General features: G+C 43.5%; 1 protein-coding gene across 1 annotated transcript; it reads right to left on the bottom strand.

Annotated features, from left to right (window-relative positions):
• Positions 1-41,221: 41,221 nt before the first annotated feature.
• On the bottom strand, positions 41,222-200,134 carry LOC134934585 (chloride anion exchanger-like). The gene is made up of 22 exons (XM_063929991.1): positions 200,065-200,134; positions 188,242-188,458; positions 149,047-149,186; positions 140,365-140,475; positions 137,815-137,987; positions 137,560-137,724; positions 128,531-128,683; positions 123,651-123,733; positions 109,878-110,025; positions 109,015-109,128; positions 107,896-107,973; positions 63,372-63,467; positions 62,378-62,484; positions 61,594-61,663; positions 61,417-61,509; positions 61,228-61,323; positions 56,425-56,661; positions 54,558-54,612; positions 54,130-54,275; positions 44,278-44,343; positions 41,737-41,929; positions 41,222-41,664 (listed from the first exon to the last, which is right to left on the bottom strand). The coding sequence occupies exons 1-22, from the start codon at positions 200,132-200,134 to the stop codon at positions 41,222-41,224; spliced, it is 3,054 nt and encodes a 1,017-aa protein (XP_063786061.1).
• Between the last annotated feature and the right edge of the window lie 88,224 nt (positions 200,135-288,358).

A 288,358-nucleotide genomic window follows, 5' to 3' on the forward strand; every position in this document is an offset into this window, starting at 1 on the left:
GTAAGGACTTTCCATCTAGAAGATTGTAAGAACTATCTCACACTACCAGTGCCCTGTGGCTCCTGCCATCCTGTAGTACCCAGGAACTGTATTTATTCTTTGCTGACTTTTACGTTTTCTTTTACTGCTGCTGTGTTGCGGAGTTGTCATAATAAACATCATTGACTTTTATCCAAGTTGTCGTGGTCACGCCTTCGGGCAGTTATTATTCATGTTACTTACATGTCCAGGGGTCTGATACAACCTCCCAGGTTCCGGTACATCTCAGCCCCTACAACTGAGGCTGCCTCCCGTCAGCTCAGGCCCTCAGTTGTGACAAACTGTTAATAATAATTTCCCTCAAACTATTTCTATTTTTTATTACCACTATGATTGTTTCTTTATAAGCAGTGGTGGATCCTACCCTGCTTGGTGTAGGGGGCTTCCAATATTGACGTCTGACAGTTCGGTATACTGACTGTCCTGGCACATGCCAGGTCCATTGCGCATGCAAAATGGATCTAGCAGGTTCCAGGATCAGAGCATGCTTCTAGGGACTACATTGACTGCAGCATAGCAGGGATGTGGCTTTCCACTGGAAGCTCTCTCTTCTAGTAGCACATTCCCATGGGACTGCCTGTCCTGGGTGTGGGTGTGTGATACACCATCTCAGATGTCGGGATGCATGAGGTCACATGATCGACACCGGCATCTCAACAATGAAAATGCAGACAGGGCAGAGCATAATTATTTTACCCCACCCCTGTCTAGTGCTTAACCCTCGCGGCCCTAATCCTAACAGTCACCCCAATACTTACCTTAGGGATAATAACTGCATCCCTTGGGTGTAATTAGCATTTAGTACATCACATAGGAAGTCACTGCCAGTGCACAGACTTCGACTGGCTCACTGGGGGTGGCAAATATCACTAGGTACTAGGTAAAATCTGCCACTGTCTACAAGTAATATTTCTGGTTCAAATCTGATTCTCAAGTGTATTAGAAAAAAAAAATATTGTTTATTATATGTTGATTTTTTTAATGTTTATATACTCACTTGTAAATCACAATACAATGTGATGGTATTCATCTTTATTATCTTAGAATGAACTATAGTGGTGATTGTAATTCTCCGCTACATCATTTATGAATCCTGCACTCATTAAAACTTTTGCTTATGCACTGTGAAGTTGTTTAGCAGGCAACTAAAGAGTCTACACTAATTAATATTGAACTAAAAGGCGAAACACCGTTATTCAGTCTATTTCAGACTGATAGGACACACACAACTCAGTGTTATAGGTCTCTTTAAGGGTAATTCTCACATGCAATGTAATGTTGCCTATCATCGGTTGCTGCTAACAGATTTGTAATCCTATGACTCTGTGGCTCCATCGTTGCAGTGAAAGCTCTGTGTCCCGACTTGGGGAGTATGTTCTTCAGAGTTCCACAATATCCAGCCTTGCTAGGATTGATCATAATTGCAGCCAAAGTCTTTCCCCATCTATCGCATTAGGTACACATTACACATACACTGACATGTACAGCTTGGACCAAACTGTAAAATCACTAAAAATTGTCAGCGCTGTATCAGTCTCCTGTACCTGGTTGATTCCATACCCGGGCAATCTTAAGAACTGCAATATCTTGAAAACAATCAAGCAATGTAGTACGGTTCGCTACCTGCACTACTTGTCAATCACCAATTGTTTGCCACAGGTCTATGTGACTATTTATGCCATTTTAGTATTGTGAAGTTGTGCAAATTTACTATGGGATTAACTATTGTTCTTGACATTGTGTTTAATAATCTCTGAGAGTCATCAGATTCATGCTGCCAGCCAGACCCTTATGCCCTTTGGGCTCTACGTTGCAGATTTCTTTATTTTTTTATATTTTGTGTATTTTATATCATGATTATCCAACCCATGGCAATATGTAATATGGTAGATATTTTATTTGGCTTATAAAATATATTTCTAAAGCCACATTTGTGACTACATCATTGTAGTATCAGTGACGTACTCTTACACTTTTGTACCGTATGGAAAACAGTAGACTCCCCTACACATCTGCACTGACACTGTGATACTCAGATCCTAAAGGTATTTCTTCATTTTGCAAATGCAATGCAAAAAGATATATTGCCAACAGCAGATAAATGCTTAGTGCAGGTACATACAAAAAAAACTAGCATAATGTAACTTTTAGCAAATCATCTCTCCTATATCCATTTGGGTCCTTCACGATAGTAATCCCTTGTATAACCATTAAGGTCTGAGCAGTCAACCTTTCTCAGAATATATTATTTACATTGACAAAACGTCTGGAGGCAATGGATGTGCCAGTTGTCATAGCAGTACAGATAAATCAATCTATAACCACTGCCTGCATCCTGCTGATCACAAGCAGCAGTTATAAATGTTTCTGGAGGTCTGGGCAGCCCTTGCTGCTTGCTGGCAGCTACCTGGTACATGAAAGTTTTTTTTTCTTTATTGCTTGACAGTGGTTACGCCACATTACTGACAGAGGAGCCACAGCTTGAAGATGAGCATCTGCCCAGTAGATACCGTAGAATGTAAGTGTCTGTGGGCTGCAGTTGGAGGGCTGTGGTGGATGGAACTGGAGAGACAGAAAAGTGCTGACTGGAGCTGTAGAGATGCTTGGGGGGCTGGATAGACAGAACAAGGCTGGTTGGATGACATAACGAGGCTGGAGAGACAGAATGGGGCAGGCTAGAGACACATATGGAGGTTGGGGAGACAGAAGGGGATGGCTGGAGAGACACGGGGGGAGGGTAAACAGAAGGGAGCCGGTTTGAGAATCACTGGTGGGCTGAAGAGACAGGCTGTGGAGAAAGAAGGAGGCTGGAGAGACAGAGGGAGGCTGGAGAGACAGAAGGAGGTTGGCTGGAGAGACAAAAGGAGGCTGGAAAGACAGAAAGGATCTAGCTGGTGAGACTGAAGGGGGCTGACTGAAGTTGGAGAGACAATGGGGGACATGAGAGGTAGAAGGAAGGGGGCTAGCTGGAGAAACACTGGAGGTCTGGAAATACAGAATGGTGTTGGCTGGAGCTGGAGAGACACTGGAGGGCTGGAGAGACAGAAGGGTGCTGGGTGCAGCTGGAGAGACACTGGTGGTCTGGAGTGACAGATGCGGGCTGACTGGAGCTGGGGAGAAACTGGGCAGCTGTGCAGACAGAAAGGGATGGCTGCAGAGACACTGGGAGGGTGGGTAGAGACAGAAGGGGGAAGGTTGGAGAAACACTGGTGAGCTGGAGAGACAGAAGGGAGAAGGCTGTGGAGAAAGAAGGAGGCTGGCTGGATAGACAGAAGGAGGCTGAAGAGACAGAAAGAGTTGGCTGGAGAGACACAGTGGGGCTGGAAAAACAGAATGGGGCAGGCTGGAGAGACAAAAGGAGGCTGGAAAGATAGAAAGGGGCTAGCTGGAGAGACAGAAGGGAGCTGGCTGGAGGGGAAAGACAATAGGGGACATGAATGGCAGAAGGAATGGAGCTAGCTGGAGCTGGAGAGACTTTGTGGGGCTGGGGAGACAGAATGGGTCTGGCTGCAGCTGGAGAGACACTGGGGGTATGGAGAGACAGCATGGGGCTGGCTGGAGAGAAATTGGGCAGCTGTAGAGACAGAAGGCTGCTGTCTGGAGAGACAGTAGGGGCTGGATAGAAATACACTGGGGGGACGGGACGGCTGGAGAGACACATTGAGAAGCTGCAGAGACAAAAGTAGGCTGATGAGAACCCGCGGAAAAGTGGCAGGAAATGATATCCAACTACTACGTAATAGAGGACCTGTCCAACCCCTCCACAGCGATGGAGACATCTGAAGCTGCTTTTCCCCCTCCAGCTCTGAATACACCAATCACTGCCTCACAGCAGAGTCTCACAAATGCAGAATCACACTCACAGCAGGATCTCGCACATGCAGTCACACTCACAGCAGGATCACACACATGCAGTCACATTCACAGCAGGATCACACACATGCAGTCACATTCACAGCAGGATCTCACACATGCAGTCACACTCACAGCAGGATCTCACACATGCAGTCACATTCACAGCAGGATCTCACACATGCAGTCACACTCACAGCAGGATCACACACATGCAGTCACATTCACAGCAGGATCTCACATATGCAGTCACACTCACAATGTGATCTCACACATGCAGTCACACTCACAGCAGGATCTCACATATGCAGTCACACTCACAATGTGATCTCACACATGCAGTCACACTTACAACAGGATCTCACACATGCAGTCACACTCACAGCAGGATCTCACACATGCAGTCACACTCACAGCAGGATCTCACACATGCAGTCACACTCAGCAGGATCTCACACATGCAGTCACACTCACAGCAGGATCTCACATATGCAGTCACACTCACCGCAATATCTCACACATGCAGTCACACTCACAGCAGGATCTCACACATGCAGTCACACTCACAGCAGGATCTCACACATGCAGTCACACTCACAGCAGGATCTCACACATGCAGTCACACTCACAGCAGGATCTCACACATGCAGTCACACTCACAGCAGGATCTCACACATGCAGTCACACTCACAGCAGGATCTCACATATGCAGTCACACTCACAGCACTCACAGCAGGATCACACACATGCAGTCACACTCACAGCAGGATCATACACATACAGTCACACTCACAGCAGGATCACACACATGCAGTCACACTCACAGCAGGATCACACACATGCAGTCACACTCACAGCAGGATCTCACACATGCAGTCACACTCACAGCAGGATCTCACATATGCAGTCACACTCACAGCAGGATCACACACATGCAGTCACACTCCATAGTGATTGGGGCACACAATATAATTTTCCATCTCTCACGGGGCATGAAAGAGTCAGAGGTCTGGGCTGTACCCTGTGTAGCACAATACCCTGCTCAGATCTTCTGCTTGCATGGCAGCCTCTGCCTCAGCTTAGCAGCTACTACGGTATTAATAGACAAAAGGAGCTACTGGTAAAAAGATTTATGTCTATGGGAGTATTTGTTTCCCCTGTCCCTCTCTGGCTCCGCCACTGCCCTTTCTGCATTTGCATTAAGGGGCCGATTCAGACTTGATCGCTGCTGTGCGTGTTTCGCACAGTTGGCAATCAGGTCTGAACTGCGTATGCATATGCACCGCAATGCGCAGGCGCAATGGTCTGCAGCAAAGGGGATCTCCGGTCAGCGACAGGATGGTATGAAAAATCCCATTGCACCGGCGAACGCAAGGAGATTGACAGGAAGAGGCCGTTTGTGGGTGGCGACTGACCATTTTTGAGGAGTGTCTGGAAAAACGCAGGAGGGACCAGGTGTTTGGAGGGAGGATTCCTGACGTCAGCTCCGGCCCGATCATCGCAGCGGCTGAGTAAGTCCTGGGCTGTGCAGAGACTGCACAAACTTCTGTTTGTGCAGCTCTCCTGCACATGCGATCGCACACCTGCACAGCAAATTTCCCCTCCCCCTGTAGGCAGCGACTACCTGATCGCTGGGATGCAAAAAACGCACCCTAGCGATCAGGTCTGAATTACCCCCTAAGTCTATTATCTAATTAGAACTTATATGCAATGCAACACCTTTTATGATGTATTATATTTAAATTGAGAGTGTGGATTTTTTTTTATTTTTTTTTATTAAGGCATACAAAATTATAATACACATATGACATTATATGTAACAGTAAATATAAATTTAAGATAACAGATTTTACACACAAAAAACAGACATATTAGCTAGAGATGAGCGCCTGAAATTTTTCGGGTTTTGTGTTTTGGTTTTGGGTTCGGTTCCGCGGCCGTGTTTTGGGTTCGAACGCGTTTTGGCAAAACCTCACCGAATTTTTTTTGTCGGATTCGGGTGTGTTTTGGATTCGGGTGTTTTTTTCAAAAAACCCTAAAAAACAGCTTAAATCATAGAATTTGGGGGTCATTTTGATCCCAAAGTATTATTAACCTCAAAAACCATAATTTCCACTCATTTTCAGTCTATTCTGAATACCTCACACCTCACAATATTATTTTTAGTCCTAAAATTTGCACCGAGGTCGCTGTGTGAGTAAGATAAGCGACCCTAGTGGCCGACACAATCACCGGGCCCATCTAGGAGTGGCACTGCAGTGTCACGCAGGATGTCCCTTCCAAAAAACCCTCCCCAAACAGCACATGACGCAAAGAAAAAAAGAGGCGCAATGAGGTAGCTGTGTGAGTAAGATTAGCGACCCTAGTGGCCGACACAAACACCGGGCCCATCTAGGAGTGGCACTGCAGTGTCACGCAGGATGGCCCTTCCAAAAAACCCTCCCCAAACAGCACATGACGCAAAGAAAAAAAGAGGCGCAATGAGGTAGCTGTGTGAGTAAGATTAGCGACCCTAGTGGCTGACACAAACACCGGGCCCATCTAGGAGTGGCACTGCAGTGTCACGCAGGATGTCCCTTCCAAAAAACCCTCCCCAAACAGCACATGACGCAAAGAAAAAAAGAGGCGCAATGAGGTAGCTGACTGTGTGAGTAAGATTAGCGACCCTAGTGGCCGACACAAACACCGGGCCCATTTAGGAGTGGCACTGCAGTGTCACGCAGGATGTCCCTTCCAAAAAACCCTCCCCAATCAGCACATGATGCAAAGAAAAAGAAAAGAAAAAAGAGGTGCAAGATGGAATTGTCCTTGGGCCCTCCCACCCACCCTTATGTTGTATAAACAAAACAGGACATGCACACTTTAACCAACCCATCATTTCAGTGACAGGGTCTGCCACACGACTGTGACTGATATGACGGGTTGGTTTGGACCCCCCCAAAAAAGAAGCAATTAATCTCTCCTTGCACAAACTGGCTCTACAGAGGCAAGATGTCCACCTCATCATCACCCTCCGATATATCACCGTGTACATCCCCCTCCTCACAGATTATCAATTCGTCCCCACTGGAATCCACCATCTCAGCTCCCTGTGTACTTTGTGGAGGCAATTGCTGCTGGTCAATGTCTCCGCGGAGGAATTGATTATAATTCATTTTAATGAACATCATCTTCTCCACATTTTCTGGATGTAACCTCGTACGCCGATTGCTGACAAGGTGAGCGGCGGCACTAAACACTCTTTCGGAGTACACACTTGTGGGAGGGCAACTTAGGTAGAATAAAGCCAGTTTGTGCAAGGGCCTCCAAATTGCCTCTTTTTCCTGCCAGTATAAGTACGGACTGTGTGACGTGCCTACTTGGATGCGGTCACTCATATAATCCTCCACCATTCTATCAATGTTGAGAGAATCATATGCAGTGACAGTAGACGACATGTCCGTAATCGTTGTCAGGTCCTTCAGTCCGGACCAGATGTCAGCATCAGCAGTCGCTCCAGACTGCCCTGCATCACCGCCAGCGGGTGGTCTCGGAATTCTGAGCCTTTTCCTCGCACTTCCAGTTGCGGGAGAATGTGAAGGAGGAGATGTTGACAGGTCGCGTTCCGCTTGACTTGACAATTTTGTCACCAGCAGGTCTTTCAACCCCAGCAGACTTGTGTCTGCCGGAAAGAGAGATCCAAGGTAGGCTTTAAATCTAGGATCGAGCACGGTGGCCAAAATGTAGTGCTCTGATTTCAACAGATTGACCACCCGTGAATCCTTGTTAAGCGAATTAAGGGCTCCATCCACAAGTCCCACATGCCTAGCGGAATCGCTCCGTGTTAGCTCCTCCTTCAATGTCTCCAGCTTCTTCTGCAAAAGCCTGATGAGGGGAATGACCTGACTCAGGCTGGCAGTGTCTGAACTGACTTCACGTGTGGCAAGTTCAAAGGGCATCAGAACCTTGCACAACGTTGAAATCATTCTCCACTGCGCTTGAGACAGGTGCATTCCACCTACTATATCGTGCTCAATTGTATAGGCTTGAATGGCCTTTTGCTGCTCCTCCAACCTCTGAAGCATATAGAGGGTTGAATTCCACCTCGTTACCACTTCTTGCTTCAGATGATGGCAGGGCAGGTTCAGTAGTTTTTGGTGGTGCTCCAGTCTTCTGTACGTGGTGCCTGTACGCCGAAAGTGTCCCGCAATTCTTCTGGCCACCAACAGCATCTCTTGCACGCCCCTGTCATTTTTTAAAAAATTCTGCACCACCAAATTCAAGGTATGTGCAAAACATGGGACGTGCTGGAATTTGCCCATATTTAATGCACACACAATATTGCTGGCGTTGTCCGATGCCACAAATCCACAGGAGAGTCCAATTGGGGTAAGCCATTCCGCGATGATCTTCCTCAGTTGCCGTAAGAGGTTTTCAGCTGTGTGCGTATTCTGGAAAGCGGTGATACAAAGCGTAGCCTGCCTAGGAAAGAGTTGGCGTTTGCGAGATGCTGCTACTGGTGCCGCCGCTGCTGTTCTTGCGGCGGGAGTCCATACATCTACCCAGTGGGCTGTCACAGTCATATAGTCCTGACCCTGCCCTGCTCCACTTGTCCACATGTCCGTGGTTAAGTGGACATTGGGTACAACTGCATTTTTTAGGACACTGGTGAGTCTTTTTCTGACGTCCGTGTACATTCTCGGTATCGCCTGCCTAGAGAAGTGGAACCTAGATGGTATTTGGTAACGGGGGCACACTGCCTCAATAAATTGTCTAGTTCCCTGTGAACTAACGGCGGATACCGGACGCACGTCTAACACCAACATAGTTGTCAAGGCCTCAGTTATCCGCTTTGCAGCAGGATGACTGCTGTGATATTTCATCTTCCTCGCAAAGGACTGTTGGACAGTCAATTGCTTACTGGAAGTAGTACAAGTGGGCTTACGACTTCCCCTCTGGGATGACCATCGACTCCCAGCAGCAACAACAGCAGCGCCAGCAGCAGTAGGCGTTACACGCAAGGATGCATCGGAGGAATCCCAGGCAGGAGAGGACTCGTCAGAATTGCCAGTGACATGGCCTGCAGGACTATTGGCATTCCTGGGGAAGGAGGAAATTGACACTGAGGGAGTTGGTGGGGTGGTTTGCGTGAGCTTGGTTACAAGAGGAAGGGATTTACTGGTCAGTGGACTGCTTCCGCTGTCGCCCAAAGTTTTTGAACTTGTCACTGACTTATTATGAATGCGCTGCAGGTGACGTATAAGGGAGGATGTTCCGAGGTGGTTAACGTCCTTACCCCTACTTATTACAGCTTGACAAAGGCAACACACGGCTTGACACCTGTTGTCCGCTTTTCTGTTGAAATACCTCCACACTGAAGAGCTGATTTTTTTGGTATTTTCACCAGGCATGTCAACGGCCATATTCCTCCCACGGACAACAGGTGTCTCCCCGGGTGCCTGACTTAAACAAACCACCTCACCATCAGAATCCTCCTGGTCAATTTCCTCCCCAGCGCCAGCAACACCCATATCCTCCTCATCCTGGTGTACTTCAACATCTTCATCTTCAATCTGACTATCAGGAACTGGACTGCGAGTGCTCCTTCCAGCACTTGCAGGGGGCGTGCAAATGGTGGAAGGCGCATGCTCTTCACGTCCAGTGTTGGGAAGGTCAGGCATCGCAACCGACACAATTGGACTCTCCTTGTGGATTTGGGATTTCGAAGAACGCACAGTTCTTTGCGGTGCTTTTGCCAGCTTGAGTCTTTTCAGTTTTCTAGCGAGAGGCTGAGTGCTTCCATCCTCATGTGAAGCTGAACCACTAGCCATGAACATAGGCCAGGGCCTCAGCCGTTCCTTGCCACTCCGTGTGGTAAATGGCATATTGGCAAGTTTACGCTTCTCCTCCGACAATTTTATTTTAGGTTTTGGAGTCCTTTTTTTACTGATATTTGGTGTTTTGGATTTGACATGCTCTGTACTATGACATTGGGCATCGGCCTTGGCAGACGACGTTGCTGGCATTTCATCGTCTCGGCCATGACTAGTGGCAGCAGCTTCAGCACGAGGTGGAAGTGGATCTTGATCTTTCCCTAATTTTGGAACCTCAACATTTTTGTTCTCCATATTTTAATAGGCACACCTAAAAGGCACCTCAGGTAAACAATGGAGATGGATACTAGTATACAATTATGGACTGCCTGCCGAGTGCAGACACAGAGGTAGCCACAGCCGTGAACTACCGTACTGTACTGTGTCTGCTGCTAATATAGACTGGTTGATAAAGAGATGTCTATGTAACTATGTATGTATAAAGAAGAAAGAAAAAAAAACCACGGTTAGGTGGTATACAATTATGGACGGACTGCCTGCCGAGTGCAGACACAGAGGTAGCCACAGCCGTGAACTACCGTACTGTACTGTGTCTGCTGCTAATAATATAGACTGGTTGATAAAGAGATGTCGTAGTAGTATGTATGTATAAAGAAGAAAGAAAAAAAAACCACGGTTAGGTGGTATACAATTATGGACGGACTGCCTGCCGAGTGCAGACACAGAGGTAGCCACAGCCGTGAACTACCGTACTGTACTGTGTCTGCTGCTAATATAGACTGGTTGATAAAGAGATGTCTATGTAACTATGTATGTATAAAGAAGAAAGAAAAAAAAACCACGGTTAGGTGGTATACAATTATGGACGGACTGCCTGCCGAGTGCAGACACAGAGGTAGCCACAGCCGTGAACTACCGTACTGTACTGTGTCTGCTGCTAATATAGACTGGTTGATAAAGAGATGTCTATGTAACTATGTATGTATAAAGAAGAAAGAAAAAAAAACCACGGTTAGGTGGTATACAATTATGGACGGACTGCCTGCCGAGTGCAGACACAGAGGTAGCCACAGCCGTGAACTACCGTACTGTACTGTGTCTGCTGCTAATATAGACTGGTTGATAAAGAGATGTCGTAGTAGTATGTATGTATAAAGAAGAAAGAAAAAAAAACCACGGTTAGGTGGTATACAATTATGGACGGACTGCCTGCCGAGTGCAGACACAGAGGTAGCCACAGCCGTGAACTACCGTACTGTACTGTGTCTGCTGCTAATATAGACTGGTTGATAAAGAGATGTCTATGTAACTATGTATGTATAAAGAAGAAAGAAAAAAAAACCACGGTTAGGTGGTATACAATTATGGACGGACTGCCTGCCGAGTGCAGACACAGAGGTAGCCACAGCCGTGAACTACCGTACTGTACTGTGTCTGCTGCTAATATAGACTGGTTGATAAAGAGATGTCGTAGTAGTATGTATGTATAAAGAAGAAAAAAAACCACGGTTAGGTGGTATACAATTATGGACGGACTGCCTGCCGAGTGCAGACACAGAGGTAGCCACAGCCGTGAACTACCGTACTGTGTCTGCTGCGACTGGATGATAAATGATATAAAAAATATATATATATCACTACTGCAGCCGGACAGGTATATATTATATATTATATAATGACGGACCTGCTGGACACTGTCTGTCAGCAGAATGAGTTTTATTTTTATAGAATAAAAAAAACAACAACACACAAGTGAAGTCACACGACGAGTGTTTAACTTTTTCAGGCAATCACAATATAAGTATACTACTAACTATACTGGTGGTCAGTGTGGTCAGGTCACTGGTCAGTCACACTGGCAGTGGCACTCCTGCAGCAAAAGTGTGCACTGTTTAATTTTAATATAATATTATGTACTCCTGGCTCCTGCTATAACCTATAACTGGCACTGCAGTGCTCCCCAGTCTCCCCCACAATTATAAGCTGTGTGAGCTGAGCAGTCAGACAGATATATAATATATATAGATGATGCAGCACACTGGGCTGAGCCTGAGCAGTGCACACAGATATGGTATGTGACTGAGTCACTGTGTGTATCGCTTTTTTCAGGCAGAGAACGGATATATTAAATAAACTGCACTGTCTGGTGGTCACTCACTATATAATATTATGTACTCCTGGCTCCTGCTATAACCTATAACTGGCACTGCAGTGCTCCCCAGTCTCCCCCACAATTATAAGCTGTGTGAGCTGAGCAGTCAGACAGATATATAATATATATAGATGATGCAGCACACTGGGCTGAGCCTGAGCAGTGCACACAGATATGGTATGTGACTGAGTCACTGTGTGTATCGCTTTTTTCAGGCAGAGAACGGATATATTAAATAAACTGCACTGTCTGGTGGTCACTCACTAGTAAACTCTCTGCACTCTCTACACTTCTACAGTACTCCTCCTAGTCCTAAGCTCCAGTAAATCTCTCTCTTTTATAATCTAAATGGAGAGGACGCCAGCCACGTCCTCTCCCTATCAATCTCAATGCACGTGTGAAAATGGCGGCGACGCGCGGCTCCTTATATAGAATCCGAGTCTCGCGATAGAATCCGAGCCTCGCGAGAATCCGACAGCGTCATGATGACGTTCGGGCGCGCTCGGGTTAACCGAGCAAGGCGGGAAGATCCGAGTCGCTCGGACCCGTGAAAAAAAACATGAAGTTCGGGCGGGTTCGGATTCAGAGAAACCGAACCCGCTCATCTCTAATATTAGCACAGTTCTCTGCACGGTAGTCACCAAAACCTTGAATGAATAAGTGCTTTATCAGTCATGCAACAAACAAGCTTATAGAGAAGAAGAGAAGCCAATGTAACAGCAATTGTTGCCTAAAAGCTAGTAGGTGCAAACTTAGCAATAACATTACATGATGTTAACAATATTAATAACATAACATAACAATAACATGACAAGTAACAGCTATATTTCATCATCCAAGCATGGAGAGAGAGGGGGAAATGTCAGTGATCCATACACGGCAATACTGTACCCTGTGTGACGTGTGATGCAAATGAAGGAATGACAGATTGTAGTACAGAACCCCAAGAGACTGTCTAAAGACAAATGAAGAATTTAAAATGAAAAGGTAATGATGGCTGGTCAGCCAAACGTTTTTTATTGTACATTGTTTTTAGCCAGTCCATGGTGAACAAAATGAGTGGTCTAGCAGCTGCCATGTCCAGTTTTGGGCAGCTACTATATCATCCATCCATTATTGCAGGATAGCTTTACAATCCCATCACTGGCAAGATAGGCGATAGCATGTTTCTAGTCTAGGGATGCTGGGTTGGTCTGTAAGGAAGATAACGTTTGCTCATTGGGGGTCATTCCGACCTGATCGCACGCTGCAGTTGTTCGCAGCGCAGCGATCGGGTTGGAACTGCTCATGCGATTGCCTCTGCCTGATTGACAGGTAGAGGTGTTCGCTGGGGGGGAGGGGGCAGCACAGCGGCATTTAGCTGCCGTTTTCGGGACGCGGTCCGGCCAACGCAGGCATGGCCGGACTGTGCGCGGTGAGGGGGGGGGGGGGCGGGCCGCAGCGGCTGTGTGACATTACACGCAGCCGCTGCGACCCGGGGCAGCGACGAGTATCTCCCGGCCAGCTGCAGGAGCTGCGCTGGCCGGGAGTTACTCTTCAAGGACAAAAGCATCGCTGCTGTGCGATGCTTTTGTATTTGTGCGGGGGGAGCCGGACTGACATGCGGGGTGGACTAGCCCTGTGCTGGGCATCCCCCCGCATGTCTGGGAAGATGATCGTAGCTGTGCTAAATTTAGCATAGCTATGATCAACTCAGAATGACCCCCATTGTAGGGTGTTGGTGACAGTGATGCTCAAAATGTTGGTGCTGAATTGCACTACCTATTCCCAAAAGATTTAGATATGTTGGCAACTCCAAAAATATTGAAAGAGGCTTGCGTTGGCCTCAGCCCATTATTTGCATTTATTATATAAGGCACAGCTACTTGTGTATTTTCTCCTTGGAGAAACATCTGCCTGAACTGTTATTTTGTAGGACATGTCTTGGTTGCTAATGGCAGTCATCAATTGTTTAGCATTACTTGATGTGTATGTAAAATGGACATAGTGGTTAGAGACAGGAGTGTGTTAGCCACTTCTGGATCCCAATGATCTCAGGTACAGTAGAAATCCTCCTGTACCATGGAGTCTAAAGGATTAGTAAAGTCTTTTTGGTCTAATGGAACACCATAAACGATGTGTTGCCTGGCTAAATGTAAGTCTATGTTGGGAAAGTAAGCTATATTTGTGTATAACCTCTGTGTAGATGCAGATACTGGCCTTGGCACCACCACTATTTGAGAAAGCTGCCCCCTCCCCACCCCTAAACAGCACAGGTTGTGGCTTAGGGGGCAATGTGTGCAATGATGCAGGACCCGTTCTGCACTTGTACCGTCCCTCTGCCATTAAAGTTGTATGCAAACCATTGAGTTTACGTACAACTCTGAATCAGGCCCACAGTGCTATTTGTTCAAGCAAATTTAAGTCAAGCTATCATAATAAACAAGGAAATAAAATATAATACATTATTACGTATTGGCTTACAAATAGTTCATTTTTTGTCCTAGTTAATAAAATATAACTGATCTGGAAACGTTCTTTCAAAAAAATACAAAAATAATCTTTTATACAGTATGTACCCTAAAACATCATTAAAATACTCTTATGTACTCTTATGTAAATTGCAGTAAAGAAAACAAATACATTTCCATTAGACTTACTGTAGATCAACCCTCTCCCAACATCCCACCAGTAGACCAGATTTTGTGGCTTTCCCTAAATGTGAAAATGTTGGATATTTACAAATCCAGTCAATCACATTTTTTGTGTGCAAATTCTTGTCAGTTGTCAAAAGACTGCACGCTGGGGGGTTGGGGGGGGGGGGGGGTTGGGTGGGGGGGGGGGGGGGGTTGATTTGGGTTTTTGAAACCCTCTTTCCAAAACTGATTTGTTCCTTCCATTTAAAGCAAAGATTGAGAAACTGTTAAATAAATTAAATATTACTTCAGTAGTTTTAGTGGCATACAAACTTTTTAAAATCGACTTTTTATTTGTGACAATAGTTTAGTTTGTTTTTTTGTTATCAGAGTCAGCATTATGACCTCATACTGAATGGCTACTCTGTCCTATCCTCCCCCCCTCCCCCCACCACCACCCCCTTCCTCAACCATGCAATCCCCCCAACAAGCTTAAAAGACTTATTGGTGGCTCTTGCCAATGTGCAGATAACTAACACCATACCCTCCAACTCAGGGCCGGTTCTAGCCCTTGTGGCACCCTGGGCGAAAATAGGGGCATGGCTTCATAAAGGGGCGTGGTCAGTTATGCCCCCTGTAGAGTTGTGCCCCGTTTGTGCCCCCAGTGGTATTTCCCCCAGTACAGTTGTGCCCCGTTTATGCCCCCAGTGGTATTGCTCCCAGTGGTATTGCCCCCAGTACAGTTGTGCCCCCGTTTGTGCCCCCTAGTTGCGCCGCTTACATCACCATCCCCGCACCTGATTCCCGACTGCACCTGCCAGCTGCCCTCTGTCTCCGTCTCCGGCCGCCGCCGCCACCGCTCCTCTGATCTATGGGAGAGACGTCATGACGTCTCTCCCATAGCACCACATAGACACTAGAGGTCAGTCATGACCCCTAGTGTCTATGTGCCGTTCCACAATGCCGTGTGGTACACAATGACGTCAGAGCACACCGCACAGCAGTGACAGCCAGCACCGGGGGGCCCCACCAGTAGCGGATCTTCTCACGGCGGCGGTGCCCTCCGGATGGCCGCGGTGCCCTCCGGAAGGCGGCGCCCCGGGCAAAATTCCCATGTGCCCATAGCAAGATCCGCTACTGCTCCAACTGTACCATTTTAGCCGGTACAGTACCATTTTTTTAATGTCTGTACTGGCTAAAATGGGGTGTACCAATTGTACCGGTTTTTGGAGTGTCCAGGTATGTATCGCAGTGCTGCGGGAACATGGACTCCTGCAGCGCTGCTCAGTGTCAGGCGGCTCTTTCCACCCTTCCCAGGCAGCACCAGCAGCACCCAGCCCCCAAGAATAGCCACCAGTCCCATAGACGAGTCACTGCTGACATGTCTCAAGCCCCCTTACCCACGGCCTCGTCCCCTTTACCCATGACCCCGCCCCCTTTACCCATGGCCATGCCCCATGTACCAATGTTTTACATCTAAATGTTGGAAGGTATGTAACACTCTTTCACATACTGTAATTGGCCCTAGATATTGGTCTGCTTGCTTATTAGACTTGGCACAAGTTCTATCTGTGTATCTGTGTTTGTTAGATTTGGCACCAGTTCACCATAATAGACTTTTATATATTTTCATATTGTATTTGGTGGCAAATATTTTTATGCTCATTATATCTAGCACCAGGTATGACTAGCATTTTTATATGAATGCAAATATAGCTTAATTTTGCATATTTGGATGCAGATATGTCTCAACTTTATGTTTTAGGCATTAGGCATCAAGAGTTGCTTACAAAATTGTAGTAATATACTGGATACAGGTATGTTTTAACTTTGTGTACTTGGCACCAGATACATAGTAGCTCAGCTCAAAAGTGTAGCAATAGCCTACAGCAGGCCTGGCCAACCTGTGGCTCTCCAGCTGTTGTAAAACTACAAGTCCCATCATGCTTTGCTACAGTTTTGCTATTAGGGAAGGCTAAAACTGTGGCAGGGCATGCTGGGATGTGTAGTTTCACAACATCTGGAGAGCCACAGGTTGGCCAGGCCTGGCCTACAGCCTATTCTACTGCTATGGGTGCAAGGGCACTAGCTGCTCTGCAAAATGCTTTCTGGTCGGGCTAATAACACATAAGCATGCTTTGTGATGCATCTATCAGCATAAATTAGGGAGCTCAATACTTCTGCAGTGCATTTTCCAGGTTGTGACACTTACAATAATGCTGTCAGTGAGGGCTGTAACACACTGGCCGGTTTCTCCCGGATGGCAAATAGCCGGACAAACTTTGTCCGGCTTTTTGCCATCGGGGAGAAACCGGCAGAGTCACACAGGACGGCTTTGAGCCGTGTGTGATGCTGTGCGCATGCGCAGCATTAGACGGTTTGAGAAAAAACCGTTGTGTGTGAAAGCTCCCCTTCACACACACGGTTTACTGGCTGCAAAGACGGCCCGGCGCCGGCCCGGCAGCCGGACCTTCCAGTGGATAGTTCCGGCTGCAACCCGGTAGCCGGGCCGGGGCCGTACAGTGTGAAAGGACCTGTAGCCTCACACTGTTCATTACAATGCCGGCACTGGAAAAAGCCTTCCGGCTTTTTCCCGGCCGGCAAATGCCGGCTCGTGTGTTTTAGCCCTAAGGGCCTACTCACTGGTATTTGTGTCTGCAGGCAGCAGGGGGTTGAGCCAGAGGCCTGAAAGTTGATGAAGTGATACAGTTCACTGGTATATCTGCAAAGATTGGATGAGGTGAGGTCAGTGACTAATGAGGCACTGCCAGGGTCGGGCTGGTCCACAGGGGTACAGGGGAAACTGCCCAGTAGGCCCCACTGCCTGAGGGCCCACCCTCTCCCCTAGTGATCAGATTTTAGACTGTGCACTTGAATTATACATTATACATAAATTACATTATACTGCACATGACTATGGTGTATTCACTACAGTGTATTGCGGTTATTAATCTGCTACATAATCATACATGCACTAGCAGTATTTACTATTTCCATACCCCCCAACTGTACCTCTTTAATAGGTACAGTACCTTTTTTTTATGGTCTGTACCGATTTTTGGCTCTCCAAACTTCCATTGAAAGTATAGGAAAAGGAGGCGCCCCCTTTTCTAATTTGTACCGATCTTTATGTGTCAAATGTTGGAGGGTATGTATTTCTGCAGCAGGGTACACTGGGATTCCACAGGGAATACATGGGGGGTGTAGAGTTGGATCTTGATACGAGGCACCAACAGGCTAAATCTTTGACTGTTCCCAGGATGCATTGCACCACCTCCTCTATAACCCTGCCTCCAGGCACTGGAGCTCAGTTTGTAAATTGGTGCCTGCAGAGCAGGTCACTAACAGGTAGGGCTGCTAGGCAGCCCTGAAAAGAGCTTTTTAAGAAGACTTCAAGGGCCGCAGCACTATTTATGTCAGTCTGACATTCTGTGCTGCTGCTCCATCACCTCCCCAGCAGCACTGCATGCTCCCGCGGTCGGGTTCCCGGGAACTTGCAGCTGAGTCGCATCGGTCATCAGGCACACCACCACTGACGCTCTCCAGGATTGCGTGGCTGCACAACAGGGAGGAGGTAAGAGGGTCCCCCAGGTGGGACCCGCCGGTTAATCGCGGTGTGGTTGCGGTCCCTGGAGACGGATCACGCCGCTGGCGTGGACACTGTACTGCACAGGGACCCCACTATATCCACCAGGGCAAGGGAGCACAGGCTGGATTTACTAAAATCCGTTTTATATAGGCTCCACAGTGGTACGTACCTGGTGGTGAGGACCAGCATAGGGGATAAGGCGCTGACCTGTAGCCCCTCCCCCAGCTCCGGCGCCATCTACTGCTGGTGTTCCCGCGCTGGAGCTGCATTTCACTCTCCCTCACTCCCTGACAGAGATTTTGGCGCCATCCTCACTACTAGCTGGGCTGGTCTGCGGGACTGCAGGGCTATGTCTCCCCTGTAAAGCCGCATGTCTCATCAGCGCTGTGTATTTACAGGCACTTAAGTATTCTACATGTCATTTTAATTTTAGACAGTGTTAGTTAAGAACAAGTGTGCTCCTATCTGAATATTTAGTACAAGTATTCTGTGATATACATCCAGTATCTACTGTGCATTGTTATATCTATATTCATACATATTTATATGTAGCTTTACTAGTCCAGTGCAGTTTTACTGTTTATCTGTAATAACTTCCGCATTTGCACCTGTGACTGTGTGTGCCTATAGCTGTTGTGTGGATTTCATTCCCCTGCATCACACATATTGCTATCACTATATTCTGTACCCTGAGGGGCTAGGTGCGTCAGGGTCCCATATATATATATATATATATATGAAAAAAGAAAATAATTGCGCAATACTTCAATTGGTTCAATGCTTTTAAGATTGTCCAGTATTATCTGATCCTGCTCCTTTTTATCTTCCGCTGCTTCCTCCAGAAGAAAGCCGTACCAAGGTTTATTGGAAATACATGTAAAAACAAATGAGGAGCGCAGATGTCAATTAAAATTGTGAGCATTTAATTTGAAAGAAGTATACATATACATACATCTCAAAAAGAGATCAGCAGCGTGATGTCATCTCACACACGGCGCCTCCGGATAGCACCAGGTGGAACAGCCGCCGGTCACAGCTCATCAAAAGACGTTCTCTTCCGAGACCTTACAGGATCAGGAGCGATGTGATTACACCTAGTGTCCAATTACCACGCCAACGCGTTTCGTCACGAGGACTTCGTCAGGGGGTGTGGCTACCCAAAGTCGGACCTCACTTTTTATACTCGTCATAATCATTTGCATATTAAATTGTCCACTTCTATATTCTTCATCAATTTTGATCCAACACATATGCCATAACATTAGTGTAATTAACTATATGATCCTTCAAATAAAAAACATATATATATCTACAAACAACCTATAACATCTATAAAACTTTATTTATCTAATCGGGCTGTGGCCATATCATTAACCGGCTGTGCTCATTCAGCTAATTAAGTCTCTATGCCGAAGGTTAGACACAGCTAGTTCTATTCGAAAAGGATTTTTTACTTATATCAATTTAGACACAGCTGATTTCTGACAAATGGCCATTTCCCTTAACAAGAAGCAACATTTAAAAACAATGTTAAAACATACACATCACAACACTTATACTTAATATATACGACATCATTAAGAAGAAGAAAGGAACTCATAGAATTCATCAAATCTGCATTTTAGAGAAAGGAAATAGGCAGTAAAACATACAGTTCTTACACATATGTATAAAATACGCCCAGAGTATATCATATATAATTCTATATATACACAACATACTTAAACTCATACGATTTCATACTTCACTTATAAAAATTTATATACTAGAGATATATTAAAAAACTCCTATATCATCTAATACAGAATTCATTTTAAAATGCATTTAATCCCCCAGCCAAAAAACAGTACGCTCCTTATGTGAGACACAGGGTCACACAAACCACTACTGCGTGTCACGAAGCGTCCAGTCTGGCCGGAGTTAATGTAAGAAAGGTACAATATCATAGGTCTCATTGAGTCCCGCTGGACTTAATGTTTTTAGCATGTGTATCCAATAGGTCTCCCTTTTACTTAATTTCTTTAAAATGTCTCCCCCCCTTAGATCTGGGGTGACATGTTCAATTATTTTACAACTAAATTTATTCAAAGACCCACCATTACACATCAGAAAGTGTCCAGGAACAGAATGATTAGACAGTTTATTAGTGATGCTTCTAGTGTGTTCAAGCACCCTTATCTTGAACTGTCTTTTTGTTTTCCCCACATAGCGAGCTCCACACTGACATTCTAAAAGGTATATCACATGTGTTGTTTGACAATTGTTAAACCCCTTTATGTTCCAATAGTGTGTTTTGTCGGCATTCCAGATTTTCTTTTTATCTTTATTTATGAATTGGCAGACCTTACAATGATTACATGGATAACATCCATGTACATCTTTTAGCCATTGGTTCTCCTTAATTGTCGGTAAATTACTGGGTGCCAATGCTGTTTTCAAAGTTCTTGCTCTTTTGAAAACTATTTGGGTTTTTTTAGGGAGTATACCCTTTAGTATTGGGTCTAGCTCTAAAACATCCCAATGTTTATTCAAAATATTTTTTATCTCTCTGTTTTTCACATTGAAACCTGTCACAAATGGTGTAAAAGTCATACCAGGTTTTTTCTTTTCTCTATATACCAAAAGATCATCCCTTACTAATGTGTCAGCTCTCTTTTTACAGTTATCAATTAATTTTAGAGGGTACTCTTTCTCAACAAATCGTTTCTTATATAATTCTGTTTGCTTTTCATACATTTCCATATTCGAGCAATTTCTTCGTACACGTAAAATCTGGGAATAAGGGATACACATCAGAAAGTGTCTAGGAACAGAATGATTAGACAATTTATTAGTGATGCTTCTAGTGTGTTCAAGCACCCTTATCTTGAACTGTCTTTTTGTTTTCCCCACATAGTGAGATCCACACTGACATTCTAAAAGGTATATCACATGTGTTGTTTGACAATTGTTAAACCCCTTTATGTTCCAATAGTGTGTTTTGTCGGCATTCCAGATTTTCTTTTTATCTTTATTTATGAATTGGCAGACCTTACAATGATTACATGGATAACATCCATGTACATCTTTTAGCCATTGGTTCTCCTTAATTGTCGGTAAATTACTGGGTGCCAATGCTGTTTTCAAAGTTCTTGCTCTTTTGAAATATATGTTTTTTATTTGAAGGATCATATAGTTAATTACACTAATGTTATGGCATATGTGTTGGATCAAAATTGATGAAGAATATAGAAGTGGACAATTTAATATGCAAATGATTATGACGAGTATAAAAAGTGAGGTCCGACTTTGGGTAGCCACACCCCCTGACGAAGTCCTCGTGACGAAACGCGTTGGCGTGGTAATTGGACACTAGGTGTAATCACATCGCTCCTGATCCTGTAAGGTCTCGGAAGAGAACGTCTTTTGATGAGCTGTGACCGGCGGCTGTTCCACCTGGTGCTATCCGGAGGCGCCGTGTGTGAGATGACATCACGCTGCTGATCTCTTTTTGAGATGTATGTATATGTATACTTCTTTCAAATTAAATGCTCACAATTTTAATTGACATCTGCGCTCCTCATTTGTTTTTACATATATATATATATATATATATATATATATACAGTATAGTGCTACACAGAATATATACGATTTGGTATTTTATACTGTGTGGTTCAGTCACCTCATACTGCTTAAACCCTCTGTTTGTGTCCTGTATTTAATGTCAAATAACACAGGGGGTTCTTTGCAAGTATTAAGTTCGTCTGGCAATATTGTACTGTTACACTCTAAGGCTACATTCCTTATAATGTCTGCCACACAGGGCGGAAAATCCGCGGACACTTCTGCATCTTGTAGTTCTGGCACCACAGATTTACCTGAAGGGGAAGTTTTAGCTGCTGATTCAGGCGCTGGGTGCCATACACCTCCCAGTCAACCTGCAGCACCTGTGGCCAATCAGGACCTACCTTGGGCAGCGTTCAAGTATGCTGAATACACTTGTGACATGTCTTACACCCCCTGTGGGACCTCCTGTGCCATTACAATCTTTGATTAGACAAAAGTCTACCCCGCGCCCTTCTGGTGCCAAGGGGTCATCTAAGTAAGCCACTTCTTTCTCACAATCCACTAATATTTTGGATAATTCTTCCGATGAGGATGGGGAATATACTGATCCGTCAGACACTGATACAGTTGCTTCTGATGAGAATCTACAACCCAGGTTGATGTTCCTGACCTAGTGGAGCCTATTAAGCTAATTCTCCATATAGATGATGACATTGCGCCTACTACTGCATCTAAGAAACCTGATAAGTTCAAACGTCAGAAAGTTGCAAAAGTAGTCTTATCACATTCTGACCATTTAATTGACATACATCAGGAATCCTGGTTGTCTCCAGGAAAGAAATTTTCCCTGTCTAAAAAGATGTTAGCTCGTTATCCTATCCCTGCGGAGTTGAGTAACAAGTTGGAAACTCCACCGCCAGTGGACTATCATGTCACCCGTCTTGTGGTGTTATCTACTCTGCCTGTCACCACTGTCACCTCACTGAAGGAACTGACAGATAAGCGTGTGGAGGGATGCCTGAAGTCTATTTACTCTTTTACTGGTGCAGTACATAGACCCACTATGACAGCCTCCTGGGCTGCGAAAGAAATTGAAGCATGGGTTCAGGCAATTGAGAATGAGCTGCGTCAGGATTTTTCTGACACTGCCGGACAATATCTGTCTTATATTACCACAGCCTCCCACTATATTCAGGAGGCAGCCTCTGATGCAGGTGTAATGGGGCCAAGGTGTCTACTACGTCTATCTTAGCTCGCCAAATTCTGTGGTTGAGGTCCTTGAAGGTAGACCTGGACTCCAAAAAGACCTTTGGGGTGCTCCCTTATAAGGGAGATATCCTATTTGGGGAGGATCTGAACAAGATTGTCACTGACTTGGCGACTGCCAAGACTGCATTTCTCCCAAGTACTATTTCTTCTGCTCCGAAGGCTAAGATTACCACTTTTCATTCCTTTCGATCTTCAGGGAAAGCAAAAATTCAAGTGTATCCGAGACAGGCTCGTGCTTCCAAAACCACTAAGCCCAACGCTAAACAATACTGGGCCGCCCGTCAGCCTGCTTCCAAACAAGACAAGCCTGCTGCATGGCAGGGCGGGCCTCCCTCTAGGGGACCCCAGGATGGGAGGCCGACTTCTGCAGTTCGCCCAGGCCTGGTTAAAGACCACTTCAGATGCCTGGGTGCAGGAAGTTGTCTCTCATGGGTACGCAATCTCTTTTAAGAGATGTCCCCCTCGCCAGTTGTGCACAACGGTTATCCCTGCGGATCCGTTAAAAGCGCAAGCTCTACACTTGGTTGTACAATCCCTCCTTGACACAGGAGTGGTAGTGCCGGTACCTCTGTCTCAGAGAGGCAAGGGATACTATTCGACCCTGTTTCTAGTTCCAAAGTCAAATGGGTCCTTCTGGCCTATACTCAACTTCAAATCATTGAACAAATTTGTGAGAATATCCAAATTCCGTATGGAAACTCTGCGCTCTATTGTGCTGGCCATGGAACCCGAAGACTATATGGTATCCCTGGACATACAGTATGCTTACCTGCACATACCTATGGCCATGTCGCATCAGCAATATCTGCGGTTTGCTATTGGCAACCTACATTATCAATTCCAGTCCCTGCCTTTTGGATTGGCAACGGCCCCTCGGATCTTCACCAAGGTCATGGCCGTCAGGGAATCAGGCTCCTGGCGTATCTGGACGGCTTGCTGATCCTGGCGAACTCCCAAGAGATTCTCCTCAGTCATCTGGAACTGACGGTCCAATTCCTACAAGGCCACGGGTGGCTCATCAACTAGAAAAAGTCCTCGCTGGTCCCTGTTCGGAGCATGGTGCACCTGGGGGCACTACTGGACACACACAGCCAACGATAGTTTTTGTCTCCAGAGAAAGTCCTGAAAATTCAGGACAGGATCAGATATTTATTCTATCGCCCAAGAGTGTCGGTACACTCGGCGGTGTGAGTGCTAGGCCTCCTGGTGTCAGCTTTCGACATGGTAGAGTACGCTCTATTTCATTCCCGCTCTCTGTAGAGGTTAATCCTTTCCAAGTGGACCGGCCTGCCTTGTCGGATCAGGTCTCAAATGATCTCCTTTACTCCGGAGGTTTGTCTGTCACTGAGCTGGTTGCTATAGGACCAACAGTTGAGCAGGGGTCGTCCCTTCTGGATCTCCAACTGGGTCCTCCTGACAACGGATGCCAGTCTGCGGGGTTGGGGCGCGGTGTTGGAGCAACACTCTCTCCAGGGTCAGTGGAACAGGGAGGAATCTCTCATCCCGATAAACATTTTGGAATTGAGGGCAGTGTTCAATGCATTGACACTGGCCCTGCCTCTAGTACAGAACAGGCCTGTTCAAGTACAATCAGACAATGCCACCACAGTGGCATATATAAATCATCAAGGCGCACTCGAAGCCACATGGCAATGCTGGAAGTATCAAAAATCCTCTGTTGGGCGGAACGCCATCTGCCAGCAATATTGGCAGTGTTCATTCCCGGAGTCCTCAACTGGGAAGCGGATTTCCTCAGTCGTCAGGACGTACACGCCGGAGAGTGGAGTCTTCATGCGGAAGTCTTTCAACTCCTAGTGGACAAGTGGGGCCTACCAGATGTAGACCTGATGGCGTCTCAACACAATCACAAGGTTCTGGTCTTTGGATCAAGGACATGGTATCCTCAAGCAGCGTTCGTGGACGCACTGGCAATTCCATGGAACTTTCGGCTGCCATACGTGTTCCCTCCAGTGTCACTCCTGCCCAGGGTACTACGAAAGTTCAAGCAAGAAAGAGGAAATACTACTTCTAGTCGCTCCAGCGTGGCCCAGGCGGCATTGATTCTCAACCTGCATGGTCTATCGATAGATCGTCCTCTTCTACTTCCTCAACGCCCAGACCTCCTCATTCAGGGCCCTTGTGTCTATCCGGACCTGGCCAGACTGACTTTGACGGCGTGGCTCTTGAAGCTTCACTCCTGAGGGCCAAGGGATTCTCTGGGGCAGTTATTCAAACTATGTTGAAGGCCCGCAAAACGGCTTCTGCACGGATTTATTACATGGTCTGGAACTCTTACTTCACATGGTGTGCTGCTAAGAATTTTGATGCCTATTCGTTCAGAACTTCTAGGCTTTTGGCTTTTCTGCAACAAAGCCTAGATTTAGGCTTTCGTCTGGCCTCCCTCAAGGTTCATATATCTGCCTTGTCGGTGTGGTTTCAGAGTTAAATTGCGTCTATGCCTGACGTTCATACTTTCACTCAGGGTGTTTTACGGATTCAGCCTCCCTATGTCCCTCCTGTGGCTCCATGGGATCTGTTATCCTAAATGCCCTACAAGAGTCTCCACTTGAACCTCTTGAGTCTGTGGATCTTAAATGTCTTACACTTAAGGTCGTGCTGCTAGGAGGGTGACGGACTTAGGCGCTTTGTTCTGTCATCCACCCTTTCTGATTTTTCACTGTGACCGGGCAGTTCTTAGAACTCGCCCTGGTTATCTACCTAAGGTGGTATCACCTTTCCATCTTAACCAAGAGATTGTGGTTCCGGCCTTTATCTCTTTTGGTTTGTCCTCCAAAGAGCGGTCTTTGGATGTGGTACGGGCTCTCTGTATTTATGTAGAGAGGACTGCCACGCTCAGGAGGTCAGATACCCTTTTTGTACTGTTTGGTTTTCACAAACATGGCTGGCCTGCGAATAAGTAAACCTTGGCCAGATGGATTAGAATGGTGATTGCACAAGCCTATACACAGGCTGGTCTTCCAGCTCCTGCTGCTATTAAAGCCCATTCTACTCGGTCTGTTTGACCTTCTTGGGCGGCCCACCGAGGCACGTCCTCTGAACAATTGTGCAAGGCGGCTACGTGGTCCTCAGTGAACACGTTCATCAGGTTCTATGCCTTTGATACTTCTGCCTCCCAGGATGCTCCCTTTGGACGCCGGGTTCTTGTGCCCACTACAGTGCACCCCCTCCTATGAGGAACTGCTTTAGGACATCCCCGATGTATTCCTTGTGGAATCCCAGTGTACCCCGCTGCAGAAAAGGAGATTTGTGGTAGACTTACCATGGTTAAATCTCTTTCTGCGAGGTACACTGGATTCCACAGGGCGCCCACCCTGACGCGCTTAGCTTCTTTGGGTTTGTATGGCATTAACCGCTAGTTCCTTTTCCTGTCATGAGAATGTTGTTCTATGTGACTAACATCTAGCATCTCTTTTACCTGCTACTGCATTGGACTGGTTAACGAAACTGAGCTCCAGTGCCTGGAGGCGGGGTTATAGAGGAGGTGATGTAATGCATCCTGGGAACAGTCAAAGCTTTAGCCTGTTGGTGCCTCGGATCAAGATCCAACTCTACACCCCCGATGTATTCCCTGTGGAATCCAGTGTACCTCGCAGAAAGATTATTTATTTATAAAGGGGCCCAAATCATACAATCTCTAATTGTCAGGCAAGCATCTGTAGTGGATGGCCGCACCCCAAAGCATGGGCCCCTATCACTACATTCCCTCGGTGGGCCTTTCATGCCCCAGTCTGATACTGAGCACTGGCTAGTATCAGAGCCAGATTTACACACACATGTATGATTTGGTGATGAGTTTTGACTATAAAAATTATTAAAATAATGCAAAGTTTATAGAATAATACAAAGATGATATTTATAAGTTATAAATATCTTCTTTATATTATTGTAATCATTTTTAGAGTCAAAACTCTGGAGTGTACTGGAGTATAACAGGTGAGCCTCTGCTTCTCCTGCCTACCCTGCTCGCATGTCACTGGTGGCATGTTGTGCAAACTGCAAGGGGTAACCTCTGCAGTGAATAGTGGTTTGTTGTATAGCAGATAGGAAGGGTTGGGTATGATTTGCCAGCGTTCGGGATGCCGGCGATCAAAATACCGACCGTGGCATCCTGATGTTTAGAATCCTAACAGGGGAAGGTAAGTATACTTACCCCCCTGGCCCCCTAACCCTCCCTGTCTGTAGCTTAAACCTACCCCTCACAAACATCCTAACTCTATCCCTCCCAAGTGGTGCCTAAACCTAACCCCCTGTTCCCAACAGCCTTAACCTAAACTTCCCCCCCGGAGTGCAGCCTAACCCTCTGCCTGCAGCCTAAACTTAACCCACCCGCACAAATTACCTCTCAGGCATGGTGGTGGCTGGTTGTTTGGGTTCCCGGCTGTCAGGATTCCGGCGCCAGGCTGGAGACCCTATTCGGGATGCTGGTGTCAGCATTCCAAATAGTGTCAGGATTCTAGCATCGACATTCTGACAGACGGGATCCCGCCCATCGGGATCCTGACCGAATCTCAACAGGAACACCACTTGTGCAATATTATTAAAAAGACTGGTTCTGCGAATGTTCAAGCAACTTCAGTGATTTTGAATATATATATATATATATATATATATCTGCTACTGTTTACACTGTATGTGATTGGCCCGCCTGCCAGGGCTTGCTATGTACAAGCACTGCCATCTCCATCCACTGCTATTGTACACTGTATTTAGTACTATCATTTTTATCAGTGGAGTATTTGCCACCCAGCGGTTAAGCTGTGTAATGCATGGCATGAATCCTCTTGCATCTTAGCATACCAGTATGCAGCAGTTCCATGCCGCGACTAGGACACCTGAACGCTGCCCAGAGTAAGAACGTACGGGGAAACATCTGTAAATTATGAATGTATAGATTGTCATTATTAGTAATGAGAAGAGCGTTTCCCTCTATGACTATCCCAGTTTTGAAAAAACTTAATTATGAGGAAAATGACTGGAGTAAGTATAAAGCAGACAGGAACATGACCACTTGGCTGCCATGCTATAGTATTTGTGTCTGATGGCTGAGACTGAGCAGCACTGTTTGCCCATTACCAGGACTATCAGGTTATAATAATTGTATTGTAATTTTGCTAAAAGAAGTCTAGATGACCAATAAATACATACTTCAATCCTATCAAATAGCATAACAAAGATCTGTTTTTGTATTTTAAAGTGCAATGAATACAGGAGATAAAAATATATACAACATTCTAAAATGTAAAGTCACAGTAATGTTTGTGGGACATAGTTTCACATGATAGTCATCTGATCTCAAGAATACAGTATGGACGTGAGTCCTCATGTATTAGAATTTTGTTTCAGAGGGCACCTAAAAAAAAAAAAAGAAATATCATTCAGAAATGAATATGTACAATCAACAATAAAATACTACCACGGTCACTTCAATACTGAAACACCTGTTAGTAATGCCAATGGAGTTTCAGCTTAATTAGATGCTATATGAGTGTACAGTATGCTGGGTGAAAACAGCAATTGCATCTTACAATGTTATACATCATAGAAAGGACTAGTTCTTTACAAATGTTTTGAATCAGTTCCTTAGAATTGCAATAAAGGACACATGGGGGGTAATTTCAAGTTGATCGCAGCAGGAAATCTTTTAGCAGTTGGGCAAAACCATGTGCACTGCAGGGGGGGCAGATATAACATGTGCTGAGAGAGTTAGATTTGGGTGGGGTATTTTGTTTCTGTGCAGGGTAAATACTGGCTGCTTTATTTTTACACTGCAATTTAGATTGCAGATTGAACTCACCACACCCAAATCTATCTCTCTCTGCACATGTTATATCTGCCTCCCCTGCAGTGCACATGGTTTTGCCCAACTGCTAAAAAATTTCCTGCTGCGATCAACTTGGAATTACCCCCATGGTTTATACACCTCCTACTGATTTAGACCTGGCATGGTGATGAAATGCAGTCTTAAGATAATTAACTCTCATAGGGGGTCATTCCGAGTTGTTCGCTCGTTATTTTTTTCTCGCAACGGAGCGATTAGTCGCTAATGCGCATGCGCAATGTCCGCAGTACGACTGCGCCAAGTAAATTTGCTATGCAGTTAGGTTTTTTACTCACGGCATTACAAGGTTTTTTCTTCGTTCTGGTGATCGTAATGTGATTGACAGGAAGTTGGTGTTTCTGGGCGGAAACTGGCCGTTTTATGGGTGTGTGTGAAAAAACGCTACCGTTTCTGGGAAAAACGCGGGAGTGGCTGGAGAAACGGGGGAGTGTCTGGTCGAACGCTGGGTGTGTTTGTGACGTCAAACTAGGAACGACAAGCACTGAACTGATCGCACTGGCAGAGTAAGTCTTGAGCTACTCAGAAACTGCACAGAGAAGTCTTTTCGCAATATTGCGAATCTTTCGTTCGCAATTTTGATAAGCTAAGATTCACTCCCAGTAGGCGGCGGCTTAGCGTGTGCAAAGCTGCTAAAAGCAGCTTGCGAGCGAACAACTCGGAATGACCCCCATGGTCCCAAATCAGCCAGTCCAACTTTTTTTTTTTATATAACTTTTTGTTAGACAGCCGTTCAGATAACAGTGGTAATGACAGAAAATACACATGTAAAAACACGCATAAAAGACATATGTTCAAAGTCACAATATAATAACAGAAAAAATAAGATTTTAAACCTACCGGTAAATCTTTTTCTCTTAGTCCGTAGAGGATGCTGGGGACTCCGTAAGGATCATGGGGTATAGACGGGCTCCGCAGGAGACAAGACGGGCTCCGCAGGAGACATGGGCACCTAAAAGAACTTTTAGTATGGGTGTGCACTGGCTCCTCCCTCTATGCCCCTCCTACAGACCTCAGTTAGAGAACTGTGCCCAGAGGAGATGGACAACACGAGGAAAGAATTTTGTTAATCTAAGGGCAAGATTCATACCAGCCCACACCAATCATACCATATAACCTGGAATACACATAACCAGGCAGTTACCAGTATGAACAAACAACAGCATCGGTCCAAGACCGATTCTAACTGTAACATAACCCTTATGTAAGCAATAACTATATACAAGTCTTGCAGATTTTCCGCACTGGGACGGGCGCCCAGCATCCTCTACGGACTAGGAGAAAAAGATTTACCGGTAGGTTTAAAATCTTATTTTCTCTTACGTCCTAGAGGATGCTGGGGACTCCGCAAGGACCATGGTGTTTATACCAAAGCTCCCAATCGGGCGGGAGAGTGCAGATGACTCTGCAGCACCGACTGAGCAAATGCTAGGTCCTCATCAGCCAGGGTATCAAACTTGTAGAATTTAGCAAAAGTGTTTGAACCCGACCAAGTCGCCGCTCGGCAAAGCTGTAATGCCGAGAAGCCCCGGGCAGCCGCCCAAGAAGAGCCCACCTTCCTAGTGGAATGGGCCTTTTCTGAATGCGGTAACGGCAATCCAGCCGTAACATAAGCCTGCTGAATCGTGTTACAGATCCAGCGAGCAATAGTCTGCTTCGAAGCAGGCACGCCAATCTTGTTGGCAGCATACAGGACAAACAATGCTTCTGTTTTCCTAATTCTAGCCGTCCTGGCTACATAAATCTTTAAGGCCCTGACTACATCCAAGGACAGGGAGTCCTCCAAGTCACTCGTAGCCACAGGCACCACTATAGGTTGGTTCATATGAAATGAAGACACCACCCTAGGTAAAAATTGAGGCCGAGTCCTCAATTCCGCTCTATCCACATGAAAAATCAAGTAGGGGCTCTTGTGAGACAAGGCCGCCAATTCTGACACACGCCTCACAGATGCCAAGGCTAATAACATGACCACCTTCCAGGTGAGAAATTTCAACTCAACCGTTTTAAGGGGTTCAAACCAGTGTGATTTAAGGAACTGCAACACCACGTTCAGGTCCCATGGTGCCACTGCAGGCACAAAAGGAGGCTGGATGTGCAGCACTCCCTTTACAAAAGTCTGGACTTCTGGAAGAGAAGCCAATTCCTTCTGAAAGAATATCGGCAGGGCCGAAATCTGTACTTTAACAGAGCCTAACTTTAGGCCCATATCCACTCCTGTCTGTAGGAAGTGGAGAAAACGACCCAGACGGAAATCTTCCGTAGGAGCATTCTTGGTTTCACACCAAGAGACATATTTCCGCCAGATACGGTGATAATGTTTTGCCGTCACTTCCTTCCTAGCCTTTATTAGAGTAGGTATGACCTCCTACGGAATACCCTTCTCAGCTAGGATCCGGCGTTCAACCGCCATGCCGTCAAACGTAACCACGGTAAGTCTTGGAACATGCAGGGCCCCTGCTGTAACAGGTCCTCCCTTAGAGGAAGAGGCCAAGGATCTTCTGTGAGCATCTCCTGAAGATCTGAGTACCAGGCCCTTCGAGGCCAATCTGGAACAATGAGTATTGTCTGTACTCTTTTTCGTCTTATGATCCTCAACACTTTTGTGATGAGAGGAAGAGGAGGAAACACATAGACCGACTGGAATACCCATGGCGTTACCTGAGCGTCTACTGCTATTGCCCGAGGGTCCCGGGACCTGACACAATACCTCCGAAGCTTCTTGTTGAGGCGTGACGCCATCATGTCTATTTGAGGAACTCCCCAAAGACCCGTTATCTCTGCAAAGACTACTTGATGAAATCCCCACTCTCCTGGATGGAGATCGTGTCTGCTGAAGAAGTCTGCTTCCCAGTTGTCCACTCCCGGAATGAAGACAGCTGACAGAGCGCTTACGTGATTTTCCGCCCAGCGAAGAATCCTGGTGGCCTCCGCCATTGCGACTCTGCTTCTTGTCCCGCCTTGGCGGTTCTCATGAGCCACTGCTGTGACATTGTCTGATTGAATCAGAACCGGTAGGTTGCGAAGAAGACTCTCCACTTGTCGAAAGCAGTTGTATATGGCCCTTAATTCCAACACGTTGATGTGTAGACAGGACTCCTGGTCTGACCACAGTCCTTGAAAATTTCTTCCTTGGGTGACTGCTCCCCATCCTCGGAGGCTCGAACCTGCGACCCTCTAGAAGGTGAGCACTTTGTAGCCACCATAGAAGAGACACCCTGGCCCTGGGGGACAGTGTTATTTTTTTATGTAATTGTAGATGGGACCCGGACCATTTGTCCAGAAGATCCCATTGAAACGTCCTCGCATGGAACCTGCCGAAGGGAATGGCCTCGTAAGCTGCAACCATTTTCCCCAGAACTCGAGTGCATTGATGAACTGACACTCTTTTTGGCTTTAGCAGGTCTCGGACCATGTTCTGGAGGTCCTGGACTTTTTCCAACGGGAGGAAAACTTTCTTTTGTTCCGTGTCCAGTATCATGCCTAGGAACGCTAGTCGAGTTGTTGGAACCAACTGTGACTTTGGCAGATTGAGAATCCACCCATGTTGCTGAAGCACTCTCTGAGAGAGTGACACGTTCTCCAGTAATTGCTCTCTTGATCTCGCTTTTATCAGGAGATCGTCCAAGTATGGGATAATTATGACTCCTTGCTTGCGCAGGATCACCATCATTTCCGCCATTATCTTTGTGAAAATCCTTGGGGCCGTGGAAAGCCCAAACGGCAACGTCTGAAACTGATAATGACAATCCTGTACCGCGAATCTCAGGTACTCCTGATGAGAGGGATATATGGGGACATGAAGGTAAGCATCCTTTATGTCCAGTGACACCATAAAATCCCCCCCTTCCAGGGAGGCTATCACCGCTCGGAGCGATTCCATCTTGAATTTGAATCTTTTCAGGTACAGGTTTAGGGATTTTAGATTTAAAATAGGTCTGACCGAACCATCCGGCTTCGGGACCACAAATAGGGTTGAATAATACCCTTTTCCCTGTTGGCTCAGGGGAACCCTGATAATCACTCGCTGTTGACACAGCGTTTGAATTGCAGCTAGCACTACTTCCCGCTCTGGGGTAGAAGCTGGTAAGGCCGACTCGAAAAATCGGCGTGGGGGCACCTCTTCGAATTCCAGCTTGTAGCCCTGGGAGACTATTTCTATCACCCAAGGGTCCACGTCTGACTGAACCCAGACTTGGCTGAATAGTCGAAGGCGTGTCCCCACCTGTGCGGACTCCCGCAGGGGAGCCCCAGCGTCATGCGGTAGACTTAGCGGAAGCCGGGGAGGACTTCTGCTCTTGGGAACTAGCCGCAGCAGGTGTCCTCTTGCCTCTACCCTTACCTCTGGCGGGGAAAGAGGAGCCCCGACCTCTACTGGATCTATGCGACCGAAAGGACTGCATCTGATATTGCGGAGGTTTCTTTTGCTGTTGGGGAACAAAAGTTAAAAAGGTAGACTTACCCGCGGTAGCTGGGGAAACCAGGTCCGCGAGGCCGTCCCCAAACAATACATCACCTTTGTAAGGTAAAACCTCCATATGCCTTTTTGAGTCTGCATCCCCCGTCCATTGGCGGATCCATAAAGCTGTTCTTGCCGAAATAGCCATAGCATTGGCTCTTGAACCCAGTAATCCAATGTCTCTTTGAGCGTCCCTCATATATAAGACTGCGTCCTTAATATGAGCTAATGTTAACAAAATGGTATCCCTATCTAGGGTATCAAGGTCAGCTGACAGGGTATCTGTCCAAGCTGCTACTGCACTACATACCCATGCCGACGCAATTGCCGGTCTAAGCAAAGTACCAGTATGTGTGTAAATAGACTTTAATGTAGTCTCTTGCCTGCGGTCCGCAGGGTCCTTGAGGGCCGCTGTGTCAGGGGACGGTAGCGCCACCTTCTTGGAAAGGCGTGTTAAGGCTTTGTCCACTGTGGGAGAGGATTCCCAACGTACCCTGTCCAGTGTAGGGAAAGGGTACGCCATAAGAATCCTTTTGGGAATCTGCAGTTTCTTATCTGGAGTTTCCCATGCTTTGTCACATAACTCATTAATTTCATGGGAAGGAGGAAAGTTTATAACCTGCTTCTTTCCCTTAAACATGTGTATCCTTGTGTTGGGCACCGAGGGCTCATCAGTGATATGTAAAACATCTTTTATTGCAATAATCATGCACTGAATACTTTTTGACACCCTGGGGTGCAATCTTGCTTCATCATAGTCGACACTGGAATCAGAGTCCGTGTCGGTATCTCTGTCCCCTATTTGTGAGAATGGACGTTTCTGAGACCCCGATGGGTCCTGTGAGTCGGCACAATCCGTAGATTGACCACCTGCCGACACCCTGGACTCTGCTTTGTCCAGCCTCTTATGTAGTGAAGCTACACTAGCATTTAACATATGCCACATATCCATCCAATCCTGAGTCAGCACCGCCGACTGGGACCCACCACTCATCTGTTCCACCTCCTCTTTGGATAAGCCTTCCGTTTCAGACATGCCTACACACACGTACCGACACCCCACACACACAGGGATATAGCTATGAGGGGACAATTCCCTAAAGCAGGCCCTTTGGAGAGACAGAGAGAGAGTATGCCAGCACACACCAGCGCCAAACTGACCCAGGAAAACACCCAGACAGCGCTTTTATATCATATATATATACTGATTTTCCCCACTCACTGCGCCAATTATGTGCCCCCCTCTCTTTGTTTCCAGCCCTCTGATGTTCAGCAGGGGAGAGTCCGGGGAGCCAGCGTTCTCTGCAGCCTCTGTGGAGAAAATGGCGCTGGTTAATGCCAAGGGATCAAGCTCCGCCCCCTCGCGCGGCGGGCCTCGGTCCCGCTCGTATATTTGAAAAAATGGCGGGGGATCTTTAGTTTACTGCCTCCGCAGCCTAACTACTTAATTTTATGCCCAAACGAGGATTATTGCTGCCCAGGGCGGCCCCCCTGCGCCCTGCACACATCAGTGCCCTGTATGTGTGTAAAGTGTGGGAGCAATGGCGCGCAGCTTACTGCTGCGCGCTTACCTCAGGAAGATCTGAAGTCTTCTGCCGCCTGACGTCTTCTTTCTTCTTTACTCACCCGGCTTCTTTTTTCCGGCATCCGTGAGGAGGATGGCGGCGCGGCTACGGGACGAACCCCAGGGTGAGACCTGTGTTCCGATTCCCTCTGGAACTAATGATGTCCAGTAGCCTAAGAAGCAGAGCCCTTAAACTCTTAAGAATTGGGTCTGCTTTTCTCCCCTCAGTTACCAGCAGAGCTCCCTGAAAATAAAAAACCTAACAAAGTTCTTTTACAGAAAACTCAGGAGAGCTCCCTGTAATGCACCCTATCTCCTCTGGGCACAAGATCTAACTGAGGTCTGGAGGAGGGGCATAGAGGGAGGAGCCAGTGCACACCCATACTAAAAGTTCTTTTAGGTGCCCATGTCTCCTGCGGAGCCCGTCTTGTCTCCTGCGGAGCCCGTCTATACCCCATGGTCCTTACGGAGTCCCCAGCATCCTCTAGGACGTAAGAGAAACAATAGTGGCTGTACATTTGTTCTTTTTTATGAAAGAAAGAAATTCAAGCACAATTGAAAAATAAAAGAACAGAGCACTCTGAGGCGTTGAAACACCCCATCTAGCATAAGTAAATAAACACAAAGTGCATATCAATCGTTACAATAAATGAGAATATAACAATAATTAAACCTTAAGAGGAGAGCAAATACAATAAGAAGGAGAAAGAAAAAGGAAGGAAGAAGAAAAAGGAAAGAGAAAAATGAGAAAGAGAAGAAGAATAAGGACAAGAAATAATGTCAAGAGAAGAAGGGTCAAGCATCCATACCAAAATAGATAAAGTACAAAGTAGAAGCCTGGAGAAGTCATAAAATTCCAAGTGTAGGGGAGGGTCATAGCCCATACATGAAGGAATTTTGTATCATGCATATATCACCAAGAGGGGGACCTCAGATAATAACACCGGTAATACGGTTAATCATGTACCATGGAGTATCCCGGAAAACCATATACGATTTTGAGTGTCCAAAGGCAGGCTATCTATATAAACACCCCATTTTTATGGAAAAGTTCCACTCCTTTGTCAATCTGGAAAGTGGCTATACGCCTCTCACAAAAAAGAACTTCTGAGAGAGCCGATCCCTACTCTCCGACTGTCAGGGCTGTTTTAAAAATCCAATGCCTTAATATTACCTGTTTCGTTACCGTACACATAACTGTCAATAAAGGAACTACAGGAGAAAGATCAATCTGCAACACCCAAGACGAGAATTCTGCAAGTAGAAGAAGGCCTGCCTGCCTAGGAAGTTTAACCCCGAGAGAATGGTGCAAAAATCCAAAGGATTTTATACAAAAATTTTAATATTTTCCCACAGAACCAAAAGTTATGAGCAAGGGAAGCTCCACTAGCTCCATACTTAGGGCAAATGCCTAGTTCCTCAGGATGAAAATGCCTCCTTTGTGAGGGTGAAACAAACATTCTATTTATAACCCGCAGATGTATTTCCTGCAATTTAGCAGATTTCAAAACTTTCAAGACCGACTCAGTATTTGCAGAGATCTCCTTCATCGAGGGTGCACCTGACATTTCCTCTTTCCAGGTTAAAGAAAGAGAAAACCAAGAGGGGGTGGTCACCTCCATGAGGTCATTGTAGAGATAACGAATCTTGAATGGGTTACATTTACAAAATGTAAGGGTATCACGAACTGTAGGTTTGTTCAATGATCTACCTAGTGGGTCTGTGAGGGACCGGATGTAATGACGTATCTGGAGATACATAAAAAAGTGAGAGCGAGGCAATGAAAATCTATCTTGTAGTTGTGTAAAAGAGATCCTCTGTCTACCAGGGTCAAAGACATCTTTGATAGCAGTAACTCCCCAGCATTTCCATGTGTAAAAGTGTCTATTATCCAATGACAGGGGAAAATTAGGATTGCCCCATATAGGTAAATGTGGGGATTCAAAAGGGTTACTACCAAACATTTTATGAATAGAGGTCCAAGCTTTATAGGTATGCCAAAATAAAACATTACTCTTTATGTCATGTGGTGTCGCTGGTGAATGTGGGAAGAACAAGGCTTCTTCCAGCTCCAAATTTGTAAATAATCCCAATTGGAGAAGCCAATCTGAAGCAAATTTAAAAAGCGCCGACCTGGCGAACAGCAGCACGCTGTGCATACTCAGACCACCGAAAAGTTTATTGACGTATATTCGGGCTCTAGGCATATGAGGCTTATCGCTTTTCCAAATAAATCTCGAAAATAGTTGTGAGCAGAGAAGAGAATCATTTCTAGTAACTGAGATAGGGAGCATTTGAAGCAAATAGGCCAGTTTGAGAAAAATAATGGCTTTTATCACTGCGACCCTACCCATTAATGAATGTTTAGGATCCTTCCAATTTTCTAAACGTGTTTTAATTTTTTGAATAAGCGGGGTATAATTAATCGAATACAGCTGATGAAGTTGCGATAGAACATAGATTCCTAAATATTTCATTTTGGTAGGGGTTAAGGTAAATTGAGAAGAGAAATCAGCATAAAGAGGATCAGTAAAATTAGTGGGAGGGAGTAGTTCAGATTTATGAACATTTATTCGATAGCCAGAAAGGTCCTAAAGCAATGTATAATGTCAAAAATAGCCGCAACTGAAGTACGAGGGTTGGATACAAATAAAATCATATCATCTGCAAATAATCCAATCTTAACCTCCCTCTCTCCCACCGATATCCCAGAAAAACCTGATTGCTGTCTCAGGGCAATGGCCAGAGGTTCTAACACAGTTGCGAAAAGTAATTGAGATAATGGTCAGCCCTGCCTAGTTCCTCTATGGATTGCTAGGTGTTGAGAGAGAAATCTATTCGTGAAAATTTGGGTAGAAGAATTGTGGTATATGATACGTATAATGTTCACAAACTGTTCGGGGGAATCCAAATCTACAGAGCGTCTCAAACAGGTGATCCCAGATCACTAGATCAAAGGCTTTTTCTGCATCATGCGATAACAATAGTGTGGGATCACCCGCCTCAGTGCCCTCCGAGGACTGGAGAACCATCAAAACTTTACGGATAATAGTCACTGATTGTCTGCCCCAGACAATATAGATTTCAATCTGTCAGCCAGCAACTTGGTGAACAGTTTGTAATCCACGTTGAGTAAGGAAATAGGTCTGTACGAGGAAGGCTGAAGAGGATCTTTACTTGGCTTGGGTAAGACATGAATCAAAGCTGAATTGAAATGATGTGGAATAGCATGGGTCGAAATAATAGAATTATAGAAGGCAGTCAGGGAATCAGCTATTTTAGGGGAAAGTAGTTTAAAGAATTCACCTGACAGACCATCTGGGCCTGGCGATTTTACAGTTTTGAGGGCCTTAATAGCTTCTAGAATTTTAGTAACTGTAAAAGGTGCAGTAAGGGAGTCCGATTGATCAGAGGATATTTGTGGCAGCTGAACGTTTCTCCCAAAAAGAGCATTTGTTGTCAGGATCAATGTCACCTTGACAGATGACAAGTACAGATCTTGTCATCTGTGAGTATAGATCTAGAAAGAATGAAAAATGTCAGCTACCACTTACCCCTCAAACTGTATATTCGCATCGGAGTCCCTTAAAGGCGATATATGATAGGGACCTCCCTCAGATTTAAGAAGATTAGAGAGCAAATGGCTAGGTTTGTTCCCATACTCGAAAAATTTATATTTGCCCGCAGTGAGAAACCTATTATCCTTCTGTGTGAGAGTGTGATCAAAATGTTGTTTAGCTTCCCTATATTTCTGTTGATTGTCTAAAGTGAGGCCTTGAAAGATTGGAAGGAAGTGGTGAGCGTAGATTGTGCTTCCCTATAAGCAACATCCTGATCCCTTTTATACTTTGTCGTACTGTGTCACTGACCTAGGTTGGGGATGTTGTGAACTCGGGGGTTCTCCCGATGGTAGGGGAGAGGAACCACAGTTGGGTCGGAACAGGGATGGCTTGATATAGGTCTTCCTCATACAGGACTCTGACAGTAAAGCTTGGTGAAAATATTAAAGAACTTTATTGCAGGAAGGGAGCAACACAATGTCACATAGCAGAGAAGGAACATATGGAGGGAATGTCCAGGCCTATAGGAGAACTTGTGAGCAATGTTAAAGATACTGATGATTTGAAGAACTGGTGAACGGTGGTTAAAGACTCTGATGATTTGAAACACTTGTGAGCGATGGTTGCTGATGATTTGTATGACTTGAGAACGGTGACTAAAGATACTGATGATTTATAGAACTTGTGAGCGGTGGTTAAAGACACTGATGATTTGTATGACTTGAGAGCGGTGATTAAAGACACTGTAGAACTTTGAGAATGGTGGTTAAAGACACTGATGATTTGTTATGACTTGTGAGCGATGATTAAAGACACTGTAGAACTTGGGAGCGGTGGTTAAAGACACTGATGACTTGTAGAATTTGTGAACGGTGTTTAAAGACACAGATGACTTGTAGAACTTGAGAGCGGTGTTTAAAGACACAGATGACTTGTAGAACTTGAGAGCCGTGTTTAAAGACACAGATGACTTGCAGAACTTGAGAGCGGTGTTTAAAGACACAGACGACTTGTAGAACTTGAGAGCGGTGTTTAAAGACACTGAAGACTTGTAGAACTTGAGAGCGGTGTTTAAAGACACTGAAGACTTGTAGAACTTGAGAGCGGCGTTTAGCCCGCAGACCACGCTGACTCCAAGAAGCACTGGTGACTGGATTGCAGAGGAACACACCAGCCGCTGTATATGCTGGAACTGTGCAGCAACTGGCACCTGGAAGCGCCGGAGACACTGGGGTACGACTGCAGAGAGACTCGCCGGGAACAAGATCACTGGCATCCACTTCATGGGAAAAGACGATAGTCAGGCGCCGAGGCGCTGCCCGGCGTCTGCCTTTGAATCTCCCGCCTCCGCTGGATTGGCGGAACAGTCTGATGACGTCACCTGCTCCCCGCCCACGTGATGCCGGGTGTCATGGCGGCGCCCCTGCCCCGGGGAACCGCCGGGAGGGCTCCGGAGCCCGTGGACCATCGTAGGCGGAGGCCGCAACACAGACCAGCAGGCACGCAGGGGTAAGCGCGGTGAACGCCGCCTATGGCGTGTGACATACTGTATATGTTATTATATAACCCTGCCGGACTGCTTTGGCAGTCTGCCAGAACAAGGCAGGATCCGACACATGTTCAGCAGTAGGAGTCCCAGGATGCCATCAGCATAGATTGGAAGCTTTGAGAAGCAGCCAGCTTAGTGGGAAATCTCCAATGGGAACTAGTTCCCAGAGTAAATTTACCTTGTAATAGAATAGAAATAGGAGCATGATGCAAAATGCTGACGGGATCAATATTTGCTTCAATGACCCTGCGGGATAAATCGGTGGACACAAAAAATAGTCAATATGCGAGAAGGAATTATAAATTGTTGAGTAACAAGTATATACCAACTCAACGGGATTACGTATTCGGCATATGTCAACCAGGCCCAATTGTTCAGATACATAATCCAAATTAACCTTGGGGAGTTGGGCCCTCTGAAAAGAGGTGCCCTTTTTATCTAAAACCAGTGAGGAGACTAGGTTCATATCCCCACCTAAAATAAGGGAGGTATGCGAGTAAGGCCATAAAAGATTCGTTATCTCCAGATAAAATGTTTTATCATAAACAGCAGGGGTGTAAACATTGCATAAAGTAAACCTGGAACCCTCTAAGGTATTATCCAATATAATGTATCTGCCTAAGGCGTCAATAACCTGATGATGGATGTCAAATTTAATACCATTACAGATAAGTATAGCAAAACACCCCTCGCTTTTGAGGTATAAGAGGAGGAAGCAAGGACTTCATGTCTAAGCATACCAAGTTTAGCATGTTCAGCAGGCGTCAAATGGGTCTCTTGCAGTAGCGTAACATCTGCCTTCATTTTATTTAGATAGGTAAGAATGCGTCTTCGCTTGATAGGGGAGTTAATACCCCTAACATTCCAAGAGTACAAATTAAGACGGGACATTTATCCAATCTATAAAAGAAATTGCGAAAAACAGCAATGAACCTACAAATGATAGAGCCATCCATCATCAGGGCACCACAGACAAGATATCTCAGCAACACTTGAAAAACAATAAATGAGCAAGTAAATGTGGAAGGACCCATACGATACAGCAACCCATACAACAAAGACATTGTAGAGGAAAAGAGGAGAAAAAGAGAAAACAACAAGAACAAAATATGAATTTTTTTTTATCAACACACAGTAACATAAGCTACTAACATCTAGCAGCTGTGATGTATAAAAAACAGTAAACAGGCAACCGAATCAGCAAACCTAGAAAGGAATAACTATGTCCCTGAGAGGTGGGGAGTAATCTCCAATCAATAACCTCACTACAGAGAAATTATAAGCATCTCAATCCACTGGGAGGGATAAACAATCATAAGAAAGAGTAAGGAAACCGAAACCATATGACCTGAGTTCAATCATTATGATCCATAGAGACTGAAGCAGAAACCGACCTCGATGATTCCGTAGTTTCGGACACAAAGTCTTTAGCAGAGTCCACTGATGTGAAATCCTTTGGACCTTGTGGAGTGAAGATGCACAGCCGCACAGGATAAAGAAGAGAAAATCTAGTGCCATTCTTCACTAGTTGGGAACAAATTGACGACATTTCCCTTCTGGCCCTTGAAACCTCTGCAGAATAATCCAGAAATAGGAACAGTCTTTGGCCATCCCAGTGAAGAGGTCCCGTATTCCTGGCGGCAGCCCAAATCAGTTCCTTATGTTGAAAGTTCAAGCATTTAAAGATAACTGGATGGGGCCCGGATTGGTTGGAATCGCGTGGTGGGCCCAACCTGTGAGCTCTCTCGATTTCAAGAGAAGATAATTCTTTCAGGATTCCCAATAAATCTGTAAAATCTTAAAGAAGGAATTTAAGGAGATCAGGACCTTATAACGACTCCTTAAGGCCCACTGTAATCAGAATATTACGCTTCAATCTCTTTTCAAGATCGTCAATCTTTAACATATGTTGGCGAGAAGAAGAAAGAGAGGCGACCTGTTCTTTAAGATCTTCAATTTCCTTGAAATTCACTCCAATCCTATTTTCAGTCACAGATATCCAGCGTGACATGGATCCAAGTTCCGATTTCAGGTCAGACACATCTGACATAAATTTGTCTACCTGAGATTGTAGAAGATGCTCCACCTTTCTTTAATTGCTTTCGCTATTTCCGCATAGGAAGGGGGAGTGGGAGGTGCTTTCGGAGGCATGACAACTTGGAGATCTGCTGCTGTATCCAAGCAATCTGAAGCAGGCAACGACAACACGGATTTGGGGCACGGCTCTCCTCGTTTATTTCCACTCTTACAGCACTGAGGTTTCAGTGCAGATTAGTTTAAGAATTTGTCCATAATATTATTTACATGTATAGGAGACCATGACGGAGGTAACGGTATGCCATTAGTAGTGGATGCAAGAGAAATGTAACATCACAGCTGCGGATGATCAAAATCTACATTACAGAATTATGGAGGATTAACAGGCAGATTGAAGAGCAAATTGTAATACACCCGAATGACTGTGTATTTCAACTGTGTGTATCTGTGGGGGACTGGACATGCAAATGAGAGAGCGTCACAAACAATAGTAATGTTGGAGTTCCTTGAAGGTCCCGGTGATCTGATCAGCAACATCACCACGGAGACACTATGGCATATAGAGGATTGAAAGTGACCAAAAGCAGCATACAGTCCATCACACATATATGGGGGTGGGGGGGGGGTAGAGGAGATGGAATTCACTTTGTGGTGATGGACTGGAGTGGGATTTGTAGTAAAAAGGAGTATAGGGAGAGCAGCATTCCAAGTAATGGAGTGTAGGTAGAGATGCCTACATTCAACAATTGTTCAGGAGTGCCTTTATATAGCAATAGATATGCAATATCAATCAAGTGGAGGACACTAATAAAGGAGTGGGTAGGAAAGAGGAGATTCCCAGGAGGACTGCCAGCCAAGTGGGAAGGAAAATGGGTGTTCACAATATGGAAGTCCACAGATTACACACTGAGTCACTGCAGGTCACTCTGTGGCATCCCCAGAGCTCACATATAGAGGGACATGTGCTGGGAGATACAGTGAGGGCAGAGAAGGGCCAGACGCCCACTGACCTTGTAAAATCATCTATGACACCAGCCACACGTCAGACAAGCAGCCGCAGGCAGAGCTCTGGAAGTGCGGCGCTGCGTTCTTTCCCGGACTCTCCCACCGGGTCCCTGCTGCTTGTCAACTGATCACCGCTAGTCTTGGGGGAAAGATATGTGAAGCCCCAGGCGGGCGGAGTGAATGCCACAGGTCCCGCTGAGCAACATCGAGATTCGCGGTAAGCGGAGCTCCTGGGTGGGCAGGCAGGGAAAATCGAGACTGCGGCTGTAGGTCCTGGTGCATGCCGCAACCTGCGGAGGCCAGATTTACAGCCCCCTGGCTCCACAACCTCATACCAGGGTACCCAGGCACACAGAGAGGCAAAGGGGTATATTCAATTGAAGTTGAAAGCTGGCGTCTGTCGAAAAGACGTCAGTTTTCGACTTTTTAAGGTCAAATCATGATTCGACCTATTCAATCAAACTCCAAATTTTCGACAAGTTGAGGGATCCGACTTGTCGAAAAGCATGTGGATCGGCGGAATAGCTGCCGATCCACGTGCTTGTGTCAAAAACAGGGTCAACACCGACAGGTTTTGGCCCCTTTTTTGACCATCTCACTTCGATTTTAAAAAAAGTCGAAGTGAGATGGGGAGAGCCGAGCAGGGACAGGCAGAGCCGAGTGGGGACGGGCAGAGCCGAGCGGGGACGGGCAGAGCCGAGCGTGGACGGGCAGAGCCGAGCGTGGACTGGCAGATCCGAGCGTGGTGGACGGGCAGAGCCGAGAGTCGAAGCGGGGACCGGGGGAGCAGCGCTGGAGGATGTCATAGCCACCGCTCACAGCTGCTTCCACCCGGCTCTAGCAAGCAAGGCCTCGCTTGCAAGGAGCCGGGTGGACGCTGCCGTGAGCGGCGGCTGTGATGCAGGGACAGAGAGGAGGGACCAGAGAGGCAGAGAGACTGGGGGGGGGAGACGGGGGAAAGCCGCGGGCAGACGGGGGAGAGCAGCGCTACAGCAGCGCTGCATATAGCGCTGCTCTCCCCCTCCCCCCACATCTCAATTCGACTATTTTATTTTAAAGAATAAAATGAAATGTTGACTGATTATTCTATTGAGGGAGATCCCCATTGATAACGCTCAGCGTCTTTTTGAAGATTTAAAATGACCAAGACCTATGAGTGCCACGCATTTCCTGTAGCCTGCATTATTCTTCTATTGATGGCCCTGGGCATATCTGCATGAAAGCCATTTCTATATGTGTGTGTATGTATATTAAATCTGTGTTTCTAGATATTTATTTATTTATTATTAACAGTTTCTTATATAGCACAGCAAATTCCGTTGCAAATTTCGTAGATATTTATTTTATATACTCATATAATTTACTTACTACATGATCATTGATGTAAATGGTTCCATTTGTCATTCCATGTAAAGACAAACCACTTCCTGCATCCTGTGAAAATCACAAAAACACATTCACAATAGATTATATAAAATAAAATATTATTTACTGTACTATTGCAATTTTTTTTTAGAAAAAGATTAATAATCATGTTGATTGTATGAATTGCTTTGTTTCTCAGTCCTCTGAATAATTTTGATCTGTATGAGAGCTTTGTAACTGGTAACTTTAGAAAACATTTGTCACACAAGTAGAGCACTCTGTAAATCGCAGTGGGGACAGTGCCAACTGCAGACTATAAAGTACAGAGGGGCAGATGTATTAACCTGGAGAAGGCATAAGGAAGTGATAAACCAGTGATATGTTCAAGGTGATATAGGCACCAGCCAATCAGCTCCAATATGTAAATTAACAGTTAGGATCTGATTGGCTGGTGCCTTTATCACCTTGCACATATCACTGGTTTATCACTTCCTTATGCCTTTTCCAGGTTAATACATCTGCCCCAGAGTTTTTTAAATTAGTTAATAATGTATCCAATTATTCTAAATATATGTGAGTGAAGGGGACATGGGGCCTTATTCAGTATGGATCACATCAGCGATGCAATCACATACTGACGACTTATGAGTGTGCACACACAGTGCCTTATCTGCACGTGGCCGAGCCCAACAATGCATTTGCATCGCATTGGTATGGACGACTCTGTCCGATAGACAGGCAGAAGCGTTCGAGGGGGGGGGGGGGGGGCATTGTAGGGCCGAAGCGCCAAAAACGGGCAGATAAGGCACTGTGTGTGCACACTCATAAGTCGTCAGTATGTGATTGCATCGCTGATGTGATCCATACTGAATAAGGCCCCATGTCCCCTTCACTCACATATATTTAGAATAATTGGATACATTATTAACTAATTTAAAAAACTCTGGGGCAGATGTATTAACCTGGAAAAGGCATAAGGAAGTGATAAACCAGTGATATGTTCAAGGTGATATAGGCACCAGCCAATCAGCTCCTATATGTAAATTAACAGTTAGGATCTGATCTGATTATTCAGTATGGATCACATCAGCGATGCAATCACATACTGACGACTTATGAGTGTGCACACACAGTGCCTTATCTGCACGTGGCCGAGCCCAACAATGCATTTGCATCGCATTGGTATGAACGACTCTGTCTGATAGACAGGCAGAGGCGTTCGAGGGGGGGGCATTGTAGGGCCGAAGCGCCAAAAACGGGTGTAGATCTGGGCCATTTTTGCTGGCTGCTATTAGCATGCTAGGCGGCCTGCCCTGTGCTGGGTGGCCCCCAGCGTGCCATCGCAAGCAGTTGCAGTTTTGCTAATTAAGCAAAACTGAAGCTGAATGAGGGCCATAGTTCATATATTATACAGAGCTGCAGTTCTCTGTTAATGCGATAGGTTAGAAGAGAATGTACAGACTAATTGAAGCAGTCAGCAAAGTGGCAGCAATGCAAATAACCATACACTACAACAGTGTCATGCAGAAGAACATAGCTGAATGAACAGCAGATTGAACCTTATAGTGGATGGGCTAGAGCAGCAGAATTTGGCAGGTTCCTCTCCATTTGGTTAAGATCATGAATCTGAGGCTACATTGGGCACAAGCTCAAGAAAACTGGAGAGTTGAAAACTGATTAAATGTTGGCTGGAGTAACAAATCTCAATTTCTGCTGTAAAACGCAGATGGTAGGGTCAGAATGTGTCATAAACAACTTGAAGCTATGGATCTAATTTGCCTTATGTCTGCAGCTCAGGCTGGTGGTGTAATAGTGAGGGGAATATTTCTCTAACGTCCTAGTGGATGCTGGGGACTCCGTAAGGACCATGGGGATAGACGGGCTCCGCAGGAGACATGGGCACTTTAAGAAAGAATTTAGGTTCTGGTGTGTACTGGCTCCTCCCTCTATGCCCCTCCTCCAGTTTGATACTGTGCCCAGACGAGCTGGGTACTTTTCAGTGAGCTCTCCTGAGTTTGCTGAGAGAAAGTATTTTGTTAGGTTTTTTATTTTCAGGGAGCTCTGCTGGCAACAGACTCCCTGCATCGTGGGACTGAGGGGAGAGAAATAGCCCTACTCTCTGAAGCTAGGTCCTGCTTCTTAGGCTACTGGACACCATTAGCTCCAGAGGGATCGGTACGCAAGATCTCATCCTCGCCGTCCGGCCCGGAGCCGCGCCGCCGTCCCCCTCGCAGAGCCGGAAGACAGAAGCCGGGTGAGTATGAGAAGCAAAGAAGACTTCACAGGCGGCAGAAGACTCCGTGTTCTTCACTGAGGTAACGCACAGCACTGCAGCTGTGCGCCATTGCTCCACACACCTACACATACTCCGGTCACTGTAAGGGTGCAGGGCGCGTGGGGGGGGGGGGGGTGGCTGGGCAGCATTTGGGACCACTTTTGGCAAAGTTAAGCATATATATAGCTGGGCACTGTATATATGTATGAGCCCCCGCCAAAAAATTGCATATTTAAGCGGGACAGAAGCCCGCCGCCGAGGGGGCGGGGCTTCTTCCTCAGCACTCACCAGCGCCATTTTTTCTCCACAGCTCCGCTGAGAGGAAGCTCCCCAGGCTCTCCCCTGCAGATACACGGTAGAAGAGAGTAAAAAGAGAGGGGGGGGGGCACATAATTAGGCGCAAAAAAGCAATATAAACAGCAGCTACTGGGTTAACATTAAGCTACTGGGTTACTCCTGGGTTTATAGCGCTGGGGTGTGTGCTGGCATACTCTCTCTCTGTCTCTCCAAAGGGCCTTGTGGGGGAACTGTCGTCAGAGAGGGTATTCCCTGTGTGTGTGGTGTGTCGGTACACTTGTGTCGACATATCTGATGAGATAGGCTATGTGGAAGCAGAGCAGGAGCAAATGAATGTGGTGTCTCCGCCGACGGCGCCGACACCTGATTTGATGGATATGTGGAAGGTTTTAAATGATAATGTTAATTTCTTGCATAAAAAGTTAGAAAAAGCTGAAGCCTCGGGACAGTCAGGGTCCCAACCCGTGCCTGATCCTATGTCGCTGAGGCCGTCAGGGTCTCAGAAGCGCCCACTATCACAAACTGTTGACACAGATACCGACATGGATTCTGACTCCAGTGTCGATTACGATGATGCAAAGTTACAGCCAAAATTGGCTAAATCCATCCGTTATATGATTATAGCAATTAAGGATGTGTTGCACATCACAGAGGAAACCCCAGTCCCTGACAAGAGGGTGCATATGTATGGGGAAAAGAAGCCGGAGGTAACCTTTCCCCCCTCACACGAGCTAAATGAGTTATGTGAAAAGGCTTGGGAATCTCCAGATAAAAAACTGCAGATTTCCAAAAGGATTCTTATGGCGTATCCTTTCCCGCCAACGGACAGGTTACACTGGGAATCCTCCCCTAGGGTGGACAAAGCTTTAACACGCTTATCCAAGAAGGTAGCCCTGCCGTCACAGGATACGGCTACCCTCAAAGATGCTGCGGATCGCAAACAGGAGGTTACCCTGAAGTCCATTTATACACATTCAGGTACCTTACTAAGGCCGGCAATCGCGTCGGCCTGGGTGTGTAGTGCTGTAGCAGCATGGACGGATACCTTATCTGAGGAAATTGATACCTTAGACAAGGATACTGTATTGTTGACCCTGGGGCATATTAAAGACGCTGTCCTATATATGAGAAATGCTCAAAGAGACATTAGTCTACATGGTTCTAGAATAAATGCTATGTCGATTTCTGCCAGAAGGGTCCTGTGGACTCGGCAATGGACAGGTGATGCCGACTCAAAAAGGCATATGGAGGTTTTACCTTACAAGGGTGGGGAATTGTTTGGGGAGGGTCTCTCGGACCTGGTCTCCACAGCTACAGCTGGAAAGTCAAATTTTTTGCCTTTTATTCCCTCACAGCCTAAGAGAGCACCGTATTATCAAATGCAGTCCTTTCGATCACAAAGAAACAAGAAAGTCCGAGGTGCGTCCTTTCTTGCCAGAGGCAGGGGCAGAGGTAAGAAGCTGCACAACACAGCTAGTTCCCAGGAACAGAAGTCCTCCCCGGCCTCTACAAAATCCACCGCACAGGCGGAGCTAGGCCCGGTGGGGGCACGTCTTCGGAATTTCAGCCACAAGTGGGTTCACTCCCAGGTGGATCCCTGGGCGATAGAAATTGTGTCTCAGGGATACAAGCTGGAATTCGAAGAGATGCCCCCTCACCGATACCTCAAATCGGCCCTACCTGCTTCCCCCCACGAGAGGGAAATAGTGTTAACTGCAATTCACAAATTGTATCTTCAACAGGTGGTGGTCAAGGTTCCCCTCCTTCAACAGGGAAGGGGTTATTATTCGACCATGTTTGTAGTCTCGAAACCGGACGGTTCGGTCAGACCCATATTGAATTTAAAATCCGTGAACATATACCTGAAAAGGTTCAAGTTCAAGATGGAATAGCTGAGAGCGGTCATCGCAAGCCTGGAAGGGGGGGATTTTATGGTGTCTCTGGACATAAAGGATGCATACCTTCATGTCCCCATTTATCCACCTCATCAGGCGTACCTCAGATTTGTGGTACAGGATTGTCATTACCAATTTCCGACGTTGCCGTTTGGTCTCTCCACGGCACCGAGAATATTTACCATGGTAATGGCGGAAATGATGGTACTCCTGCGGAAGCAAGGGGTCACCATTATCCCGTACTTGGACGATCTCATAAAAGCGAGATCAAGAGAGCAGTTGCTGAACAGCGTTGCACTTTCTCTGGAAGTGTTACGGCAACACGGCTGGATTCTGAATATTCCAAAGACGCAGTTGGTTCCTACGACTCGTCTGCCTTTCCTGGGCATGATTCTAGACACAGACCAGAAAAGGGTTTATCTCCCGATAGAGAAAGCTCAGGAACTCATGACACTGGTCAGGAACCTATTAAAACCAAAACAGGTGTCAGTACATCACTGCACTCAAGTCCTGGGAAAGATGGTGACATCATACGAGGCCATTCCCTTCGGCAGGTTCCATGCGAGGACCTTTCAATGGGACTTACTGGATAAGTGGTCCGGATCACATCTTCAGATTCATCAGTTAATCACTCTATCCCCCAGGGCCAGGGTGTCACTCCTGTGGTGGCTGCAGAGCGCTCACCTTCTCGAGGGCCGCAGATTCGGCATTCAGGACTGGGTCCTGGTGACCACGGACGCAAGCCTCCGAGGTTGGGGAGCAGTCACACAGGGAAGAAATTTCCAAGGTCTGTGGTCAAGTCAAAGGACTTGCCTTCACATCAACATCCTGGAACTAAGGGCCATATACAACTTCGCGACCAACCGGTTCTGATTCAGTCAGACAACATCACCGCAGTGGCTCATGTAAACCGACAAGGCGGCACAAGGAGAAGGGTGGCGATGGCGGAAACCACCAGAATTCTTCGCTGGGCGGAGAATCACGTAAGCGCACTGTCAGCAGTGTTCATCCCGGGAGTGGACAACTGGGAAGCAGACTTTCTCAGCAGACACGACCTCCACCCGGGAGAGTGGGGACTTCATCAGGAAGTCTTCGCACAGATTACAAGTCGGTGGGAACTGCCACAGGTGGACATGATGGCATCCCGCCTCAACAAAAAGCTACGGGGTATTGCGCCAGGTCAAGAGACCCTCAGGCGATAGCTGTGGATGCCCTGGGCACACCGTGGGTGTTCCAGTCGGTCTATGTATTTCCTCCTCTTCCTCTCATACTCAAGGTGCTGAGGATAATAAGAAAGAGGAGTGAGAACAATCCTCATTGTTCCAGATTGGCCACGAAGGACTTGGTATCCAGATCTGCAAGAAATGCTCACAGAGGACCCGTGGCCTCTTCCTGTACGACAGGACTTGTTGCAACAGGGGCCCTGTCTGTTCCAAGACTTACCGCGGCTGCGTTTGACGGCATGGCGGTTGAACGCCGGATCCTAGCAGAGAAAGGCATTCCGGATGAGGTCATTCCTACGCTGATAAAGGCTAGGAAGGACGTGACAGCTCAACATTATCACCGTATATGGCGAAAATATGTTGCTTGGTGTGAGGCCAGGAATGCTCCTACGGAGGAATTCCAGCTGGGCCGTTTCCTTCACTTCCTACAGTCCGGTGAATTTGGGCCTAAAATTGGGTTCCATTAAGGTCCAGATTTCGGCCCTATCCATTTTCTTTCAAAAGGAGTTGTCTTCTCTGCCTGAAGTTCAGACGTTTGTAAAGGAAGTGCTGCATATTCAGCCTCCTTTTGTGCCTCCAGTGGCACCTTGGGATATTAACGTGGTGGTAAGTTTCCTGAAATCCCACTGGTTTGAACCACTTAAAACGGTGGAGTTGAAATATCTCATGTGGAAGGTGGTCATGCTATTATCCTTGGCTTTGGCTAGGCGTGTGTCAGAGTTGGCGGCTTTGTCACATAAAAGCCCCTATCTGGTTTTCCATGTGGATAGAGCAGAATTGCGGACCCGTCTACAATTTCTGCCGAAAGTGGTTTCATCTTTTCATACAAACCAACCTATTGTGGTGCCTGTGGCTACTACTGACTTGGAGGATTCCGAGTTGCTGGATGTGGTCAGGGCTTTGAAGGTTTATGTAGCCAGAACGGCTAGGGTCAGGAAAACAGAGTCGTTGTTTATCCTGTATGCATCCAACAAGCTTGGTGCTCCTGCTTCAAAGCAAACTATTGCTCGCTGGATCTGTAACACGATTCAGCAGGCTCATTCTGCGGCTGGATTGCCGCTGCCAAAATCAGTTAAGGCCCATTCCACTAGGAAGGTGGGCTCTTTTTGGGCGGCTGCCCGAGGGGTCTCGGCATTACAACTTTGCCGAGCGGCTACTTGATCAGGTTCAAACACTTTTGCAAAATTCTACAAGTTTGATACCCTGGCTGAGGAGGACCTCTTGTTTGCTCAATCGGTGCTGCAGAGTCATCCGCACTCTCCCGCCCGTTTGGGAGCTTTGGTATAATCCCCATGGTCCTTACGGAGTCCCCAGCATCCACTAGGACGTTAGAGAAAATAAGATTTTACTTCCCGGAAATCTATTTCTCGTAGTCCGTAGTGGATGCTGGGCGCCTGTCCCAAGTGCGGACTTCTTCTGCAATGCTTGTATATAGTTATTGCTTCAATAAGGGTTATGTTATGGTTGCATCAGGGTTTGACCTGATGCTCTATCATTTGTCATGCTGTTAGCTGGTTGTTTTCACATGTTATACGGTGTGATTGGTGTGGCTGGTATGAATCTTGCCCTGGATTACCAAACTCCTTTCCTTGTACTGTCAGCTCTTCTGGGCACAGTGTCTCTAACTGAGGTCTGGAGGAGGGGCATAGAGGGAGGAGCCAGTGCACACCAGAACCTAAATTCTTTCTTAAAGTGCCCATGTCTCCTGCGGAGCCCGTCTATCCCCATGGTCCTTACGGAGTCCCCAGCATCCACTACGGACTACGAGAAATAGATTTACCGGTAAGTAAAATCTTATTTTTTCTGTTTTTTAGCACAAATTAAGCCTGTTATGGCATACCTCACAACTTTTTAGCAGAGGAAAGAGGGACCCTTGGTGCGGCACAGCCGCGCCCCGCCAGGAAAGGGGGCCGGGCCTCTGAAAAGGGTGTGTGGCTTCGGGGGAGTGCCGCGGTCGCGAGCCACTCCCCCGGTTTTTTGTCACTGAGGGGGCATGCCCAGCACACTGTGAGCTGCTGGCATGCCCTCTCTCCTTCTGTCTGCACTGAATAGACGCTGTGCACATGCGCAGAGCATCTATTCACCGCTGCTCTGCTAAGCAGGGCAGCAAGTGACAGAGCCTCCCAACTGCCCCCCCCCCCCCCCCCACCGCGGGACACTGCGGCCCGCGGGTGGGACAGCGGGACAGTCCCCAAAAAATGGGACTGTCCCGCGAAAATCGGGACAGTTGGGAGGTATGTTATGGTTCTATTTACTAAGCATAGGAGAGCAATAAAGTGTAGAGAAACAAAGGGCCTAATTCAGATCTGATAGCAGCAGCAAACTTGTTAGCTAATGGGCAAAACCACGTGCACTGCAGGTGGGGCAGATGTAACATGTGCAGAGAAAGTTAGATTTGTGTGGGTTATATTGTTTCTGTGCAGGGTAAATACTGGCTGCTTTATTTTTACAGTGCAATTTAGATTTCTGTTTGAACACACCCCACTCAAATCTAACTCTCTCTGCACATGTTATATCTGCCCCACTGCAGTGCACATGGGCCCTCATTCCGAGTTGTTCGCTCTGTAATAATCTTCGCATCGCAGCGATTTTCCGCTTAATGCGCATGCGCAATGTCCGCACTGCGACTGCGCCAAGTAAATTTGCTATGCACTTAGTAATTTTACTCACGGCTTTTTCATCGGTCTGGCGATCGTAATGTGATTGACAGGAAAAGGGTGTTACTGGGCGGAAACTGGCCGTTTTATGGGCGTGTGGGAAAAAACGCTACCGTTTCCGGAAAAAACGCAGGAGTGGCCGGAGAAACGGAGGAGTGTCTGGGCGAACGCTGGGAGTGTTTGTGACGTCAAACCAGGAACGACAAGCACTGAACTGATCGCAGATGCCGAGTAAGTCTGAAGCTACTCAGAAACTGCTTCGAGGTGTGTAATCGCAATATTGCGAATACTTCGTTCGCAATTTTAAGATGCTAAGATTCACTCCCAGTAGGCGGCGGCTTAGCGTGAGCAACTCTGCTAAAATCGCCTTGCGAGCGAACAACTCGGAATGACCTCCATGGTTTTGCCCAACTGCTAACAAATTTGCTGCTGCGATCAGGTCTGAATTAAGTCCAAAGTACCAACTAACCAGCTCCTAGGTGTCATTTTTCAAACACAGCCTGTAACATAGCAGTTAGGCCCTGATTGGCTAGTACTTTATCTCTCTCCAGTTATCTTATTCCAATTAGTAAATAGACCTCAATACCAACCGAAAATGGTTTAAATGTCACAGCCCATCTGAGTATTGTTGCCGAGTATGTGCTTTGCTTTATGGTTACAGTGGCCCTCATTCCGAGTTGTTCGCTCGGAGATTTTCATCGCATCGCAGTGAGAATTCTCTTAGTGCGCATGCGCAATGTTCGCACTGCGACTGCGCCAAGTAACTTTACTATGAAGAAAGTAAGTTTACTCACGTCTTTTTCATCGCTCCGACGTTCGCATTGTGATTGACAGGAAATGGGTGTTACTGGGCGGATGCACGGCGTTTTAGGGGCGTGTGGCTGGAAACGCTACCGTTTCCGGAGAAAACGCAGGAGTGGCCGGGGAAACGGTGGGTGTGCCTGGGCGAACGCTGGGTGTGTTTATGACGTCAGCCAGGACCGAAAAGCACTGAACTGATCGCACAGGCAGAGTAAGTCTGAAGCTACTCAAAAACTGCTAACTCGTTTGTAATCGCAATATTGCGCATACATCGGTCGCACATTTAAGAAGCTAAGATTCACTCCCAGTAGGCGGCGGCTTAGCGTGTGTAACTCTGCTACATTCGCCTTGCGAGCGATCAACTCGGAATGAGGGCCAGTGTTCCTATCTGCTAATGGCTGCTTCCAGCAGGATAACTCATCATGTCAAAGACCACATGTCATCTCAAGCAGGTTCCATGAACGTGACAGTAAGTTCAGTGTAAGTTCACAGTCACCAGACATACATCCAATAGTGTACTTTAGGGATATCATGGTAATATAGATTCATGAATGTGCAGCTGATAAATCTGCAGCGACTGTGTGATACTAAGGAACATTCCAGCACCTTGTTGACCCATGCCATATAATGCTACTATCTTGTACTACAAATGCGTATCTAACAACGTGGCCACTCAGTATATAAGTCATACCAACGGGATTAGTTACCTTTTCAGAGTCAGACTTAAATGCATATTCCAAGCCTTTTTTTTCAAGGACATGCAAAACTGCATCATGGACAGTAAGAAAAAATATTGACGTTTTTATATCTTTGTCAAAAAATTCACTTCTCTTCAACTTGTCCAGGACAGAACCTGATGAGTGAAAATAAAGAATACACTATGTAAAAGGTTTGGTTAACAGACGGGACCATCTTTCTACCACCGATCTGATTTGACCACACCCACATATTGATAGCCCACCACCTGTTTTATTGTGTGAAATCAAAACTCTCATTAAAAAACATGGGACAGATGAGGATTTGCTCTAATAGTCCTGTAAACAAACAAATACATTCACTAATGATGTTATTTCCAAATTTGAACAAATTGAAATGAATTTACTTTAAAATCAGTTGTGTTTAGGAAACTGCTTACAGTCAGCACCAGCAATGTACGTATCAACTTCAACCTTGTAAAATTCCTTTAGAATCTGTATAAAAAATAAAGACTGTTTAAAGTTTTGGATGTGTACTGTATTGTACAGTTAGTTATTAAATTCACAGAAAAATTATGATAAGGATATTACAACCACAAATTCAACAAGTCTTTGTGACTTTTTTTTTATGCTTCTGTATGCTAAAGAAACAGGAAACCAAGTGAATTATATGTATCATTTGTTGTGTTGTGTGATGTATAGGAGTAAAAATAGGTTCCGGTATGAATGGTCGACCATGTTATGGTCGACAGTCATTAGGTCGACCACTATTGGTCGACATGGACACATGGTCGACACATGAAAATGGTCGACACATGAAAGGTCGACACATGAAAAGGTCGACATGAGTTTTTTTTAACTTTTTTTGGTGTCGTTTTTTGCGTAAAGTGACTGGGAACCCCAATTAGTGCACCGCATCCCCTCGCATGGTGCCTTCGCTCCGCTACCGCTTCGCTCGGCACACTTTACCGTTCCAATCGTAGTCCATGTGGATCGTAAAGTATGGAAAAGTTCCCCAAAAGAAAAAAAAGTTAAAAAAACTCATGTCGACATTTTCATATGTCGACCTTTCATGCGTCGACCATTTTCATGTGTCGACCATGTGTCCATGTCGACCATGTCAATGTCGACCAATAGTGGTCGACCTAATGACTGTCGACCATAACATGGTCGACCATGTGAACGGATACCGTAAAAAGAGTGGCTGTCTGGAACCTACCATTCTACAGGTACTGTAACCTAATCACAAGGGCCACCATGTGAAAGATTATATAGTGTAGGCAGAGTCATCACAATGGGGGGAGCAAGCCGTACCTGGGTGTCACCCTTCCAGGAGGTAACACCACAATGCCGGCTCCTCCTCCTCCACAGTGACTAGTAGCCTGGTGCTGCACAGTGACAATCTCGTGCAGCACCTAGCTCCTGTCACTGAGGAGGAGCCGGCAATGTAGGCAGCACAGCATCTCCAGGAATGCTGGTTATGCCCCAGAATGATGCAATGGGAGCCTCCTGTGAGGCCATGCCCCTCCCAAGTGAGACCACACCCCTTCCCAGAGAGGCCACAACCCCTCCCTATGAGGCCATGCCTTGGCTTGAAGCAAATGTTTGCTCCCCTATGAGGCCATGTTCCCATTTTTATTTTTATTTTTTGGGGGGGGGGGCGGCGACGACACATTTACTCTACTGGGTGTCACCGACCCTGATGCCGCCTCTCAGGTGTAGGTGAGGACTGTCCCATAGGTTGGTAGCAGGAAAAGTAGGTCTAACATTGAATAGACAGTGCTGGGCTAACCTTTTTTTCTGTGTCTTCTTGTGCCTTAATGCAATGTGACAAATTGTGCCAGTGTAATGCAACCACTGAACTTGCTACAAATGTTTATTCTAGAGAGAAAATTGAGTGAATACAAAGGAGTCATCAATCAATCAATATCTATCTACATATGAATTTGTGCCTTCTATGCATCTTGCTATAAACTTACTATTACATAATGTATGTTTCAATGTCAGTCTCACAGGCAACTATTGGATAAATAAAATGTAGACATATCAACTGAAAACACAGTTGTAACTAATAGTGTTTGAGTCATATCCTCAATCACATATTATTGACCACGTATCTGTATAATTCAGTGTGTTTACTTCTGGGTGAAGAACTTGATAGTTTGTTCTCTGTTAGTCCCTATATGTATTTCCTTGTGCAGCTTTGACCCCAAGCTCATGTGACTTCTTCCTCTGAACCTTTGATTTGTCTAATTGCCCATTACTGTTCTACTACAATGCCTCAGTGTTAAGAGGTGAAGTACTTACTGCTTTCAAAGCCTTCATTCCAGACATATCAATAAATGACACTGCTCCAAAATCCAGAATCAAGCTGTGAAGATCAATTTTGGGAACCTGGATGTTATTTGGAAGATCTTCATTCCAGTCCACAACAATTGGCAGATCATCAGTGTTTGGTCGCTGGTCTAACTCTTCTAATCTGTTATTGCTCAGTTCTTCATCATCAGACACTTCATAATCAAATGAAGTCGATACTAAACCTTTCTTAAGAATGAATTTTAAAATTAGTGCTTGGAAACTTTCACAAATCAAACAACTAAAAAACCATTAGTTTAGGCAGGATGGGTAGATAAATCTGTATGAAATGGATTTGTCTCTGGAAATCTGGATATAATATTATATCATTTATATTGAAGTGGTCCATTAGTATAGTCCTCTCTAAAATCCCACTGGTCCTAGTTAACACTTATCAAAATAGGTGTGTTGCACTAGCAAGTAACAAATGAACTATCGATACAGGGTAATATTGTTCAGGTTTTTGATACCAGCGCCCAACCCTATTCTCGGTGTTGGATGTGAGAAACAAGTGTCTATATGTTCTGTAAATACTATTATATTTACAGTCACAATGCTCAGTATAACAGACAGTACAATATTGCATATATATTAGTCCACACGTAATTTGAGTGATCACACAGTATTATCTCTGTTCATAGCAGTAGCATGCATGCAGTGTGAACAAACCGATGTGTAGAGAAATTAATGCAAACTTGATGTTGTATGATGAATACAGTAACGAACAGTCTTGAGAACAAAGAATGTCTCTATTCCAGATATATTGAGGCAGTCTTTTCCTAAAGGGACTTCCATGTCCCCCAGTATAAGTCCGAGCAACTGTGCCCAGAAGCAGTTCTCTCTCAATGAATGGTTTCTGATGGGGGTCGTGTCCTGGGAGGCCCTAGTGGTGGCACTTGCTGGGGGGCAGCAAAGCAGACTGAGGCCAGGTTATTCTTTTTTTGGTAATTCTGACTTATTTTTTTATTATGATAATGAAGGGGGTGGGGCAATAGGCAGCAAATTGTGGTTCTTGAGATGGTAGTGGGGTGAGGTTAGGACTGCTTTGGTGGTCCGGAGGCATGCGGACTGGCCACGAAATGAACGGGGCAGTGAAGTGATGGGCGGGGGGAGGGGCACCCAGTAATGTGCCTAGCGGTGGTCTGACCCCTAAATCCGCCCATGATTAACTGCTAATAATTGTGTTTTAATTGGTCAAATTCCAGTATAATATTAATCAGAATCAGAATTGACTTTATTGACCAAGTATACAAAGCTATACAAGTAATTAATTTCCGATAATTCACATATCCTAAAAAGAAACAGATAAGAAAGCACAGAAGAAAACATAAAACACACATTCACGTTAACAGAATAAAATCAATTAACACCAATTAAAACATCCTACCTATTAAAAACCTACAAATACAATATAATTCCACATACCCTCCCTGCCATCCTGACCACCTGCTTTCACACTATTATTGACGTCCAAAGAACAGACTGAATTTTTGCTGAATAAAACAGAACCACCAAACCCTGCGGTAAATTAAACTTCCTGAGTTGCCATAGAAAGAACATCCTCTGCTGCGCATCCCCCCCCCCCCCCCCGCTAAAGCATCATTATTAACCACCCACTTCAAATCCTGCGAGGTTGTAGAGCCCAAGAATTTAAAGGACTCCACTACAGATACTACTCTATCTGTTATTGTGAGGGGTGACACCGCAAAAGGTTGCCTCTGAAAATCCACAATCATCTCAACCATCTTAACCAAAGTTAATGTCAAACTATTTGACCTCCACCACAGTACCAATCACTTGACCTCTTTTCTATAAGCGGACTACTCACCATCCTTAATAAGGCCAATGTCCCTTGTATCGTACGCAAATTTCAGTAGATTTACAGATGGACCACCTGAGGTGCAGTCATTTGTATATAAGGAAAAGAGCAAAAGGAGAGAACACAACCTTGTGGTGCCCCATGTGCTAATTGTACATACATTAAATGAGTACTTCCATAGCCTCACATACTGTTCTCTATCTACCCAAAATGTAATAGCCAGGAATATGTAGCTACTGGGAACTATCTCACATTCACAAACAACCACTAAACAAGACAAAAGATGAATGTGCTAAATGGTGCACAAATTAACCCAAATAATCTACTTGTTCATTAATTAGCACTTGTGACCTCTTATCTTTAATTCCCAACCTTTATTATCATTTCTTAAAAAGGTATGAGCACACCATTAATAGGGAAAAGAAAATCATTTTTATAGCAGATATGTGAGGATAAGTGTAGTATATTAAAAGGAACCTCTTGCTAGCACTAGATACCTGAATTAATCACCTATATTGGAGTGTGTGTAATTGCAGTTTTAGTTTCTGGATTTATTAGCAGGATGTTATTATGTATGGCCACTGTGACTCGCTGCATAGCAACCTGGATGCCGCTGTGTGTCTTTCCTGTCCATTTTCTGTCTGTCTCCTAGCATCTATAATGCTGGTTGCTACGAGCAGCAGCACACCTGTTTGGAATGCCTTGTTACCTGACTACAGCCTGATTACTCCGGTGCTTGTTTTCCCCCCCTTTTATTAGGGATACTGGTTAGTTTCACCTTGCCGATGATATTCGCTAGTTCCTGCACCAAGTGAGCTCGCCACTTGCTCACTGTACCCTGTACAGTTCCCAGTCTGTCTGTTCCTGACACCTGGTGCACTAGATTTGTGTACTGGCATTACTGTATCCTGCCAGTCCTGCATGCATGCCCTGTTGGATTCTGCCCTTTACCTGCTATCCTGTGTTCATTTCTGCTCCATGTCATTGTCTCACCATTACCATTCAGTTACTCTTTATGTCTGGTGTTGATCCAAGTCCAGGCTCCTGCCAAATATCTGTGATTATATCCTGCCACCTCTGGTTCTGATTACATCCACTCTACCGGTGCCTGTCATTGCAAGTCTGCAGCAAACTACAGTATTTCCAGAACATCTGAACCAGTATTCTAATCACAGTTTAGCCACAGAGTTTGCATCCTGTCTGTTATTGCAGACTTCGGCCTAATCACACAATTCATTCATCTAATCTCTGTGCAGCTAGGTTCCTGATGTCAGCACTCTGCTTTCAATCACACAATTCATTCATCTAATCTCTGTGCAGCTAGGTTCCTGATGTCAGCACTCTGCTTTCAATCACAGTACACACCCAGCACCTGTTTGTTTCCCAGCAGTTTACCATCGCTTGGCTGTGTTTATCTGCAACAAACACTTCAATCATCATTGTTCTGCAACCAGAAAATATCCAGCTCTGTACTCTTCAGTCACCATATCTTGTTAAGCCTGTCTGCAGTTACCATTCCTTTATCCAGTCTGCCTGCAATTAACTCTTGCCTTGCTAGCTGCTAGACTCCAGTTTTTTTTACCTTGTGGTCTCCAGCCTATTATGTGAGGCCCTACTGCTGGAGGTTTAAGTCCAGGTGGTATCTCAAGTACTGGTGAGCGCATACAGTTCTAAGGGAACAGGAGCAGCTGTTATTAGCAGAAGGCACCAGCTCTAGGGGTCTCACACACATAGAGCTGGAGTTCTCTAACATGTGTGAGGATTATTGTTGTATCTGTAGTAAACTTGGTTTAATTCCCTTTTATATAAATTGCAGAGGTTAAAGGGAAAAAATGTCTATTCTGTCTTCTAACTCATTTACAAAGATACACTGACAATGTAACAGTTATTCCCTTCAATGTTGCCTTAATTGATCACAAGCGTGACATATTTTAGTACTGTAATGCGGATTCTAAGTTATGAATAAAGGGCCTAATTCAGACCTGATCACTAGTGCGCATTTTTTGCATCCCTGTGATCAGGTAGTCGCTGCCTACGGGGGGAGGGGGAAATCACTGTGCAGGGGTGTGATCGCATGTGCAGGAGAGCTGCACAAACAGAAGTTTGTGCAGTCTCTGAACAGCCCAGGACTTACTCTTCCAGTGCAATGATCGGGGCTGCAGCTGATGTCAGAAACACTCCCTCCACATGCCTGGCCCCTGCTGCGTTTTTCTGGACACTCCTCTAAAACAGTTGGTTGCCACCCACAAATGACCTCTTCCTGCCAGTCACCTTGCGATCGCCCATGCGATCGCTTTTCTCACACCATCCCATCGCTGTCCGGTGCTCCCTGATGCTATGACCTGTCGCGCCTGCGCATTGGAGTGCATACGCATGCACAGTTCAGACCTGATCGCCCACTGTGCGAAAACGCACAGCAGCGATCAGGTCTGAATTGGCCCCAAAGTAAGAAAGAGCAAGTAACTGCACCTGGGTAAAACCATGCTGCACCACAGGTGGTACAGATTTAAAATATGCAGATTTAGATTTGGGTGGGGTGTGTCCAAACCAAAATCTAAATTACAGTACACTTTTCTTTTTTTCATATAGCTATTTAAAAACTATTTTGCTCATCCCCATTCCTGGTATATGCTTACACTTTTTTTTAAAGAAACATTAATAAATATTATGTATTGAATATAAGAGGTGACAAGTGCTAATGAAATCAGAATTTAAAAGGGGCAGACTAAATTGGCCAAGTGGTTCTTACCTGCTGTCAAATTCCATGTATCTATGAACAGGTAAGGTATCTGGGTTCATTTGGGTGCATTTATCTTTATTGTTTAGTAGTTGTTAATAGTGATTTATGTGCAAGCAACATGATCTTGGTGCAGTATGTTACTATTTTAACTTGAATTTTATAAACTAGAATATTGATTTGAATTCATTATATTTACCGGTGTCATATGTAATGCTCCCTTTTTTGCTAATTTGGTAATCTTTTGTAGAGCCTTATTGCGTTTACGAAGGAGCCACAATGGATTAAAGCCAACCTGAAATAACAAAATAGTAAAAAATGTCATCAATATATCGCTTTCAGAAAATAGGAAATAAAATTAAACAAAGGAACAAAACAATTAACTTACTGAAGTTAAAAGTTTTTCTTTGAAGGCATCAATGTTAGCAAAAATGATAGGAGCTGGACATCTGAATATTTTAATGCCATCTGGCTCATAAATCTGTGGACAAAGAAGGAAACTGTTAAAAACATACTATACTATTTAATTATTAGGTCAATTTGATGCTGTTATAGATATACTTACATCACTATAGTCTTTTCTGTTTTTATAGATGTCTGTTCTTCCAATATTAGCAAGCATTGCATACTTTGGGCTGTAGGGTACAATCAGGGAAGCATCATCAGTAATGTTTATGTTAGATCATAAATATGACTGCTGATGTGCTGGAGCAGTGCCAGTACTGTACCTCAGCAACTCTGACAAGATATGAAAAAACGGTAGTTTTCAAAATATATTGTAATACAAATATCACACACAGATGGATAAGGCTGTGGTAGAGATGGCTGAAATTGCTGTTAACTTTTTTTGCAAATAAATCTGCTTCTGCATCTGCATAATTTAAAATCCACGATAGAACTGGAATGGCAGCTCTCAATTTTATTATACTATGTGGTATGACTTGGGTAGGACTAGGACCACTTAAGGCAAAAAAACAAACTAACATGTCTTCCAGTGTAATATGAAAATTTCAGAATGAGGGGCAATGGAACAGTTTAGACAACTGTTCTGCTCTCCAGCTATTGGCATAACTGGATAGGTACATTTATTCAGTCTAGCTCAGCACAAAAATGCAAAGATTTAGATCATTTCTAATTGTTAACTACAGTTAACTGAGTAAACAAGAAAATAACTTATTAACATTTATTTCTCATGGTATTGATTGAGATTTTTGATTAGGTTTTCAATGAGAGTGCTTGTTTCTAAATATAGAGATAGACTAAAGAAACTAAAAGGGACTAACATGAGTAATGGGAATAATATAATAAAATGTTGGTATACTGGTTTAAAGATCCATTACATAACTTACAATTGAATACGGAATATGACTGTTAGTAGCTCAATTCCAACACCCACTGCCAGCCCAAGATCCAAGCCAAGAATCACTGAACCCAAAAATGTTACAACCCATACAACCTGTGAAGGAAACAAAATACATTTTTCGTGTGATATTGTCTTTTTTTGTCATGAAGAAAATGATACAGTACACTTTAAAATAGTGCTAAGCAGAATGGTATTAACTGTTTCAACTGTTACAAAACAGAGACAAACTGGAAAAAGCGAAAAGTATGACAAACTGAAAACTATGCGCAAAAAGTCATATCTCTCAGTTTATAGCAACTGCAGGTGGAATAGTGCAGGAGAAGCTAGGACACATCTTCTGAAGGCCTCCTCTCCGTCTAGAGCTTCATCAAAGTAGAAGATACAGTAGCTACTGTATACAGTCAGCTGAGCTAGTTCTGGTGCTAGTGAATGTTTTGTAATGCATTTTTTTCTATTTGAAATACTAGGAAATTTTTGTTACATTGGACTTCATCCCTGCCTTGACCTAAACTTCACATAAAAAAAATAAATCCACGTAAAAATATATTTCTTATAGAATCAGAAACAAACAGAAGGATTGTCAAAATGAAAAGTCGTATTATTCTTCACAATGCCTCTATAGCTAGGCAATTAATAGGAAAAAACATTGTTTATGGTACTCTAATTAATAGAGATGGACAGAATTGCAAGTATTGCTGTATATTTTGCTGTACGTGATCATGGGCAGAACCAAATCTGCTGTCAAAATATTACAAGGACATGTACAGTAGCATGCATGTAACAAAAACAAATTTTGTTTATAGTACTCATTAAAACAGTTTAAATAAATCTTATTTCTTTAAATAAAGTGAACATTTATCTGAAAACTGAAAACATGATTTCTATCAAAGGAATATATAATTGATGAAAGTTTATTTTGTAACATTAATAATATACTTAGGCATTTGTGTGAAAAGTTTTTAGGACAAGCCCATACTTACTAAATCATATCTATCCCTTCTGAACAAAAGAGGAAGTTCATTGAATTTCATTAACATTCTTTTCAAATTTATGATGATAATGGATGCTAGGACAGCCTGTAAAAAAAGGAGAATAAGAAGATAAAAAAGAACATTGCTAGATTCCCTCATAAACCACTTTTAAATATATATATATATATATATATATATATATATATATATATATATAGCAAAAAACAGCTGCGGCACTCGGGGACTTGATGCAAAATTCAGTGTATTAGAAACAACACTGAATTTTGCATCAAGTCCCCGAGTGCCGCAGCTGTTTTTTGCTTTATACATACCTTGTATTTGCTGGAGGCACCGGAGCATCGGAGCTATTATTGGGAGGAGTGCCGGTCCGCCCCGCGGTTGTGTATATATATATATATATATATACATTGTTGGGAGGGAGGCAGCACTCTGGAGACTAAATAGGCATATCTCACAAACAACAGTGTTTATTCTGTCAACGTTTCGGGGCTCAAGCCCCTTCCTCAGGTCCTGAGTAAGGGGCTGGAGCCCCAAAACATTGACACAGTAAACACTGTTGTTTGGTGAGATATGCCTATTCACAGTCTCCAGAGTGCCGCCTCCCTCCAAACAATGTATATTTAGGGGTACAATCCCCTTAAGGAGGGCACCGTAGCACAGCACGACCTACTGTATATAGGTAATTGGAGTGCCGGGGCATACGTGTTTGCTATATATATATATATATATATATATATATACTACTCCCCTGAAGACGGCGGTAGCTGAAACGGCTGTTGGGAGATCCGGCTGGGTTGGATGTACATCCCCAGTATGACTAAGGACATGTGAGAAATGAATTATTGATGGAATCATGTTTCCAAGCTGCTGATTTTGCACTAAAAGTTTGTCATGTTGCTTGAAATGGCATAAAAACGTTTGAATATATAAGGAGTGATGATTTCTTCTGCAACATAGCCCCAGCTGGAGCCTCATGGTGTGGTTGCACCTATATATATATATATATATATATATATAGACTGATATATAAGAAGGAAAGACAACTCCTTTTTATGGGGCACTCATATTAGTAATCTAAAACGTAACTTTTATTGAAATTGGACTCACATTAACATACAACATAAAACATTTATTCCATAAGGATATTTTGTGGTATAACTGGCTGAGCCTCTAAGCTTATCTCCGTATGTCGTATTTCTTATTATATAAGTATAACCATCCCCAGTTGATAATATAATACTCCTTTAGTATGACTATAAACTACAAAAACAAAAATCACAAAACACAACCAACACCACAGTACACCTTTTTAGAGTACACACTGTGGCCGAGGTTTTAAGGTCAATTGGTAGTGTATGTCCAATATATAATTGAACTTAAGTAGAAATTTAATACAAAAAACATACATTTGGGAGAGGGAAAGTAGGAGAGAGAAAAAAAGATTTAGAAGGAAGATGGGGAGGAATAGGTGACTAGATGCCTGGTTTCTGCTTTTGGAGATCTGCTTGAAAAGCATCGAATCTCCAATGAGAGAACCAACTGGAGCATATGCACCACTCCCAAGACCTGTATCTGCTGTTAACTTTATCTGCCCAATCTAGGGCAAAGTTAATGAGAGTGCAGGAGAGAGGTCCCTAGCCAGTATTTGATACCTGTAATGCTGACTATTTATAAGCCCTTCATTAGTTTCAAATACAACGTTTACTTGAAGTATCAATTTGTTGTGTACATTCACAATAAATTGTGTGGCATTTATGAAAAAACACTCAGAAGAAAAAGAAGCAAAATTGCTTTAATGCCTAAATATAACATAACTGTCGAATGCAATAATTTCTATGAAATATAGCTTTCATATGCAGTAACAACCAGGATGTCTACTGTCCCCAATCTTGTCTATAGACATCGAATTGAGGATGAGAGAGTCCTTTTAGGTGTTTTTGCAATATGAAAATAGTGTGCTTCTGCTGTCGTTATCTCAATAAATGAGTTAAACCGATGAGAGAGCACCGAAATAATAAGAAGATAAAAAGAGAAGAAAATTTGTTTTGAATGATACAAATAATAAAAATCTATTCTTATGAGTGTATTCACTGCAAATCCCGATATATATCGATTAACCCAATATCTGTTTCACCTTCCCATATAATTTTCATTTCAAAATAATTGAATAGAGGGTAAATATTCCCAATAGGATGTGGGTTAATCAATTAGAAACACAATTTATGTGATATATTCAGTACAAGCATAGTGATAATATCAAAGGTACGTCCAATATAAACGGATTTGCATTATATTTGCACTTAATAACAAAATTGCATCATGTTTGCAAAAACGGCATCATGTATATGGATGTCACCCAAACAGCACATATACAATAGGAGATTATAACCACCTTATTTGTCTAATTAATTCACATTATGCAGTTGGGAAATAAAATACCTAGATTAATGTGCCAATTCTTGCTGGTAGATATTTAATTAAAGTAAACAATGTTACTTATCTGCTGTCTATTCTTATCAATCTTTCCCTGCTGCTGATAGTGTGTGGCTCATCATAAATCACATATCACAAAGTCCGTGTTGCCAAGCAGTATAGGGGACTGTTGTTAGTAGCGTGCAGCCCACCTTTAATTAGATAAGTTTTAAACGGGTAACAGTATAAAACAAATGCTGTCCCGATGTGCGGTTCACTGCAGCTTGTAACAACAAATATGCAGCTCACCTCAAAATATCTTAGACAGAAGACGTCTTAGTCGGGTGATAGTGCATATAAACACTGATCCCGGCGCACGGCTCACCGCAACTAGTATTGGCATATATACGGCTCACCTCAGAGTACCAAGTCCCAGTCAGATGTTTTACCGTCTGGGACCGCTGCGGGGGGCGTGCGGCTCATCGCTATTGCCGGGTCAGTGTAAAGAGACAGCAGAGGCAGTTGGGTGACATCCACGTGCGCCGCTAAACCGACGTGCACGTTTCACCTGGGCGGCTTCGTCAGGGGTAGTGAAGCTTTACCTGCTGGTCATCCTATTTACCTGAATAGGTGTAGCTCAATTAACCAATCACAGCAAACATACGGTCTGCTGCAATGTGAATTAGCCAGGCTGCATTATGGGATACGTAGTTTAAACTCCCGTCCATGTTTTATAATTCCTATAAATGTAGATATGCTACTTTGCCCAAGCAGCAAAATAGAACGTAGATTGGAATATGAAGAGGTCTATAGTGTGGCAAAATAACTGTAGTAAAAGACCAAAGGGACAGTTCTACAACAATGAGATGAAAATAAAACAATAAAATAATATGATAGAATAATAAACAAATAAATAAACAAATAAACACAAAAATCTCTATTCTTGGACACCCCCTTTAAATGTAGGTCGTATCCAAAATTGCACTTTTAAGTTGATATACTGACATCATCCTTATCTGCAATGCGTGCACACAAGGATGATATCAATAAATGTAGACCAAATCAAAATTCATTGTTCTATATATTAACATCATTCATACATATATTAAGCTTTATCAGCCTACTGGATGATCACCTATATAATGTTAAAGATATTACTTGGTAGGTAAGTATACATAGAGATATGCAAAAAGGATATATATGCGCATAATGCACAGAAAAAGTATATATATATATATATATATATATAAGAATAAAAAATGAAAAATGAAATGAATATTTCTATGTGCACCACAACCTACATACATATGCACATGCATCCACATGCATATGAAAATAATAATTATCATCAAGAGAACATGAGCATGGAGAACGTCGGGAAAGAAAGAAAGAAAAGAAAAAAAGAGAAGAGAAGAAAAGAAAGGAAAGAAGGAGAAGAAGGGAAAGATAAAGGTAAAGAGAAAGAAAGGGGGGAAAAAGAGAGGGGGAAAAAAAGGGGGGAAAAAGAAGAAGGAAAAGGGATGGAATATAGAAGGCAGGTAAATGTACATTCAAAGAAATGCTCCAAAATTTTGACTCTCATTAAGCCCATCCGGACTTAGAGTTCCCAGTCTGAATATCCATTTGCTCTCCTGCTGAAGAAGAGTCCTATTAAGATTTCCTCCCCTAATTCCCAGATGAATTTTTTCCAAACCAAAGACCTTCAGATTCTTGCTACAATCTCCATGTTTACTGTACATATGTCTTGCTACAGGGGAAAGTTTTTTCATCTTGTTTAGGTCGGAGGTGATGTTCCTTATGTTGCCAATATGTTCCAAGACTCTCTGCTTAAGTGCTCTTGATGTCATTCCAACATATTTCATTCCACACTCACATTGTAAGCAGTATATTACTCCCATGGCATTACAATTGATGAAAGATCTAATTTCCACCTTATTCCCTTGCCTGTCATAGGTATATTTAGTCTTGGCCATATATTGGCATGCCTTACAGTTTCCACATGGGAAGGACCCATTGATTGTAGGTGTTTTTCTCGATGTTCTTTCAAAATGGCTATCTACCAGAATGTCTCTCAAATTTTGAGACCTCCTCCAGCTCATGGCTGGTTTTAAGGCAAGTTTTTTACTCAGGTCTCTATCAGTATGTAAAACTGGCCAATGATGTTGTGTGATGTTCACTATCTCTTGCCATTCATGGCAGAAGTCGCCTACAAATCTAATCTGATTTGTTGTACTGGGTTTAACTTTATTTTTGGGGAAGATTAACTCTTCTCTTGGGATTTTGGATGTTATATAAATTGCCTTTTTTATACTTCTGTTGCTATATCCCCTTTCTCTTAGGCGCATACCCAACTCTTTGCTCCTGCTCTTAAAGGTTTCCAAACTGGAACAATTCCGGCGTAACCTCAAAAATTCACCTTTCGGTAGATTTTTAATTGTTGGTGGAAAATGACTACTATTTCTGTGGAGAACACTATTTGTTGCTGTGATCTTTCTATATAGGTCCGTAGTCAATTTTCCTTCTCCATTTCTGTTGATTTTTAAGTCCAAAAATGTGATCGAATCCTTACTGATATCCGATGTTAGTCTCAGGTTCAACTGGTTGTTATTGAGATGTCTAATAAATTCTCTCAACAATACCTCCGTATTATTCCAAATCATCAAGACATCATCAATATACCTAAGCCAGACTATAATAAATTGCGTGTACTTTTCATTGTCTTCTGTGAACACGACCTCACGTTCCCACCATCCTAAATAAATGTTCGCATACGTGGGTGCACAGGCCGCACCCATCGCAGTTCCACGAGTTTGTAAATAAAAGGCATCCGCAAAGGTAAAGTAGTTTTTTGTAAGGACGAATCTCAGCAAGTCAATTAGAAAGGTATTGAAGTCCACAGTATCCTTCATCTCCAGAAAATATTGTACTGCTGCCAAACCGTCCTGATGGTTGATGCTCGTATACAACGACTCTACATCAAGGGAAACCAAAAGATGTCCCTGTTCCACCTTAATGCCTTGTATCTTACGTAGGACATCCGATGTATCCTGAACATAGGATGGTAGACTTACCTCGTGTTCTCTTAGATGGAGATCCAAAAAGACACTTGCTTGTTCACTCAGTCCGCCTATTCCAGAGACTATGGGTCGACCTGATGGAAGGTCCCTGTTCTTATGGATCTTCGGAAGCATATAAAACGTTGGAACTTTTGGGTTTTCAACTGTTAAGAAGGTATGTTCTTGTTTGGTAATCGTGCCTTCTTTCAATGCTCTTTCAATCATTCTCTTGTAGAAGTAGAGATAGTTATCCGTGGGATTAAAAGTAAGACGCGTGTAGCTGTCTCAAGGCCTCTTTAGGTCTTGGGAGTGGTGCATATGCTCCAGTTGGTTCTCTCATTGGAGATTCGATGCTTTTCAAGCAGATCTCCAAAAGCAGAAACCAGGCATCTAGTCACCTATTCCTCCCCATCTTCCTTCTAAATCTTTTTTTCTCTCTCCTACTTTCCCTCTCCCAAATGTATGTTTTTTGTATTAAATTTCTACTTAAGTTCAATTATATATTGGACATACACTACCAATTGACCTTAAAACCTCGGCCACAGTGTGTACTCTAAAAAGGTGTACTGTGGTGTTGGTTGTGTTTTGTGATTTTTGTTTTTGTAGTTTATAGTCATACTAAAGGAGTATTATATTATCAACTGGGGATGGTTATACTTATATAATAAGAAATACGACATACGGAGATAAGCTTAGAGGCTCAGCCAGTTATACCACAAAATATCCTTATGGAATAAATGTTTTATGTTGTATGTTAATGTGAGTCCAATTTCAATAAAAGTTACGTTTTAGATTACTAATATGAGTGCCCCATAAAAAGGAGTTGTCTTTCCTTCTTATATATCAGTCGATTTGTTCTCCACAACTCAAGGGAGCACCGCCGGGTGTTTACTAATTTGATGAGTCAAAATTATATTTTCCCTATAAGCAAAGGGTAATATTAAATCTATAATAATTTCTTTGTATTCCGGTTTTTATATATAATATACCATCAGATAGGTAGCTCAGTGCGCTATTTCCCCCACAACAAATCCAGTCTCGCTTGAAAGTTACTGGGTTGAACCCCAGTTTTCTGGGGGGGCAGCACGAGTAACATTGATATAAGCCTTCGCTTAGGCTTCTGTTAAATAAGTCAGATTACTTCCTCTTTTCGATTTTGGGCTTAGACTTTTTCATACGCATTTTTGTATACTATTAGATCATTATTAATCTTTACCTATATGGTTTATGAACTATTAATCTCTACCTGCAAGGCTTATGATTGGAATTTAATTAATGAGTAAGAGCTATAATAAGTTCCCTGAGATCATAAGCATTCGTATACTACAAAAATGAGTACATTTAGCTTGAAGAATGAACTGGTCAACAAACGGAGGACAAATGAAGACTACAGCAATATCTTTCCCAATACAATCTCCGACATTGCGGGGCAAACTAGTTGGGAAAAAGACTTTATTAGCCTCAAAAAATTGTTACAAAAGCAGAAGAGAACAACATGGGACCAAACGACAATCGAACAATATATAAAACACAAAATTTCTCCTAGAGGACTTAGACCAAGGATCTTTCCAACCTTTGAACTGGCTACACCCACTTTAAAATCTGAGTGGGAACAAACATTACATAAATGCTCTACAGAACTCCTTCATATTTTACTTAAACATGACCTTTTAATCCTGGGAGAGATTGATAAGGAAATTGATGCCCTAGGTAAGAATTTGGAAGCATGGGAAAAAGACATACATTTCCAGCAATGTTTTGAGAAAAATAAAAAGGATCTTGAGAGCTATGAACAAATGATAATGGACAGAAAAAAGAACAAATTCATCAGGGATAAGAGGGACTATGCTACAGGTAACATCTTTAAATGGAAAAAGCCATACCCAAAGGAACATCAAAAGGCAGGTAGTTACCAATACACTTCATCTGAAGCAGATTCCTCTGGTACAGAGGAGTATCCAGAGCGTTATCAGAAAACAGGAACCCCCTATTCCCAGATGAATGCTTCAGAAGCGCATTTTTTAGAATTTCCAAGGACGGAAAGGGGTCGATACAAAAAACAAGGAGGAGGACGAGGAGAAGTAAAAAGAAGAGGAAGAAATCAAGACAACTGGGGAACACCACTCCCACAGAGACAATCCCCGAGATTCAGGAAATAACTCCCAATAGTGTATGTGACTCTCTCCAAGTCATAAATTTGACTGATAGAATTTTAACTGAAGATCATAAGTCAGTCCTGAGTAAAGGACTTTCCTTCTCCCCTGTCTCCAGAATGAATAGATTTAAATGGGAAAAGGACCTTAATCTGTTCTGTAGAAAGCTTTTACTTATTAAGTTCCATGAACAGAGAAAGAATTTAGATCAGGAGATGCTACCTCCGGTAACAAGGGAAGAAGACTTTTGTGAATGGACTGACTTGGAATTGAGGGCACTGTCAGACTTGGAGGAATTATCTGTTCCTGTGGACCAGATACTGGTGGATGATGCCAAGGAAGGTAGTAAAAGTCGCCCGACTTGTACAAGGAAATCGACCTTTTATCCACAAGAGACTTTATGCCCAGCCGTCAAGATCTTCAGAGAAATGGTATCCAAGGATCTGGATAATTTGGAATTGTCACTTAAAACAAGACCTCATTTGGGAGATAATCTTACTAGAAGAGAGAAGGAAGCCCTAAGGGACATACGAACTTGGGATGATACGATTGTAAAACAATCTGACAAGGGAGGAAATGTAGTTCTCTGGTCTAAGGATAAATATACTAAAGAGGCCTTGAGACAGCTACAGGATACCTCATGCTACACGCGTCTTACTTTTAATCCCACGGATAACTATCTCTACTTCTACAAGAGAATGATTGAAAGAGCATTGAAAGAAGGCACGATTACCAAACAAGAACATACCTTCTTAACAGTTGAAAACCCAAAAGTTCCAACGTTTTATATGCTTCCGAAGATCCATAAGAACAGGGACCTTCCATCAGGTCGACCCATAGTCTCTGGAATAGGCGGACTGAGTGAACAAGCAAGTGTCTTTTTGGATCTCCATCTAAGAGAACACGTGGTAAGTCTACCATCCTATGTTCAGGATACATCGGATGTCCTACGTAAGATACAAGGCATTAAGGTGGAACAGGGACATCTTTTGGTTTCCCTTGATGTAGAGTCGTTGTATACGAGCATCAACCATCAGGACGGTTTGGCAGCAGTACAATATTTTCTGGAGATGAAGGATACTGTGGACTTCAATACCTTTCTAATTGACTTGCTGAGATTCGTCCTTACAAAAAACTACTTTACCTTTGCGGATGCCTTTTATTTACAAACTCGTGGAACTGCGATGGGTGCGGCCTGTGCACCCACGTATGCGAACATTTATTTAGGATGGTGGGAACGTGAGGTCGTGTTCACAGAAGACAATGAAAAGTACACGCAATTTATTATAGTCTGGCTTAGGTATATTGATGATGTCTTGATGATTTGGAATAATACGGAGGTATTGTTGAGAGAATTTATTAGAAATCTCAATAACAACCAGTTGAACCTGAGACTAACATCGGATATCAGTAAGGATTCGATCACATTTTTGGACTTAAAAATCAACAGAAATGGAGAAGGAAAATTGACTACGGACCTATATAGAAAGATCACAGCAACAAATAGTGTTCTCCACAGAAATAGTAGTCATTTTCCACCAACAATTAAAAATCTACCGAAAGGTGAATTTTTGAGGTTACGCCGGAATTGTTCCAGTTTGGAAACCTTTAAGAGCAGGAGCAAAGAGTTGGGTATGCGCCTAAGAGAAAGGGGATATAGCAACAGAAGTATAAAAAAGGCAATTTATATAACATCCAAAATCCCAAGAGAAGAGTTAATCTTCCCCAAAAATAAAGTTAAACCCAGTACAACAAATCAGATTAGATTTGTAGGCGACTTCTGCCATGAATGGCAAGAGATAGTGAACATCACACAACATCATTGGCCAGTTTTACATACTGATAGAGACCTGAGTAAAAAACTTGCCTTAAAACCAGCCATGAGCTGGAGGAGGTCTCAAAATTTGAGAGACATTCTGGTAGATAGCCATTTTGAAAGAACATCGAGAAAAACACCTACAATCAATGGGTCCTTCCCATGTGGAAACTGTAAGGCATGCCAATATATGGCCAAGACTAAATATACCTATGACAGGCAAGGGAATAAGGTGGAAATTAGATCTTTCATCAATTGTAATGCCATGGGAGTAATATACTGCTTACAATGTGAGTGTGGAATGAAATATGTTGGAATGACATCAAGAGCACTTAAGCAGAGAGTCTTGGAACATATTGGCAACATAAGGAACATCACCTCCGACCTAAACAAGATGAAAAAACTTTCCCCTGTAGCAAGACATATGTACAGTAAACATGGAGATTGTAGCAAGAATCTGAAGGTCTGTGGTTTGGAAAAAATTCATCTGGGAATTAGGGGAGGAAATCTTAATAGGACTCTTCTTCAGCAGGAGAGCAAATGGATATTCAGACTGGGAACTCTAAGTCCGGATGGGCTTAATGAGAGTCAAAATTTTAGAGCATTTCTTTGAATGTACATTTACCTGCCTTCTATATTCCATCCCTTTTCCTTCTTCTTTTCCCCCCCTTTTTTTCCCCCTCTCTTTTTTCCCCCTTTCTTTCTCTTTACCTTTATCTTTCCCTTCTTCTCCTTCTTTCCTTTCTTTTCTTCTCTTCTCTTCTTTTCTTTTCTTTCTTTCTTTCCCGACGTTCTCCATGCTCATGTTCTCTTGATGATAATTATTATTTTCATATGCATGTGGATGCATGTGCATATGTATGTAGGTTGTTGTGCACATAGAAATATTAATTTCATTTTTCATTTTTTATTCTTATATATATATATATATATATATATATATACTTTTTCTGTGCATTATGCGCATATATATCCTTTTTGCATATCTCTATGTATACTTACCTACCAAGTAATATCTTTAACATTATATAGGTGATCATCCAGTAGGCTGATAAAGCTTAATATATGTATGAATGATGTTAATATATAGAACAATGAATTTTGATTTGGTCTACATTTATTGATATCATCCTTGTGTGCACGCATTGCAGATAAGGATGATGTCAGTATATCAACTTAAAAGTGCAATTTTGGATACGACCTACATTTAAAGGGGGTGTCCAAGAATAGAGATTTTTGTGTTTATTTGTTAATTTATTTGTTTATTATTCTATCATATTATTTTATTGTTTTATTTTCATCTCATTGTTGTAGAACTGTCCCTTTGGTCTTTTACTACAGTTATTTTGCCACACTATAGACCTCTTCATATTCCAATCTACGTTCTATTTTGCTGCTTGGGCAAAGTAGCATATCTACATTTATAGGAATTATAAAACATGGACGGGAGTTTAAACTACGTATCCCATAATGCAGCCTGGCTAATTCACATTGCAGCAGACCGTATGTTTGCTGTGATTGGTTAATTGAGCTACACCTATTCAGGTAAATAGGACGACCAGCAGGTAAAGCTTCACTACCCCTGACGAAGCCGCCCAGGTGAAACGTGCACGTCGGTTTAGCGGCGCACGTGGATGTCACCCAACTGCCTCTGCTGTCTCTTTACACTGACCTGGCAATAGCGATGAGCCGCACGCCGCCCGCAGCGGTCCCAGACGGTAAAACATCTGACTGGGACTTGGTACTCTGAGGTGAGCCGTATATATGCCAATACTAGTTGCGGTGAGCCGTGCGCCGGGATCAGTGTTTATATGCACTATCACCCGACTAAGACGTCTTCTGTCTAAGATATTTTGAGGTGAGCTGCATATTTGTTGTTACAAGCTGCAGTGAGCCGCACATCGGGACAGCATTTGTTTTATACTGTTACCCGTTTAAAACTTATCTAATTAAAGGTGGGCTGCACGCTACTAACAACAGTCCCCTATACTGCTTGGCAACACGGACTTTGTGATATGTGATTTATGATGAGCCACACACTATCAGCAGCAGGGAAAGATTGATAAGAATAGACAGCAGATAAGTAACATTGTTTACTTTAATTAAATATCTACCAGCAAGAATTGGCACATTAATCTAGGTATTTTATTTCCCAACTGCATAATGTGAATTAATTAGACAAATAAGGTGGTTATAATCTCCTATTGTATATGTGCTGTTTGGGTGACATCCATATACATGATGCCGTTTTTGCAAACATGATGCAATTTTGTTATTAAGTGCAAATATAATGCAAATCCGTTTATATTGGACGTACCTTTGATATTATCACTATGCTTGTACTGAATATATCACATAAATTGTGTTTCTAATTGATTAACCCACATCCTATTGGGAATATTTACCCTCTATTCAATTATTTTGAAATGAAAATTATATGGGAAGGTGAAACAGATATTGGGTTAATCGATATATGTCGGGATTTGCAGTGAATACACTCATAAGAATAGATTTTTATTATTTGTATCATTCAAAACAAATTTTCTTCTCTTTTTATCTTCTTATTATTTCGGTGCTCTCTCATCGGTTTAACTCATTTATTGAGATAACGACAGCAGAAGCACACTATTTTCATATTGCAAAAACACCTAAAAGGACTCTCTCATCCTCAATTCGATGTCTATAGACAAGATTGGGGACAGTAGACATCCTGGTTGTTACTGCATATGAAAGCTGTATTTCATAGAAATTATTGCATTCGACAGTTATGTTATATTTAGGCATTAAAGCAATTTTGCTTCTTTTTCTTCTGAGTGTTTTTTCATAAATGCCACACAATTTATTGTGAATGTACACAACAAATTGATACTTCAAGTAAACGTTGTATTTGAAACTAATGAAGGGCTTATAAATAGTCAGCATTACAGGTATCAAATACTGGCTAGGGACCTCTCTCCTGCACTCTCATTAACTTTGCCCTAGATTGGGCAGATAAAGTTAACAGCAGATACAGGTCTTGGGAGTGGTGCATATGCTCCAGTTGGTTCTCTCATTGGAGATTCGATGCTTTTCAAGCAGATCTCCAAAAGCAGAAACCAGGCATCTAGTCACCTATTCCTCCCCATCTTCCTTCTAAATCTTTTTTTCTCTCTCCTACTTTCCCTCTCCCAAATGTATGTTTTTTGTATTAAATTTCTACTTAAGTTCAATTATATATTGGACATACACTACCAATTGACCTTAAAACCTCGGCCACAGTGTGTACTCTAAAAAGGTGTACTGTGGTGTTGGTTGTGTTTTGTGATTTTTGTTTTTGTAGTTTATAGTCATACTAAAGGAGTATTATATTATCAACTGGGGATGGTTATACTTATATAGTAAGAAATACGACATACGGAGATAAGCTTAGAGGCTCAGCCAGTTATACCACAAAATATCCTTATGGAATAAATGTTTTATGTTGTATGTTAATGTGAGTCCAATTTCAATAAAAGTTACGTTTTAGATTACTAATATGAGTGCCCCATAAAAAGGAGTTGTCTTTCCTTCTTATATATCAGTCGATTTGTTCTCCACAACTCAAGGGAGCACCGCTGGGTGTTTACTAATTTGATGAGTCAAAATTATATTTTCCCTATAAGCAAAGGGTAATATTAAATCTATAATAATTTCTTTGTATTCCGGTTTTTATATATAATATACCATCAGATAGGTAGCTCAGTGCGCTATTTCCCCCACAACAAATCCAGTCTCGCTTGAAAGTTACTGGGTTGAACCCCAGTTTTCTGGGGGGGCAGCACGAGTAACATTGATATAAGCCTTCGCTTAGGCTTCTGTTAAATAAGTCAGATTACTTCCTCTTTTCGATTTTGGGCTTAGACTTTTTCATACGCATTTTTGTATACTATTAGATCATTATTAATCTTTACCTATATGGTTTATGAACTATTAATCTCTACCTGCAAGGCTTATGATTGGAATTTAATTAATGAGTAAGAGCTATAATAAGTTCCCTGAGATCATAAGCATTCGTATACTACAAAAATGAGTACATTTAGCTTGAAGAATGAACTGGTCAACAAACGGAGGACAAATGAAGACTACAGCAATATCTTTCCCAATACAATCTCCGACATTGCGGGGCAAACTAGTTGGGAAAAAGACTTTATTAGCCTCAAAAAATTGTTACAAAAGCAGAAGAGAACAACATGGGACCAAACGACAATCGAACAATATATAAAACACAAAATTTCTCCTAGAGGACTTAGACCAAGGATCTTTCCAACCTTTGAACTGGCTACACCCACTTTAAAATCTGAGTGGGAACAAACATTACATAAATGCTCTACAGAACTCCTTCATATTTTACTTAAACATGACCTTTTAATCCTGGGAGAGATTGATAAGGAAATTGATGCCCTAGGTAAGAATTTGGAAGCATGGGAAAAAGACATACATTTCCAGCAATGTTTTGAGAAAAATAAAAAGGATCTTGAGAGCTATGAACAAATGATAATGGACAGAAAAAAGAACAAATTCATCAGGGATAAGAGGGACTATGCTACAGGTAACATCTTTAAATGGAAAAAGCCATACCCAAAGGAACATCAAAAGGCAGGTAGTTACCAATACTCTTCATCTGAAGCAGATTCCTCTGGTACAGAGGAGTATCCAGAGCGTTATCAGAAAACAGGAACCCCCTATTCCCAGATGAATGCTTCAGAAGCGCATTTTTTAGAATTTCCAAGGACGGAAAGGGGTCGATACAAAAAACAAGGAGGAGGACGAGGAGAAGTAAAAAGAAGAGGAAGAAATCAAGACAACTGGGGAACACCACTCCCACAGAGACAATCCCCGAGATTTAGGAAATAACTCCCAATAGTGTATGTGACTCTCTCCAAGTCATAAATTTGACTGATAGAATTTTAACTGAAGATCATAAGTCAGTCCTGAGTAAAGGACTTTCCTTCTCCCCTGTCTCCAGAATGAATAGATTTAAATGGGAAAAGGACCTTAATCTGTTCTGTAGAAAGCTTTTACTTATTAAGTTCCATGAACAGAGAAAGAATTTAGATCGGGAGATGCTACCTCCGGTAACAAGGGAAGAAGACTTTTGTGAATGGACTGACTTGGAATTGAGGGCACTGTCAGACTTGGAGGAATTATCTGTTCCTGTGGACCAGATACTGGTGGATGATGCCCAGGAAGGTAGTAAAAGTCGCCCGACTTGTACAAGGAAATCGACCTTTTATCCACAAGAGACTTTATGCCCAGCCGTCAAGATCTTCAGAGAAATGGTATCCAAGGATCTGGATAATTTGGAATTGTCACTTAAAACAAGACCTCATTTGGGAGATAATCTTACTAGAAGAGAGAAGGAAGCCCTAAGGGACATACGAACTTGGGATGATACGATTGTAAAACAATCTGACAAGGGAGGAAATGTAGTTCTCTGGTCCAAGGATAAATATACTAAAGAGGCCTTGAGACAGCTACAGGATACCTCATGCTACACGCGTCTTACTTTTAATCCCACGGATAACTATCTCTACTTCTACAAGAGAATGATTGAAAGAGCATTGAAAGAAGGCACGATTACCAAACAAGAACATACCTTCTTAACAGTTGAAAACCCAAAAGTTCCAACGTTTTATATGCTTCCGAAGATCCATAAGAACAGGGACCTTCCATCAGGTCGACCCATAGTCTCTGGAATAGGCGGACTGAGTGAACAAGCAAGTGTCTTTTTGGATCTCCATCTAAGAGAACACGTGGTAAGTCTACCATCCTATGTTCAGGATACATCGGATGTCCTACGTAAGATACAAGGCATTAAGGTGGAACAGGGACATCTTTTGGTTTCCCTTGATCTAGAGTCGTTGTATACGAGCATCAACCATCAGGACGGTTTGGCAGCAGTACAATATTTTCTGGAGATGAAGGATACTGTGGACTTCAATACCTTTCTAATTGACTTGCTGAGATTCGTCCTTACAAAAAACTACTTTACCTTTGCGGATGCCTTTTATTTACAAACTCGTGGAACTGCGATGGGTGCGGCCTGTGCACCCACGTATGCGAACATTTATTTAGGATGGTGGGAACGTGAGGTCGTGTTCACAGAAGACAATGAAAAGTACACGCAATTTATTATAGTCTGGCTTAGGTATATTGATGATGTCTTGATGATTTGGAATAATCCGGAGGTATTGTTGAGAGAATTTATTAGACATCTCAATAACAACCAGTTGAACCAGAGACTAACATCGGATATCAGTAAGGATTCGATCACATTTTTGGACTTAAAAATCAACAGAAATGGAGAAGGAAAATTGACTACGGACCTATATAGAAAGATCACAGCAACAAATAGTGTTCTCCACAGAAATAGTAGTCATTTTCCACCAACAATTAAAAATCTACCGAAAGGTGAATTTTTGAGGTTACGCCGGAATTGTTCCAGTTTGGAAACCTTTAAGAGCAGGAGCAAAGAGTTGGGTATGCGCCTAAGAGAAAGGGGATATAGCAACAGAAGTATAAAAAAGGCAATTTATATAACATCCAAAATCCCAAGAGAAGAGTTAATCTTCCCCAAAAATAAAGTTAAACCCAGTACAACAAATCAGATTAGATTTGTAGGCGACTTCTGCCATGAATGGCAAGAGATAGTGAACATCACACAACATCATTGGCCAGTTTTACATACTGATAGAGACCTGAGTAAAAAACTTGCCTTAAAACCAGCCATGAGCTGGAGGAGGTCTCAAAATTTGAGAGACATTCTGGTAGATAGCCATTTTGAAAGAACATCGAGAAAAACACCTACAATCAATGGGTCCTTCCCATGTGGAAACTGTAAGGCATGCCAATATATGGCCAAGACTAAATATACCTATGACAGGCAAGGGAATAAGGTGGAAATTAGATCTTTCATCAATTGTAATGCCATGGGAGTAATATACTGCTTACAATGTGAGTGTGGAATGAAATATGTTGGAATGACATCAAGAGCACTTAAGCAGAGAGTCTTGGAACATATTGGCAACATAAGGAACATCACCTCCGACCTAAACAAGATGAAAAAACTTTCCCCTGTAGCAAGACATATGTACAGTAAACATGGAGATTGTAGCAAGAATCTGAAGGTCTTTGGTTTGGAAAAAATTCATCTGGGAATTAGGGGAGGAAATCTTAATAGGACTCTTCTTCAGCAGGAGAGCAAATGGATATTCAGACTGGGAACTCTAAGTCCGGATGGGCTTAATGAGAGTCAAAATTTTGGAGCATTTCTTTGAATGTACATTTACCTGCCTTCTATATTCCATCCCTTTTCCTTCTTCTTTTTCCCCCCTTTTTTTCCCCCTCTCTTTTTTCCCCCTTTCTTTCTCTTTACCTTTATCTTTCCCTTCTTCTCCTTCTTTCCTTTCTTTTCTTCTCTTCTCTTCTTTTCTTTTCTTTCTTTCTTTCCCGACGTTCTCCATGCTCATGTTCTCTTGATGATAATTATTATTTTCATATGCATGTGGATGCATGTGCATATGTATGTAGGTTGTTGTGCACATAGAAATATTAATTTCATTTTTCATTTTTTATTCTTATATATATATATATATATATATACTTTTTCTGTGCATTATGCGCATATATATCCTTTTTGCATATCTCTATGTATACTTACCTACCAAGTAATATCTTTAACATTATATAGGTGATCATCCAGTAGGCTGATAAAGCTTAATATATGTATGAATGATGTTAATATATAGAACAATGAATTTTGATTTGGTCTACATTTATTGATATCATCCTTGTGTGCACGCATTGCAGATAAGGATGATGTCAGTATATCAACTTAAAAGTGCAATTTTGGATACGACCTACATTTAAAGGGGGTGTCCAAGAATAGAGATTTTTGTGTTTATTTGTTTATTTATTTGTTTATTATTCTATCATATTATTTTATTGTTTTATTTTCATCTCATTGTTGTAGAACTGTCCCTTTGGTCTTTTACTACAGTTATTTTGCCACACTATAGACCTCTTCATATTCCAATCTACGTTCTATTTTGCTGCTTGGGCAAAGTAGCATATCTACATTTATAGGAATTATAAAACATGGACGGGAGTTTAAACTACGTATCCCATAATGCAGCCTGGCTAATTCACATTGCAGCAGACCGTATGTTTGCTGTGATTAGTTAATTGAGCTACACCTATTCAGGTAAATAGGACGACCAGCAGGTAAAGCTTCACTACCCCTGACGAAGCCGCCCAGGTGAAACGTGCACGTCGGTTTAGCGGCGCACGTGGATGTCACCCAACTGCCTCTGCTGTCTCTTTACACTGACCCGGCAATAGCGATGAGCCGCACGCCGCCCGCAGCGGTCCCAGATGGTAAAACATCTGACTGGGACTTGGTACTCTGAGGTGAGCCGTATATATGCCAATACTAGTTGCGGTGAGCCGTGCGCCGGGATCAGTGTTTATATGCACTATCACCCGACTAAGACGTCTTCTGTCTAAGATATTTTGAGGTGAGCTGCATATTTGTTGTTACAAGCTGCAGTGAGCCGCACATCGGGACAGCATTTGTTTTATACTGTTACCCGTTTAAAACTTATCTAATTAAAGGTGGGCTGCACGCTACTAACAACAGTCCCCTATACTGCTTGGCAACACGGACTTTGTGATATGTGATTTATGATGAGCCACACACTATCAGCAGCAGAGAAAGATTGATAAGAATAGACAGCAGATAAGTAACATTGTTTACTTTAATTAAATATCTACCAGCAAGAATTGGCACATTAATCTAGGTATTTTATTTCCCAACTGCATAATGTGAATTAATTAGACAAATAAGGTGGTTATAATCTCCTATTGTATATGTGCTGTTTGGGTGACATCCATATACATGATGCCGTTTTTGCAAACATGATGCAATTTTGTTATTAAGTGCAAATATAATGCAAATCCGTTTATATTGGACGTACCTTTGATATTATCACTATGCTTGTACTGAATATATCACATAAATTGTGTTTCTAATTGATTAACCCACATCCTATTGGGAATATTTACCCTCTATTCAATTATTTTGAAATGAAAATTATATGGGCAGGTGAAACAGATATTGGGTTAATCGATATGTATCGGGATTTGCAGTGAATACACTCATAAGAATAGATTTTTATTATTTGTATCATTCAAAACAAATTTTCTTCTCTTTTTATCTTCTTATTATTTCGGTGCTCTCTCATCGGTTTAACTCATTTATTGAGATAACGACAGCAGAAGCACACTATTTTCATATTGCAAAAACACCTAAAAGGACTCTCTCATCCTCAATTCGATGTCTATAGACAAGATTGGGGACAGTAGACATCCTGGTTGTTACTGCATATGAAAGCTGTATTTCATAGAAATTATTGCATTCGACAGTTATGTTATATTTAGGCATTAAAGCAATTTTGCTTCTTTTTCTTCTGAGTGTTTTTTCATAAATGCCACACAATTTATTGTGAATGTACACAACAAATTGATACTTCAAGTAAACGTTGTATTTGAAACTAATGAAGGGCTTATAAATAGTCAGCATTACAGGTATCAAATACTGGCTAGGGACCTCTCTCCTGCACTCTCATTAACTTTGCCCTAGATTGGGCAGATAAAGTTAACAGCAGATACAGGTCTTGGGAGTGGTGCATATGCTCCAGTTGGTTCTCTCATTGGAGATTCGATGCTTTTCAAGCAGATCTCCAAAAGCAGAAACCAGGCATCTAGTCACCTATTCCTCCCCATCTTCCTTCTAAATCTTTTTTTCTCTCTCCTACTTTCCCTCTCCCAAATGTATGTTTTTTGTATTAAATTTCTACTTAAGTTCAATTATATATTGGACATACACTACCAATTGACCTTAAAACCTCGGCCACAGTGTGTACTCTAAAAAGGTGTACTGTGGTGTTGGTTGTGTTTTGTGATTTTTGTTTTTGTAGTTTATAGTCATACTAAAGGAGTATTATATTATCAACTGGGGATGGTTATACTTATATAATAAGAAATACGACATACGGAGATAAGCTTAGAGGCTCAGCCAGTTATACCACAAAATATCCTTATGGAATAAATGTTTTATGTTGTATGTTAATGTGAGTCCAATTTCAATAAAAGTTACGTTTTAGATTACTAATATGAGTGCCCCATAAAAAGGAGTTGTCTTTCCTTCTTATATATCAGTCGATTTGTTCTCCACAACTCAAGGGAGCACCGCCGGGTGTTTACTAATTTGATGAGTCAAAATTATATTTTCCCTATAAGCAAAGGGTAATATTAAATCTATAATAATTTCTTTGTATTACGGTTTTTATATATAATATACCATCAGATAGGTAGCTCAGTGCGCTATTTCCCCCACAACAAATCCAGTCTCGCTTGAAAGTTACTGGGTTGAACCCCAGTTTTCTGGGGGGGCAGCACGAGTAACATTGATATAAGCCTTCGCTTAGGCTTCTGTTAAATAAGTCAGATTACTTCCTCTTTTCGATTTTGGGCTTAGACTTTTTCATACGCATTTTTGTATACTATTAGATCATTATTAATCTTTACCTATATGGTTTATGAACTATTAATCTCTACCTGCAAGGCTTATGATTGGAATTTAATTAATGAGTAAGAGCTATAATAAGTTCCCTGAGATCATAAGCATTCGTATACTACAAAAATGAGTACATTTAGCTTGAAGAATGAACTGGTCAACAAACGGAGGACAAATGAAGACTACAGCAATATCTTTCCCAATACAATCTCCGACATTGCGGGGCAAACTAGTTGGGAAAAAGACTTTATTAGCCTCAAAAAATTGTTACAAAAGCAGAAGAGAACAACATGGGACCAAACGACAATCGAACAATATATAAAACACAAAATTTCTCCTAGAGGACTTAGACCAAGGATCTTTCCAACCTTTGAACTGGCTACACCCACTTTAAAATCTGAGTGGGAACAAACATTACATAAATGCTCTACAGAACTCCTTCATATTTTACTTAAACATGACCTTTTAATCCTGGGAGAGATTGATAAGGAAATTGATGCCCTAGGTAAGAATTTGGAAGCATGGGAAAAAGACATACATTTCCAGCAATGTTTTGAGAAAAATAAAAAGGATCTTGAGAGCTATGAACAAATGATAATGGACAGAAAAAAGAACAAATTCATCAGGGATAAGAGGGACTATGCTACAGGTAACATCTTTAAATGGAAAAAGCCATACCCAAAGGAACATCAAAAGGCAGGTAGTTACCAATACTCTTCATCTGAAGCAGATTCCTCTGGTACAGAGGAGTATCCAGAGCGTTATCAGAAAACAGGAACCCCCTATTCCCAGATGAATGCTTCAGAAGCGCATTTTTTAGAATTTCCAAGGACGGAAAGGGGTCGATACAAAAAACAAGGAGGAGGACGAGGAGAAGTAAAAAGAAGAGGAAGAAATCAAGACAACTGGGGAACACCACTCCCACAGAGACAATCCCCGAGATTTAGGAAATAACTCCCAATAGTGTATGTGACTCTCTCCAAGTCATAAATTTGACTGATAGAATTTTAACTGAAGATCATAAGTCAGTCCTGAGTAAAGGACTTTCCTTCTCCCCTGTCTCCAGAATGAATAGATTTAAATGGGAAAAGGACCTTAATCTGTTCTGTAGAAAGCTTTTACTTATTAAGTTCCATGAACAGAGAAAGAATTTAGATCAGGAGATGCTACCTCCGGTAACAAGGGAAGAAGACTTTTGTGAATGGACTGACTTGGAATTGAGGGCACTGTCAGACTTGGAGGAATTATCTGTTCCTGTGGACCAGATACTGGTGGATGATGCCCAGGAAGGTAGTAAAAGTCGCCCGACTTGTACAAGGAAATCGACCTTTTATCCACAAGAGACTTTATGCCCAGCCGTCAAGATCTTCAGAGAAATGGTATCCAAGGATCTGGATAATTTGGAATTGTCACTTAAAACAAGACCTCATTTGGGAGATAATCTTACTAGAAGAGAGAAGGAAGCCCTAAGGGACATACGAACTTGGGATGATACGATTGTAAAACAATCTGACAAGGGAGGAAATGTAGTTCTCTGGTCCAAGGATAAATATACTAAAGAGGCCTTGAGACAGCTACAGGATACCTCATGCTACACGCGTCTTACTTTTAATCCCACGGATAACTATCTCTACTTCTACAAGAGAATGATTGAAAGAGCATTGAAAGAAGGCACGATTACCAAACAAGAACATACCTTCTTAACAGTTGAAAACCCAAAAGTTCCAACGTTTTATATGCTTCCGAAGATCCATAAGAACAGGGACCTTCCATCAGGTCGACCCATAGTCTCTGGAATAGGCGGACTGAGTGAACAAGCAAGTGTCTTTTTGGATCTCCATCTAAGAGAACACGTGGTAAGTCTACCATCCTATGTTCAGGATACATCGGATGTCCTACGTAAGATACAAGGCATTAAGGTGGAACAGGGACATCTTTTGGTTTCCCTTGATCTAGAGTCGTTGTATACGAGCATCAACCATCAGGACGGTTTGGCAGCAGTACAATATTTTCTGGAGATGAAGGATACTGTGGACTTCAATACCTTTCTAATTGACTTGCTGAGATTCGTCCTTACAAAAAACTACTTTACCTTTGCGGATGCCTTTTATTTACAAACTCGTGGAACTGCGATGGGTGCGGCCTGTGCACCCACGTATGCGAACATTTATTTAGGATGGTGGGAACGTGAGGTCGTGTTCACAGAAGACAATGAAAAGTACACGCAATTTATTATAGTCTGGCTTAGGTATATTGATGATGTCTTGATGATTTGGAATAATACGGAGGTATTGTTGAGAGAATTTATTAGACATCTCAATAACAACCAGTTGAACCAGAGACTAACATCGGATATCAGTAAGGATTCGATCACATTTTTGGACTTAAAAATCAACAGAAATGGAGAAGGAAAATTGACTACGGACCTATATAGAAAGATCACAGCAACAAATAGTGTTCTCCACAGAAATAGTAGTCATTTTCCACCAACAATTAAAAATCTACCGAAAGGTGAATTTTTGAGGTTACGCCGGAATTGTTCCAGTTTGGAAACCTTTAAGAGCAGGAGCAAAGAGTTGGGTATGCGCCTAAGAGAAAGGGGATATAGCAACAGAAGTATAAAAAAGGCAATTTATATAACATCCAAAATCCCAAGAGAAGAGTTAATCTTCCCCAAAAATAAAGTTAAACCCAGTACAACAAATCAGATTAGATTTGTAGGCGACTTCTGCCATGAATGGCAAGAGATAGTGAACATCACACAACATCATTGGCCAGTTTTACATACTGATAGAGACCTGAGTAAAAAACTTGCCTTAAAACCAGCCATGAGCTGGAGGAGGTCTCAAAATTTGAGAGACATTCTGGTAGATAGCCATTTTGAAAGAACATCGAGAAAAACACCTACAATCAATGGGTCCTTCCCATGTGGAAACTGTAAGGCATGCCAATATATGGCCAAGACTAAATATACCTATGACAGGCAAGGGAATAAGGTGGAAATTAGATCTTTCATCAATTGTAATGCCATGGGAGTAATATACTGCTTACAATGTGAGTGTGGAATGAAATATGTTGGAATGACATCAAGAGCACTTAAGCAGAGAGTCTTGGAACATATTGGCAACATAAGGAACATCACCTCCGACCTAAACAAGATGAAAAAACTTTCCCCTGTAGCAAGACATATGTACAGTAAACATGGAGATTGTAGCAAGAATCTGAAGGTCTTTGGTTTGGAAAAAATTCATCTGGGAATTAGGGGAGGAAATCTTAATAGGACTCTTCTTCAGCAGGAGAGCAAATGGATATTCAGACTGGGAACTCTAAGTCCGGATGGGCTTAATGAGAGTCAAAATTTTAGAGCATTTCTTTGAATGTACATTTACCTGCCTTCTATATTCCATCCCTTTTCCTTCTTCTTTTCCCCCCCTTTTTTTCCCCCTCTCTTTTTTCCCCCTTTCTTTCTCTTTACCTTTATCTTTCCCTTCTTCTCCTTCTTTCCTTTCTTTTCTTCTCTTCTCTTCTTTTCTTTTCTTTCTTTCTTTCCCGACGTTCTCCATGCTCATGTTCTCTTGATGATAATTATTATTTTCATATGCATGTGGATGCATGTGCATATGTATGTAGGTTGTTGTGCACATAGAAATATTAATTTCATTTTTCATTTTTTATTCTTATATATATATATATATATATATATATACTTTTTCTGTGCATTATGCGCATATATATCCTTTTTGCATATCTCTATGTATACTTACCTACCAAGTAATATCTTTAACATTATATAGGTGATCATCCAGTAGGCTGATAAAGCTTAATATATGTATGAATGATGTTAATATATAGAACAATGAATTTTGATTTGGTCTACATTTATTGATATCATCCTTGTGTGCACGCATTGCAGATAAGGATGATGTCAGTATATCAACTTAAAAGTGCAATTTTGGATACGACCTACATTTAAAGGGGGTGTCCAAGAATAGAGATTTTTGTGTTTATTTGTTTATTTATTTGTTTATTATTCTATCATATTATTTTATTGTTTTATTTTCATCTCATTGTTGTAGAACTGTCCCTTTGGTCTTTTACTACAGTTATTTTGCCACACTATAGACCTCTTCATATTCCAATCTACGTTCTATTTTGCTGCTTGGGCAAAGTAGCATATCTACATTTATAGGAATTATAAAACATGGACGGGAGTTTAAACTACGTATCCCATAATGCAGCCTGGCTAATTCACATTGCAGCAGACCGTATGTTTGCTGTGATTAGTTAATTGAGCTACACCTATTCAGGTAAATAGGACGACCAGCAGGTAAAGCTTCACTACCCCTGACGAAGCCGCCCAGGTGAAACGTGCACGTCGGTTTAGCGGCGCACGTGGATGTCACCCAACTGCCTCTGCTGTCTCTTTACACTGACCCGGCAATAGCGATGAGCCGCACGCCGCCCGCAGCGGTCCCAGATGGTAAAACATCTGACTGGGACTTGGTACTCTGAGGTGAGCCGTATATATGCCAATACTAGTTGCGGTGAGCCGTGCGCCGGGATCAGTGTTTATATGCACTATCACCCGACTAAGACGTCTTCTGTCTAAGATATTTTGAGGTGAGCTGCATATTTGTTGTTACAAGCTGCAGTGAGCCGCACATCGGGACAGCATTTGTTTTATACTGTTACCCGTTTAAAACTTATCTAATTAAAGGTGGGCTGCACGCTACTAACAACAGTCCCCTATACTGCTTGGCAACACGGACTTTGTGATATGTGATTTATGATGAGCCACACACTATCAGCAGCAGAGAAAGATTGATAAGAATAGACAGCAGATAAGTAACATTGTTTACTTTAATTAAATATCTACCAGCAAGAATTGGCACATTAATCTAGGTATTTTATTTCCCAACTGCATAATGTGAATTAATTAGACAAATAAGGTGGTTATAATCTCCTATTGTATATGTGCTGTTTGGGTGACATCCATATACATGATGCCGTTTTTGCAAACATGATGCAATTTTGTTATTAAGTGCAAATATAATGCAAATCCGTTTATATTGGACGTACCTTTGATATTATCACTATGCTTGTACTGAATATATCACATAAATTGTGTTTCTAATTGATTAACCCACATCCTATTGGGAATATTTACCCTCTATTCAATTATTTTGAAATGAAAATTATATGGGCAGGTGAAACAGATATTGGGTTAATCGATATGTATCGGGATTTGCAGTGAATACACTCATAATAATAGATTTTTATTATTTGTATCATTCAAAACAAATTTTCTTCTCTTTTTATCTTCTTATTATTTCGGTGCTCTCTCATCGGTTTAACTCATTTATTGAGATAACGACAGCAGAAGCACACTATTTTCATATTGCAAAAACACCTAAAAGGACTCTCTCATCCTCAATTCGATGTCTATAGACAAGATTGGGGACAGTAGACATCCTGGTTGTTACTGCATATGAAAGCTGTATTTCATAGAAATTATTGCATTCGACAGTTATGTTATATTTAGGCATTAAAGCAATTTTGCTTCTTTTTCTTCTGAGTGTTTTTTCATAAATGCCACACAATTTATTGTGAATGTACACAACAAATTGATACTTCAAGTAAACGTTGTATTTGAAACTAATGAAGGGCTTATAAATAGTCAGCATTACAGGTATCAAATACTGGCTAGGGACCTCTCTCCTGCACTCTCATTAACTTTGCCCTAGATTGGGCAGATAAAGTTAACAGCAGATACAGGTCTTGGGAGTGGTGCATATGCTCCAGTTGGTTCTCTCATTGGAGATTCGATGCTTTTCAAGCAGATCTCCAAAAGCAGAAACCAGGCATCTAGTCACCTATTCCTCCCCATCTTCCTTCTAAATCTTTTTTTCTCTCTCCTACTTTCCCTCTCCCAAATGTATGTTTTTTGTATTAAATTTCTACTTAAGTTCAATTATATATTGGACATACACTACCAATTGACCTTAAAACCTCGGCCACAGTGTGTACTCTAAAAAGGTGTACTGTGGTGTTGGTTGTGTTTTGTGATTTTTGTTTTTGTAGTTTATAGTCATACTAAAGGAGTATTATATTATCAACTGGGGATGGTTATACTTATATAATAAGAAATACGACATACGGAGATAAGCTTAGAGGCTCAGCCAGTTATACCACAAAATATCCTTATGGAATAAATGTTTTATGTTGTATGTTAATGTGAGTCCAATTTCAATAAAAGTTACGTTTTAGATTACTAATATGAGTGCCCCATAAAAAGGAGTTGTCTTTCCTTCTTATATATCAGTCGATTTGTTCTCCACAACTCAAGGGAGCACCGCCGGGTGTTTACTAATTTGATGAGTCAAAATTATATTTTCCCTATAAGCAAAGGGTAATATTAAATCTATAATAATTTCTTTGTATTCCGGTTTTTATATATAATATACCATCAGATAGGTAGCTCAGTGCGCTATTTCCCCCACAACAAATCCAGTCTCGCTTGAAAGTTACTGGGTTGAACCCCAGTTTTCTGGGGGGGCAGCACGAGTAACATTGATATAAGCCTTCGCTTAGGCTTCTGTTAAATAAGTCAGATTACTTCCTCTTTTCGATTTTGGGCTTAGACTTTTTCATACGCATTTTTGTATACTATTAGATCATTATTAATCTTTACCTATATGGTTTATGAACTATTAATCTCTACCTGCAAGGCTTATGATTGGAATTTAATTAATGAGTAAGAGCTATAATAAGTTCCCTGAGATCATAAGCATTCGTATACTACAAAAATGAGTACATTTAGCTTGAAGAATGAACTGGTCAACAAACGGAGGACAAATGAAGACTACAGCAATATCTTTCCCAATACAATCTCCGACATTGCGGGGCAAACTAGTTGGGAAAAAGACTTTATTAGCCTCAAAAAATTGTTACAAAAGCAGAAGAGAACAACATGGGACCAAATGACAATCGAACAATATATAAAACACAAAATTTCTCCTAGAGGACTTAGACCAAGGATCTTTCCAACCTTTGAACTGGCTACACCCACTTTAAAATCTGAGTGGGAACAAACATTACATAAATGCTCTACAGAACTCCTTCATATTTTACTTAAACATGACCTTTTAATCCTGGGAGAGATTGATAAGGAAATTGATGCCCTAGGTAAGAATTTGGAAGCATGGGAAAAAGACATACATTTCCAGCAATGTTTTGAGAAAAATAAAAAGGATCTTGAGAGCTATGAACAAATGATAATGGACAGAAAAAAGAACAAATTCATCAGGGATAAGAGGGACTATGCTACAGGTAACATCTTTAAATGGAAAAAGCCATACCCAAAGGAACATCAAAAGGCAGGTAGTTACCAATACTCTTCATCTGAAGCAGATTCCTCTGGTACAGAGGAGTATCCAGAGCGTTATCAGAAAACAGGAACCCCCTATTCCCAGATGAATGCTTCAGAAGCGCATTTTTTAGAATTTCCAAGGACGGAAAGGGGTCGATACAAAAAACAAGGAGGAGGACGAGGAGAAGTAAAAAGAAGAGGAAGAAATCAAGACAACTGGGGAACACCACTCCCACAGAGACAATCCCCGAGATTTAGGAAATAACTCCCAATAGTGTATGTGACTCTCTCCAAGTCATAAATTTGACTGATAGAATTTTAACTGAAGATCATAAGTCAGTCCTGAGTAAAGGACTTTCCTTCTCCCCTGTCTCCAGAATGAATAGATTTAAATGGGAAAAGGACCTTAATCTGTTCTGTAGAAAGCTTATACTTATTAAGTTCCATGAACAGAGAAAGAATTTAGATCAGGAGATGCTACCTCCGGTAACAAGGGAAGAAGACTTTTGTGAATGGACTGACTTGGAATTGAGGGCACTGTCAGACTTGGAGGAATTATCTGTTCCTGTGGACCAGATACTGGTGGATGATGCCCAGGAAGGTAGTAAAAGTCGCCCGACTTGTACAAGGAAATCGACCTTTTATCCACAAGAGACTTTATGCCCAGCCGTCAAGATCTTCAGAGAAATGGTATCCAAGGATCTGGATAATTTGGAATTGTCACTTAAAACAAGACCTCATTTGGGAGATAATCTTACTAGAAGAGAGAAGGAAGCCCTAAGGGACATACGAACTTGGGATGATACGATTGTAAAACAATCTGACAAGGGAGGAAATGTAGTTCTCTGGTCCAAGGATAAATATACTAAAGAGGCCTTGAGACAGCTACAGGATACCTCATGCTACACGCGTCTTACTTTTAATCCCACGGATAACTATCTCTACTTCTACAAGAGAATGATTGAAAGAGCATTGAAAGAAGGCACGATTACCAAACAAGAACATACCTTCTTAACAGTTGAAAACCCAAAAGTTCCAACGTTTTATATGCTTCCGAAGATCCATAAGAACAGGGACCTTCCATCAGGTCGACCCATAGTCTCTGGAATAGGCGGACTGAGTGAACAAGCAAGTGTCTTTTTGGATCTCCATCTAAGAGAACACGTGGTAAGTCTACCATCCTATGTTCAGGATACATCGGATGTCCTACGTAAGATACAAGGCATTAAGGTGGAACAGGGACATCTTTTGGTTTCCCTTGATCTAGAGTCGTTGTATACGAGCATCAACCATCAGGACGGTTTGGCAGCAGTACAATATTTTCTGGAGATGAAGGATACTGTGGACTTCAATACCTTTCTAATTGACTTGCTGAGATTCGTCCTTACAAAAAACTACTTTACCTTTGCGGATGCCTTTTATTTACAAACTTGTGGAACTGCGATGGGTGCGGCCTGTGCACCCACGTATGCAAACATTTATTTAGGATGGTGGGAACGTGAGGTCGTGTTCACAGAAGACAATGAAAAGTACACGCAATTTATTATAGTCTGGCTTAGGTATATTGATGATGTCTTGATGATTTGGAATAATACGGAGGTATTGTTGAGAGAATTTATTAGACATCTCAATAACAACCAGTTGAACCAGAGACTAACATCGGATATCAGTAAGGATTCGATCACATTTTTGGACTTAAAAATCAACAGAAATGGAGAAGGAAAATTGACTACGGACCTATATAGAAAGATCACAGCAACAAATAGTGTTCTCCACAGAAATAGTAGTCATTTTCCACCAACAATTAAAAATCTACCGAAAGGTGAATTTTTGAGGTTACGCCGGAATTGTTCCAGTTTGGAAACCTTTAAGAGCAGGAGCAAAGAGTTGGGTATGCGCCTAAGAGAAAGGGGATATAGCAACAGAAGTATAAAAAAGGCAATTTATATAACATCCAAAATCCCAAGAGAAGAGTTAATCTTCCCCAAAAATAAAGTTAAACCCAGTACAACAAATCAGATTAGATTTGTAGGCGACTTCTGCCATGAATGGCAAGAGATAGTGAACATCACACAACATCATTGGCCAGTTTTACATACTGATAGAGACCTGAGTAAAAAACTTGCCTTAAAACCAGCCATGAGCTGGAGGAGGTCTCAAAATTTGAGAGACATTCTGGTAGATAGCCATTTTGAAAGAACATCGAGAAAAACACCTACAATCAATGGGTCCTTCCCATGTGGAAACTGTAAGGCATGCCAATATATGGCCAAGACTAAATATACCTATGACAGGCAAGGGAATAAGGTGGAAATTAGATCTTTCATCAATTGTAATGCCATGGGAGTAATATACTGCTTACAATGTGAGTGTGGAATGAAATATGTTGGAATGACATCAAGAGCACTTAAGCAGAGAGTCTTGGAACATATTGGCAACATAAGGAACATCACCTCCGACCTAAACAAGATGAAAAAACTTTCCCCTGTAGCAAGACATATGTACAGTAAACATGGAGATTGTAGCAAGAATCTGAAGGTCTTTGGTTTGGAAAAAATTCATCTGGGAATTAGGGGAGGAAATCTTAATAGGACTCTTCTTCAGCAGGAGAGCAAATGGATATTCAGACTGGGAACTCTAAGTCCGGATGGGCTTAATGAGAGTCAAAATTTTGGAGCATTTCTTTGAATGTACATTTACCTGCCTTCTATATTCCATCCCTTTTCCTTCTTCTTTTTCCCCCCTTTTTTTCCCCCTCTCTTTTTTCCCCCTTTCTTTCTCTTTACCTTTATCTTTCCCTTCTTCTCCTTCTTTCCTTTCTTTTCTTCTCTTCTCTTCTTTTCTTTTCTTTCTTTCTTTCCCGACGTTCTCCATGCTCATGTTCTCTTGATGATAATTATTATTTTCATATGCATGTGGATGCATGTGCATATGTATGTAGGTTGTTGTGCACATAGAAATATTAATTTCATTTTTCATTTTTTATTCTTATATATATATATATATATACTTTTTCTGTGCATTATGCGCATATATATCCTTTTTGCATATCTCTATGTATACTTACCTACCAAGTAATATCTTTAACATTATATAGGTGATCATCCAGTAGGCTGATAAAGCTTAATATATGTATGAATGATGTTAATATATAGAACAATGAATTTTGATTTGGTCTACATTTATTGATATCATCCTTGTGTGCACGCATTGCAGATAAGGATGATGTCAGTATATCAACTTAAAAGTGCAATTTTGGATACGACCTACATTTAAAGGGGGTGTCCAAGAATAGAGATTTTTGTGTTTATTTGTTTATTTATTTGTTTATTATTCTATCATATTATTTTATTGTTTTATTTTCATCTCATTGTTGTAGAACTGTCCCTTTGGTCTTTTACTACAGTTATTTTGCCACACTATAGACCTCTTCATATTCCAATCTACGTTCTATTTTGCTGCTTGGGCAAAGTAGCATATCTACATTTATAGGAATTATAAAACATGGACGGGAGTTTAAACTACGTATCCCATAATGCAGCCTGGCTAATTCACATTGCAGCAGACCGTATGTTTGCTGTGATTAGTTAATTGAGCTACACCTATTCAGGTAAATAGGACGACCAGCAGGTAAAGCTTCACTACCCCTGACGAAGCCGCCCAGGTGAAACGTGCACGTCGGTTTAGCGGCGCACGTGGATGTCACCCAACTGCCTCTGCTGTCTCTTTACACTGACCCGGCAATAGCGATGAGCCGCACGCCGCCCGCAGCGGTCCCAGATGGTAAAACATCTGACTGGGACTTGGTACTCTGAGGTGAGCCGTATATATGCCAATACTAGTTGCGGTGAGCCGTGCGCCGGGATCAGTGTTTATATGCACTATCACCCGACTAAGACGTCTTCTGTCTAAGATATTTTGAGGTGAGCTGCATATTTGTTGTTACAAGCTGCAGTGAGCCGCACATCGGGACAGCATTTGTTTTATACTGTTACCCGTTTAAAACTTATCTAATTAAAGGTGGGCTGCACGCTACTAACAACAGTCCCCTATACTGCTTGGCAACACGGACTTTGTGATATGTGATTTATGATGAGCCACACACTATCAGCAGCAGAGAAAGATTGATAAGAATAGACAGCAGATAAGTAACATTGTTTACTTTAATTAAATATCTACCAGCAAGAATTGGCACATTAATCTAGGTATTTTATTTCCCAACTGCATAATGTGAATTAATTAGACAAATAAGGTGGTTATAATCTCCTATTGTATATGTGCTGTTTGGGTGACATCCATATACATGATGCCGTTTTTGCAAACATGATGCAATTTTGTTATTAAGTGCAAATATAATGCAAATCCGTTTATATTGGACGTACCTTTGATATTATCACTATGCTTGTACTGAATATATCACATAAATTGTGTTTCTAATTGATTAACCCACATCCTATTGGGAATATTTACCCTCTATTCAATTATTTTGAAATGAAAATTATATGGGCAGGTGAAACAGATATTGGGTTAATCGATATGTATCGGGATTTGCAGTGAATACACTCATAAGAATAGATTTTTATTATTTGTATCATTCAAAACAAATTTTCTTCTCTTTTTATCTTCTTATTATTTCGGTGCTCTCTCATCGGTTTAACTCATTTATTGAGATAACGACAGCAGAAGCACACTATTTTCATATTGCAAAAACACCTAAAAGGACTCTCTCATCCTCAATTCGATGTCTATAGACAAGATTGGGGACAGTAGACATCCTGGTTGTTACTGCATATGAAAGCTGTATTTCATAGAAATTATTGCATTCGACAGTTATGTTATATTTAGGCATTAAAGCAATTTTGCTTCTTTTTCTTCTGAGTGTTTTTTCATAAATGCCACACAATTTATTGTGAATGTACACAACAAATTGATACTTCAAGTAAACGTTGTATTTGAAACTAATGAAGGGCTTATAAATAGTCAGCATTACAGGTATCAAATACTGGCTAGGGACCTCTCTCCTGCACTCTCATTAACTTTGCCCTAGATTGGGCAGATAAAGTTAACAGCAGATACAGGTCTTGGGAGTGGTGCATATGCTCCAGTTGGTTCTCTCATTGGAGATTCGATGCTTTTCAAGCAGATCTCCAAAAGCAGAAACCAGGCATCTAGTCACCTATTCCTCCCCATCTTCCTTCTAAATCTTTTTTTCTCTCTCCTACTTTCCCTCTCCCAAATGTATGTTTTTTGTATTAAATTTCTACTTAAGTTCAATTATATATTGGACATACACTACCAATTGACCTTAAAACCTCGGCCACAGTGTGTACTCTAAAAAGGTGTACTGTGGTGTTGGTTGTGTTTTGTGATTTTTGTTTTTGTAGTTTATAGTCATACTAAAGGAGTATTATATTATCAACTGGGGATGGTTATACTTATATAATAAGAAATACGACATACGGAGATAAGCTTAGAGGCTCAGCCAGTTATACCACAAAATATCCTTATGGAATAAATGTTTTATGTTGTATGTTAATGTGAGTCCAATTTCAATAAAAGTTACGTTTTAGATTACTAATATGAGTGCCCCATAAAAAGGAGTTGTCTTTCCTTCTTATATATCAGTCGATTTGTTCTCCACAACTCAAGGGAGCACCGCCGGGTGTTTACTAATTTGATGAGTCAAAATTATATTTTCCCTATAAGCAAAGGGTAATATTAAATCTATAATAATTTCTTTGTATTCCGGTTTTTATATATAATATACCATCAGATAGGTAGCTCAGTGCGCTATTTCCCCCACAACAAATCCAGTCTCGCTTGAAAGTTACTGGGTTGAACCCCAGTTTTCTGGGGGGGCAGCACGAGTAACATTGATATAAGCCTTCGCTTAGGCTTCTGTTAAATAAGTCAGATTACTTCCTCTTTTCGATTTTGGGCTTAGACTTTTTCATACGCATTTTTGTATACTATTAGATCATTATTAATCTTTACCTATATGGTTTATGAACTATTAATCTCTACCTGCAAGGCTTATGATTGGAATTTAATTAATGAGTAAGAGCTATAATAAGTTCCCTGAGATCATAAGCATTCGTATACTACAAAAATGAGTACATTTAGCTTGAAGAATGAACTGGTCAACAAACGGAGGACAAATGAAGACTACAGCAATATCTTTCCCAATACAATCTCCGACATTGCGGGGCAAACTAGTTGGGAAAAAGACTTTATTAGCCTCAAAAAATTGTTACAAAAGCAGAAGAGAACAACATGGGACCAAACGACAATCGAACAATATATAAAACACAAAATTTCTCCTAGAGGACTTAGACCAAGGATCTTTCCAACCTTTGAACTGGCTACACCCACTTTAAAATCTGAGTGGGAACAAACATTACATAAATGCTCTACAGAACTCCTTCATATTTTACTTAAACATGACCTTTTAATCCTGGGAGAGATTGATAAGGAAATTGATGCCCTAGGTAAGAATTTGGAAGCATGGGAAAAAGACATACATTTCCAGCAATGTTTTGAGAAAAATAAAAAGGATCTTGAGAGCTATGAACAAATGATAATGGACAGAAAAAAGAACAAATTCATCAGGGATAAGAGGGACTATGCTACAGGTAACATCTTTAAATGGAAAAAGCCATACCCAAAGGAACATCAAAAGGCAGGTAGTTACCAATACTCTTCATCTGAAGCAGATTCCTCTGGTACAGAGGAGTATCCAGAGCGTTATCAGAAAACAGGAACCCCCTATTCCCAGATGAATGCTTCAGAAGCGCATTTTTTAGAATTTCCAAGGACGGAAAGGGGTCGATACAAAAAACAAGGAGGAGGACGAGGAGAAGTAAAAAGAAGAGGAAGAAATCAAGACAACTGGGGAACACCACTCCCACAGAGACAATCCCCGAGATTTAGGAAATAACTCCCAATAGTGTATGTGACTCTCTCCAAGTCATAAATTTGACTGATAGAATTTTAACTGAAGATCATAAGTCAGTCCTGAGTAAAGGACTTTCCTTCTCCCCTGTCTCCAGAATGAATAGATTTAAATGGGAAAAGGACCTTAATCTGTTCTGTAGAAAGCTTTTACTTATTAAGTTCCATGAACAGAGAAAGAATTTAGATCAGGAGATGCTACCTCCGGTAACAAGGGAAGAAGACTTTTGTGAATGGACTGACTTGGAATTGAGGGCACTGTCAGACTTGGAGGAATTATCTGTTCCTGTGGACCAGATACTGGTGGATGATGCCCAGGAAGGTAGTAAAAGTCGCCCGACTTGTACAAGGAAATCGACCTTTTATCCACAAGAGACTTTATGCCCAGCCGTCAAGATCTTCAGAGAAATGGTATCCAAGGATCTGGATAATTTGGAATTGTCACTTAAAACAAGACCTCATTTGGGAGATAATCTTACTAGAAGAGAGAAGGAAGCCCTAAGGGACATACGAACTTGGGATGATACGATTGTAAAACAATCTGACAAGGGAGGAAATGTAGTTCTCTGGTCCAAGGATAAATATACTAAAGAGGCCTTGAGACAGCTACAGGATACCTCATGCTACACGCGTCTTACTTTTAATCCCACGGATAACTATCTCTACTTCTACAAGAGAATGATTGAAAGAGCATTGAAAGAAGGCACGATTACCAAACAAGAACATACCTTCTTAACAGTTGAAAACCCAAAAGTTCCAACGTTTTATATGCTTCCGAAGATCCATAAGAACAGGGACCTTCCATCAGGTCGACCCATAGTCTCTGGAATAGGCGGACTGAGTGAACAAGCAAGTGTCTTTTTGGATCTCCATCTAAGAGAACACGTGGTAAGTCTACCATCCTATGTTCAGGATACATCGGATGTCCTACGTAAGATACAAGGCATTAAGGTGGAACAGGGACATCTTTTGGTTTCCCTTGATCTAGAGTCGTTGTATACGAGCATCAACCATCAGGACGGTTTGGCAGCAGTACAATATTTTCTGGAGATGAAGGATACTGTGGACTTCAATACCTTTCTAATTGACTTGCTGAGATTCGTCCTTACAAAAAACTACTTTACCTTTGCGGATGCCTTTTATTTACAAACTCGTGGAACTGCGATGGGTGCGGCCTGTGCACCCACGTATGCGAACATTTATTTAGGATGGTGGGAACGTGAGGTCGTGTTCACAGAAGACAATGAAAAGTACACGCAATTTATTATAGTCTGGCTTAGGTATATTGATGATGTCTTGATGATTTGGAATAATCCGGAGGTATTGTTGAGAGAATTTATTAGACATCTCAATAACAACCAGTTGAACCAGAGACTAACATCGGATATCAGTAAGGATTCGATCACATTTTTGGACTTAAAAATCAACAGAAATGGAGAAGGAAAATTGACTACGGACCTATATAGAAAGATCACAGCAACAAATAGTGTTCTCCACAGAAATAGTAGTCATTTTCCACCAACAATTAAAAATCTACCGAAAGGTGAATTTTTGAGGTTACGCCGGAATTGTTCCAGTTTGGAAACCTTTAAGAGCAGGAGCAAAGAGTTGGGTATGCGCCTAAGAGAAAGGGGATATAGCAACAGAAGTATAAAAAAGGCAATTTATATAACATCCAAAATCCCAAGAGAAGAGTTAATCTTCCCCAAAAATAAAGTTAAACCCAGTACAACAAATCAGATTAGATTTGTAGGCGACTTCTGCCATGAATGGCAAGAGATAGTGAACATCACACAACATCATTGGCCAGTTTTACATACTGATAGAGACCTGAGTAAAAAACTTGCCTTAAAACCAGCCATGAGCTGGAGGAGGTCTCAAAATTTGAGAGACATTCTGGTAGATAGCCATTTTGAAAGAACATCGAGAAAAACACCTACAATCAATGGGTCCTTCCCATGTGGAAACTGTAAGGCATGCCAATATATGGCCAAGACTAAATATACCTATGACAGGCAAGGGAATAAGGTGGAAATTAGATCTTTCATCAATTGTAATGCCATGGGAGTAATATACTGCTTACAATGTGAGTGTGGAATGAAATATGTTGGAATGACATCAAGAGCACTTAAGCAGAGAGTCTTGGAACATATTGGCAACATAAGGAACATCACCTCCGACCTAAACAAGATGAAAAAACTTTCCCCTGTAGCAAGACATATGTACAGTAAACATGGAGATTGTAGCAAGAATCTGAAGGTCTTTGGTTTGGAAAAAATTCATCTGGGAATTAGGGGAGGAAATCTTAATAGGACTCTTCTTCAGCAGGAGAGCAAATGGATATTCAGACTGGGAACTCTAAGTCCGGATGGGCTTAATGAGAGTCAAAATTTTGGAGCATTTCTTTGAATGTACATTTACCTGCCTTCTATATTCCATCCCTTTTCCTTCTTCTTTTTCCCCCCTTTTTTTCCCCCTCTCTTTTTTCCCCCTTTCTTTCTCTTTACCTTTATCTTTCCCTTCTTCTCCTTCTTTCCTTTCTTTTCTTCTCTTCTCTTCTTTTCTTTTCTTTCTTTCTTTCCCGACGTTCTCCATGCTCATGTTCTCTTGATGATAATTATTATTTTCATATGCATGTGGATGCATGTGCATATGTATGTAGGTTGTTGTGCACATAGAAATATTAATTTCATTTTTCATTTTTTATTCTTATATATATATATATATATACTTTTTCTGTGCATTATGCGCATATATATCCTTTTTGCATATCTCTATGTATACTTACCTACCAAGTAATATCTTTAACATTATATAGGTGATCATCCAGTAGGCTGATAAAGCTTAATATATGTATGAATGATGTTAATATATAGAACAATGAATTTTGATTTGGTCTACATTTATTGATATCATCCTTGTGTGCACGCATTGCAGATAAGGATGATGTCAGTATATCAACTTAAAAGTGCAATTTTGGATACGACCTACATTTAAAGGGGGTGTCCAAGAATAGAGATTTTTGTGTTTATTTGTTTATTTATTTGTTTATTATTTTATCATATTATTTTATTGTTTTATTTTCATCTCATTGTTGTAGAACTGTCCCTTTGGTCTTTTACTACAGTTATTTTGCCACACTATAGACCTCTTCATATTCCAATCTACGTTCTATTTTGCTGCTTGGGCAAAGTAGCATATCTACATTTATAGGAATTATAAAACATGGACGGGAGTTTAAACTACGTATCCCATAATGCAGCCTGGCTAATTCACATTGCAGCAGACCGTATGTTTGCTGTGATTAGTTAATTGAGCTACACCTATTCAGGTAAATAGGACGACCAGCAGGTAAAGCTTCACTACCCCTGACGAAGCCGCCCAGGTGAAACGTGCACGTCGGTTTAGCGGCGCACGTGGATGTCACCCAACTGCCTCTGCTGTCTCTTTACACTGACCCGGCAATAGCGATGAGCCGCACGCCGCCCGCAGCGGTCCCAGACGGTAAAACATCTGACTGGGACTTGGTACTCTGAGGTGAGCCGTATATATGCCAATACTAGTTGCGGTGAGCCGTGCGCCGGGATCAGTGTTTATATGCACTATCACCCGACTAAGACGTCTTCTGTCTAAGATATTTTGAGGTGAGCTGCATATTTGTTGTTACAAGCTGCAGTGAGCCGCACATCGGGACAGCATTTGTTTTATACTGTTACCCGTTTAAAACTTATCTAATTAAAGGTGGGCTGCACGCTACTAACAACAGTCCCCTATACTGCTTGGCAACACGGACTTTGTGATATGTGATTTATGATGAGCCACACACTATCAGCAGCAGGGAAAGATTGATAAGAATAGACAGCAGATAAGTAACATTGTTTACTTTAATTAAATATCTACCAGCAAGAATTGGCACATTAATCTAGGTATTTTATTTCCCAACTGCATAATGTGAATTAATTAGACAAATAAGGTGGTTATAATCTCCTATTGTATATGTGCTGTTTGGGTGACATCCATATACATGATGCCGTTTTTGCAAACATGATGCAATTTTGTTATTAAGTGCAAATATAATGCAAATCCGTTTATATTGGACGTACCTTTGATATTATCACTATGCTTGTACTGAATATATCACATAAATTGTGTTTCTAATTGATTAACCCACATCCTATTGGGAATATTTACCCTCTATTCAATTATTTTGAAATGAAAATTATATGGGAAGGTGAAACAGATATTGGGTTAATCGATATATATCGGGATTTGCAGTGAATACACTCATAAGAATAGATTTTTATTATTTGTATCATTCAAAACAAATTTTCTTCTCTTTTTATCTTCTTATTATTTCGGTGCTCTCTCATCGGTTTAACTCATTTATTGAGATAACGACAGCAGAAGCACACTATTTTCATATTGCAAAAACACCTAAAAGGACTCTCTCATCCTCAATTCGATGTCTATAGACAAGATTGGGGACAGTAGACATCCTGGTTGTTACTGCATATGAAAGCTGTATTTCATAGAAATTATTGCATTCGACAGTTATGTTATATTTAGGCATTAAAGCAATTTTGCTTCTTTTTCTTCTGAGTGTTTTTTCATAAATGCCACACAATTTATTGTGAATGTACACAACAAATTGATACTTCAAGTAAACGTTGTATTTGAAACTAATGAAGGGCTTATAAATAGTCAGCATTACAGGTATCAAATACTGGCTAGGGACCTCTCTCCTGCACTCTCATTAACTTTGCCCTAGATTGGGCAGATAAAGTTAACAGCAGATACAGGTCTTGGGAGTGGTGCATATGCTCCAGTTGGTTCTCTCATTGGAGATTCGATGCTTTTCAAGCAGATCTCCAAAAGCAGAAACCAGGCATCTAGTCACCTATTCCTCCCCATCTTCCTTCTAAATCTTTTTTTCTCTCTCCTACTTTCCCTCTCCCAAATGTATGTTTTTTGTATTAAATTTCTACTTAAGTTCAATTATATATTGGACATACACTACCAATTGACCTTAAAACCTCGGCCACAGTGTGTACTCTAAAAAGGTGTACTGTGGTGTTGGTTGTGTTTTGTGATTTTTGTTTTTGTAGTTTATAGTCATACTAAAGGAGTATTATATTATCAACTGGGGATGGTTATACTTATATAATAAGAAATACGACATACGGAGATAAGCTTAGAGGCTCAGCCAGTTATACCACAAAATATCCTTATGGAATAAATGTTTTATGTTGTATGTTAATGTGAGTCCAATTTCAATAAAAGTTACGTTTTAGATTACTAATATGAGTGCCCCATAAAAAGGAGTTGTCTTTCCTTCTTATATATCAGTCGATTTGTTCTCCACAACTCAAGGGAGCACCGCCGGGTGTTTACTAATTTGATGAGTCAAAATTATATTTTCCCTATAAGCAAAGGGTAATATTAAATCTATAATAATTTCTTTGTATTCCGGTTTTTATATATAATATACCATCAGATAGGTAGCTCAGTGCGCTATTTCCCCCACAACAAATCCAGTCTCGTATATATATATATATATAGTAATAATAATAACAAATCGAAATGTTTTAGGAACATTTTAACTCTAGCAAAGTAACTGATGTCAGCATCCGGGGTCTTACCGGTACGCTGGGGATGCGGGGCTGGCTTTGCAGGCGGCTTGTGGGCAGCGGAGGAGGGCTGCCGTGCCGGGTCCGTGGGCAGTGGTAGTGGCTGTGAGGGGGTCCGCTCGTGGCAGCGGGACACCGCTGCAGCGGGTCTCTCCTTGCCAGGGCGGTTGCTAGGAGACCAGGGTCAGTGCACTGTGTGGCCTTACAGGGAGGTCTGCATTACTGGGCGCCGCCATGTTGGAGACCAAAGTTTGGGACATAGCTTTGGCTTCCTTTCCTTTCCAGCCAATCCAGGGAGAGTTCTTCTTATAAAAGGGGGCTGGTTTATGACAGGGAGGCCAGTGCTTCAAGTTACAACCCTGTTGTAGGTGCTTTAGCCCTGTGCTCCCAGGATTCCTGCCGTATTCTGGTTACTCCTAACCCTGCTTAGCCGGTTCTCAGGTGCTGCTGCAGCCCTGCCGTTCCTAACCTACTGCTGCCTGTGGAAGCGCTCCTTGAAAACCCGGTCCAGTAAGACCCTTTGGGCACGGACAGCTCCGGTCTTTCTGCCTCGTCTTTCAAGCCACAGTCCGCAGATCTTTGTCTCCAGCCACGTCTCTGAACCACCGTCCACAGTTCCGCAGTTCATTATCTACAGCCTCGTCTTTCAAGTCACAGTCCACAGTTCTTTGTCTACAGCCACGTCTTTTACCACCGTCCACAGTTCCGCAGTTCATTATCTACAGCCTCGTCTTTCAAATCACAGTCCACAGTTCTTTGTCTACAACTACGTCTTTAAGTCATCGTTCACAAGCCACAGTTCTCTACCTCAGCCTCATTCTCAAGAACTACAACTCACTGACTCTTAGCTCCACCTGCCTTCTTCATTGCCCCTTGTCCCATGAGAAGGAACTATATCCAACCCCCTTGTCTTATTCATCCGCAGACAACTACTTCCTTGGGCAAGTCTCAGCTGCCGGATCCTCAAACCTTGCTAGACGTGACAACTGAACCATGTAAGATGGCAAGCATTTGCATAAATAGGTCTTGAAATACACGTGAATAACCTGCTTTTTAGCTGGATACAGAGACAGTTTAAACAGGGCTGTCTTAACAGCAGTGTAGGCCTCCAGCGGTAGGGTTGGGGGGTGCTATCAGTGGCAGCTTTGATGTCCTGCAGGTGGTAGGGGGTGTTCTGTCTTCCACTCAGCATGTAGGACCTAGAGCAGTAATTTCTGCTAATTACTCCTTTACTGCACAGATGGTGGGAGATGGGGCAAGAGTGAGAACACTATACTGTAGAAGGGTGTATTGGGCTGAATGAAGGGGCCCTAGTACATGACTTCCAGGGTGGTAGGGGGTGTTTAATATGAGGGGAGGGGTGGATAGTGGAGTGGGCTTAATATTCAGCATTTTCCAGTGGGAGGGCAGCTTGCTTGATTGCACATATCTCCAGTTCCTGGAAATAGATTTCTTGGCTTTCAATGTGATTAAACACTAGAGAGTCCCACCTTTTATTAGGTACTGGGAACTTGGGGACTTGGAGTTCAGGTGCCAGAGCAATCCACCGCTGAAAATATAAAACTGCATAGCAGGCAAGTGGAGCTGGAGCAGGGACCAGCTGCTGGAAGGCTGATATCTCTTGTTCTGGGCAAGCTGCCAGTATCCACTAAAAGGCGAGAGTCCCAGCATTTGGAATATACCCTCAGCAAATCTCTAAGTCAGACAGAACTTTTAACAGAAGAGCAATTAACAGGCTCAGAAGGGGACCGCTTCTTTGAAGTCGGATATCTCCAGTTCCCCAGGGCCAATTTTCCAAATTCTGGTACCCCTGGCAAAAGGAGACCCTCAGCTATAAGCCTAGGGCCTGTATACTCCTGGGACCCTTGGGCAACTGCCCATTGAGCCCATATGAAAAGACAACCCTGAGTATAAAAGTTTAACACTTATAAACAGGGGAGAAGCTAAGATATGGTTGACTGGGCTTTTGTCCCAGGCACCGGATATGGCAGATGGTATGACTGGGGAAAGGCATGATGAATTGACTCTTCTGATCACTATCTGGTTTCATCTTGACAGAGCTTATGCTTATGTAAAGTACATATGTGAATAAGTGTTTACCAACTGAGAAGGTGTAAAAGTAAAGCACTAGTTAATCAAGGACCAACCTTTGTTGTATCACCAGAGTGTGGGAGGATAAGGTTGCATTAAATAAAACAATTATTTTTTTTAACAGTTATGATAAAAACCAGGAGAAAGCAATATTCCAGACACCAAGGACAGGGGGCTTTCAGGGGAAGATGGTTGTCATCAGTGTGGATTCAAAAGGAGTAGGAGAGAAGACTCACATTTTACCTATTTTGTGAGTTGTGTGAAATGTGCTGGAAAAAAGCCAGACTGAACAAGGGTTAAGCAGCGAGTTACAGGTTAAAAAAAAATTCAGTAATTTTAACGAAAATCAGAGTATAAGAAATGGCTGGTAGCTCAGGAATAGGCCAACATTCCAATTCTTGTGAAAAGTTGAGTGTTGAATAATGTGGTAGGGCTCTGTGGTAGAGTGAGTGCGTAGTAGGATACATGGACTTGGACTGTGTGAATAGGTTGTGAGGCTGTTAATAAAGTAAAACATGATTTGCTTGAAGCCTTAATATCCACTATTTTAAATAAATAAATAAATAAATCTAAACATATATTTGTGAGGGAAAGCCTTGTTCAACTAATAGCCTGATAAAGCTGAGGATGAAGTAGGTAGGTGCAGGATGGTATATGTGTAATGTTTGCTCTTTTGGGCTTTTTGAAAGGTTCTGGTAAGGTAAGCATGCCAAGACTGTAGTTGGTTGGTGCCAGCATAGTGTGATACGAGAAACTTATTCCAAGTAGATGAAAGTGTTGTACAGTATAATGAGACCACTTGGGTAGATTAGTAGAGAATAAATTACAGACGCAACGGTATCATTAGAGACATTCTGTGGAGGTTTCTATGTATCTATGTAGACAGACTTTTTTAAGTGGAGATGTGGAATGAATGTTATCCTTGGTAGGTGCTACATTTGCCTCCATTCTGTATAAATCAGTAAACTGCTATATTGAGTAGGATTTCCTTTGTGTGTTAGAGCTTCTTAACAACAATAGTAAGGGTTACTAAGGGTAATCATCTGATCCCAGGGGGTAAATGTAATTTGGTTTGAGTTGCCGGAGGCCCGTGATTTCGTCCAAGAATGACCGTATTTTTAAAGCGGCAATCATTTACAGGGCAAAGCCAGGACCCTATTACATTTGGAAGCAGTCAGGATCCCGGCTGTCGGGGAACCCATCATTCAGAATACCGACACCGGGTTCCTGACACCAATCTGAATGCCGACACTGGCATCCAGAAAGGGAGCAAGATCCCAGCACCGGGATCCCGAACCAGGACACACCGCACTGCTGCATAAGTAAGCCGCAGAGGGGTGGGGGATTTTAGGTTTAGGCTGCGGTGGGGAGAGGGTTAGGCTGTGTCCCAGAGGGTTAAGGTTACACTGCGGGGAGGGGGGGTTAGGGTTAGGCTCCCCCCTCGGAGGGTTAGGGTGCAGGGTGGGAGGGTTGAGATTAGGCTGGGGGGGTTAGGTTTAGACACCTCCGGAGGGTGGTTAGGGTTAGGCACAAAGAGGGGAGGTTAGGGTTAGGCTGCGGCCATGGGCGGATTTAGGGGAGAGGGCACTCCTAGGCACAACAGTAACGGCCACCCCCCCCCCCCCTCTCACACACACACACACCTGCATAATTTTAATATTTTTATTGATTGGTTATAAGATCTAATTTGATAATGTCCAATTTAATAGAATAATTAAAAAAGACACTATTTTCTTTAAATTATTATTATTACTACTACTATTATTATTATTATTATTATATACACATACTGTATTTACTAAATAGGACAGTTTAAAGGGGCAGTATGTGCATGTCCTACCCATTTGCACTCCATTCAAGATGACATATGGTTCAGTACAGTTGAAATATTTTGCTGTTACTGGTACTTTTTGGGTTGACAGTAGCAGCACAAGCATCCAAGTGCCGCCCCCAAACAGGTGCTGCCCCTAGGCACGTGCCTCACATGCCTAATGGGAAATTTGCTACTGGTTGCGGCCAGCAAGGGTTAGGGTTAGGGGGGTGGGGAGAGGGTAGAACACCCTTCACTCCCCCCTGTCAGTTTTTCTAAGTTCGGTATCCCAGTGTCGGTATTTCGACCGCCAGGATACCACACATCTCATACTGATCCCATTACATTTATCCCCAAGACTGTAAATAGTCTAATTATGTTTTGTAAGTGTTTATAAATATAAAACTTTTTAATCCATTCACCTGGTGAGTAAATGCATAAACTTTAAAGTGCAAATTATCATAGACATATTTTCCATTTATTGTATACAAATTAAAGATTCTGTCATAGGATACGGTACAAAAAAAAATAAAATAAATGTAGCAGATTGTTTGCTAACAAAGAATTTCCCGTGGATGTTCACAGAAGGGGTTACGTGGTATATATACAATCAGCAGATATGTTGAGTCTTACCTTTGGAAGTGGCTCCAGAAGAAATCCAAGGGCTAATGTTACTATTAAGACAATTCCACCTGATAATATACCAGCAATCTGTAATAATAAATACAAAGCTGCACATTACTATGAAAGGGCTTCACTGTGACCAACTTACCTATGTGATTTACCAGAAACTAGAAATTGCCCTTATAGGCACACATGTAATCGGATTGACATACATGGCAAACATTTATTTACACACTGTTCATCCATTTCTAAGTATACTGGGCACACATTTACTGGGACAAACACACTGGGTAGACATTTACAGACACACACACACACACACAACACACACACACACACACACACACACACACACACACACACACACACACAACACACACACACACACACCCACCCACACAAAATGGCCCTTTGTATTGTATGGCAGTCACTAGGTTGTTGTTAACTGTATGGTATGGTAGTCACTAAGGTATTTGTATGGTGATCACTTGGATGTTCTCTTATTGCATAGCGGTCACTAGGAAGCTGGTTACGGGTAACCAGAGGTAATTTCTTTCACACTGCTAAGGAAACTTTATTTTAACCCTAACTTCTTTTGTATTGTCTCCACCTACAGTTGGTTTGATCCTGTCTACATGAGGCAATTTTCATTATTTCTTGTAGCGTGGCAGCGCCACTTATGTTCACAATCCCTCTCTGGGTCCAGCATCCCCAACAATACTGGCTTGGATTGGTTAGAGTTACCATGCCAGTCATTGCAGATGTTTGCATGAAAGAGCCATAGTTGGATATTAACAAAATTATCTCAGTAACTGTAGGTGTCAGAGATCCCAGTCTGTAATCCCCAACTTCTGTTTTTATTACTCCTTCTCCAGTTTCAACTGTAGCCTACGCTTATTTTATACAAATTCATAATTTTTACTTTACCTATAAAATATAGTTGTACTTATTTTTAAAATATGATCACTTGATTAATAAACTCTTGCTTTTGCCTATTATTTTGTCATCAACTTTAATGTTTATGAATATTTCTTATCTGCTTCTCAAATATTGTATTTTTTTTTTTAAAAGCTCACATTTCCAAACAGTAAGTATTTTTCCAGATTTCAGATTGCAAAAAGTTCATACCTGGGTTTTGCCTCCAGAGCTTTCTTGTACTGATGACCTTGCTAAGGATGTGCTTGCCACAAATCCTTTGAATGCACCACATACTATGTTACACAGTCCAAATGCTATTAATTCCTGTAACACAGAATACTTATGTTTTTGACCAAAAGTAAATTGTAACAAACCTGAATAACCCCCAATGTTCCTTTGCCTCCAAAACCACAAATCTCCCAATTACTCTGATCTCATAGTGGTCCATAATAGGAGGAGCGACTTCTAGGTCCTCACTCTTAACTCATGTAAAAGGACACTCCTAAAATGTTTTATAGGTGGTGTTTGGTACCAACCAGCCATCAAAGGATGTTTGACACAGATTCCCCTCAGTGTTGGAGTGGCTGCAGTGAACTACACTCCTACTAGTACATTTGGGGGATCTGACATGACATTGTTGTTTTTGGGAGAACATGGCTACTCTTATTTATATTGTCACCCTAACAGCCATTTCTAAAAGCCCAAGTCCTTCTTTTTTGCATGAACACTGAAGACCTGGTAAATTTGGAAAACTAAATAACCTAATTAATATAATGAAAAAGTAATAAACGCATGCATTTTTTTACTGCTGATTCCATGTTGACAATTGTGCAATCTGTAATGCACTTTTATTTCTGTCAATTTAAAACAATTTGAAAACAAAAGGATAATCTGCACCACATGATACCTTTGTTATGTAATCAATCTTTTTATATACTGTATATAGGATTTCAGGGGTTTAAAGTATGTCAAGTTATTATAACAAAAGTAGAATGTATATAAAAAAGTAAAAGAAAAACAATCTAGGTTCAAAATAATTGTAAAAATGCCAAAATATACCTAAATATATTTACCTGGTTGCCGTCAATGGTATAATTATGCTTCACTGCATAAACTTGTGCCACAGAGAAAGCCACAGCAAATCCAACAATAGCAGTAGAGATAGAATTGGATATGCTTGCTTGGAAAACAGCCAAACTTGGAGCAACAGGATGTTGAAAGCTGTTCAAAATAATAATAATGATAATCATCATCATCATCATCATCATCATTTTTGGTATAAGCACTTGCAATCTCGGATATACTAATCATAAAAAATTACAATGAGATATAATAAGCTACCAGCAATATGAAATTAACACAATTGATGAACCATAAACTGTTTGCATAATACTGTATGTATACACAGGATGTAATGCCTGATCTAAGCCCCCTGGGATGGATGTCATAATACTGTATTTTCTAGATGAAGCTCTGGTGAGAAGGGCTCTGTCTCCTACTGTTTCCTTTATATAATTATATTATTTGACGATTGTAATTATGTATTTATATGCAGATGTTAATATGTACACTTGACTATAACTTTCTAGTGTACCTATGTAATCTTGATACCTGCTTTGTTCTTAATTTTTAGTGGTATGCAATCCTTATGCAGCTAAATATGATAAAAGATGATGATGTTAATAATAATAATAATAATAATAATAATAATGCTAAAAATAAATAATAGTAATACTCCACCTATAATCACTAATGTATGCAGGGCCATCTTTTCATATGAGCTCATTGGGCAGTTGTCCAAGGGCCCTGGAGTATAAGGGCACTAGTCTGATAGCTGAGGGTCTCCTTTTTCAAGTGGTCTCAGATTTTGAAAATCAGCCCTGTGCAACCGGTGATATCCAACTTCAAAGCAATGGTCCCCATCCAAGCTTGTTATTTGCTCTTCCCAGCCAGATATATCAGGTTCTGTCTGAGTTAGAGATTTTTTGATGGTGTACTCCAAAAGCTAGGACTCTTTCCTTTTGGTGGACACTGGCAGCTTGTCTCTACTATGCCCAGAACCTGATATATCATCTTTCAGTAATTGGCAGAAATGACTGCTCCATGTCCTAAATGCTAAGCGGAGGATAAGAAACCCCCTACCCCCTGTGGGACATCAAATCCACCGCTGATAGCACCCCCCACCCCCATTGCAGGACGATAGGTAGGGGCCACCCCAGTGCATTTCTTTTCCAGGGGCCTACACTGCTGTTAAGATGGCCCTGAATGTATGCATATTTTTTCTCTACAAACTGGCTGTATCTGATATTCTGTTTGTAAAATACCATGAAGTGGGTTTTTTGTAGTGTTCTGTGTTATAAATGTGTATTGTTATTTACAATTTCAGATTACTAACTAATTGTGGTCAGAGTTAAAAAACGGTATGCGATACGTTTCAAGATGCACAAATGTATTATATTTACAAACAAGGTATTGGCCAGAGAACTCTGTGCAAAGTTGCATGCGCTCAAAATACTTGGTGAAGCAGATAGACCAGTCCGAAGCAGTTATGTCTTGTATATAATGGAGCTGCAGCTTCCGGTGACCCAAAATGAATTTGGTCTTGTGGGAACATGAAGAAGTCACTGGGGGTCAGGTCTGGACTATAATGCAGATGACCAAGCACCTGAATGCATTCATGGGCCAGAAAATTCACCACTTTCCTGGACTTGTGTGCAGGTGCATTGTCATGATGGAGAAGGGCACTACAAGCGCAAGTTCTTGGACTCTGCCTGGAAACGGCTTCCAGCACTTGCGGCAGGCAGTGGTTGGTTTCATGACCATTCTTGGCTACAAAAATAGCCAACATCTGCTTAGCTACGCTACGCTCATGTCGGAAAACCTGTGGCATCATCGCTCCTCCAACTGTAGTCAATGGGGCCGACTTGTTTAGTCTCAGAATCGAAACCGTTCATCCAGGAATCATAACCACTGATGATATCCCATGCAGAGTTTGAGCGACTGCCATCAAACCTGGTCAAGCATATTGTGGCGCCAATTCCCCCGAGCCTCCTTCTGCTCTCGAGCCAGCTGATGGAGCATCCAGCATGCATAAACCTTGCTCAGGCCAAATTGTTTGTGGAATTTCAAGTGTATAGATCCTGATGAGATGTCTATCTTGTTCTCTAACTGGGCCACTGCCACTCTGGCATCCACCTCAGCTATCGCCCGCATGGCAGCAGCATTGTCCTCGGTGATGGCGGATACAGGTCAGCAGCAGTGCTTCTCGTCTTGTAGCATCTCCCATGCTGAAATTCTGCAACCCACTAAAACATAATGGTTCAGGACGGTGCTTCCTCTCTAAAAGCAGCTTGCAGTTGGTCAAAATTCTCCTGCTGTCTCAGATGACTCTTATAGTCATTGAAGGTCATGGCTTTCCAGTGACCTCTGTTGAGCTCCATAAAGAGTTTGTGAAATAAGTGAACATGCTAACTTCTCGGATATATGGTTCTGTGACATTTCAAAATAACTTTAGTCAGAGATTACAGTTCACAACCAGACAGTCAGATTGTGTCTACAGTGATGCTAAAAATTAGAAAAGATCCGGGCTTCTTGAAGTAGCCTGGCCAGGGCCGGCCTGAACATTATGCTCGGTACAAGGCTAAGTAAGGTACCATTAGTTAGAATGGTGCGGACTGGCTTAGAATGGGGGGGCAAGGGTCCAGGTAATTTCCAGGTGCCCTACCCCCCGCTTCATGACTCTGCCCCTTTCTGTGACAGTTGGGGCTTGATGGGCTGCAACCACAATCATATAGGTGCTGAATTAACTTGCCCCCAGGTCGTCCAGCGGGGTCACATGACTGCTGTATTGATTGGGCTGGCCACTACTGACAGGATGTCTCAGCTTCCTCATCTGGTTAAAACCTCGCCCCTTTTCCTCCTTGAGTCTCATCCCCTTTCCTTCATCTAGCCTGTGTCTTTCCTAATCAATCCCCTAGTTCCTTGCCTGCCAGCTCCTGGGTGTATCCTTCAGGGTCCTCCTCCTTTGGATCTCTGCAGTGTGCAGAGAGTGAGACCAGGCATCTTATTTCATGGTGAGGTAAGTGCATGGAGAGAGTAATGGGTGGATTAATGAGATCTGAGGGTGTGGGTGGATTACTGTTATTGTCATCTGTAGGTGTGTATGTTAATTTAAATGGGGGGTTTGTATTATTAACTATGAAGGTATATAATATTTACGCTGGTATAGAAATACTGTGTGGGTGTAATAGGGGTGTAGTAGTGGGAGCAGCTGCAGATGTGGTAATGTATTCATGTTTTTCATATAAACACACACACACCTGGATAAAGATGTAGGCTATATGTACAACCAGGGCCGGCCCGACCGGCTTCTTTGGGTTGAGTACATGGCCGAATACGGCATCTGGGAGACAAATAGCACCAATGCAAACCGGCAGCCAATCAGGCAGAGGCGTGGTCCCGGGGATTCTGGTCCTGGAGTAGCAGGGGGAGAGGGGAGTGAGCATTCCATGAGACAAAGGTTGAGGATGAGGGAGGGAGGCAGGCAGCAGCTGGGAGAGCCACTTGATGCCAGGCTGTAGCTGCTGCAGGTAGTGAGGGACAGAGCTGCCCAGGATAACACCCACCTGTACGGCAGGGCCTCTAGCTGAGGATGTGCTGACAACAAAGCTGGGTTTCGAGGATTCCCGGTCTATATCCAGGCATGTGAAGCAGATGGAGGTTCCGGGGTTGGCATGGAAGATGCGCTGTCCTGGGGTCAGCGCCCTGCTGTTGCTCATTCTGCACTTGGCACTGGGTACATGGCCCCGCATAGGGGCGCTATCATTCACCTTTTACTGTCTCAAGTTTGAGGGACTCAGCCCAGCTCCCCTGAATGGCTGAGGAACTAGTACATGGTATACTCTCCCATTATCTGTGTGTGACCCCACATATATCTGTGTGTGACATATTACTGGTATGCAAGATGTTATGGTTTTCCAAAAGCGGCTGCTAGCTACATTGCCTCCCCAGCCACCATATTTGGCTTGTCACCCCTGCCTCCCCAGTCACCCACTATCTCCCTGTCACTCCTGCCTCCCCAGTCACCCACTATCTCCCTGTACTCTTGTAGGTACTATTGTCTGACCATTTCCATTCCTTGTTAGACCACATACTATTTTGAGAAGGTGCTTGCTGTCCATTTAAACAGTTTATCCGATCAAGGGGAGCCCCAATGTATAATCGCTTACCAAAACAATTAAGCTTGTGCCGGCCCTGGGCCTGGGTCCGTGCGATCAAACTCTGTCACACTTACCTATCCCCGGCAGCAGCCACTTTCCCCAGTTCAGCACATGCTGTTGTGTGCCATGCTGCAGTAGGTCCAGGGAGGCTGGATGCAACAGTCTCCTCTGCCTGCCGGTGGGGGGGGGAGCAATCACACTGATCCCGCCCCCTCCCTTGATCTGACCCCGGCTGAGGGGCACATGGTGCCCCCTGTGAAGTCAAGCGCCAAAATTATTTTTAGACCTATTATTTTTTAAAGGGGACATTGCCACACCTCCGTGATTAGGCCACTCCCCCTTCATGACCAGGGCCCCCAGTACGTGCTCTATGGCCCTGTATGTCTACTCTACCTATGCACTGCACACCCCCATACTAGTTTTCAGTTGTGTAAAGTTTACTAATTTACTGGCTTTATAAGTCCACATAGACATTTCTTGATTGCTTCAGTCTGCCAGGTTCAGTACAGCAAAAATCTGCTTGTCAGTGTCTTTTGGAGATAAAATGTGCTGACAGATGCCACAGATCTCAGAGAGCAACCATCACAAGTAAGGAAATACATAGAATAAGGTTATAACCAGTGGCGGATTTTATCAATGGGCTGCAGTCAGCCCTCCCCCCAGGTAAAATGCCCCCCCCCCCCCCTCCCCCCCCCCCCCCTCAGTGTCAGTGACTGCACTGGCTTCACTGTGACTGGATGTGACATTCTATTGGAAGTCCTATCTGTCAGTCACAGATACACAAGACAGCCCCATTGGGAGGTATTTCCTCTCTCCTGAACTGCCAGACCAGACTGCGATAAGCAAATTGCTGGCTTCCTTTAGAAAGCCACTCCCTGCCCGGTCAGCCCTAGCCGGCTTCTTTGAGCTGCGTTCTATGCAGTCCATGGAACTTTAGAGTTTGCACATATGCAGTTGCACTGCGGCATCTGTGCATGCGCTGGTCAGGCACCTGCTGGATCCACTGCGCAGGTTCCGGGACCTGGGGCTGGCAGCTGGCTCCTCTCCGGGCACGGGAGTAACATCACCTCCTCCTGCTAAATGTAAGTAGGGGCCATCGTTGGTTAACTAACTCTGTTTTTAAAGCTAAATGCTGTGGTATTATTATTTTAGCAATATGTTTCTTCGAAAGCTACCCTGAGAGACAGTAATAAGAGAAACAAACATTTCACCCAGCTCAGGGGAAATTTATGAAAGGTCAACTTTGGTCGATTTGACATTTTTTGCAGCGATTTTGCAAATTGCAAATTTACTAAGGATTAATTCACATGAAAGTCGCATGTTAAATGTGACTTTGAACTCCAAATTACTGAAAATCACCATTAGCACAAACATCATCCAAATAACATTGGTATCAGTGAAAATTGCCAGTGCCATTGCCAGGGAAAGGCGCCTTCCTTCCTCTTCACCTTCAGTTCTAATTTGCTCTTTCCTGTTCAGAGCATAAGATCAGCCCTTTTCTTTACAGTCTACCCTACCTGTGTCCTCGTTCTACCCTGTTGGAGCTCCATAGGGCAGAGGAGCTGGTAAGTTCATCTGTATGGATGTTCCTATTGTTATTGTGTAATGTACTGTAGTGATTTAGTGTAGTGTACTGTAGTGATTTAGTGCAGCATACAGTATATAGGGAGGGAGATGTAATGTACTGCAGCACTTAGGGGGAATGTAGTGTATGATGTAGTACAGCGTATAGGACGGATGTAGTGATGCAGTACAGCACATAGGGGGGTGTAGTGTAGTGATATACCGTAGTTCAGCATATGGGGGATGTACTGTAGTGTAGTGCAGCGCATAGGATGGATGTAGTGATGCAGTGAGGTGAATAAGGGGGTGTAGTGTAGTGATGTAAAGTAGCATATAGGGGGACTGTAGTTCAGTGATTTATGTAATGTAGTACAGCATATGGGGGGATGTAGTGCAGTGATAATGTATAATTGGGAACCCGCTGCTGTAAATGGGGAATGCCAGTTAAACACTGAGACGGAGCCACGGAGGGGCTGTACCTAGCATAATGTGTATAAGGGGCTTTACCTGGCAATATGATAAGCGGCTCTACTGTGGTGTAACGTGTAGAAAAGGGCTCCACTGGGGGGGCGTGGCTTCGGCGGACATGGAGTAGCACACAGGCTGTGTGTCTCCAGCTACTTTATCCTGAATTCCTATCCTGTGTCCCCCCCTGGGCCTGCAGACCGCCCCAATACCTGGGAGGCAGTGTGGAGGTGCCCCTGTACCGCTGTGGGACCCGTCTGCTATTTATCTGCTGCGGCAGGCCGATTCTGGTGTGCGGGGCTCCGGGGCCCGCTGGATCACGTGGGACGCCGCCATCCTGATTGCCCGCGGTGAGAGCCTGCACTCGGATCCTGCCTTAAGCGCTGCCTGCACCCGTTTCCGTGGCTGCCGCTGCCGTGGGAGACTGTGGCGCTTCTCCTCCCTTGCTCCCGCCTGTGCCTGAGAGCGTCTCCGAGGGGTTCCCGGCCGCGGCGCTGTCACGTGACCCGCCGCCGCTCTCCTCGCTCACTCCGGCGGCCCCAGCCTGTACTCTCAGGCTCCTGCACTGTCCTCGTTTACTCTGCTGCTGGGGATGAGGTGCGCGGCACGGCTGCCCAATATAAGTGCCTGTGCCCCCCCCACATTATAAGTGCTGCCCTGCCCAGTTCAGCTCTACACAGGGGAAGGGGAGCCATGCTGTATTAACCCCTGGAGTATCTCACAGGGCATATCTGTCCAAATCAATGCTGCTGGTGTCCCTTATGCTGTTGTGAATTCTCATTCCGGGCTGGCAGAGGCTGATTCCTCTGATACACTATATGTTCCCGTGGTCGTTCGCTGGACAGTTTTGATATACTATATTTACCCGCAGCCTGCGACTGGACAATTCTGATATACTACACTATATTATACATTGGCTGCCCCTGGACAGTTTGCTATATTCTTTACTATACTTCCTCGCACCCTGCTGTCTGCTCGGCTATAATGGTCAATCCGCGTCAGTCTGCCGCGGCGAAGTTAGAAAAATTTGCCAGAAATCCTCCGGCGCGGTCCCAGCAGGGGGGGGAGGTACGGTCGACTTCGGCACCGCCTTCTCCGTCGGCTAGCTCCTCATCTGTGGAGGCCACCGATGCTGCTTTACAAAAGGTGCTGGACGCGGTCACGGCCAGTGAAGCCCGCTTGGCCGACAGGATCGGTCAGGTCCAGGCGGACTTATCTATTATACACCAAGACCTTCAGCGGGTGCGAGAGAGGGTCGGTGAAGTTGAAACGCGCATCTCCACGCTGGAAGACACGGTTACGCCTCTCAGTAGACGCACTTCTGCTCTGGAGTCTCAGATGGCGGAGGTACATAAAAAGATGACGGATATGGAGGGGAGATTGCGACGAAACAATGTCCGTTTCGTCGGACTTCCGGAGAAGGAGGAGGGTGCCTCCCCTGAAAAATTTCTTGAACGTTGGCTACTGGATACGTTTGGAGCGGAGGAGTTCACCTCACACTTTGCAGTGGAGCGTGCCCATAGGGTCCCAATGCGTCCTCTTCCTCCAGGGACACCTCCCCGTACGTTTATTGCCAAGCTCCTTCATTACCGGGATAGAGATGTGATTCTGAGACTGGCCCGCACTAAGGGCCCCCTTAAGTGGAACGGTTCTACAATTTCAGTTTTTCCGGATTTTGCTATCGACATCCAGAAGGATAGAGCTCAGTTCGTCCCTGTGAAACGCAGGCTGCGTGAACTGAATATCCCTTATGCCATGCTCTTTCCGTCTAAACTGCGGGTGGTCTCGGATGGAGAAACAAAATTCTTCATGACCCCTCGTGAAGCATCAGTGTGGCTGGACAGACGCTTTCCGGCACGGCGCGTGTTAGCCGCTGATTGAACTTATGCATTTGATTTCTCTACTTGCAAGTACACTGTTTCTCTTATGCCTGCTGTTATTTTTGTATTGTCTCGGGAGGGAAGTATAGCTATTTGTGGATATATTCTTCACGATTCCCCGCAAGATGTTAGTTTGGCTGGATGGACGCTTTCCGGCTCGGGGGGGCATTAGCCGCTGATTGAACTCCTGTATGTGATTTTTCTACTAGTCACTATGCTATTATTATGTGTTGTGCTGCTATGTTGCGCACGTAGGGGCTCTCTGTGGCTCTTATGGACCTTCACTGGGAATGGGTAGGTCTGCAGAGACGGGAGACTGTTAGATGCTACTTCTTTACGGTTCTTAGGCTTTATAATCTTTGTGTTTGTTTTGTCATAAAGTCTTTAAGGGGTAAAGGGATATACAGTTGGGGTGGGTGTAGTGGTCTAGGGGGGGATTCGATTTGAGTTTAGCTGGGAGATTCTCCTGTCTTAAGGTCATTAAATTCTTGGCCCCCTTATTGGATTTAGAATTTGGCCTTGTTTGGTATTGGCGGAGTATGTTAAGGCGTTCTCTGCCTTAGCTCTTATTGTTAGTATTTAGGGTATTTTGTTGTTAGGGATCCAGGTATGCTGCTAATTTTAGGTGGTATACGGGGTGGGGGTGGGGGTTCTGTTAGACTGTTATTATTGATTTGTTTTTACTTTTCGCTGTACAATGTGCTTGTTTCCGCTGCGTCTATGTCGCAGCTAACTGCGAGCGTATCTTTCTTGGTAGTCACTGGGGGCGGCCGGCCGCTGGTGCTCTGTGATATTACAACAATGCCCTGCTATGGCTTTGGTTAAGTTTCTGTCGTGGAATGTGCGGGGGATCAATGACAAAATTAAGCGCTCCCTGGTGCTTCGACAGATTAAGCTTTACGCCTCGGATATAATTTGCCTGATGGAAACCCACTTACTTGGTACTAAGATTATGTCCCTTAAAAAACCTTGGGTGGGCTGGGCTTACCATTCCATGCATACCGCAGCGTCCCGGGGAGTGTCGATCCTAATTAGGAAGTCTGTTCCATTTGCGCTCGATTCTGTACAAACGGATCAATGGGGTAGATATGTGTTTCTCAAGTGCAGAATTAACTCCGTCCCCCTATTATTGCTGGCTGTGTATGTGCCCCCTCCATACTCGCATGACGTCCTTAAAAAGGCGTCTGCCTTTATGGCTGCGTCCCCTGGGGTAGCTGTTATCTGTATGGGTGACTTCAACAACGTTTTAAACCACGAGTTGGATAGGCTGTCTATGGCATCCTCCAACCCACAGCCCAAGCGTTCCCCATTTGCAGACACTGTTTCGGAGCTGACTTTGGTTGACCCCTGGAGATTGAAGTATCCCGACTTGAGGCAGTATTCATGTTTTTCACACTCTCACTCTTCCTTCTCTAGGATAGATTTGGCTCTTTTGTCCCGGGAGCTTTTGCCCAAAGTTCGAACTGTCAGATATGAGACTAGGGGTATCTCGGATCACTCCCCCATATCGTTACATATTGACTTAAACTGTCAGCGAGGCCAAGCAGTGTGGAAATTCAATCCCTTTTGGCTGACGCATATGGGTGAGGGATCCGACTTGAAAGCTAGCTGGTTAGAATTCTTTGTTATGCATGAAGACACCTCGGATGTGTCTTTACTGTGGGACACTTTCAAGGCCTTTGTAAGAGGAACATTGATTAAACGGGTGGGAAGTCTTAAATCCTCCTTTAGAAAATGTGAATCTGAATTGGAGGCCCGGGTAGTTGCTTCAGAGCTGATGTATGTGCGCGATGGCCTAGACGCTTCTAAGTTGGTGTGGCTCCATGCGCTGGGTGAATGGCAGGAATACCTGTGGGGGAAAACCCAGCACAGACTTCTCTTCTCCTCGCATGTCCAATATGCTACCGGGGATAGACCAGGTTCTTATTTGGCCAATCTTGCAAGGGGTGACCGCTCCTCTCATACTGTAGTGGAGGTTTTGGACTCGGCTGGGTCTGTACTGGACCGCACCCCCCAAATCGTGGCGGAATTTGTCTCATACTATCAGGCGCTCTATAGTTCTAAATTGTCCTGTTCCCCACTAGAACTGCGTGACTACTTGGATGGAATCCACTTGCCCCGTGTCTCCAGTGAAGCCAGGGCTCTTCTCGATGCTCCTTTGTCGTTGGAGGAGATTGAGATTGCGATCTCTGCCTCCCCCGATGGTAAGGCCTCTGGCCTTGATGGCATTCCGTCAGAACTGTATAGGAAGCATATAAAATTTTTTGCCCCTCAGTTGCTTAAGTTATTCAATGAAATCTTTGTCCAAGGCGCGCTTCCCCCGTCTATGGCAGAGGCGTTGATTATAGTCATTCCCAAGCCAGATAAGGACCCCAGGAGGGTTGAATCATACCGTCCTATTTCCCTGCTGCCCACGGACATTAAAATCCTAGCCAAGGTTCTGGCTTCCAGACTTAACCAGGTTATCTCCCAAATTATTCACCCTGACCAAACGGGCTTCATGCCTGGCAAGTCCACTGCTGTAAATTTGAGGCGCCTGTTCACTCATTTACAGGTTTCTCGGGGGGAGGACTGCTCTGCCGTTATAGCCTCTTTAGATGCCGCAAAGGCTTTTGATTCAGTGGAGGGGGCCTTCCTCTGGGAGGCTATGGGTAGGTTTGGCGTGGGCCCCAACTTTATTGGCTATGTTAAATTATTGTATTCTCTGCCCATGGCCAGAGTCTCGGTGAACGGGTTTGTTTCAGACTCCTTTCCCCTGTCCAGGGAACCGAGACAAGGCTGCCCTTTGTCTCCGACTCTGTTTGCCATTGCTATTGAGCCATTGGCGTGTTTGATTAGAGCAAATCCAGATATTGTGGGTATTAGGGTTGGCGCAAGAGAGGACAGGATAGCGTTATACGCTGATGACCTCTTGCTCTTTGTGGACGACTACTTCTCCTCCTTACCTAAACTCCTTGACTTGATAACCAACTACGGAGGCTTCTCCGGACTCAAAATTAACTGGGACAAATCCACCATTACTCCACTTAGAGGCCCGGTTCCGGTGGCCCCAGTGATTCATACCCCCCTTAAATGGGTGGACTCTTTCAAGTACCTGGGTATATGGGTATCGAATGACCCTTGTACCTATGTTTCCCTTAATATCATGCCGCAGATGGTGTATCTCCGCTCGAAGGTCAAAGTTTGGGGGACTCTGCCCCTGACTGTTACTGGTAGGGTCAATTTGGTAAAAATGGTATACTTGCCTAAACTCCTTTATGTCCTCCAGCAATCCCCTATATATATTAACTTGAAGACATTTAAACAGATTGACAGTTTGCTCTCTTCTTTAATTTGGGCCAGTCGGAGAGCGCTGTTAAGACTTGACGTTCTGTCCAGACCGAGAGTGCTGGGAGGCTTAGCTCTCCCTATGTTTCGATTTTATTACTATTCTGCGCAGTTGGCACAAATATGGGAGTGGGTAAATGCCCCAGATGCTCACACCATACACTCCTAGATGCTTTTACAGGCCTACCCTGACGGCTCTCCATTACAGATGCTTATCTGTGGGAACCCTAACTTGTCCAAGATCCCTATAATAAAACAGGCCATCCTCATATGGAAACAGGTACATGTTATCCTATTGGGCCAAGGTATTGACCCAGATACTCCTCTGGACAATGCCTTTGGCTTCCCAGAATTGGCTTCGCTGCAGACTGGGGCGGTGTGCGGGAGGTGGGGGGTGACATCCCTGGGACACTTGTATAACGATGGTATACTGAAATCCTTCCTGCAACTTCAACAGGATTACAGTGTACCCTCGTCTCATTTCTACCGATACCTGCAACTGAGACTTGCGCTTAATGCACAATTTCCCGATACTCCCCCGACGATAGCTGACTCCCCGGTGAAGTCTCTCCTGCAGTCCCTGGGAAATGGACATCTGGTGTCCAACATCTATACAACCATGCTTCGATCTCACTACTCTGACCCGTTATCCCTTCTCAGGAATAAGAGGGAATCTGACTTGGGTGCCATCTCTGATGAGATTTGGGAGGGTGCTTTGTGTTCTCCACGATTATCCACTACCACCACCAGATATCAACAAATCCAACTGTTTCTAATACACAGAGTTTATATGACCCCAGTGCGCTTGCGACGTATAGGGGGTACCCACTCCTCCAGATGTCCTGTGCGATAGTCTGGATGCGGACTTTTGGCACATTATCTGGCTATGCCCCAAGGTAGCCGTGTTCTGGTCGGGTGTTATTGACGCCCTGGTGTCAACGGGTATTCCCTCGTCTGTATGCTCCCCGACGACATGTGTGTTATCTGCTGTGGAGGAGGATGCCCTGGACCTCCCTGCCAGAAGATATGTAATTAATCTATGTGGCCTGGCCAAGGTGTGTATCGCCCGGCTTTGGCTAGCCAAAGATGCACCCACAATGCGATCCTGGGTCTCACTTGTAAATGATACGGCCTCTCATGAGAAATATGTATACTTAGCTAGAAAAGCGGGGGAAAAATATCAGGACCTGTGGGGTAGATGGCTTGAGTCTCCGCGCTTTATGACCCAGAGTGTCTGAGTACCCACTACTGAGGGCTCCGTGCCTGGGCGGACGGGAGATGAGACACGTACCGGGGGGGTTAGTGTGGGAGTGTGTTTCTAGACCTGAATGGGGTTGGCTGCCTCTCTTTATTTGTGGGGTCTCCTGGCACCCGCGGTCGGTCGGCCATACTTTGCCAATATTGCTGTTGTATGATTTGCTCAATATTTATGGTGTGTTGCCATAGACGACTCTATACAATATACATTGTTCTATATGGTTCATGCTAATATGTGATACTAGTTCTAATTCATACTATCTGTAACGGAATTAAGCCTGCACATGCTTTACTGTACTAATTGGTTACTACTAGAATTGGGAATCTGCGTATTCCCTGGGTTGGGGATTTGTTTTGGTTTGCTCTGTTTGTTTTTGTATTTTTGTTTCACTGAAAAACACAAAATCAATAAAAAAGTATTGAATTTAAAAAAAAGAAAAGGGCTCCACTGTGCGGTGCAGTGACATGCGGTGCGGTGAGGCAGAGACTTTCCTGTCATACTAATAATTGTGCAAGAGTTTTGACTATAAAAAGAATATGAAAAATACAAAGAATATGACAGAAATATCTTCTTTGCATTATTCTAATCATTTTTATAGTCAAAACTCTGAAGTAAAGTCTATGGCAGGTGCCTACCTTTCCCGCACATCTCTGATCAACACTCACCAAATTTCCAGGATTTTATACCTCTGCACCTATGCATAATGCCCTCATGAACCCTTTGGCTCATGTAGTGTGTGTAAATCTAGCTCTGGTTTTAGTCAGTTCCTCTTGAGCCACGTCCCTGGACTGTGGCATAATGTATATAAGGAGCACTGCTATTTTGAATATGGGGGTTACCAATTCTCTTTCTGGCAAAGGGCACCAAAATGTCTTGTTATGGCTCTGCTCCTAATATATTAGGTTCAAGATTATTTTCTTGCTTACATTGTAGACATATACAGATTAAGTTTCTTTTATACATACAGGGTAAGCTGTGAACTTTCATGTAGTGAGCAACTGCACTGGCTACCTGAAGCCATGGTACAGAACATGATCAATAATTATGAACAAGAACTTCTGTACATTTGTATATTTGTTGTTTTGTATAAAATACTTTACTTTCTGTTTTACCCAACAGTGTAATAATACTTACCCTCTCTGAATTGTTCCTACAATGGGTACACCAAATCTGTTTTGGAGATCAAATGCATATGAAACTCCAGCACCAATTATTGTCTGTAATGTATGAAGAAGTTATGATACATTATGATAATGTGTGATATATTATCATATGATACATTTTGTGTACACACTTAGAATCAGATACGGTACATTTGTGCTCCAAGCTTATGCAGGGAAAGGTGCACACGCGAAAAAGAACATTTACGTGCATATATTTGGTCTGATGCATCTCAGGATTCCTCCGGTTGCACAACATTAGCACTTTCACCTTGTTTATATCAGGAGTAAAATGTATGTATGCTACCAGATAGTGTAAAGTTAGCTCCACAGAAACACAAAAGTATTATTACACTAGTAGCATATTGGACCAGTCATTTGCCGGGCCACTAGCTACCGTGCCCAATGTTGCATTTTTTGTTGCCCCTCTGTCTTCCCCCACCTTCCCATCTTATCCCCCTGTACCTCTCTCTCTCTCAGACACACTCATCTTTGTCTCTCCGGGGCTGTCGCTCTCTCTCTCATCTTTGTCTATCTCTTCTATCACCTCAGCTCCACATTATGTCTATTTCTCTCATGTCAGCCCCTATCCTGTTTTTGTCTCTCTCATCTCATGTCTCCACTCCTCCTCTCTGTTGTTCTCTCATCTTTGTGTCCCCATCTCATAACTTCCAACTGTACCTTTTTGGCCGGTACAGTACTATTTTTTTATAGTCTGTACCTGCAAAAAGGGTCTTGTACCGATTTTCACATTTGTACCGATTTCTTCTGTAATGGTGTTGGAGGGTATGCCATCTACGTCTCTCTAATCTCTGTTCCACCTCCCCAGTTTGTCTTTCTCATTTTTGACACTCCTTCCTCTGTATTTCTCTCATCTCTGACCACCCATCTGTTTCTCTCGCTAATATCGATCACCCCTTCCCTGTTTCTCTCTCTCTCATCTACAGTATTTGTGCCTCTCCTAATATCGCTTTCATCTTTGTCCATCGTGTCCCCTCCGTCTGACTCCCTCTCAACTCTGACTCCCTCCCTTTCTGTCTTTCTCCCATATTTGTCATCCCTTCCCCAGACTGTAACATAGAAACATAGAATTTGATGGCAGATAAGAACAATAGATAAAAAGATATAAGGATGATTGATACAAGGTATATAGATAGATATATAGATATGAGATATAAAGATATGAGGTAACTACAGACTAGTGAGCCTTACATCAGTAGTAGGTAAATTGATGGAAACACTCTTAAAAGAAAGGGTTGTAGATTATCTCAAATAAAGCAATTTACAGGATCCCAAGAGGTAGGTTGATAGATCTGAGGTTTTTTTTTTTTATTGTTTATTATGTATGTGAGGGTTTCTGCTAACCCTTCTGCCACACGGCTCCTGAATGTTGTGTTTGGCATTACAAAAATACAAGCATGTTAACTTTTAACAATTAAATATAGGGTGAGTCTTTACTGAAACTAGATTATGCTGCACTCTAGTGGTAAATAATAACACTACATTTAACTGTATGGTTGTGAAGGCTGGTCCCAAAATAAAACAACAAAGAAAATCAGCTCCTTTCCCCCTCTCACAAAGAATTTACACAAGTCCCAAAAATAAATTCATAGGTTATCTTGAGAAAAAGAAAAGTACATAAACGGATAGGCACAACATTTACTAAGAAAATAAATTAGGCACTGTTTCTAATCATGCATTGCATGTATCCAAAATAGTCCACTATTCAGGGAGTATACCTTCAGTTTCTGTTACATTATTACTTCAATGACAGTTGAAATAGCCATATTTTCTCAACATTACATCCGCAGACATTAATGCATATCTGTGAAAAATAATTGTTCGTCAAACATAGAAAGATTACGAGTGGTATGGATCCGTTGCTATCATTCAGATTATTCAAATATCCTGTCTACAGATGGAGCCATGCTAATCATGGCTCCGTCTGTGCCTGGCGGTCACGCCTATTGCAAGGTCTGGGACACGCGCACATCTATGACACGCACGCACCCCATTCACTAGAATGGGAGCGTCTCTATACGCTCCTGGCGTGACTAGGTGGATGGATCGCCTAGTCATGCTGGGAGCGCTTGTATGCGATGGAGCCGCACTAGATAAGTGTGGCTCCATCTGTAATTCTCTATCATTTATTTTAAACACATTCCCTTCTTTACGTGGCTCTTATAAGGTGATAATACTCTACCTTATATATTTTCACAATCTTTCATTACATTTTGAATTGCATAGATGTTATAAGTAGCTCATTAGCATAAATAATGTATCAGAATCATCATGCCATGCCACAATCCACTGTAAGCAGGGAAAACCTATGATTACAACCTGCTGGATTCAGTTCCTGCCTAATCTACAAACGAGAAGCTTCATACACAACGTGTTGGAAATGTATAGTTTCTATCATAGCACCTAAAGAATCTAAATTTGTTTACTGCAGTTATTTTTGTTTGCAGGTGCCACATAGTGTATAAAGAATAGGACCTTGAATATGAATGTGTAATTGTTTCCCATTCTGGTGCTGCCACAAGGCCATATTGCATGATGAGGACTCATGAAGTGGGGCCCATCACACTGTTATCCAGGACAGTGAAACATTTTCTCATGTGGCACTTTCGGCGATTTAGGGTTAAAAGGAGACACAACGCATAAAAGTGCCAAACCAATGTTGCCCACCTCATCAGTGAAAACCTGAAGGATTCTTTATTCTCTGTTGATTTATCAACCTTCACACAGGTCTCACACAATACTCTTGCTAAGAAGTCTGCACCCAATGTCTGCAAGTCAGCAAGCGTGAACACCTCCAAAATGTCACACTAGACTGATGTTGAGGCTCCGACAACTGAAGTTGGACCTGAGAGACATCTGCCTGAGGAGAGGAAAGGTGAGGAGGCTGGATGTAGTTCCTTCTCTTGGGATGAAGAACTAATTATGAACCCAAGGAGAGATTGAGGACGATGAGGAAGATATAATATGATTTAATGAAGTAACTATGATAAACAAAAACTGAGGTTTTCCGAATGACTGAGCTGAAAAATGGAGTTTATGATTGGAAAATGAGACTGAAGAACTCTGAATGAAGAACTGAAGACTGTGGCTTTAAGATGAAGCTGAAGAATGAAGAACTGAAGACTGTGACTGTGGCTTTAAGATGAGGCTGGAGAATGAAGTATTTAAGACTGTGGCTTTAAGATGAGGCTGAAGAATGACATCCGATGTCCTACTGCTCTCACCCCTGGATCCCCTCCACGGCCAGGGACCACGTGGTTAACCGGCGAGTGGAGACGGGCTGTTAGCAACAGGACTGCAGCAAGCGGGAGACCAGAAGATGGTAGCAAACGAGAACAGGATACCTGGAGTAACCTGGGAGCACAGAGCTGAGCACCTTTAACTGAGAAAGTAACTAGAAGCACTGGCCCTGCTACCCAAAATAGCCCCCTTTTAAAAGGGAAGGCTGCCACAGATTGGCTGAGGCAGAGAGTGAGAATTGCTATTAGACCGACTTTTGTCTCCAACATGGTGGCCTCCAGCACTGAGGACACACCAGGACACCGAACCCAGTGCGCTAAGCTCCAGTGCATGGCCTCTGGCAGCCGGAACTAGTACCAGGACCCAGCACAGCAACTCCTTGCAGCAGCACCCTGTTTGCCCGGACCCCGGCCTCTGGTTCCTGGCAGCCGCACACATAGCCCAGCACGACCCCCCCTCCCCTTGCTGCAGTACCACGTCACCGCAGCCCCCGGGATGGCAAACCTTGTGACCGCACACCGGAGGTAAGACTCCGGAGAGTGACACAAAATGCACAACGGTGCAGACATACACGAGTGATCTGCTGAGCTGACTGGAAGAGTTCATCTTTTGGAGGTGTAAAAAGCTGATGCATCTGTCTTCTACAGATTATGTTTTATAACTGACAAGTACATACCAGTCTCTCATTGGATGCTGGCAGGACATAGGCTTCATCACCCCGGCCAATGTAGTCTTTCTCTGTAATATGCAAATGAAACAGGAGGCGTCTTGTATAAATAGTTGCATCCTGACGGCTTTTCTGATGCGCTACAGTGTCTGAAGATGTAACATTGGACATCTGAGTAACACTCAGGTTACTAAGGATGTCCTGTAGGACCATGCTGTCCAAGGATTAAGGCACTGACTTTGGCACGTTCAGGAAATGAAGCTGACTCCCCCATTTTCTGGAATGCAGCCCATCGCTGCCAGGGCCGTATTAAGAGCCTCATGGGCCTGGAGCTGAAAATGTAGAAGGGCCTATTATGAGAAAAGGAGGAGGTGAGGCCAGTGCTTGTACACTATCAGCCCCAACGTCTCCCTAAATATATAAAAGTGCAAAAATAGCATAATTTTATGTGGAAAATAGAAATGCAATTTCAATACTTCTGATTTATGGCCGCCCATGGCAGCTGATGGGCCTATTTCTTTGTGAAGGCCTGGAGCTGTAACTCCATCTGCCCCATTGTTAATCTGGCCCTGATCGCTGCCCCCAGATGCCAGAAGCACGTCAATCTGTGTGGCTTTTGGGGAACTGGGGACGACATTGCAGACCCAGACTTCTCCGCATGTGCAAATCTTAAAACATTTCTGATTACCATAAACATCAAGATGGCATCCACCTCTGCATCAGCCCCTACATTTCGATACTGTCTAAAGTACTCTTTTAAGGCAACTGCACAGCTCCATTTATCTATAAAGCCATAACATTTTAGTTAACATTTGTTTTTGGTACTGTATGTTCTCACAACATGAAATGGGTGTTTATGACAATTCATAATTAGATACATTTCATATTTCTATTATTATCCCTCCACAGTAGTATATTATACTCACCAGTATAATTTCTATTGGAATGGGTACAGGCATTTTTGCTTTGAAATAATCATTGACCTCTTTTGAAATATAAAGTACAACCATTACGATAATTGATATAACAAGAGAAGCAATATTTGTGTTTCGTAAATTGAAGAAAATAGCCTGGAGTTCCTGCAATAAATAAAAAGGCAAAACAAAGATGATGCTTAAAGATCATTCAAATACTGTGTAATTCTAAACAATTAATATGGTACAATATGGAAGGGTACCGGATGATCTGGCGACAGTCAATAGGTTGACAGTCAATAGGTCGACCCCATAAGGTCGACATGCATTAGGTGGATAGGTACAAAAGGTTGACATAGTCAAAAGGTCAACATGTAAAAGGTTGACAGTGCTTAAGGTCAACAGATACAAAAGGTCAACAGGTCCAGATGGTCACCATAACAATGATCGACACATATATGGTCAACACATTTTTTTTCCAACTTTTTCAGCATTTATCTTCCACGTGGACTACAATTGGGTATAGTAACTAATTGGGGTCACATGTGCTTTAACATAGAAAATGACACCTAAGGAAAAAAAAATGTTGACCTTTTTCGCAGTGACCATTTCCATGCCGACCTTTTGGCTGTGTTAACCCTATGTACCTGTCAACCTTTTCAAGTGTCTACCTTTTAAATGTCGACCTAATGACCCTGTCAACCATATAGGGATGACTTATTGACTTCCAAACTAATTCTGGTCGACCTAATATCCACACCTATATGGAAAAATAATCAGTACAAAAAGCAATAACATAAAAATAAAATAAAGGAAATGTATTCTGCATTCATTGACATTTTGTAGCCAGGTTATTAACAAATACATAACTTGGTTAGGATAATACCTTATGATATATTTAACAATATATTGTAATTAGTTTAAATAGAAAAAGATACTTATACTGTTTAAAATAAAATATATGATAATTTTAAATAGATTTATTTGAGATAAAATTGACACTGTAGTTACTTTTCAATGTATTGTGAATAAGCAGTCTCCTGAGGTAGATGACTGAAAATGTTAGAAAAGCCATTCGTTATCAACACAATGTCCAGTATGCAGTGTAATTGTGTAGGATATACAGTACCTAAGCAAAGTAAAATAGCAAAAATTGGTGAACTCTAGGCCTGTCCGGGTTGAAATAAATATTTAGAGTTTCCCTTTCTACTTATTGCCTAGACAAAGGATGGGTTAGGGGTTTGTGATCAGCGCTCTAATAGAATTGCATTGTGTTTCTTGGAGTTGCTGCCAATCGAGATGTACAATCGTGTAGATACATGATAGATAACGGCTGTAGTCAGTGCTGCACCTTTGTTGAGTGGTTGGGGTATGTTGGTGAAGGTGTATCTCTAGTATGTGTAAAAGGTTTATGTACAATGTGGTGAGAAAGAATTGGAGTGAGTCTGGAATGTGTGGGAAATACCGTTTTATTGCTATGTATAGGTGTAGAAACAGTGTGCATACATAACAACAGCTGGGAATGTATGACTGTGTATCAGGTGTAATCCTACAAAGAGCACCCTTTGTCAGTATATAACAGAAGACTGCTATGCATACACCCACTGATGTATAATGAATCGTTATCTGTGATGTCAATTAGCGACTTTAGAGTGTCACTTGTCATATTGTACAATGGACCTGATTCAGAGATTTACATAAATCCCTGATATTTAATGGTCTGCACATGCTTAGGAGCCTCACTGCATATTGACATACTACTGGCATTTGGGGACGGCGACAGGGATCGTTTCAGAAAATAGTGGATGTGATGGCCCATGCGTCCACTAGTTTCTGGCAATGTAACATTAATACTGTTAATAATGATTCGTTGACATGATTGTTGTTATTTTGGATACATATTTATGGTAGGTGGTTTGCTAAATTTACACATGATACACAAAAAATGGGCAGGACTTGAACAATTGTCACAGAAAAGTAGGGAAGTCATTCATCTGCAATAATAAGCAACTGGGAGTGATAAAACATCAGCGCAGCAGTTAAATATAGGGGCATATTCAATTGAGTTTTTTCGCACCTGCATGGTGTTTCTTTTCAATTAAAGGAGAGAAAATGAGACGCAGTGATTTCTATATTTTTATTATGCACCTCCAGAGCAAGTCTAATTTTTCCTAAAATAGCTATTTTTAGGAAAAATCGGCGTGACTTGCTCTAGTGCCTTTGCAGTATCCCCCCCTTTATTACTAATTAAGCAGTTGGTAGTTTCCTGTTACTTGTGACCGTGGTACCTGCATACTACTGGCAGCATATTGATCTACATACCATTAACAAATGGACTAAGCATTGAGACTGACTGAACGGTACTGAGAGTCTCCGCTTGTGGCCAGTGATGCTGGTAAATATATTCAATCAATCGTTTAATCATAAGTATATTTTCCTTATTCTCCAGGGACTCACACTAATTAAGTATGTTAGCTCGGACATAACATACCGGGAATCAGGCTAAATGCGATTAGTATCAATTTAATTGTGTTTTTAATGTGTTGTTTTTTGTCAACTTGTTTACAGTATGTGAAATAAATAGTTACTTTTTATTTAAATTGTCCTGTGTAAGCGCCGATCTGGTATATTATCTATTTCTTTCAGTTTCTATTGAAGAGGCTGGCTACCTCTTCACCAGGTGGCTGCTGATACACAGGCTTATAATTGCACCTGCACACACGGCGCCATCAAAACCCTCAACCTCTATTTTTCTGTAGTTTCCTGTTAGCTTAATTAGTCCTTAATTACTCACCTTCTGAAGATGTGTCTTCTTCCTCCAGCATCGGGATCTGGTCATCTGCAGCAGCCAGGGCCGTCTTTTCGTATGGGCTCAATGGTCTCTTACCCAAGGGCCCCGGGAGTATAAGGGCCCTAGGCTGATAGCTGAGGGTCCCCTCTTTCCAGAGGTACCAGATTTTTGAAAATCGGCCATAGGGAACCAGAGATATCCGACTTCAAAGCGGTGTTCCCCATCCAAGCCTGTTAATTGCGCTTCCCAGCCAGATATCTCAGGTTCTGTATGACTTAGAGTTTTTCTGAGGGTACATTTCAAAAGCTGGGACTCTCCACTTTCGGTGGACATTGGCACCTTTTCTCTCTTTTGCCCAGAACCAGAGATATCAGCCTTCAAGCAGCTGGTCCCTGCTCCAGCTCCACACGCCTGGTATGCAGTTTTACATATTCGTTGGTGGATTGCTCTGGCTCCTGATCTCTGATCCCCAAGTCCCCAGCACCTCCTGACAAGGGAGACACTCTATTTTTTTATCCCATGCAAAGCTAAGAAATCTTTTTCCAGGAACTTGAGATATCTGCAGTCAAGCAAGCTGACCTCCCACCAGAAAATGAATAATGTTAAGCCTACTCCACTATCGACCCCTCCCTTACATATTAAACACCCCATACCACCCTGGAAGTCATGTACCGGGGCCCCTTCATTCATCCAAATGTCCCCAACTACAGTTTAGTGTTCTCCTTCCCACCCATCTGTGCAGTAAAGGAGTAATTAGCAGAAATTACTGCTCCAGGTCCTATATGCTGAGCAGAAGATAGTACACCCCCTACCGCCCGCGGGACATCAAAGCCGACGCTGATAGCACACCCCCTGGAGGATGGGTAGGGGCCCCAGTGCATTGCTGTGCCCAGGGGCCCACACTGCTGTCAAGACGGCCCTGGCAGCAGCAGAGTAAGTATGTGTGAGTGAGTGTGTGTAGTTTGTTTGTGTGAGTGTGTGTAAGTATCAATGTGTGACCCACATGTGTGTGTAACCCCCCTACCACCACCACCATAGGCAGCACCAGGGAGAACTTCATCTCCCTGCAGTCCCCTCGCTTTCCAGGAGCCCCCTCACCTCAGAGCAGCCACCTCACCAGCCGGAAGATAGAGGGGAGATGGCTGGGAGACATGGAGACCACCGAACTGGTAAGTATCTTTTTTTCCTTCTTGAAGCTGAAAACCCTGTGTGCATTTTTTCCCCCAAAATGGATTCTGCAGATATTGGGAGGATGCATACCCATAGTAATCCAAAATTGGGTGTAAGGTTTTTTTGCATCAAAAACCTTGCACCCAATTGAATACCCCCAATAAAATGACATATACAGTAAGAATCAAAGGTGTGACTAACATGTGTTACATGTATGTGGGGGACATATTGCTTACCTGCCAGTAAGCAAACTGCAGCTTAGGACGTGACAGTCAGACACTTAATGGGTACTGTAAAGTTGAACTTATTCCAAAATACAAATAAGCTAGACATTAGCCAGCTACTGTGAGACACCAATGCCAATGTACACAGTGCAGTAGTGAGAAACAGAGCATGTTCTCTAGGCATTGGCCAACATTAATCATAACAGGGTTGGGTATGAAATGTCGACATTCTGTATGTCAACATGAGAATGTTGACATGGTCATAATGTTGATGTTGACCATGTCTTCAATATGTAGATAGCGATGGAATATAGATTTGTTAGAATGACGCAGTGGTGACTTACCTTTTCTGGTGGCTGTGTCGGTTCCAATTGTGACTTCTGGGTCCCGGCAGTCATGTGACTTCCAGGTCAGACTTTTGATCCTCGGGCATTCCCATATTTGATCCTAACTCTAATCTCTAACTCTAACCCCCCAGTGCCTAACCCTAGCCTCCACCCACAGCCTATCCCTAATCCTTCCCCCACAACTTAACCCACCCGCCCGCAGCCTAACCCCAAACCTCCGCCCCCACAGCCTACCCTAATGCCTAAATTATGACATTTCACCTGTTGACATATGATAATGTTGACATGGTGAATGTCGACATTCTATCAATGGCAACATTATTAATGTTGACATTGTTATTATTTACATTTTAACTATATCCCATTATAGCAAGAAATCATTGAAACAGATTGTGATTCACACAAATCCATGGACTGTTTGGGTAAGCTGCATTAAACCTTGTAGATAGAGAGATAACACAGAGAGAGAAAAAGTACCAGCCTATTGACTTCTAACTGCCCTTTTACAAGCTGTGTTTGAAAAATGACAAGAGCTGATTGGTTGGTACTTTATCTCTCTCTACTTTACCGCTCTCTGAGGTGTGATACAGTACATCTTCCTCCGATGTGTGTGGGGAAAATGAGGCTACTCACTGCTTAATGTATGAACTCTTAAACCACCTAGATAAACTCTCTACCCATACTCTCAGTGATAGAAACACATGCAACTTTAGGATTGGAAGAACAGTGGGACCAGACCACTTGTCTAATTACAATGTGTCCTGTCTTGTCATTGATACTGTAATAAATGATTGAACAACTTTTGATTATTTCAAAATGAATTTTATTTTGTTAAAATTTGCTGAAGATATCTCCCTTGCAAGTAGATTCAGTGTAGTCCCGATTCCAGCGAACAGTCCCACTATTCGGGCACTGTCCCTCTTTCATACCCGCAAGCGACAGTGTCACGAGGGCATGTGGCGGGAGTTGGAAGAGCCTTTGATCACCCACTACTCTGCTCTGCAAAGCAGCGAGTGATCCCTGACTAGATACTGTGTGCATGCGCATGGCATCTACACAATGCAGGGAGCTCAGCAGGGGACTGCCCAGCTGTTCATGGAGCAATGAGCATGACCTAAAATGCTGAACATAGCCTGTGCAGTAAGACCATGCCTCTTCCAACTGAGGCCACATTCCTTTCCGGGTTATGTGTCACTGCAGAGCGCCAGGGTCCCAAGCTTGGTTGATGAAAAATGTGAAGATATTGTTAGTGTTTTGGCGTGACTCTTGCCTTTCTGTGGAGGTAAGTTTATGCAGCAGCCTCCAACACAGCATCTAGAATGAGACTACTTATTAATGCCAAGGCCACAGATTCTCATTTCCTAAGATAATTCGCACATGTCCCGGCGTCAGCAAGCTCTTTGTACTCTGAGTCTTGTAACCACATCTCTTTGTTACAGAAGGTTGGGGCAATCATATTCAATGATGGTGGTAACTATCAACGGGCGTATTTAGAGAGGAGGGGGCCCATGTGTAGTTTCCATCTGGGCCCCCTCCTCTCTATAGGTAGCAGTCAAGGTTTTTTGAGTGCTAATAGACTGTAGCGTTTCGCTAGTCTCTAGTGTTTGTACTGCTCATGCACCGATCTCTGAAAACATGGCGTGGTGGCCACTTTCCCAGTGATTTCCCTCCGGTATATGTGTAAGTTTGCACTGTTATAGCTTCAGATGCTTGGGCTCCGAAAGGTGAGTACCAAAGATGTGAGTGCAGCATGTGTGGTGTGGGCACCCCCTGCAACCTGAGGGGCCCGTGTGCACAGCATACACTGCACTCATTATAGATATGTCATTGATTAGTAGTACCATCTATCCACTTCTGTTTGACTGATTGCATACTGACCCCTTAATGCTTAATCCTACTTGTCGACTCTCCTTCAGTTTTAAATTGACTCAAGAATTAGCAGAGTAATCTTAAGTGACGTAATGATTACAGATAAAAGGGGATATTGAAAGATTTAATACTAACCTGTCAATCTGCGCTCCCGCTATCTTCCTGTCACCCAATTTCTCTGTGTACCCTTGGGGGTACTATAGTGTGGCCATGCCCCTTCCTTGTGAGACCACACCCCTTTTTACAATGCACACCTTTAGCGCGTGTTGTCCATTTAAAAGGTTTATTCCATCAGGGTGCCAAAATCTATATTCGCTTAGCAAATAAATTACAATACAATTGGGCTGGCCCTGCTGGGTATGAACCCTTTCATACGTAATTTAACTGTTTGGTCTGGAATTAAAAAAATTGTGAACTTTTCCCTTGGCTGTCCTACTCCATACATTTAAATGGGAGTGAAACACGAAGAAGCCATATCTGAAAAACAAGAGGGGAGGGAGCTGTTCCAGAATAATGACCCACCAGATGTGCCTGTTTTAACTCCTGAGATTGTGAGAGCTCTGCTGAGGGGACATCCCTGATAATGTTTGATACGGTATTAGTGCTATACTTCAGCAGAAACAAGATCTTGTGATGGGCTTTCGTTTATACGCTTAACTTGTGAGTGCATTGGTTGGGGGGCATCCCCTGAGAAATCACTATCTTTAAAGGGGTTTAACCACACTTTGCACATTGAATAACAAAGATTCAAACTGTATTACACAAAGATTTTTTTTTCTCATACAGTATATCTGCATCTCCCCACATTGAAGCTGAGAGAGGGCAAACAGACTACCATCAATACTCTAAGGGAATGTTAATGTATACTGTGGCAGTCCAGTCCGGATGCCACCCTGGGTGTTTGCAGGACAGGGCACAACAGTTCGGGTGCCCCGGGCTATGGCAACCTGGGTTTAGGGCTGGACCAAGAAGGAGCCCAGGGAGGTGTTGGGACACAGCAGGTTGTCTCTTTAATGTTGTGTCAAAGATTATCTGGCAGTTGGAAATTACATTATTGTATTGCTGTTGATACACAGAAATACCCTGCAGTTTCATACAAGAGATCCCATCCATGTAGGTCCGGTCCAGGTATTGGAGCAAGCGCTCCCAGCAATCAGGCACACCTGTGCCACACTTTGATAAAGCTCGTTACGGCAAGGGCTCAGGGTTCCTGATGCCAACAAGTGGCCAGGCGATAGAGGTCGGGCCAGTGGGTTAGAGACAGGGAGCCTGAGATTGTGTACATGCTGTTTGTGAACTGGTGCCTATTTAAGGTACCCATTGAAACTTGCTGTGAAAAGTCGGTTTACTATGCTGTGGAAGTAATACGGTCTGCATTTTTTTCATACAACTGTGTCAGCGTCTTGTCTGGTGGAGGGTCACTTGTTATAATACTCTAAGCGCCATTGTACAACACTGCAGTTTGTTGATACAGAAAGAAACATATCTAAAACTAACATGACTGAAACTGATGTTCAATAATTTATACTCATTTAATACTTCTAACCAGTGATGGATTATACTGCAGCCCCATAAAATCTGCCACCTGCAAGTACTGTGTCCCCATGCCACACACCTGCACCCCAGATGTTTTGATATGTGTATACTAGATGGGATTAGTAGACACATGCCAGGCAGACAGACTAAACTAGTGCTGGTAAAGCTGTGCTCACAGTTCTGTTATACAGAGAGCAGTGATGGAGTGGAGCATGCAACAGAGATGATGCGGAGCAAACAGAGGACCAGACAGTCATGTATGTGGGCAGGATCACAGGACACAAAGGTATTCTTAGGGTTCACACGGAGCTGAGTAGTAGACATGTGTGCATACCATTGCGTAGCTCAAAGACAGTGAAAAGATAACGTTGTACATGTGCAGACTAAAGAACAACGGCCATATTGGTAAAGTTAAATGCTTCATCTAATGGAGTATTATGGAGAAAGCACATTAGCACAATCCATATACCAACAAGAGTAAGGCTGAGGTTGTAACTGTATTTCACACAATTTATTAAAAAATATGGCGCTGGTGCCATATTTCTGAAGAAACTGCCAGATTGCGGCAATGAGCCAGAGTCATTGCTAATTTTTGCACCTGTGCCACTGTACTTTCTCTGTGGCAATGGGGACACATAAATGCTTGCAGCGGGGCCCCTTCAGTTTTTAAAATGCTGGTAAGTGTGTGTTTTGTAAGTCCAGCAGCTGACCTGGTGCGATATCCTACCAGTAATTTCTGTTTGGAATACATAAAAAATTGAGAAAAAACATTATTGAAAAAAATAACAAGATGGTCTTGTTTGGAAGACACAATATCCAGCGAGCAGAAAAATAAAATGAATTATGTTATTGACCAAAGGACAATCAACAACAGTAAACATTATTTAAAATACCAAAGTACTGTATTGTATTATTTATTTTAATTATTTGGGTATACACCAAATGTATTCTGTTCCGTATCTTGTACATTTTCTTTGAATGCTGCTCTTGAGTACATTTGGTAGTACCAATAGCACATTTCTGTTAATTTTAAAGTTTATTCAGAACACGTTTCCTTGTCTTCAAATAATGCTTTCAGAACAACAATACACAGCTTATACTTACAAGAAAGTTGGCAAGTGGTCCATTAAATGTGGGGACTGTAAGTCCAAAGACATATTTTAGTTGTGATATCACAACTTGAATGGCTGCAGCTGTTGTGAAACCATTAATCAATGGCTCTGATAAATATATGACTATGAAACCAAACTGCAGAAATCCCATAATCAACTAGATTAAAAAAATAAAAAAAAAAAGTTAAAAAAGATAAATATAATAAGGTGCATTAGTAATCTGTAAACTTTTTTTAAATGTACTGACCTGAACAATCCCCACGAGGAACGTCAAAGATGCTGCTACCGTTACTTTTTGTTCATTTATCAATGTTTCATCAGTGCTATTGGCTGTGGTAGAATTGCCAGTACTTGTAGATGTAACAGATACTAAATTAGACACAACGGACCCAACCATCAGGCATGTAACAGGAAATGGACCTACATAAGAATTGCTGTATTAGAGGTATTATGCGCAAAATATATATCTCCAGCTTGATATTTAAATGGCAGTAGGAGTTTATGGACTTCATTCAGAATTGGACAGAATTTACAGTAAGTGCAATAGTAAAATGTGCCCCTGGAGAAAATGTCTATACTTGCAGGTAGGATTCTGGGAGATGCATCCTGTAGGAGTTCCAGTTAGGATGGATGTGACACTGGGATTTGCGTCATTGTGGTCCCACATTGTCATGTAATTTATGGACCTGTAGAAAAATTACTAAGTTTTGGAAAAAAAAACTATCGACCTACAGCATATTAATGGGGGGATGGCCTTAGCTTAATACTAGTTGTAAAAGCTATGCTTTTTGTTGATTTTTCTTCCAGGCGACTTCAAATATTCCCTGTCTGCAGGTCTTCACATTGTGACAGTTGGTCATACACCTGTGCAGCTGCTAAATGGTATGGAAAATGTGAACTTGTAGGAGTCATGAGGGCTGCGTTTGTAAAATACCAGACTAGTTAATATAGTATGTAGCTGGTCACGGGATACAGGTGTATGACCAACTGTCACAATTTAAAGATCCACAGGTGACTTGGAAAACATGACTTGTTTGGGGTCCTGGAAACCATATTTAAAAACCTCTGCTTTAGTGTACACTTTTGCTTATAACGTTTCTAATTTTAACAATAAAACATGTAGCAGCGAGATGTTCAATAATTAGACAGAATTTTGTATTGTGTTATTACATGTTTATAAACCAATTAGCTTCAATTGTTTATGTTGCTTCAGTATCCATAGCTGTTGCTGTTCAATACTTCAATGTGTTTATTAGTTCTCATTTATATATATATACATATATATATATATATATATAGAGAGAGAGAGAGAGAGAGAGAGAGAGAGAGAGAGAGAGCTGTTACTGCATATTACGATATCAGGATACATAATAATTTGTTATATGTTTGCAACATTACTGTAACAATATATGTTTACTACTACTTCAGTATTTATTTTAGGCTATCAGCACTGGCCTACAGAGGTACAGGGGAAACCACACATTGGTCCCTACTGACTGAGGGCCCATCCACCTCCTTTAGGGAACAGGTTCTAGACCAAGCACTTGAAAAATAAATTTTACATAAGTTACTTTATAATGAACAGGATTAGTGTGTATTTCTACACTGCATTGTTGTTATTAATCTGTACCATAGTGCATGGGCTGGCAGTTTTATATATATATATATATATATATATATATATATATATATATATATAAAATGTCCACTGTTGCTGCGAAAGCAGAACTGCACGTTACTCCATTGAATTTTTTTTAATTTTCCGTCACAGCATGTCTTTCCTCACTGACCATAGCAGCCGCATTCTATCCTGACGAAGGGACCATGCTAGGTCCCGAAACGAGCCGTAGATATTCACAGGCAGGCTGTTTTTTTCACTGTGCATGACGTGATGTTTTGAACTCAGAAGCTTATTAAAGGCTTTTTTTCATTCAATGGAGTGACGTGTAGTTCTGCTTTCACAGCAACAATGGACATTATTCATAAATAGCACGTGCACCCAGCATTATTAACTTCAGCACAGGAGTGCCCCGGATTCTCCAAGATACATATATATATATATATATATAAAGGGTCCCAGGCTATACACTTTCTAATGATTAGCTAAGCCTCTGTGTTGCCTGACCACACCCCTAAGTTAATGGGTCTCTACCAACCCGTTTTCCCGGTGGGCCCTTCATACCTCAGTCCAATGTTGAGTGTGTGAGATGCTCTCAATCATTCATGTTTACCCAAAAGTTTATTTTATTGAAATAAAGTGCTAGGACTTTTGCTCAATGATATTTATCCACCTCTCTCTGTGCACTTGTGTAGATCTAATTTGTGTGGGTGTAAAACAAGAATGAAGAATAGGTCTATACTTAAATGTATGCTGGGTGGACCATCTAGCTGCATCAATATGCCATTTTGCAGTGTGCAGCAAGTATGCTTTATAAACGAAGCCCTCAATGTATTTAATAAATCAAAACTAATTTCTAAAGCTATTTTACTATATCTAGAGAATTCAGAAACATGTTCTTTAATGTTCTATTGATCTGTCTATTGATTCAGTAACTATAACATGAACATGAAGACTTCTCAAGGTACTTTTCTCACCATAAATAAGGTTCTGTGAGATCTTCAAATTATAGATTTTAACACTATGGTGTCTTCTAGTTATTTCCTATCAATAAGATAATAAAATAAAGCTTGTGACTTTGGAGGATATATTAAACAATATCTAACTGAAGACCTTGAGAATATTGTTTATGTGCTCTAAAAATATTATTACCCAATTAGTTAGTGTGTTCACACTCACCAGCAGATAAGTGTCTAGATGTTCCAAAGAAAAAATAGACCACAACTGGAAAAAAGGCTGCATAGAGTCCATATCCTGGTGGTACATTTGTTAGAAGAGCATATGCCAGACCTAAAACAAACCAATGAATTACTGATTTACATATAGTAATAACTGTAACTTCTATGGACAAACATCTACTGTTGCCAGAACTTCTCAAACTTACAATCCAAGTTTCAATGGCGTATCTGTATTGGGCGCAAGGTGTGCGGTGCACATGGGCCCCTGGATAGATCCAAGGTGCCCTGCACCCAAATCTTGAATACTGTATTTACCCCTCTAGAGTCCCACATCTGCTGCAGCAGAACTTCATAAATCACCAGGAAAAATGGTGCAGTTGCCATTTTCCCAGCATTTTGGCCAGTAGTAAAATAAATTGGGAAAATAGCCAAATTCCCTGGAGACCCTTGCGTGTGCACTAGACTCTGGTACAGCGCTGGGGTTAGAGATGTACATGGACCACCTGCTCTATTAATACGCCCCTGACAAATTTTGAGGATATCCATGCTTGGGCACAGGTGACACTGTACAGGTCACACTGTACTGTGAGTTCCTAGTTTCTTGTCTACTATACTTTTTTTTTAAATAAATAAAAACTTTATTTACAACTCCAGACTGCCATCAGCGAGACAAGATGTTTATTATACTACAAAACATGTGGCACATTCAAATTGGAGTGATGTTGGGTCATCATGACATCACCAATATTTACAGTAGCCAAACATCAATCATTTTACTTTGACTCTTTATGAGGGTACGTGATAAAATGAGTGATGTTGTGGTTGCAATGTGCCTCCATTAAAAGCTTTCCCACTCCATTACAATAGCGCATTGCCAATATTGCACGTAATTGAATCGCCTATAAATATTTGTTGCTGCAATACGAGTATATGACTAAACATTATTCTAACAATTATATATGACATATACAGTGGGGCAAAAAAGTATTTGGACAGCCACCGATTGTGCAAGTTGACCCACTTAAAAAGATAAGAGAGGTCTGTAATTTCCATCATAGGTACACTTCAACTGTGAGAGACAGACTCTGAAAAAAAAACCAGGAAATCACATTTTATGATTTTTAAACAATTTACTTGTATATTCTTGTGGAAAATAAATATTTGGACACCTACCAAGCAGTAAGATTTCTGGCTTTCACAGACCTGTTACTTCTTCTATAGGCAGCTCTTCTATCCTCCACTCATTACTTGTATTAATGGCACCTGTTTGAACTGGTTATCTGTATAAAAGACACCTGTTCACACCCTCAAACAGTCAGACTGCTACCTCTCCACCATGGCCAAGACCAGAGAGCTAAGGACACCAGGGACAAAATTGTAGAGCTGCACAAGGCTGGGATGAGCTACTTGACAATAGGCAAGCAGCTTGGTGAGAAGAGATCAACTGTTGGTGCAATTATTAAAAACTGGAAGAAATACAAGATCACTGACAATCTCCCTCAACCTGGGGCTCCATGCAAGATCTCACCTCGTGGGGTATCAATGATCTTGAGAACGGTGAGGAATCACCCCAGAACTACACGGGGGGACCTGGTCAATGACCTCAAGAGAGCTCGGACCACAGTCACAAAGGTTACCATTAGTAACACCCTACGTTGTCATGGATTGAAATCCTGATGCACCCGAAAGGTGCCCCTGCTTAAGCCAGCACATGTCCAGGCCCATCTAAAGTTTGACAGTGACCATCTGGATGATCCAGAGGAGGATTGGGAAAATGTAATGTGGTCAGATGTGAGCAAAATCAAACTTTTTGGTATAACCTCCACTCGCTGTGTTTGGAGGGAGAAGAATGATGAACGGCATCCCAAGAACACCATACCCACTGTGAAGCATGGGGGTGGAAACATCATGCTTTGGGGCTGCTTTTCTGCAAAGGGGAGCAGGACGACTGATCCGTATTAAGGAGAGGATGAATGGGGCCATGTATCGTGAGATTTTGGGCAAAAACCTCCTTTCTTCAGTAAGAGCATTGAAGATGGAACGTGGCTGGGTTTTCCAGCATGACAATGACCCCAAACACACTGCCCGAGCAACTAAGGAGTGGCTCCATAAGAAGCATTTCAAGGTCCTGGAGTGGCCTAGCCAGTCTCCAGACCTCAACCCAATAGAAAATCTGTGGAGGGAGTTGAAAGTCCGTGTTGCCAGGTGACAGCCCCAAAACATGACAGATCTAGAGAAGATCTGCATGGAAGAGTGGGCCAAAATACCTGCTACAGTGTGTGCAAACCTGGACAAGAACTACAGGAAACGTTTGACCTCTGTAATTGCCAACCGAGGTTATATTACAAAGTATTGAGTTAAACTTTTTGTTTGTCCAAATATTTATTTTCCGCAAGAATATACAAATAAATTGTTTAAAAATCATACAATGTGAATTCCTAGGGTTTTTTTCAGATTCTGTCTCTCACAGTTGAAGTGTACCTAGGATGGAAATTACAGACCTCTTTCATCTTTTTAAGTGGGTCAGCTTGCACAATCTGTGGCTGTCCAAATACTTTTTTGCCCCACTGTACTTTATATATCACATGCATATTAATCATACATCACATATACTGTATAAAAATACTACACTTTACTTTCACATTAATCACATATAGATGTAATCACAGATGTGTCCTCATATGCTGTTGCTCAAGTTGTGCCAAACAGGCGTCTTAGTTGCAGCATGAAAAACATGCAGGTCGGTGTGCTTACACACGAGAAAGTCCATGCCATGCAATACATATTTTAACCGCTGGGTGGCCAGTTCTCTACTCATGAAAATTGCAGTACTGTATACAATATCAGTTGATGAAGATGGCACTACACTATAGCAAGCCAAGATCAGCGGTCAGTTGTTTATAGTGTCAACAGTCACAGAGAAGAACATGCAGTAATCCCAATTTCTACTGCATCTACTACACTGTAAGTGCATGCCCCTGGATGAGGGTGTCTGGGGTGGTCCTTAATGCAGTATATAGTATTTTTCTCTACAGTGTGTGTGTCCTTTCATTTTCTTATGCAACTGTACATGTACACTCTGCAGCCGCTAAATGTATGAACTGTGTCTGTACTGTATGTACAGAACAGTACCATAAAAAACAGACTCCTAAAATAAATTAATTTACTTAATTTTTTTACTATCATGCAACATAATAGCATTAAATATACACATACAACCTCTTTACGGCATATGCTGGCTGTGTACTACTAGACAGTGCTTAACATATCTTAAACTGCAAAATCATAAACGGACACCAGAATTGACATTAAACTTGATCATCAATTTTTTTGATTACACGTATAACTAGAACTAGTATGGTGGCAATTATAAAAGTGAGCAGATCATACTACATCTAAGAGGGTGTGAAATCCAGCCGTCAGTATCCCCAAGACTGCCTACAATCCCTCTTATCATGGACCCACCTAGCAGAGTGGTGTTGCTGTCTGCCAGTTATGGGCTTTGCCAGCCAATGCACTTCTGAGAAGGAGAGTACACCATTCTAAGCATGGCTCATTTCCATTCTGACAAATGTGTCCCACACTGTTCTACTTAAATCAAGAATTGGCAGTGGAGTGGTTAAAGCTAAGCTGACTGAGTTAGGAGGTTGCCATGGAGATAGTGCATGAGCCGGGAAGTTGGAGAGCAGCACCTGAGGTACCTGGCAAAAGAGCGATCCGTACAGGGACCTTGGAGACGCTGTAGTTGCTCCACAGCAGCGATCCAGAATGGAGCAAAATATAGTGGCATCTGAGAGCAGAGATCAACCTACAGGTGTGCACATCAGCAGCAGCCATCACACCAAGGCGTAGTTCATATCTATCATTGCCAGCAAAGGAAGGACTTCTCTGTGGTGGGCCTAGGATTGGTGCCCCCAACCCCGCGCATCCATATGCCAGTCATCACTCTCCAGCATAAGGATGGCCATTGGTGGGTTATCCATTGATGGTTATTATCGATGGTACCATTGATGGATAACCTCGATGGTGGGAAACTATCTGAAAGGGAACCATTGCTCGTTTCACCAATCGACGGTCACCCGTACTTTAGTATTGAGCAGGTAGCGGGCCAATCAAGGCACAAGGACGTGACTTTGTGGATATTATAGCTATGACACCCTGGAGAGAAAAAAAATATTCTATCGCTCTTCATCATCGATGGTGGGACACCAGCTGGTTCTCAACCATCGATGGTAAAAATAGTTACTATTGGTCATAGACGATCGATGATTTTGAATCACTGATGGTCAATGGCCATCTGTACTCCAGCATACAGGGAGGAAGATTAGGGGGCAGGCCAAGGGAAGGGTGCCCAAACACTACCTAGCAGATGGTTAGCAAAAGGTGAGTGACACAGTACACCGTCCCCTCAGCCACCAATGCTATGAAGTTACTGGTTAGCCAACCAAACTACATTTAGAGGCAACAAGTGAGCAGTGAAAGGAACTAAACATATATATGTATGTCTTCAAATAAAACACAAGTGGAGGCATTTAGTGAAAATTATACACACAGTGTACATGTACTGTATGCTGACACCTCATGGAAAACATTAAAAATAAAAGTAATAAGTGTAAGTGCTTCTCCAGGTAGCGTAATAATCCAGATGCCCAGGAGATACTGGCGTTAGCATTCTGAGCTGTGTCGGACGGTTTGTTAATTAGCATGTGAATTCCACTCAAGAGAAATGGGTACCAAGTTATGAATATATTTATGTCTTAGGACATCCTGTAGCCAGGGTGTCCAATGTACATGTACATTCTGGGTAACTTTTCAGCAGACAATGCGATTAATCGTGATTAAGGGGGTAATTCAGACCTGGTCGCACGCAGGCTATTTTTTGTACTGCTGCGACCAGGTAATTGCTGCCCATAGGGGAGGGGAGATTCACTGTGCAGGGCTGCAAACGCTTGTGCAGTTTCTGCACAGCTCAGGACTTACTCACCCGCTGCGATGATCCTTCCTGGAGCTGACGTCAGGATCCCTCCCTGGAAACGGCTGGGCACGCCTGCGTTTTCCTCGACACTCCCAGAAAACGGTGAGTTGAGAGGTCTCTTTCTGTCAATCTTTTCACGTTCGTCGCTGGAAACGCTTTCTTCGCGGTTTCCGTTGCTGCCCGGCGACGGCCGACAATGGCCAGTGATTCGCCTGCGCATTGTTGCCCCCACACATGCGCTGTTCAGACCCGATCACACAGCTGCAAAAAGCTGCAGTGTGTGATCGGGTCTGAATTACCCCCTATGACATGTGCTGTAGATTGCACAGCCACTTGTCTGCGTTTGCAGCTACAGGAAGGAAGCAGAGTGAGAGGTAATAAAACCAGAATTATATTCATCCTGGGCACTCAGATGTCAGTAGGCTTACAGTAGGCAGAGATCAAAAAACAATCTTTCATCTGGTTTATGACGTAAAGTGAACATTTCCATTATAGTTGGGAGCACGGAAAATCATTTAAGAATTAAAGAAATCAATTTGCAGCTTTACTGCAATTTGTAAATCAATCAGACATTTAATTTCTGAGATTTGGAGTCTCTCACCAATACCACATCACTAATCAGTGGTTCCCAAACTTTTCTGAATCACGGCGCCCTAAAATATCAGAATTTTTTTTCGCAGCACACTAGGCCAAAAGTTTCTTATTGAGAAATGTAGAAATACATATTAAATTAAGTAAATTGTGTTTTTTTTTAATGTCACCCTTAGACTCAGTTATGTGGTGAGGGACATGATTTGCTTTTGTTTGTCCACATAGTTTATGATTGACAGCCACCAGCACTTGTTTTTGACTATTACACTAATCATAAATAATTTGAATTGGTCCTGGACCAACAATCCGAGGCACCCCTGCGTGTGCCCCGAAGCACCCCAGAGTGCCACAGCACACAGTTTGAGAACCACTGCACTACATCATATGTATAGTCATTTTGTAGCTAAAATAGCAGAGATTAATGTGAACACCCCATATATTAGATAATCAATCTGCAGAGAAAGTTATGCACAACTATTAGGATTTAAGTTAAAAGTGAGCAGTTCGGGAAAGGCTCCAGGTTTGAGTAACTATCAACAAGTCAGCAAATACTTGGGTTACATCAACCTAGGTGTGATGCTCTGCTGATAAAATGCGTGAGCACCTTTTGTTCTGAGTTGACTCAGGAATCTATGTCGGCGTTGACTTTTGTAACCAATAGTTCCTGCATTTCTTACAGCTCCTTTCGGACAGATTTTCTGCGTGTTAATCTGTAAATTGTAGTCCTATTTTATTTGATATTTCAAGCGTATGTATTAATGGTGTTAATATTATAAGGAGCAACCAGGAGAAGAATAGGACTGTGTCAACAACTAAATAGGAGCGCTCCTCAGAATCCATACTCAAATGGAAGGGTGATGTATAATTTCTCCATATTTCATCATACTGCAAATTAAGAACTGAGTACTCCATTTCTACTAATTATTTGCACGTGCATACTAATCAGTTTAGTATAAAGAGAACTGAATTTATCACTAACAACTAATCTGCATGTGAAGCTTCATTAACACCTGTGTTTCCCTGTTGAATGTGCTATATTTTAATATGTGTGTTTTTTAAGCTATAAAGCTTGTTTACATTTTTAATAAATTGTGAACTTAAATTGTATCAAATCAGCAGCTGATATAAGTTTTTTTTGTGCGCCTTAACTTTATTGGTGTATCGATTGGCAAAAAATGCCTGAAAATTTGCCAAAATGGCCTGCGTTTTCGCCAGCGCAGGTGCGAAAACACGTGGATTTGCTGATTCACGTGTTTTTCGCTCCTGCCGAAAGTTTTACCTAGGCAAAAATAACTTCCCTGCTATTGCATAGGGCAAATCCCCGTTCGCCCTAAAAAAATAGTGAAAAGTGTAGTTTTTTTCCCCCAGATGAAAAAAACGCACTAATTGAATACCCCCCATAGAGTCCAATTTGTAATCCATACTCCACCAAGGAGGCATTTAAATACCCAGCACACCAAACGTTTCAATAAAAAAAAAAAAGAAGATATATAATATAATGCAAGCAACATTCCCACAGTGGCATAGCACATCATAAAGCCTAAGAATTACCTGACGCCTGTTTCGGTGCTGCCTTTACCTTCCTCATGGGCTCCACCTTTTGCACATAGCAGTTAAGTCACCAGTGGCCCGTGAACAGGTTTCTTATACACTGGTACATTATTATGTGACAGTGTAAGGCAATAGCAGAATTGGTCTTCATTGATATCACACAGTCAATTTAGCTTTGTGTCTTTTTGTGAGAAAGATGTATCAGACTTTCTAAAAAGGACAGATGGTGAAGTTGTCTATACTAGTCCATCAGCTTCTACATATTCTATGGATTCAGGGCCGGTTCCAGGGCTTCTGGCGCCCCGGGCGGCATTAAGGGGCGTGGCTTCGTGCAGGGGGCGTGGTCATTTACGCCCCCTGTACAGACTGAAATGATGTGCGGTGCGCGATGACGTCATCGCGCACCGCACAGCAAAGGTCCTCTCCACGAAGGGAAACTAGACGCGTAGCGTCTAGTTCCCTTTGTGGAGAGGACCTTTGCTGTGCGGTGCACGATGACGTCATCACGCACCGCACAGTAAAGGACCTCTCCACGAAGGGAAACTAGACGCGTACGCGTCTAGTTTCCCTTCGCAGCGGCAGCGGGGGGGCAGCGGCCAGCTGCAGCAGGGGGGCAGCGGGGGGCACACAGCAGCAGCGGATCTTGCCCTGGTGCGGCGCCCTCCGGATGGCGCCCTGCGCCCTCCGGAAGGCGGCGCCCCAGGCAAAAGTCCTGCTTGCCCGTGGCAAGATCCGCTACTGTATGGATTGTAATTGATAAATGAGATCTAGAAGCTGATTAGCTGCCATGGGCAACTTCTCAGATTGTCCTCTTTAGAAGGTTTGATACATGTTTTAGAAATAGAAACATGATGATAGAGATTGACAATATTACTTGGTTTTAAATTGCCCATACTACATTCCATGTAGAAGATATAAAGTATTGGACATACAAGAAGTATAATAATGTGCAGAAAGCATAATGTTAAAGGTATATAACAAACAAGCGTAGTGAAAAACACAAAAGATGCTTTTTTTTCTAGTACTGATGACTGATCCCTGTCTACTTGCATTTGCCCTGTACTAAACATGTCCCATTTAGACAAATTTATCTAATAACATGTTTGATTGTTTTAAAGAAAAGAAGCAATAGGCAACTTTTACTAAAATTATAACATTTACTCCAACGTGTCAACATTTTTGAGTAACTAATAAAAAAATATTTTTTTCAACACATAAAAAGAAATTCTTACAAATGTATAGAATTTATATATTTTCCAAACCCTTTCACAAGTTAGATTCCCATCCATGGTGGTGCTGTGAAACTGCTCTTGACACATATGTCAAATTATTCATTTTATTCTCTGATTCCTCAATGTTAAACTAATGTACAAAATACAGGATTAAGAATATATTTAGAATATGATTGAAAAGTGTACTGCAGCTAGTATAATTAATGAATAGTCTGTATATCATTCATCATTGCACATATTTTAATGTAATGTCACATAACCATCCAGCCTGGTACTGTGTCCTGGCAATTTGGTTTATAAACTTTGTGCTAATAACGTCTGAAGAGTAGCTCACCTTGTAACACCGCCACAAGCCCTGTGGTGACCCCAGAAATGATGTCATTGAGAATCCACTCTTTCAATGTATACTGAGGAAGCCAGGAAAGGATTGGGAAAAAGTTGAAGGTAATTCTCTTTGCTTTCTGAGCAGAACACCTATAGGAGAAGACGTGATTCATTAAATACATCATTCAAACACCTACATATTTGACATAATGCTTTTATATATTAAAATCATCTGCCAGTATAACCCGTATGTATAAATAGATGTTTATGTTTCACACAATAAAAAGAGATAGGTGTCCTTGCAGCAGGGGCAGACCATGTCTATACTTTGGGCAAACGAGAAAGGGTGTGTGTCCATGTCTCATTGGCATGGCTTCGCGGCTAGCCTCCATCTAAGTATTCCCGTCATAGAGTACTGGGAGGCGAAGAATTTTATATGACCAGTCCAGCCACACTGAGCAGTCAAATAACCAAATTCATAGAGAAAGAAGATTAGGGGTCTGCACAGGATTGTTAATTATTATTTTCTGATACAAATACATCTTTTAGAAACTGCTCTCTATTAATAATATTAGATCATCATATCAATTGCACTAGGGAGGTTCTCCCAAGAATAATTTTAGACATCCAGCTTTGGTAAAATGGGTAACCAGTCCATTGGGTAAACCTGACCTGAGAATCTATCTATACTTGGCCTTGGCAGTTGTAGTGCATGTGTCTCCCAGGCCGTGTCTGCATCTTAAGCTAATGCGGCGGCTGATTTTATTAATACACTTGCAGCATCTTGTGACGTGCAGTTCCTTCTCTGTGAATCTTTAGATGCAAGCAGTGCACTTTTGTGCCCACCACTGGAACTTGCAAAAGCCCTATGGAAGATACCGTTTTTCCTTCTGACCATAACCTTGTGTGTGAGCAGCTGTGCATCTTTGGACCCAGTCACTTACAGTGATACACCCGCGTCTGCTTAGCCATCCCCTGTTACAGTACCTACCAGAAACACTCACTATTCCACAAACCATGTGTCAGATTCAGTTCAGCGCCTCTGAGTGCTAACAATAGGGACACATGCCCTGTTTGTCTGGTACGCATTCAAAGGTTTAAAACATTGACCAGCTATGTCTGATATTGTGTGAGAGTGCATCAATGATTAATATACATAAGCAGTGGACAGTATTTAGAATAAATGTCTTGAGTATTTTGTTGCTTCATTTAATGATATTGAGATGCCACAGTAGTTATACCAGAGTGAAATATACTGATTAAAGGGATCCCTTAGTTTATGAATGGTAATTGCTCCAGACTTATTATAACAGAATTACTATTAGCATTATTCATTTAGGACTGCAGTGAGTTTGAGTAATATTTCTTCTTTTCTGAAACAAGAAAGATACTGTGGAGGATAGATCATGTCAAACTAACTTAATACACTTTTAAGAAACAGTTAGTGTGAACCTAGATCAGGGTAAAGAGGTGGATGTATTCTTTTTAGACTTTGCTAAAGCTTTCAATACAGTACCTCACATGAGGCTTATCTACAAATTAAGAGAACTTGGGCTAGGGAGCACAATATGTACTTGGGTTAGAAATTGGTTAAATAATAGGGAGCAACGAGTGTTGGTAAATGGAACTTTTTCAAAATGGACTGAAGTACTAAGTGGTGTGCCACAAGGGTCTGTACTTGGACTATATCTGTTCAACATTTTCATAAATGATCTAGAGGTAGGTCTAGAGAGCACGGTGTCAATTTTTGCAGACGATACCAAACTATGTAAAGTTATAAATTTGGAGGGGGATGCTGAGTCTCTTCAGAACGACTTATTTAAACTGGAAGTATGGGCAGCAAAATGGAGAATGAGGTTCAATATAGACAAATGTAAGGTAATGCACTTTGGTAGCAAGAACAGGAATACAACCTACTGTACACAATAAATGGTTAAAAACTAGGGGATTCTGTATTGGAAAAGGATTTAGGTGTTCTCATAGATAACAAACTTAGCAGTACTACCCAAAGTAGGAATGCAGCAAATAAAGCAAACAAGGTATTAGCATTCATTAAGTAGGGAATTGATGCAAGGGATGAGAGTGTTATACTTAGAGATGAGCGGATTCGGTTTTACTCGGTTCTCAAAACCGTTTATACTCCCATTATATAAATCACTAGTGAGGCCACATCTTAAATACTGTGTACAATTATTGGCACCATACCATAAAAAGGATATCCTGGAACTAGAAAAGGTTCAGAGAAGAGTGACCAAATTGATTAAGGGGTTGGAGACGCTAGAATACGAGGACAGGCTTGCTAGGTTTGGCATATTTACAGTACAATAGAAAAAAGGAGATTAAGAGGGGACATGATTATCATTTACAAATATATACGGAGACAATACACAGTGCTAGCGGTGGATTTGTTCTTGGTAAGATCATCACAAAGGATACACGGACACCCGCTTAGGTTAGAGTAGAGATTTCGCGCCCGGAGATGAAAAGGTTTCTTCACAGTAAGGACAGTATGGATTAGGAATTCCCTGCCTGAGAGAGTAGTAATGGCGGACACGATCATTCTTTTTTTTTTATATATTTTTTATTGAAACACCAATATTCCACATTGTACATTATGGTAATGTAGTCAATAAAGTTAACATTTACAATCATTATTGCGGAACAGTACATCTTCTTTCAGTCAATTACATAACTGGACATATATTGAATATTATATATTGTTGCATATAGTATATTGTCACATCCATTGTATTTGCATATTGACATAAACAACTATATCTTTCCCATGAGACCTCATATCTGGAGTGTCATTGTCCGTATGCCTCCACACATTAAACCATCTGTAGGATCCAATGATTCAAAAGTCTATAGCAGAGGTGGCCAAAAGGTAGATTGCGATCTACCAGTAGCTCGCAAAGCATCCGCCGGTAGATTGCAACAGACTTAACAGAAAATTACTGTAAGCAGCCTGCCGCCGCTGCTTCTCTTCACAGTTCCCAGGGATGCAGTGTGCGGGTGACGTAATGACGTCACCCACGATGTGAGGAGCCTGAGCGCTAGTTGGATCCAGTTTGATCCAGCCGGAGGTGGTGACGACAGGAGAAGCAGCCAGCAGGAGGCCATGCAGTGTGAAAGTAGGCACTGATACTGCGGGGAGAGGGAGGACTGAAGCTAGGCATCGTGACAACTTGTCAGGTAAGTTATGAAAAGGGGGGTTTCTTCAGAAGGGGAGGGACGATCTGCAAAGGGGGGGGGGGATCTGCACAGAGCATGGTATCTTCACAAAGGTTTTTTTTTTTTACACAAGGGGGATCTGCAAAGGGTGGAGGATCTGCACAGAGAGAATTATTGTACAGGGGGCTATTATGCAGGGAACTGGAAAGGGAGTATCTGCAAAGTTGGGTATTTGCACGAAGGAGGGTATTGTACAGGGGGCTATTATGCAGGGGAGTGGAAGGAGGGATCTCCAAAAGGGGGGGGGGATTTGCACAGAGGGGGTTATTTGATGTCATTCCTAATGCTATTTTTAAATGTGCGCATTATTATTGGAGCTGTTATTTGATGGCATCATTATTAATGCTATTTTTAAATGTGAGCATTATTATTGGAGCTGTTATTTGATGGCATCATTATTAATGCTATTTTTAAATGTGAGCATTATTGGTGTTGTTATTTGATGTCAGTAGATCACCGGTAAGTAAGTGAGCAAAAAGTAGAACCCAGGTCCCAAAAGTCCGGCCACCCCTGGTCTATAGTAACATAGACCTAGGATAATATGTTTACAAGGGAACTCTCCCGATAGTTCTCGAATAGCATACCACTGCATGTGTTTAAGAGATTCTCGTATTCTATTATGCAATTCAGTTGGTAAAATGCCGATATAGCTTTCCCAAGTTGCAAAGAACCCGGCTGTGCATTTTTCTTTCTCTAAAATAGTATCTAACCACTCCATAGTAAATACATGGTGTAGTTTATCCTTTAATAGCTACAAGGTGGGTGGAGTTGCCTCAATCCATGTCTGCAATATAGCTTCACATGCAGCTGCACTAACAATTAGCAATAATCGTTTACACCCTCTCTCTATTCGCTGCCCCTCTGGCAATATACCAAATATTGCCCATTTATCTGTGAAAGATACATAGTTCACCATATTTTCTAGAGCGAATTATCTCACTTTTAGCCAAAAAATTCTCAATAAAGGGCATTTCTAGAAATAATGTTACATATCTGCCGTATCCGAATGACATCTGGGGCACAAAGCTGAAGATATTAACCCTGCTAAATGCTGCCTGCGGGGCAAGAAATAAGCCTTGTGATAGATATTCAAAAACATATCCTGATATTGGACCGCAGGGATTAATTTTCTCGACCACTGGGTTGTCTTTAACAATCCATCACAAGTTAAAGAAGGCATAATCAGAACCCATGAATTCATACTAGTGATGTGCACCGGACATTTTTCGGGTTTTGTGTTTGGATTCGGTTCCGCGGCCGTGTTTTGGATTCGGACGTGTTTTGGCAAAACCTCCCTGAAAATTTTTTGTCGGATTCGGGTGTGTTTTGGATTCGTTTTTTTTTTTTTTTTACAAAAAACCCTCAAAAACAGCTTAAATCATAGAATTTGGGGGTAATTTTGATCCCATAGTATTATTAACCTCAATAACCATAATTTACACTCATTTTCAGTCTATTCTGAACACATCACACCTCACAATATTATTTTTAGTCCTAAAATTTGCACTGAGGTCGCTGGATGGCTAAGATAAGCCACACAAGTGGCCGACACAAACACCTGGCCCATCTAGGAGTGGCACTGCAGTGTCAGATAGGATGGCAGATTAAAAAAATTGTCCCCAAACAGCACATGATGCAAAGAAAAAAAGAGGCGCAATGAGGTAGCTGTGTGACTAAGCTAAGCGACCCAAGTGGCCGACACAAACACCTGGCCCATCTAGGAGTGGCATTGCAGTGTCAGACAGGATGGCACTTCAAAAAAATAGTCCCCAAACAGCACATGATGCAAAGAAAAATGAAAGAAAAAAGAGGTGCAAGATGAAATTGTCCTTGGGCCCTCCCACCCACCCTTATGTTGTATAAACAGGACATGCACACTTTAACGAACCCATCATTTCAGCGACAGGGTCTGCCACACGGCTGTGACTGAAATGACTGGTTGGTTTGGGCCCCCACCAAAAAAAGAAGCAATCAATCTCTCCTTGCACAAACTGGCTCTACAGAGGCAAGATGTCCACCTCATCATCATCCTCTGATTTCTCACCCCTTTCACTGTGTACATCCCCCTCCTCACAGATTATTAATTCATCCCCACTGGAATCCACCATCTCAGGTCCCTGTGTACTTTCTGGAGGCAATTGCTGCTGGTGAATGTCTCCACGGAGGAATTGATTATAATTCATTTTGATGAACATCATCTTCTCCACATTTTCTGGAAGTAACCTCGTACGCCGATTGCTGACAAGGTGAGCGGCTGCACTAAACACTCTTTCGGAGTACACACTGGAGGGAGGGCAACTTAGGTAGAATAAAGCCAGTTTGTACAAGGGCCTCCAAATTGCCTCTTTTTCCTGCCAGTATACGTACGGACTGTCTGACGTGCCTACTTGGTTGCGGTCACTCATATAATCCTCCACCATTCTTTCAATGGTGAGAGAATCATATGCAGTGACAGTAGACGACATGTCGGTAATCGTTGGCAGGTCCTTCAGTCCGGACCAGATGTCAGCACTCGCTCCAGACTGCCCTGCATCACCGCCAGCGGATGGGCTCGGAATTCTTAGCCTTTTCCTCGCACCCCCAGTTGCGGGAGAATGTGAAGGAGGAGATGTTGACGGGTCACGTTCCGCTTGACTTGACAATTTTCTCACCAGCAGGTCTTTGAACCTCTGCAGACTTGTGTCTGCCGGAAAGAGAGATACAACGTAGGTTTTAAATCTAGGATCGAGCACGGTGGCCAAAATGTAGTGCTCTGATTTCAACAGATTGACCACCCGTGAATCCTGGTTAAGCGAATTAAGGGCTCCATCCACAAGTCCCACATGCCTAGCGGAATCGCTCTGTTTTAGCTCCTCCTTCAATGTCTCCAGCTTCTTCTGCAAAAGCCTGATGAGGGGAATGACCTGACTCAGGCTGGCAGTGTCTGAACTGACTTCACGTGTGGCAAGTTCAAAGGGTTGCAGAACCTTGCACAACGTTGAAATCATTCTCCACTGCGCTTGAGTCAGGTGCATTCCCCCTCCTTTGCCTATATCGTGGGCAGATGTATAGGCTTGAATGGCCTTTTGCTGCTCCTCCATCCTCTGAAGCATATAGAGGGTTGAATTTCACCTCGTTACCACCTCTTGCTTCAGATGATGGCAGGGCAGGTTCAGGACTGTTTGCTGGTGCTCCAGTCTTCGGCACGCGGTGGCTGAATGCCGAAAGTGGCCCGCAATTCTTCGGGCCACCGACAGCATCTCTTGCACACCCCTGTCGTTTTTTAAATAATTCTGCACCACCAAATTCAATGTATGTGCAAAACATGGGACATGCTGGAATTTGCCCAGATGTAATGCACGCACAATATTGGTGGCGTTGTCCGATGTCACAAATCCCCAGGAGAGTCCAATTGGGGTAAGCCATTCTGCGATGATGTTCCTCAGTTTCCGTAAGAGGTTGTCAGCTGTGTGCCTCTTCTGTAAAGCGGTGATACAAAGCGTAGCCTGCCTAGGAACGAGTTGGCGTTTGCGAGATGCTGCTACTGGTGCCGCCGCTGCTGTTCTTGCTGCGGGAGGCAATACATCTACCCAGTGGGCTGTCACAGTCATATAGTCCTGAGTCTGCCCTGCTCCACTTGTCCACATGTCCGTGGTTAAGTGGACATTGGGTACAACTGCATTTTTTAGGACACTGGTGACTCTTTTTCTGAGGTCTGTGTACATTTTCGGTATCGCCTGCCTAGAGAAATGGAACCTAGATGGTATTTGGTACCGGGGACACAGTACCTCAATCAAGTCTCTAGTTGCCTCTGAATTAACGGTGGATACCGGAACCACGTTTCTCACCGCCCAGGCTGCCAAAGCCCGAGTTATCCATTTGCAGCAGGATGACTGCTGTGATATTTCATCTTCCTCGCAAAGGACTGTTGGACAGTCAATTGCTTACTGGAAGTAGTACAAGTGGTCTTCCGACTTCCCCTCTGGGATGACGATCGACTCCCAGCAGCAACAACAGCAGCGCCAGCAGCAGTAGGCGTTACACTCAAGGATGCATCGGAGGAATCCCAGGCAGGAGAGGACTCGTCAGACTTGCCAGTGACATGGCCTGCAGGACTATTGGCTTTCCTGTGTAAGGAGGAAATTGACACTGAGGGAGTTGGTGGTGTGGTTTGCAGGAGCTTGGTTACAAGAGTAAGAGATTTAGTTGTCAGTGGACTCCTTCCGCTGTCACCCAAAGTTTTTGAACTTGTCACTGACTTATGATGAATGCGGTACAGGTGACGTATAAGGGAGGATGTTCCTAGGTGGTTAACGTCCTTACCCCTACTTATTACAGCTTGACAAAGGCAACATATGGCTTGACACCTGTTGTCAGCATTTGTGTTGAAATAATTCCACACCGAAGAGCTGATTTTTTTTGTATTTTGACCAGGCATGTCAATGGCCATATTCGTCCCACGGACAACAGGTGTCTCCCCGGGTGCCTGACTTAAACAAACCACCTCACCATCAGAATCCTCCTTGTCAATTTCCTCCCCAGCGCCAGCAACACCCATATCCTCATCCTGGTGTACTTCAACAGTGACATCTTCAATTTGACTATCAGGAACTGGACTGCGGGTGCTCCTTCCAGCACTTGCAGAGGGCGTGCAAATGGTGGAAGGCGCAAGCTCTTCCCGTCCAGTGTTGGGAAGGTCAGGCATCGCAACCGACACATTTGGACTCTCCTTGGGGATTTGTGATTTAGAAGAACGCACAGTTCTTTGCTGTGCTTTTGCCTGCTTAAGTCTTTTCATTTTTCTAGCGAGAGGATGAGTGCTTCCATCCTCATGTGAATCTGAACCACTAGCCATGAACATAGGCCAGGGCCTCAGCCGTTCCTTGCCACTCCGTGTCGTAAATGGCATATTGGCAAGTTTACGCTTCTCCTCAGACGCTTTTAATTTTGATTTTTGGGTCATTTTACTGAACTTTTGTTTTTGGATTTTACATGCTCTCTACTATGACATTGGGCTTCGGCCTTGGCAGACGACGTTGCTGGCATTTCATCGTCTCGGCCATGACTAGTGGCAGCAGCTTCAGCACGAGGTGGAAGTGGATCTTGATCTTTCCCTATTTTACCCTCCACATTTTTGTTCTCCATTTCTTAATGTGTGGAATTATATGCCAGTATCAATAGCAATAGCTTACTACTATATATACTGCGCACAACTGAATGCACCACAGGTATAGTATGTAGATGGATAGTATACTTGACGACACAGAGGTAGGTACAGCAGTGGCCTTCCGTACCGTACTGCTATATATACTGGTGGTCACTGTGTCAGCAAACTGCACAACTGAAATGCACCACAGGTATAGAATCTAGATGGATAGTATACTTGACGACACAGAGGTAGGTACAGCAGTAACCTTCTGTACCGTACTGCTATATATACTGGTGGTCACTGTGTCAGCAAACTGCAAAACTAAAATGCACCACAGGTATAGAATGTAGATGGATAGTATACTTGACGACACAGAGGTAGGTACAGCAGTGGCCTTCCGTACCGTACTGCTATATATACTGGTGGTCACTGTGTCAGCAAACTGCAAAACTAAAATGCACCACAGGTATAGAATGTAGATGGATAGTATACTTGACGACACAGAGGTAGGTACAGCAGTGGCCTTCTGTACCGTACTGCTATATATGCTGGTGGTCACTGTGTCAGCAAACTGCATGTAGATGGATAGTATACTTGACGACACAGAGGTAGGTACAGCAGTGACCTTCCGTACCGTACTGCTATATATACTGGTGGTCACTGTGTCAGCAAACTGCAAAACTAAAATGCACCACAGGTATAGAATGTAGATAGATAGTATACTTGATGACACAGAGGTAGGTACAGCAGTGGCCTTCCGTACCGTACTGCTATATATACTGGTGGTCACTGTGTCAGCAAACTGCACAACTGAAATGCACCACAGGTATAGAATGTAGATGGATAGTATACTTGACGACACAGAGGTAGGTACAGCAGTGGCCTTCCGTACCGTACTGCTATATATACTGGTGGTCACTATGTCAGCAAACTGTACAACTGAAATGCACCACAGGTGTAGAATCTAGATGGATAGTATACTTGACGACACAGAGGTAGGTACAGCAGTGGCCTTCCGTACCGTACTGCTATATATACTGGTGGTCACTGTGTCAGCAAACTGCACAACTGAAATGCACCACAGGTAAAGAATCTAGATGGATAGTATACTTGACGACACAGAGGTAGGTACAGCAGTGGCCTTCCGTACTGTACTGCTATATATACTGGTGGTCACTGTGCCAGCAAACTGCAAAACTAAAATGCACCACAGGTATAGAATGTAGATGGATAGTATACTTGACGACACAGAGGTAGGTACAGCAGTGGCCTTCCGTACCGTACTGCTATATATGCTGGTGGTCACTGTGTCAGCAACCTGCAAAACTAAAATGCACCACAGGTATAGAATGTAGATGGATAGTATACTTGACGACACAGAGGTAGGTACAGCAGTGGCCTTCCGTACCTTACTGCTATATATACTGGTGGTCACTGTGTCAGCAAACTGCAAAACTAAAATGCACCACAGGTATAGAATGTAGATGGATAGTATAGTTGATGACACAGAGGTAGGTACAGCAATGGCCTTCCGTACCATACTGCTATATATACTGGTGGTCACTGTGTCAGCAAACTGCACAACTGAAATGCACCACAGGTATAGAATCTAGATGGATAGTATACTTGACGACACAGAGGTAGGTACAGCAGTGGCCTTCCGTACCGTACTGCTATATATACTGGTGGTCACTGTGTCAACAAACTGCACAACTGAAATGCACCACAGGTATAGAATCTAGATGTATAGTATACTTGACGACACAGAGGTAGGTACAGCAGTGGCCTTCTGTACCGTACTGCTATATATACTGGTGGTCACTATGTCAGCAAACTGCACAACTGAAATGCACCACAGGTGTAGAATCTAGATGGATAGTATACTTGACGACACAGAGGTAGGTAGAGCAGTGGCCTTCCGTACCGTACTGCTATATATGCTGGTGGTCACTGTGTCAGCAAACTGCACAACTGAAATGCACCACAGGTATAGAATCTAGATGGATAGTATACTTGACGACACAGAGGTAGGTACAGCAGTGGCCTTCCGTACCGTACTGCTATATATGCTGGTGGTCACTGTGTCAGCAAACTGCACAACTGAAATGCACCACAGGTATAGAATGTAGATGGATAGTATACTTGATGACACAGAGGTAGGTACAGCAGTGGCCTTCCGTGCCGTTCTGCTATATATACTGGTGGTCACTGTGTCAGCAAACTGCACAACTGAAATGCACCACAGGTATAGAATCTAGATGGATAGTATACTTGACGACACAGAGGTAGGTACAGCAGTGGCCTTCCGTACCGTACTGCTATATATACTGGTGGTCACTGTGTCAGCAAACTGCAAAACTAAAATGCACCACAGGTATAGAATGTAGATGGATAGTATACTTGATGACACAGAGTTAGGTACAGCAGTGGCCTTCCGTACCGTACTGCTATATATACTGGTGGTCACTGTGTCAGCAAACTGCACAACTGAAATGCACCACAGGTATAGAATCTAGATGGATAGTATACTTGACGACACAGAGGTAGGTACAGCAGTGACCTTCCGTACCTTACTGCTATATATACTGGTGGTCACTGTGTCAGCAAACTGCAAAACTAAAATGCACCACAGGTATAGAATGTAGATGGATAGTATACTTGACGACACAGAGGTAGGTACAGCAGTGGCCTTCCGTACCGTACTGTTATATATGCTGGTGGTCACTGTGTCAGCAAACTGCAAAACTAAAATGCACCACAGGTATAGAATGTAGATGGATAGTATACTTAATAAAAACCACAGAGAGAAGCGCTGTCACTAAAGTATTAATATATTTTATTAAAAATGACCTTATTCATATATAAAAATTATGAGAAAACCTAAACATCCTGTGACTTTAAAAAATCTTTTAGCAGCAACACATCAAAACATGTAACAATTTGTATTCCTCACTAAGGTCTCCTTTGGAACAATGTATCAATCTACCCTTTATATAATGTATGGTAACTCTTGTGATTAACAGGAATTCCTTAGAATAAGCTCCACGCGTGGGCTGATTGAAACACTTGAAACCATATATTGGTAGAGGGTTTAAAAGTTCATCCGTGATGTATATAGGGATTATTCACATTGATGTCATCCGCTCCATTATTTGTGAAATCCCTATTTAGCTCTTATTTCTCAATAATGCCGTCCAGAATTGATCAGCTTTTCTTATGAAGCTTATAATTGCACAATAACAGATTAAGCATGTGACGCTATTTTGGAGTCTGTTATTATACTTAACCCAACTTATGCAATGGGCAACAATTGTGTTATGTCCGTAGGGCGCCGGCTGCCCGCTCTGGGACACTGCAATAGAATGTGCAGGGCTTGTGAGAAATAATAGATAAAACGCTCACAGTCTCATTCAGATCGGCATAAAAATTCAAAGGCTATAATGCTCTCTCACCACTTTCCATCAAGCTTCACCTGGAGCATACTGCTAGCTGTCATAAGCTGAATCTCCGTTTGGTGCGGTGAGCCAAATGCCGAACAGATGCTGGGTTAGCTGGATGCTGGGTTAGCTGGATGCCAAGCAGAATGTCGGGCAATGTAATCAGACGGATTGCTTGACGCGTTTCTCAGCCTCAATCCTGGGGCTGTTTCCTCAGAAGTCTTCCGACATTCTGCTTGGCATCCAGCTAACCATCACGAACAGAGACTGATTTCTGCAGCACGTCCCCGACAGCATCCGCCGCTCAGCGCCTCACCCAGCATCTGTTCGGCATTTGGCTCACCGCACCAAACGGAGATTCAGCTTATGACAGCTAGCAGTATGCTCCAGGTGAAGCTTGATGGAAAGTGGTGAGAGAGCATTATAGCCTTTGAATTTTTATGCCGATCTGAATGAGACTGTGAGCGTTTTATCTATTATTTCTCACAAGCCCTGCACATTCTATTGCAGTGTCCCAGAGCGGGCAGCCGGCGCCCTACGGACATAACACAATTGTTGCCCATTGCATAAGTTGGGTTAAGTATAATAACAGACTCCAAAATAGCGTCACATGCTTAATCTGTTATTGTGCAATTATAAGCTTCATAAGAAAAGCTGATCAATTCTGGACGGCATTATTGAGAAATAAGAGCTAAATAGGGATTTCACAAATAATGGAGCGGATGACATCAATGTGAATAATCCCTATATACATCACGGATGAACTTTTAAACCCTCTACCAATATATGGTTTCAAGTGTTTCAATCAGCCCACGCGTGGAGCTTATTCTAAGGAATTCCTGTTAATCACAAGAGTTACCATACATTATATAAAGGGTAGATTGATACATTGTTCCAAAGGAGACCTTAGTGAGGAATACAAATTGTTACATGTTTTGATGTGTTGCTGCTAAAAGATTTTTTAAAGTCACAGGATGTTTAGGTTTTCTCATAATTTTTATATATGAATAAGGTCATTTTTAATAAAATATATTAATACTTTAGTGACAGCGCTTCTCTCTGTGGTTTTTATTAATTTTTGTTTTTTGAGGCTCAGCACCTCAAATAAGTGAAGCTGCAGTCAGTATTAATATCATCAGTGTCTCATAGCCAGTACACCAGCGCCTACTTATATTTCTTTGTGGATAGTATACTTGACGACACAGAGGTAGGTACAGCAGTGGCCTTCCGTACCGTACTGCTATATATACTGGTGGTCACTGTGTCAGCAAACTGCAAAACTAAAATGCACCACAGGTATAGAATGTAGATGGATAGTATACTTGATGACACAGAGGTAGGTACAGCAGTGGCCTTCCGTACCGTACTGCTATATATACTGGTGGTCACTGTGTCAGCAAACTGCACAACTGAAATGCACCACAGGTATAGAATGTAGATGGATAGTATACTTGACGACACAGAGGTAGGTACAGCAGTGGCCTTCCGTACCGTACTGCTATATATACTGGTGGTCACTGTGTCAGCAAACTGCAAAACTAAAATGCACCACAAGTATAGAATGTAGATGGATAGTATACTTGACGACACAGAGGTAGGTACAGCAGTGGCCTACTGTACCGTAATGCTATATATTATATACTGGTGGTCAGCAAACTGTGCAAAACTGAAATGCACCACAGGTATTGATGGATAGTATACTTGACAACACAGAGGTAGGTACAGCAGTGGCCTTCTGTACCGTACTCCTATATATTATGTACTGGTGGTCAGCAAAATTATGCACTGTACTCCTACTATATACTGTCTACAATGCAGCACAGATATGGAGTGTTTTTAAGGCAGACAACGTATACTGGTGGTCACTGGTCAGCAAAACTCTGCACTGTACTGCTCCTATATAATATTATACTGGTGGTCCCCAATCCCCACAATAAAGCAGCACACTGAGCACAGATATGGAGTGTTTTTCAGGCAGACAACGTATACTGGTGGTCACTGTCAGCAAAACTCTGCACTGTACTCCTGCTATATAATACAGCTGCTCCCCAGTCCCCACGATTAACCAGTGTGAGCACAGATATATGCAGCACACTGAGCACAGATAAGGAGCGTTTTTTTTCATGCAGAGAACGGATAAAACTGGTGGTCACTGATCAGCAAAACTCTGCACTGTACTCCTCCTATATTAATATACAGCTGCTCCCCAGTCCCCACAATTAAGCAATAAGTAAAGCAAGCACAAATATTTGCATCAACAATACACGGAGAGGACGCCAGCCACGTCCTCTCCCTAACATTTCCAATGCACGAGTGAAAATGGCGGCGACGCGCAGCTGCTTATATAGAATCCGAATCTCGCGAGAATCCGACAGCGGGATGATGACGTTCGGGCGCGCTCGGGTTAACCGAGCCATACAGGAGAATCCGAGTATGCCTCGGACCTGTGTAAAAAGGGTGAAGTTCGGGGGGGTTCGGTTTCCGAGAAACCGAAACCCGCTCATCACTAATTCATACCCAATCTAATCTCTTTGTGGTTGATGTTTTGCCATAAAAAGGTATAGTGATGTGATATTGCCCTTTTTTCCAGTGGTTCTGTGTGTAACATTATGTCTAAAGTAGAGATGAGCGCCTGAAATTTTTCGGGTTTTGTGTTTTGGTTTTGGGGTCGGTTCCGCGGGCGTGTTTTGGGTTCGAACGCGTTTTGGCAAAACCTCACCGAATTATTTTTGTCGGATTCGGGTGTGTTTTGGATTCGGGTGTTTTTTTCAAAAAACACTAAAAAACAGCTTAAATCATAGAATTTGGGGGTCATTTTGATCCCAAAGTATTATTAACCTCAAAAACCATAATTTACACTCATTTTCAGTCTATTCTGAATACCTCACACCTCACAATATTATTTTTAGTCCTAAAATTTGCACCGAGGTAGCTGTGTGAGTAAGATAAGCGACCCTAGTGGCCGACACAAACACCGGGCCCATCTAGGAGTGGCACTGCAGTGTCACGCAGGATGTCCCTTCCAAAAAACCCTCCCCAAACAGCACATGACGCAAAGAAAAAAAGAGGCGCAATGAGGTAGCTGTGTGAGTAAGATTAGCGACCCTAGTGGCCGACACAAACACCGGGCCCATCTAGGAGTGGCACTGCAGTGTCACGCAGGATGTCCCTTCCAAAAAACCCTCCCCAAACAGCACATGACGCAAAGAAAAAAAGAGGCGCAATGAGGTAGCTGTGTGAGTAAGATTAGCGACCCTAGTGGCCGACACAAACACCGGGCCCATCTAGGAGTGGCACTGCAGTGTCACGCAGGATGTCCCTTCCAAAAAACCCTCCCCAAACAGCACATGACGCAAAGAAAAAAAGAGGCGCAATGAGGTAGCTGTGTGAGTAAGATTAGCGACCCTAGTGGCCGACACAAACACCGGGCCCATCTAGGAGTGGCACTGCAGTGTCACGCAGGATGTCCCTTCCAAAAAACCCTCCCCAAACAGCACATGACGCAAAGAAAAAAAGAGGCGCAATGAGGTAGCTGTGTGAGTAAGATTAGCGACCCTAGTGGCCGACACAAACACCAGGCCCATCTAGGAGTGGCACTGCAGTGTCACGCAGGATGTCCCTTCCAAAAAACCCTCCCCAAACAGCACATGACGCAAAGAAAAAAAGAGGCGCAATGAGGTAGCTGACTGTGTGAGTAAGATTAGCGACCCTAGTGGCCGACACAAACACCGGGCCCATCTAGGAGTGGCACTGCAGTGTCACGCAGGATGTCCCTTCCAAAAAACCCTCCCCAATCAGCACATGATGCAAAGAAAAAGAAAAGAAAAAAGAGGTGCAAGATGGAATTGTCCTTGGGCCCTCCCACCCACCCTTATGTTGTATAAACAAAACAGGACATGCACACTTTAACCAACCCATCATTTCAGTGACAGGGTCTGCCACACGACTGTGACTGATATGACGGGTTGGTTTGGACCCCCCCCAAAAAAGAAGCAATTAATCTCTCCTTGCACAAACTGGCTCTACAGAGGCAAGATGTCCACCTCATCTTCACCCTCCGATATATCACCGTGTACATCCCCCTCCTCACAGATTATCAATTCGTCCCCACTGGAATCCACCATCTCAGCTCCCTGTGTACTTTGTGGAGGCAATTGCTGCTGGTCAATGTCTCCGCGGAGGAATTGATTATAATTCATTTTAATGAACATCATCTTCTCCACATTTTCTGGATGTAACCTCGTACGCCGATTGCTGACAAGGTGAGCGGCGGCACTAAACACTCTTTTGGAGTACACACTTGTGGGAGGGCAACTTAGGTAGAATAAAGCCAGTTTGTGCAAGGGCCTCCAAATTGCCTCTTTTTCCTGCCAGTATAAGTACGGACTGTGTGACGTGCCTACTTGGATGCGGTCACTCATATAATCCTCCACCATTCTATCAATGTTGAGAGAATCATATGCAGTGACAGTAGACGACATGTCCGTAATCGTTGTCAGGTCCTTCAGTCCGGACCAGATGTCAGCATCAGCAGTCGCTCCAGACTGCCCTGCATCACCGCCAGCGGGTGGGCTCGGAATTCTGAGCCTTTTCCTCGCACCCCCAGTTGCGGGAGAATGTGAAGGAGGAGATGTTGACAGGTCGCGTTCCGCTTGACTTGACAATTTTGTCACCAGCAGGTCTTTCAACCCCAGCAGACCTGTGTCTGCCGGAAAGAGAGATCCAAGGTAGGCTTTAAATCTAGGATCGAGCACGGTGGCCAAAATGTAGTGCTCTGATTTCAACAGATTGACCACCCGTGAATCCTTGTTAAGCGAATTAAGGGCTGCATCCACAAGTCCCACATGCCTAGCGGAATCGCTCCCTTTTAGCTCCTTCTTCAATGCCTCCAGCTTCTTCTGCAAAAGCCTGATGAGGGGAATGACCTGACTCAGGCTGGCAGTGTCTGAACTGACTTCACGTGTGGCAAGTTCAAAGGGCATCAGAACCTTGCACAACGTTGAAATCATTCTCCACTGCACTTGAGACAGGTGCATTCCACCTACTATATCGTGCTCAATTGTATAGGCTTGAATGGCCTTTTGCTGCTCCTCCAACCTCTGAAGCATATAGAGGGTTGAATTCCACCTCGTTACCACTTCTTGCTTCAGATGATGGCAGGGCAGGTTCAGTAGTTTTTGGTGGTGCTCCAGTCTTCTGTACGTGGTGCCTGTACGCCGAAAGTGTCCCGCAATTTTTCTGGCCACCGACAGCATCTCTTGCACGCCCCTGTCGTTTTTTAAAAAATTCTGCACCACCAAATTCAAGGTATGTGCAAAACATGGGACGTGCTGGAATTTGCCCATATTTAATGCACACACAATATTGCTGGCGTTGTCCGATGCCACAAATCCACAGGAGAGTCCAATTGGGGTAAGCCATTCCGCGATGATCTTCCTCAGTTGCCGTAAGAGGTTTTCAGCTGTGTGCGTATTCTGGAAAGCGGTGATACAAAGCGTAGCCTGCCTAGGAAAGAGTTGGCGTTTGCGAGATGCTGCTACTGGTGCCGCCGCTGCTGTTCTTGCGGCGGGAGTCCATACATCTACCCAGTGGGCTGTCACAGTCATATAGTCCTGACCCTGCCCTGCTCCACTTGTCCACATGTCCGTGGTTAAGTGGACATTGGGTACAACTGCATTTTTTAGGACACTGGTGAGTCTTTTTCTGACGTCCGTGTACATTCTCGGTATCGCCTGCCTAGAGAAGTGGAACCTAGATGGTATTTGGTAACGGGGGCACACTGCCTCAATAAATTGTCTAGTTCCCTGTGAACTAACGGCGGATACCGGACGCACGTCTAACACCAACATAGTTGTCAAGGACTCAGTTATCCGCTTTGCAGTAGGATGACTGCTGTGATATTTCATCTTCCTCGCAAAGGACTGTTGAACAGTCAATTGCTTACTGGAAGTAGTACAAGTGGGCTTACGACTTCCCCTCTGGGATGACCATCGACTCCCAGCGGCAACAACAGCAGCGCCAGCAGCAGTAGGCGTTACACGCAAGGATGCATCGGAGGAATCCCAGGCAGGAGAGGACTCGTCAGAATTGCCAGTGACATGGCCTGCAGGACTATTGGCATTCCTGGGGAAGGAGGAAATTGACACTGAGGGAGTTGGTGGGGTGGTTTGCGTGAGCTTGGTTACAAGAGGAAGGGATTTACTGGTCAGTGGACTGCTTCCGCTGTCACCCAAAGTTTTTGAACTTGTCACTGACTTATTATGAATGCGCTGCAGGTGACGTATAAGGGAGGATGTTCCGAGGTGGTTAACGTCCTTACCCCTACTTATTACAGCTTGACAAAGGGAACACACGGCTTGACACCTGTTGTCCGCATTTCTGGTGAAATACCTCCACACCGAAGAGCTGATTTTTTTGGTATTTTCACCTGGCATGTCAACGGCCATATTCCTCCCACGGACAACAGGTGTCTCCCCGGGTGCCTGACTTAAACAAACCACCTCACCATCAGAATCCTCCTGGTCAATTTCCTCCCCAGCGCCAGCAACACCCATATCCTCCTCATCCTGGTGTACTTCAACACTGACATCTTCAATCTGACTATCAGGAACTGGACTGCGGGTGCTCCTTCCAGCACTTGCAGGGGGCGTGCAAATGGTGGAAGGCGCATGCTCTTCACGTCCAGTGTTGGGAAGGTCAGGCATCGCAACCGACACAATTGGACTCTCCTTGTGGATTTGGGATTTCAAAGAACGCACAGTTCTTTGCGGTGCTTTTGCCAGCTTGAGTCTTTTCAGTTTTCTAGCGAGAGGCTGAGTGCTTCCATCCTCATGTGAAGCTGAACCACTAGCCATGAACATAGGCCAGGGCCTCAGCCGTTCCTTGCCACTCCGTGTGGTAAATGGCATATTGGCAAGTTTACGCTTCTCCTCCGACAATTTTATTTTAGGTTTTGGAGTCCTTTTTTTACTGATATTTGGTGTTTTGGTTTTGACATGCTCTGTACTATGCCATTGGGCATCGGCCTTGGCAGACGACGTTGCTGGCATTTCATCGTCTCGGCCATGACTAGTGGCAGCAGCTTCAGCACGAGGTGGAAGTGGATCTTGATCTTTCCCTAATTTTGGAACCTCAACATTTTTGTTCTCCATATTTTAATAGGCACAACTAAAAGGCACCTCAGGTAAACAATGGAGATGGATGGATTGGATACTAGTATACAATTATGGACGGGCTGCCGAGTGCCGACACAGAGGTAGCCACAGCCGTGAACTACCGCACTGTACTGTGTCTGCTGCTAATATATAGACTGGTTGATAAAGAGATAGTATACTCGTAACTAGTATGTATGTATAAAGAAAGAAAAAAAAAACCACGGTTAGGTGGTATATACAATTATGGACGGGCTGCCGAGTGCCGACACAGAGGTAGCCACAGCCGTGAACTACCGCACTGTACTGTGTCTGCTGCTAATATATAGACTGGTTGATAAAGAGATAGTATACTTGTAACTAGTATGTATGTATAAAGAAAGAAAAAAAAACCACGGTTAGGTGGTATATACAATTATGGACGGGCTGCCGAGTGCCGACACAGAGGTAGCCACAGCCGTGAACTACCGCACTGTACTGTGTCTGCTGCTAATATATAGACTGGTTGATAAAGAGATAGTATACTCGTAACTAGTATGTATGTATAAAGAAAGAAAAAAAAACCACGGTTAGGTGGTATATACAATTATGGACGGGCTGCCGAGTGCCGACACAGAGGTAGCCACAGCCGTGAACTACCGCACTGTACTGTGTCTGCTGCTAATATATAGACTGGTTGATAAAGAGATAGTATACTCGTAACTAGTATGTATGTATAAAGAAAGAAAAAAAAACCACGGTTAGGTGGTATATACAATTATGGACGGGCTGCCGAGTGCCGACACAGAGGTAGCCACAGCCGTGAACTACCGCACTGTACTGTGTCTGCTGCTAATATAGACTGGTTGATAAAGAGATAGTATACTCGTAACTAGTATGTATGTATAAAGAAAGGAAAAAAAACCACGGTTAGGTGGTATATACAATTATGGACGGGCTGCCGAGTGCCGACACAGAGGTAGCCACAGCCGTGAACTACCGCACTGTACTGTGTCTGCTGCTAATATATAGACTGGTTGATAAAGAGATAGTATACTCGTAACTAGTATGTATGTATAAAGAAAGGAAAAAAAACCACGGTTAGGTGGTATATACAATTATGGACGGGCTGCCGAGTGCCGACACAGAGGTAGCCACAGCCGTGAACTACCGCACTGTACTGTGTCTGCTGCTAATATATAGACTGGTTGATAAAGAGATAGTATACTCGTAACTAGTATGTATGTATAAAGAAAGAAAAAAAAACCACGGTTAGGTGGTATATACAATTATGGACGGGCTGCCGAGTGCCGACACAGAGGTAGCCACAGCCGTGAACTACCGCACTGTACTGTGTCTGCTGCTAATATATAGACTGGTTGATAAAGAGATAGTATACTCGTAACTAGTATGTATGTATAAAGAAAGAAAAAAAAACCACGGTTAGGTGGTATATACAATTATGGACGGGCTGCCGAGTGCCGACACAGAGGTAGCCACAGCCGTGAACTACCGCACTGTACTGTGTCTGCTGCTAATATATAGACTGGTTGATAAAGAGATAGTATACTCGTAACTAGTATGTATGTATAAAGAAAGAAAAAAAAACCACGGTTAGGTGGTATATACAATTATGGACGGGCTGCCGAGTGCCGACACAGAGGTAGCCACAGCCGTGAACTACCGCACTGTACTGTGTCTGCTGCTAATATATAGACTGGTTGATAAAGAGATAGTATACTCGTAACTAGTATGTATGTATTAAGAAAGAAAAAAAAACCACGGTTAGGTGGTATATACAATTATGGACGGGCTGCCGAGTGCCGACACAGAGGTAGCCACAGCCGTGAACTACCGCACTGTACTGTGTCTGCTGCTAATATATAGACTGGTTGATAAAGAGATAGTATACTCGTAACTAGTATGTATGTATAAAGAAAGAAAAAAAAACCACGGTTAGGTGGTATATACAATTATGGACGGGCTGCCGAGTGCCGACACAGAGGTAGCCACAGCCGTGAACTACCGCACTGTACTGTGTCTGCTGCTAATATATAGACTGGTTGATAAAGAGATAGTATACTCGTAACTAGTATGTATGTATAAAGAAAGAAAAAAAAACCTCGGTTAGGTGGTATATACAATTATGGACGGGCTGCCGAGTGCCGACACAGAGGTAGCCACAGCCGTGAACTACTGCACTGTACTGTGTCTGCTGCTAATATAGACTGGTTGATAAAGAGATAGTATACTCGTAACTAGTATGTATGTATAAAGAAAGGAAAAAAAACCACGGTTAGGTGGTATATACAATTATGGACGGGCTGCCGAGTGCCGACACAGAGGTAGCCACAGCCGTGAACTACCGCACTGTACTGTGTCTGCTGCTAATATAGACTGGTTGATAAAGAGATAGTATACTACTAATATTATATATACTGGTGGTCAGGTCACTGGTCACTAGTCACACTGGCAGTGGCACTCCTGCAGCAAAAGTGTGCACTGTTTTAATATAATATTATGTACTCCTGGCTCCTGCTATAACCTATAACTGGCACTGCAGTAGTGCTCCCCAGTCTCCCCCACAATTATAAGCTGTGTGAGCTGAGCAGTCAGACAGATATATAATATATATAGATGATGCAGCACACTGGCCTGAGCCTGAGCAGTGCACACAGATATGGTATGTGACTGACTGAGTCACTGTGTGTATCGCTTTTTTCAGGCAGAGAACGGATATATTAAATAAACTGCACTGTGTGTCTGGTGGTCACTCACTATATAATATATTATGTACTCCTGGCTCCTGCTATAACCTATAACTGGCACTGCAGTAGTGCTCCCCAGTCTCCCCCACAATTATAAGCTGTGTGAGCTGAGCAGTCAGACAGATAATCAGATATATATAATATTATATATAGATAATAGATGATGCAGCACACTGGCCTGAGCCTGAGCAGTGCACACAGATATGGTATGTGACTGAGTCACTGTGTGCTGTGTATCGCTTTTTTCAGGCAGAGAACGGATTATAAATAAAACTGGTGGTCACTATCAGCAAAACTCTGCACTGTACTGAGTACTCCTAATGCTCCCCAAAATTAGTAAATCAAGTGTCTCTCTAATCTATTCTAAACGGAGAGGACGCCAGCCACGTCCTCTCCCTATCAATCTCAATGCACGTGTGAAAATGGCGGCGACGCGCGGCTCCTTATATAGAATCCGAGTCTCGCGATAGAATCCGAGCCTCGCGAGAATCCGACAGCGTCATGATGACGTTCGGGCGCGCTCGGGTTAACCGAGCAAGGCGGGAAGATCCGAGTCGCTCGGACCCGTGAAAAAAAACATGAAGTTCGTGCGGGTTCGGATTCAGAGAAACCGAACCCGCTCATCTCTAGTCTAAAGTATTGTCCCAATCACCCTCTCAGAACCCTCTGGTTACTGCAGCTAAATAATGTTTGTCCTGCATGCTCGGGTATAGGAGAGAGGTGCCCTGGTATTTTTATCTAATAATGTCCCCACGTTCAACAGACCTTCCTCTTTCAACTTATCAAAAGGATATGCTACTAGCCCTTCTTGGAATTCTGGATTCTTTAAGAATGGTAAAAATCACGTTTTGTATGAGTTTAATTGTTGCTTATGCCGGAGTATGTGCCACAGTCTTCTTGTGGTCCACAATAAAGGATTATTACGTATAGGTTCCCCGATTACAGTCATGCATGTGCAAAAATCCCATCACGCTACAGTCCATCAGGAATTGTCCTTCAATAGACGTGTTTGCGTAGTGTCAAAGTCGAAAAATATTGTAATGCATGCCCCATGTACTAACCCCATGCACATGCCCGCTGCGCGTGCACTCAGTCTGCCGTGCGTGCACATATCCGCAATTTGCGTACAGTAGCTTTCCACGGTCATGCGCCTGAGAGCGTGGTATGCACATTTACGGTAGAGTTTGTGAACGCATAGAGGGTTATTAGAACATTACATATTTAACCCAAATAGTGTACATTTTAGATATAGTTCCCCTACACCACATCAGCGAGTATTAATAGTTTAAACAGTTCCTGGACAAAGGGATTCGCCTTTGCATGATAGGAAGGGTCAGACAAAGGTTGGAAGGTGATGTCTAGTATCCAGCTGTAGGGTATTTTGAGGGTAACATTCCGGTGTTGGTTAGAGAAAGATCACTTGTTCCTGTGTATAGTTATGTGCAAAAGTAGAATATGAACATTAACTGTATTTACTGTATATTATGTATGCGGCGGGAATCCAGAGGATACCACCCACAAGAGCAGTTGGGGAAAGACATCGCCCATCTATTCAAATCAACCTATGACCTCTTCTGTAATGTAGAGACACATCCCTGTGTCCAATGGACAATGATATTACAGTGACCATTGTATTGTGTGTGCATGTTGTGTATAAAAAGCCCATTGTTGCCTGGCCGGTCAGAAGACTCTGAACGCTATCTGTATGACCAGCGGAGGACCGGCCGGGTTGCGCTTGCGAACATTCTCACGTATGTACATTCTCTGTAGCTATTATTCTGTTTAGATTTATCTTGTTAGCCTGTAGTGTATGATTTGTACTGTTTTACCTTTTGGAATTAATCAACTGTGGCCTTAGAACCCTGTGGTTTCAACTACAAATCAGTGTTGTGTCTTCACTTTCCTGCAAGGGTTTTAGAGTGTATTTATCTGTATAAGGTGTATAAGTATTGATACGGTGTATGCACTGCGGGTACTTTGTACCGTCAGCGCTACTTAAGGTTTAAGGTATAACATCGTTGCAGTACTTTGCTGCTAAGGGTTTAAAGTGTAATCATATCATTGCATTGTACCATTAACAAGGTTTAAAGGTTATCAATTGTGTGTGCGCACGCTGTGTGTACTCTGTTCACTCAGCGAGGTGTGTGTACGCCAAGTGCGTACCACGTGCGGGACTCTGTATGCAAATAGCGTACAAAGTGCGTAGCACGTGTATTCAGTCTAGCGGCCATAGCAGCTCCACGGTAATAGTGTATCTAGAGGTATAGCTTTTCGGTCTAAGATAATATCGACATTATCAATTGGGAGCTCGTCCGGTTCCTCCTCATACCCGCAGCCTAGCAAGTTTACGCAGACTTTATCTATCAGCAAAGGGCGGAAAGGTATCCCCTGTAAGCCTTCTCTTGGTCAGTGGATACACTAGTGCTGATTAGATAAGCGTCTGCCCTGCATGATTTGAAGGGATGCTGGAGGGATCCGTAAGGTAAGAACGCAAAGCTATTTTTTAAAAAAATCTGTAAATTTCTGTTTGGCGCCAAATGCACACGCAGCACACGCATACACCTGTATTTTGTACTTTGCATATCTGCTCGCATTTTTGCTGTAAGCATTGATTACTAGATTTATTTTGACCTGTACTGAAAAAAATTGTTGCTATTTAGTTAAAATATAGAGTTAATATTTAAGGGAGTAAGTGTAAGACGCACACACAGCCTGGCCTAGTTGTAAAGGTTGATACAGAGGAAACTGTGTGTAGTGTTAAGTGAGCGATTATAGTTAAATATCGCTTACATTTATAGAAGTGTGGGATTTGTAGTACTGCGGACGCACGGCCTTTGTACACGTGTCTCTGAAAAGTACGGGACTGCGTACGCAACGTAAAGGCATACACACGTGGCGTGTTTACGCAACGTGCGTAAAGGTACACCCACTAAGTACAAATCACACAATAGCATTGTTTTAGTTTAGGCGAGACGGTAGCCACGCGATAATAGCACAAATTGATCAGTTTTCCAATATTTAGTTTAAATACCTTCTTTACTGTATTACCTCTGGAACTAAAGCTGTTTTACCTGAATGAAAGTTAATTTTCTGTACAGAAAAACCAAAGTGTACATAAGTGAATGAGCGTGAGTGCAAACAATAAAGGTTTTGTGGACCCAGGGAATTCGGGATCCCGTAGGAGACCACACCAGGTGAGTGGACACTTGGTGGCGTGAGAGTGGCTTGCTCACGTTAACATTGATTAAGGTACAAAGGAGCAAGTAGTAGATAACAGCAGACCAAGAGGTCAGCGAAGTCAGAAAACAGCTGACAAAGTCAAGCGAAGCTCTGAATACCGCGGCCTAAAAGGTCAGCGAGGTTTTGGTGTAGAGAGCGCAGCCCAGGGGGTTGGCGTAGTACCCGTATAGGCCCATTCAGACACGCTCCGGCTGAGGTTTCGCAGCCTGAAAAGCGATTCCATTGGTCGTACAGCGGATAATAGTTACCTATACGCTGTGCGATAGTACCGCGCGTTCGTGGGTGCAATACTTAGGTCACCGCGATACTCTTTTATGCGTTTTGCGTAAAAATCGCGGGCTCATTGGCGCTAGGTGTAGCACACGCAATGTGATTTGTGTAACAATTTTTTTGTTTTAAGGGAGTTTCGCTGGTCACTCAGGAAATCTCCAACGACCAATATTTACTGGTTAGGGTAAGTCACTCCCACACATTTCCAGTAAATAGAGGTTACACAGGGGCCCTAGGTTGGGTACAACCGGCGCTGACGACAGTGTTTAGGTGTATTGGCCAACGTGGGCGTGAGTGGGTGAGAGCACTCGTTGAACTTTCACCGTTGCCTTATCACTAAGTATTTTGGTTTTTTGTAGGAATTAGCTGAGAAGGCAATACCTGCAAAAGATGGGGGCCAGTTGCTCAAATAAGGGACGATCAACCAGGGTTCAGGTTGATATTCCGCGGCCCAAGGGGTCGGCGAGGTACATAATGTGTGAGAAATATGGATCACACGCAGAGGTTTTATGCGATGAATAGGAACGTATGACTGCGGAAGATAGGGAACCATTCCCTAAGGTAGGCAGTTTTAATCCAGAGGTGTTGCAGAATTTAAGGATTAGGATACGTCTGTTAAAATCCCGAAAAGAAAGGATCAGACACTCAAACTGTTTACATTTATGGCAAAGAGAGAGTGATATGCAAAGGGAACTAGCTCACGCAGCTGGTTCCAACCCTAGCAGGAAACTGATTGCAACTGCACCACCACCACCATATATTACAGGGGAGAAAGTGGCTACAGACAATGGCATACTAATATATAATAAGAGTGAACTTGATAAATGTATTAATGCTAACCCGTGCAAGTTGTATCCCATCTTAAACTTCCCTCAGGACTGCGACCAAAAAGATGAGCCCAGCACGATATCGGCACTCTCTCTAGCAGCCACCATACAAGACACACAAGTGGGCACGGCCCAACCAGTAAGAACAGTAGCAAAGGCCCCTAGCGGAGGGACAGGTGAGGTCGTGTCCACAGGTAAGTACGGTACAGTACATTATGCAGAGACAATTGCACCTCACATTATAGAAGCAACCCAGAATGATGTAATTGAACTAAATCCTGTCAGGGTGATCGCAGTCCCCAATGGGAAGACTGACGCTCAGGGAATCACTCCCGTCAGGAACATTGCTATACATTGTCCTTGGTCCCGGACAGAATTGAGGACAATAATGTCTGAATTTTCCGATCCCAGGAAGGATCTAGCCGCATGTCAGAGGTTTATTAGAGAACTAGGTAACGCCACCGAACCCACAAACAAAGATTGGCGGACAGTGCTACGGGCATGTTTGCCCTCCAATATTGACCCTGTGAAATTCATTGCTGATTGTAAATTAGATGCAGAAGTACCTCTCACTGATGAATACACTCAGGAGAATGTACGACAGATCAATCTGCAGTTAGGAGTATATTTCCCTACTGTTGTCAAGTGGAATAAAATCTTTTCCATAAGACAAAAAGAAGGTGAAACTGCTTCTGAATATTTCCATCGAGCACTGCAGGAAATGGCTAGATACACTGGGGTCGAGGACATTAAGGAAAATGTACATCATAGAGAGGTAGCTGTGTCCGTATTAATGGATGGGTTAAAAGAAACGTTGAGAACAAGGGTACAAACCACTCAACCTAACTGGAGAGGTATCTCTGTAGCTGCATTAAGAGAGTCCGCTATCGAGCATGATCGGAACATCATTAAGCACAGGGAGTCACAGGGGGATAAGCTGATGACAGTAAGTATAAAAGCCCTGACAACGAAGCCACATCAGCCAAAACCCCAGACCCCTGATGGTAAGTCGTATGTAGTAAAATGTTATAACTGCCAGAGGGAAGGACATTACGCACGGAACTGTAATTTTAAAGACACCCACAAGGTTTACCGACCCCCTAGACCAGAACATGACCCACAGTATAACACACGTAATTGGGATCAGGGACCGCATAGGAGGAGTTATGGGCCACATGCAGGGGAAACCAGGAGGTACCCACCTAAGAGGGACTGGCAGACCTCTGGAAATTCTCAGCTACCCCCCTCACATATTGTAGCTGCCAGCACGCTGCGGGAGGGTCACAACATACAATAGGGATCAGGCCACACCTGTAGTTTGCAGCCAGTGAAGTTGATTGCTAGCCTTGGAAATGAACCCGAGGTTACAGTTGATGTAGCTGGTAGATCACTACCTTTCCTTGTAGATACAGGGGCGGCCAGGTCAGTGTTAAATTCAACGGTAGGTATGAAAACAACGGGTAAAACCATTTCAGCAATGGGGGTAACAGGAGTAGTGCAACACTAACCTTTAAGTAAACCAGCGGAGATTACGATAGGGCCTTTGCAAACCAAGCATTCCTTTTTGCTAGCTGCATCAGCTCCGACTAATCTACTTGGGAGAGATTTATTGTGTAAGATGAGGTGTGTCATATATTGTACTCCTGAGGGTGTCTTCTTAGATATACCAGAGAATCACGTTCAGGAAGTGCAGGATATGTTAGACACCCCACAAAGGTTAATGTCACACTCTGCTGTTATAGACAGGTGTCCATCCAAGGTAGAGGAAATGATCTCCCAGATACCGGAATCCCTCTGGACCAAAGATGGACAAGACACTGGATTGATGGCAAATGTAGCTCCTGTAGTAGTGCAAGTAAAAGATGGTAGGATAGCTCCAAAAATCCCACAGTATCCTCTGAAGCCAGAGGTGGAATTAGGAGTGTACCCAGTCATAGAGCACTTGCTACAACAGGGCATCCTAGTTAGGACGTCCAGCACTGCCAATAGTCCCATCTTCCCTGTGAAAAAGAGTGGGGGGAGGGGTTACAGGCTAGTGCAGGATCTAAGGGGGATAAACAAGATAGTTGAGAGCCAATTCCCCATAGTGCCAAATCCAGCTGTCATCCTCATGCAAATTCCCCCTACTGCAAAATTTTTCACTGTCATTGACCTCTGTTCTGCTTTCTTTTCGGTCCCTCTGCACCCTGACAGCCAATACTTGTTTGCATTTACATACAGGGGAGTACAGTACACCTGGACTTTCTTACCCCAAGGTTTCATTGACAGCCCAAGTATTTTCTCCCAGGCTTTGCATGACTGTTTACAATCCTTTCAACCTGAGAGCGGATCAGTATTAATACAGTTTGTAGATGACTTACTGCTGTGTTCTGATTCACTCGAATCATCCTTGAAAGACACGAAACAGCTTCTGTTTCACCTTTCTAATACGGGACACAAGGTTTCAAAGGATAAGTTACAGTTGTGCCAGAAAAAAAGATCTATAAAACATCGCGCTTTAAAAGGTTTAAGTGTAAATTATCAATGTAACAATAAAAATTAGTTTTGAAAAAATGGCTGTGAAGTAGTCAGAAATGAGGTTGGGAGACTGTTTATGAATAGTAAGAAAAGTACATTTTATTTATACCAAATAATCCACCATGTGGAGAATAAAATAAACATATATATAGTTTTAAGAAAGCATCAATTTAGTTAATGTATTCCAAAATGCATGGTTGGCTGTTATACCAACTCTATTTTAAAAGCTGTGTTATAATTAGGTAAATACTAAAGTGTCCTCTTAGGAAACAATGTATATCAGTAATTGCACTCCTTTACACGTTCCACACAAATAGGCTGATGGCTTTCAGTGCCGGCGTCCCGGCCACAGTTTATAATTCAGGGTGAACTGAAGACCGCTGCCTGTAATTCTCACAAATGTGAATAGGTCGTCCCTCCTTTCCCGGTGGTGAGGCTATCACCGCCCCGGGCATGATGTAACGTGTGTCCGAGTAACGGATAGGATCAAGGGACTCACCCGTCTCTCCGCTGTGATGTTCACTGCCGTCTCCCCTCTCCCGGTGGTGAGGCCGTCACCGCCCCGGGTGATGTGATCGGAGGGTTCGTGGTTGTTACCCGCAGGGATCCCGCCGTCTGCACTATGCAGTGTGATGATATTAGCTGACTGGCTGACAGGCGAGTTATTACCAACGGTAATGCAGGAAGGAGCCCTTTGATGATGATAGGCAGCGGGGCCTCTGCAAGATATTTTCCAAAGCCAAATAAGTTCTAACGTGGTGGACCAGTGCACTGCTGATTATTCAATGAACATCTTCGGCCAAAACCCAGGACCTCTCCTCCGGACCATAACCTTTCCAATCAACAAGAAACTGCAGATGTCGATATCGACGACGTGAGTCCACAATCTCCTTAACCTAAAATTCTTCATCCTGCAAAGAGTGAATTTTAGGAGGTTTGGGCAGGGCAGCACAAAACTTATTGAGGATCAAAGGATTCAGCAAAGATGTATGAAAGGTGTTAGGAATTTTAAAAGAAGGTGGCAACTTGACTTTGTATGCTACAGGATTGAGTACCTTTTCTATGGGAAATGGGCCAATAAACTTGGGAGCAAACTTCTTAGAAGGAACTTTGAACTTGAGATTGCGAGTAGAAATCCAAACTTACTACCTTTTAGTTAGGTACAGCCTTACATTTTCTAACTGCGAAATATTTATAACGAGCAGAAGATTTAATCAATGATTTGCGCACACAACTCCAGATTTTAGACAAACGTTGAAGCACTTGATCTGCTGCTGGGACCTCCTGAGCTGGCAAAGGATGGAACTCTGGCACACGAGGATGATAACCAAAGTTCGTATAAAACGGTGTAGACTCTGAAGATGAATGAAAAAGATTATTATGAGCAAATTCTGCCAATGGAAGGTAGTCTATCCAATCATCCTGTGAGGAAGATATGTATAATCGGAGGAAAGTTTCAAGATCTTGAGTTATTCAGTTTGTCCATCTGTCTGGGGATTATATGCCGAAGAGAAAGTCAACTTAATGTTTAATGAAGAACAAAGTGACCTCCAAAACTTGGCTACAAACTGTGTTCCATGATCAGAAACGATCACTTGAGGAAGGCCATGCAACTTAAAGATCTCAGAAATGAATAATCTGGCTAGTGAAGGAGCTGATGGTAATCCTGTTAATGGAATAAAATGCGCCATTTTCGAAAATCAATCCACTACCACCCAAATGGTATTCCACCCTTTTGATGGAGGTAACTCGGTCACAAAATTCATTGAGATATGAGTCAAAAATCGTTTGGGTATAGATAATGGATGTAACAAACCTGGAGGGGAACCCTTTGGATTCTTATGTTGGGCGCATTTAAGGCATGCTGCTATGAACTCCTGAACGTCTGCTTTAAGACGTGGCCACCAGTAAGACTGTTGAATAAATTTAGGAGTCTTTAGGACCCCAGGATGACCCATAAAAGACGAAGAGTGAGCCCAAGTAAGTAGTAGTTTTCGAAGATTTGAGGCGACAAAAGCTTTGCCAGGCAGAGGGACCAGAGAAGTTCGAGTCGTTAAAAAGGACGTAAGACTCACAATGTCCTGATTCGTGGTAGCATCATTTGATTCAGAAGGATTGAAGGACCGAGAAAGAGCATCTGCTTTTTTGTTTTGAGACCCTGGACGATAGGTGAGCTTAAAATTAAATCAGGTGAAGAAAAGGGCCCAACGAGCTTGTTGTGGATTCAAACACTGAGCCGACTGCAGATAAAGAAGATTCTTATGGTCAGTATATACTGTGATGGGATGTTGTGCTCCCTCTAGAAGGTATCTCCACTCCTCAAACTCCAATTTAATAGCATGTAATTCCTGCTCCCCAGTAGCATAATTACGTTCAGCCAGTAGAAATTTATGGGAGAAAAATCAGCAGGGATGGACTTTTTTTACCTTCAAAGACTTGTGACAACACAGCTTCCACTGCTTCCGTAGATGCGTCTACCTCTACTAGAAAGGGACAGTTCAAATCCGGCTGTCGAAGAATGGGAGCTGACACAAAAACTTGCTTCAAATCTGAGAAGGCTTTGATTGCTTCAGAAGACCAGTTCATAGGATTTGCTTCCTTGCGTTTCAGGGCTGTGATGGGAGCAACCAACTTAGAGTAATTCTTAATGAATTTCCTATAAAAATTGGCAAAACCAAGGAATCACTGAATCCCCTTAAGAGTCGTAGAAGTGGACCAGTCTCGGATGGCTTGTACCTTAACAGGATCCATACGTAGCTCCCAACCGGTAATGATATAACCAAGGAACAGTATAGAAGATACTTAAAATGTACACTTCTCCAACTTAAAATATAGTCGATTTTTCCTCAGACGGGTCAGTACCTCTTTAACTTGGAGACGGTGAGACTACAGATCCTTGGAGAATATTATATATCATCCAAGTACCCTACTAAACACCTGTAGAGAAGATCTCGAAAAAGGTCATTCACATAGCTTTGGAAAACTGCAGAAGCATTACAAAGACCAAAAGGCATCACAAGGTATTCGTAATGCCCATCCCGGGTATTAAAGTCAGTCTTCCATTCATCCCCCGCACGGATATGAATTCAATTGTAGGCTCCATGAAGATCTAGTTTTGTAAAAACTGTAGCTCCCTTTACCCGGTCAAATAATTCTGGAATTAACGGCAGCAGGTTCTTCACAGTGATCTCATTAAGTCCGCGATAATCTATGCATGGTCATAAACCACCGTCTTTCTTGTTAATGAAAAAAGAATCCGGCTTCTGCAGGTGAAGAAGATGGTCTAATAAATCCTTTGGATAAATTCTCTTGTATATAATCAGACAGCACTTGAGTCTCCGGAATGGACAGTGGATAAATTCGCCCCTTAGGAGGTGTTTTGCCCTGCACCAAATTGATTGGGCAGTCCATTCACGATGAGGGGGTAAGGAGTCAGCCGCTTGTTTACTGAAGACATCCACAAAAGATTGATAGACTGAAGGTAACTCAGGAAGACCGACTGACTGGAGGGGTTTAACTAAACAATCCTTGGTACAAGATTCACCCCATGAAAGAATTTCCGTGGTTTGCCAGTTAAGTTGTGGATTATGTTTTTGCAGCCAAGGCAATCCAAGTATCACATCATGAGAGGCTTTGGGAATCACGAGGAAGGAAATATATTCAGGATGGAGCACACCAACTTTCATCTTGAGACATATGGTTCAATGAGTAATTATGCCTTCTGGAATTCGACTTCCATCCACTGCTGTAACAGAAACTGCTACTTCCAGAGGCATGGTTTGAACTTTAGATTGTATAACAAAGGCTGAAGTGATGAAGTTCTTGGCTGCTCTGGAATCTAGGAGTGCTGAAACTTTAACTGTAGAACTCGTAACTTTTAAACAAATAGGCAAAGTTAGCTCCTTGCCGGAACATGATTCCAAAGTAACTCCTAGCTTAACCTCTCTTGAATAAGCTAGGAGTGAGAGTTTCCTGGCCAAAGTTTGCAGAACTTAACGAAATATTCAGAGGACCTGCAATACATGCAGAGGTTACCCTGTCGATGAATTTGTTCCTCTTCCGTAAGACGAAAGCATCCGATCTGCATAGGCTCTTCTGTCGTCACAAGAGACTGAGACAAAGAAGGATCTTGTCGAGGTCTGGGTCGAAAATGCAAGATAAAAATGTAACGTAGATCAAGTTTATTGCAGATGGAAATTAATTCGTCCAGTTTAGATGGCACATCACGAATGGTTAAATCATCCTTGTTTCTGTCTGAGAGTCAATTCCAGAATACTGCGACCATGGCCTCTTCGTTCCAGTTTAATTCTGAAAACAAAGTGTGAAATTGAATAACATATTGACTAACGGGGCATGAGCCCTGACGTTGACGGAGAATCTCCAAAGACGCTGAGGTTGTTCTTCCCGGTTCATCGAAGATTTTCCAGAAGTATGATACAAATTCATCAGAATTAGAAAGAATAGGGTCTCCCCTCTCCCACAGCGGCGATGCCCACTCCAAAGCCTGACCGGACATGAGGGCAATGATATATGTGACCTTAGAACAGGCTGATGGAAAACTAGCAGACAACAGTTCAAACTGAATCTCGCATTGAATCAGAAATCCTCTGCAAAGCTTTGGAGTCCTGTCAAACTTGCTTGGTGAAGGTAACTGCAGATTAGACATAGGCACCATCACTGGAGGAACTGCTGCAGAGGCAGAGACCACTGGAGTTGGAACTTGAACTGGTTGTGTCATTATAGCTGTATGAAGAGCATCCAGATGATCTGCCATAGTTTGCATGAACTGAACTATTTGTGTCTATATGGACTCCTGATTATCCAGACGGGAAAGAATATTTGCCGTAGCACCGCCTCCTGCGATTTGGTCACCCGATGGATCTATGGGGCCAGTACTTACTGTCAGGACTGACTGAATTTGTGGATCCATTAACCTTGGACCAACCGAAGGTGTAGGTGCTGGAGTATGGTGGAAACAGGAAGGACGAATATAGTTCCGTTTCATATATTTATTAATAGACAATAGTTCCAATAAGGAGTTAAATGATAATCATTAGTCACCATATATAAACTGACGTATTGCAATGAATGGCATAAAGATAAGCAGGATCAGTATTGATGATGCATTGAAGAAATGTTCATATGAATAAGATAAAATGTGCCTGAAGATTAATGAAGAATTGTCCAATATAAAGCAATGATTGGTGCCATACTGTAAGAAGTGTTAACTGGATATTGTAGACATAGACGAATAATTGGGAAGACTTGTTACTGATGCTTAAAGGCTGAACTGAAGAACTGTGTAGAGCTGTCTTTGAATGATGCAAAAAATGAAGATACAATAGTGAAAGGAATACTTGCAGGTTGCAAAGATAATACTTGTAGCACTGTGGAAAGCTGCAGCAGACGACAATGGAGAAGAATGGATTAAGCTGAGAGCTGAGTAAACGAGGACCAGGATTTAGTAGAAACTTCCACAGGCTGTGTGATTGAAGCAGGCAGTCACTGAACAACAGGGTAACCTCTCACAGGACTCTGGAAATCCACTTGTTGCCACTTGGAGAGCGGTTGACTGACAGCACAACAGGGAGCTGGTGGATCTCTTGTGGTGAAGGCTGCAGGCAGACCTCTAGAAGTGGAGGCGATATCAAGACCACTGGAATCACACAGAAATCCACGGAGAGAGCACAGAGCTAGGATACAGAGAAGCTACAACAAATCCCTGGCCAAGAGTGAAATAATCCCAGCCTACTTATAGGCAGCACAAGCACAGGATTGGCTAACACTTATCCACAGGTGCTCACAGGTGCTGCATTTGGTCTCCAACATGGCCACTTCCTGTACTGCAGACACACAGAGGTGCTTCTGGCCATTCGGTCCCCGCGCTCCCGGCTCCCAAAACCTGCATCACCTCTGCCGCCAACCACACGGCGTCCCCACATGGCCGCACAGCACTGCGAGCAACCGCGTCGGCAATGTACAGACCCCAGCTGTTTAAAGTCAATTTCAGAGCATGGAGTAATAAAACCACTGGGTGACATAGTATGGTTTCAGATTACTACACGTTTAAATTTTTATCATTTAACTGTGTTACCGGACTATTTTTCTGATGGTGATGACATTACAAGCTGGTATAAATGTGATGCGGTCAATTTACCTACAATCAGAATCCCGACGGACAAAATCCCGACAACCATTGACCGACGGTCAAAATCCCGACAAGGTCAAAATCCCAACATGGTCAAAATACCAACATTTAAAATACAGATAAGGTCAAAATACCAACATTTAAAATGTTGACAGGTCAAAAGGTCGACATGAGTTTTTCATTATTTTTTTTTTAATTAAAACTGACTTGTTCATACTTTACCATCCCAGTGGACCTGGAGGGGGAATATAATAGTGCGAGGGGACGCAGTACACTTATACGGTGTCCATGTCAACCTATGTCGACATACACACCAAAAAACAATGAAAAACACGTGTCAACTTTTTAACCTGTCGACATTTTAAAAGTTGGTATTTTGACCTTGTCTGTATTTTAAATGTCGGCATTTTGACTGTCAGTCAATTATTGTTGGGATTTTGACCGTCAGGATTTTGATTGTAGGTATTTCATACTGAGCCCGGTATAAACCACTGAGATACTTTCTACATGATATGCATAGAAAAGAATTTAACTGGCAAAATACTGTTGTACAATAATGTTCCTATGGGGCCTGAATTAGATGCAGTTGGAGCTGCTGTCGCTGCTGCTTACATGGAAGGCTTAGTTATTGCTTTTAGTAGAAAATATTACATTCTGGAAGAATACCTTTCTTTTCTTCTTCCTGTGGACGTATGTATACACTTATATACACTTCCTACAGTGCAATAGTTTAATATGTACAATATGTAATAAAAGCAACATTTTTATTTAAATGAAATATAAAGGGCCAAAACCAGGTTGATCGTGCTGTGTAAATGATTGCCACTTTAAAAAAAACCTGAAAAACCTTACCAAATCTCTCACTTTCTGAAACTTTCACTCTATTACATGTGGCCCAAAGTGTCCCCCCAAAAAAGAGGTTTACTTCATTGTTTTTGCCCTCTCACAGAATGTTTTCCTGTTAAGGAAACATAGATTGCAAGCTCCACTGACCCAGTGACTAATGTGAATGTCAGAAATAAACTATGGGATTTCACATTAAGCTGCTTGTACCTTACAGAACAACACACTAATATATCTGAAATAGGCCCTCATTCCGAGTTGATCGCTCGCTAGCTACTTTTTGCAGCCGTGCAAACGTATAATTGCCGCCCACGTGGGAACTGTATTTTCGCTTTGCAAGTGTGCGATCGCATGTGCAGCCGAGCGGTACAACATTTTTTTTTGCAGTTTCTGAGTAGCTCTGGACTTACTCAGCCCTTGCGATCACTTCAGCCTGTCCGGTCCTGGAATTAACGTCAGACACCCGCCCTGCAAGCGCCTGGACACGCCTGCATTTTCCCTACCACTCCCAGAAAACGGTCAGTTGACACCCATAAACGCCCTCTTTCTGTCAATCTCCTTGCGAATGGAATCGTCGCTAGAAGTATTGCACAGCAACGATGCTGTTTGTACCCGTACGACGCACGTGCGCATTGCGGTGCATGCGCAGTAGTAACCTGATCGCTGCGCTGCGAAAATCGGCAGCGTACGATCAACTCGGAATGACCCCCATGGGGATGGATTCAGAGGTGCATGCAATGTCAATGTCAAATGCTCTGGAAAGATTTTTGCCCCTGTGCAAAAGTCTTACTGCGCAGTGCGCACGCACTGGGATTGATTAGTGAGTATTTATTCACAAAGTGAAGCGCATAAGGGGACATGTACTAAGCAGTGATAAAAGTGGAAAAGTTGTCCATGGCAACCAATCAGCATTGATGTAACATTTCTAATTTGCATACTATAAAAGTATACAGAGCAGCTGATTGGTTGCCATGGGCAGCTTCTCCACTGGCTCACTTCTCCACTTTATCACTGCTTAGTACATGTCCCCCATATTCCGTTGCGCTTTAAAATTTTAAACAGTGATAAAACAAATAGGGTAATAACAGACAGACATATAGGTAGGAAGGCCCTGCTTGCAAGTTTACAATCTATAGGGATATTAGTAGGATACACAAGGATAGCTGCTATCTATAACATAACGGTCCGACCACATTGCAAAGACCGTCCTGATGAGATGTAATTAGATATGAGTTCTGAAGGTTATGTGTGCGGTTCAGGAATTTGATAGGCTTGCTTGAAGAGTTTTCAGAGAACACTTAAAGGTTTGGATAGTCTTTTTGTGCATGGGAGTGCATTTCATAGGGTGGGTGCTGCCCGAAGAAAGTCCTGCAATTGTGAATGGGAGCAACTAATCCGTGCAGATGAGAAATGCAGATCTTGTGCAGGGCGGTGAGGTCGAGTTGGGAGATATTTTGAGATAATCAAAGAGATGTATGTTGGTGTAGTTTGGTTAATAGCATTATATGTGAGTAGAAGTATTTTTTATTTAACACGATAGAATATGGGCAACCAATGGAGGCACTGACAGAGAGGATCAGCAGATGATAAACGTCTTGCTAGGAAGAGTAGCCTTGCAGCTGCAATCAGAATGGATTGTAGTGGTGAGAGTCTTTTCTTGGAAAGACCAGTAAAGAGACAATTGCAATAATTAATGCAGAAGATAATGGCCCTCATTCCAAGTTGATCGATCGCTAGCTGCTTTTAGCAGCAGTGCAAATGCTATGCCGCCACCCTCTGGGAGTGTATCTTAGCTTAGCAGAATAGCGAACGAAAGGTTAGCAGTTCTGCTATTAAATATTTTCATGCAGTTTCAGAGTAGCTTGAAACGTACTCCTACCTTGCGATCACTGCAGACAGTTCAGTTCCTGTTTTGACGTCACAAACACGCCCTGCGTATGGCCAGCCACTCCCCCATTTCTACAGGCACGCCTGCGTTTTCTGCTGACACGCCTGCATTTTTTAGTACACTCCCAGAAAACGGTCAGTTACCACCCAGAAACGCCCCTTTCCTGTCAATCACTCACCGATCACTCGAGCGATATAAAACAGTTGTTCGGCCATGTGTAAAACTGCATAGTTTTGTTTGAAAGTACTTAGCGCGTGCGCACTGTGGCCCATACGCATGCGCAGACCAGCCGATTTTTAGCCTGATCGCTACGCTGCGAAAAACGGCAACGAGCGATCAACTCGGAATGAGGGTCCATGAGTGCATGGATTAGAGTTTTTGCAGTGTCTTGTGTAAGATTAGGTCATATTTTGGATATGTTTTTTAGATGCATGTAACATGATTTAGGGACAGATTGAATGTGTGGAACAAAGGACAGTTCAGAGTCAAGGATGACAACTAGGCAGCGAGCTTGTGAGGTAGGGTTAGTTGTCAACAGTTATGAAGATATGAGGTTGGTAACTACTGTACTCTTGGCTGGCAGTAATATAATTAATTCTGTTTTGGAAATGTTGCATTTCAGGTGGCGAGATGACATTTAAGATGAAATGGCAGAAGGCATTCAGTGACCCGGCCCAGTACAGATATTGACAAATCTGGGGAGGATAGATAGATTTGGGTATCATCCGCATACAAATGATACTGAAATCCAAACAAGCTGATCAGTTTACCAAGAAATGTAGTATAGATTGAGAAAAGCAAAGGACCCAAGACTGAGCCTTGAGCCTTGTGGTACTCCAACTGATAGAGGTAGCGAAGAGGAGGTGAAATCAGAGAAGTGAACACTGAAATAGTGATACCCCCTGGGGATGTCAGGTAGAGCTATCCCTACAGGGGTGTTGGTTACAGCTAACCCCCTCTAGTGCCTAACCCTAACCGTATACCCCCCTGGACCCTAGCCCAACCCGCACCCCGATACCAGGGCAGTAGAGAGCCTGGCTGTGCCGAGGTACTTTTCAAGGGGTGTAGCCTTATCACAGGAGGCGCAGTCAGGCACCCTTAGAAAAAATTGTATTTTAAGCACCTCCCTGGCCACACTGCAGCGTGTGCTGGGCTGTGGAGAAGAGTTGCAGCTGCTGCTGCCAGGTAAGGGGGAGGGGGCCATCACTGGGCCTGTCCATCAGACCTGGGCCTGTGTAATTTGTATCCTCCCCCCTCTCTTGGCACCACTGGGCGATACTCACCTTTGGTGTTCTGGCGCCGGTCTCGTGAGGGGTGTCGGGATTCCAACGTCGGTCACATGACCGCCGGCATCCCGACCACCGGGATGACGAACACATCCCAGTAGGATCATAAAGAACATAACTCATCATTCTCACAAGTTTTGGAACAAACAGACTGTGAGTTAACTGTGAGTTACGATTTTTATGAAACTTTATTCACCCCACAGTTAAACAGTCTTCTTTTAATGCAGTTAATTTTGTTTTTGTTTGTTTTTTATTATGGTACTGTACTTATTGGGAAATATAAACTTTTAAAAAGATAATGTTGTCCTATATTCTTCTTTCTTCTGCACTGCTTTGGTACAGCTATTCTCCATCTCTTAATTACTCCAATTTTAATCTCTTAGCTTTCTCGTTGTAGTCTGCTGTAGACATTTCTATTTTATGTTGATCACCAAATTGTTTTGGAACAGAAGAAATCTTAATATTACGTATAACAGAACTAGTACATACCTACATGTCCTTTTTAATTGGTCTAGTATTGTGGTGTGATGTCTCTGCACTAGTTCATTCTCAGCACTGAAGGAATCCTCAGAGTAGATTGGCCTTGCCACCAAGTATTTGTTCTCCATAGGAATCTTCACCGTTTCATCCAGTGGTACTTCTGTAGGATTTACATTTCTTTTTCTAAACCTGTTCAGTATTGTCTGGAAGTTGAACATTTTGTGATCTAAAATAAGATATGAACTGTAATATTAATAATTACAGTATACAGATTTTTATTTCTCTGTAACAAGAATTATGACTTTGTTTACAAGTGTTGTTTAAGAAATTGATTCAGCAGTGGTTTATACCGCATATGCCTCATTTTATAGCTAGGCAGGCAGGCAGTTTCTTTTTCATATACCTTTACAAATTTCAGGGGACATGTATGCATGTTATCAAGATAAAAGTAGATTATACATGCTGATACGCTATTTGCCACTTTTAGTTTCTTATATCAGAGTACTAGCTGGAGTACCCGGCGATGCCCGGGATTTTAAGAATGTCTTTTTACAAAAATAAATGTAAATATTAAACACACAGTATAAATAACATTGTAGATAGCCGAATACCCGTGCTTTGCAACGGGATGAGGATGGTAAATTAGAATGATAGTTGTTCGTTAAATTACGTTGGTTGGAGATCTAGTATATTTTTTCATATCTTGCTTCCCTGACGCACTTTGTGTAGTGGCCGGGCCCCTTTTTGGTCCCCCAAGGGACCCTGCTCTTCCCACTATACAACTCTCAGTCTGTGGCTTCCTGCTGCCTCTATTCCCCTCCTCACATCATGTCAGTGCCCCTGTGAAATTATCGATTTTTTCACTGTTTATTAAATAGCGCAGCACATTATGTATCTCCTGATATACTCTGTGCTGCTGGGGAACCGTGCTACTTCCACTATATAACTCTCAGTGTGTGGGTTTGTGCTACCTGTATTCCCCTGCTCACATCATGTCACTGGCCCTGTCACATGCAGCCCTGTCATCACTGACATATCATGCATGTCCTGATATAGTCTGTGCTGCTGGCCCACCCCTAGGGGTGCTAGTGGTGTGTTACACTGTGGGAACAAACACTGTGGTGGTAAGATACCCCTAGGGGCGAGGCAGCAGCACAGAGTTTTTCAGCAGACAGCATAACTCTTTAATACCTTGAGCAATTTACACCAAACTTGCTATACAAAGGACTTACACTCTGGGAACAAACACTGTGGGGGTAAGTCATTTGTATAGCAAGTTTGGTGTAAATTGCTCAAGGCATTAAAGAGTTATGCTGTCTGCTGAAAAACTATGTGCTGCTGCCTCGCCACTAGGGGTGTTAGGGGTGTCTCACCACCACAGTGTTTGTTCCCAGCCTGTAAGTCATATGTGTACCAAGTTTGTTGTAAATAGGTCGAGGCATTCGGGAGTTGTGCTGTTTTCTGAAATACTCTGTGCTGCTGTCCCTCCCCTGGGGGTTCTAGTAGTGTGTTACCCCCACAGTGCTTGTTCCGTTTGTTCCCAGAGTGTAAGTCATTTGTGCAGCAAGTTTGGTGTAAATTGCTCCAGGTATTAAAGAGTTATGCTGTCTGCTAATAAAACTCTGCTGCTGCCTCATCCCTTGGGGGGCTAGGGGTGTCTTACCCCCACAGTGTTTGGTCCCAGCCTGTAAGTCATATGTGTACGAAGTTTGTTGTAAATAGGTCCAGGCATTTGGGAGTTATGCTGTCTCCTGAAATACTCTGTGCTGCTGACCCACTGCTAGGGGTGTCCAACCCCCACAGAGTTTGTTTACAGAGTGTAAGTCAGATGTGTACCAAGTTTGGTGTAAATTGTTCCAGCCCTTTCACAGTTATGCTGTCTGCTGACATACTCTGTGCTGCTGTCCCACCCCTAGGGGTGCTAGGGGTGTCTGACCCCCACAGTGTTTGTTCCAAGAGTGTAAGGCATATGTGTACCAATTTCTGAGTACATTGCTCCAGCAATTCCGGAGTTATTCTGTCTCCTGATATACTCTGTGGTGCTAGGGATTTCTAATTGTTTTAGTGGCCTCCGCCGTGTTTTCATACGCCCGTATGTAAAATTTCACGATCTTCGCTTGTAAACTGTGGATTTGTATAGAAAGACAGACAGACAAATTTTCACTTTTATATAGTAGATAATGCTTTGATAGACCCATCTTCCTTCCATGGTCCTTCCAGCCTGGTCTGTGGACAGCCACATAGTGCCAAATGGAGAGGCCGTTCAGGGCTTTGGCCAGCTGGTGAGGGGGACAGATTTCCCCTTTGCAGCGCATGGCTCCACTTCCTGGCACCGTACATAGGTGGTCATTCCGAGTTGTTCGCTTGGTAATTTTCTTCACATCGCAGCGATTTTCCGCTAACTGCGCAATGTCCGCAGTGCGACTGCGCCAAGTAAATTTGCTATGCAGTTAGGTATTTTACTCACGGCATTACAAGGTTTATTCTTCGTTCTGGTGATCGTAATGTGATTGACAGGAAGTGGGTGTTTCTGGGCGGAAACTGGCCGTTTTATGGGAGTGTTTGAAAAAACGCTTCCGTTTCTGGGAAAAACGCGGGAGTGGCTGGAGAAACGGAGGAGTGTCTGGGCGAATGCTGGGTGTGTTTGTGACGTCAAACCAGGAACGAAAAGCACTGAACTGATCGCACTGGCAGAGTAAGTCTCGAGCTACTCAGAAACTGCACAGAGAAGTCTTTTCGCAACATTGCAAATCTTTCGTTCGCAATTTTGATAAGCTAAGATTCACTCCCAGTAGGCGGCGGCTTAGCGTGTGCAATGCTGCTAAAAGCAGCTCGCGAGCGAACAACTCGGAATGAGGGCCATAGTATTTTCCTTTTTTTATGGTGGTGTGTGGCCACACCTGCCAATTACATGCCTCTACAGTCCCTGGCCCTTTGGCTCTTTCAACTACCCTAGATGAACCACACACTAACATGCAGCCCAGGCCACACAGATGGAAATATTGCATGCTACATTCACTCAGTAAGCCTTACCCATGCAATGTTGGCTATAGACAGCATAATGACCTAGTTATGCAGACAGCTATTATTTCCTGTACACTACAAGGCTGTGGAGACTGATTGAGAAAAGCTACATCCATGACAGCTACAGTACCATAGTTATATCCACAAAACTAGATAACTACAGTATACCAAAATACTAAGATTATAGTTATAAAGTATACACAATTTGGGTAATACAGATACATTCGTGGTAATTCTTGAGGCAAACAATTCGCACGGGTGTACTGTATGTATCGCAATTGCACCTATCCGCACCTGCGTGTGACTCGTTCGCAGGAGCGTACGCCGCATTCAACCCTATGGGACACAGTTGTTTATGCAGCGCACGTGCACATTCACATGCATGCTAGCCTTGGCCAATGCCCCGCAATTATTGTGGCTAGAGGCAAGGATGACCGTGGACAGATCTGTAGCATCACTTCACATAATGTTGAAAATAATGAGACACGCTATTTATACTAGCATTACCATGGTTTTCAATTCAATTCTTTTCATTTAGCTTTAATTTCTAAGATTATATTGGTCTCTCATACACCTTTATTGAACTGTTCACATAGTACAATATTTTTGTGAAATTGTATAATAATGTGTAATAATATATACTTTTAAATCTTCTCGCTATGTGGTAGAGTCTGTAAAAAAACGTACATACTACCACAATAATGTAAACACCCTAGTGCTGAGAAAAAGAAATGGGGGATTTTTCTTTCTTCAGAATGGAGATGTTTCTTATTCCAAGTAAAGACTCTACGACGGGATTCGGTCTGAAGATCGACAGTGTCTAGGTCAACAATGTTTAAGTCGACCACTATAGGTCGACAGTCACTAGGTCGACATGGATGGAATGTCGACAGGGTTTCTAGGTCGACATGTGCTAGGTCGACAGGTCTAAAGGTCGACATGAGTTTTTCAAATTTTTTTTGGGGGGGGATTTTTTCATACTTAACGATCCACATGGACTACGATTGGAACGGTAAAGTGTGCCGAGCGAAGCGGTAGCGGAGCGAAGGCACCATGCCCGAAGCATGGCGAGCGAAGCGAGCCATGCGAGGGGACGCGGTGCACTAATTTGGGATCCCGGTCACTTTACGAAGAAAACGACAAAAAAAAAAAAATCATCATGTCGACCTTTAGACCTGTCGACCTAGCACATGTCGACCTAGAAACCCTGTCGACCTTCCATCCATGTCGACCTAGTGACTGTCGACCTATAGTGGTCGACCTAAACATTGTCGACCTAGTCACTGTCGATAAAACGAACCATACCCCTCTACAACACCTTTCAGTGCATATAGATTAATTTTTTTTTTTCAGACAAGGGCTTTGGAGGCTTATCACTCAAAGATTTCTCTCAAAACTGAAAGGAGTAAATATTAACTAATTCCAGAAGATTCAGAATAGACTGGGTAATTAGTGTGTCCTTGTATACTTTTTATACTGCAAGTGTAAGTGTTCTGATATAAATCTATCACTTGGCAAACACCAACATTATAGTCTATAATTATACTACCTTCCAGTGCATATAGATTAAATATCCTTACTTGAAATAGAAGCTTTAAAGGCTTATCAATCTTATTTAAAATATCTTTCAGAATTGAAGAAAAGTGATATTAACCAATTCCACGAGATTTAGATTTGACTGGGTAATTAGTGCTACCTTATTTACTTTTTAAGCTGCAGCGTTGATGCTTTGATATAAATCTTTTTTCTTGGTAAACTCCCTAAATAATTGTCTATATTAAACTAGTCATCTATTAGTCCATGTGTGTTGGTAAATATGCCTTTTAACATGTTCTTTAAATACGCACAATCACAGAATTCTTTGACTAGTTTCTTGTATACTGTCTTATTCTGTATTACAACACTTTATTATATCATAATTAATGTTGTACAGTATGCTTTAGTTAATATGCATATAAAGCAATGCTCTAAAAGTGTCCAATGTGGATAGATGCCTAGATGCCTTCTACTTAGATATTATGTATAATGTACAGCTAAATAAAATAAAATAGTTAATTTTTTAATATCAATAATAATTTCAATGACATTGCCTTATTCAAAATATTAGCAAAAAGGTTTCAGTGCTTCTAGCTTATTTCCCTTACCTTTCTTTGTATATCACTGAGTAACGTCTGTATAACAGCAGCAACAGAAAATGTTTCCATAATTTAATGAGCATTTCATATATTCCCTAGAGGTAGAGGTGTTGACATATTTTGTCAGGAGTAATGATTAACTTTAACTATTTAACATGCAAAAAAACTTTACATGTTGTAACCTTTGAATTTACAAAGCCATGATCAAAATTGTATTTATTGGAAAATTATTTGAAGAGTTAATACCAGTTTTTGTCAGTGGATAAGCTAAGTAATCCCTACACTGTATGTCTATGAAATTAATTTGTTGGAATATACTCTATGGGGTATATGCAATTCCGGGCGAATTGCGGCAATTTTTCACCCGTTTTTAAATACGACACAATTCGACCGTCGAATTCCGGCCGGCGGGTGCCGGAATTCGACATATTCAATAAAAAACGGATTCGACAGTCCCGCTGTCGAAAAACGGACCAATTGACGGATTTTGAAACGACTTTTCAGATGGTACAAAAAACGGTAAAAAACCCCCCAAAAAATTGCGTGGGGTTCCCCCTCCTAAGCATAACCAGCCTCAGGCTCTTTGAGCAGGTCCTGGTTGCAAAAATCCGGGGGGGGGGGGGAAATGACAGGGGATCCCCCGTATTTTAACAACCAGCACCGGGCTCTGCATCTGGTCCTGGTGCAAAAAATACGGGGGACAAAAAGAGTAGGGGTACCCCATATTTTTTGTACCAGCACCGGACTCCACTAGCTGGACAGATAATGCCACAGCCGGGGACACTTTTATACCGCTCCCTGCGGCCGTGGCATTAAATACCCAACTTGTCACCCCTGGCCGGGGTACCCTGGAGGAGTGGGGACCCCTTAAATCAAGGGGTCCCCCCCCAGCCACCCAAGGGCCAGGGGTGAAGCCCGAGGCTGTCCCCCCCATCCAAGGGCTGCGGATGGGGGGCTGATAGCCTTGTTGAAAATGAAAGAATATTGTTTTTTTGCAGAAGAACTACAAGTCCAAGCAAGCCTCCTCCGCAAGCTGGTACTTGGAGAACCACAAGTACCTGCATGCGGGGGGGAAACGGGCCCGCTGGTACCAGTAGTTCTTCTGCAAAAAAAATACCCAAATAAAAACAGGACACGCACACCGTGAAAATACAACTTTATTTCACACATGCCGACACACACATACTTACCTATGTTGACACAATGTTCGGTCCACTTCTCCAAGTAGAATCCATGGGGTACCTGAAAAGAAAAGATAATTATACTCACCTAAATCCAGTGTCCAGTGATATTTGTAATCCACGTACTTGGCAAAAAGAAAACGCATACCCGATCCACACGGACTGAAAGGGGTCCCATGTTTACACATGGGACCCCTTTCCCCGAATGCAGAGACCCCCCATGACTGCTGTCACAGAAGGTCCCTTCAGCCAATCAGGGAGCGCCACGTCGTGGCACTCTCCTGATTGGCTGTATGCGCGTCTGAGCTGTCAGACGCGCATTGCACAGCCCCCTCCATTATCTTCAATGGTGGGAACTTTGCGGTCAGCGGTGAGGTCACCCGCGGTCAGCGGCTGACCGCGGATAACCCCACCGCTGACCGCAAAGTTCCCACCATTGAAACTAATGGAGGTGCTGTGCGATGCGCTGTCTGCCAGCTCAGACGCGCATAGGGAATCAGGAGAGTGCCAGGACGTGGCACTCTCCTGATTCCCTATGCGCGTCCTGGCACTCTCCTGATTCCCTATGCACGTCTGAGCTGGCAGACGCGCATAGGGAATCAGGAGAGTGCCAGGACGTGGCGCTCCCTGATTGCCTGAAGGGACCCTCTGTGACAGGAGTCACAGGGGGTCTCAGCATTCGGGGAAAGGGGTCCCATGTGTAAACATGGGACCCCTTTCAGTCCGTATGGATCGGGTATGCGTTGTTTTTTTTTTTGCCAAGTACGTGGATTACAAATATCACTGGACACTGGATTTAGGTGAGTATAATTATCTTTTCTTTTCGGGTACCCCATGGATTCTACTTGGAGAAGTGGACCGAACATCGGCCAGTATTTACTAAAAATCAGAGTTTGGTAGATTTGTGGGTTTTTTTCTAAGTCCCAATCCGGGAATTCACTAAGCACCAATCTCGGCAGTATTTGGACTATTCGTAATGGTTTGAATGACAACGTTCACAAATACGAATGAATAGACCATCGGTCAAACGCGGCTGTTATTTCATAGAATATGGGCATTCACTATTCATTCATATTTGGGTGTTAGTTTCTGAGTGCTCAAGTGCGGGTCTGTTTTTTTTCGATTAGTTAAAAAAAGCAGCAAAAAAATAGACCTGCTTTTTCCAGTCGAGTTTGGATAACCATGCACAGATCAGAGATCTGTGCATGGTTATCTATGGGAAAGGGTTTGTTTAGTGTAAAATCGGGAAAAAAATTGCGTGGGGTCCCCCCTCCTAAGCATAAGCAGCCTCGGGCTCTTTGAGCTGGTCCTGGTTGAAAAAATATGGTGAAAAAAATGACAGGGGTTCCCCATATTTAATCAACCAGCACCGGGCTCTGCGCCTGGTCCTGGTTCCAAAAATACGGGGGACAAAAAGCGTAGGGGTCCCCCGTATTTTTGAAACCAGCACCGGGCTCCACTAGCTGGGGAGATAATGCCACAGCCGGGGGACACTTTGATATCGGTCCCTGCGGCCGTGCCATTAAAACCCCAACTAGTCACCCCTGGCCGGGGTACCCTGGAGGAGTGGGGACCCCTTCAATCAAGGAGTCCCCCCCTCCAGCCACCCAAGGGCCAGGGGTGAAGCCCGAGGCTGTCCCCCCCATCCAAGGGTGGCGGATGGGGGGCTGATAGCCTTGTTAACAAAATGTGAATATTGTTTTTAGTAGCAGTACTACAAGTCCCAGCAAACCTCCCCCGCAAGCTGGTACTTGGAGAACCACAAGTACCAGCATGCGGTGGAAAACCGGGACCGCTGGTACCTGTAGTACTACTACTAAAAAAATACCCCAATAAAAACAGGACACACACACCGTGACAGTACAACTTTATTACATACATGCACACCAACATACACACATACTAACCTATGTTCCCACGAGGCTCGGTCCTCTTCTCCATGTAGAATCCTAGGGGTACCTGTGAAAAAAATTATACTCACATAATCCAGTGAAGAATCCGACCTTTGAATAATCCACGTATTTGGCAAAAAAAATAAAACGGAAACCCGACCACGCACTGAAAGGGGCCCCATGTTTACACATGGGACCCCTTTCCCCCGACTGCCAGGACCCCCCCTGACTCGTGTCAAAGAGGGTTCCTTCAGCCAATCAGGGAGCGCCACGTCGTGGCACCCACCTGATTGGCTGTGTGCTCCTGTAGTGTCTGTCAGGCAGCACACGGCACAGATACAATGTAGCGCCTATGCGCTCCATCGTAGCCAATGGTGGGAACTTTGCGGTCAGCGGTTGACCGAAAGTAACCTCACCGCTGACCGCAAAGTTCCCACCATTGGCTACAATGGAGCGCATAGGCGCTACATTGTATCTGTGCCGTGTGCTGCCGGACAGACACTACAGGAGCACACAGCCAATCAGGAGGGTGCCACGATGTGGCGCTCCCTGATTGGCTGAAGGGACCCTCTTTGACACGAGTCAGGGGGGGTCTTGGCAGTCGGGGAAAGGGGTCCCATGTGTAAACATGGGGCCCCTTTCAGTGCGTGGTCGGGTTTCCGTTTTATTTTTTTGCCAAGTACTTGGATTATTCAAAGGTCGGATTCTTCACTGGATTATGTGAGTATAATTTTTTTCACAGGTACCCCTAGGATTCTACATGGAGAAGAGGACCGAGCCTCGTGGGAACATAGGTATGTGTGTATGTTGGTGTGCATGTATGTAATAAAGTTGTACTGTCACGGTGTGTGTGTCCTGTTTTTATTGGGGTATTTTTTTTAGTAGTAGTACTACAGGTACCAGCGGTCCCGGTTTTCCACCGCATGCTGGTACTTGTGGTTCTTCAAGTACCAGCTTGCGGGGGAGGCTTGCTGGGACTTGTAGTACTGCTACTAAAAACAATATTCACATTTTGTTAACAAGGCTATCAGCCCCCCATCCGCCGCCCTTGGATGGGGGGGACAGCCTCGGGCTTCACCCCTGGCCCTTGGGTGGCTGGAGGGGGGGACCCCTTGATTGAAGGGGTCCCCACTCCTCCAGGGTACCCCGGCCAGGGGTGACTAGTTGGGGTTTTAATGGCACGGCCGCAGGGACCGATATCAAAGTGTGCCCCGGCTGTGGCATTATCTCCCCAGCTAGTGGAGCCCGGTGCTGGTTTAAAAAATACGGGGGACCCCTACGCTTTTTGTCCCCCATATTTTTGGAACCAGGACCAGGCGCAGAGCCTGGTGCTGGTTGATTAAATATGGGGGAACCCCTGTCATTTTTTTCACCATATTTTTTCAACCAGGACCGGCTCAAAGAGCCCGAGGCTGCTTATGCTTAGGAGGGGGGACCCCACGCAATTTTTTCTAACTTTTTAAAGACTTTAATGAACTTTTTAAGGTACACAATGAAGCCCTGCACGGTTCTCACAGATCCGGCCGGGATTCCTTGTGTTTTGTCAGGCAGTGTTTTACTCATCACTCCCGTAAAACACTGCCTGATATTACGAATCACATCGACATCGGAAAAAACGAATGTGCAAAACTCGGCAGCTTAGTGAATGACTGTATCAGGATTCAAAAAGTTGCAGTAAAATGCACCCGATACCATTCGAGATCAAACACCCTTCAAAACGGAAAAAACACGAATATTAGTAAATAAACCCCATCGTGTCAACATAGGTAAGTATGTGTGTGTCGGCATGTGTGAAATAAAGTTGTATTTTCACGGTGTGCGTGTCCTGTTTTTATTTGGGTATTTTTTTTGCAGAAGAACTACAGGTACCAGCGGGCCCGTTTCCCCCCGCATGCAGGTACTTGTGGTTCTCCAAGTACCAGCTTGCGGAGGAGGCTTGCTGGGACTTGTAGTTCTTCTGCAAAAAAACAATATTCTTTCATTTTCAACAAGACTATCAGCCCCCCATCCGCAGCCCTTGGATGGGGGGGGGACAGCCTTAGGCTACACCCCTGGCCCTTGGGTGGCTGGGGGGGGACCCCTTGATTTAAGGGGTCCCCACTCCTCCAGGGTACCCCGGCCAGGGGTGACTAGTTGGGTATTTAATGCCACGGCCGCAGGGAGCGGTATAAAAGTGTCCCCCGGCTGTGGCATTATCTGTCCAGCTAGTGGAGCCCGGTGCTGGTACAAAAAATACGGGGAACCCCTACTCTTTTTGTCCCCCGTATTTTTTGCACCAGGACCAGGCGCAGAGCCCAGTGAAAGAAGAAGAGAAATTTTGCTGCGCCGATGTGTCTCTATTCCTCTAATAAATTAAGCGAAATAGCTTATAACTTGAAAATAAGATCCCAAGTGTCAGAGGTGTGTGCGCTTCTATAAGGAGTAGTGAGTTACTCCTAGATTGATAAACTAAAGAAAAGTGGATATAGAATAGAAGCGCTCAACACTCACTGACCCTGTGATCTAAAATTAATAACAACCAAGGTGTCCTTGGGGATTTTTTTGAATGTAAAAATATATTTATTATAATACAGTAAAAATTGTACAATGAACCAAATCTATATCTTATCATAAAACCCTTTATCCTCACTGCAATTCTATTGCCAAGAGCTATTCTACATTCACATCAAATTGCAGATGTCAGCTAGATAACTAGCAGCAATATAGTGGTAACAATTGTTGCAATCAGATCTTCAGGCTATCTATTCAACAATGTTGAGTGTATATTCAGACACAATTGTTACGATGTAAAGAAAAGAATTAATGGATGTAGAATGCACTCACTCGCTCTGAATTCAAGAGCTATGTTATGTAACGTCTCAGAGTTCCAGGAGCCGATGACAGGTGTTGGTGAAATAATTGATTACCTCTCCGGTAGGTTGGCTGGTCCCGAGCGTCCTCGGGTAAAGCCAGAAAACTCAAATGAAGCTGCAGAATTTTGAAGCACTGGCCGTGCTAGCCGGGGTCCCACTGTTAAACCTGCTGTCCCTGGGCGTGCACCGCCCGTTGCAGTCTGTGGGGAAGAACAGGTGTGTGACTGCTGTTGGAGGGAACCCGCTGCAGAGAGAGTACCTTGGTGGAACGCCTCGATCTCCCTGGACTGGCACCGTCTTTGAAAAAGTCACGGGTCACGTGACGAAACGCGTCAGGACTCCTCCCCCGGTTGCCTCACTGACCGATCATTGTCTCTGACACTCTCCGGACGGCTCTGCTACATTTCCCACGGGATTAATCAGCACGATAGCCAGGACAGGACACAGCCGAATTTCCTCTCCGCACAGTGCCAGTGGTCACCAGCAGTCTCTCTCCCCCACATATCCTACGGACGGTGCCAGTCCAGGGAGATCGAGGCGTTCCACCAAGGTACTCTCTCTGCAGCGGGTTCCCTCCAACAGCAGTCACACACCTGTTCTTCCCCACAGACTGCAACGGGCGGTGCACGCCCAGGGACAGCAGGTTTAACAGTGGGACCCCGGCTAGCACGGCCAGTGCTTCAAAATTCTGCAGCTTCATTTGAGTTTTCTGGCTTTACCCGAGGACGCTCGGGACCAGCCAACCTACCGGAGAGGTAATCAATTATTTCACCAACACCTGTCATCGGCTCCTGGAACTCTGAGACGTTACATAACATAGCTCTTGAATTCAGAGCGAGTGAGTGCATTCTACATCCATTAATTCTTTTCTTTACATCGTAACAATTGTGTCTGAATATACACTCAACATTGTTGAATAGATAGCCTGAAGATCTGATTGCAACAATTGTTACCACTATATTGCTGCTAGTTATCTAGCTGACATCTGCAATTTGATGTGAATGTAGAATAGCTCTTGGCAATAGAATTGCAGTGAGGATAAAGGGTTTTATGATAAGATATAGATTTGGTTCATTGTACAATTTTTACTGTATTATAATAAATATATTTTTACATTCAAAAAAATCCCCAAGGACACCTTGGTTGTTATTAATTTTAGATCACAGGGTCAGTGAGTGTTGAGCGCAGAGCCCAGTGCTGGTTGTTAAAATACGGGGGATCTCCTGTCATTTTTCCCCCCGGAATTTTGCAACCAGGACCGGTTTAAAGAGCCCGAGGCTGGTTATGCTTAGGAGGGGGCACCCCACGCAATTGTTTTTCGGGTTTTTAACCCATTCCATTAAAAAAAATATATATATATTTTAAAAAATATATAAATAATACTTGTGCCTCCTAAATAGACAACCAAGTACCTAATCCCTTCTAATATAAATAGATATGCTATTAGCAATAAAAAAAAACACAAAAATAACATGTTTTTTAAATTTTTTATTACATTCCACCAGCAAAGTGAGGCGGATTTAAAATGACGAATTTACTGTCAAAAAGCACTGTTGTCGAATTTACATTCTTCAATTGAATATACTTTTGTCGAAAAGCCGCATTTGTACAATTGCAGAAATGTCGAATTTGTCAAATGTCGAATTTCAAAAAGTCGAATTTGAAAAGTCAGTTTTTTTGACGAAAAGTACTGTATTGCATTGTCGAATTTTTTTTTGGGTGAAAAAGTCCAGTTTTTCGACATTTTCGGGAATTTGACCGCAATTGCATATACCCCTATGTGCAGTATAAACTATAGATGAGCAGGGTTTACTTAGTTCTTTCCGCCAAACTAGTGTAAGTTTTGAGTTATCCTGATTTTATCTTATTGGCTATCCAAAACACGTGAGAACCAATAGCCAATAAGAAGCAGTTTTTGAGATCCGAGTAAAACCGAACCCGCTCATCTCTATTATAAACATGCTTGTTTAAATACAGCCAGATAGGCTTGCAAATTAGCAGATTATGAATTATTGGTGTCGCCAGCAACCCTGATCCCCAACTTTTGTTTCTGTTCAGTTTTATAATTACTTTTCCGTTGTATGATGGGCTTAAAGTTTTCCTTCTGTTATCAGTGTTGCTGTTCCAAGGCTTTGGGTACACAACATTTTTTGTCTCCCCACCTCCATTTCTACCAGTTAAGTTAATTGATTTATGGTTATTTCAGTCAGTTATTTCAGGTCATTTAATGATGGTCATTTCGGTTAGTGAAAATAGTTCACTAAAGTTTTCATCCAGATTCATCCAGTGGAAGACCTAGAACTGGCTCCCTGTGTCAAAGTTCTGCCCAGAGTACACTAACGGGAGGTCTGACTGAGACACTAACCCCCTAGTATGTCATCTGGGATCCAATGTTACCACTCTGTGAAGTGTTATTCCAAATCTATCCAGTGGAAGGCCCAGAACAGGCTCCTTGTTTCAAGGTACTGCCCAGCATACACGAACAGGAGGTCCAACCAAACTTTACCCTCTAGTATGTCTTCTGGGATCCAATGTTTCCACTCTGTTAAGTTTTCTTCCAAATCCATCTAGTGGCAGGCCCAGAACAGGCTCCCCGGGTCAAAGTTCTGGCCAGCATAAACCAATGGGAGGTCCTACTGGGACTCCAATTCCCTAGAATGTCTTCTGGGATCCAATGTTACCACTATTTGTTACCACTCAAAGTTCTGCCCAGCATACACCAACTTGAGGTCTGACCGGGACCCCAACCACCTAGTATGTCTTTTGGGATCCAATGTTTCCACTCTGTGAAGTTTTCTTCCACATCCATCCAGTGGAAGGCTCAGAACAGGCTCCCCAGATCAAATTTATGCCCAGTGCATTCCACCATGAGGTCTGACTGACCCCAACTCCCTAGTATGTCTTCTGGGATCCAATGTTACCATTCTGGGAAGTTTTCTTCTGAATCAATCCAGTAGAAGGCCCAGAACAGGCCCCCTGGGTCAAAGTTCTACCCGGCGCATTCTGCCGTGAGGTCCAACCGGGACCCTAAAACCTGGCCTGGATTCAACTAGACCACCTCACATTGCTTTTATCCCTAATGGTGCAGGGGTGTCCGAATGCTTAACAGGATAGACAAACAAACAGACCAATGAATTAAATATATATATATATATATATATATATACGTATGCTCAATAGGGCAGCGTTTCAAGGCTCAGTAGCCTTTTCGTCAGGTCATGGAAGAACAATAAATGTGTAAAAAAACATACTTTATATAGGGATGTGATCCCTAACAGTGCCGGTGTTCACCCGCCTCCCGCTGCCGTCCAGTGGTCGCTGGCATGTGACATCACAAAGACGCGTCTGTCAATGACGCGACGTGCAGAGGGAACCGCTGGGACATATAGTAAAAGGCAATGGACGATATCCAAGCTTTGCCATGGCTACTGTAGTAATAGAACCATGTACCCCGTGCGGGGACAGGAGACGAGGAACATCACGGTGCTGAAAGAACTGTAAATGAGATATAATATTAAATGTGAATTGAAAGTGAATAGAAAAAGTGTTTAAAATACATTGCAAACATGGTATACACATAAGAGGGAATTAGCAGTATGATAAACAAAACAGTATTAAGGGCATAGCTGTAATATATAAAACCCCAATGTACTGCCAATGATATAAGACAGCAGGACAATCCACCATGTAAAACACAGTCTCATAAAAATGGGTGCCAAGAGAACTTCTCATTGAGACCTCTTGGTTGCATGGTGTCCAATACCGAAATCCACCGGGGTTTGGCCTGTAACAATATTTTTGTATGATCACGCCCCCTGGTCATCGGGGGGATGTGATCTATCATCCTGCAATGTAAACTGGGCAAGTGATGGTTTCTCAATTTAAAATGTCTGAACACCGGACTGTTAGGGATCACATCCCTATATAAGGTATGCTTTTTTACACATTTATTGTTCTTCCACGCCCTGACGAAAAGGCCACTGAGCCTTAAAACGTTGGCCTATTGAGCATTAAAACTGCTATATTCACAAGTCCGATGGAGTGCTGCCTGGTCTGTATACATGGATCGAAAGCTTATATTATAATTATTGGAGGGCACCCCGGCAGTTGATTCAAGAACATAGAGTGCCATTCTACATTTCTATATATTTCACGGGACTGCATTGTCTATTGATGAAAAGACACCAGGCATTACTTAAATGGACTATCTTATATAAGGCTGTCAGAAACTGTGTGAATTTTTTAAATTGCCTTTGGCACTCTATCTCTTTGCACATTTTTAGACATGTTTCTTGAACAATGTCACTAAGGGATTTCATTGATATTCCTAACATGGAACCCATAAGGAATAGTAATTATGAATCTGTCATCTAGAACCCTTACACAAATTGAGACACAAGTTCTCAGTAAGGGTCTGTCATTCATACCGACGAATAAATTTAATGACTTTAACTGGAAACTGGATAATTACAAATTCTCTCACAATATAAGACTTAAGGAATATTTCCATAATAAATCTTCTGGGCAAATTAAGGAAGCAATTCCGTTCCATAGAAATATCTCCACCTTCGATCCTCCTTCATTGAATGCGTTTATAAAGACGTTCACACGCCTCATGGAGCATGAAGTTCAAAAACAATGAAAATAGAAACCAAGACATTCCACAACCTTACCCCAATGGAACAAACTGCACTAAGAGAGTTGTCAGATTACACGGACTTTACTATTCGCCCCGCGGATAAGGGCGGGGCGATAGTAATCCAAAATATCTCGGATTACATGCAGGAATTGGATCATCAATTATCAGATGTGAACACGTATGAAAAATTACAACAAGATCCAACGGTAGTATTTAAAAAGGAATTGGACCAGGTTTTACACATGGCGGTCCAGGATAAAAAATTGGAATCTAATTTGTTTAAATTGGGACAGTTTCATCCCCATATTCCAGTTATTTACACAGTCCCAAAGGTTCATAAAAATCCACAAAGACCTCCTGGTAGGCCTATAATTTCGGCTAATAATTCATTATGTGAACCAGTGTCCAAATTAGTGGACTGCCTTGTACAACGTTTAATTATTAAACAACACATGTATTTGAAGGATACGATAACTTTGCTCATTAAACTACAGGAATTGGGTCCTGTTCCGGAGGGTGTAGTGCTGTGTACTCTTGATGTACACAGCCTGTAAACAGTCATTCCGCACCAAGAGGGCCTGGATGTCATGGAACTGTTTCTCAAAAATAATCAATTTAATGCCATTTATATTTCACTCTATATGAAATTATGATGTCTCACCCTCACAAGAAATTACTTCATGCACAATGGCACCTTTTTTCTTCAAAAGAGTGGGTGCGCTATGGGATCTTGCGTCTCACCATCTTTCACTAATGTGTACAGGTTTGCACAGGAGGAGAAATTCTTCTTTTCTAATACCAACATCAAAGAAAAAATCATACTATATATATGCGGTATATAGATTACGTATTAGTTTTATGGAAAGGAGATTTTAACATTTTGGATCAATTAATAAAAAACATCTATCAACAGGATTCCACTATTAAATTTACTCCTCACTTAAGCAAAACTAGTGTGAACTTTCTGGACGTACAAATCACTGTTGATGAATGTAACATCATTACTTCAGTATACAGCAAGGATATAGACCGCAACACCCTGCTTAAAGCAAATAGTTTTCACCCTCCTGCGCTCAAGAATGGACTAGCAAAGTCCCAAATGATAAGAGTAGCTTGCATTACAAGTGATTCATCTAAAGTGGAAAGTGAGTTGGATAAGGTGCTGGACAAATTCTGTCAACGGGGCTATGAAAAAAATATTTTACAGCACAAAGCACAGGTTTTAACTTTATCAAGACAAAGTCTCTTAGCATCCGCCCCCAAAAAATCAATGACCAAAACCATCCCCTATGTTAGCCAATACACCACAGCGAGTTCCATTGTTTCCAGCACGGTCAAAAAATTGTGGCCCATTGTACACTCTGATAAGGATTTATCAGTATTTAAAAACACCAAACCCCTCATTAGCTATAAGAGGGGCTGCAATTTAAAGGATATGTTGGTTCGCACAGATGTCACCCCTCTATTACAGACACCAACATATCATAATAAGAGAAAACCAGGATGCTTCAAATGCATTTAACCATCCACATACGGGGAAGAAAATCAAGATAAGACATGCTCTCACCTGCACAAGCAAATATGTGGTGTACATGATTACACGTCCTTGTGGTCTCAGTTACATACGACAAACATCCAGAATGTTTAAAGAGCGAATGGCGATGACTGGGTCCCCCATAAAATTGGCTCTTGAGGGTAAGGACTCGGATTTACCTGTACCCAGACATTTTAAATTGAGAAACCATCAATTGTCCAGTTTACGTTACAGGATGATAGATCACATCCCCCCGATGACCAGGGGGCGTGATCGTACAAAAATATTGTTACAGGCGGAAGCCCGGTGGATTTCGGTATTGGACACCATGCAACCAAGAGGTCTCAATGAGAAGTTCTCTTGGCATCCGTTTTTATGAGACTGTGTTTTACTTGGTGGTTAGTCCTGCTGTCTTATATCATTGGCAGTACATTGGGGTTTTATATATTACAGCTATGCCCTTAATACTGTTTTGTTTATCATACTGCTAATTCCCTTTTATGTGTATACCATGTTTACAATGTATTTTAAACACTTTTTCTATTCACTTTCAATTCACTTTTAATATTATATCTCATTCACAGTTTTTTCAGCACCGTGATGTTCCTCGTCTCCTGTCCCCGCACAGGGTACATGGTTCTATTACTACAGTAGCCATGGCAAAGCTTGGATATCGTCCGTTGCCTTTTACTACATTTCCCAGCGGTTCCCTCCGCACGTCGCGTCATTGACAGACGCGCCTTTGTGATGTCACATGCCAGCGACCACTGGACGGCGGCGGGAGGCGGGTGAACACCGGCACTGTTAAGGATCACATCCCTATATAAAAGGTATGTTTTTTTACACATTTATTGTTCTTCCACGCCCTGACGAAAATGCCGCTGAGCCTTGAAACATTGAAACCTTGAAACGTTCGCCTATTGAGTGTTAAAACTGCTATATTCACAAGTCCGATGGAGTCCCGCTCGGTCTGTATACATGGATCATAAGCTTATATTCTAATTATTGGAGGGCATCCCGGCAGTTGATTCAAGAACCTAGAGTGCCATTCTACATCTCTCTCTCTCTTTCTTTCTCTCTCTCTCTCTCTCTCTCTATATATATATATATATATATAGCCCTGGTCCAGAAAGGGGTGGATTTTATTAACATACACCCTGCCAGTATTTTAAATTAGATTATGAAGGGTATGTGTACCAAGTTTGGTTCTGGCCCGTCATTCCATGTAGGAGCCTATGAAGAACAAACATACATATATACATACATACATACATACATACATACATACATACATATATATATATATGTATGATGTAGTTAATATCATGGCGGTCAGGATCCCGGCGGTCAGAATACCGACGCCGGGAACCTGACCGCAGAGGATGCCGACAGCTGTACCAGTGCTATTCCACTCGTGGGTGTCCAAGACACCCATATAGTGGGAATAGAACCTGTGGTGAGCACTGCGACCCACCGAGGCCCACAAGGGGCTGTATGGTGTTCACCCCGCTGCCGGCATTCTGACTTAATTTATATATGTATGTATATATATATATATATACTAGAGATGAGTGGGTTCCGTTCGTCGAGATCCGAAACCCCCCGAACTTCACGTGTTTTTCACGGGTCCGAGGCAGCATTGGGTCTTCCCGCCTTGCTCGGTTAACCCGAACGAGGCTGAACGTCATCATCCCGCTGTCGGATTCTCGCGAGATTCGTATTCCATATAAAGAGCCGCGCGTCGCCGCCATTTTCACTTGTGCATTGGAGATTGAACGGAGAGGACGTGGCTACGTTCTCTCCCTGAAAAGCTCCATATCTGTGCTCAGTGTGCTGCAAATATCTGTGCTCAGTGTGCTGCATTGTGGGGACCACCAGTATATAATAGTAGTACAGTACAGTAGGCCATTGCTGTATCTTGCAGCACAATGTCAGACTCAGTTCTAGACAGTATCCTGATCAGTGCTCAATATCTGCTGCTTTATTGTTTGACCAGTATACTATATAGTAGTACAGTGCAGCATTTTGGTGACCACCAGTATAGTACAGTACAGTAGGCCATTGCTGTATCTTGCAGCTTCGTGTCACTGCAAGTATCCATATCTGTGCTGCATTGTTGTGAGCAGTATATATAGTAGTACAGTGCAGCATTTTGGTGACCAAGAGTATATAGTTGTACAGTACAGTAGGCCATTGCTGTATCTTGCAGCTCCGTGTCACTGCAAGTATCCATATCTGTGCTGCATTGTTGTGACGAGCAGTATATATAGTAGTACAGTGCAGCATTTTGGTGACCAACAGTATATAGTTGTACAGTACAGTAGGCCATTGCTGTATCTTGCAGCTCTGTGTCACTGCAAGTATCCATATCTGTGCTGCATTGTTGTGACGAGCAGTATATATAGTAGTACAGTGCAGCATTTTGGTGACCAACAGTATATAGTTGTACAGTACCATAGGCCATTGCTGTATCTTGCAGCTCCGTGTCACTGCAAGTATCCATATCTGTGCTGCATTGTTATGAGCAGTATATACAGTAGTACAGTGCAGCATTTTGGTGACCAACAGTATATAGTTGTACAGTACAGTAGGCCATTGCTGTATCTTGCAGCTCCGTGTCACTGCAAGTATCCATATCTGTGCTGCATTGTTATGAGCAGTATATACAGTAGTACAGTGCAGCATTTTGGTGACCAACAGTATATAGTTGTACAGTACAGTAGGCCATTGCTGTATCTTGCAGCTCCGTGTCACTGCAAGTATCCATATCTATGCTGCATTGTTGTGATGAGCAGTACAGTATATATAGTAGTACAGTGCAGCATTGTGGTGACCAGTATACTACATTACAATAGTCCAGTGCTGTTCTCGCTGCTCAGTGTCAGTTCTTCGTAGTATCATCAGTGCTCAGTATAATCAGTGCTCAGTATAATCAGTGATTGATCAGTATAATCAGTTCTCAGTATAATCAGTGCTCTGTTAGACGTGCACCCATTTTCCGCCATTAGTGCATTGGGATTTAGACAATTAATGAAGTTATTGTGTCCCCGGTACAAAATCCCATCTAGATTCCACTTCACTAGGCAGGCGATAGCGAGATTATTTTACCAATTAATATCAGTGATTTATAATTATTAATTACAGTGATCTTGCCAAATGATTCCAGTGATTTTGTCATTTTCTTCCAGTGATTTGGACCAATAATACCATTGATTAGAACGAATAATTCCTGTGATTTTGTCATTTTCTTCCAGTGATTTGGACCAATAATACCATTGATTAGAACGAATAATTCCTGTGATTTTGTCATTTTCTTCCAGTGATTTGGACCAATAATACCATTGATTAGAACGAATAATTCCTGTGATATTGAGGTGTTTGTGTCGCTTAGCTTAGCCATCCAGCGACCACAGTGCACCTCTTTTTCTCTTTTCTTTGCATCATGTGCTGTTTGGGGACTATTTTGTTTAAATGCCATCCTGTCTGACACTTCCGTAAAAGTCCAGTGGTACTGCCATTTGATATATTTCCCGACATTACTGCCATATAATTCCAGTGATTTTGTCATTTTCTTCCAGTGATTTGGACCAATAATACTATTGATTAGAACAAATAATTCCTGTGATTTTGTCATTTTCTTCCAGTGATTTGGACCAATAATACCATTGATTAGAACCAATAATTACTGTGATATTGAGGTGTTTGTGTCGCTCAGCTTAGCAGCCAGCGACCACAGTGCACCTCTTTTTCTCTTTTCTTTGCATCATGTGCTGTTTGGGGCCAATTTTTTTAAGTGCCATCCTGTCTGACACTGCAGTGCCACTCCTAGATGGGCCAGGTGTTTGTGCCGCCCTCTTGGGTCGCTTAGCTTAGCCATCCAGGGACCTCGGTGCAAATTTTAGGACTAAAAATAGTAGTGTGAGGTGTTCAGAATAGACTGGAAATGAGTGGAAATTATGGTTATTGAGGTTAATAATACTATAGGATCAAAATTACCCCCAAATTCTATGATTTAAGCTGTTTTTGAGGGGTTTTTGAAAAAAACAAAACACCCAAATCCAAAACACACCCGAATCCGACAAAAAAATTTAAGGGAGGTTTTGCCAAAGTGCGTCCGAATCCAAAACACGGCTGCGGAACCGAATCCAAAACCAAAACACAAAACCCGAAAAATTTCCGGTGCACATCTCTAATATATACACACATTTTTAATAACTGTGACAGGTACAGTCTGATGCTGCACATCTTATCTCAATAAACAGCATATGTGAATACTAGGTAATTTTAACTTTTTATTTCAACATTTCCTTAAGTTGTTTGTCTTAACATCTTGCCTTTTAATCTTAAATCAATACTGTATAACACACTGTGTTTAGTAATTTTGCTGCATGGCACTGTCTCTTATATAATGTTATAAAGACTATATAACATCCTTCACTCTCCCTGCATCACATCCACCTGTGCAAATTGCCTCCTCATAAATCCACTCCACCCTCCTATTTACACTCAAGAACCTTTTTTGTATCTGTATACATTAACTTTAACCTCCTCAACCTACTGCCACAAAGTAAATTCAAGCACAATCTACAATCTAATTATCTTTTAACCTCTCTCCTTCTGCTTCTATTATTAGGAGATATACTGTATCGCCAACTCCAGGTCGCACCAACATATCCCTTATACATTTATCTGATTCACAACAGTATAGAAATCAAGCAAAACATAACATCCATCCATTAACTCTTTATTTCAAACAACATCAGATACTGCCCCACCTTCAGCCTTTTCACGTGGTGGTCTTCACTTTTTTTTGCACTTGAAACAGTAAAGGAGGTAGGGGTTGGAATATTGTTCTTAGTGCTAAGAGTGTGCATCTGCATCTCTCTTCCCCCAGCATAGTATTAGAAGCCTCAGCATGATAGCACCTCCTGATATCTTTAGTAATAGGATGTGCAATCCAGGTTCCCCCCTTTTTTCCACTATATTTGTGTATATATTGTACACTGGAAGGCAAGGCTTCCTTCCTCTGGATTGGCACTCCTCCCATTCACCTTCAGGTGTTTTAATTAGCTGGGTTCCTGCATTTCAGATAACACATTGATAAGGCCCTATTTAGAGGTAAGTCCTGTATAAATTTATAGAATGTGATAGTATTAGGGATGTTAGGGACCCATGTGATGAAGTCACCTGGCCGCGGTACATGGGCCCTCATATTTGCGCAAATGTGTGCTAAGAACTTCAATTATACTCCATGTTAATTGTGAGGGTTTATTTTAATTATTTTTATTATCAGTGTTCTTAGTGCTAAGAGTGTGCATCCGCATCTCTCTTCCCCCAGCATAGTATTAGAAGCCTCAGCATGATAGCACCTCCTGATATCTTTAGTAATAGGATGTGCAATCCAGGTTCCCCCCTTTTTTCCGTTGGAATATTATTGTCACAATATTGCACATTCACAGTTATATGTGCTATTACTGACATTCACATCTTTTGAAGTATATTTTATCATGATTTTCAACAGAATCTTTCTACATATTACCGCAATCTTTCATCCCCCTAGACCATGTCTACCACTCCTATCAAAAGGTTCTGGACAGTGGCAAAAAACAATATTTCAAATTTCATATCTCTGCTTAAGCTTCTGACCCTAAGTGCCATTTTTATATATTTAAATCTCTTCTTACCCCTCTGATACCAAATGCACCTGGTACTATTAATGCACAAGATCTTGCTTTTTATTTCAATATCAAGGTTGATAACATCTGACATGAAGTGGTATGCTTTTCCTCAACTGTAATCTGCCTAATTCCTTCCCTGTACTCTCTTACCTTCTCTTCATTTAATCGCACAAATGAAGTTTATAGTATGTAATCTTTTCTTATCTTCCCAATCTACTACCTCTTCTCTTGATCCTATTCTCTCACAAATTAGTGATGCTCAGTATCCTGTGCTCATCACAACTTGAACTAAACTATGTAATCTCTCTCTTGCCTTTCTTGGTATCTTTCTATCATTATTCAATCTTTCTATCATTATTCATGCAGTGATTATTTCTATTCTGAAAAACACAGTTCTGACCCTAATTTTATCTCAAATTACCAACCAATCTCCATTGCATGTCCAAGCTTCTTGACAGACTAAGATGGTGTATGATGTGATCACTGATAAGTCTAGAGGCCATTAATCACTTATTCTCCTGGATCTCTCTTCTGCATTCAACACTGTCATATACTGGTTTACATCCAAATTGTTCTTTCAGTGCTTGAGTCTCTAGATCCACCTCCTCTCTGCTTTCACTATCAGTTGGATTACCAAAAGGCTCAGTCCTAGGTAGAGATGAGCGGGTTCGGTTTCTCTGAATCCGAACCCGCCCGAACTTCATGGTTTTTTTCACGGGTCCGAGCAGACTCGGATCCTCCCGCCTTGCTCGGTTAACCCGAGCGCGCCCGAACGTCATCATGATGCTGTCGGATTCTCGCGAGACTCGGATTCTATATAAGGAGCCGCGCGTCGCCGCCATTTTCACACGTGCATTGAGATTGATAGGGAGAGGACGTGGCTGGCGTCCTCTCCATTTAGATTATAAGAGAGAGAGATTTACTGGAGCTTAGGACTAGGAGGAGTACTGTAGAAGTGTAGAGAGTGCAGAGAGTTTACTAGTGAGTGACCACCAGACAGTGCAGTTTATTTAATATATCCGTTCTCTGCCTGAAAAAAGCGATACACACAGTGACTCAGTCACATACCATATCTGTGTGCACTGCTCAGGCTCAGCCCAGTGTGCTGCATCATCTATATATATTATATATCTGTCTGACTGCTCAGCTCACACAGCTTATAATTGTGGGGGAGACTGGGGAGCACTGCAGTGCCAGTTATAGGTTATAGCAGGAGCCAGGAGTACATAATATTATATAGTGAGTGACCACCAGACAGTGCAGTTTATTTAATATATCCGTTCTCTGCCTGAAAAAAGCGATACACACAGTGACTCAGTCACATACCATATCTGTGTGCACTGCTCAGGCTCAGCCCAGTGTGCTGCATCATCTATATATATTATATATCTGTCTGACTGCTCAGCTCACACAGCTTATAATTGTGGGGGAGACTGGGGAGCACTGCAGTGCCAGTTATCGGTTATAGCAGGAGCCAGGAGTACATAATATTATATTAAAATTAAACAGTGCACACTTTTGCTGCAGGAGTGCCACTGCCAGTGTGACTGACCAGTGACCTGACCACACTGACCACCAGTATAGTTAGTAGTATACTTATATTGTGATTGCCTGAAAAAGTTAAACACTCGTCGTGTGACTTCACTTGTGTGTTGTTGTTTTTTTTATTCTATAAAAATAAAACTCATTCTGCTGACAGACAGTGTCCAGCAGGTCCGTCATTATATAATATATAATATATACCTGTCCGGCTGCAGTAGTGATATATATATATTTTTTATATCATTTATCATTCAGTCGCAGCAGACACAGTACGGTAGTTCACGGCTGTGGCTACCTCTGTGTCTGCACTCGGCAGGCAGTCCGTCCATAATTGTATACCACCTAACCGTGGTTTTTTTTTCTTCTTTATACATACATACTACTACGACATCTCTTTATCAACCAGTCTATATTAGCAGCAGACACAGTACAGTACGGTAGTTCACGGCTGTGGCTACCTCTGTGTCTGCACTCGGCAGGCAGTCCGTCCATAATTGTATACCACCTAACCGTGGTTTTTTTTTCTTTCTTCTTTATACATACATAGTTACATAGACATCTCTTTATCAACCAGTCTATATTAGCAGCAGACACAGTACAGTACGGTAGTTCACGGCTGTGGCTACCTCTGTGTCTGCACTCGGCAGGCAGTCCGTCCATAATTGTATACCACCTAACCGTGGTTTTTTTTTCTTTCTTCTTTATACATACATAGTTACATAGACATCTCTTTATCAACCAGTCTATATTAGCAGCAGACACAGTACAGTACGGTAGTTCACGGCTGTGGCTACCTCTGTGTCTGCACTCGGCAGGCAGTCCGTCCATAATTGTATACCACCTAACCGTGGTTTTTTTTTCTTTCTTCTTTATACATACATAGTTACATAGACATCTCTTTATCAACCAGTCTATATTAGCAGCAGACACAGTACAGTACGGTAGTTCACGGCTGTGGCTACCTCTGTGTCTGCACTCGGCAGGCAGTCCGTCCATAATTGTATACCACCTAACCGTGGTTTTTTTTTCTTTCTTCTTTATACATACATAGTTAAATAGACATCTCTTTATCAACCAGTCTATATTAGCAGCAGACACAGTACAGTACGGTAGTTCACGGCTGTGGCTACCTCTGTGTCTGCACTCGGCAGGCAGTCCGTCCATAATTGTATACCACCTAACCGTGGTTTTTTTTTCTTTCTTCTTTATACATACATACTACTACGACATCTCTTTATCAACCAGTCTATATTATTAGCAGCAGACACAGTACAGTACGGTAGTTCACGGCTGTGGCTACCTCTGTGTCTGCACTCGGCAGGCAGTCCGTCCATAATTGTATACCACCTAACCGTGGTTTTTTTTTCTTTCTTCTTTATACATACATAGTTACATAGACATCTCTTTATCAACCAGTCTATATTAGCAGCAGACACAGTACAGTACGGTAGTTCACGGCTGTGGCTACCTCTGTGTCTGCACTCGGCAGGCAGTCCATAATTGTATACTAGTATCCATCTCCATTGTTTACCTGAGGTGCCTTTTAGTTGTGCCTATTAAAATATGGAGAACAAAAATGTTGAGGTTCCAAAATTAGGGAAAGATTAAGATCCACTTCCACCTCGTGCTGAAGCTGCTGCCACTAGTCATGGCCGAGACGATGAAATGCCAGCAACGTCGTCTGCCAAGGCCGATGCCCAATGTCATAGTACAGAGCATGCCAAATCCAAAACACCAAATATCAGAAAAAAAAGGACTCCAAAACCTAAAATAAAATTGTCGGAGGAGAAGCGTAAACTTGCCAATATGCCATTTACGACACGGAGTGGCAAGGAACGGCTGAGGCCCTGGCCTATGTTCATGGCTAGTGGTTCAGCTTCACATGAGGATGGAAGCACTCAGCCTCTCGCTAGAAAAATGAAAAGACTCAAGCTGGCAAAAGCAGCACAGCAAAGAACTGTGCATTCTTCGAAATCCCAAATCCACAAGGAGAGTCCAATTGTGTCGGTTGCGATGCCTGACCTTCCCAACACTGGACGTGAAGAGCATGCGCCTTCCACCATTTGCACGCCCCCTGCAAGTGCTGGAAGGAGCACCCGCAGTCCAGTTCCTGATAGTCAGATTGAAGATGTCAGTGTTGAAGTACACCAGGATGAGGAGGATATGGGTGTTGCTGGCGCTGGGGAGGAAATTGACCAGGAGGATTCTGATGGTGAGGTGGTTTGTTTAAGTCAGGCACCCGGGGAGACACCTGTTGTCCGTGGGAGGAATATGGCCGTTGACATGCCAGGTGAAAATACCAAAAAAATCAGCTCTTCGGTGTGGAGGTATTTCAACAGAAATGCGGACAACAGGTGTCAAGCCGTGTGTTCCCTTTGTCAAGCTGTAATAAGTAGGGGTAAGGACGTTAACCACCTCGGAACATCCTCCCTTATACGTCACCTGCAGCGCATTCATAATAAGTCAGTGACAAGTTCAAAAACTTTGGGTGACAGCGGAAGCAGTCCACTGACCAGTAAATCCCTTCCTCTTGTAACCAAGCTCACGCAAACCACCCCACCAACTCCCTCAGTGTCAATTTCCTCCTTCCCCAGTAATGCCAATAGTCCTGCAGGCCATGTCACTGGCAATTCTGACGATTCCTCTCCTGCCTGGGATTCCTCCGATGCATCCTTGCGTGTAACGCCTACTGCTGCTGGCGCTGCTGTTGTTGCTGCTGGGAGTCGATGGTCATCCCAGAGGGGAAGTCGTAAGCCCACTTGTACTACTTCCAGTAAGCAATTGACTGTTCAACAGTCCTTTGCGAGGAAGATGAAATATCACAGCAGTCATCCTGCTGCAAAGCGGATAACTGAGGCCTTGACAACTATGTTGGTGTTAGACGTGCGTCCGGTATCCGCCGTTAGTTCACAGGGAACTAGACAATTTATTGAGGCAGTGTGCCCCCGTTACCAAATACCATCTAGGTTCCACTTCTCTAGGCAGGCGATACCGAGAATGTACACGGACGTCAGAAAAAGACTCACCAGTGTCCTAAAAAATGCAGTTGTACCCAATGTCCACTTAACCACGGACATGTGGACAAGTGGAGCAGGGCAGGGTCAGGACTATATGACTGTGACAGCCCACTGGGTAGATGTATGGACTCCCGCCGCAAGAACAGCAGCGGCGGCACCAGTAGCAGCATCTCGCAAATGCCAACTCTTTCCTAGGCAGGCTACGCTTTGTATCACCGCTTTCCAGAATACGCACACAGCTGAAAACCTCTTACGGCAACTGAGGAAGATCATCGCGGAATGGCTTACCCCAATTGGACTCTCCTGTGGATTTGTGGCATCGGACAACGCCAGCAATATTGTGTGTGCATTAAATATGGCCAAATTCCAGCACGTCCCATGTTTTGCACATACCTTGAATTTGGTGGTGCAGAATTTTTTAAAAAACGACAGGGGCGTGCAAGAGATGCTGTCGGTGGCCAGAAGAATTGCGGGACACTTTCGGCGTACAGGCACCACGTACAGAAGACTGGAGCACCACCAAAAACTACTGAACCTGCCCTGCCATCATCTGAAGCAAGAAGTGGTAACGAGGTGGAATTCAACCCTCTATATGCTTCAGAGGTTGGAGGAGCAGCAAAAGGCCATTCAAGCCTATACAATTGAGCATGATATAGTAGGTGGAATGCACCTGTCTCAAGCGCAGTGGAGAATGATTTCAACGTTGTGCAAGGTTCTGATGCCCTTTGAACTTGCCACACGTGAAGTCAGTTCAGACACTGCCAGCCTGAGTCAGGTCATTCCCCTCATCAGGCTTTTGCAGAAGAAGCTGGAGACATTGAAGGAGGAGCTAACACGGAGCGATTCCGCTAGGCATGTGGGACTTGTGGATGGAGCCCTTAATTCGCTTAACAAGGATTCACGGGTGGTCAATCTGTTGAAATCAGAGCACTACATTTTGGCCACCGTGCTCGATCCTAGATTTAAAGCCTACCTTGGATCTCTCTTTCCGGCAGACACAAGTCTGCTGGGGTTGAAAGACCTGCTGGTGACAAAATTGTCAAGTCAAGCGGAACGCGACCTGTCAACATCTCCTCCTTCACATTCTCCCGCAACTGGGGGTGCGAGGAAAAGGCTCAGAATTCCGAGCCCACCCGCTGGCGGTGATGCAGGGCAGTCTGGAGCGACTGCTGATGCTGACATCTGGTCCGGACTGAAGGACCTGACAACGATTACGGACATGTCGTCTACTGTCACTGCATATGATTCTCTCAACATTGATAGAATGGTGGAGGATTATATGAGTGACCGCATCCAAGTAGGCACGTCACACAGTCCGTACTTATACTGGCAGGAAAAAGAGGCAATTTGGAGGCCCTTGCACAAACTGGCTTTATTCTACCTAAGTTGCCCTCCCACAAGTGTGTACTCCGAAAGAGTGTTTAGTGCCGCCGCTCACCTTGTCAGCAATCGGCGTACGAGGTTACATCCAGAAAATGTGGAGAAGATGATGTTCATTAAAATGAATTATAATCAATTCCTCCGCGGAGACATTGACCAGCAGCAATTGCCTCCACAAAGTACACAGGGAGCTGAGATGGTGGATTCCAGTGGGGACGAATTGATAATCTGTGAGGAGGGGGATGTACACGGTGATATATCGGAGGGTGATGATGAGGTGGACATCTTGCCTCTGTAGAGCCAGTTTGTGCAAGGAGAGATTAATTGCTTCTTTTTTGGGGGGGGTCCAAACCAACCCGTCATATCAGTCACAGTCGTGTGGCAGACCCTGTCACTGAAATGATGGGTTGGTTAAAGTGTGCATGTCCTGTTTTGTTTATACAACATAAGGGTGGGTGGGAGGGCCCAAGGACAATTCCATCTTGCACCTCTTTTTTCTTTTCTTTTTCTTTTCATCATGTGCTGATTGGGGAGGGTTTTTTGGAAGGGACATCCTGCGTGACACTGCAGTGCCACTCCTAAATGGGCCCGGTGTTTGTGTCGGCCACTAGGGTCGCTAATCTTACTCACACAGTCAGCTACCTCATTGCGCCTCTTTTTTTCTTTGCGTCATGTGCTGTTTGGGGAGGGTTTTTTGGAAGGGACATCCTGCGTGACACTGCAGTGCCACTCCTAGATGGGCCCGGTGTTTGTGTCGGCCACTAGGGTCGCTAATCTTACTCACACAGCTACCTCATTGCGCCTCTTTTTTTCTTTGCGTCATGTGCTGTTTGGGGAGGGTTTTTTGGAAGGGACATCCTGCGTGACACTGCAGTGCCACTCCTAGATGGGCCCGGTGTTTGTGTCGGCCACTAGGGTCGCTAATCTTACTCACACAGCTACCTCATTGCGCCTCTTTTTTTCTTTGCGTCATGTGCTGTTTGGGGAGGTTTTTTTGGAAGGGCCATCCTGCGTGACACTGCAGTGCCACTCCTAGATGGGCCCGGTGTTTGTGTCGGCCACTAGGGTCGCTAATCTTACTCACACAGCTACCTCATTGCGCCTCTTTTTTTCTTTGCGTCATGTGCTGTTTGGGGAGGGTTTTTTGGAAGGGCCATCCTGCGTGACACTGCAGTGCCACTCCTAGATGGGCCCGGTGTTTGTGTCGGCCACTAGGGTCGCTAATCTTACTCACACAGCTACCTCATTGCGCCTCTTTTTTTCTTTGCGTCATGTGCTGTTTGGGGAGGGTTTTTTGGAAGGGACATCCTGCGTGACACTGCAGTGCCACTCCTAGATGGGCCCGGTGTTTGTGTCGGCCACTAGGGTCGCTTATCTTACTCACACAGCGACCTCGGTGCAAATTTTAGGACTAAAAATAATATTGTGAGGTGTGAGGTATTCAGAATAGACTGAAAATGAGTGTAAATTATGGTTTTTGAGGTTAATAATACTTTGGGATCAAAATGACCCCCAAATTCTATGATTTAAGCTGTTTTTTAGTGTTTTTTGAAAAAAACACCCGAATCCAAAACACACCCGAATCCGACAAAAAAAATTCGGTGAGGTTTTGCCAAAACGCGTTCGAACCCAAAACACGGCCGCGGAACCGAACCCAAAACCAAAACACAAAACCCGAAAAATTTCAGGCGCTCATCTCTAGTCCTAGGTCCTCTGCTTTTCTCTATCTATGGGATTGATGTATCAAGCAGTGAATAAAGTGGATAAGTGGCCCAATGGAGCAATTGCCTGTAGCAAACAATCCAGCTGCCAATAGACACAGCTGAATGTACTTCTGTGCATGACTCAGAATTAGGCCCATCATATGGAACGGCCTCCCTCACACCAACAAGATTTTTTTCTAGTCTCCAAACCTTCAAGTTTTCTCAGAAAACTCTCCTGTTTAGAAATGCTTATCAAATTCCAGAACCACCCACATAATCTCCATAAGATATTCTATTACCTCTCCTCTACATATTCCACACATAATTTTAACGTATGTTTTTTATTTACATTTACTTATATAGTGTTAGAAAATTCTGTTGCACTTTACAACAACCCTCAAACATCATGCTGACCCCAGGCCAACATTGCTGTTGGAATGGATCATTCATCTCATCAAGACCCCCTGAGTCTGCGTGGCCCAATTTGTAATATGCATCACTATCCTCATACATTAAATTCCTATTTCCATACAGTGAGCAGGGCAGTGTAGAATTCAGTGAACATGGAATATAGGCCTACAGTAATCAGTGGTGCAAGTAGAAAAAATGTCTTACGGGTACTGTGTGCGCGCGCCGAAGGCGCGCGCGCAAAAAAATGGGTGTGGCCAAATGCCACATGGGGCGTGGCCAATGAAAATGGGGGCGTGATACACATATGGGGGAGGGGCAGATACACGTATGACCCCAATAGTGTCAGATACACGTTGCACCACAGTGCTAGATATACATTGCCCCACAGTGCCAGATACATATAACCCCACAGTGCCAGATACACATTGCCCCACAGTGCCAGATACACAAATGTCCCCAGAGTGCCAGATACACAAATGTCCCCAGAGTGTCAGATACACATTGCCTCACAGTGCCAGATACACATTGCCCCACAGTGCCAGATGCACATTGCCCCACAGTGCCAGATACACAAATGTCCCCAGAGTGCCAGATACACATTGCCCCACAGTGCCAGATACACATTGCCCCACAGTGCCAGATACACAAATGTCCCCAGAGTGCCAGATACACATTGCCCCACAGTGCCAGATGCACATTGCCCCACAGTGCCAGATGCACATTGCCCCACAGTGCCAGATACACATTGCCCCACAGTGCCAGATACAGAAATGCCCCCAGAGTGCCATACATTGCCTCACAGTGTCAGATACACATTGCCCCACAGTGCTAGATACACAAATGCCCCCACTGTGTCAGATATACATTGCCCCCCGTGCCAGATACAGAAATGCCCCTACAGTGCCAGATATGCCCCCAGTGCCAGATATCCTCCAGTGCCAGGTATACATGCCCCCCTGTGCCAGATATCCCCCAGTGCCAGGTATATATGCCCCCCTGTGCTAGATATGCCCCCAGTGCCAGATATCCCCCAGTGCCAGGTATACATGCCCCCCCAGTGCCAGATATCCCCCAGTGCCAGGTATACATGCCCCCCCAGTGCCAGATATCCCCCAGTGCCAGGTATACATGCCCCCCCAGTGCCAGATATCCCCCAGTGCCAGGTATAACATGCCCCCCCAGTGCCAGATATCCCCCAGTGCCAGGTATAACATGCCCCCCCAGTGCCAGATATCCCCCAGTGCCAGGTATACATGCCCCCCTGTGCCAGATATCCCCCAGTGCCAGGTATATATGCCTCCCTGTGCCAGATATGCCCCCAGTGCCAGGTATACATGCCCCCCTGTGCCAGATATCCCCCAGTGCCAGGTATATATGCCCCCCTGTGCCAGATATGCCCCCAGTGCCAGGTATATATGCCCCCCTGTGCCAGATATGCCCCCAGTGCCAGGTATACATGCCCCCCTGTGCCAGATATCCCCCAGTGCCAGGTATATATGCCCCCCTGTGCCAGATATGCCCCCAGTGCCAGGTATATATGCCCCCCTGTGCCAGATATGCCCCCAGTGCCAGGTATACATGCCCCCCCAGTGCCAGGTATAACATGCCCCCCTCCCCTACTCACCGCTGCCGTCGCTGTCCTCCTGTCTGTCATGTGAGGGAAGGAGAGTGCAGCCTGCGCCTCTCGTTCCCCTCAGTCTTCGGCGGGTGTCTCAGTTTAATTCAGCGCCGATCCGTGAGCCAATCAGAGCTCGCGGGTGCGAGCTCTGATTGGCTCACGGATCGGCGCTGAAGTAAACTGAAACACCCACCGGAGACTGAGGGGAACGAGAGGCGCAGGCTGCACTCTCCTGCCCTCACATCAGAGGCGTGTGCGGCGGTGCGGCGTGGGGGAGGGAGTGAAGGAAGAGGAGCGGCGGCCCGTCGGTGTGGGTACGGCGTACCCACGGCTAAATTCTTACGGGTACGCCGTACCCACCCGTACCCGCCCACTTGCACCACTGACAGTAATTCAGCAAGGATTGCATATTCTGCTAATTAGCAGAATTTGCAATCCTTTTCCTAGCATGCCTCCTGCTGGTGGAGGCTCGCCGCCATGTTCTTGATTGCAGTGGCTTCAAGTGACATCACGCAGCCACCGTGACCACGCCCCCATTTGGCCACCTCCACCCCCAATTGTGCCGCACCAACCCTTATGTGAGATATTAAAAATTAAATGCATAGTTTAATAAACCAAGCACTTCAGCGGTAGGAATTGCCACTTTTGTGCTGAAGTGCTTGGTTTGTTTGGGCCTCCATAAAACAAGCTACCAGTGGGCTTAAGACAGCTAAACTAAAATGCCAGCTTAGCTCACACTGCAGTGATAAAAAGTTCTTTCATATATACATAATAAATGCGGTACAATATATATTTTAGAGATGTGCTGCAGAACTTTTTGTGTTTTGGTTTTGGATCTGGATCCCCGCTCGTATTTTGGATCTGGATAGGTTTTACCAAAACCACCCTTTCAGGTTTTGATTTTGGTTTTGGATATGGGTAATTTTTGAAAAAACATAAAAATAGCTAAAATCACAGAATTTGGGGGTAATTTTGATCCTAAGGCAGCGGTGGCCAACCTGTGGCTCTTGAGCCACATGCGGTTCTTTCTTTCTTCAAATGTGGCTCCTAACACACAAAGTCACATGACCACAACAGATCCGGTAACCACTGCTCTCCAGAAAAACATGCAGCAGCACTACGGGGACTTAGAACTGAGGGAGCCAGATACTAGAGATGAGACACCCACCAGCAAACAAAGGACACATAAGGGGCTGCTGCAATGGCATTAATTGAGGGAAGCTGAAGTGACACATGAGGGTGCTGGCTGAAGTGACAGGAGGGTGCTAGCTGAAGTGACAGGAGGGTGCTGGCTGAAGTGACAGGAGGGTGCTGGTTGGAGCGGCAAGAGGGTGCTGGTTGGAGTGACAAGAGGGTGCTGGTTGGAGTGACACATGGGGGATCTGAAGTGTATTATGTGAATCTGGATTTTTCAATATATTTTATGTGGATCTGGCTTTTACAATTATTTTATGTGGAAGTGGATTTTTCAATGTATTTTGGCTCTTGTCTCTGACTGGTTGGCCACCCCTGTCCTACGGTATTATTAACCTCAATAACATTAATTTCCACTCATTTCCAGTCTATTCTGAACACCTCACACTATTGTTTTTCGGCCTAAAAGTTGCACGGAGGTAGCTGTATGACTAAGCTAAGTGACACAAGTGTGCGGCACAAACACCTGGCCCATCTAGGAGTAGCACTTCAGTAGCAGACAGGATGGCACTTCAAAAACTAGTCCCCAAACAGCACATCATGCAAAGAAGTAAAAGAGATGCAATGAGGTAGCTGTATGACTAAGCTAAGCAGCACAAACACCTGGCCCATCTAGGAGTAGCACTGAAGTGACAGACAGGATGGCACTTAAAAAAACTAGGCCCCAAACAGCACATCATGCAAAGAAGTAAAAGAGGTGCAATGAGGTAGCTGTATGACTAAGCTAAGTGACACAAGTGTGCGGCACAAACACCTGGCCCATCTAGGGTTGGCACTGCAGTCCCACAGCAGTAATGGCGGATACCAGATGCATATCTAACACCAACATAGCTTTCAAGGCCTCAGTTATCTGCTTTGCAACAGGATGACTGCTGTCATATTTAATCTTCCTTGCAAAGGAGTGTTGAACAGTCATTTGCTTAGTTGAAGTAGTTCAAGTAGTCTTCCGACTTCCCCTCTGGGATGACGATTGACTCCCAGCAGCAACAGCAGCAGCAGTAGTAGTAGGATGAAGTGGTTCTTGATCTCTCTCTATTTTATCGTCCAAATTTTTGTTCTCCATTATTTTTCTGGAGTTATATAACAGAATGCAGCACAGGAGAGCATACCTCTACACCACTCAGGGCAAACTCTGTAAAAATTATTTGGATTAAATATTAATAACCCCTTTATTTGGAGTAAATAATACACAGTACAGGACAGCACCACTGATCTTATATGGCAGTACCACTGGACTGGATTTATACGGCAGTATCACTGGATTTATATGGCAGTAACACTGAACTTATACGGCAGTATCACTGGACTGGATTTCTACGGCAGTACCACTGGATTTATACGGCAGTACCACTAGACATATATGGCAGTATCACTGGATTATATGGCAGTACCACTGGACTTATATGGCAGTACCATTGGACTGGACTTATACAGCAGTACCACTGGAGTTATACGGCAGTACCATTGGACTTATACGGCAGTATCACTGGAATTATACGGCAGTACCACTGGACTTATACGGCAGTATTACTGGACATATACTGCAGTTTTACTGGAATTATATGGCAGTATCACTGGACTGGATTTATACAGCAGTACCACTGGATTTATATGGCAGTACCACTGGACATATACGGAAGTATTACTGGAATTATACGGCAGTACCACTGGACTGATTTTATATGGCAGTACCACTGGACTTATATGGCAGTATCATTGGAATTATATGGCAGTACCACTGGACTTATATGGCAGTACCACTGGACTTATACGGCAGTACCACTGGACTGGATTTATACGGCATATCACTGGACATATATGGCAGTATCACTAGAATTATATGGCAGTACCACTGGACATATCCTGCAGTATCACTAGATTTATATGGTAGTACCACTAGACATATACAGCAGCATCACTGGATTTATACGGCAGTACCACTGCACTGGATTTATACGGCAGTACAACTGGATTTATATGGCAGTACCACTGGACATATATGGCAGTACCACTGGGCTTATACGGCAGTACCACTGGACTGGATTTATATGGCAGTATCACTGGACTTATACGGCAGTATCACTGGACATACATGGCAGTATCACTGGACATATACGGCAGTACCACTGGACATATACAATAGCACGGGAACACCACCACTGGACTGATGCCAGACAACACAGCACCACTGCAATGGGCTGGACTTATACAGCAGCACTGGACATAGGACAGCAGAGGTCACCACCACTGTGACTGGACTGATGCAGCACAAGACACCACCACTGGACTGATGCAGCACAACACAGCACCACTGGACTGGACTTATACAGCAGCACTGGACATATGGCAGCAGAGGACACCAACACTGTGACTGGACTGATGCAGCACAAGACACTACCACTGGACTGATGCAGCACAACACAGCACTGGAATGACAGAGCAGGTTGCCACACCACTGACAGACACTGAGGATAGAGACACGTCCTCTCTCTACACTCTCCAGTACTGGAGTGAAAATGGCGGCGACACGCAGCTGTTTATATGGGATCCAATACCCGCGAGATTCCGACAGCGGGATGATGACGTTTTGCTTCGTTCTGGTTTCCGAGTCTGGTGGGAAAACCCGAGCCGGACTCGGATAGGGGCTCGGGATGTAATGTTCGGTAGGGTTCGGTTCTCAGAGAACCGAACCCATTTATCTCTAATATATTTTCACTTTTTTTAAATTTGCAGCTAAGCTCACACTGCAGTGATACAAAGGGCTTTTTCTATATATGTGAACAAAGTCGCAGTGTGGTTCAGCACACAGAACAGTACAAACAATAGAACAATATATATATTTTTTTAAATTCGCACCTCAGCTCACACTGCAGGGATTCAAAAGATTTTTCTATATATGTGAACAAAGTCTCACTGGTTCACAGTGCACACAAGTTGTACAACTAAAAAAAATTGTTTACTTTTTCTAATTTTGAAACACTTTTTATGAACTTTTTTACTTTTTATGCAACTTACACTGCGCAGTCATGTGAATGGAGTGTGGTATTGCCTGCGGAGTCAGTGCAGCACTACTGTGTGACAGATTTAAACTAAGGGGACCGGGCACAGCACAGCCACTTGATGGACACAGAACAGCTTGTGGATGGACACAGCACCAGTGTTAATTTTGTCAACAGAAATTTTGACTAAAAGTATTCAAGGACTACAGTTTATGTCAGGACTAAAATTAGACTAAAATGAAAACTGAGATCCACTGACTAAATCTTAACTAAAACAAAGCAAAAAAAGTGACTTAGACTAAAACTAAATTTCAAATCCTTGTCAAAATGAACACTGTAAGTAGGGTTTTACATTTTTAAAGAACAATTATGTGTTCTAGATATTTGTAGAAAATAAATATGATCTGCTGTGAAGCACATAGGATTGTGAATTGCACAAGTTCTATCAAACTTAACGCATTCATTGTACTATGGGGGTCATTCTGAGTTGTTCGCTCGTTGCAGATTTTTGCAACGGAGTGATTAAGGCAAAAATGCGCATGCGCATGGTACGCAGTGCGCATGCGCTAAGTATTTTAGCACAAAACTTAGTAGATTTAGTCACGTCTGAACAAAGAATTTCCATCGTTGAAGTGATCGGAGTGTGATTGACAGCAAGTGGGTGTTTCTGGGCGGAAACTGACCGTTTTCTGGGAGTGTGCAGAAAAACGCAGGCGTGCCAGGATAAAACGCGGAAGTGTCTGGAGAAACAGGGGAGTGGCTGGTCGAACGCAGGGCGTGTTTGTGACGTAAAACCAGGAATGAAACGGGCTGAGCTGATCGTAGTGTAGGAGCAAGTCTCGAGCTACTCAGAAACTGCTAAGAATTTTCTATTCGCAATTCTGCTAATCTTTCGTTCGCGATTCTGCTAAGCTAAGATACACTCCCAGAGGGCGGCGGCCTAGCGTGTGCAATGCTGCAAAAATCTGCTAGCGAGCGAACAACTCGGAATGACCCCCTATATGACATATGTGAGCACTATGGTAAGTCAGACCCAGTATGTAACATATCATCAGCCTACTAAGTCTAGATTACTAAACAGATAGTTAAAGGTATGCAAACTTCTCAAGGGAATTTTAGAGAAAGGTTTTCAGCAAAATCCATTACAGTTTGATTAAACTATTTGCAAAAGTTATGACTAAAATATTGACTAAAATGAGACTAAAACAAAAACTAAGATCCAATGACTAAATCTTGACTAAAATGAAGCAAAGGAAAAATACTAAATGTGACTTTAAATCATCTACAATTCAAAATAAGCGACTAAGATTAAAACTAAATAGAAAATCCTTGTCAAAATTAACACTGCACATCACAGCTTGTGGATAGACACAGCAGAGCATAGCACTAGTGATGTGCACCGGAAATTTTTCGGGTTTTGTGTTTTGGTTTTGGGTTCGGTTCCGTGGCCGTGTTTTGGGTTCGGACGCGTTTTGGCAAAACCTCACCGGAAATTTTTTGTCGGATTCGGGTGTGTTTTGGATTCGGGTGTTTTTTTCAAAAAACACTAAAAAACAGCTTAAATCATAGAATTTGGGGGTCATTTTGATCCCATAGTATTATTAACCTCAATAACCATAATTTCCACTCATTTCCAGTCTATTCTGAACACCTCACACCTCACAATATTATTTTTAGTCCTAAAATTTGCACCAAGGTCGCTGGATGGCTAAGCTAAGCGACACAAGTGGCCGACACAAACACCTGGCCCATCTAGGAGTGGCACTGCAGTGTCAGGCAGGATGGCACTTCAAAAAAACAGTCCCCAAACAGCACATGATGCAAAGAAAAAAAGAGGCGCACCGAGGTCTCTGGATGGCTAAGCTAAGCGACACAAGTGGCCGACACAAACACCTGGCCCATCTAGGAGTGGCACTGCAGTGTCAGGCAGGATGGCACTTCAAAAAAATAGTCCCCAAACAGCACATGATGCAAAGAAAAAAAGAGGCGCAATGAGGTAGCTGTGTGACTAAGCTAAGCGACCCTAGTGGCCGACACAAACACCTGGCCCATCTAGGAGTGGCACTGCAGTGTCAGACAGGATGGCACTTGAAAAAAATAGTCCCCAAACAGCACATGATGCAAAGAAAAAAAGAGGCGCAATGAGGTAGCTATGTGACTAAGCTAAGCGACCCTAGTGGCCGACACAAACACCTGGCCCATCTAGGAGTGGCACTGCAGTGTCAGACAGGATGGCACTTGAAAAAAATAGTCCCCAAACAGCACATGATGCAAAGAAAAAAAGAGGCGCAATGAGGTAGCTGTGTGACTAAGCTAAGCGACCCTAGTGGCTGACACAAACACCTGGCCCATCTAGGAGTGGCACTGCAGTGTCAGACAGGATGGCATTTGAAAAAAAAAAAAACCCAAACAGCACATGATGCAAAGAAAAAAAGAGGCGCAATGAGGTAGCTGTGTGACTAAGCTCAGCGACCAAAGTGGCCGACACAAACACCTGGCCCATCTAGGAGTGACACTGCAGTGTCAGGCAGGATGGCCCTTCAAAAAAATACTCCCCAAACAGCACATGATGCAAAGAAAAATGAAAGAAAAAAGAGGTGCAAGATGGAATTGTCCTTGGGCCCTCCCGCCCACCCTTATGTTGTATAAACAGGACATGCACACTTTAACGAACCCATCATTTCAGCGACAGGGTCTGCCACACAACTGTGACTGAAATGACTGGTTGGTTTGGCCCCCACCAAAAAAGAAGCAATTAATCTCTCCTTGCACAAACTGGCTCTACAGAGGCAAGATGTCCACCTCATCATCATCGTCCGATTCATCACCCCTTTCACTGTGTACATCCCCCTCCTCACAGATTATTAATTCGTCCCCACTGGAATCCACCATCTCAGGTCCCCGTGTACTTTCTGTAGGCAATTGCTGCTGGTGAATGTCTCCACGGAGGAATTGATTATAATTCATTTTAATGAACATCATCTTCTCCACATTTTCTGGAAGTAACCTCGTACGCCGATTGTTGACAAGGTGAGCGGCGGCACTAAACACTCTTTCAGAGTACACACTGGAGGGAGGGCAACTTAGGTAGAATAAAGCCAGTTTCTGCAAGGGCCTCCAAATTGCCTCTTTTTCCTGCCAGTATACGTACGGACTGTATGACGTGCCTACTTGGATGCGGCCACTCATATAATCCTCCACCATTCTTTCAATGGTGAGAGAATCATATGCAGTGACAGTAGACGACATGTCAGTAATCATTGGCAGGTCCTTCAGTCCGGTCCAGATGTCAGCACTCACTCCAGACTGCCCTGCATCACCGCCAGCGGGTGGGCTCGGAATTCTAAGCCTTTTCCTCGCACACCCCCAGTTGCGGGAGAATGTGAAGGAGGAGCTGTTGACGGGTCACGTTCCGCTTGACTTGACAATTTTCTCACCAGCATGTCTTTGAACCACTGCAGACTTGTGTCTGCCGGAAAGAGAGATACAACGTAGGTTTTAAATCTAGGATCGAGCACGGTGGCCAAAATGTAGTGCTCTGATTTCAACAGATTGACCACCCGTGAATCCTGGTTAAGCGAATGAAGGGCTCCATCCACAAGTCCCACATGCCTAGCGGAATCGCTCTGTTTTAGCTCCTCCTTCAATGTTTCCAGCTTCTTCTGCAAAAGCCTGATGAGGGGAATGACCTGACTCAGGCTGGCAGTGTCTGAACTGACTTCACGTGTGGCAAGTTCAAAGGGTTACAGAACCTTGCACAACATTGAAATCATTCTCCACTGCGCTTGAGACAGGTGCATTCCACCTCCTTTGCCTATATCGTGGCCAGATGTATAGGCTTGAATGGCCTTTTGCTGCTCCTCCATCCTCTGAAACATATAGAGGGTTGAATTCCACCTCGTTACCACCTCTTGCTTCAGATGATGGCAGGGCAGGTTCAGGTATTTTTGGTGGTGCTCCAGTCTTCTGTACGCGGTGCCTGAACACCGAAAGTGGCCCGCAATTCTTCGTGCCACTGACAGCATCTCTTGCACGCCCCTGTTGTTTTTTAAATAATTCTGCACCACCAAATTCAAGGTATGTGCAAAACATGGGACGTGCTGGAATTTGCCCAGATGTAATGCACGCACAATATTGCTGGCGTTGTCCGATGTCACAAATCCCCAGGAGAGTCCAATTGGGGTAAGCCATTCTACGATGATCTTCCTCAGTTGCCGTAAGAGGTTTTCAGCTGTGTGCGTATTCTGGAAAGCGGTGATACAAAGCGTAGCCTGCCTAGGAACGAGTTGGCGTTTGCGAGATGCTGCTACTGGTGCCGCCGCTGCTGTTCTTGCTGCGTGAGGCAATACATCTACCCAGTGGGCTGTCACAGTCATATAGTCCTGAGTCTGCCCTGCTCCACTTGTCCACATGTCCGTGGTTAAGTGGACATTGGGTACAAGTGCATTTTTTAGGACACTGGTGAGTCTTTTTCTGAGGTCTGTGTACATTTTCGGTATCGCCTGCCTAGAGAAATGGAACCTAGATGGTATTTGGTACCGGGGACACAGTACCTCAATCAAGTCTCTAGTTGGCTCTGAATTAACGATGGATACCGGAACCACGTTTCTCACCGCCCAGACTGCCAAGGCCTCAGTTATCCGCTTTGCAGCAGGATGACTGCTGTGATATTTCATCTTCCTCGCAAAGGACTGTTGGACAGTCAATTGCTTACTGGAAGTAGTACAAGTGGTCTTCCAACTTCCCCTCTGGGATGACGATCGACTCCCAGCAGCAACAACAGCAGCACCAGCAGCAGTAGGCGTTACACTCAACGATGCATCGGAGGAATCCCAGGCAGGAGAGGACTCGTCAGACTTGCCAGTGACATGGCCTGCAGGACTATTGGCTTTCCTGGGTAAGGAGGAAATTGACACTGAGGGAGTTGGTGGTGTGGTTTGCGTGAGCTTGGTTACAAGAGGAAGGGATTTAGTGGTCAGTGTACTGCTTCCACTGTCACCCAAAGTTTTTGAACTTGTCACTGACTTATGATGAATGCGCTGCAGGTGACGTATAAGGGAGGATGTTCCGAGGTGGTTAACGTCCTTACCCCTACTTATTACAGCTTGACAAAGGCAACACACGGCTTGACACCTGTTGTCTGCATTTGTGTTGAAATAATTCCACACCGAAGAGCTGATTTTTTTTGTATTTTGACCAGGCATGCAAGGGCCATAATCCTCCCACGAACAACAGGTGTCTCTCCGGGTGCCTGACTTAAACAAACCACCTCACCATCAGAATCCTCCTTGTCAATTTCCTCCCCAGCGCCAGCAACACCCATATCCTCATCCTGGTGTACTTCAACAGTGACATCGTCAATTTGACTATCAGGAACTGGACTGCAGGTGCTCCTTCCAGCACTTGCAGGGGGCATGCAAATGGTGGAAGGCGCAAGCTCTTCCCGTCCAGTGTCGGGAAGGTCAGGCATCGCAACCGACACAATTAGACTCTCCTTGGGGATTTGTGATTTCGAAGAACGCACAGTTCTTTGCTGTGCTTTTGCCAGCTTAAGTCTTTTCTTTTTTCTAGCGAGAGGATGAGTGCTTCCATCCTCATGTGAAGCTGAACCACTAGCCATGAACATAGGCCAGGGCCTCAGCCGTTCCTTGCCACTCCGTGTCGTAAATGGCATATTGGCAAGTTTACGCTTCTCCTCAGACGCTTTTAATTTTGATTTTTGAGGCATTTTACTGATCTTTTGTGTTTTGGATTTTACATGCTCTGTACTATGACATTGGGCATCGGCCTTGGCAGACGACGTTGATGGCATTTCATCGTCTCGGCCATGACTAGTGGCAGCAGCTTCAGCATGAGGTGGAAGTGGATCTTGATCTTTCCCTATTTTTTTAACCTCCACATTTTTGTTCTCCATATTTTAATGCGCACAACTAAAAGCCACCACAGGTATACAATTTAGATGGATGGATAGTATACTTTATGGATGACGAGTGACGACACAGAGGTAGGTACAGCAGTGGCCTACCGTACTGCTATATACAGTATAATGGACCTGGTGGACACTGTCAGCAGACTGCTAAACTACTAGTGTAAAAAAAAAAGCCACCACAGGTATACAATGTAGATGGATGGATAGTATAGTTTTTGGATGACGAGTGACAACACAGAGGTAGGTACAGCAGTTGCCTACCGTACTGCTATATACAGTATAATGGACCTGGTGGACACTGTCAGCAGACTGCTAAACTACTAGTATAAAAAAAAAGTCACCACAGGTATACAATGTAGATGGATGGATAGTATACTATTACTTTATGGATGACGAGTGACGACACAGAGGTAGGTACAGCAGTGGCCTACCATACTGCTATATACAGTATAATGGACCTGATGGACACTGTCAGCAGACTGCTAAACTACTAGTATAAAAAAAAGCCAGCACAGGTATACAATGTAGATGGATGGATAGTATACTTTATGGATGATGAGTGACGACACAGAGGTAGGTACAGCAGTGGCCTACCGTACTGCTATATACAGTATAATGGACCTGTTGGACACTGTGTCAGCAGACTGCTAAACTACTAGTATAAAAAAAAAGCCACCACAGGTATACAATGTAGATGGATGGATAGTATACTTTATGGATGACGAGTGACGACACAGAGGTAGGTACAGCAGTGGCCTACCGTACTGCTATATACAGTATAATGGACCTGGTGGACACTGTCAGCAGACTGCTAAACTACTAGTATAAAAAAAAAGCCACCACAGGTATACAATGTAGAGGGATGGATAGTATACTATTACTTTATGGATGACGAGTGACGACACAGAGGTAGGTACAGCAGTGGCCTACCGTACTGCTATATACAGTATAATGGACCTGGTGGACACTGTCAGCAGACTGCTAAACTACTAGTATAAAAAAAAAAGCCACCACAGGTATACAATGTAGATGGATGGATAGTATACTTTATGGATGACGAGTGACGACACAGAGGTAGGTACAGCAGTTGCCTACCGTACTGCTATATACAGTATAATGGACCTGGTGGACACTGTCAGCAGACTGCTAAACTACTAGTATAAAAAAAAAACCCACCACAGATATACAATGTAGATGGATGGATAGTATACTATTACTTTATGGATGACGAGTGACGACACAGCGGTAGGTACAGCAGTGGCCTACCGTACTGCTATATACAGTATAATGGACCTGGTGGACACTGTCAGCAGACTGCTAAACTACTAGTATTAAAAAAAAAGCCACCACAGGTATACAATGTAGATGGATGGATAGTATACTTTATGGATGACGAGTGACGACACAGAGGTAGGTACAGCAGTGGCCTACCGGACTGCTATATACAGTATAATGGACCTGGTGGACACTGTCAGCAAACTGCTAAACTACTAGTATAAAAAAAAAGCCACAGGAGTGTTTTTCAGGCAGGCAAACGTATACTGGTGGTCACTGTCAGCAAAACTCTGCACTGTACTCCTGCTATAGCTGCTCCCCAGTCCCCACAATTAAGCAGTGTGAGCACTCAGCACAGATATATCATGCAGCACACTGAGCACAGATATGGTATGGAGCGTTTTTACGGATAAAAAAAACTGGTGGTCACTATCAGCAAAACTCTGCACTGTACTCCTCCTAACAGCTGCTCCCCAATCCTCCCCACAATAGTAAAATAAACAAGCAAAGCAAAGCAATCAGATCAACTGTAGTGTCTCGTATAAACGGAGAGGACGCCAGCCACGTCCTCTCCCTATCAATCACAATGCACGTGTGAAAATGGCGGCGACGCGCTGCTGCTTATAGAATCCGAATCTCGCGAGAATCCGACAGCGGGATGATGACGTTCGTGCGCGCTCGGGTTAGCCGAGCAAGGCGGGAGGATCCGAGTCTGCTCGGACCCGTGTAAAAAAAGGTAAAGCTCGGGTGGGTTCGGTTTCTCGGAAACCGAACCCGCTCATCACTACACAGCACTTGTGGTTGGACACAGCACAGCATACAGCAGAGTTACTAGAGTCAAATGGCACTGAGTCACCGCTGCTGGGTCCTTCTATAGAATCCAAAACCTGTGAGAATCTAGTGCCGGGATGATGTTTTGACTCAATTTGGTTACCCTAAATTCAGGGTGGATTCGATTTCACAAAATCTGACAACTCATCTCTCTTTGTAAGTATATTAAGCATTTAGTATGCAATAATTCATCTAGTTGCCTGTATTCAGTTATTTTATAATTGGGCATACATTTAATTCTAAAAACTGTGTTTAACTTCTTTGTTTAAATTAATCCATTTTTACTGTGACTATTGATGTACAGTCAAATTTAACATCCTCTTGCACTCACTTGTTATCAGTGGCCATATATATGTAGGGCGGGATGTACTAACCTTGCGGTGTACATTCCGCCACACATCGTATTGATATTAATCGCATATATAATAACATATGCAATTAGTATTGCGAAGTACAGCTCTTCCAATAAGAGCTGTCCTTCGCGATGTGCTTCGGTCACTGAACTTCTGGATTTATGACCCGGGAGTCCGTCTGTGCATGTGTAGAAGGATGCGGCGGCCACAGGGTATGCTGGGAGGGATCTGATCAGATCCCTTAAACAGTGTGATGTGGAAAGAAACACATAGGCTTCTACAGCATAATGCCAGCTATGGAAACATAAAAACAGAATATGACGAAAGATAAGAACCACTTGGCCCATCTAGTCTGCCCCTTTTTTTTTAACCATATTTTAACCTCAAACCCTATTTGTAAGGATATCCTTATGTCTATCCCATGTATGTTTAAATTGCTTTGCCATCTTAACCTCTGCCACCTCTGATGGGAGGCTATTCCACTTGTCCAGTACCCTTTCTGTGAAGTAATTTTTACTCAAATTTACCGTGAACCTACCTCCCTTCAGTTTCATTGCATGTCCTTCTAATACTTCTCTTCATTTGAAGAATGTTTCCCTTCTGGACTTTGTTAAAATCCTTGATATATTTAAAAAGTTGATATCATGTCCCGCCTTTCCCTTCTCTGCTCCAAACTATACATATTAAGATCTTTTAGTCTTTCCATGTACGTTTTGTTATGTAGGCCAAGCACCATTTTAGTTGCCCTTCTTTGTATAGTCTCTAATGTATTAATATCCTTCTGAAGATATGGCCTCCAGAATTGAACACCATATTCTAGATGAGGCCATAGCTATGACCTATACAGTGGCATTATTACATCTTTCTTTCTGCTACTGATTCCTCTTCCCGTGCAACCAAGCATGTGACTTGCCGACCTCATTGCTTTGTTACATTGCTTACTCCAAGATCCCTTTCCTACGCAGTAGTTTCCAGTATATTGCAATTAATACTATATTTAGCCATGGGATTTTAGAGACCCACATACATGATTTTGCATTTTCTGGCATTAAACTGTAATTTCCACGCTCTTCATCATTCCTGTAGTCTACCTAGATCTTTTGTTTTACTCCTCCTGGTGTGTCTAACGTGTTGCATACCTTTGTACCATCTGCAAAAAGGCATATTTTCCCTTTAATTACATTTGCAATGCCACCAATAAAGATATTAAAAAGCACTGGTCTAAGTACAGATCCCTGGGGTACTCCACTTGTAACATTTCCCTTTTGTGAATGCACTCCATTTACTACAACTCTGTTTTCTATCCTGCAACCAAGATATTATCCATTCAGCCATTTTAGTAATCAATTCCATACTTTTGAGTTTATTTAGCAGTCTGCGATGTGGGACAGTGTCACAAGCCTTACTGAAGTTTAGATAAGATATATCTATGGCCCCACTTTTATCTATTACTTTTGTCACACAGTCAAAAAGTCAATACGTTTTCTGTCTACCCCAGGTGAATCCATGCTGTTTGGGATCCTGTAGATTGCTGGATTTGAGATAATCTACAACTCTTTTAAGAGTAAGAGTGTTTCCATAAATTTTCCTACTACTCAGGTAAGACTCGCTGGTCAGTAGTTGCTTGCCTCTTCCTTGCTTCCACTTTTGTGCAGTGGGACTACGTTTGCTCTTTTCCAGTCCTTTGGAAATACTCCTGTAGATAGTGACTGGTTGAATAATTCTGTTACTGGTGCTACTAGCACCCCTTTAAGCTCTTTTAGTATCCTTGGATATATCCCATCTGGCCCCATTGACTTATCCACTTTCAGCTTTGAGATTTCTGTTAGGACCTTCTCCTCTGTAAATGTACTTGTTTCATTTATCTGAATATCTCTGCAATTTAACTGTGACCCCTTCCCTTTCAGTAGTGAATACTGAGCAAAAATAATTATTAAAATGATCTGCTATTACATTGTCTCCTTCAACAAGACTTCCAGTCAAGGACTTTTCTCCTTTCGCTTATATACCTAAAAAAAGTTTTGCCACCTTTACCCACTGACTGGGCCATTTTCTCCTCAGTTTGTGCCTTTGTACATCTGATTACCTTCTTAGTCTCCTTTTGTCTAACAAGATATACCTCTTTGTCTTCATTATTTTGTGCCTGCTTATATTTCCTAAAATCCATCTTTTTTGCTTTCACAATGCTTGCTACTTCTATCGCAAACCACACTGGCTTCCTTATCTTTGTGTTTTTCCTACCACTTTTGATTCAAAGGTCTGTTGCCTTTAATATCTTGCACTCCTTCCAAGTTCCTCACTCTGCCAAAGAATCACTTACATATGTTCCCATCCCTACAAAATTAGCCTTCCTAAAATCTAACGCCTTTATTTTTGTATGGGATGTGTCGGTCTCTGTCTTTATTTTTAACCATACTGCTTGATGATCACTGGATCCCAGGTTTTCACTCACTTTTATGTCACATATTCTGTCTTCATTAGTACGTATTAATTTTAATATTGTGTCTTTCTGAGTGGGCTCCCTCACCAATTGATGAAGGGATGCTCCCTGCAAGGAATTAAAAATGTCCCTACTTCTAGTGGAACTAGCAACATACACCTCCCAGTTTACACCAGGAAGATTAAAGTCTCCCATGATTTTTGCCTCTCCTTTTAATGCCATTTTAGTGATGTCCTGCAGTAGGTTCTTGTCTAATTCCTCTTCTTGACCTGATGGCCTGTATATCACCACAATATGAAGAATCAACTTCTCCTCTGTTTCTATGGACACCCAAAGGGCCCACCCATCACAGGGCAAGGCCACCCAGCATGTGTGGGGCCCCCTCCCAATGCATCCTCAAACTAATTGCAAATGCATCGGTTCTAATGTTGACCAGAGCGGCTGCGTGTGAGGTCATGCAGCCACCCTGAAAAAACCTGTCGCGCTGCCCCCATTTTCCCAGAGCCGCCCCCTGCAATTCCGAAATTCCAACCACGCAATGGCCTCATCTGTCAATCACATTATAATAATAATAATAATAATAATTTTATTTATATAGCGCTCTTTCTCCAATAGGACTCAAGGCGCTTAACAGATACATAGCATAATATAGTACAGAAAATAATGAAGTACAGAACAGCTTTTTATAAAATACAGAAGCAAGAAGACACTAAAGGGACAATTATGGGAATGCTTGAGTAAAAAGGAAAGTCTTGAGTCTACTTTTGAAGGATTCTATAGTTGGGTCCTCTCGCACTGTGCAGGGAAGGGAGTTCCATAGAGTCGTAGCCGCATGACAAAAAGCTCAACCCCCAGATGAATTACGGGAGATTCTAGGTACTGCTAAAAGTCCTTCATCTACAGATCGCAGTAATCGAGAGGTGCAGTATGGGGTCAGTAGCTGCTTCAGGTACCTTGGGCCCTGGTCATGTAGTGCTTTGAAACTCAGTAAGCCAATCTTGAAGATGATTCGTCATCTTACAGGCAGCCAGTAAAGGGAGTAGAGTATGGTGTTATGTGGCTAGAACGGGGCTGGTTGGTTAACAGCCTGGCAGCTGTGTTTTGCACCAGCTGTAAGCGGAGCAATTCTTTTGCTGGGAGACCAAGGTAGAGGGCATTACAGTAGTCTAATTGAGATGATACAAATGCATGGATGACTTTTGGCAGATCATCTGAGGGAATTAAGTGCTTGATTCTGGCTATGTTCCTCAGGTGAAAGAATGAGGATTTGATTGTGGCTGATATCTGATGTTTAAGTGTCAAGCCACCATCCAGGACAACACCAAGATTCCGCACACGATCAGTGGTTTGTAATTCTGAATCCCCGAGAGTAAGTCCAGTCGGTTGGCTATGCTGCAGTCTTGTCCTTTGATGTTGCGGTTCTATCATAAGAACCTCTGTTTTATCCGGGTTCAGTCGCAGCCAACTAGCACTCATCCACTCCTGGAGTTCAGCTAGACAGCCATTTAGGGTTGCTATTGGGTTATCAGTGCCGGAGCAAAGGACAAGTACAGTTGTGTATCATCTGCATAGCAGTGGTAGACTAGCCCATGGCGCCTGATTATTTCACCCAGCGGGAGCATGTATACTGCAAAAAGCATGGGGGACAGTATAGAACCTTGTGGGACACCACATGACAATGGCACTGATGGTGATGAGTATAATCCAGACGATACGCTCTGTGACCTGCCTGTGAGAAATGATTTGAACCAGCTTAGGACTGTGCCATCCAGTTCACAAAAATGTATTAGTCGCTCAATCAGAAGCCCATGGTCCACGTTATCAAATGCTGCAGAGAGATCCAGAAGGGTTAATATTGAACAGTCACCTCTGTCTCTTGCCATCAGAAGATAATTTAACACACACACACCAGGGCTGTTTCAGTGCTATGTCTTCTCCTGAATCCTGATTGGAATGGATCATAAATATCATGGGTTGTCAGGCAGGTTTCCAGTTGATTTGCAACCACTTTCTCAATAACCTTTCCTAGAAAAGGAAGGTTTGATACCGGTCTGTAGTTGGTCATGCAGTCGGGATCTAAATTAGTTTTTTTAAGAAGAGGTCTAACAATTGCTTCCTTTAGGGGTCCATGAAATATGCCTGTCTGCAAAGAGCACTGGACAATTTTTGCAAAGACAGGACCAATTATATCCATACAACCTATTAGAAGCTTGGTTGAGACAGGGTCCAGATCACAGGTGGTGGGATGCAAAATCCGAGCAATTTCAGCAATGTCCTTTACATCCACTGGGTTAAAGCTGGTCCATGAAGGCAGGTGGCTTATATTGGCAGGTTTTGTAGTCTGACACTCCTTTGATGGCACTGTGGAGATTCCAGCCCGGGGAGAATCCATTGGGGATGCGACCAAAATGTGTATGGCCATGCAGCCATTGAACAGCCACTGCACATGCGCAGTTTGCGGTCACTGGCAAACTGTGGTGCGGGCCGCTATTGCTGCCTGGTCTAAATAATCAACATAGCTTTTAGAATTTTGTTTGTGCTTTTCCTGTTCCTAGCTATGTTCATCTCTCTGCCTATGTTTATTTGGTTTTGATCTGAATTATCTTCTGATGCTGTGGATATGCTTCCTATTCCCTTTACCTGCAGAAACAATACCTTTGGGTTAGGGGAACAGATTGCTTTATTCCTATTTGGTTCACTGCCCCCCTCTGCTAGTTTAAATTGCTGCCATTACCCTCCACGCTGGGCAGTGGCGTAACTAGAAATTTTTCTCCCCCAAGCCAAAAAATCCTTCGGCACCCCCCCCCCCCCCATAACCCCCATAATTGGCACTAGTAAAGGGACAAATATGCGCGCGCCTGCGGCGTGCGCCGCCAAAAAGGATTGTGACTTCATTGAAATGGGCGTAGCTTTGCGTAAAGGGGCGTGGTATTGCAGGAAAAGACTACCTTATGCCCCAGTTTTGCAACCTGCACGCCCAGACGTTGGCCACCACAGGAAAGAAAAATAATTCATGCCCTTTACATTATTTTTCATTTTTCCTCCTTATAGTAATGCCCAGTATACATTATTCCACATACTGCAATGGCCTTAGCCATTATGCCACACACAATAATGCACATGACACAATATGCACACACCATAATGCCCCCGACACATTATGCCACACACCGTAATGCCTATGACACATTATGACAGGAATCGCAATGCCCGTTATACATTATGCTACACACTGCAATGCCCCTGATACATTATAGCACATACAATGTCTGTGACACAGTATGACACACACCACAATGATCCTGAGACATTATACCACATACCACAATGCCCGTGATATAGTATACAACACACCGTAATGCCTGACACATTATGACACACACCGCAATGTCCGTGATACATTATGCCATACACCGTAATGCCCATTACACATTAAGTTCTACAGTAAGGCTTCTAATTACTTTTAAATTACCTGCTCGTTGCCAGGGGTTTCATGCTCTTGGTTCCATGCACGGTGCCAGGGGTTTTCATGCTCAGGGTGTCATGCTCGTTGCCAGGGGTTTCATGCACTGGGTGTCATGCTCGTTGCCAGCGGTTTCATGCTCTTGGTTCCATGCACGGTGCCAGGGGTTTTCATGCTCAGGGTGTCATGCTCGTTGCCAGGGGTTTCATGCACTGGGTGTCATGCTCGTTGCCAGGGGTTTCATGCACTGGGTGTCATGCTTGTTGCCAGGGGTTTCATGCACTGGGTGTCATGCTCATTGCTAGGGGGTAGTGCTTGTTGCTAGGGCCATGCTCCCAGTGCCACATATGCCCCCAGTGCCACATATACCCCCCCCCCAGTGCCACATATGCCCCCTCAGTGCCTGCTCCCCCCAGTGCCAATTTTTCCCCCACAGTGCCAGGTATATGCCCCCAGTGCCAGATATTTCCCCACAGTGCCACATATGCCCCCTCAGTGCCTGCTCCCCCCAGTGCCAGATCTTCCCCCACAGTGCCAGGTATATGCCCCCAGTGCCAGATCTTCCCCCACAGTGCCAGGTATATGCCCCCAGTGCCAGATCTTCCCCCACAGTGCCAGGTATATGCCCCCAGTGCCAGATCTTCCCCCACAGTGCCAGGTATATGCCCCCAGTGCCAGATCTTCCCCCACAGTGCCAGGTATATGCCCCCAGTGCCAGATCTTCCCCCACAGTGCCAGGTATATGCCCCCAGTGCCAGATCTTCCCCCACAGTGCCAGGTATATGCCCCCAGTGCCAGATCTTCCCCCACAGTGCCAGGTATATGCCCCCAGTGCCAGATCTTCCCCCACAGTGCCAGGTATATGCCCCCAGTGCCAGATCTTCCCCCACAGTGCCAGGAATATGCCCCCAGTACCAGATCTTCCCCCACAGTGCCAGATATATGCCCCCAGTGCCAGATCTTCCCCCACAGTGCCAGATATTCCGCCACAGTGCCAGATATATGCCCCCAGTGCCAGATATTCCCCAACAGTGCCAGGTATATGCCCCCAGTGCCAGATATTCCCCCACAGTGCCTGCTTCCCCCCCACCCCCCGCTCCTTTGTGTTGGAGGGACACGGAGCGCATAGCGCGCCTCTCCTGTGTCCCTCCTGGCTCTCCTGCTGGTCTATGGAAGTGCCAATCAGAGCTCACGAACGGCACTTCCTTTATTAGACAGGCCGGGGGAGAGCCAGGGAGGGACACAGGAGAGGCGCGCGATGTGCGCTCCGTGTCCCTCCTTACAGCAGCGGAGGGAAGGAGACCGCAGATTGACATGCAGACTCTCGTCCGCATGTCAATCTGTGCAAAGTCAGTGGCGCCCCCGCAGCCCCTCGCCCCCAAGCCACCGCGAGGACTGCGGGGCAGTAGTTACGCCACTGACTTTGGGGCCCCGGAGCCAGGGCATTAGTACATTTGGAAATGCGGTAAAAAACCCTGAAAACTGGGTTTTTACTGCATTTCTTCTTTACTACATACTGCCCTTAATCCCAAGATGCCAGTACTTACAAGTGGAGCCTCCGCTATCTTTGCTGGCTGAGGCGCAGGCGGGCACTCCCAGCGTGACTAGGCGATCCGTCCACCTAGTCACGCTGGGAGTGCACAGAGCCACTTCCCATTGTATGCGTCTCTGACTGACCGCGCCCGCCCAGACGGAGGTGATCTCAATTCAAGACGGAGACGCTCACAGTGACTAGGTGCGCCCAGGCGGGCGCGAGTAGTCACTGACGGAGCAAAGATAATGGAGGCTCCATCTATAGTTGTTATAAATTGCTAGCAAATAATGAATCCTACTCTATCAGACAATGCAACCGAAGGCTCAGTAGTCAATGTTTACATACAGCTGTATATATTCCATCCACAATAGATAACAAGTTAAGATCAAGACATCTCCTATGGCTGGCACGTACATTACAAGTATCAGTAGCTTTTCACATATTATGACTCAATCATTCAACACTGATTGAGGAAGTGGCCAGGTGCTGGGAAATGCATTGCACTTTTAAGTGAGAATTTCATTTATCTTTTATGCATTATTTTTATCCCTGATAACTTGTGATACTGTATTTTTCAGTTATTTTCAAATTATTTGTATTTTTTTTTATTATTCTACTAGCCATTGTTGTTAAATTTTATTTAAAATTCCTGTTTACCTATGAGAATAGCTAGTTGTATTATAATGCCATTCATCTAGTTAATAGAATAATTTGATTATTTGCTATACATTTTTTGGGGACATTAATTTATATGCCATTTTCAGCCCAGATTTCATGTTTGGGTAAGAGCGTGTTTGGCTACTTGTATCTTAAGCACTGGAGTTACCTTTAACAGTCCTATATTGCTTGGCTCTGATTTATGGAGAATAAAGGACTAGTTTTATACAGCAGAAGTAAAGTACCCTTCTCTCTTGTTTTTAAACAGTTTTCAACCTCCATGATGTGTGGCGGGTCTGCATGTTCTTATACCAATAATCTAGCTCTAACACATTAACATTTTCTTATTAACAGTAACACAATGTTAGCTTTTTTTAACAACACATAGGGGGTCATTCCGAGTTGTTCGCAATATTTTTCGTTCGCACAACATAATCGCACAATTGCGATTATGTTGTAAAATTGCGAACATCCGCCCACATCGTAAATTTGCTATTTCGCACGCAATACTACACATGGTAGGCGTATGCCAAAATACATCGCATTATTGCGAATCCAACGCATACGCACAAACATCTTTGCAAAAATACGATGTCATCGTAGATTTACGCATTCATCTTAAATATGCTAAGGTTTGTGCAAACCTTAGCATATGGGTTTTTTCCCCTAATTTAGATGACACCTTGCAATTCAAACTCAGCATGACCAATTAAGTCAGCAAAGAATACCTCAAGAACACTTTGTAGGCATAATTGGACATTACCATGTTTATTTTTAAAGAAGTGCAAGAGATGTGTAAACTGTGCCTGGCAAAATGTAAATAGTTTAATTTGGTGTGGATGTTTAGTGTGTGAATGTATGTGTTTACATGTTTTTAAAACAAATAAGCTACTAACTAACCTAATTTGTATGTAATAAATAAGACTAATACTCTTTTTTTTTTGTTTGGTTTTTTTGTTAGTTAACCAATTTCTGATTTGCTATATGCTATAATTTTTGGACAATCAAAACATCACAAGCGCATAACGGTTCAAATGTTTTTTTTATTTTGTAAACAAAGGTGTTTTTTTTAAGTATTTTTAACTTTTTTTTTTAAAGTTTTTTAAATAATAATAATTATTTGTGGAAAATAAATTATTTTAAATTTTGAATTTCACCCAACATGGCCTCCAAATTATGCTGCATTCGCCCAATGATGCCTGCCAGGCTTGAGGGATCTCCAATGGCAACATCTGAAATGCAGAGTAAAAATGCTATGTAAAAAATAACTCACATTACCTATTACATCACAATTCCACAAAGCACACTTTAATATAAAATGATATACATCATGGATGTATAAATGACAAAACAGTAGCATACCAACACACAAGCATACTCAGCAATGTTTGTCATTCCAAAATGACAATGTGTAAAAGTCTAACACACCATGATGTACATTTCATAAGATGGGAGTTATATTTAAGATGTGATGTTGCCCATAGCAACCAATCACATTAAACTTCTCTTTTAGAAGGTGGAAAATTACAGAAAAGTTGTTAGTGTTTGTTTGCTATGGTAAACATCCAATCTTGAATCACACCCCCAAATTAGTACATATAACCCCATACTGGTCTTCATTCACATCTGTAGTGAAGCAGACTTTTTTTTTGCAGTTTTCACCTGCATCATCACACTGCATATCAACATCTACAGAAGGACAACATATCCTAGCATGCCCACACTCCCTGTAAGCCTGCCTTACAACAAATATAATGTCAAACAGGTTTTGAAAAAGCAAATAAGTATTTTGTGAGTGTAACTTTCACAACACAAATCATTGTGTCGTTAGGCTGGCTAACAAAGTGACTCCTGCGATTTTTGTAAGAAAATATTGCAATACCCAAGCTCAATTGTAAAAGTAAAAACACAACAAAAATAACACTCAGGTCTAAATGTGTTGCATAAAATGTTTAACATACAAAACTTGTTGTGCAGGCAAACCTGTTAACATAGTGATTAACAACCAGATGTACACACTGTACATATAATGTCCCGCACACAAATGTGAATGCATCATCCATACCATGATGAAGAAGACAAGCATTTAACCTAGACAAAAGATTGGCCACAGTACAACAGTGCATTTTTTTTAATGTTTCTTGTTTTTAAAAAATTTAGAAATAATGAATGGGTGCGAACTTACTCTCCTCTGCCACTTGGCCACTTCCCTCTAGTGGCTCCGGGGCCTCTGCTGCCCATTCTGTCAGCGACGTCGGCTGGCTGGGGTATGGAGGCTGGATGGGGGATGGGTGCTGGCTGGGGGATGTAGGCTGGATGGGTGAGGTTGGCTGGATGGGGGATGGGTGCTGGATGGGGGAAGGAGGCAGGATGGGGGAAGGAGGGTCCAATTGGGTGAGAGGATGGAAGGGGGATGTAATTTCAGAGGGTGTTTGGGAATGATAGGGTGAGGGTGGTGGTGAGTTTTTTGGGGACACAGAGGGGGAGGGTGGCAGAGAGGGGAATTTGGTAAGAGAGTGGCCTTGGGCTGGAGAGGGTGAGTGGGAAAATGAGGCTGAGTTGGCTGTAGAGGGTGAGGTGGCTGGAGAGTGGGTTTGGGCAGGAGAGTGGGATTGGGCAGGAGAGGGGGATTGGGCAGGAGAGGGGGATTGGGCAGGAAAGGGTGAGGTGGCTTGAGAGTGGGATTGAGCAGGAGAGTTGGATTGGGCAGGAGAGTGGGATTGGGCAGGAGAGGGGATTGGGCAGGAGAGGGTGAGGTGGCTTGAGAGTGGGATTGGGCAGGAGAGGGGGATTGTGCAGGAGAGGTGGAGGGGGAGCCAGAAGGGGATGGTAGTTGTGGTTGAACCTATTGTGGCCTCCCTGCAGCAGCATATGCACCTTGCCGTTGTGCTCGCCCTAGAATGACATATGTAATTTTTAGTCTGTAATCTTATACATTTAGAACATCAGCATATTCATATTACTCTGTTCTGTCCCATGTTAAAGAGACAGGGGTAACATTACTAAGTTAGTAAAATGTTTATACTGGTGATGTTGTCCTTAGCAACCAATCATAACATAATGTAACTTTCTGCGCAGCACCTTCTATCCGATAATATATAGAATCAGAATGTTTGTTATAGCCAACATCACCAGTTCTCAAAACCACCAACATTTTTAATAATAAACCACTGAGCAGGTTATTGTATTCAGTTGTGAGCCTGTGTTGTAATTATGCACAACAACATACAGTCAGTACCATACCTCCCAACATGACCCTCTCTAGGAGGGACAGAATGTTGTGCTCCGTCACTTCCCTCTTAATGTATGTTTCCCATCACCTGTGCTGAAACACCTTTTTACAAAAAATAAAGTGACAAGTCCAGAAGCAGAGTATTCTGTCCCTCCTGGAGAGGGTCATGTTGGGAGGTATGCAGTACTGCTTGCCCTACCCACACACACTCATGCTTATTGTAAGTGTGCTAATTTTCACACTGTCACTGTCACACTGTCACTTACCCATTCTTATTCCAAGTTGATCGCAGCAGGACATTTTTTTAGCAGTTGGCCAAAACCATGTGCACTGCAGGGGGGGCAGATATAACATTTGCCGAGAGATTTAGATTTGGGTGGGTTAATTTGTTTCTGTGCAGGGTAAATACTGGCTGCTTTATTTTTACACTGCAATTTAGATTGCAAATTGAACTCACCACACCCAAATCTATCTCTCTCTGCACATGTTATATCTGCCCCCCCTGCAGTGCAGTGCACATGGTTTTGGCCAACTGTTAAAAAATGTCCTGCTGCGATCAACTTGGAATTACCCCCTTAAGTGAAAGTATGCAAAGGTTATGTGTAAAATCCGTCATATACCAAAATGTAACTTACTGCGGCCACGTAGGGTCCAGATCTGTTGGCGTAACTCCACCAACAAGTCAGGTGTATGCCTTCTAAGATCGCTCCAGCGCCTTTCGAGCTGGATTATTGTCCTCCGGCTACGGATGCGGATCCTTAGCAGGCGGCGGACCTCTGCGTAGGCCTCGCGCTTTACCCTATTTGGGACAAAGCGCCCTACGTGGCCTATGCGGCGGTCCATCACCGCCACCAGCACGCGGAGCTCACGCCGGGTGAAGGGTGCTGCATGCATCATGGTAATGGCGTTTTCCATATTTGGGCATATATTTATAGTGTGTGTGTGTTGGCATGTGATTGGTCTAAAATCTATGCTGTCATCTAAATAAACTTTATTGATGTGTGCATTGCAGAAACTTTATTGCTGGCTGCAGTGCTGTGAAGAGTAGAGGGGTGTTCGCAATAGCGGTAATACGCAGTCGCGGAAGTGTATGATAATAAACGAACTGATTCGCACAATTCCACACACACACACACTTTTACAAAAAAAAAAAAAATCTGTGTACTCACCACATTTTGTATGAACAATCAGCTGCACAGTCACAAAGTGTACAACATTTAGTATCATATGTTGTTTTGTAATTTAAAGAAAACAGGATTAGAAAAAAAAAAAACAATTTAGCAAATTAATTAAAATTTACAATTAAAACAAACATTGTAAGGTTAACATGTTTGAATATTTACATAAACAACTAATAATATATTCACACACACCAAAACAATTACACAATGACCTTTAAATAGCTACCTTAATTACATCATAGCAAAATTAACATAAACTGAAAGTGTTTTTTCTAACTGTAACAATTTAAAAAAAAAAATACTCTACCTGAAATATTCTTGCACAATGCGTGCCCTTACTTCGCTGCCCCTCCGGGAAACACTCCCCCCACCGTATCTCCGCCCAACCCCTGGCTCCTCATCAGGCAATTCCTCTGTTTGAGGAAGCTCCACGCGACTCCTTACAGCGATGTTATGTAGGATAGCGCACAGGACCACTATTTTACTTACCATCTCCGGCGAATACATGATGTCGCCACCAGTGCGGTGGAGCACACAAAAGCGTTCTTTAAGGACACCAATTGTGCGCTCCACCAGCTGTCTAGTGGCAGTAAGCGCGGAGTTAAATGCCGTCTGTGGTCCTGGCCTGGGCTTACTGTAAGGAGTCATGAGCCAGGGGGTGCAAGGATATCCACGGTCTCCTGTTTGATGAGAAGACAAGAAAATAATTAGAATGTAAATATTATTGTAAGTAAATAAATAAAAACACTCACCCAATAACCACATGTCTTGTCCTTGCCTAGATCTTAATCTCTGCCATATCCCTGATTGTCTAATTACATAGGCATCATGGGAGTTCCCAGGGAACTTCGCATTCAGGGACAGGATCTGGAGGGATGGCCCACAAACAACCATTACATTCAGAGAATGAAACAGTTTCCTGTTTCTATACATTTCTTCATTATGTCTTGGTGGTACAATAGCTACATGTGTGCCATCCACAACCCCAATAACATGTGGGAAGCGACTACCACCTTCCTCAAATTGTTGCTTCACCACATCTAGGGCACCAACATCCAAAGGCATAGCAATAAATTGCTTCACACGCTTGATGAAAGCCTGGCTGACACGCCGCAGGACCTTACTGAACTAGCCCTGCGACATGCCAACCAGATCTCCCACAACATGCTGGTATGAACCAGTGGCAACAAAATGTAACACAGCAAGGAATTGTGTCAATGCTGGTATTGCTGTAGGATACCGAATGGAATGTTCTAGATCACTCTCTATTATGGAGAGAGTGTCTAGGATTAGATGAGGTGGCAGCCTGTATCTTCGCAAAACCACATCATCAGGCATCCCAAAAAGGAGGACACGGGTACGGAAAATTGGTGGCCTAGCACGCCTCCGTTGCCTTGGTTGATGAGGAGCCGGTTGCGGTTGGAGGGCATGCAGCGGTTGGGGTGGGAGTGGTTCCGTGGGTTGCGGTGGGAGGGCTTCAGCAGCCACATAAATGGACATCACCAACTTAAAATGAAGGTAAGAATATTTAATTAAATAATTAAATTAGAAACACACATTGTCAGCCATAATCAAAGTCAAAGTGTATGGGTGTTAAGTTACTGCAGGAGCATACGACATTTCTTCACGAATAAAATAAGAATTAAAATAAAAAAAAAGGAAACAAAAAAAAAAAAAATTTAGCTAATTATTTCTAACATAGGTTAACATCACAAATCTAAATTAATTTGCAATTTCAAACATACCCATATAATAACTGACACAAAATACATTCAAACAACTAAGTATGAATAATGTTAAAGCCTTTTCCAAATCTTAAAAAAAATTAAAAAACTTTCGTACCTAATACAGCAAATAACAGCATTACTTAGATTATAAAAAATGCTTAGTAAACCCAAAAAAAACCTACTACATCGATTAATCGCACAAAAAAAAAAAAAAAAAGAAACAAACACACTCCAGTACACACAGGTATAGGCTACTTACCTGCTCAATAAATGTGGGTGAAATTGGGCAAGTAGAAAAAACTGAAACTAAGCCCACTTGGCTGAAAACAAAATGGGCCTTGGACCGACAAAAAAGAGACACCTACAAGAGAAAACCAAATAACTGTGTGAACAATATAACATACAGACTGTAAAGTACAGCTAAAATTTCTAAAAAATTAAAATAAAATAAAAAAGTTAAATATCAAACAGATATTCTCAAAAAAATATAAAGCCAGTTCCATTGCACCACCATACATACTTTGCTTGATAATTGACTAATGTAGGAATACTCACAAAATACACTTAGTCCAAAAAATGCATAAACGGATAAACAGACATCTGTCTGCAAGTTAATGCTAAAATTACTCACTCTGCAAAGCAACAAAGACGACCACCTTCGATGAGAACACAGCAGTTTTTAACATCATACACCCACTGACAGGCTGCAAAGAAGGCTCTTAAATAAGCAGTACAATCAGTTACACAATTTGCATAATTTACACCTGTGTGACTTTTCGCTGCGCACGTAGCTATAAATAGCTACACACCTGGGCGTACAGACATGTCATTTGCAACATGGCTACTCGTGAGGAATTGTCTGCAGAGATGGAGCGCGTGCGGCTGCAGCAGGTCGCATTGACGCGAAGACAATTCGCATTGCGTCGCCAAATGATGGAATCCGCCTCTGCGCATTCTGAAGAGGCAGGACTCAGTACTAGAGAAAATACAGCTTCTGAAACCCAGCAGTTAGGAGGGGTTACCCTGACAGACAGACAGACTGGGGAAACTGAGGAAGATTCAGCATTAGCCGCACAACCACAACATACACAAGCAGCTAGTGATGAGGAAGATGGTGATGAGGAACGCGATCAAAGCTCACAGGCTACTTCAAGGCGCAAAAAAAGGCAGCCCGCATTCACTAAGAGGGAGTTGCGTGTTTTGGTCACACAGGCCATGTCAAAAATACATAGAGGACCCAAAAACATGGGTGCTGCTACGAAAGATCGAATCTGGAGGGACATCACTCATTCTGTGAATGAAGTCGGCTCTATAGGCCGAACATCCCAGGAAGTTAGACGACGGTAAGTGTATATTGGCAGTCCATTATCTGTGCAAAGTATTGTTAAAAAGCTAGTTACATGTGATGTTGTCTATAGCAACCAAATGCAGAACATGTGTCCTATATATTAAAGCAAGATTTTTTACTAAAAATATACCTTGCCCCTATTTACCCTAACATATGTAGTTGGGCCGACTTCAAATCCCGCCTGAAGGGCAAGAGGGCTGCGGAGTGGAATGCCTCAAGGGCTACAGGGGGAGGGCCATCTGTCGCTGTGGAGTATACCGAGTTGGAGGAGATAGCGATGGACTGTGTCAGTTATGAGGAGGGGACAGGGGTGTCTCATATGTACACGGACCTGCCTGAAATACTGACGGGACATGACTTGCCAGGTAAGTTTACACACATATTTTTTAGTTGTTTTTTTTTTTGTAACAAAAGTCTCATATCTTGTTTTTTTCTTCACTTTTTCCACACATTCTTTTATTTGCTTTGCACATAACACAGCACAGGGGGGTGAGCAGGTAGAGTCACAGGAGGGTTATGTGGCTGAGGCTGAGGTGGAGGGACCTAGTGGGTCTGCCAGTGTGGGACCACAAATCCCACCTATCCAGGTTCCAACTGGCCCCCCCACCCAACCCTCTGCTATCTCGGAGATCCTGCTTGAAATAGCTAGGTATGGTGAGAGCCTAAATGCTTTTCAGGACGGGGTCATCCGGGAGGTAAGCCAGATAGCTGTCCGGCTCACTGAGCACCGAACCAGTGTTGAGCAAGGTGTTGCTCAACTCTGCCAAGGTCTGGCAGAGATCAGGCAGGGACAAGATCAACTTGCCTCCTCATTCCAAAGCCTTGCAAATAACATCTTGCAAGGGCTCCAGGCCATCGCTGTCTCCCTTGCCCACAGTGGCAGAGAGCCAGCCACATCGGCTCCCTCCCCTGCCCCTGCCCCTGCCCAGGAAGAACATCCCACTGGGCAGGGCCCACGAAGGTCGCTCCGCAGACCAAGCCAAGAAGTACAGCATCAGGCGAGGGAAAAAAGAAGAAAGTGATGTCTCTCCAGATGGGCAGCACCCATGTTTTTCATGTTGTCTCTATGTATTTTTTGTGTAGGCTTGTGTGGCCAGAATGGCTAACTCCCTCTTAGTGAAATGTATTATTTCTTTTTTGAGATATTTGTAGCCTGTGAGCTTTTTTCCAAGTACACCAGAGCCATCTTCCTCTTCCTAGTGTGCTGTGTATTGTTGTGTGTGTGTGGTGGCTCATGAATCTTTCTCAGTTCCCCAAATATATTTGTCTGGCAGGGTGTTTACACCATATTATTTATTTTGTTTTAAAATATTATTTTGTCAGAAGCTGGAGTTTCCCTAGTATTGAGTTCTGCTATGTCATTTGTGTCAATGCCATCTGCTTGCTGCTTGGTCCATCTTTGCCTGTGATACTCACCTGTAGCCATGTTGTTTTGATCACGAAATATATTACAGTAGTAATAAATAAAAAAATTAAAAAAAGTTTGTGTCCTTTATTTAAGTTAATGCATTATGTTAATCTTAGTCCTTGAAAGTTTAGCAAAGCATATAGACACTTGGGGAACAAGGGAAAAAAACAAAAAAACATACAAGCATTGCATCTTGAAAAATGCAACAGGTTTGACTTGCACCACACTTTAATTGCCATATTATAAAAAAAAGACACAACTCGGGTTTTGTATTACTATGGGCAACAGGACAGAAATTAAAACCTTGACAGATATTCTAAACAAAGATAAAAGTTTTATGTAAGCAAAAAATTAAGTGTATGCTGCATTATGTTGGTCCTGATATTTGGGATATACAAAGGTAACATTTTATGTAGTTTAGATGTTGCTGATGTAGTTTAGAAGTTTGGTTAATTTCACTTGTTTGCATTTGGTAGTATTTCAAACATTAAAGAATGCACTTAACATCATTTTTTACCAACAAAACTTGCCAAAAAATAAAAGCCATATTTGGCTGCGTGACAGATTTATAGGTGCTTAGAATTGCTGTTTGAAGTACTTCAGCAGAACAGTGTTTAGCAAGTAATTGGACAACAGATGAATGTGCTCGCCAATTAACTGCTAATTAGTGCATACACACTTGTAGCACTACTTCGCAAATGCAGAGTAACTGCAGACCTACTCGGCTGCTGCAGCAAGATAGCGAGGATTTGCTATGTTAAGTTTCACTGCGAAAAAGCATTTTTGCGAAAAACACGCCTACTGCTAGTTGCATACTCCCACACTAGACGCCCACTTTCACGCCCATGTCGTCAGAATGCAAAGTCGCGCCTCTGTCACGCCTTCGCCACTCCCCGTTTTCGTTTCTGTGTTACGAACAGTTTTCTTTGTTGTATTTCTGCACAAGTGTCGTATCGGTCTGCTCGCGCATGCATATTTACGCTTTTGCGCATGTGCGTTTACTTGTTTTCGGCCCGTTTGCGATGCGATGAATCTCTGCGATCAACTCGGAATGAGGGCCATGGGGTGTCATTCAGATCTGATTTCTGCTGTGCGTTTTCGCACAGAGGGCGATCAGGTACTAAATGCGCATGCGTATTCAACAAAATGCGCACGTGCATCGGACAACAACAACGGGCATCGCCGGGCAGCGTTGGGATTGTGCAAAAATCCCTTTCGCACAGGCGTTCGCAAGGTGATTGACAGCAGGAAGCCATTTGTGGGTGGCAACTGACCGTCTACTGGGAGTGTTCGGAAAAACACAGGCATGTCAAAACGTTTTCAGGGAGTGTATCTCACATCAGCTCCTGCCCCGATCAGCCTGATATGATCATACTGGAGGAGTAGGTCCTGGGCTGCGCACAGACTGCACATAGTGGATTTTAGCAGCTTGGTGTACACATAGCATCGCACACTTTCACAGCGAAAATACACTCCCACTGTATTCGGCAACTATCTGTACGCAGGACAGCAACATTTGCAGCCCAGGGGTCAGATCTGCATGATCCCCATGTAGCGAACACATCTACATTATTATTCCCACCAGTTAATAGCCAGAGCAACCAACGTGTGCAGCACGGACAGCAGCTAGACGGGTTGAACTCTCATTTTAGACACACGTCTGGTAGCCCCCAGGATCGTTTTGATGGTGAGCTGCTCTACTGTATCGTGTTGGTCGGCCCTCATGCACCTTTGTAGCCGATGTTCACCTCTCACATCAGTGGCATGTGTTGCTCCGCAGTTTTCATGACGGTTAATTGCAATTGTGCTATTTGTCCAGTCACGATACAGCTTCACCACAGGAGCATGAGAACAGTTCACAAACTGCGCAGTTTCAGAAATACTGCCACCGTTGGCCCAAAAGCCGATAATCATCCCTTTTTGCAACTCTGATAAATCTCCCCTTTTACCCATAAGAGCAACGACTGATAAGTGTGCAGACAGCCTATCGCACACCTTTTATACCCACCAAGCCAGCGCACGACATGTGATGTACTTCATGGGCCAAGCGCTGCTGACGTCAAATCTAGGAGGTGATCATAATAATGTGTCTCGACTGTGTAGATATACAATAATGGCAGCTGGCTAGGGAGAACATGGAATTACCTGACTGGTATCTCTGAGAGTGAACTGCGCATGCAACCTCAGAGCTTGTCCTTGTGGGGTATAAAGAATGTCCAGACCTGGAAAATCTTGCTAGGTGATTACCCAGAGCATCTCGTTCGGATCATTGTGCATACTGACTCCATGGCTGCATAGGTAGTGGTCCTGCTGCCATGTTTCCTATCACAGGAAACATCCCCGGCTGGCCCCGAAAACAGCCATGATGCGCCTGTGGTTCACGATCACCCCAATGCCGCATTGCCGTCCCTGGATGCTCATCGCCGGTCAGTCACCATGCGATTGCAACCTTTCGGGATGCAATTGCATGGTGAAGTGTTGCACACAGTGCACTTTGGGGGTCATTCCGAGTTGATCGCTCGCTAGCAGTTTTTAGCAACCGTGCAAATGCTATGCCGCCTCCCACTGGGAGTGTATCTTAGCTTAGCAGAAGTGCGAACGAAGGGATCGCAGAGCGGCTACAAAAAAAATGTGTGCGGTTTTAGAGTAGCTTCAAACCTACTCAGCGCTTGCGATCACTTCAGACCATTCAGTTCCTGATTTGACGTCACGAACACGCCCTGCATTCGCCCAGCCATGCCTGCGTTTTTCCTGCCACACCTGCGTTTTTCTGATCACTCCTTGGAAACGGTCAGTTGACACCCAGAAACGTCCTCTTCCTGTCAAATCACTTTGCGGCTGCCTGTGCGACTGAAATTCATTGCCAGACCCTGTGTAAAACTACATCGCTCGTTGTAATAGTACGCCACGCATGCGCAGAAGTGCCGTTTTTTTCCTCATCGCTGCACAGCGAACAAATGCAGCTAGCGAACAGCTCGGAATGACCACCTATGGCCGGCGCGCATGCGCAGACCCTATGGACGCGGCCGTTGCATGCAAACACAGCGGCTGCGTTCATCTCTAATTAAACATTCAAATCAGTAAAATACTGTAGTACCATGTATTTCACAGAAATCCTTAATTTTTCCTGTCTACCGATGGCTCGACTATGAGCGCAAGCTTTCATCTCTCTCTTGCTGATAACAGTTTATTGTTATCTAGAAATATACACAGTTACTATACATGAACTTGTCAAAAAGTCTTATTGATTTACCTAAAAAAAAAAATCTTGCTATTCAAATAAAATGATTTATGACCATCTATTTCAGTGACAGTGAGTGACTGAAATATGGGCCCTCATTCCGAGTTGTTCGCTCGGTAAAAATCTTCGCATCGCAGCGATTTTCCGCTTAATGCGCATGCGCAATGTCCGCACTGCGACTGCGCCAAGTAAATTTGCTATGCACTTAGGAATTTTACTCACGGCTTTTTCATCATTCAGGCGATCGTAATGTGATTGACAGGAAATGGGTGTTACTGGGCAGAAACAGGCCGTTTTGTGGGCGTGTGGGGAAAAACGCTACCGTTTCCGGAAAAAACGCAGGAGTGGCCGGAGAAACGGGGGAGTGTCTGGGCGAACGCTGGGTGTGTTTGTGACGTCAAACCAGGAACGACAAGCACTGAAATGAACGCAGATGCCGAGTAAGTCTGGAGCTACTCAGAAACTGCTACGAGGTGTGTAATCGCAATATTGCGAATACATCGTTCGCAATTTTAAGATGCTAAGATTCACTCCCAGTAGGCGGCGGCTTAGCATGAGCAAATCTGCTAAAATCCGCTTGCGAGCGAACAACTCGGAATGAGGGCCATTATTCTTACATCAAACATCAGCATGTATGTAATTAATAGAGATGTATATAATGAATATTAACCATACATAGGCCAAAATCACATCTTAGAGCAGGTTTTACTCTGCAGCTGTGTACCCTAGGCAAATGTCCCCCACCTTGTCCTGTTACTGACCCTTTTTTATTGCAATGTATTAGCTAATTTACTGTACAAGGAAAACTTGAGTTAGACAGAAATAGCCTGTGGATTTGCTGCAACTTCTACATATATACCTGTCTCATAATGTATATAGTGACTGCATATCATTGCATTATCTAAAATAAATATTTTGTAATCATCTATTCTCTAACTAATCACATTTTGCCATACATCATCTGCTGCCAATCATCTGGAATAACCACATGTTCGCCATCTACTGTATACTACAGTGGTTCCTAAACTGTGTGCCTAGGCACCCTGGGGTGCCTAAGGACACTAGCAGGGGTGCCTTGGATTGGTGGTCCAGGACCAATTCAAACTATTTCTGGTCAAAGTAATAGACAAAACCAGTGCTTGTGGCTGCCAATTATAAAATATGAGGACAAACAGAAGCAAATATTGTCCCTCACCACACTAAAGAAACTAAGGATGACACATAAACATAAATTACTTATTGTTTTCTAAAATTCTCAATAAGAAACATCTGGCCTAGGGGTGCCATGAAAAAATTCTAATACTCTAGGGCGCCATGACTCAAAAAAGTTTGGGAACCACTGGTATACTAGCTTGTAGATAAATCAATGCTTGCAATATTTAATTTTATTGAAAATCAATTATTTTTCTGTTGTTAGTCTCTATATGTACATACACCTACTCTCCACCTTGCCTCCATTATTAATCCATTTACTCCTCGCCGCTAGGCTAGGGTATACTTTAGCGCATAAGGACAAGATATGCCTTACAAGCATAGACAATACAATTTTTCACAGCTGAGAGAGAAACAATAGCATGATACAGGCAGAAAATGCCCACAACTCATCCTCCAATTCTTCCCTTAGGGTTACCAACTTTTCATATTCCTGGAACGGGATGTTTTCATAAATGCACTTTATATGCCACAGATGCCGTTATGCTCATTTAAATGCTTCAAAGTCCTTTGTGCCCCATTTTTATGCCAGCACAGATCCCCTCATGCTCCTTTATATGCATCAAAGCTCCCTCAGTTATCATCATGCATTATTATATACCGGCCTCAGAGCTCCCTCAGTCATGCACCTTTATGTAACAGCCTCAGAGCCCCCTAAGTCATGCCCCTTTATATACACCATGCTCAGAACCCCCTTAGTAATGCTCCATTATATATGCCAACCTCAGAGTCTGATATCATGTCCCTTTCCATATGCCTTTCTCATAGCCCCCATTGTGAGACTTTCTAAATGCCATTTTCAGAACCCACTGTCATGTCCATAGAAATATATCAGCCTCAGATCCCCCTGTCATGGCCCTTTATATGCTTTACTTAGAGCCTCTTATGCCCTTATATGCCAGAACAGATTCCCCTTGAAGGCTTACCTTCACCAATCACCACAGATGTCTGAAGGGTCCAGTCCATCCACACTACAGTCACATCTGCAGCTAGAAGGATTACACAGAGGAGGTGGCAGCAGGGAGGACTGGAGGAAGAAAAGCAGAGGGGGCTGGCCTGGGTACATTTTAATATTTATTCTTTGTATATGTAAATTTAAGGTTTCCCACATAATATGAACCTACCAAAAAGATGTTAGAATATGAGATCTCTAACAGCTTATAAGGCATTTAGAAATGAAGGTGACAAAATGCTATATGACATGCTAATGCTGGAAGACCCTGAAATGCACCACACTTGAAACATTATTTAAATATCTAAGATACACACAATGCCATGACCAGCCTTTCCTCCCTTCAGAACAAGCAACAATTTGTACCCTTGCTGTCTGTGACAACTTGATACCAAGTTGACAAAACAGAAGTCCTGATGATAGGTCACAGGACAAGACTGAGGCATAGCAAACTGACAGGACTTATGCTTGGGGCTCCAGGACTACAACACACTGAACATGGGCGGAATCTTGGCTTTGTCCTGGATAGTGGTGTCAAAGTCGAAAAATATTCCAGTACATACAACACGTACTAACAACACACACATGCCCGCTGCGCGTGCACTTGTTCCGCTGTGCGTGCACATATCTGCAATTTGCGTATGATCGCTCCCGCGGTCCTGCGCGTGGTATGGGTATTTACGGCGGAGTTTGTGAGCGCATAGAGGGTTATCAAAACTGATAATATCAAATATTACCTTTAAACATAAGCTATTTACTATTACGGACTAAGTACGCTATTTGCGTACTGAGTACCGTAGGGGTACGCACTTAGCGTAACAGACGCTAAGCCGTGGGCGCGACGCAAGAGCGATGCGTACGCTCACGGTTTCATGCTTCGTACCAAGCACGCTATAGGCGTACCGAGTACCGTACTGCTACGCTATTGGCGTAGCGGACGCTGCGCCGTGAGAGTGAGACACGAGCGTCGCAGACGCTCACAGAATGATACGCAGTAAACCTTATTAATAACACACAGTAAGAATATGCGTATACTCTAAACCTTAGTAATCTAATACTACAATGATGTAACGCTGAAAACCCTTAACAATGTGTATGCTGTTTGAGCGATTGTGACGCTAAGAAAACCCTTAGTAAGGAGTGAAAACACAAGACCTGGTTTTTGATTTAAAAACCACAGCGGTTCTAACACCGCCGTGGATGGTTTCGAGAAAAGGGGAAAAACACAATACAAGTTATACACTACAAACTAACATCAAAATCTAACACAATAACAGAGAATAATATGAACAATAACAAACAAGAGTGAACAAATTGAAACGAATGGCGAACAGAATGGATAACTAAATGGCTACAGAGAAATATACATACGTGGGGATGATTCGCAAGCGCGTCCTGGATCCAGCCCTCAGCATTCAGAGAGAAAGCCTTCAGAGAGAGAGAGTGTCTGGCCAGGCAATGGTGGTCTTTATATACACAACATACATTCACAATACAATGGTCCCTATAATCTCATTGTTCATTGGACACAGGAATGTGTCTCCACATTATAGCAAAGGTCATAGGTGGATTTGAACAGGTGGGCTGTGTCTTTCTCCGACTGCTCTGGTGGGAGGAATCCTCAGGATTCCCGCCGCATGTGTAATTTACAGCAAATACAATATCTGTTCATAAACTACTTTTGCACATAACTATACGCAGGAGCGAGCGATCCTTTCCTAACCAACACCGAAATGTTACCCTTAAAATATCCTACAGCTGGATACTAGACACCACCTTTCAACCTTTATCTGACCCTTCCTATCATGCAAAGAGGAATCTCTCTGTCCAGGAACCGTTTAAACTAAACATACTCGCTGACATTGTCTAGGGGAATATTAGCTATAAAACACACTATATGGGTTAAATATGCTACGATCGAGTCACACGCTAGATGCTCACAAACTCCGCCGTAAATACACATCTTATGCGCACGAGACGCTGGTGCGTCCCTAACGCAACCTGCGGGGATGTGTACGCACGGGGGAGTGGGTGCACGAGCAGCGCGCGTGTGCATGAGGGGTTAGTACAAGGCATATGCATCATGATATTTTTCGACTTTGACAGTCCACCCTTTGGCAGTCAACAATAACTGCCACTTATCTAAACAACTAAGCAGAAAAATATATAATACCGTGAAATACCTATATATGATTGGGTGTAGGGAGGAGAGGAGAAGGTGGGAAATGTATGACCTAGTGGGATAGTAAAAGCATGTATGTATGAAATTGATGTCTGAGGGGTCATGTATCATCGTGCCGTACATGTTCTAAAATAAGCTTTGAGGTATTGCGAAGTATACATTGAATCCTTCTTATCCCGTATTAAGGGTCTGTAAGTGGGCTAACAAACTCTACCGAGCTCTTTTCAGCTTTTAGTTTCAACAAATGGGGTGCCCATTAGTTGATGATACATGATGGGGGAAAATATGTGAGTGCTAATATATGTGCCTATATTACCTGTCGACTATGTGTGTCACTACCTGAAGATCGTAGAGATGAAGATAAGAAACATGCGTTATAAATGCATTCATATGATAATGTATGTGATTGTCCTTGGATGTCTTGTTGATGTCTTGTCCGGGTTGCTGTATCTTTGCTGTAAGTGGCAAGCAAAGTTTTTCAAGTGTCCATAGAAAGTTAAAGTCTCTAAAAGTTCATCAAATGTCTGTGAAAAAGCTCATCAATGGTCTGTATAAAGGGTCATCAAAATCTTCTTCCGAGTGGATGTCTTTTTACCTTGGAGAAAAACAAAGGAGAAACGGGTGAAAGAAACGGACCGTGGAATCACATCTTATCACAGCATTGTCTCGATTGATGGGTCATAAATTAAACCAGTTGTTGTTACAATGTCCTCGCTCCTCAAACTCATCAATTTGGTACTTCGCTTGCGATGCATTAAAATCCGAACACATCTGAATATCAAACCAATCATTATGACAACTCCTAGGATACATAAGAGAAATTTCCCTACAGTAACGATAACATTTTGAGCCCATTCTCCTAAACCTGAGAACCAATTGCGTGGGTTCAACCATGATACCCAGCCGGTCAGTTCATTACTCACAGAAGTAAGGGTAAGGTTGTGCCACCTTCGGAACTCCCACTTCAATTGCAAGATATCGTCAATCTTTTGATCTATGACCTCGGTTGGGTCATCAGTGCTGTTTGTGATATATGTACAGCACTTCACACCATACTGAGTTGCTAGGGTGACACAATACCCGCCTGTCACCGCTGTGATGTAATTCAGAACCATCCTGTGCTGGATCAGTTCCGTTTTGTAAGCTTGCAATTCTCTCCCAGTATACCTGAAAGTGTCATCATACATCTCGGTGATATTGTCTATCAGGTTCGCTAGCGCAGTTATATACCTAAAATTTATAACTCCCCTGGCGGTACGGGTGATATCTAGCGCGAGTAGGAGTTGAATCCCGGTGGATTCGTGGATCAAATCAGAGGCTGCGTGCTCTGTCCTATCTATAAGGTGTCTCTTAACAATGTGTTCGTAATGAGTGTGAGTGTAAGGAGCTTGAGCATTGCGGTGAACGTCTTTCATCTTTTAATGGGTAATGGTCATTACTTCTGGCAACACTCTTCTAATGTAACACAATCCCTCTGAGTTTGGGGCAAGCCACTTATACGCCTTCCTCCCACATATGAAATATGCATCATCGGGGAGGACATATGGGACAGAATATGACATCACCATATTACAAACCTTCCAGGTGAAAAATCCTATCACTAACTCTCTCATTTGTCTAGTACACGTATCAGGCTGTATGATATGCGCACAGTATCCTGGTGATACTTCTCCAACTCGCATGGTCCTACTTCCTAGAGTGTACCCATACTGAAAATATCTCCCACCATTGGCTATTTGGCGTATAAGCTCTGAGTCTATGGGCATTCTATCGGCTCTGTGTGAGAATGTCATGGTTTGGTTGTTCCATGTCACTTCCCAATTTCCCGGCTTTCGGGGATTGGAAATGTTAAAACATATTAAGGACCTATCCACATGATATTGGTGGAGCTTCAAACTAGGAGGCCTAGAAATATTAAATTTCTTGTCCACCGGTCTCCCACCCCTTAATTCAAGTACCTCATCTATCGTTAAAGAGTATGGCACTAGTCCTGACTTTCTATGACCTTGAGGTACTTGTGAGCACACCCAGCATTCCGTTTGGTTTGAAACCTTACCCACTAATGAGTGATAGTCACTCAATGGATGACGGTCCATGTTGATATTAATGCTGGACTGACATCTCTGGATGCACCCGTCCTCAACTATGTTTTCACAATTCCTACAGATACAATTCTCTTCAGCTAACAATCCTTCACAATGTCTCTTAGTGTCATGGCTATCAGATCATTTTCTGATACTCCCCTTTGCTCGGTGATTGTGTTGCTCTCGGAATTCTACGAATCCATCCTGGTCATCAGAACCCATTCCAGATCCTTTCTCGACCTCTCTGGTACTCTCACCTAAATAGACTGCTCTGGTCAACAACAGGGTCAACAGAAGAACACGGAATGCAGTCTCTTGGGGCAAGTCCATCTTGCAGGAGGAGAAAGAAAGAGTTGTAATGGGGGAAAGAAAATAATTAGGAGGGAAAGAAAACTTGGCGCGACAACCGCCTCTGATCCTGTAGTTCTCTGTGCTCAGGTGCCGTGACAACAGTCCTGCCTCTCAACCTTCCCGGAACAGACACTCCAGTGATATGGTTTCCTCCACACTCTGCTCTTTGTCACGGGCTTTCTCTGGGTCAGCGACCTTCTTACAGTGGGACGAGTGGACCCAAGTCTCTCTTTCGGCAACCTTCAATGCTGTCGTGCTGGTCAGTAAGACTTGGTACGGTCCTTCCCACCGGTCAATCAGGCAACCTGAGCGTAGAAAATTGCGAATCATTACATAATCCCCAGGTTCAATGTCATGACAATTACTGTCTGGTAGATCAGGAATCACTAGCTTTAGATTGCTGTTTTGATTCCTCAACTGCTTGCTCATCTTAACCAAATACTTTACAGTGGCTTCATTGTTACATTTCAAATCATCCTGGGGGTCAATCATTACATGGAGTTGTCGACCAAAAAGAATCTCAAAGGGTAACAGGTTAAGAGTGTTATGAACCACAGGTAGTGGTTCATTCCTATTTTATTATTATAAGTTGTCTTGAAGGCCAGGATTTCCCGTTGCTCTGTTTAAGAATACTCTTGTTTGCTGCCAGTGGTGAGTCTGTGTAATTGCAGCTTGTTCCCATGTGTTCAGCCTCACCTGGCTGCTAATTGCATCTTGTCAGTTTGGAGTCATGCAACAGGACAGCTGCATGACATAATTAATTAGGCCTCTCTGTTATATGCTGGCTGAGTGCAATTCACAGACGCTGGTGATATTTCTAGGTTTCCAGTCTGCTTGAGTTCTGAGCTTGTTCCTGCCAGTTCCTGAGCTCCTGTCTAGCAGTGTCTGTTTAGCTGCTTCCTGTGTCGATTCCTGTGTCAGTCCCTGTGTCGATTCCTGTCTGATCCCATGTCCTGCCGTGAAGCGTTCCTGTCCAGAAGTCCTGTGGCTTTGCCTATGCCTGGTTGAGTTTCTGGCTTCTTGGTGTCCACCGGTCTGTCGTTTGGGATTCTGCCTGTCCTCCAGTTCTGAGAGTCTGTGTCGGCAGCGTTGGGGGTTCCTGTCCGTTTGCCAGTATTTGTACCGGTTCCGTGAGTAGCGGCTCTGCCGCGTCCGTCGGCCTAGGCCGCTGTATTCCTTGGTTATATCTGTCACTGGTGTTTTGCAGAGGGTTCTGCTTATGCTGTCACCGCCGATACACAAAAGTATTGTGTCGGCGTGTGGACAGCATTTCCTTTGTTGTTCTTTACCTTTGGCGGCAAGCCGCACATACATTTAGTTTTAGGCTAGTCAGTAGCCCCTGGCTTTGTTGTTCAGTTAGAGGGCCCCTTGTTATTACCCTGTCTCAGTTCACTCTTTGTCTCTCCTTAAGACCTGAGGGGGCATCGGAGTTGGGCAGACTTAATCCGCCCTTCAAACGCAGCTGCCATGGGCCCAAGAAACCATAGTCTCGCAAGAGTGAATTGACAGCACGGGTAAAACAACGGAGGTAGGGTGCCAGGGGCTATTCCCATTCCGTTTCCCTTTCCCAGCATTACGTCCTGGTGCTCTGGACTCTCTTTATAACATCTCCCTTGTTCTGAGCACCAGGAACCTAACATTATCACCAGCCATACCACAAAAAAGAAATAAAACTTTTTTCTTTTTTGAGCCAGTCCAGTGTCTAGTCTAGAATCCAGTCCGGTGTTTAGAATCCAGTCCTGTCTAGAATTCAGTGTGCAGAATCCAGTCCGGTGTTTAGAATCCAGTCCGGTGTTTAGAATCCAGTCCGGTGTTTAGAATCCAGTCCGGTGTTTAAAAATCCAGTCCGGTATTTAAAAAAAAAAAATCCAGTCTAGTTAAAAAAATTCAGTCTTGCCTTGTCTAGTCTTGCCTTGTCTAGTCTTGCCTTGTCTTGTCTTGTCTAGTTTTAAATCCTCCTATGTCTACTATGCAAACCCTGCAGGCATCTCTCTCAGCCCTGAACTCTGCTTTCAGTGCTTTGAAACCTGAGCGACTAGAAGTTTTGCAGCAATCCTTAAAGCAACTGCAAAACCTTCTGACTAAAATCTTGCTCATCTTGCCAGAAGTCGTTGAGAGTACATCTATCTCTAAAGAGACTCTTGTTCACAGTATAGTGACAAGAGAATCCTCTGGTTTAATTGAAGAGAAAAGGTTTAAAAGTTTTCTGCGGCCCAGGCTCTCAGAAGAGGAGCATCTGCGTCGCAGAAACTTAAACTTATGCCTATATTGTGGGGGTTTAGGCCACTATCTGCAGACCTGTGAGTTGCGCAAGCCAAAGTGTGGTGACAAGTCTTGCCCTCTGGCCAAGTTGAGTCAGGATACAAGACCTACTCCTGTCTCTACTGTGGCAGAGGTATTTGTCACACAACCCACACTAAAAATCTCTCTGTCCTATAATTGGGGTCCTTGGGCAAGGGAGCCCCATTATAGATTCAGGAATCAAAAGAGAATGTTTCTCTCCTCTCTTGAGGTTCCTGTTGAAGCAGAGTTGCAAGCCCCTGGAGTGGTGCCCGATGCCCAGGTTCCTGGAGTGGTGCCCGATGCCCAGGGTCCTGGAGTGGTGCCCGTTGCCCAGGGTCCTGGAGTGGTGCCCGTTGCCCAGGGTCCTGGAGTGGTGCCCGTTGCCCAGGGTCCTGGAGTGGTGCCCGTTGCCCAGGGTCCTGGAGTGTTGCCCGTTGCCTAGGGTCCTGGAGTGGTGCCTGTTGTTCAGGGTCCTGGAGAGGTGCCCGATGCTCAGGATCTTGGTGCGGTACCCAATGCCCAGAGTGCTGGAGCGGTGCCCGATGCCCAGAGTGCTGGAGCGGTGCCCGATGCCCAGAGTGCTGGAGCGGTGCCCTATGCCCAGAGTGCTGGAACGGTACCCGATGCCCAGAGTGCTGGAATAGTACCCGATGCCCAGAGCGCTGGAGCGGTACCCGATGCTCTAGCTTATAGAGGGACATCAAATATTATAGCTCAGGTTTCCATACCAGAAGGGGTATCAGAAGCTGTTACCCCAGGTAGGGACTTGAAAAGCGCAACCCCAGAAAGGGTATCTAAAACCATAGTTCTAGAAGGGAACTCGAGAAGCAAAACCCCAGAAGGGATCTTTGAAGTAATATCCCCAAGTGGGGTCTCGAGAGACGCAGCCTCAAAGAAGGGTCTAGAGGTCGCTTCCCCAGGAAAGAACTTAAGAGGCATAGCATTTGTGGAGGTTCTGAAGGTTATAGCTTCAGCAAAAGTACCGGAAGTCATAGTCCCGGGAGAAGTTTCGATAATTATCGACTCAGAGAGGGAGGCCAATTGCTCGGTCCCAGTGAGGGAAGCCGATGGCTCGGTCCCAGTGAGGGAGGCCGATGGCTCGGTCCCAGTGGGGGAGGCCAACGGCTCAGTCCCAGTAAAAGAATCCGAGGTGCTGACCCCAGCGGGGTTCCTGGAGGCCACTGCCCCAGCGGGGTTCCCGGAGGCCACTGCCCCAGCGAAGTTCCCGGAGGCCACTGCCCCAGCGGGGTTCCCGGAGGCCACTGCCCCAGCGGGGTTCCCGAAGGCCACTGCCCCGGGTGGGGTTCAGAAAGTCACTGCCCCGGGTGGGGTTCATAAAGTCACTGTCCCGGGTGGGGTTCAGAAAGTTGCTGCCCCGGGTGGGGTTCAGAAAGTCACTGCCCCGGGTGGGGTTCAGAAAGTCACTGCCCCAGGTGGGGTTCAGAAAGTCTCAGCCTCGAGTAAGGTCAATAGTGACCAGGTCCTAGCAAAGCACTCTAGTCAGTCAGATGGGAATGAAGCAGATCCTGACTCTGTTGATATCTCAACATCTATCATCTTTGATGGGGACTTAGTCCAATTTCTGGCGCTTTACAAACACTATTACATCATTATGTTGTCTAGACCATTTCTGGGCATCACTTCCTGAGAACCTTGTGCTCTATCTGATTTATTATTTTAGAGGAGAGCCTTTTGAGTGGGCGACCAGCCTAATGAAAGCTGAAGATCCCATTCTTCAGGATCCCCCAGCATTCAGTGATGCAGTTATTAAAAGATATGGTTCCAAAGAAATTGGTTCAGGTTCCTCTAGGTCACTCATCTTATCTGCTGAGAGTTCACCGTATACTGTAGACTCGGTACAAGAGTCTCAGCCTGTTGTTTTGACTGCAGGATGTGCTTTTCTGTCTTCTTCTAATAGTAGTACTTTGCCTGAAAGTTCAGCTCCCAAGGGTAAGAGACCTATGTCTGATTTGAACGCAGCCTTGCTGGGTGGTACCATCAGTTCAGACAATGTTTGAGGAATTACCTTGGTCAGACCTAAAGAGCTTTGTAAAAAGAAGAAGAAGAAGAAGAAAAATAAATAATTTTTGACTCTTGCCTTGATATAAAAAAGTTTTTTTTTCTCCTTCTCTTGTGTCCAGTGGCCACCGTCAAGGGGAGGGCACTGTTACAACCTGTTGTTACAGCTTGTTTCTGTTTTCTTGTCTGTTAGACCAGTGTGTCAGGTTTTTTTTTGTATCCCTTGTGTTGGATAGTCTGAATTTTGGGGTCCTTTGACCCCTCTTCAAGGGGGGGGGGGTAATGTTATGAGCCACGGCTGTGGCTCATTTCCATTTTGCATTTTGGTTATGTATTTTATGTTATACTTCTGTTTATGTTCCCCGTTGGTGTCATGGGGTGCTCGGATCTCACCCTTAAGGAGAGGATACTGTTATGAACCACAGGTAGTGGTTCATTCCTATTTTATGTTTATAAGTTGTCTTGCAGGCCAGGATTTCCCGTTGCTCTGTTTAAGAATACTCTTGTTTGCTGCCGGTGGTGAGTCTGTGTAATTGCAGCTTGTTCCCATGTGTTCAGCCTCACCTGGCTGCTAATTGCATCTTGTCAGTTTGGAGTCATGCAACAGGACAGCTGCATGACATAATTAATTAGGCCTCTCTGTTATATGCTGGCTGAGTGCAATTCACAGACGCTGGTGATATTTCTAGGTTTCCAGTCTGCTTGAGTTCTGAGCTTGTTCCTGCCAGTTCCTGAGCTCCTGTCTAGCAGTGTCTGTCTAGCTGCTTCCTGTGTCGATTCCTGTGTCAGTCCCTGTGTCGATTCCTGTGTCTGATCCCGTGTCCTGCCATGAAGCGTTCCTGTCCAGAAGTCCTGTGGCTTTGCCTATGCCTGGTTGAGTTTCTGGCTTCTTGGTGTCCACCGGTCTGTCGTTTGGGATTCTGCCTGTCCTCCAGTTCTGAGAGTCTGTGTCGGCAGCGTTGGGGGTTTCTGTCCGTTTGCCAGTATTTGTACCGGTTCCGTGAGTAGCGGCTCTGCCGCGTCCATCGGCCTAGGCCGCTGTATTCCTTGGTTATATCTGTCACTGGTGTTTTGCAGAGGGTTCTGCTTATGCTGTCACCGCCGATACACAAAAGTATTGTGTCGGCGTGTGGACAGCATTTCCTTTGTTGTTCTTTTCCTTTGGTGGCAAGCCGCACATACATTTAGTTTTAGGCTAGTCAGTAGCCCCTGGCTTTGTTGTTCAGTTAGAGGGCCCCTTGTTATTACCCTGTCTCAGTTCACTCTTTGTCTCTCCTTAAGACCTGAGGGGGCATCGGAGTTGGGCAGACTTAATCCGCCCTTCAAACGCGGCTGCCATGGGCCCAAGAAACCATAGTCTCGCAAGAGTGAATTGACAGCACGGGTAAAACAACGGAGGTAGGGTGCCAGGGGCTATTCCCATTCCGTTTCCCTTTCCCAGCATTACGTCCTGGTGCTCTGGACTCTCTTTATAACATCTCCCTTGTTCTGAGCACCAGGAACCTAACAAAGAGGGGACCTGGGAGTGGTTCTGATGCTGTACAGTACAAGTGGCAAAGCTCCTGGCCACAACAATCCAGTTTCAGCCATTACTTTGCTCAACTTGTTCTTAATAGTGCTGTTTACTCTTTCCACTTTCGCACTCGCCTGTGGGCGGTACGGAGTATGCAGCTTACTATTAATTCCCATTAATTTGCACATTACATGAAAGACTTCACCTGTAAAATGGGTACCCCTATCACTTTCAATTATCCTAGGGATACCATACCTGCACACAAATTCCTGCACAATTTTCTTTGCAGTAAACACATCAGTATTTGTGGCAGCGGGGAACGCTTCAACCCAATTTGAAAACACATCAATACAAACCAATACATACTTTAAATTTCTACAAGGTGGCAATTGTATGAAATCAATTTGTATTACCTGAAAAGGGCCGTCCGTTGGCGGGATATGGGATGGTTCTGTTGGTATCGCCTTTCCAATATTCTTCCTCAAACAGGTGAGGCATGTCATTGCCCTCTTACCCGCATGAGAAGAAAATCCTGGCGCGCACCAGTAGGCTCTTACCAACTTGCACATACCTTCTTTGCCTAGATGAGTCAGACCATGTGCCGCCTCAGCTAAACTTGGAAGGTATGCTCTGGGTGCCACTGGCTTACCCTGTCCATCTGTCCAGAGTCCTGAGGACTCCTGGCCATATCCTTTTGACCTCCAGACTGCCTTTTCCTGTGGGGAACACACATTTTGCATTTCACTCAATTTCTCTGTGTTGACGGTATTGAATACTATCAGTTGTGTGATGTCTGTCTGTATGGGGGTACTGGCTGCTGATTTAGCAGCTTCGTCTGCCCGGCTGTTACCAAGTGACACTGGGTCTTGGCTTTATGTGTGGGCTTTACACTTGATAACAGCCACTCTGTCAGGTTCCTGTATCGCTGCTAGAAGTCTTTTGATGTGGGTCGCATGCGCCACGGGTGTGCCAGCTGCAGTCATGAAATTTCTGAGGCGCCATAGGGCCCCGAAATCATGTACTACTCCAAAGGCATACCTAGAATCCGTGTAGATATTGGCTGACTTACCCTTAGCCAATTCACACGCTCTGGTTAGGGCGACCAGCTCAGCAACTTGTGCTGAGTGAGGTGGGCCCAGGGGTTCCGCTTCTATGGTACCTTTGTCATCTACGACTGCGTATCCAGTACACAAGTCTCCTGAGTCCGTCTGTCTGTGGCAACTACCGTCAGTGTAAAAAGTAAAATCTACACCTTCCAGTGGGTTGTCACTGATGTCGGGCCTTGCAGTGAAATTTTGGGTCAAATATTCCATACAATCATGTGTGTCAGTGTCTGTTCTAAATCCTCCTTCACCATCACTCTCATCCCCTACCCTTTGTGCCTGTCCAGGCACACCTGGGAGATACGTTGCAGGATTTAGTGCACTGCATCTCCTTATGGTGATGTTTACAGGGGCCATTAGTGCTAATTCCCACCTTGTAAACCGTACAGATGAGACGTGTCTGGTTTGGGCAGAATTCAGTAAGGCTGACACTGCATGAGGTGTATGGCTGGTCAGGTTGTGTCCCAACACTACATCTTCGCTTTTACTCACTAGCAATGCTATCGCTGCAACACTTCGCAAGCATGTGGGGAGAGATCGTGCTACGGTGTCTAGCTGAGCGCTGTAGTAGGCTACCGGCCTGCTGGCATCACCATGTTTCTGGGTTAAAACACCTGCAGCACACCCAGCACTTTCCGTACCGTACAGTTCAAAGGGTTTCCCATAATCTGGCATACCTAATGCTGGTGCCTGCGATAGGCACTGTTTGAGTCTCTCAAATGCCAGTTCGGACTCATCTGTGTGCGAAATCCGATCTGGTTTGTTTGATGAGACCATCTCTTGTAAAGGTAAGGCTAGTATGGAAAATCCTGGGATCCAGTTGCGGCAGTACCCACACATTCCTAGGAAAGTGCGAATCTGTTGCTGGGTTTGTGGCAGAGTCATGTCGCGAATCGCCTGTATTCTATCAGCGGTGAGGTGTCTCAGTCCTTGTGTCAAGCAAGCAATGTCCCAAATATTTTACCTTGGTCTTGCATAACTGCAACTTATCCTTTGAAACCTTGTGTCCCGTATCAGAAAGATGAAACAGAAGCTGTTTCGTGTCTCTCAAGGATGATTCGAGTGAGTCAGAACACAGCAGTAAGTCATCTACATACTGTATTAATACTGATCCGCTCTCAGGTTGAAAGGATTGTAAACAATCATGCAAAGCCTGTGAGAAAATACTTGGGCTGTCAATGAAACCTTGTGGTAAACAAGTCCAGGTGTACTGTACTCCTCTGTATGTAAATGCAAACAAGTATTGGCTGTCAGGGTGCAGAGGGACCGAAAAGAAAGCGGAGCAGAGGTCAATAACAGTGAAAAATTTCGCAGTGGGAGGGATTTGCATAAGGATGACAGCTGGATTTGGCACTACGGGGAATTGGCTCTCAACTATTTTGTTGATCCCCCTTAGATCCTGCACTAGCCTGTAACCCCTCCCCCCACTCTTTTTCACAGGGAAAATGGGACTATTGGCAGTGCTGGACGTCCTAACCAGAATGCCCTGTTGTAGCAAGCGCTCTCTTACTGGGTAAACTCCTAACTCCACCTCTGGCTTCAGAGGATACTGTGGGATTTTTGGAGCTATCCTACCATCTTTTACATGAACTACTACAGGAGCTACATTTGCCATCAATCCAGTGTCTTGTCCATCCTTGGTCCAAAGTGACTCCGGTATCTGGGAGATCATTTCCTCTACCTTGGATGGACACCTGTCTGTAACAGTAGTGTGTGACATTAACCTTTGAGGGGAGTCTAGCATATCCTGCACTTCCTGAGCGTGATTCTCGGGTATATCTAAGAACACACCTCCAGGAGTACAATATATGACGCACCCCATCTTGCACAGTAAATCTCTCCCAAGTAGATTAGTCGGAGACAATGCAGCTAGCAAAAATGAGTGCTTGGTCTGTAAAGGCCCTATCGTAATCTCTGCTGGTTTACTCAAAGGGTAGTGTTGTACTACTCCTGTTACTCCCATGGCTGGAATTGTTTTACCAGTGGTTTTCACACCCACCGTTGAATTTAACACTGACTTGGCCGCCCCCGTATCTACAAGGAAAGGTAGTGATCTACCAGCTACATCAATTGTGACCTCGGGTTCACTTCCAAGGCTCGCAATTAATTTCACTGGCTGCAGACTACAGGTGTGGCCTGACCCCTATTGTAAGTTGTGGCCCTCCCGCAGCACGTTGTTAGCTACAATATGTGAGGGGGTAACAGAGAATTTTCAGAGACCTGCCAGTCTCTCTTTGGTGGGTACCTTTTTGTTTCCCCTGCATGTGGCTCATAACTCCTCCTCTGCGGTCCCTGATCCCATTTGCGTGCATCATACTGTGTGTCATGTTCCGGTCTAGGGGGTCGATATACCTTATGTGGGTTTCTATAAGTGCAGTTTCGTGCAAAATGTCCTTCCTTCTGACAGTTATAACATTTTATCACATACGACTTACCGTCAGGGGTCTGGGGCTTAGGCTGAGGTGGCCTTGTTGTAAGGGCCTGTATACTTACTGCCATCAGCTTATCGCCCTGTGACTCCCTGTGTCTAATGATGTTCTGATCATGCCCGACAGCGGTCTCTCTCAAAGCAGCCACCGACATGCCTCTCCAGTTAGGTTGAGTGGTTAGTACCCTAGTTCTCAACACTTCCTTTAATCCATCCATTAATACAGAAACCGCTACTTCCCTATGGTGCACATTTTCCTCAATGTCTACAACTCCAGTGTATCTAGCCATTTCCTCTAAAGCACGATGGAAATAGTCAGAAGCAGTTTCCCCTTCCTTTTGTCTAAGGGAGAAAATTTTGTTCCACCTGACAACAGTTGGGAAATATACTCCTAACTGCAGATTGATCTGTTTAACATTTTCCTGATTGTATGCATCAGTGAGAGGTTTCTCTTCATCTAATTTACAATCAGTAATGAATTTTAAAGGGTCAATAGTAGAGGGCAAACATGCCCGCAGTACTGTCCGCCAATCTTTGTTAGTGGGTTCGGCGGCGTTACCTAGTTCTTTAATGAACCTTTGGCATGCGGCTAGATCTTTCCTGGGATCAGGAAATTCAGACATAATTGTCCTTAATTCTGTCCGGGACCAGGGGCAGTGCATCGCAATGTTCCTGATAGGAGTGACTCCCTGAGCATCAGTCTTTCCATTTGGGACTGCGATCACCCTGACAGGATTAAGTTCAATCACATCACTCTGTGTTTCTTCTACAATGTGAGGTGTAATTGTTTCTGCATAATGTACAGTTCCGTACTTACCCGTGGACACGACCTCACCTATCCCTCCACTAGGGGCCTTCGCTACTCCTCTTACTGGTTGGGCCGTGCCCACTGTAGTCTCTTGTATGGTGGCTGCTAAAGAGAGTGCTGATATCGTTGTGGGCTCATCTTCCTGGTCGCAGTCCTGAGAGAAGTTTAGGATGGGATATAACTTGCACGGGTTAGCATTAGCATCAATACACTTATCTATTTTACTCTTATCCTTAATACATTTATTAAGTCCACTTTTATCATATACCAGTATGCCATTCTCTGTAGCCATTTTCTCTCCTGTTATGTATGGTGGTGGTGGTGCTGTGGCTATCAGTTTTCTGATAGGGTTGGAACCAGCTGCTTGAGCTAATCCCCTTTGTATGTCACCTTGCTGTTGCCATAACTGTAAATAATCATAATGTCTAATCCGTTGCTTTCCGGATTTTATCAGACATATCCTTCTCCTTAAATTTTGCAACACCTCAGGATTAAAACTGCCTACCCTAGGGAACTGTTCCCCATCGTTCACAGTCATACGTTCCCACTCATTGCACAAAACCTCTGCGTGTGATCCATATTTCTCACACATTATGTACCTCGCCGACCCTTTGGGCCGACAAATATCAACGTGAACCCTTGTTGATCGTCCCCTACTTGAGCAACTGGCCCCCATTCTTTGCAGGTATTGCCTTCTCAGCGAACCCTTACAAAAACCAACTTACTCAGTGGTAAGGCGACGGTGAAAGTTCTCCGAGCGCTTTCACCCACTCACGCCCCTATTGGCCTATACACCAGCCCTGTATCCGTATCCCTGTTACCAGTGCCGGTAGTACCCAACCTCGGGATCTTTTGTAACCTCTATTTACTGAGAGCGTGTGGGAGTATGCTACCCCTCCCAGTAAATATCAGTTGTTGGAGATTTCCTGAGTGAACAGCGAAACTCCCTTAAAATAAAAAAAACCTACACAAATCACGTTTACCTGTACAATTAGCGTCTATGATCCCGCAGCAAATTTAGTGGGTATCAAGGTGAACTAACTAATGTACACAGTAGTGTGCGGTACAGTCGCACTGCATATAAGTAACTATTACTTATCCACCTTACGACCAACGGAATCGGTTGTTTAGGCTGCAAAACCTCAGCCGGAGCGTATTCTCAAAACGGGCCTATATGGGTACTACGCAAACCCCCGGGGCTGCGCTCACTACCTCTGACCTTTCTCAAGTCAGGGTTTTCAGAACTTCGCTGGGTACCTTTAACGGATTTCTGACTTCGCCGACCTTTTGGTCTGCTGATTGCTACTTGCTCCTTTATACCTTATACAATGTTAACGTGAGAAAGCCACTCCCACGCCTCCAAGTGTCCACTCACCTGATGTGGTCTCCGACGGGATCCCGAATTATGGGTTCACAAAAAAACTTTATTTTCACACTCACTCCTGCTCACTCATATGCACTTTGATTTTTTTCTGTACAGAAAATTACTTTCATTCAGGTGAAACAGGCTAATCCCAGAGGTGATGCAACAAGAGGAGGATCTTTTAAACTAAAATTTTGGAAACTGAACGAATTTGTGCTATTATCTCGTGGCTACCGTATCACTTAAACTAAAACAATGTTATCGTGTGATTTGTATTTAGTGGGCGTATCCGTACGCACGTTGCGTAATATACGCCACGTGTGTAGGCCTTTGCATTGCGTACACAGTCTCGCACGCAGTCAGAGACACGTGTACACAGGCCGGATACGTCCGCAGTAACACAAATAACACGCTTCTATAAAATGTAAACGATATTTAACTATAATCGCTTACCAAGCACCACACAGTATCTCCTGTATAAACCTTTATAACTGGGTCAGGCTGCGTGTGTGCTTTACAATTACTCCCTTAAATATTACTTTTTACTTTTAACGAAATAGCAACAAATTTCTCAGCACGTGATCAATGCTAATGGCAACCAGAAAGGTAGATATGCGAAAATACACAGATACAATACAAATGCGTGCGTGTGTTGTGTGTGTTGCGTGCGCAGTTGAAACCAAACAGAAATTTAAACAGATTTAAAAACCAATAAAAAACAATAGCTTTGCGTTCTTACCTTTCGGATCCGGATCCCACCAGCATCCCTACAAACCAAGCGGAGCAGACGCTTATCTAATCAGCACTACTGTATCCCCGACCACCAAACGGCTAACAGGGGATACTACCTTCCCGCCCTTTGCTGATAGACAAAAAGTCTGCCTTGTCCTGCTAGGCTGCGGATATGAGGAGGATCGGACGAGCCCTCAATTGATAATGTCAAATATTACCTTTAAATATAAGCTATTTACTATTACGGCTAAGTACGCTATTTGCGTACTGAGTACCGTAGGGGTACGCACTTAGCGTAACAGACGCTAAGCCGTGGGCGCGACGCAAGAGCGATGCGTACGCTCACGGTTTCATGCTTCGTACCAAGCACGCTATAGGCGTACCGAGTACCGTACTGCTACGCTATTGGCGTAGCGGACGCTGCGCCGTGAGAGTGAGACACGAGCGGAGCAGACGCTCACAGAATGATACGCAGTAAACCTTATTAATAACACACAGTAAGAATATGCTTATACTCTAAACCTTAGTAATCTAATACTACAATGATGTAACGCTGAAAAGCCTTAACAATGTGTATGCTGTTTGAGCGATTGTGATGCTAAGAAAACCCTTAGTAAGGAGTGAAAACACAAGACCTGGTTTTTGATTTAAAAACCACAGCGGTTCTAACACCGCCGTGGATGGTTTCGAGAAAAGGGGAAAAACACAATACAAGTTATACACTACAAACTAACATCAAAATCTAACACAATAACAGAGAATAATATGAACAATAACAAACAAGAGTGAACTAATGGAAACGAATGGCGAACAGAATGGATAACAAAATGGCACACAGAGAAATATACATACGTGGGGATGATTCACAAGCGCGTCCTGGATCCAGCCCTCAGCATTCAGAGAGAAAGCCTTCAGAGAGAGAGAGAGTGTCTGGCCAGGCAATGGTGGTCTTTATATACACAACATACATTCACACTACAATGGTCCCTATAATCTCATTGTTCATTGGACACAGGAATGTGTCTCCACATTATAGCAAAGGTAATAGGTGGATTTGAACAGGTGGGCTGTATCTTTCTCCGACTGCTCTGGTGGGAGGTATCCTCAGGATTCCCGCCGCATGTGTAATTTACAGCAAATACAATATATGTTCATAAACTACTTTTTCACATAACTATACACAGGAGCGAGCGATCCTTTCCTAACCAACACCGAAATGTTACCCTTAAAATATCCTACAGCTGGATACTAGACACCACCTTTCAACCTTTATCTGACCCTTCCTATCATGCAAAGAGGAATCTCTCTGTCCAGGAACCGTTTAAACTAAACATACTCGCTGACATTGTCTAGGGGAATATTAGCTATAAAACACACTATATGGGTTAAATATGCTACGATCGAGTCGCACGCTAGACGCTCACAAACTCAGCCATAAATACACATCTTATGCGCACGAGACGCTGGTGCGTCCCTTATGCAACCTGCGAGGATGTGTACGCACGGAAGAGCGGGTGCACGAGCAGCGCGCGTGTGCATGAGAGGTTAGTACAAGGCATATGCATCATGATATTTTTCGACTTTGACAAAACATTACATATTTAACCCAAATAGTGCACATTGTACACATAGCCCCCCTGCACCACATCAGCAAGTATCAACAGTTTAAATGATTCCAGGACTAAGGGATTCGCCTTTGCATGATAGGAAGGGACAGACTAAGGTTATAAGGTGATGTCTAGTATCCAGCTGTAGGGTATTTTAAGGGTAACATTCCGGTGTTGGTTAGAGGAAGATCGCATGTTCCTGCGTATAGTTATATGCAGAAGTAGACTATAGATATAAACTGTATTTACTGTATATTATGTATGCGGCGGGAATCCAGAGGAGACCACCCACAAGAGCAGTTGAGAAAGACATCTCCCACCTTTTCAAATCAACCTATGACCTCTCCTGTAATGTAAAGATGCATCTCTGTGTCCAATGGACAAAGGGATTACAGTATCCATTGTATTGCTTTTGGAAGTAGTGTATAAAAAGCCTGTTGCTGCCTGGCCGGTCAGAAGACTCTTAACGCTATCTACCTGATTAGCGGAGGACTGGACCAGGTTGCGCAAGCGAATATTCTCACGTATGTACATTGACTGTAGCCATTTTACTCTGTTGTATATTGTAGTGTATAAATTGTATTGTTATCCCCTTCCAGATATATACGCTGAGGTTTCGGAGCCCAGTGTTTAACTACAAATCGGTGTTGTGTCCTCTTTTCCCTGCTAGGGTTAAAAGCGTATTACATTACCTAACTGTATAAGATTTAAGAGTGTATTGATAAGATGTGTACGCACTGCGGGTACTTTATACCGTCAGCGCTGCATAAGGTTTAAGGTGTAACATCATTGCAGTGCTTTGCTGCATAAGGTTTAGAGTATAATAATATCATTGCATTGCATTACGAATAAGGTTTAAAGTATATTTAGAGTGTGTGCGGGCTGTGTGTACGTTGTACCCCCAGCGCGGCATTTGTACGCTAAGTCCGTACAAGGTACGGGACTCTGTACGCAAATAGCGTACAAAGTACGTAGCGTGTGTATTAAGTCTAGCGGCCGCAGCGGCTCCATGGTAAAAGTGTGTTTAAAGGTATAACTTTATGGTTTAAGATAATATCGACATTATCAATTGGGGACATCGTCCGGTTTTTCCTCATACCCGCAGCCTAGCAGGTTAAAACAGACTTTATCTATCAGCAAAGGGCGGACAGGTATCCCACGTAAGCATTCTCCTGGTTGGTGGATACACTGGTAAACCCTATCTCATTGCTGATTAGATGGTGTCTGCTCTGCATGGTTTGTAGGGATGCTGGTGGGATCCGTAAGGTTAATATTCAAAGCTATTTTAAAAGTTTATGAATTTCTGTTTGGCGCCAAATGCACACACAACACAAGCATACACCTGCTCGCATTGTTGCCATAAGTATTGATTATTAGATTTATTTTGACCTGTACTGAGAAATTTGTTGCTATTTAGTTAAAACATAGACTAGATATTAAGGAAGTAAACGTAAAACACAAATACAGTCTGGCCTAGTTAAACAGGTTTATACAGAAAGATACTGTGTTATGTTAAGTAAACGATTATAGGTAATATCGCTTACATTTATAGAAGCGTGGGATTTGTACTACTGCGGACGTACGGTTTTTGTACACGTGTCTCGGACAAAGTACGCGACTGCGTACGCAACGTAAAGACATACGCACGGTCGCTTGTTTACGCAACGTGCGTAAGGGTACGGCCGCTAAGTACAAATTACACAATAGCATTGTTTAGTTTAGGCGCGGGACGGTAGCCACGTGACAATAGCACAAATTGCTCAGTTTCCAAGATTTAGTTTAAATAGAACCTTTTTTACTGTATTACCTCTGGTACTAAGGCTGTTTATCTGAATGAAAGTTAATTTTCTGTACAGAAAAAAACAAAGTGTATTTGAGTGAACGAGCGTGAGTGTGCAAACATAATAAAGGTTTTGTGGACCCAGTGAATTCGGGATCCCGTAGGAGACCACACCAGGTGAGTGGAGACTTGGTGGCGTGAGAATAGCTAGCTCACGTTAATATAAATTGAAGTACAAAGGAGCAAGGTAGCAGAGTACCGCAGGCCAGAAGGTCAGCGAAGGTTTAGAGTACCACAGACCAAAGGTCAGCGAGGTTTTTGTTTAGAGTACCACAGCCCAGGGGGTTAGCGAAGATACCCATTTAGTTTTTGATTGATACGCTCCGGCTGAGGTTTCGCAGCCTGAAAAATCGATTCCGTTGGTCGTACGGCGGATAAGTAACAGTTACCTATACGCTGTGCGATTGGACCGCACGTTCGTGGGTGCAATACTTAGCGCAACGTGATACCCTTTTTACAAGCTTTGCGTAAAATCACGGGATCATTAGCGCTGGATATAGCATACGCAAGCGTGAATTGTGTATAATAAAGGTTATGGGAGGTTTCGCTGGTCTCTCTCAGGAAATCTCCAACAACCAATATTTACTGGAAAGGGTAAGTCACTCCCAGATACTTCCAGTAAATTGAGGTTACATAGGGGCCCTAGGTTGGGTACGTACCTTTGCTAACGACAGTGTTTGGTAGTATTTGCCAACGTGGGCGGTGAGTGGGTGAAAGCACTCGGAGAACTTTCACCGTTGCCTTATATTGAGTATTTTGTTTTTTTGTAGGATTAGCCGGGACTGCAATACCTGCAAAATATGGGGGGCCAGTTGCTCAAGTAAGGGACGTTCAACCAGGGTTCAGGTTGACATTCTGCGGCCCAGGGGGTCGGCGAGGTACATAATGTGTGAGAAGCATGGACCACACGCAGAAATTTTGTGCAATGAATGGGAACGTATGACTGCGGAAGATAGGGAACCATTCCCTAAGGTAGGCAGTTTTGAACCAGAGGTATTGCAGAATTTAAGGAGTAGGATATGTCTTATAAAATACCGAAAGCAAAGGGTCAGACACACAAACTGTTTAAACTTATGGCAGCAAGAGGGCGATATGCAAGGGAAATTAACATATGCAACAGGTTCCAAACCTAGCGGGGATGAGAACACAAACACACCATTGTCGACACAGGTCGAAGGGGAACAGGAGGCTACAGTCAATGATACATCCGTAAATGATAGTAATATGAAAGAGCAATGTATTAACCCTAACGTTTGCAAAAGGTATCCTGTTTTGAAGTCTCTCCAAGGTTTTAGGTCACAGGAAGATGAAGGATTCAGCCAAATCGCAGCTCTCCTCCAAGCAGTCATGTTGCAGGAAACTCAGGTGGGACCTGTCCAACCAGGTAGAGCAGTAACAGTATTCCCCAATGAAAGAACTGGTGAGGTCACAACTACCGGTAAGTATGAGACAGTTCATTGCACAGAAACAACAACACCACACAGTAAACAGATTAGGAACGGAATGGTAGGATTACACCCTGTCTTGGAAATAGTAACTCCCAATGGAGGAACCGATAGTCAGGAAGTAGTCCTCACCAAGAATAATGCAATGTATTGCCCGTGGCCCAAAGATGAGCTGCGATCAATCATTTCAGAATTCCCCAACCATCGGAAGCATTTAGCCAAATGTCAAAAGTTTATCAGAGATCTGGGTAATGCGTATGAACCGACAAACTAACATTGGCGGACATTTTTTTGAGAGCATGCCTACCCCCTAATATTGACACCCAAAAATTTACCACTGATTGTAGGCTAGAGTTGGATAGTCCTATGACTGACAGAAACAATCAGGAAAATATAGAACGAATTAATAGGCAATTAGAGTTGTGTTTCCCCACTGAGTGGAGAAGAATTTTCTCCATAAAACAGAGGGAAAATGAAATGACATCTGAATATTTCCACCGAGCACTGCAGGAAATGAATAGATACATGGGGGTATTAGATGCAGGGAACTATGGGGGTCATTCCGAGTTGTTCGCTCTGTATTTTTTTCTCGCAACGGAGCGATTAGTCGCTAATGCGCATACGCAATGTCCGCAGTGCGACTGCGCCAAGTAAATTTGCTATGCAGTTAGGTATTTTACTCACGGCATTACGAGGTTTTTTCTTCGTTCTGGTGATCGTAATGTGATTGACAGGAAGTGGGTGTTTCTGGGCGGAAACTGGCCGTTTTATGGGTGTGTGCGAAAAAACGCTACCGTTTCTGGGAAAAACACGGGAGTGGCTGGAGAAACGGGGGAGTGTCTGGGCAAACGCTGGGTGTGTTTGTGACGTCAAACAAGGAACGACAAACACTGAACTGATCGCAGATGCCGAGTAAGTGTGGAGCTACTCAGAAACTGCTAAGAAGTGTCTATTCGCTATTTTGCTAATCTTTCGTTCGCAATTTTGATAAGCTAAGATTCACTACCAGTAGGCGGCGGCTTAGCGTGTGCAAAGCTGCTAAAAGCAGCTTGCGAGCGAACAACTCGGAATGACCCCCTATGAAAATTATAGAGAAGTGGCTGTGTCTGTGCTAATGGACGGACTCGATCAGACAGTGAGGGACAGAGTACAAACATCTTTGCCTAATTGGAGAGGGGTCACAGTAGCTTGCCTTAGAGAGTGCGCAATTGAACACCATAGGAATATTGCTAGGCATAGAAAACTGCAAGAGGAGAGGCTGAGGATTGAAAGTATACAGGCTCTTACAGCAAAGTCTCATCAGCCCAAACCCCAAAACCCTAGTAGTAACAAAAGACAGAGAATATGTTATCTGTGTAAAAGGGAAGGGCATTATGCCAGCAATTGTAACAGCACACGAAAATTCAGACCCCCTAGACAAGAAAACAAGCCACGTTATTAAACACATAGACGGGATCAAGGGACATATAGTAAGGAATCACGATACAGTATAGAAAAACACAGATTCGGTTAATGGGAAGAACAGATTAAATGCAACTTTACCCTTTTGACAGAATTTACGGAGATTAGGAGGAGGCTTCTAAACTTCTGCTTCTCTCTCTCTAGCAGAAGTGACCTCTAAGTAATTTAACAGGAGTTTTGTTAGAGATGGTATACGTATAGAGTGCTCCCACCCAGGAAGCACAAAATATGTTAAAATACCCACGTAGACTAATATTGCATTTCACTGTTTTAGAAGCATGTCCGTCACAGGTAGAGGAAATTATCTCAAAAATACCGGGTTCCCTATGAACTTAGAATGGACAAGACACTGGATTGATGGCTGGGATAGTCCCAGTAGAGATATAACACACATAAAAATTTTTTTTTAAAGGGGAACAGACCGATTAGGGAATCATTCCCCGTAGTGCCCAGTCCAGATGTCAAACTTTGTAAAATCTTCTTTGCCTTTACAAACTTATCTATGACTAAACTCTGTGATTTGTCTTCAAAGTTTCCTCTTCATCCTCTTACGTTCACTGACAGGATTACAGTTCAAACGTCACATGCCTACTCGGTCTGTCAGAGCTCTGCCTAAATCCAGTATATCTCACTAGCATAGGGACACCAGTATCAGTGTGCCTGGTCATGCACAAAGGGTGGAGAATGGGAATTCTGGTGAAGGTAGACTGTGCATAGATACCGATATACATGATGGTGTGACAGCCTGATGGTGAACGCAAATCTGACAAATTTTCTTTTTATTATTTCCCCTCTCTTCTCACTTCCCAAAAATCACACAACTGATAATACACAACAGTTAAACAGATTTGTGTTTCCTACAGGAAGGTCGCTGACCCGGAGAGAACATCGTATCACTGGATTGTCTGTTCCAGGAAGGATGAGAGGCAGTACTGTTGAGACGGCACCTGAGCGCGGAGAACAACAAGACCAAGAGGCAGTTGTCGCACCAGTTTTTCTTTTTTTATTATTTTCTCCATCTCCCACTACCCTTCTTTCCTCCCCCTTCTTGTTTCCTTTCTCTTCCCTTAACAAGATGGACTTACCCCAAGAGACTGCATTCCGGGTTTTCCTGTTAACCCTGATGTTGACCAGAACAGTCTGTTTCGGTGAGGGTCCCAGAGAGGTCGAGAAAGGATCTGGAATGGGTTCTGATGGCGAGGACGGATTTGTAGAATTCAAAGAGCAACACATCACTCGAGCAAAGGCGAGTATCAGAAAACAATCTGGTAGTCAGGGAGCTTGGAGGCATTGTGAAGGGTTATTGGCTGAAGAAAATTGCATTTGTAAGAATTGTGAGAACATAGTTGAGGATGGGTGCATCCAGAGATGTCAGTCCAGCCTTAATATCAACATGGACCGTCATCCATTGAGTGATTACCACTCACTAGTGGGTAAGGTCTTAAACCAGACAGAATGCTGGGTGTGTTCACAAGTACCTCAAGGTCAGAGCAAGTCAGGATTAGTACCGTACCCTTTAGCAATAGATGAGGTACTCGAATTACGGGGTGGGAGACCGGTGGACAAGAAATTTAATATTTCTAGGCCCCCTAGTTTGAAGCTCCACCAGTATCATGTAGATAGATCCTTAGTATGTTTCAACATTTCCAATTCCCGAAAACCAGGAAATTGGGAGGTGACATGGAATAATCAAACCATGGCATTATCGCACAGAGCTGATAGGATACCTATAGACTCTGAACTTGTACGCCAAATAGCCAACAGTGGAAGGTATTTTCGGTATAGGTATACTCGAGGAAGCAAGACCATGTGGGTTGGAGAAGTATCACCAGGGTACTGTGCTCATATCATACAGCCTGATACTTGTACTGAACAGATGAGAGAACTAGGGATTGGGGTTTTCACTTGGAAAGTTTGTAATATGGTAATGTCATATTCTGTCCCATATGCTCTCCTCGATGATGCTTATTTCATATGTGGGAGGAAGGCGTATAAGTGGCTTGCCCCAAACTCAGAGGGATTGTGTTACGTTGGAAGAGTGTTGCCAGAGGTCATGACCATAACCCATGATAAGATGAAAGACGTTCACCGCAGTGCTCAGGCTCCTTATACTCATACTCATTATGAACACATCGTCAAGATACACCTCATAGATAGGACAGAGCACGTAGCCTCTGATTTGATCCACGAATCCACCGGGATTCAATTCCTTCTCGCATTAGACATCACCCGTACTGCCAGAGGAATTATAAATTATAGGTACATCCATGCGCTAGCGAACTTGATAGATAATATCACTGAGATGTATGATGACACCTTCAGGTATACAGGAAGGGAGTTACAAGCTTACAAAACGGAACTGATCCAGCACAGGATGGTCCTTAATTATATCACAGCCGTGACGGGTGGGTACTGTGTCACTTTGGCAACTCAATATGGTGTGAAGTGCTGCACGTATATTACAAACAGCACTGATGACCCAACCGAGATCATCGATCAAAAGATGGACGATATCTTGCAGTTGAAGTGGGAGTTCTGAAGGAGACACAACCTTACCCTGACTGCTGTGAGTAATGAACTGACCGGCTGGGTCTCATGGTTGAACCCACGCAATTGGTTCTCAAGTTTAGGAGAATGGGCTCAAAATGTTATTATGAATGTAGGAAAGTTTCTCCTTTGTATCCTGGGAGTCGTCATAATTATTGGCTTGATATTTAGGTGTGTTCAAATTCTAACGCGGCGCAAGCACGGCACAAATTTGATGAGTTTAAGGAGCGGGGGCATTGTTACAGCAGCAGATTTGATTTACGACCCATCCATAGAAACAATGTTATGATAAGGATTGCAAATGAATTCCATGGCCCGTTTCTTTCACCCGTTTTTCCTTTGTCTCCCCCTTTGCCCAGATACACTGATCCAGAAAAGACATCGACTACACCCAAGAATGTTTATGAAAATGTTATGTAAATGTATTTTAGATATGTGTCTTATCTTCATCTCTACAACCTTCAGTTAGTGACACACATAGTCGACAGGTGATATCCACATATATTAGCACTCACATATGTTCCCCCTCCATGTATCATCAACTAAATGTGCACCCCATTTGTTGGAACAAGAAGCCGAAAAGAGCTCGGTAGTGTTTGCTGGCCCACTTACAGACCCTTAATATGGGATAAGAAGGATTTAATGTATACTTCGCAATACCTCGAAGCTTATCTAGAACATATACGGCACGATGGTACATGCCCCTCAGACATGGATTCATACATACATGCTTTTACTATCCCACTAGGTCATACATTTCCCACCTACACCTCTTCTCCTACCATCCAATCATCTGTAGATATTATATTGTATATTTTTCTGTTTAATGTTTAGATAGTGGCAGTTATTGTTGACTGCCAAAGGGTGGACTGTCAAAGTCGAAAAATATTCCAGTACATACACCACGTACTAACAACACACACATGCCCGCTGCGCGTGCACTTGTTCCGCTGTGCGTGCACATAACCGCAATTTGCGTATGATCGCTCCCGCGGCCCTGCGTGTGGTATGGGTATTTACGGCGGAGTTTGTGAGCGCATAGAGGGTTATCAAAACATTACATATTTAACCCAAATAGTGCACATTGTACACATAGCCCCCCGCACCACATCAGCAAGTATCAACAGTTTAAATGATTCCAGGACTAAGGGATTCGCCTTTGCATGATAGGAAGGGACAGACTAAGGTTATAAGGTGATGTCTAGTATCCAGCTGTAGGGTATTTTAAGGGTAACATTCCGGTGTTGGTTAGAGGAAGATCGCATGTTCCTGCATATAGTTATGTGCAGAAGTAGAATATAGATATAAACTGTATTTACTGTATATTATGTATGCGGCGGGAATCCAGAGGAGACCACCCACAAGAGCAGTTGAGAAAGACATCGCCCACCTTTTCAAATCAACCTATGACCTCTCCTGTAATGTAAAGATGCATCTCTGTGTCCAATGGACAAAGGGATTACAGTATCCATTGTATTGCTTTTGTTGCTGCCTGGCCGGTCAGAAGACTCTTAACGCTATCTACCTGATTAGCGGAGGACTGGACCAGGTTGCGCAAGCAAATATTCTCACGTATGTACATTGACTGTAGCCATTTTACTCTGTTGTATATTGTAGTGTATAAATTGTATTGTTATCCCCTTCCAGATATATACGCTGAGGTTTCGGAGCCCAGTGTTTAACTACAAATCGGTGTTGTGTCCTCTTTTCCCTGCTAGGGTTTAAAGAGTATTACATTACCTAACTGTATAAGATTTAAGAGTGTATTGATAAGGTGTGTACGCACTGTGGGTACTTTATACCGTCAGCGCTGCATAAGGTTTAAGGTGTAACATCATTGCAGTGCTTTGCTGCATAAGGTTTAGAGTGTAATAATATCATTGCATTGCATTACGAATAAGGTTTAAAGTATATCTAGAGTGTGTGCGTGCTGTGTGTACTTTGTACCCCCAGCGCGGCGTTTGTACGCTAAGTCCGTACAAGGTACGGGACTCTGTACGCAAATAGCGTACAAAGTACGTAGCGTGTGTATTAAGTCTAGCGGCCGCAGCGGCTCCATGGTAAAAGTGTGTTTAAAGGTATAGCTTTATGGTTTAAGATAATATCGACATTATCAGTGGTCTGACACTTAATCATCAGGTGAGTAACATAGCCAGAATCATGCGCCTTATTCCCTCAGAAGATCTGCCAAAAGTTACGATCTGTAGATGAAGGACTGACTACTAACAGTGCCTAGAATCTCCCAGAATTCATCTGGTGGTTGAGCTTTCAACTTTGTTGCTCCGACTCTATGGAATTCTCTTCCCCGCACAGTGCGAGAAGCTGCCACTCTAGAATCCTTCAAAAATACACTAAAGACTTACCTATTTGCTCATGCATTTTACCAATATCTATTGTTAAGTTTGTTTTGTATTTTGAGCTGTAATGACAATTGTAAAGCACTTTGAGTCCTATTAGGAGAAAAGTGCTATATACTGTACATATCATTATTATTATTATTATTATTATTATTATTATTATTACTTGCCTGTATACAAGTGCATAGATTCTACTGAAAGGATCAGTGGAATATGATTTATATTTGATATAAGTATATCTTAGATTATTACATGGATTAGACACAAACTACTGTATATTTCATTCTAATAATGACCCTTTTTGTATGGTTAGAGGAGGTAACAGATGAATTGACATTACTGAGAAATCATTTTTAGCTCCGTGAGTCTGTATTACAGTATAGTAGGCAGCAATTGTCCCACTCTTGTCCATATAATACATTAGCACATAGGGGCCCATCCTGCGTATCAGGCAGAGACGGTTGTGGGGCGGGGAAGGGGGGCGGCAACACTCCTTTTTCAGGGAGGAGACGGAGTGTTGCAGGGGTGGGGTGACATGAACAGTGGGCGGTGTGTCGTGAATGGAGGCGTGTCGGGGTGTGGTCACGGCAGCTGCGTGATGTCACATGCAGCTGCCGCGATGGGTAAGATGGCGCCGGGACTCCTTTCCCAGCTATGGGCGGCACCCAGCATGCGACCAAAAGGATAGCAAATTCTGCTGATTAGCAGAATTTGCTATCCTTACTGAATTAGCCCAATAATCCACATCAATCAATACATATGAATATATTATTTTCTTTCTTATTACATAGACAGATATCTGATCCTAATAAATCACCCTAAGAATAAGGCATATTATACTGTACTTGAATACGCTTGGGACTCTTGGTTGGCTTAACCTGTATTTGAACGGGTTGCTCCCCTTTTCTGTGATATGGAAATATGAGGAACGAATGGGCTAAAAAGTACAGTTGCCTACAGTCCATTTTATTGTGTGAAGCAAGCAATTTTGAGGAAAACCTAATCCCTTGTTTCACCAAAAATCTCAAAGGTCACCTACTAAATACTGATTCAAAGGGAGAAAAAACGACTGTTTTATGTCATCCTCTAAAACAAACAAGCCACTGGTCATACTTTTACCTACTGTATATAAATGTAATTGATATTAAAGCACAAAAGACCTCTGTACAAAGTAATACAAAGAAAAGGTTATAAGAATCAAGAAAAAAAAATATAATTGATATGTATGTTAGTAAGATTGTATGAACAAATGAAAGCATTTTACAGCAGCCATGCTATACCTAAAGCATAATATTGATTCTTGATTCATTCAGAAAAGTTTGTGATAAACTGGAAATACAGTATACAGTATGCTACAGGTAGAATAAGGTCAGGAAGCAGCAGGAGACCGGAGAAAAGAGACATCATTGCAGCAGTCTTGGGAGGAGGTGCAATAGAATTAGGGACCAGGGGTGTATCTAGGGGTCTGAGCGCCCCTGGCAAAGTAAGAAACTGGTGCTACCCCCCCCCCAGATTTGATGTCCGGAAGGCCGAAAAAGGTGCGTGGCCACACAATAGTACCCCCAATTAAAATTACACCACACAGTAGTACCCCTTACTCACATTACACTGCACAGCAGTACCCCTCACTCACATTACACCACACCACACAGTAGCGTCCATTCAGTGCCGTAAACTATATATTTTGGTGCCCTGTGCAAGAAAGAGAGTTGGTGCCCCCTTCCCTCCCATATTTGTAGCAGGGATAGATACAGGGATAGCAAGCACTACAGGTATGTGCCAAAAATAAAGGGGCATGGGGGAAGGGGAGTGAAAAACAATATAGTACCAATTCACATTACACTGCACAGTGTTACCACTTGTACACATTACACCTAACCACACAGTAATGTCCGTTATTCACATTACACCACACAGTAGTCCCCTTATACACAATGCGCAACAGTAGAGCTCCTCATCATCATTCCTTCTCCTCATTCATCAACATCATTCCTCCATCTTCTCCTCTCCTTCATATAAATGTGGCACACCACTCAGCATCTACCCCTGTCTCTTCTTTAACCACTTGCCTGGCATGGTCGCATCACACAGGATGCAACCAGTCAGATAAACTGTGTTAGCAGCAGCAGGGAAGGGAAACTTCCCTCCACTGCTACTGCTAGAGGGCCCGGAACGTCCCTCTGCCTCCCTGCACTCTTCCCTACTGATTGCCGTGCAGCCGATCACTGCTGATTGGTCAGCATGGCAGGACCCCCCTCTCCGTGGCTGCAGACAATAGCAGCCACTGGGGAGTGTAAATTAACCCCCCCTCCAAGCCTCACCCTACCCCCATGTACCTGGAGGCTGTCCTGGCTTTCAAAATTAAAGTCGCAATTTTTCCGATGTTCCGTTGGCTGCGGTGTTCCTGATCGATGTTTTGATGTTTAAAAAATATTTTTAAGAAAATATATATACTTTTTTTTACTAAAATCATTTTGGATAGGGTTAAATTCATGTTTTCTACACCTAATTCACTCATTAAAAAAAACGACAATTTCGGAGCGTTTATTTTTTTTTTTGGGGGGGGGGGGGCGGGGAATCGTCAGTTATTCCTTCCAGAGGCTTTTTTTTTTTTTATACAAATATCGACACTGGCAATAAGCTATCTGAACAATAGTATATACCAGATTGTGTTGCATTCCATCTTATATTTTACTTAGGATATCCTCAGAAAAACATAAAGGACATATGTATGTATTCTGGTCAGTAGAGTGAGCATTTGCACATATGAGGGGGGAACATCATTCCCATGCCCCCCCTCCCCACCCCCAGGATCATCTGAGAGCGCCTGCATGGTCACCCCTTACCCACTGGTTATATTCTCCTGTGGATATAGTGGTTGTCTTCCCACCCTGTCGCTTGTGATGGTCGCCAGCAAGGTGAGGGCTCAGCTGGCGAGGACACACGGCAGCTGGAATCCAGTAAACAGACCCTAGTGCGCAGGTCAACCCCTCTGCACCCTCCTGCATTGGCTAACTCAACTATGTTGAGATGCTGGTACCCCTCCATTCTGTTTGGGTTGCTGAACGGTCGACAGGAGTCAAAAGGTGCTTCACAGCTTACTGCAGGGCAGTTAGCATAGATTGGAATGGAGAAGCAGCAACTGTGTCCCCCTGGCTTCTGGCGGCTTTTAAGAGACGGTGCCTGTTGGGGGTGGAGCGGAGGACGGGATTTCCTGAGTGAGCGTCTGAAGGAATTTAACAGAGGCTCCCCGCCCACCCAGAGGCAGCTTCGTCCCGGAGTGAAAGTATCAGACATACGCGATCGCAGGTGGATGCAGCCGGTTCCACCCAACGTGAATGTACTGAGCATCAGTCACACTGCCCTAGTTGCGGCCCTGCGTCCATTATTCACATCACACAGAATTTTTTTTTTAAACTGGAAAAAACTCAAATAGAATTAAAATCATCCATATTAGCACCTGATATTGTGAGTGAAACAGTGTTTAAAACTGATTGTGAAATAATCAAACCACCCTACAGTATCAAACGCACCCAAGGTGGACATGCACATACAGTGGCTAACACATATAAAAAGGGCACGATCACATGATTTAAATGTGTAACCCATTTATATCCTTGAAAAAAACAAATGTAGGATAGACACATCTAGTGCATTATCTTCCAGATTATTTGTTACATAATCAAAACTTCAATGAAAACTTTAAAGAGAACAATCCCCATAAGCAGTACCTGTGTAGCACAGCAGATAGCAGCCAGTGGTGCTTGAGCCGGAGTCCAGCACAACACCCACACTACAGTGAGGAAACTCTAAATAAACTTCTGTTCCCAGCAGTCCTTGCTGCCAGGAGGTCCCGGCAGCAAGGGCTGCTGGGAACTGTAGTTTAAATAGAGTTACTTCACTGTAGTGCGGCCGCGGCGCCAGACACCGACTCAAGTTCCAGTGGCTGCTATCTGCTTCACAGGTACTGCCTCTACTAATTTATTCTACACCCTGGCTGCGGGTGGCACCACAGGGCAGCGCCCCTCCTCTGCCGGCGCCCCTGACGAGTGCCATCCTGTCCAAGGCGTAGATACGCCCCTGGTGGGCAGCACAAACATGAGGCACTGGCACTTAAATTAACAACATGGCACATCTAGGAAACAGAATGGCACTGGAGTGGCAGAAGGGTATCTGTTTAATCAACTGTGAAACTTAAAATGTTTGTCGTCTACATAAAAAGACAGTCAGCAATGCTCCACACAGAGCATGAAAAAGAGGTGCAAGATGGAATTGTCCTTGGGCCTTCCCACCCACCCTTATATATTAAACAGGACATGCACGGTTTAACAAACCAATCACTTCAGAGACAGGAACTGCCGCTTTTAGCTGAAATGATTGGTTTGTTTGGGCCCCATCAACATTGCTGGCAGTGATTACAA

The sequence above is a fragment of the Pseudophryne corroboree genome, chromosome 6, assembly GCF_028390025.1.
Source record: "Pseudophryne corroboree isolate aPseCor3 chromosome 6, aPseCor3.hap2, whole genome shotgun sequence".
In the NCBI taxonomy this organism is placed as follows: domain Eukaryota; kingdom Metazoa; phylum Chordata; class Amphibia; order Anura; family Myobatrachidae; genus Pseudophryne; species Pseudophryne corroboree.

Excerpts from the sequence above, each read along its gene's own strand:
- LOC134934585 (XM_063929991.1), bottom strand. The coding sequence starts at position 200,134 with ATGTTATGTAACGTCTCAGAGTTCCAGGAGCCGATGACAGGTGTTGGT. Across the intron at positions 109,129-109,877 it reads ATACCATTGACGGCAACCAG|GAATTAATAGCATTTGGACT; the intron begins GTAAATATATTT and ends TCTGTGTTACAG. Across the intron at positions 63,468-107,895 it reads TTCTGGAGCCACTTCCAAAG|GCTGTCCTAGCATCCATTAT; the intron begins GTAAGACTCAAC and ends CTTTTTTTACAG.